We start from the raw sequence: 288,358 nt of genomic DNA on the forward strand, positions 1-288,358 counted from the left end.
CCCATAATGCCGTGCATATTTGTCCTCATAAGTCCGATGCCTTGAGAACGCTTCACTAATAGCGCCATTAATAGAACCACTGTTCAGAATCGCTCAACTGTGAGGTTTGAGTTTGTCATCGCGTTAGATATTCTGAAAAAACATTTTCTCGTTTTTGGATGCGTGTTTTTTGTATATCCGGCAGTCAGTTTAATTCCCACGCCATCATGTGCCAGGAACATGGATTAAGAAAATGTGCTCTCTCCTGAACGAACTCTGATATATAGTCACTGACCTTGTAACATTTCTTAGCAGAGTGCAGACTCATAGAAATAGGTGCAGAGTCAACAATTTATCGTCTTTATCATTTTGTTAGATTCTCTCCAGGTCTGACAACAGACTGTCGCACCAGTGCATGGTAGGCTGTCGCGTAGATCGTGAGGAGAACGCGATTATTTGGCCGTTAAAAGTCAGTAACTGTTGCCAAGAAAAGCCAAGAGACTTGGGGGCCAGTCTACATGTATCATTTTGCGACAACCTCTTTTGATCATATCTTGGCGATGTTTCCCTTCTCTATACATTACAACTTCGCCGATGCTAACTAGCCATGTATGCAACCCGAAATTTCGGGGTTAGTTAATATGCTAAGCCGGTCGGAAGGTGTGAATCACGTACACATCGATAATACCAAAATCAAACGACTCGAACAGCATTTGCATGCAAGACAGTGTGTGGAAACCGCGACTATTTCTCCTGTAAAGTTTGATTGAATATTATTTTCGTCACAGTCCCTCTACAAGGGACTATGGTTTCGTTGTATTTTCGAATTCTGACACCACATGGCAATTGCGATGCGACATCGGTACAAAAGAACTGAAAGACGCTTCATTGTACCAACACCTAGCACAAAAGCTGAAAATGCATGGTCGAACGACGTATGCACGGTCACTCCACAAAAGCGAGTGGAATGACCGTGGCGTGCAGACTTCGCTCGACCTCTATAGCTTGTAGACTTGACTGCTATTAAAGTTCATATTTTACAAGTATAACTCCTACTTTCTTTCGGTCCGTACTTATGACGACATAGCGGCATCCCACCTCACAAGAAAAAACAGAGACATTGTCTATGTATTCGACTCGAGTGCATTGTATCCTGATGTAGCCTCGCCAGTCACAATCGTTTTATCAAACGTTTTGAATCAGACAAGGACTTCCGTCAGAAGAAAATCGTAATGAAAATTTGTACCATTCTTGAGGTTGCTAATTCAGCAAACAACACAGGCGATAATTGTGATTGTCTCACAGTCTTCAAACACTCCCAGCAGAACATTTACATCAAGCAGTGGAGAACGAATTCAATTTTTAAATAGCCAAGTGTAGATAAAGCTACATACGAATCAAAAAATATAAAAATACAAAATTGAGAGTCCCTTGATGACGCCGATTTTTTTTATGCCGGTGATAATGAGAGGGGCCGCGGGCCTCGAACGGAATGATGTTAAGTTTCAGTCGTAGATAAAGGTTTTCGGTTCGGACTTTGATTTACTTGAATTTGTGGTGATTCGGACTCAGTATTTGCTGCATCAAAGGGTGTAAAGTGTAAGATGAACGCTCATGACTACGGTATTTACGAGCTGGTCATTAAACCACGGTGACTTCACCATAATTTTGAATTCTATCTGCGGACGGCAATGGATCACGTGGTCCATGCTGCTTATCTCTCGCCAAATGCCCTTGGCGAAAGGTTAGATCATGTTTTGTCAAAATAATGCATCAAAACATTGCAAAATTTGTTGAAACAACATTTGATGGACATTCATGATGGATTCATTGGGCATGAAAAGGTGTCGAAATTATTCCTCTGGTAGTGATTCGCATGCTTTTTACAGAACACGCTTTTACGTTGTTAGCCTTTTCTATTCAAATTAGATAAACATAATTATGCCAGCATAAGCCGCATAAACGCAGAAGCGAGGACTGCGTTCCTTTTTGAACAGAGCTTACAAACTGCAATTTACCGGTGGTACACATTATGTTTGAAAAGTCCCCTTAAGATAAAAAAACACAGTGAGAGTGACAGTCACTAAGAAGACAATTTTCACGAAAACAAGGATATCTCTCATTGCGAGTTGTCATTGAAAGGCAACCAACGCCAATATCATAATCCCCATCCCATGTTACTGCAGACATGCCTTCAAAATGACTCAGCTGAAACAGTTTTGTGGCCATCGCTGAATTTTTTTCGAATATATATGTCACTTTAAAATCTTATTATTTAATGGCCAAAACAGTGACCATGAAATTTAAATTTCCATTTCCACATAAATGTTGGTATTTAGTCCTCAGACTCCTGTTTGTGTAGCGTAGCCTCCGTCGATTTTAAATTTGACTGAACGAACGCGGCGAACAATGATATGATTGCTTCCTTTCTCCCTGTTTCTCTTCGTCTCTTTGTCCATCTTCATGTATATTCCTCTGTCTGTATCTTCATACACAGTCGCTGGCACAAGAGAATCCATCTATCCACCTACATGATCTATCTATCTAGTTATTTGTCTGTCTGTTTTTTATATGGAAATACTGGTCGAGAAGTTTTATAGCTTGTTCCTTTGTGAAAAAACACTTCGAATGACAATCACTGGAAGAAACTGGATTGCGAAATGAATTGCCTGGTCAACTCCCGTTGTCGGACAAAGACGATTCGTTTGTGCATGGATGTAAAAAATAGATTTTTTTTCATCCATGGTTTGTGTGAAACAGAGGACAAGGCGACATTTCACTTTTATATGATATCCGATATTTACGGGTGCCAATGTACTCTTGCATTGCACGGCCAAAACCGGTATCGATTTATCACTGTGATAGTCCCTCCTCCAAGCAAGAGACGTCCTTTTCTAGCTCCATGGGTCAACCCATGGAGGTAAGGGTCAGCCATAGTCCGTATCGTGTTGAGGGATTGAGGGTGAGCATATCAAGGTCCCATGCCATAATGCTGGCCAGAAAATTCATCGTCAATAATCCCCTCATTAACTAATACTGTGAGCAAACTAACTTCATTTACACTTCGCCGCGAAATGCATACTGGTGGCGCTTTTCGCATCTGATTAACAGGCGTTAATAGATGTCAAGTTAGCATCGGGGAAGTTGTTATAGGAAGGCATGTTTACACAACTTTTTCTTATCAGGTTTGCCTGTCACGTTTTTGAAGAAAGATTGTCAAAAAATGTCTGACGCAAAGATGCGTGGAAATTCGACGATGCGTTACGAGATTAGAAAAAAGGGTTATCGATAATTTTGTGATATATAAAAATAACAGTGTGCAAATCGACAGAGTGAATTCCTTGGACTTGTATATCTGCCACGCTTTGCAGGGTGGTTTTGTACTTAATCGAAGCTAAAATGACCCACATTGACTTTTTCTCTCTGTGTGGTTGACAACATGAAATCTAGAACACATTCAAAATAATTGCATGAATGGATATGAAAACACCTGATCCTAGTGAACAATTAAGTCATTCATCAGAAATACGAAAGCTTACTTATTAATGCGATGTCACACAACGCTCCGCCCACAACCAAGAAAAATAATTCGGACATTTTCATTGGACTTAGTGCGTAGCGTGACATAGACACGTCTTCTGTAGTTTGTTCCGTCGATCCTGACGTCAATTGTCGTCGACAGATTACAATATATCGATAATGGTGATAAAAGCCTTTCGAATAAGAAATTGAAATGATGTTTTCATCGTCCTCCGAGCAAACTTTCGCTTCGTTGAAGTGTCTACGGTATCACGTCGAATTGTCGAGAATCGGGCGAAAATCATATGATGAAAATAATCTTAATGACGTCAGCTCGGCAACTTCTGTAAAAAAAACCCAAAATATATGACCAAACGAAGAATTCTGATTCAAATCGCACTTCTGATTGTCTCCCTAATTTTAATACATTGAAAGAAAAAAAAAGGAATTATAATTAAAATGTGGATACAAAAATATTAACGAAGTGTCCGTTTATGACAATGGCAATGATTATCGCAGAGAATGTGGATTAGATTTTGAACATGGATGACCTGCTTCATCTTCGGAATCGATTCTGCTCTATAAACTTATCAGCATTTATGACAAGACAACATCAAAAACTGGTAGGACACAAGCAAGACATGATTCCTCAAAATTGCTCCTATGTTTAAGGTACAATACACCTTGGTGACAGATGTTCAGGCTTTTAAACTTTACCAACACTTTTTAATCTACTTGTACCACTTGTTGGGATTCATTTTAAAGCTCTTGCTGTAAGAAAAGTTTTCACCATCCTAATTTTTTGAAAATTAAAAAAAAAATCTCCATAGCGTTAGCACAGGGACGGCGGCCATTTTGAATTTCAAATATCGGTAAATCTTGCCGAGGTAATGTGTTTCTCTGCGATACCAAGATTTTCACGATGACCGCCGATTTTTATTCTTGATTTTGAAAGAGAGGTGTTGAAATTCCTTGAGGAAAGTTTGAGAAAAAGTTTAAATATTTCACTTTCGAGGCGCATAATACCTTTAAAGAGTAGTTGTATCTTACAGCCGATTTACTCTCCCTCTAAAATAAGTGACTAAGTTAAATATCATTATGTCCATTATTTAATCATGTCAAACTTAATTAATTTTCTCCCTTTTTTCTAATTTCAAACAAAGGGCCCCAGCATTGGCCCGGCATGTTTAAGGACGCAGGTGGCCACAGCCAGTCTCCCGTCGATATAGTCACAGGAAACGCCAAACACGACCCATCGCTGGGCGCACTGACGTACAAGTACAACGCTGCCAAGACCAAGGAGATCTCCAACACCGGACACTCCTTCCACGTCAGCGTGGACGGACAGGAATCTTGTGAGTAACGAGTGCGGGCCTCCGCTTCCAGCTTAATAACTGAGCAGTACACTTTTCTTCGTTCACATCGGAACTTGCTGGTGTAGACTACCATTCTGATATATATATAGCAGTTCATAAATTTTGTGTGTGAAATCTACAGGAAAAGAGGTTCGAAACTGAAATTAGGCCTACTACAGTTTTGAAAAACTGTGCCCGTACTTTGTAATTGTTTAAACGTTCCCATCCAGACTACACGCCATATATATATATATATATATATATATATATATATATATATATATATATATATATATATATATATATATATATATATATATATCATAGCGTGGCATTGTTTCGTTTTACATAATCCAGGGAAAGTAGGGCACTGTTCGCTTTTGTGATAAATATGATGCAATAGCTTGTTTTCGGCTCATACTGACCTTTCACCCTTACGCCCATTTTAACTTGTATTATTTGTTTTGCGGACTCTGGTACCGCTGATCCCTTACCCTTCGGCAAATGTGTCGTGCATTTGCAGTAATAGATCATAAGTTCATGAACTTATTTTGAAATCGAAGCCGTCAGACTAAAACTTCCCTTCCCCCGTGCCAGGCACTGAATCGCAGAGTATAAATTGAGGAAAAGTACGATTGTTGGTCGCTTTCTCTTCCTTAAGGCAGAACGCGCCTCGGGGACAGATATTCGAACTCTCAAACTTTTACAATTCTCTTCTGATATATTAATTGTAGGGGTTCATTTGAAAGCTCTTGGTGAAAGAAAATTGATCACAGGCTTAGTTTTTCGAAATTCGAAATTTAATTTTTTTTCTCCATTGAGTTAACAAAAGGGGTGGCGCCCATTTTGAATTGTAAACACATGTAAATCTTGGGTTATTTGTCTCTCTAGTACTAACATTTGCACGGTGACCCCCAATTTTCATTTTTGATTCCGAGAGAGAATGGTTGAAAGTTTCATTGAGGAAAGTTTGAGCAAAAGTATAAGCGCCTTCTACCTAAGTTCAACATAATCCCTGCCATCACTTTCCCGACATCTGCTACACTTTACTGAACGAATAAATATCCTAATAAGTATGGGACAGACGACCGATCAAGCGTATGGGATCTACGCTGTCACCACCCCTACAAATGGATACCATTCACGTCTTAGGTTCGCTCTATTTGAAAAACATCATGCAAAGGCTGGTTCTAGGATTAAAATGTGTATAACATAGCACTCCGCTCATCACGCGCGAACAGAGAACATTTAATAAGTAGATGCAGTACGCTGACGGGCAGTCCATTCTTAGCGGCTGAACTTAATACACAGCTGAATCTTTTCCTTCACTTATAACACACCTGCACAACTAAACCTTTTGCTGCTCTCTTTACAACACACAACTGAACCTGTTGATGCACATGTAAACGTTTCTATATACTCTTTGTGATTATTGACAAGGTGTCAACGGTAAGGAAAGGTTGTTGAAGGAGACGCCACTTGTACTTAAATAGGCCCATTATAACTGCACGTACATTTTCCATTTAATGAGTACGAGTCCTAGAGTCATAGCTACTCTTAATTCAGTCACCTTCTCTAATAAGGTAGAATGCGACTCGCGGACATGTGTTCGGACTCTCAAACTTTTACAATTCTTTTCTGGTCTATCACTCGCAGGGGATCATTTAAAGCTATAGGTGTAAGAAAAATTTTCACCATCCTAGTTTTTCGAAATTCGAAAATTTAATTTTCCTCCGTAGAGTTAACACGGGCACGGCGGCCATTTTGAATTTCAAATATCAGTAAACCTTGGGCAATTTGTTTCTTTAGTACCAAAATTTGCAAGAGTTTCGCCGATTTTTATTCTTGATTTTGAAAGAGAATGGTTGAAATATTCCTTGAGAAAAGTTTGAGCAAAAGTTTAAGTCTCTCACGTTTGAGGCCAGTAGGGTATACATGTACCTTAATGAACGATAAGTGTTTACTAAGTTTGTGTGCTTGAAATTAAGCCATGAATACTACTAACTCATATCTGCAGAATCATAGATCTAACCCTTTGAATGCTAAAAAGAATAGACAAACATGAACCTCTGTGCTATTTCTTTGATTGCCCTTGACTTTACGTATCTGATTTATCCATCGCCGTTCCACCTGTCAGTTCTATCCCGTAAAAGAATCGTTGTCAGAAAATCAGTGACCGAGTCTTTCGGTACAAGTGCCTCTTCGTTTGACTGTGCCATTATCTGCTCTTCTTCGCCAGTACTGACAGGCGGACCTCTACAGCACAAATATCAACTCGACAGTTTCCACGCACACTGGGGATCTACAGACACAGTCGGATCTGAACACACAGTAGATGGCGCGTCTTTTGCCGCCGAGGTTAGTCACGTACAGTATTTTGTGCAATAATGTCTTTTATGCAAACCGTTTCTTCCACGATTATTCAGACTTTACTTAAAACGTCCTTATGGACTCGGATTTAGAACTGCACTTCCTATGTTACAATGTTTCAAACAAGATTTAGTGACTAGTTATTTTTTTGAGTGTGGTTCTTTGGCACATATTTGATAACACTTAGTCAAAAATTGCTTATAATGTAAAGTTGTGTTTCAAAATATTTATAAATAAGCAAAATTACTTATAAGGTAAGGCTTTTTTCGATATTTATAACAGAGCAAGGTGATACTTAAAGTCAGAGATGAAAATAAATGCGACAAATCAAAAACTAAGCAACTGGGCAATCGTAGGATTTATGTGAAGAAAGTTGAGTCGATCGTGTTAAACTTTCTGAACAATGATATCACTTTCAACTGTCCTTAGATTGCCGCGACACTGTCTCTCAATTAATTATTACGGTCAAGTTATCGCGGCTTTGGCATCAAAGGACATTTTTGCGAGATTCTGTCTCAATCTGTTGTGAAGAATTACAGACTATGCACCACGTTCAAGCAATCGCCCATTGCTAGAGTTTACATAATACAAAAATTACTCTTTCTGCTTCCAGCTTCACTTGGTACACTGGAACAGAGATCTTTTCAAGTCATTCACCGACGCCGTGCCTGAGAAAAATGGATTGGCCGTCTTGGGAATTTTACTATCGGTAAGGTTATCGAAATTACTCAATAAATTAGGCATGCATTTGTTAGTTTAACCTCTGTCTAACAATCCCGTCTTCCCGCCAAAATATTGTTTGTTTTTCTGTTTGTTATGTTTTGAAAACTGGTGTCACTACAGATTACAAACTTAACTATTGTTGGCAAATTAAATCATCAACAATTAAGCCATCAACTAGTGAACGGTTGGGCTGGTGCATCGGTGCATGAACTAAACTCACATTGTCTTTTGTTTGGGGCAGACTCAATATTGATCACTTTTGAATGAAACATTTTGCTTGGCTCAGTATACAATCATGTGAGTCGATTGATTGATTTGTGGACTGATTTGTTTATAAAGTCACCGTACGGTGACTCGAAGTTTTATGATATCCCGCGCCTCGACCTTTACAAGGACGCCGTTCAGTCCGAAGCGTTGTGAACATAATCGTACAGATATCTAAACTGATATCGTACTGAATGATACAGCACCTGCAACTTAGCGGTATTTGCGTTACTCAGTTCTGGTAAACAAACAAAGAAAACGAATATATTATTTTCCTCCGGGGCCTGAGGTATGTTAAAATCTATCATATTAATCTTGCAATATACAGCTCATCGAGTATAGCAGTCAAATGTTCTTTGTTGACAAAAAGTCAGTTGTCGACAATACATTGGATGCCAACACACATGCTTTTTTTTTTGGATTAGACACGATTTGGCATCAGGAACAGTACAGACAGAAAACTAATATACTAGTACATGAATCAGGCGTTATATCCGAGCTTTAGTTACCTGATATTTGTGATTGTGTATTTACCTCGTTCTTTAAGTTCCGATCAAGATTCAATAAAGATGTGCAATAAAGATAGGGCTATTTCAAATGTGTAATCTATAACGTCATAGAAAGAGAAGGACATCAACTTTATGTACAATGTTCCATGCATCTCCAGAGGCAGCTGGCTTGTACCAACACAGAAATTCCTATGGATTAGTTCTACCGTATAAATTCAAGACAGTCATCCTCTAGGTACCCGACAAGAAACTATTCCTAAATAACAAATCTCCGAAAATTATTCGCCAGCTTAGTTTGATGAATGTTGTTTGAACTACTACTCTTGTGTATGTAAGTAGAACAAGTAGGTCAGTGTCTTCAGTGGTTGTCGATAGGGGGCGCTGTAGACAAGTCCCCAGTGCGGGCAGTGCTCGAACCTGTAAGTTCATGTGGGGGTGGGGATGGGGTGAATTAATGTAGACTATATATCATTCCCACTCTTTGCCTTTTTCTCATTCAAAAATCACAGGTCGGCAAAGAGAACCCAGCATGGAACAAGATCCTGGACCTTTTCCCCAAAATAACACACAAGGTACAATATACAGATTTTTTTTCAGTCCCAAAACACGTTTTTCATTCTATCACGTTGGTGGAGTGACTGAATGTAATTATACATATCTCAATCGCGAAGTAACACTAGATCTTTCATCTGTCTCTAACGTCTATAATTTCATCAATCCTTCGGGGCTTATTATGAAATGCACGTGGCAACAGCTGCTTATAAAACGTCCCGTCTGTGCATTAACTTTGGCAGTACATTTTCCTCACAGGGAATGAAAACTGGAATAGCGGGCGGTTTTGACCCAACCGGTCTTTTGCCAGGTGAGAATAACAAACACAGACAAACAAACACACAGACAGAAGGAAGAAAAAATGAAGAACTACGTGCTTTTCCCAATTCGATACCTCAAATCCTAACATGTTAGAGAGAGAGAGAGAGAGAGAGAGAGAGAGAGAGAGAGAGAGAGAGAGAGAGAGAGAGAGCACGACCGTCTATACGTGGATGCTTTTGTACTATCCAAAATATTTTGGTTCGTTGAAGATGAGATGTTTTATCTTGTAATTACACACTACCATGGCCGTAAATCAAATGAACACTTGCGGTTTCATTCTACGGGTGACAAAATTAACTCATGCGTTTCAAAGTACGCGTTATCGTTCAGGACATCTGGTCGCGGTAAAATCTTCATGTTTGCCTATTCTTCCGTTGTTGACATATAGCGTCCAAAGAACCTTGCAATACATATTCTGCGTCTCCTCTGATCGCTGTTTGTTCGTTGCTACGTCCCTCAACATCAATGAAAGGACAGGCAAATTAATTAGCTCACTGCTGAACTTTTAATATGAGTCCCTGTTACAATCAATTTTCCTGCTTTCATTTAAGTTTGAAGGATTATCAGTCATTCTGTATTCTTGTCCTTACTAAAACATCTGCTTTTCCTATCCTCGCATAAAGAGAATACAAGAGATTACTACACGTACCCTGGTTCCCTGACAACTCCCCCATGCTATGAGAGTGTGACTTGGACAGTCTTCAAGCAACCGGTTGAACTATCTTCAGACCAGGTAAGCGTTCAGCAGGCTGTGGAAAGCCAACTATTGACTGAAAAGATACCATACTGGAGTCACTGACAGGTCATGCAAATGGCATAGTTAAATTATGAAAAATCAGAATTGTGGTTATATAATTAGAAAATGATAGAGCGCAACAGAATTGCACAATACGCGACACGAGTTTCAAGATGATGAGTTACCTTCGTATTCTTCTGAGCACTATTTATTGTGCATGTCAAGTCTATCAAATTTAAGCCTATCGACATACATTCAAGAAAACACAAACAAGTCAAAGTCAAAACAGTTCAATCATTAATTAAAAATGAGGGGCTGCCTATAAACATAATTACTGAACAGTTACTAGACTTTTATGGTGATAACTTATGTTTGAATTCTAGCACAGTTTGTGTAATTTCGTCTTTCGACGCCATCCTTTCCTTTGTTATCAAATCTTTATCAAGGCAGTTTAATCTGTTTCTTTATTTGAGCGTGTCTCTGAGTTCAAAGAAAAAGTGGTCCATCTCACTCCACAGTACTTCATGTGTGGGCTCGACTAAAGACTTCTCAGTATTGGTTACATCAAAACGAAAGTTTCCTTTTCCCTAATTGACTTGACATATTGAATGTCTGTCATCTCGTATTCTCAAATGAGGACTAGTTTCAAGCATTCTTGTTCTCTGATCCAAACTATACATTGTTAACACAAGTTCCCTCCTTTTCTTTTTAAAAGGCCGCCCGTTGCTTCAATTTCCTTGAACAAAACATGATCTAAAAAGTATAAAACGTTGCTTTTAGACTTTATGAGTGCTTCTGTACCCAAGCGTGTCTAAAATTCTTTTCCCCAGATGGCCCGCTTTCGGAAACTGATGTTCATCGGAGACAAGGAAACAGCGAAGGGAGGCGCCCCTGCCAACATGGTGGACAACTACAGACCACCGCAGCCGCTGTACGACAGATAAATACGGAAATCCTTTCCTTGATCTCAGTAGCTGCCACGCCGAGCTGAGGTCATAAAGAGCCAAGTGATCGTCCGAACCCGAACCGTAGATAGCTATTAACATTACTGCAAAATATAATCTTGAGATCCTTTATGAGTAAATGTAAAGTGGACCCAGTCTAGTCTGCTGTATCTATCTACATTCAGTATAACTAATCTGTGAGAGAGAGAAGGTAATACGATGACACACCAAAAATCAATGATACCAAATATTATACAAATGCGATTCCAAGAAGCGACCTCCGAAATATGGTTAACAACATCCTAGCAGAACTGCACGCGTCAAACACCTTCAACGTGATAAGACACAGCTTGCTCGTCACCCCCCCCCCCCCCCCCCGCCGGAACGAACGGGGGGAAATTGCCATCGCCGAACTCTATCACGCAGTGTAAAGTATCGGCGTTACAGTGGAAGCTTTTGCTCTGGGTATCCTGATACACGAAAGTTGTCATTAATTCCACTACTAATATGAAATGAAAGACATTAACAGTCTGTTTAAGCCGAATTCTGCAAGTAATGGTTGTGGCCTGTTCCTCAATAAATTAAAAACCTCAAGCCTGCCAAACATTAGTATAACGGCCCATAAGGGCCATTTTTCGTGAGAAAGTGCGCACCAGATACTGTCTAGTGGCCACGAGATACTATCACGTGCGCACGAGAAACTATCTCCTGGCCACGAGAAAGTATCTGGTGCGCACGCGATACTATCTGGTGCGCACCAGATACTTTCATGAGCGCACGGGATAGTATCTTGTGCGCACGAGAAAAAGATTATTTTTTTCTCACAAAAAAAAGTCCCTTATGGGCTTTCATATATTAGAGAGGCTTTAGCTGAGCAAAAAGCTGCGAATAAAATTTTGCTCAGGTTGCAGGTTTACAAGGAATTTTCACAATTTCCTTCTGTAACTAACATGAAATAAACATAAATTTATTCTGAATAACATCCCAGGCCTGTTCTGTGCAATGTATGTGTATTTCTGGTAGTATTTGTCAAAGAGTCCAGTTTGTGCAAAATAGTGGCGAATTCATTTCTGCACGTGACTATCATTCCCATTGGTGTCAGAAAGACTTTAAAATCCTGTGTCTTAGCCTGAACGACAACACAATGCGATCCTCTCCTAAATCCTTTGAAGTTTATCATTGATAATGTCAGCAAAGTGCATGCAACCAGGTTAAGCGATCGCAAGCTTGCTTTTACTGCAATGGGTATAGCGTTAGGGTAGAATGATGGGGCTCGGGGCCAGGTATTCAAACTCTCAAACGTTAACAAAAAATCGATGAAATCGATGTTTGCTATTTGTAAGGGTTTACTTTCTCACAAAAGGAATATTTGTGGACATTTCATCGATGTGGTGACATTGTGGCTGCTGGAGCCTCGTGGACGTACGCCCTCAACGTATAGGCGATCGTATTTGACATACACGCATCTCATTAACAGTGCACGGTTTTGTAGAGGGACTGTGAACAGTGCGTGACCCTCTAGCAACTATAATGCACCGAACAACTTGTACGAAACAATTCCCCCATACGAAAACCGGAGATGAAATATTTGTCTAAAGAATCTTAATCAAGCTTTTAAAAGCCATTAGTAAGTGAATTGCACGATAATATTGCTTACTCAGTATCAGTATAGTTATTACCCGGATGCCTTGTTTCGGCAGGAGTTTTCAAGTTCATAAACATAAAGTACATTCATAGTGTTCAGCATCATATTTTCAGCTAAACTTTGTGCATTTATTGTGGAATTGCATGTGGCTATGGTACAATGTCGACGTGAGGTAGATTTTAGCCCATATTTTTGTGAAAAATAACAATCTACAAAGTCTCTGTAATGTTCTTTTTGAGTAAAAACGGTCTTTGAAATCCCGTATCAATAATTGGAGCTTTGTCAAATACCTTATCTTCTCTCACGAGATCATTGCGACAGTTATCTCTTTCTTATAATGGTTCATTCTCCCGCGTAATGGTGAGCGAACTTTAGTCAGGTGGCGATCGGTTCGTAACCAAGAGCAGAGGCATTGGTGTTAAATAAACTCAATGATTTATTCTGCCGATTTGGAGTGAAATTACTGTTTTCAGGGTTTCGAGGGTTCTAGTTAATTATTGAACCGATTTAAAACTGTATTGACTTCGCTTTTTGTTTAAAATTGACCTATGATACTTTAACAAAAATTTTCCTTGTGAAATAAAAGTCCAAATATGCGACCAGATAATGATCTCTATAGAAAAGTTACACAAAAAGTATGAATGTTAGCCAAGCCAATCGGAGGCTTGAACGTAACGGCGGCGGATCACTGGAATTTCATTGTATCATATCTGTGGACTTTTCGATACTTTTCACTAAATTAAAGGAACGTGACATTGTGTAATAATAATAAAACCCCATGACCTGGCGCGGCGTTTTTAGGGAAACTACATTTAAAGTTATTTTAACTCGTGATGCGGCATATTCTGCTGTTCTTTTCACTCGCTTCGCTCGTGGAAAGTACTGCCGCAGGATATGCTGATCATTCGTCACAATAACTTCAGTATCTCTCAAAATGCTGGGCGAGGTCATCGGGGTCTGTCATAGTATAATACGCCATCCACTTGTTAACTCGGCGGAGAAAAATATAATTTGATTTTCATCAAAAGTAAGACGGTGAAAAAGTTTATTCACTCCAAAAGCTTCAAAATGTGCCCACACTACAAGCGGTGGGTCATAAGAAGGCGCAGAGGTTATCGTCGCATACATTGAAGGGTTACAGGTTTATTGCAAGCCAGAATCACATGAGTACGTGGTGCTCTGTTGCTCTCCATGATGAAGACGAAAATATAATGACTTACTGTTTAAACCTTGCTCTTAGAAGTATAGTGGACGATACTGTGTCTCGGGTAAGTGCGCTTAAGATTTGTCTCGTGCGGAACTGAAACCACTAACATGTTTGAGTATAATTGTTCAAAGGGACAATGACCTGGTTTGTGACCGATTTTGCAGTGTCTCTGGTAGTCAAATGGCCCATTTGCTATTCTCAGCAACTGACTCGTAATTCCCGGGGTTCAATTACTACCGTTTCGTTCAGAAAGAAAGTGGCGTTGACGAAACGTCTTGGCTACTATAATATTGACAACCACTCTTAAATGACCCAATGAGCGAACATTTCTGGTTCATTAGAACCGCCAAACTGGTGATTGTAGTGGAGTGTTAGACACGGTTTAGATTGCCAATGGGAGGAAAACTTAGCACTCCACAAACTCTGTTGGTAGACTAGATTGTGAAAAACATAACAACATGCAATGGTATTTGCTCTTCGATAAACACCCGGTATTTTTGTAAACAACCAAGCCTGTTATAGGTTGTGCACAAAAGGAGGATCGACTCCCAGTATGAGTTTACAATGACACGAAGATAATATATAGCTGTAGATATAAACTGTTTTTTATTCGCCGCACGTAAACAACCAACACAGTTCTGATGAACATCCAAAAATCAAAAGAGCCTTGTACGGTGACCCTCTGACAATTTTTAACATGGACTCGTTCAGCAGGTTTATATTTTTCATATTTTAAGTTGTTCTTATTCGCATGTCTGTGACGGCGGGTATGCTTTGTCAAGCTTACATGCCTGCCTAAACTCTGTTAGCTTTAAAAAAAAAGTGTCGTTCTTCTGAAATTTGGGGTGGACCATTTGATTTCCTCGGGGGAGGGGTCTGGGAAATTTTCCAAAAAAAAAAAGATTCCTCATCAAGGCCCCGCTCTCAGAATATTAAATGGTTCACCCCTTAGTTAAGTTGAAATGTGATAAGTTTCTTTCCGGAATATGTGTTGGAATAGAGGTGGAATTATTTTAGCTGTCGTCTTCACATACGTAAGGACGGGTAGGAAATTGTATCCGGCAATATAGTCTGTAGACTGGAAGATCCGTCGTTCGAGGGCGCTCTCTACGCTTCCCCGAAAGAGCGTAGGGAGCTTCCTCGAGCGACGGATCTTTCAGTAAAATAGTCGGTTGATTGGGCACTACTGCAATTATTTAAAGTTAACTTTACATGTGCACGTAGAGGGCGAGTCTGTTTATTGACAGCCAGAAGCCCGATGTTGACTAGCTCCTTTAATCTCAGCACAGAGGAAACAAATCTACTGACTAATCGCTGTCGGCCTTCACTGGTAGCTACATTGTCAAGAAAAGAGTCCAGGGCAAGTATATTTATAATATATTTTTGCTTCACTTTAACCAAAACGATCAGCTACACACGCAATGTGTAGGGGTACTTCTTCAGCTTGGTAACGCTTAATGCACCGCTTGCGGTCATATGACCCATTTGCCATAAGCAGTGTCCTTACTTTAAAAGTACACCACACCACACCGTACTTTCCTTTTGCATTGAAAAACGCCCCGGCTACTTATACAAGGTTTTGTATCCGATGACTGCTTAGAAGTAATGAATACCCACATTATCATGGGTGCTAGCTTTGTTTTTCATCGTCGACCATCGCCCCAATTACATGCTCTCTTGCGAAGGCAATGCACTGTATCACGTAGTTTTTGTGCTGTCGTGGGTCACGATTTCTTTAGAAAGTCCTTGAAGGCGAGTTACAAAGACCTATCCTTCGCTATTGTTCACTGTGCTGCAAAGACGACACAGTCAATGCTGAATTCAACAACGTTTCCTCCGACTAGAGAGGACGTAGTAAAGTGTACACGAAGACTTGACATCGTAAGTACCGCCCTGTGTTCGTTCCAATATCATAAAACGCACGCATTGTCTTTTCTTCACAGTCTGTTCGTGATGGCAACCATAAAAGTGATTCAAAGGAACTCGAATTTGGTTCACCGTTGCCTTTGGAGACTGGTACAAACATCGCCAGTTGTTTCTAAAACACTGCAAGCGAAACCAATCAACCAACGTGTCGAGTGTCGGTACTCGAACACCTCGACCGTTAGACATGGTAACTATTTCTTTTTTTTTATAAATCCATTGTATGGAAAAATTCGCAGGTATTGAAGACGAGACGGGTTGAAAATAAAATATTGCATTTTAACGTTATCTTATTACTGTCTGCAATGAATGCAATTATATGTGAACCTTCCATTGTTAGTATATACATATATAAGTACTTCGGTGCTGAAATAATCGAAAAGCAAAGTTAAGATATTCCCCTTATCTTCAGATTCGGGCGTAATCAAAAGCAAGTACGCAGACGTCCAAATACCAACAAACGTATCCTTGCCAGAATATTTGATGTCAGACTTCGACAAATATGGTGATCAGGTTGCTTTGGTGAGTGCATTGCATTGTGTTTATTTAGTGAAGTAGTTTCTGTCACTTTTGACGGAACATAAAAATATTCGGTATCTCTATAGCGTTGTTATGTTATTAGTGTCTGCCATCATACAATGTGATATTCTTTTGTGTTATTTCAAATCACAAAAAAGCATTAACCCCCACCTCGGGGACACAAATTTGGACTCTCAAACTTTCGCATTTCTTTTCTGATCTATCAATTGTTGGGGTTCACTTTGTCAAACTTTTACCGGCTTAATTTTGCGAAATTCGAAAATTTTATTTTTGTACGGAGAGTTAACACAGGGATGGCGGCCATTTTTAATTTTTAATATCGGTAAACCTTGTTATTTGTTCCCCTAGTACCAAAATTTCCACGGTGACCCCCGATTTGTATTCTTGATTCTGAAAGAGAATGGTTGAAAGATTCGTCAAGGAAAGTTTGAGCAAAAGTTTAAGTCTTTCGTTTTCGAGGTGCGAACTACCTTAAGCCGATCAAAATATTTTTCACATGTACTTCTATACTGATCTTTATTCTTACATTTAATTCTTATAAACTACTCACCATCGATAATGACACATGAACGGCCATTGCCCATTTCACATGATTGCCCGTTTTGCGAATCGATGCCCTTTGTCCTTATCTGTCTACTGCTGTGCCTCATATCGTGGTGTTCCTCTAACGACTAGCCCTGCCAGCAACTCGGTTTGATGATTCTGCACTGATTGGATGAGTAATACGAAAGTTGATTTCACTGGTTGTGCGATACTAGTAGGCGTGCAGGTGATTTTGTTTAGCGGTTAAATGAAGTTATGCTTGCCGTTATATGATTGTTCTTTGAATTAATTCTTGCTCGGAGCAAAGTCAGAACTCGTACATCAACCATTTTAAGTCGTATTCAAATAGACCACTTAACTGATAATTATGCTGGTGAGTGGACAAACCTCACGCTTTGTCAAGTCATGCACCTGGTGCATAATCAAAATTGTGTGCACAAGTATAAGCCAGTAGAAATTCTATCTATCTATGTATCAAGGTGGATGGGCTGTCCGATAAACATTACACATTCAGGCAGCTGAAGGAGTTGGTCCGTAGTTGCGGCAGTGGTCTGGTCAGACACGGATTCAAACCAGGAGACGTATGTTTGTTATACAAACCGAATTCACCGGAATATTTTGTATCAATCAACTCTGTGTCATCGATTGGAGGAGTCGTTGTGACGGCTAATCCTTTATGTACAGTAGGTAAATGAAACCCGCGAAGAATTTTATGTATATTCAGTGTTATAGGACGAAACACGACCATAAATAATAATAATAAATAATAACAAATTTACAGTACACGAATTACCAACGGCCGCAACAGCGATTAGTACCCGTGATCCATAAGTGAAATTGGTACATGTGTTACTTTTTTTTTTTTTAATTTTTTTTATTCAGTCCATCATCCAACAGGCGTTAGCCCAATTACAGGATGAGGTAAATAACCCACTAACTAAGAATTAAATGTGGCGCTGGAGTCTCGAACTCACCATCCTCCGACAGTGAGTCCGTTACTCTGGACCTACCGGGTCTTGAACCGGGTCTCGAACTCACCACCCTCTGACAGTGAATCCGTTACCCTAACCACTGGGCCACGGTGCCTCCTAATTAATTAAAGTGTGGCGCAGGCATTGATTCGTTTCTTCGTCTTTGCCCTAATCTAAGTTACAGTTTTATCCTAAGCCTCGATTGCGGACCTAGAGAGGACGATAGCCGACGTAAAAGGCATAAGACTGAATGAGAGATATCAACAAAGTAAATATCTAGGTCTCATTTTGAGCAAATTGTATCTGAATTGTGGAAAGAAGACAGTTTTCGTGCGATATCCACTCTTCTTAACTTCAATTAAATCTTTTTACAGATGAACTCGTATACTTTCTAAAATCGTCAGATGCGAGCTGGCTGATAACAGCCCCTGGCTTTGTTGAGAAGGCTGTTGAAGCGGTTACACGAGTAAATAACATCAAGGTATACATAAATAGTTCAATGTTCGGAGTGATTTGAAGAAATAAACTTCACTTGTTTTTGACGAGGCTAAGTCCTGTAAAGGAATGGTAAACACAATATGCTGTAATTATAACATATCTGGCTTTTATAAGACAATGTTCCAGAATACATACATACATACATACGTACGTCATGCGTCACCTGTTCGCGCGACGAATGCCCTAGCAGAAAACAAGTACGTCAAACAAGTCGATATTAATTAAGTAGTCTGCGCGTAAATATGCAATGGGCTCACTAAATCGATAATCACGCAATCAATGCATACATCTCACAAACAAGCATAACATGATATGTCTAAGATGCGAACAGGGACTAAGTTACGTGTTGAAATATAACGAAAACCCTTTGTGCACTTTTTAAGGGTATTTTTGTCATTGGTGATGAAACCATCGATGGATGCATATCTTTTACTAAGCTCATGAAAGACGACGGTTCAGCATTTCCTTCAGATGTCAGAGTAAACCCTACAGACGATGTCGCAGCTCTGCTTTATTCAAGTGGGACGACTGGTCTGCCAAAGGGAGTTATGCTAACACATTACAATTTTATAGCATCCCTACAGCAGCTTAAGTAAGTGAAAAAACTTTGCCTTTCAAAAGTATCCGAGGCTGATAGAAACATCATTAATTTTCGGTATTCCTATTAATTCGCATACATGCTTCATAACAAGATCACCCTGACACTTTGCAACGGAGGTTGTCTATATCTTCACCCACTCACACAAGCAAGAAGCTATAATTTATGAATTGTTTCTGGAAGGAGAAAGAATTTCGTTAGTGATAACGATGCGAACCCCATAATGTTTTCTCTACGTCATAAAGTTTTGCACATTCATCCTGTACTATTCAATTCAAAGCAGAGTTTTTCGATTATCAGTCTGAGGTATATAACAGCTACTTAATGTTACTATTTCCCGCGACTAGAGACATCTAAATTTTATCTTCAATATTTGAGTCACCATTAGCTCCGCGCCAGGTGTGTCTGAATCGATATTGACTCATCACAGGAGCTAGTCCTTTAGTTTTGTCGTGTACATAAGTTTTCTGTTGCGTTGAATACGGTTTATAGACGACAATCTAACCTCTGTATATGATTTCCTATGAGCAGATCTATGACAGATGATGTGCAGATGTTCGCTTGTTGTATTTGTCCGTTTTCATTACAGATACCATGTCCCCTTTTGAAATCTGGTGTAATGTATTACACCCGCTTTGGGGACTATGCTATTATAGAGACTATGAGCAAAGAACACAATCTTAGGCAATCCAAAGCATGAAGAGAACACTGTAAAACACAGGCCATAGCTCAACCTTGACCGTAGAAATGTTTTAATATCAAAAGGCCACATTATCAAAGAGTGTATGAGTATAGCCATTGGTATCAAACAAAGAAGACCATCACTCATCTTCATGAATTACATGCACCTATTTATAAACACCTTATTCCGTCATGGTATTCGAATGTTTAATGTGAGACCATATTCATTGCATATCATTTAAAAAGCGACTGACGAAGACCAGATGAATTGTTTTTCATATCTAAATTATGATTTTGTTAATTGTCGTTCACCACTATGATTAATCAGTTGTAACTAATGAAACAATTATTCTTGTGTCCTTATTGTTATATAGGGCTCCTGGTTTTCTAAAACTTAACTCTGATGAGGATGTTCTTCCTGCTGTTTTGCCCTTCTTTCATATCGCTGGATTGCTGGCACCTCTCTTCCTGGGATTGAAACAAGGAGTGAAGCTCATTACAGCACCAAAATTTGATCCTGAAACTTTCCTAAGAATTGTCCAAGAATACAAGGTGAGAGTTGTTTTTTTTTTTTGAATTTCGAAGCTATGCTGGATGCGTATATAAGTACTGTCAATTCAACGAATACGTATACGTATACATGGTGTTTTCTTTGTTCTTCGCGGGAATGGTTAGTCATTTCACTTTTGTGAAACAAGTACAAGTAGGTTTGTCTACTGTGGCTACGCCAATACATCCTTCAGAATATAAAGTCGTAATGGCACTCGCTTATTATCAAGAAAGACATAGCGCTAAGGCCTACGAAAAGATGGTTCTGTGACGCACATTCTCTTCAATTAATGAATTCACCAATCAGAGCCATATTCAATATTCTTATATTGAAGTTTTCGACAAAAAAAGCCGAAGAGAAAACATCAATGAAATAAAATGCTAAGTTTAAGTGCAACGTTCTTTAATTGTGCATTTATATCTAATAGGCTAGTCGGTTATACTTGGTCCCGCCGATACTTGTGTTTCTGGCTAAACATCCGTTGGTTGATCACTATGATATATCTAACGTAAGTGAAATCGGATGCGGCGCCGCGCCGGCAGGTCCAGCCACTATAAAGGCGGTCAGAAAACGCCTTGGACGGAAAAACTTACCCGTAAGACAAGGTAAAATAACCATTGCAATTCTTACACAATTAACGTACCTCTTGAGGCTCCCAGAAGAAAGAAAAAATGCTCATGTCAGCTGATAAGAGGCATCTTGGGTTCTACATTGTCAATTATCGCGCAATGAACATTCTACTACCCCTACAGAGGAAGATCGAGTTTTGTTTATATTTTAAATGTAAATGAAAATGTATAGCCTTGATATATTTTAATTCTCCAGGTTTAATAAAATCCTGTTTCATTTGCCATAATGCTGCATAAATCTTTTTGCTCTAATTTCTTCGCAAATTTCAGAATATACTAGCTCCCTCTGCTGAGCTTAAGAAATATGACTTAAATCATTTCCCTTTTTGTCTTAGTTTATGGTTTGACGGAATGTTGCTTAGTAACCTGTCTTACAACCCATGAAAAATTTGAAATTGGGTCAGTTGGAACATTAACGCCAAACACAGAAGGAAAGGTAAAGAGCACTTCGATAATGATTTTAGTCATGACTTATTGAAGCTTGCCACTCCACTCCTCTAAATGATGTTTGTTGAACGTTTTCGTCATGTAGTCAGATACACGTTGTGTAATATTTCGAACAAAAAATGAATTTTGTTGGAAGATTGAAAATGAGGTTTTCCATAGAGAGACATAATGCGTGAAAGAGAATAGGAAATGTTCTCCCGAGAGAGATATTATAACGTAGGTTTTAATTTTTTGATCGAAGCAATCCTTCTTCGAACTAACACTAATACAACACTGTATTAATTTCACACAGTAAAAAACTTCGGAAAATGTAGCTCTTGTATGGAAGCTAAAAGACATTTCTAACTGGTCTTTTTATTGTGTTGCTGTAATTGAACAATACTTCTTTTTGTGTTCTTTTATGTAATTCTCAATTGTTATGTTACTGACGTAACTATTTGTAAACAAATTTTCTGCGATATGCATAACTCATTTGGCAACACAGAACAGAACAACTTTTTAAAAGTTAACTGCAAAGTATCACCATATTAACGGGGGAAAGGTGTTTAAGCACATTGAAGACAACGTAAAAGACTTAAACCCTCAAGCAACCACTTTTACTGTAGAGTTTACAGTTGTCGTTATATAGGCTGAAGAGTTTATATTGTTAATTGACATTTACTTCCTTCCATTGCTAAAGGTGGTTGACGTGGAAACCGGGGAAATCTTGGGCGTAGGACAGGACGGTGAACTATGCTTCCGAGGTCCACAGGTCATGAAGGGATATCTGAACAATATTGAAGCAACACAAAAGACAATTACACATGATGGATGGCTTCACACAGGTAATGGCAATATTATAGAGCTTAAACATTTTAATCTGATAAAAACTATATAAATATAATTGAAGGGCTTCGTTTTGTTTGTTCGTAGCTACTACGTCTATCTACCTTTTCGACCATTTATTTGTTAGTCTATATTCGTGTATGTATGTATGTATTTATGTATGTATGTATGTATGTATGTATGTATGTATGTATGTATGTATGTATGTATGTATGTATGTATGTATGTATGTATGTATGTATGTATGTATGTATGTATGTATGTATGTATGTATGTATGTATGTATGTATGTATGTATGTATGTATGTATGTATGTATACGTGTGTATGTGTGTATGTGTGTATGTATGTATGTATGTATGTATGTATGTATGTATGTATGTATGTATGTATGTATGTATGTATGTATGTATGTTATGTATGTATGTATCTATATATCTATGTATCATATGTGTAATAATATGTATGTGTGTACGTACGTAAGTATGTACGTATGTATGCGTGTATCTGTCTATCTATCTATCTATCTATCTATCTATCTATCTATCTATCTATCTATCTATCTATCTATCTATCTATCTATCTATCTGTCTGTCTTTATATCAGTCTATCGATCTATCTCCTTTCTATATGCGAATATAATACTATAGTGTGATTATATTCGGTGGGCAAATAAAGGTATAGACGCTCAACCCCAGTAAGACTCCGCTGAAATCGATGATTTGGTATGAAACCCGAATATGTTTGACTGATTTACAATAAATTTCTTAATGTTGTACTTTCCAGGAGATATCGGTCACTATGATGAGAAAGGACATTTCTATGTGGTTGACCGACTAAAGGAATTGATCAAGTATAAAGCTTTCCAGGTATATAGTTTCAGTGAAGAGTTGATACATTGAATATTTATATTAAACCTTCTGGGGTCACTGACATCAGAAGCCATTACTGTAAATGCAATTAGAGGTGATTCTTTATCTTACAGAAACTTCCAACCAATGAAATGCCAATTTGAATTGTTGCACCATTATCTCGGTTTTTAAAGTGGCACTCCCATTTGGTAACATTTTTAAAACACATTTTTTTAGTGCCAACGGTCGATATTGACGTGGCGACTGCGCGTGGATCGCGAGCTATCGATAAAAACGTGTCTTCAAAAAAGTAAAAGTTTGAATTCCGGTGGCCCACCTAAATTCAGCTTCCGAACATCGAATGTTCGGCACTGGGGCCATTTTCAACTAAGCTATGGAGTACGAGTCTACACTGACGCTGCTGTACGCCACAGTACCACTTGCCTCGGTGATCGGTCATGCCCCGTGGGAGAAAGCTGAGTCTTACTGACTTGGTGATAAAACGAAAAACAATTTTTGCTGATTCCACCAGAATTCGCATAGGTGACTAGCCCAGTTACGTGCGGTTGATACATAGCGGCCACCGCGTGGTATGCATAAACGCATACCACGCGCGCGGCGAACCACACGTACTGTGTGGCAGACAACAAAATGTAGTCATCGGAGGCGGCTAATATTAAACATGTAAAAACTTATGTTTATGTGGTATTGGTTAAAAATATAATACAACTGATTTAGAATAATGACAACGACAAAGCTAAGAAGAAGTTTTCAAAAACTGACCTGTGGTACAGGCATCATGCTGTATATAAAGTCTTCGTAGTGGGAGGTAAAATTGCGTCGTTCGAACTTATCATGGACTCCCTAGAATATCGTCAATAAGCACAACAACAAACCTTCCTTGGGTTTCGCGACATAATCGTAAAACTTCGGGATGTGAAAAATACGCTCGGGAAATGACATGTTTTTATCGATATCTCGCGATCCGCGCACAGTCGCCACGTCAAATATCGACCGTTGGCATAAAAAAAATGTGTTTTAAAAATGTTACCAAATGGGAGTGCCTCTTTAATAGTCTACTATTGTAATGTACTAGACCTGTTAGATTCAACATTTTCGATTTCTTGTCAAACTTGACACATACTCATAATGGAACATTGCCTATTACGTATGTTTGCTGCCTTCTCCATTGACATGGTCCTTGTAAAATTAACAAAGCGTGATTTGTCTTCCGATCTAAAGGTAGCGCCGGCCGAGTTAGAAAATTTGATTCTATCGATGCAAGGTGTTAGGGACGTTGCTGTGATTGGCCTACCTGATGACGAGGCAGGGGAGTTACCCAAGGCGTTCATCGTACCTGCATCTGATAATATCAAACCTGAAGATGTTATCAAGTTTGTAGAAGGTAATTATTGAATTAGACAATTGTTGCGATGAGGTCGATAATCTTAGGATGACACGACTAAGAACAATTATCTGCTGTTCTTTTCTGTTTTCCACTAAAACAGGTAAAGTCGCCCCACAGAAGAGACTCAGGGGCGGGGTAGAGTTCATCGAGGAAATCCCAAAATCAGCCAGTGGAAAGATTCTTCGAAGGGTTCTTAAAGCATTGGAATTAGAGAGATTACGAACAGGAACAGTTTAATGTCGATGGTGGCCAAATACCAACGCAATCCTAACAGAAGATTGAATTGTAAAACAGCTTGGGATTGGTCAAGAATTGTTCAGTTTTGCCAATATCTGCCTGGAGACACCCTGCGTACTGAATTATGTCTTTTTGACTTTTCTTATGCTTCTGTTAATATAATATAGAACAGGGGAGAAGAAAACATTCAAAACATTGCAATTTCTTAGCTTTTAGAACAAGGACAAGTGCGATAAAGTGTAATTTGCACTGATCAGTACAGTACAAAAATTGACTGAGAGAGAAGTTACTGAAGTTGAAATATGTTGCAATAGAAATTGTTCATTGCCAATCTTTGCCAATCTGAATATAGTTTTAATGATTAAAATTTGCATTTCTTCGTCAGTGAAAATAGTACTTTGACATATGTTTTTTCTTTCGACTTTTGTCAAAACTCTGGAAGTTACTCTGTGATGATTGACTTATTTATCCATTCATGCTACACGGGGCCCATTTTCCCTTTTTTTAGTGAAGCTCTTTTTGTGAAACGTTTCAACGAAAGAAATAGCTTGGTCTTATGTTGTCATGACCCCAAAAACGTGCAAGTCAAGTTTCCTCACAGTTAAACGACTACAAACGCCATGACCCCTTGCTGAGCCCTCTCATTACTGGAATAATGAGGTGCCTCAACCAGATACTGACACTAAACATAATGATGAATGCTAAACTCGCGTCCTTTGTAGGAGAAATGGATCTCGTAACGGATGACATTTCAATGATACAGTATAATTTTGAAAAACATCACTTAGGCCCCAAAAATGATGCCGAGTAAACCGCAACACAAGAAGAGTTCCCGTATAACCAATCCATCTACCCATAATTGTGAACTGTAAGAACAGAATTTGGCAATAGTACTATTAGCTAATAAACAGTGCAAAAAAGAATTTATGTACACACGTAACTCATTTTATTCTTGTAATACGCCGAGAAACACATCCTGTGCCGGACTTACAACTTGTTAGGTCATTTACTACTTATCTTAAAGTCGGGACCGGATCAGGACAAAGTGTTGTCTGAGAAATTCAGTGAGTAGACAACATCGAAACGCCTTGTGCGCGGGTGTAGGCCTTAAAGGCACAGGCTTTTTTCCTTGTTCTTATTACCCCCCCCCCTCTACGTTTTCCATTGTGCCCCCATCGTAATGAACATCTATGTGTGTTTATGTTGGTACTGATAAAGAAGTGTTCGCTATAAACTTGATCAACGTTCATGAATACCATAATGTTTCAAAGAAATCTGCGCCAAAATTAGGAAAATTTAGACAGTTATTAAAAGATTGAAATCGCCAGTTGACTAAATGCCGTCACGTTGTGAGTTCTGATCTGACTGAGAATACTAAATTGACGCACCGTTGATTATAGGAATGTTAAAAATCGTTTAATTCACTACAATTAGCAGACCCGGGGACCAATCGATATTGACACCGGAAAGAGCTAGATTGTTTCTGCATGACAAAGTTTGTAGTTTTTGACGTGCGCAACATAAAACTTCCACATTTGTTTATTTGTGTATGTCATGGGTTTCTGAAGTGAAGAACTAATTCTTTCGCTATTGATATTATTGTATGCAGTGACTTACATAATTTATACGTGGCTTAAACGCTATGGACGGGATACTTCTCTGAACTAGTGAAAATCTTCATTATAACTCTATTGTTATCAAATTAGCACACTTGTGAATGTTGTGAAATTAGGTTTTGTAACATCAAGTGATAAAATATGTTTATCCAGAACAAAGACATAGATCAGGGCCATAGCGAATGCACCCTCGTATAACATGTCAAGAACTGAGGTGCTGACACGGAAAGCGATAGAACTGGGAGACAAACTAGTGTCGTTATTCCACACCCTCACTTAGCTACTTTGGCAAAATAATGAGCAATGTGGATTCACTAGGAAAAAAATCTGAAGATGGTACACTTTAAACAGGCAAGTTATCATTGTGTTCGTTCGCACTGCAACGTAGTCGATCGACGTAGAGGGCGATATGTTTTAATCATCACTCAGACATAGGTTGTTGGCCCAGACGCGTACATTTCACATTATGTTTCTGTGGCTCTCGTTCTCTGGTCTCCATGCTTACACCTACCTGTAAATGTCAGTACTTTGCTTTCCATGTGTGTGACGTCTTCAGACGACGAGCTGTAGGTTACAAATACGTCTTAGGTAAGTGTATTTATGACGTACATTGCTGCAATATTGGCCAAATACATTAAGTCGGTCAAACAGAATCAACAAATTGAGAATGGGTGAGGTCAAGGCCAGGAGTTAATGCATGGCCCAGGAATACGGACGCGGTCTGTGTTTTGAATAATGCGTGTACTTTTTGAAATGTAAAATCATGTTCGGCATCTCAGGGAAGGGGGTTATATTCTTGAAATAAATGGGTTACTCGAGTCAGCAACTATACGCCGTGAAAGAAAATATGGTTCACCAACGGTCACAGGTCGAGGGTCAGAGTTGATGTGGGTCAAGCATATCAAAAGTATAATGTAATTATAGACTCTCTTTGTATCCTCGTTCCCTTCATCATTCACGGCAATGCTATCGTGTTTTGTTTTTGTCTTTTGTTCTGTATTTTTTGCTGTTAACATGATGATATAATTTTTAACTTACTTGGACAGCCTGATTCTTATAAATGTGAAAACGTGTACTTTCCTTTGCAGCTCTTTTGCCACTATGTGGATAAAAATGTTACAACTAAGGCCAACTTTAGCTCGTCAATGCGTTATGAGATTGATAGAGCCACCCTTCGCCTTTGTTAGTACTCCGCCGGTGAGACCTATCAGACAACAAGTCAACATTCGGAACTTGACTTCCTTGGTCAACAGAAACGGTAAATATGTTATTTACTCAGTTTTCCCCCAAAATTCTAGTGCACTTGTTTACCGTGAAAGACTGAAAAAAAGAACATTTGGTAGTTTTAACTTTTTATGTAGAATTTTGTCGAATTTGCCGGTAATAAGACGGATATATTTTTTCCCCGTTTAGTTGAACTTATTGACCCTAGCTGTGGCATGATAGACTCTATGCTTCTCTTCTCTGTAAGATGATTATATTTAACAACAAAGTTAATGGATTTTCACCTAGACTAAATTCTCGCGAAAAAGACGCTAACGAACTTCAGATATTATAAAATGGCGACCGATTCCTTCACCGTGACTTATGTTTAGATTCAGATTCGGGCATCATAAAAAGCAAGTATGCGGACGTCAAAATACCGACGAACATGTCATTACCGCAGTATCTGATGTCCGACTTGACAAGTATGGTGATCAAGTTGCTTTGGTGAGTAAAGCTTTTTGTCCTTAAGGTAATATGCGCCTCGAAAGTGAAGGATTGAACTTTTGCTCAAACTTTCTTTAAGGAATCATTCAGCCAATCTCTTTTTTACAATCAAGAATAAAAATTTGGGGTCACCGTGCAAATTTTGGTACTAGAGAAACAAACATATTACCAAAGATTTACTAGTATTCAAAATTCAAAATGGCCGCCGTCTCTGTGTTAACCTAATGGAAAAATAAAAAATTCTAATTTCGAAAAGCTAATTTGGTGAACGTTTTCTTACACCAAGAGCTTTAAAATGAACCCCAACAAGTGGTATATCAGAAAAGAATTGTAAAAGTTTGAGGGTCCAAATATCTGTCTCCGAGGCGCATTCTACCTTAAACGAGTACTTTGTTACATTTGATAACGAATAGGGGTATAATTTACTTTTGCGGTTCTAAGTTACTTAACGATTTTAACTTTGCACAGTTAACTGAGCTAGAGCTCAGGGCCAACCAACTTTGAATTGTTGCCACAGGAATTGATCATACAAAAATGACAGCTTTCAGCCCAGAGTCATTTAGCTTTATAAAAAAAATGACAGTATTTGATGAATATTTACAATTATGGATATATACCCGGAAGGATCTGACTATACGTGATACAACTTGCATGGAATATTGAGGACAAAGAAAGATGACAGAAGTTAAAGACATTTCTTGGACATTTCAATGATATCCATAATTGAAGCTATCAATCACCGATTACTGAGCCAATTTGAGGATACTTAGTATACATATTGGTCATGAAAACCTATGTGTGAAATACGATATAGTGCCTTGTCGTTTTAAATAACTGTTACATTTGCATAATGAACACAATTTGAAATTTTGTCTTTGTCAATGGTCACCGTGTACGGCTGCACCAAATTTGATTAACTTCCTGATGATTCATTGTACACTAGTGCACTTGGTAACGAAGATAGTATAGACATGTTGCAAGTTCATGTCAGTCGCCATTCATTACATGTTTAAGATACTTTCGTTAAGCCTAAGAATACTTCGTAATCTTGTTGAAATAACGGAAATGCTGGCCCAGAGGAAAAAAACCAAGTGCCAATTTACGTCACTTACATTTACTACATTTTCTGCTACACAGATTATAAGCAGATCAAATCTGGGCTCCTGTGATTATTAAACGTGTTTCAGTGTTGATATTTCTTCATTATACCAAGTATATTTTACCGTTAAAAGTACGTGCCCTCTGTCTGCCTTTGTGCTTTGCAGCCGAGCATCCCCTCGTTTGTGGTAATGCCTATTGAGGAAGCCGATGTTGCCTGAGATTGATCTCATTGTATACTGTATCCGTTGGCACATTGTACCATAGATTAAAAAATTATGACACCTAAATGCTATGAATTATAACACTGGCATACTATGAATATATTCTAGTACGATGAAATGATAGCCAAAGCATCTATCATTTCACTTTTTTACTTAGGATGATGGATTGTCCGGTAAATGCTACACATACAGGCAGCTGAATGATTTGGTTCGTCGATGTGGAAGTGGCCTCGTAAAACACGGATTCATACCGGGAGACGTGTGTCTGTTATGCAAGCCAAACTCGCCAGATTACTTCATATCGTACATGTCTGTCTTATCCGTTGGTGGGGTAGTAACCACGACGAATCCGTTATGTTCTGCAGGTAAATTTGACATGCAACGGAAATTTCGTGCTACGTTGCAAACGTGACTCTTCGTCAGTTTCTGGTGAAAGTTTCCCGAAAAAGAGAGAAAGGGACAGGCGAATCAAATATGTTTCATGATATTGCCGTGTGGATGACAGCAACAAAAACGACTTCGACAAGAATACATGTAACAACCATAACAAGTGTATTTGATGCTGCTATTTAAGTATCGCAGTAGTTGCTGATATGATAGTGTAACTTCGATTCCATTGACTCGTAAACAACTACAACCAAATCTCACCGACGTTCTTTTAAAAAAGCCTTTCAGATGAGCTTATCCGTTATCTCAGCTCGTCTGATGCCACCTGGGTAATATGCGCCCCTGATTGCGTTGAGAAGATTCAAGAGGCTGTCGCACACGTTACCCGTGTGAAGGTATGTAATTATTGATTGCTTTACTTGTTTGTTTCTGTTGTTTAAGAAGACCCTATAGCATGGAGACTTCTTCAAAAGACGTCTGTAGAAATGCAGAAGAAAATGTTGTGACAAGTGATGGCATCGGTGACATTGGGCCTTAGTTAGTGACCACTACCTATCTGACTTACAGATTGATATATGGCGGGTGCCACATGTGGGGCAGGATGCGCTTACTATTTTCGAAACACCTGACATCACTTCTTGGTCTTTTGGCCATAGGTCCATATATCTTTCTTTCATGAATTTGACTTTGTTTGTACCGTCTATTTACTGTCTGTTCTGTGCTGTTTTGTGTCTATGTTTACAACTATTGTCTTACAAATTTTGACCTAGTGTTATTGGATTATGGATTGGTATGATTGCGATTATTTTACTGATAATAAGATTAGCAAAAATCACAGATAGTATGAAAAAACCTATAAAATTGTATTGTAGTATACCAAGATGTACAATTCTATATATCAAAAACATCAAGTACATGTAGATACAGATGACAAAATATCTAATCAGATAAAAAATACGTATGCAAAAATAGCCAGAAAGATAGATAGATAGATAGATAGATAGATAGATAGATAGATAGATAGATAGATAGATAGATAGACGCATTTACATACATGCAAAGATACCCATTATTATGCTCTTAATGATATGATGACATTATCACATTACCTACCTGCCTACCTACCTACTTACCTACCTATACCTATACCTATCTACCCACCAACCTACAAATGTACCTACCTACCCTGCCTACTTGCCTTCCCACCTGCCTGCCTGCCTACCTACTTTCCTACCTACATGTACCTACCTACCTTTCTGTCGATCTGCCTGCCTGCCCGCCTATAGCTACACACCTACTTAGCTAGCTCGATACCTAGCTAGCTACTTATCTACCTACGTGTACCTACTAATCTACCTACTTCCTACCTACCTACCTACCTACCTACCTACCTACCTACCTACCTACCTACCTACCTACATGTAAATACCTTCCTACATACAAACACACATGCCACACACACATACATACAAACCAATGTCTCCGTCATAAATATTCACAGCAAGGATGTTCATTGGTAAAAAGGAAAATGAACTAGATAACTAATATCGGCCACTCTTATTTAGGGTATTTTTGTCATGGGTAATGAAAGCGTCGGCGGGTGCACACTTTTTACAAAGTTAATTGGAGACGACGGTTCAGCATTTCCATCAGACCTCAAGGTGAACCCTAAACAGGATGTTGCAGCATTACTGTTTTCCAGTGGAACCACTGGTCCACCAAAAGGAGTTATGCTGACACATTACAATGTCATAGCAAGTGTGCATTTGCAATCGTAAGTGACAAACACTCGGATCTTTAAAATGTATATGTGTCATGCTAATCCATACTTTAAAGCAATTACATCACATGTAAACAGCGACAGCCGTACGTGATTTATTCTCCTTCTTCGATCTGTGACTGTATTTTTCTACCAATGGTCTCCTCACCTTAACTTAAATAATAGTCGCAAACTCTTCAGCACATTGCCATAGCTAGCATCTATAATCTGTCTTAAAACACGGATCACTAATTACACGCGATATCTTACACAATGCGAATAGCCTAATATAACAGTCTGATTACGTCAATACCATACCTTAAAACAAAGTTTGTCAAGACGTTGCAGTGCACTGTATTTAATATTATTAATATGTACAGCTAAACAGAGTAAGTGATGATTTTGCCAATGCGTGTGAATTCAGACTTTTTGATTATTATACATATGGGGACATGGTTTCCAAATATGAAACAACTGTAACGTCAATGATCCGTGACAGTGTTACCAACTTTGACCTCATACTGTAACTTCACTGAGTTGCCATTGATTTTGACAATCAGGGCCAGCGTGAGGATGCAGCATGCTAGCAGGGTACGCGTACCCATTCCGGTCACCTGGTACCACCATTTATGATTGTATTCGTGGTTCAACATGGTTCTTCATTATCTTGTAATTTTTTTTCTTTTTAACATTTAATACTTAAGGACCTGGTTATTTATTACCTTGTATGATTTGGATTATTGAATTTGTTTTGACGTCATTGTTACCTATGTACATTACTCCCTTTTAGGGTTCCTGGGTTTCTAAAATTTGAATCAGGTGTGGACATCATCCCTGCAATTATACCATTCTTTCACGTTGCTGGATTGGTTGGAGTCCTCTCGCTGGGTCTAAAACAGGGCATTAGGCTTATCACGCTTCCAAAATTTGAACCTGAGACGTTCCTAAGAACTATCCAAGAATATAAGGTGAGTTTTTTCTTGAAGACGAGCTCTTGGACAGATAAATGTTATCATTGTACAATTTGCTAACGTTTTTTACATAATGGGTTGCCAATAGGTTGATTTTGGATCAATCAAAATCATCGGAGCATTGATTAACCTGTAGTAAGCAGGATACAGAAACAATTCCGTCAAGTAAGAACTTATATCATATATGCTCACATAACTAATGAGTCACCAAAATCCATTCGTCAGCATTCTCCACTGCAAAGCTTTATTTGATTACCTATGTAAGTCTTAACATTTTGCTATGGTTTCTGCACATCAACACAGTCACTCTACCGCAAACACACACTCAAATTGAGGTCTGTGATGGTGTAGCAGCAATACAAGCTAGTTCTGTGCCATAGAAAGTAGGAGTATAAGCCGAGAAAAGCTTAAGGTTAGCATACTAAACACAACAGAAGTCTATTGCAAATTTGTACAAGATACATTTTATCAATCAAAAATACAATTTTTGATTTATTTTCGTTATCTTTAATGCATGTGATTTGGGCAAATTTCTTGGAAATTGTATTTGATTTCCTTAGAATATAGCGGGGCTAACATAGTTGAAGTTTGCCTATTGACTTGGTGTAAGTTTCTTTTGTAATTCGTCTTTATACCAGCGTACTTAAAATAAGAGAAACATACATGTCCCTATATACACCCTCTATTCTCAAGTAGTTTAACCTTCACCCCTATTAAATAACAATTGACCTAGTTTCATTCAGATACAGCTATGATGTTTTCTTGTTCAAATACAACAGCGAAGGTCAATGCCGTTTTGGAAGAGTTCCGTTCATCGCTTAAGTTCGATATCTTGATAATTTAAAGTAGATATATGGAATACCCAACACTGTGAAAAGTTCCATTTAATAGCAATCTATGAACTGCATGCTGCATGAGCATGAAAAGTGTAACAACATATTTTCATGGGGTGCTAATTAGGTCAACATACCGCTTTAACCCTTTAAGTGCTGTAATTTTTCCCACCTAAATTTTAGTGCAACATTTTACAAATTTTCATGAATTTTCTGTAATTGTTTTTGTAATTTTGGAGCAAAAGGACATAACTTTTCATTGACTACAATGTTTTATCAAAATTTTGGGGAAAATTTGAAAATAAATTGTCTTGATCTGAAAAAAAAACGTTTGCATTATATTTTATGAAGGCAACAAAAGTTGACTTTGGTACTCAAAGGGTTAATGCAAAAGCATAGTTATGGTGATCGGACATGCATCTGAATATAACATTTCCCTTTGCTCAGGTTTCTTCAAAGTAGGCATTTCTTCTTACACTAATTTTTACTAGTAAATTAATTTATCGAACATTTCGAGGTAAAATTAAATCCCTAAAAATAATTAAGCTAATTATCCGACAGAGGACTTTAATGTTTCATTTTAGCTACAACAAATAATGTGAAACAAGCATATTACTGTAGCTGTAGATTTGATCTCGGATTTGTCATTGCCATCGAAATTGTGTAAGTTTACCGTCTACTTTTCAGAGTGACAATCATAATAGTAAAATGACAAACGCCCCATGCGTTGCATTTCCTATTAAAAGAAATACCCCAATTTGATCCTCACGAACTCTTTTACATAACACTTCGTTTCTGCTTTGAGAATTTACTAAGTTCAAGTGACCCCTCTTCCATTGTTAAATCATTTGTGCCATTACATATCAATAGCTGTGAAAACGATATCTGTCCCTTCTTCCAGAAAGAGATGCGTAAAATTGATCGCAGGAAATGAAAATATAGAAATAAACATGAAAAGAATCATCTAAGATATTTATGGTTGTGGTAATGTAATACAATAGTGATTGCCATCCAAAAGTTTTCATTTTTGAATTGAACTCCTGGTTATTTAAAAAAGAAAAGTTTTATCGTCCAAACTGATGACATCCAACACGTTTCATTCTTTGAGCACATTTTTGTTATTTGTAAGTCATATAAATCTTTGACTTTGGAATCTAATATGCAGAGTATCAAGGATATTCTCTTTTACGTTTATCATGATGTATGGAAAAACAACAAATAGTTTTATTTATATTACCCTCTTTAGATATTCAAAGCATAGCTGCTAACACAGGTTGTGTTAAAATACTGGCAGGTGTACAACTTAATTTATATTACATATAATTACATAATAAAATATATGCTGAATAAGTAGTGTAAGATTCACTGCATTGTGATCAAAGTCATTGACAAAAAAATTGGCTAGACCGCACACAACCATGTGATATTTTGGATTAGACCATCGCCTTTGGGTAAAATATTAGTAGATTTTGCAATCATCAAGTTATAGCAACTTATTCTGTGGCAGAAAGCCTAACTTGAATAAACAAATGTGAAATTAGATTTCAAAGATTGCATTCAAGTGTTGAAGGTGAACTTTAGTTCTGACCGAGACATTTAGTTAATCGAGGTATTGCGTGCTATAGCGCAAGCCACTTTAACTATTATCAATTTGTTAACCTACATGCAGCAATATCACAGTGTTCTTGGTTATAGAATTTCACAGCTAATTCACGTCTTATATATTATATAACTTTAATATTTCTAGTATTTCAACACTATAAAAATTGTTTTTGCAAATGCTCATAGGTATGTTGCAGGATCAAATTATCGAAAAAAAAAACATCATCCTAAGCCAAATATATTTCAATTCAACAAAATGCTCTACAATATTAAATTCGCTGGAGTGAACAAAGCGTACTTTTGGAAGATAGCACGTAACAAAATATGCAACCAATGCACGAAGATTTGTGAGCGAGAGTGCAGTAGCGGCCTATATCAATGTATCCACCGGGCAATATCAGTACACGTGACAGGACTATATCACTTAAGCCATGTAATATCACTGTTTGTTCTATATCATATGAGGGAGTTTCAAACCATCATAATAACTGGATAATAATTAAGGTGCAATAAAGGTTTTCAATGCCTTATGTAGCCAACTTAGCTTTCTATACCATAATGCTTCTCTTGTCATCAAAGTAATTTCTGCTAATTACCGAAATGGAAAAAAAAAACAATAATGAAATTGGACATAAACTTTTTCAGTAAGTGTACATATCCTATATTTTGACTACATTTAGGCTACTCGGATACTCACTGTCCCGCCACTGGTTTTCTTTCTGGCTAATCATCCGTTAGTTGATCGATATGATCTTTCTTCCGTGAGCGATATCATATGCGGTGGTGCTCCAACAGGTCCAGCCATCATCAAAGCTGTTAGAAAACGCCTCGGCCAATCAAATATCCCAGTGAGAGAAGGTAAGTAGTGGTCATTGAACGATACTGTAAATACCTATAATAACTGTCGCTTGAGTCAAGTGACACAAGAGTGTGGTTCACCTCAATAAAGTCAGAGGCATGGGGAATCAACCTGCAGGCCTGGTTTATTGAACTGCTCATCAAATCAAAATGAATTTTTTAATGGTTTCTCTTGACGTGCTCCAATTCTGTGGGCATGTAATATCAAAAAATATAATAAATTGAAGAACTAAACATCAGCAAACCGTTGCACCGATCGTTAGGTGAGCGTCTTTTGCCAGCCAGTAACTCAGGTGCAGAGAAAAGCCAGGCGACTAGGGGGCCAATCTACTGTTTTCCCTACTTCGTAGGGCTGATCATTCATTACTTTGAGAATTCCAGTTTTCATTTTTGTTGAGCGTAATATCAAAATCTTTACATTTCCATGAAGAACCATAAGAAAAAAGTCGTCTTTATTGTGATAATACACTGCTAAGAGCACTTTTTTTGTTTTTTATTGACTCAGTTTTTGGCATGACTGAACTGTCTTCCTTAACAACTATTGTTACTACTGATGAGGAATTCGAAATTGGATCAGTAGGAACGCTGCTTCCCAACACAACAGCAAAGGTAGAACACACTTGGTATAATGCTTTTTAAGTCGGACTTTTAGAGTGTCAAGAAGATCTTTTAAATGCTTTCATAAAGTTGCAGAGCAACGCAAACTAAATCATAGGATATGATATCCGTGATGTCTAACGTTGGAAAACTGGCGATAAGGTCCCGACCGCACCCTCGAATATTGTAATTACGAAACGTCCTTCGGAATTCGTAGATTTGTGGAAGCGGCCTCTCAGAGCAGTATTTTTAATGGCCGAAAACATGTTTGTCATTCATGAAATTGTTGTGATTGAAATGTGAAGTTTTCATGTCACAATTATATTAATCAAAATTAACTCTTAAAATAACTCTTACGGTATAGCAAATGACAAAACAAATCATTACGATGAATCTAACGTTTGCCAAATTTGAACGCAGGTGATTGATTTAGAGACTGGAAAAACTCTAGGAGTTGGAAAGGAAGGAGAAATATGCTTCCGTGGTCCACAGGTCATGAAGGGATACCGAAACAACATCGAAGAAACAAGGAAGATGATTTCAGAAGATGGATGGCTTCGTACTGGTAATTGAAATGCCCTTGATGTTGTAATGTCTGGATTTAAACGGGAAGTTACAGGACCGTGGGCGCACAATAGGGGGTTTACTTGATGTCGCAACTACTTTCATACACTGGGCGGGAGTTTTTGAATTCTCGGAGCATCGCTTTGAACGTATGATACATTTGAATAATTATGATAGGCACTTTTGTGACATATTCAAAGAGGGATCAAATGGTTCGTACAAGGAACATATTTTGAAACATATGCGTTTTCGGACAAAAGACGGAACGATTATTCAGTTTATTTTCGACTCAAGTTTAGTCGCTACAAATTCACAGATATCATATGCAAGATTCAATGATAATTAACGCCTGAAACATGGCAAAATTATGGGATTCTGGGACCAAACACCGCACGTCCGATCAGTAGCGTGGCTTTTTCACATTTGCATAGATTTACGATAATCCGGCTTTTTAGGGGAAGTTCCTGTTTAACAAACTACTCATCCCGAGCTGTCTGTCTTTGGTATGCATGCATGACACGCATACGTGCATGCATAAAAAAATACATACATACATACATACATACATACATACATACATACATACATACATACATACATACATACATACATACATATTTACATACATACATACATACATACATACATACATACATACATACATACATACATACATACATACATACATACATACATACATACATACATACATACATACATACATACATACATACATACATACATAAAGACAGAGAGCTCTGGCGATATTAAAGTACTAATGATGCATACGTCGTACATTCATGCATGGCTGCATGGCATGCTTTTGAATAGAAGTTTATTTAATTCTGAGGTCGCTAACAATATAATCTGTAAGCAGAATGTGCAAAATGGTAATTTTGACACTTTGAAGTTTAGCATCGACATCACTTTCTAAACTGACCACCTTGAGGCGAGTATACATACATACATACATACATACATACTACACATTATATACATATATATATATATATATATATATAAACATTTTATATATATATATATATATATATATATATATATATATATATATATATATATATATATATATACACATATAAAGACTCAACGGGCGTCAAGTGTCATGGAGACTTGTGCAAATATGTTAAGGAAAACATGAATCGATAAAGTAAATGTTCCTCCAGAGAACACTGATCTGTGTGAAATGCCTTTATCAATATTACGTAACAAACGCGAAATCACATTTTTTTCCGACTTCTAATTTTGATACTCTCAAGGTGATATTGGTTTCTACAATGAAAAGGGTCATTTCTATGTGGTCGATCGTCTCAAAGACTTGATCAAGTATAAAGCTTACCAGGTACTGTCGGGTTTGTTTAAACTTATCGGCTTGCTTTTAATAGGCGGCCAATGATATTTCATCATGTTACGTATTTCTATAACACTCATGAGCACGATGAGACCCAGATAGATGCACGGTCTTTATAGATAACTATATACATTTTGTCAATAATGAAATATACGTTTCATTCAAATACTGTAATTATGTATTTTCTGTATATGTGTATCTGCATACATAATACATTTCATATTTAAATATATGTAAAAGGTGACATATATTTGAAAGGAACATTTCTAATGACTCCCACGAATATATGCTACATTTCTAAGAATATCTGTTCATTGCCCGTTTTAAGTTTGTAAAGCTAGATTAATATTTTTCATGTGGTGTTGCAGGTAGCGCCTACAGAGTTAGAGAATTTGATTCTATCGATGCCAGGTGTAAAAGAAGTTGCCGTTATTGGCCTACCTCATGACGAGGCAGGGGAGTTACCCAAGGCGTTTGTCGTACCTAAATCTGATAACATCAAACCGGAAGATGTCATGAAGTTTGTAGAGGGTGAGTTTAATCTTGACGAACGACTCTATTAATTTAATGATTTTAAAATAAGCCGCCTCGAAAAAAGTGATGGTTACATATTTCTTTCTTATTTTTATCTGTTGAATTTTACTTCAGGTAAAGTTATTCCACAGAAGAAACTCCGCGGTGGTGTTGAGTTCGTCGACGAAATTCCTAAATCTGCAAGTGGGAAGATTCTGCGAAGGGTTTTGAAGGCACGCAAATAGAAGAAAATTGACAAAGGAGCAATATAACTAGTCTAATTGGTGTATGCACGAGGACGCGTGGTGTATGAAGTTGTTGTCCTCGCTCGCGTGCGGGGACAGCAGAAGACACTGCAAATCCGATTCCAAAACACTGTAAACAAGGGGTTCAGTAATTATTACATATGTTACGACATTAAAACAAAAGAAAAGCATTCAAAAATAAGCAACATGCAGTTAAATAATGATCTAGCTAGAACTTAATGACTTGCTTAGTATTAGTTATTGTCTGAGAAATCTTCCTTTGCGAAGCAGTTAGCTTAAAGATGAAGTAATTTTTTATTCGTTTACAAAATAATGGTTGTTCACAAAAATTCCCCGTCAAGAACTCATTACATGTAACGTAAGTTATGGTATTATCAAATTGTGAAGAAAAATGTTCTTGTTGTTCTGACAGGATTAAGGGGATCTTCAGACCACAGTACGCGTAGATAGAGTAACTGGCGACACGGGAATTAACGTTGCGCTCGAAAATTTATTTCCCCAGGTCAGCCTGATGGCTGCCTGGGGCAACCCTTAGCTCCGAGAGCCTGGAGATATGCTCACTCCAAGGCCCCCAAAGTCAGACTTTCAAAGTTACAATACTTTGTCGACAAGAAAACTTGCCAACGCTAGTTTCACAATGATTAATACGTAGTATGCATGAGACATGTCACAACACCATCACACACCAAGCTGTGATAATATGAAAAGCGATACTTAACAGCTACAATTCTGATAAAAGTTCGACTACTTTGTCTTTCTATTGTCCAACCTTGCGTGAGACATTTCATGCATAATAATAGGAATTCACGAGACACGCGGGTGCCTGGAATGGCGCTGCCATTGAATTTAAACAAAAGAGACTTGAAAATGTAATTCGCCGCCAATTTTGGAGAATTACACCTCCGGTAAATCGTGGGAAGTCAAGCCCAAGTGGCGAAATGTTGAAATTTGGCGAATTACTAGAATGAAGATTTACAGTAACCGATACAAATTATAGAAACATGACAGTATATTGAACATGTATTAGTCATTTGCGCTGCAGTACAGTAGTGCAAATATTGCTTCCACACTCACTATTGGAGTTGACGTTCTTACGCAGGAACTGGAAGAAGAACGGCCACTACTCGGCCCATTTGATGCACAATCACGAATGTTACATGTATAAGAACAAGTTTATTACGGAAATCAGATCCGAGCATCACCATCTGTCGAACGTTTACTGTCATGCAATCTTTGCGGTATTTTGTAGGAAAAAAACACTTAGAGTCTTAAAGATCGTATCGTAAAGTACATTTCTGTTCTTCTATGTTGATCCTGACAACCGTTCGACCGTTCATTATTGAACATCATGACTCACAGAATTTCGCGCCTAAAATAGGACAAGTCAAATTTCATGATATTGTTACGGTATAATTCTCGTTTCGGTAATATAAATCAATAAAAGAATTCTACACAATTTAACCGCTATAAAGTCTATATCGAGTACAACATTGACAGCTTTCCCTGCTTTTTTTCGTACAGCGAATTTTAATGGTGTAATACCTGCGGCTTCATTTTTTTAATTGTTTATTTGCATATCGACTAGGAGACTACAGAAGTGAAAGAACTATTTCTTTTGTCATTATAATACTATACCCACCTTTACATTTCCATGTATATTGTATCCCTGACACTATACGATTGATTTGTAAAAGGCTTCGATAAGTATATTTTATTACCGAATGATAACAATTAAAATGTGTGGAGAAATTGAGGTTTGTGACAAAAAAGACATATACTATTGCAAGTTTATACACATACCATTCAGACACATCACGTAAACGGAATTTAGTAAAAATGTATTTCTTACTTTGTTCAAAAGCAACGATATAAAAATGTAAGCGATAGCAGGAATTGACAAATGCAACCTTACAAGATGCATAACACAGTTGATGGTTTTGCGGCTAAATTCTCATGTATAGTGAGACTTGACGACGTGAGGTAAGCCTTCAGGTAGTTCGCGCCACGAAACTGTTGCTCAAGGCAACTTTAACCGTTTTACTTTCAAAATAAAGACAAGAAATTAGGGGTCAAAGTAGCCATCACCCCTGTGTTACCTCTACAGGGAAAATGAAGTTTTCACAAAAGTAAATCGATTGTTCCTAGATTTTGAAAGTGGTAATGGTAGAGCAGTAATTGTAAAAGTTTGCGAGTCCGAATATCTGTCCGCGAGGCACATTCTACCTTAACTTCATTTGTAGCACTTGTAAGGATACCTACAATAATCCGTCTGTAAAAACTTTCACCTGTAGCCTACACATCTTTTGAAATACACAACACAGAGATGAAATCTGCCATATTCGCCTATTGCAGCTGGATCATTTGCTTTCCCGCCCACATGTAAAATAAACTTACAAAACTGATAATGCACCTGCTCAACTTGAGGGGAAGATCTTAGACCCCCAGATTTCAAAGCCGTACAATAGAATTAGTGTGACATAAATATCAAAACGTTCAAATAATCAGAATACCACATTTATATGTAAAACAACTCTGGTAACAATGTCACAAAATCTGCTAATTGGTTCCCCATTGAGTAGTCTGTTGATTTTAATGCTCCTTATATCGAGTTTGTTGTATTTATGTAGCCTTGTCTGCAAAATTCTTGGCAAAACAACAAGTGGGCAAAAATATGGCTGCTATACTCACAGTCATGGTGCTGTTTATAGGTCCCTTGTGACAACATATCTTTCATCTACGTTGACTTCAGAATGCACAGCTTAGAAAAATATATGAAAGGTTGTGAACAAACTTCGCAGTCTATCAGTATAAAATGCGTTCTTTCACATTTTACGAACTTGTAAAGCCACGGTAACTTTGTATATAAAAGGCGTAAATACTATTTTGGAAGGCTCCAAGAAGGACTATTCTGGTGTCAGAAAGTTTGTGTCTACCAGCCTTCACCCGAACAAACTATCGAAGCAATAAGCTTTTCAATTACCTACACAAATGATGGTTGGTTTGAAGGTTGCATTACAAATTTGTCATAAACAATTATTTTAGTGAAAACATTAAATATGCTTGGCCATTGTTGAATGTCTCAGTCACTGCGCTTTATGATTTCTTCCCTCTATTTGTCATGCATAATGTCAGTGACTTCTTCATCAAATTTACAAGAAAACAGAAGTGATGATTTTCCGATGTCTGTCGGTCTTTTAATCTAGAAATTGTACGACTAAAATAATACTTTGAATCTGTAATGTTTTCTGAAACAAAGACTTTTCAGTTTCATAGTCAGTAGTCCTTACAATGACATCATTTTTAAAGGCTGCTGTGCTTGTGTTCACTATTCACGTATTATGCATATCAATTATAGTATTTAGAACTAATTTTTTCTATCGTGGTGTGTATATGTCTATTGTGAAGAGTCAAACAGTAGCTTAAATTTCGATGTTGATGCTCATCGTACGGGTAAACCTGAACACATCAAAATCCATAAAACTAGTCCACCATGGTATCCAAAGAAACGGGCACATTGTCTTTTGTGCACATGTTACTGCATGACAGGAAACGGGGCGCCACAGCTCGCTATTTTTAAGCACAAGTCACAGAAGAACGCGTCTCGCTATGAGCAAAATCATCTAACACCACTTAAATGCAGGGCCGGCGTTCAGGCAGATATATAAGGCCACTGTGTGCAGAGGAAACGTACAAGGCAGCCATTCGTTGTAAAAACGAAAGAACTTTGACAAAGGGTGCTTGAGGAGTCTATACCAATGAATTTTTATTGCATGCGTCAATTTATCATAACGGAGAACCTTTTCTCTACCAGACTCTCCTATTGTTCTGGGCATCAGTTCTTGCGTAAATATTAATGACTAAATGACCTGTTTATTCGACTGATTAAAACGTCCATACTAAAAGTATATTTCTGTTTCAGAGGATATTTGGCTCTGAGGCCCTGCAGTCTTCATTAATGTATGCGCAGCGTAGCAAGCTTGACTTGTCAACTTTGACCATTCAATTAATCAGACGAATTTATCGTGCATCACTTTTAAAAGACTATGTCACAAAGCCTAAAGCCAAAGGCAACAGGACTGTAAACAATAGGCTTTACCCAACATTAATAATCGTTCACGCTTTTTACTCCTCAAGCTCTTAAATTCTTAACTATATTGTCTTGACGTAAATGCATTACATCTGGCATAAAGTTGTTTCACATTTTAAAATCAGGTAGGTGACATCTGATAATGATTCGTCTCTAATAAAGGGATGGAAATTTCAAATGACAGAACTATTTTATAACTCAAAAAGATTTCTTTAAGCTTAAAGTCTTAAATGATTAGTCCATCACGATCAATAAGTATTACATATTTTCTTAAATATATATCCAACATAAATTGTAAGGAGTTTTAACGTGTTATGGAATTTCTTGTATTGGCTCTCACAGTGTACATGTTGAACATTTTGAACTGTTGTTGCTACATGGAAATTTTGCTATATATTAACTAGACCCCTGCAATACATCTGAATAGAATAACCTTAGACGAGGGTTTTCTAAATGAAATATTGCTAGGGGAGATACACGTCGTTGGGTTTTTTCCAGATAAAAGAATAGCTACCGTGTCCCTCCAAACGATTTTAAGTTTATGTGCTCTCATCCGTGCACCAAATACAGTGTGTTGAATTTGACGTGTTTCAATCATCTTCATGCTTTCTTGGTATTATCCAATTGGCGGGCTTTCAGTACTCGTCTTAAGATCTTCCCACTCGCTGACTTTGGAATCCGGTCGACGAACTTCACGCCTCCGCGGAGCTTCTTATAGGGAGCTACTTTGCCTGTAGATGGACATTCAAACTATATTTCAAACAATCTGAATAGTTAAATGATTGCCACAAAGACTTGAACGGGAATATCGGACATCGTACTCCTAGTAATAAAATAAACTTTTTTTCTCTTCATTTTAGTTGCGTGGCATTTATGACATTTAGATGCACAAATAAAACGACAGCTGACGATTTGAGAAGAGTCACTGCTAAAACCCAACACTGGTGTGATAAGGTATCGTACACCACAGTCAAACAAAGTATGACACTTAGGTTCAGCGATATTGTCCGAAGCACTCGAAGAATGAAATGAATACTTTATTCGACATTTCTTCCAGCTGGAGTATTATTGTAAATATTGCAAACATATGAAATATCTGTGCCATGCATAATTATATCATCAATCTTGATCATGATTTTAATAATTTCCCAGTCCGACTAATACCACAGCTATAACGGCATAGAACAGGAACATAACACGTTTTCATGACCTATGACCTGCCGCCTGCTTGCCAACTAGAAAAGTTGCAAAGTTACCCTCAACAAACTTGATGATGTCGTCTGGTGTGACTTTTTCGGTTTTCGGTACGACAAACGCTATGGGTATCTCCCCAGCCTCTTCGTCAGGTAGACCAATCACGGCAACATCCTTAACGTCTGGCATTGTTAGAATTACTTCTTCCAATTCAGCTGGGGCAACCTTATGGAAAAGGGAAAATAAATTGTTCAGTATATTTAAAGAAAAATGTTGTTGATAACGCCAACATGCTGGCCAACAACATGACTACCTTTAGCAAAATCTGATTGGCGATAGCAAACGCAGACGATTATCTAGACCAGTTTTAGCAGGGTATGACCATTATATTTTGCCATTAACGAACCCATAGACCTTGCCCATGAACAAGGACAAAACGAATGCCTTCAACGACTCGAATTGCAACACGACTGTGTTGTATTCGACCTACACGATAGCAATATGTGTAAACCGGAGGCAGCCAACCATGGCAGTTTATTGAAAGAAATTCGTAGTAAAGGCGTTTTGATTGTTTAAATTGTAAATAGCATTGAGAATTTTGGGCAACTAACGTTTTGGAGCGGCAGTAAAAGATGCTCGCAACTGCCCTCCCATCACGGATTAAAAAACTTCCCCTCCCTCCCTCCCATACTTTCCCCTGTCCCCTCCCCACTACCAATACTCCCCAGTGCCCCACTCCCCATCATAAGTACTCCCGAAAACACTCTTCCCATAGCAAAATTCACCCTGTTCTTTTGTCAACATTTAATTTTATCCGCCCGATATAAACATCCCCCCGCCCACTGACATAAAAGAAACGCCCTTCCCCGCCTACTAAAGTTTATCGAAGAGAATAAATCCCCTCCCGTCATCGAGCCACTTGCAAAAACACTTTTTTACGCAGAACATGCAGTCTCATTGACTGCCCCACATAAATTTTATGCGGCATGACCGCAGATAACGATAGAAGCAACTTCTGAATATTATGGCTTAAAATGAGAAGAATTTTACCTCCCTTTCCTTTAACATGTTTCTTGGCTAAAAGGTCGGGTGAGATAATTTACGAACTTCAAGTTTTTGTATCAGACTACTCCCTGTTGCCACCAGATAACAGTGAAATTTGGTAAATTCACAAAATTCTTTGGGTCCCATAATAGGTATGTGCAATTTTACCTAGCTTTGATTTATGAGTGTTCTGCAATGAATGTTAATGCCAGCAAGACTGAAAACAATGAAACTTAAATATATATTTTCCTGGACATTAAGTTGCAGCCATTTCAGGCAAAGCAACGACGTAACCAAAAGAACAAGACTACCTGAAATCCTTTATACTTGATCAGTTCTTTCAGGCGATCCACGATGAAGATCTGACCAGTCTCATCATAGTGGCCAATGTCACCTGATAAATAAAAGACACTCCAATTAAAATCTACACTATTAAGTCGGTTTTAGAAATTATGAGCAGCAATGAGCTCTGAGTGCAATTACCTAGTTCTCGTTCCAGTAAATACGCGCCCCTATTGGCGGACTTTCCCGGGAATTCGGAAATCTAACGCGTGTGGCTGTTATTCAAAGCTGGCGAACGAGAACTCAACTACTGATACTCACAACCTACGGTATATCGATCGGGTTACGGTACCTTCTCACCTACAGAAGGCCACATGGAAAAAACAACTGAGGCTTGGTAGAGATCTGAGACGTCGTGACTTCTCTCCGAGAAAGGAAGGATTTTCTGTAAAGACTCCCTAGCTGCATGGGAATTCGTCTATTGTGACTAAATAAGGTTTTGTGTCATGTAGGATCAAACAGCATGGTCACCTGTGTGCAGCCAGCCATCCACTATTGTCATTTCGGTAGCGTTAGGATTATTCAAATATCCCTTCATCACTTGGGGACCCTTGCAGCAGAGTTCTCCGTCTTCATTGGCACCAAGAATTTTCCCGGTGTCCACGTCCACCACCTATTAATTTACAGAATTTACACATCACTATGATAACATATACAGATTTCGTCAAAAGGGACTAATTCACTGTATTCTCTTATATTCGTCGGTGTTTCCTGATAAATACATAAACAGACAATCTTAAAACTATCCGTCGGGACAGTAAGTACTAAAGAGCTGAATAAACAGTAGCCATAATTTCCTTTTATTTCAGACTGGCATTATTCAACATTGATGCACAGGCACTCACCTTCAATTCTGTATTTGGCAAGAGGACCCCAACAGTACTAACATCATATTCTTCATCGGTGTTGGTACCAGCCACGCCAGGGCTACATTCTGTCAAACCATAACCTGTGAAGGACATCTATCTATCTATTTATCTATTTATTTGTCTATCTATCTGTCTATCTATCTATCTATCTATCTATCTATCTATCTATCTCTCTATCTGTCTATCTATCTATCCGTCTATCTAATTATCTATCTATCTATTTGTCCGCCTGTCTATCTATATCCATTAAACCATCGATCAATCCATCCATCGATTGATTCGTTGGTCTGTCTTTTTGTCAGTCGAAAAGTCTGTCTGTCTCTCTCTCTGTCGGTCTGTCTGTCGGTCTATGTGTTTCTGCGTTCTTCTGTCCTTCCCGGTACTCTTCTGTCCGTCCTGTCCTTCCCGGGACCATTCTGTCCGTCCCTCTGTCTATATGTCTGTCTATCTGCCAATCTGCAAGCAGACCAATTGACCGATCTATACATTGAGTAATCGATCTATATATCCATCGATCTGTTGTCATTAATCAAACAATGGGTGAACTTGAAAATGCAAAACCCACCCTGTTTTAGCATGAGGTCTCGACGATTCATTCGACTTTTGACAGCTTCGATTATGTGAGGACCAATGGGTGCTGCTCCTGACATGACTTTCTTCAAACTCGACAGATTATAATTTTCCAGAAGAGGATACTTCGCCAGGAATAGTGCAAGAGGCGGAACTATCGGACAAAATGTCACCTGTACAATGTAACGATGTGATATACTGTCACATGATATTTGCACATGACATTTTCATCCTCAGAGCCAATAACATTTGGTAATACATGTTCAAGAAAGATCGTTTTAAAATTCGACAATATCGGCAATCTAATACAAAACATCAATGGTTTCTTTATTTATTTACTCATTCATTCATTTCTTTTACCGTACACAAACAATTTACAATGGTAAGAAATGCAATCGTGAAGTGCGCGTGATAGCAAAAAAGTCCCTGAAAAAATACAAATTCCATTGACGAAGTTCCTCTGAAGTGCCAGAAAATATGACGACAGGAACTAATTTCAAATTGCTTGACGACAATAGAGTTTTCAGTCTTGTTTTTTTATTTTGCCAAATCAAAAATTTATTTGACCCCATACAGTATAAACAGAATGAAGGCCGTTTTGAATTTTAGGTGTCTATAAATGTCAGAGTTTATTTATTGGCACAACAAATTTGCACGCTGATCATTGTATTCTTGCTTTTAATAGAGAATAGTTGAAAGTTTCTTTGGGGGCAGTTTAAGCAAAAGTTTAAGTCTATGAGTTTCGAGGCCTTACAACCTTAATAAAGCCATTTCATTATTAATAGTCTCAGTTGCGAACGGCTGTTAACTCACCTTGTGTTGTTGTATCGCGTTCAAGAACGTCTCCGGGTCGAACTGGGGCAGGGTGACAACCAGAGCGCCTCGTTTGACCGCCTGCGTCAAGACACACACCATGGCGTAGATGTGATAGAACGGTAGTATCCCGAGAATGACGTCCACCCCAGCTTCAAAATCAAGCATGCCCGGAGTTCTTAAGAGAAGTACCGAAGTGCGTGATTTTTAACGATCAAATGGTGTCAAATTAATCTTGGACATATTAACCGTGTTTTTTCTCTCCCTATGTGTTCCAAATTACCCCGGAAATTGGTGTTTCAGTCGAACAATGAGAAAACACTATCGCGTGATTGTACAAGCACGATAATTAGGAAAAGAGACAATGCATGTAACACGTTTTGTGAAGTATATAATTTGATCTTTTTCACTTTTTACAGTTCTGTCATGTTCTCAACTTCCCATACGGATTGTACTATAATGTTGTATAAAATGATACCTGAGCCAGTTAAACCATAGACCCTCGAGGTAAATGAGGGTATAGTTCAACATTAAGTTCATCGCCTCTCACAGTAGGGAATATCACTTCCTTTCAACTTTTAAAAGTACAAGTACACCGACAGGTGTTGTGCAAAGAACTGCAACAGTTGAAGGTCACGGTCATACTCTCCTATACTTACTTCAGTTGCGCCAAGTTTGCCACGATGTTGTAGTGGGTCAGCATAACACCCTTTGGAAGTCCGGTTGTTCCGCTGGAGAAGGGCAAGGTCACGATATCCTCGGTTGGATTTATCTTGATACTGCTGGGAAACGCTGAACCGTCATCCCCTAAGAGCTTCGAACAAGGGACGCAGTCGCCTATCCCCTCGTTACCGAGTACGTATATTCCCTGGAAGAAAATAGGGTTTTCCAACAACGTGTTTGCACCAACGTCTGCATATGTACAAGTTCTACCAGTGAAATCATAATGTCATCAAGGTTTCCTCTCTTGATGAACCAGTGAATTTGGATAACATCGACGTGGTGGCGCAAGTCAGAATATCTCAGTACTTAAAAATGTAAGTCGACAAGATTTCAGGCATAATGCAGCATACGTTTATTTACATGGCTGTTGATGGCTGCAGTAGTATACAATCTTACTGTGATTATGATATGCTTGTTAGTGGTTTATTCGCCAGAACAGGAAATTCAAGCCCTTGTGGCAGAACGACTTCAGTTACTTTAGACATTATTTTGACAAAAGAATTAATATATGTAGTCGTGTGATGCAACAAACCCACCTTCATTGGCCGGAACTTTTCGACGGCTTGCTTAGCTTTTTGAACAAAGGCAGGGTGTGTTATCAGCCAATGGGCATCGGAAAGTTTCAACTGGTACGCTAACTCATCTATACATTGCAAAAGGATAACAAAGTGGAGGGAAATAATGTGACTAATTTTCACGAATATGCTACCCAAAATTAGTCAGGGTTTGTGACAGTCGTAAACGCTTAATTTGGATAGGCTTTCACCAAGGGCCAAGAAATAGATAGCGTTTCTCCTTCGAAACTCTAGCACATGACTATTGGAAAAGTTTTTATTCATTTAAGGTAGTATGAGCCTCGAACGTGTAAGACTTAAACCTTTGCCTAAAAATTCCTAAATGAAACTTTCAACCATTCTCTTACCAAATCAATAACAAAAATCGGGAGTCACCGTGTAAAGTTTGGAAATGGAGACACAAAGTTACCGACAATTTTGCGATATTTGAAATTCAAAATGGCCGCCATCCATGTGGTAACACTGGAGGAAAAATAAATTTTGGATTTTCGAAAAACTATGAAGGTATAAAATTTTCTTTCGCCAAGAGCTTTAAAATAAGCCCCCACATGCGGTAGATCAGAAAAGAGCTGTGTGAATCTGAGAATCCGAATACCTGTCCCCGGGGCGCATTCTACCATACAATCGAATGAGATGTAATAAACCACAATTAGTGCAATGGCCATTTGGAACAGATTCCATATAGATTTACAAAAAGCAAAGCCCTTGATCTCGCTGAGGATACTTTCTCAAACACTCAGATGTACATACCCGGGGTGTGCAACGGATTCACACCGGTGATGACCCCTCCGATAGAGACCACGGCGTAAAATGATACGAAGAATTCAGGCGAATTTGGAGTGTACAAGGCGCACACGTCTCCTTGAGTGAATCCGGCTTTAACCAAGCCACTTCCACAGCGACGGACAAAAGTTTTGAGCTGCTTGTATGTGTAAGACCTGTTTGACAACCCTTCAATCTAAGCAAGGAAAAACATTCTGTAGTGAGATTTTGAAAGACACAATATCAAATGATAAGCACACGAGCAACGAGCATGTAAGCAACGAAGAAGAAGGTTATCCGTCATTAAATATAGAAATGTTTTGAAAGCTGAAGTACTAAAGTTCTTTGTTTAGAATCAATAGGGTAGATTTTTGTGAGTTTTAAAGAAATACAATGAATTTGGATATGACTTTACCATACAGCTTTTCTCCCTAGAAATACTTTATTACAAATTTTGTAAAATGCACGTAAAGCACCTGCAAATTATCAGTCATTTCTGCTTCGATTCTCAGTAATCACATTACATGGAAATGATCAAGTAAATTCAAAACTTGCAAGTGTCACAATTTTCTGTGTGTGTTTTAGAAGCGCTTACCTTTCAAAACATTGAGTGGACGCAAAACAAAGGATTGAATTACACTTGCCTTTAACAGCTGAGACAAGGACTGTGATCAGGCTAAAGCAGCGAACGAAAACGGGAAAGAGCAAGTGAAGATGAAGACCGGCCCATGTCTATATCTTCGTTTTATCTAATTAGTCCGAATGCTTACATCCTTCACTTACCATCGCTACACGGTCTCCATACTGGTCAAAATCAGACATGACGTATTCCGCCAAAGATACATCGGTTGGTATTTCGACGTCGGCGAACTTACTCTTCAGTACCCCTGTGGATGTCAAAAATTTTGTCTTGGCTTGTTCGTTTGGCGGGAAACTGAAACATCGCACTATGTTTCAGTTCCATGATGTCACGGTAGTACTTCCTATTAGTATTCAACTGTTGTACGCAATATGCGTTACACACTATAGAGTTTCATACTGTACGCTGGCTAGTAAAAACTGGGTCTGATGTGTTCATAGATAAGCATTAGAGAGAATAACCCTGGCTGTATCACGTGCATCGAACTCTTAAAAAGCATGGGCAAAGGCCTCTCTGCTATCTGCGTACAAGATAGGTTGTGTACTGTACATGATAGGTTGTGTACTGGTCACCTGCCCGGTGTGGGTTTTCGTCCATCAGAAAAATATTGGTTACATTACGCAAACTCAGAGGAAGTGAGAATGACAAAAAATGCCGGTACAGAAGATAGGCTTACCATGTTCGTTTGCAGATTGGTCTCCTTTGCTGGGTTTTGGTGCCCGTTTGGTGTTTCCATCCATGGCCTTTCTGATAACGAAAGTGTTTTTACAAAATTAGGCTGTAATAAAAGGAGCAGAAAGGAATGTCATGTATAATCTAGGCAGTTGTGGTTTGTACGGTCGTAAATAGGCAATTTGTTCATTGGCCCATTGTGCATTACAGTCCAATTTCAACAGCCGGGCTGTCTATTTTTACTTGAAGTGAAGTGATGACTCCTTAGCTTATGGACTTCTTTAACGTTGTCAAACTTTATTGTTGTTCACGCACAGATTCAAATAGCATACAAGGACGTGCCTGATTGTTCGGGCAATGGATAAACATATATATATGTATACATCCTCAGTGGTGTGTAAGTTTGCTCCTTGCCCAACTGTACCGATGGCTGCCATCAAAGAGGGTCGGATATGGAAATATTCGTTGATTGACAACATTTCCACGTTGTTTGTCAGTACATCACTGATCGTCTAATTGCGCATCGTGTTATCTATCAGCCTAAGTGTTTGTTTGTCTGTCTGTCTATATCTGTCTATCTGTCTGTCTGTCTGTCAGCACGATATGTCAAGTACGGCTGATATGATTGGAATGAAATCTTTCACGTAGATTCTGTTTGCGAATAGCAAGAACAAATTACTATTTGGTGGGTGTTCTTGTACATGTTATGCTTATTTGCATAATTAGTGGTTCAGAAAAAAATATACATTGAAAACAGTTGCACAAAATTCGATGAGATTTGCTACAAATGTCGATCATGTAAAGATATATCAGCTGCTCGTGAAAGATATTAAGAGCTGGCGGGAAAGCTAATTGCTAATTTGCATATTTGATGAATTGTCTAAATTAGGGATATATATCTGAATTTACTCGACCAAAGTTGGCCGAACTAGCTATTCATATTTAAAATACTGTGATATAACAGTAACGAAAGTTGTTTAGCATTTTAATATGACCTAATTACTAATTTGCATATCAACGAATTTTGACGAATTAGGGATACATATCTAAATTGACTGAATCAAAGTTGACAAAATTTGTTATATACATTGAAGAAACTCTGATACAACATTAATGAAAGATTTTTAGCATTTTGAGATTGGCTAATTACTAATTTGCATATTTACTGAACTTTGCTAATGAGGGATATATCTGAATCAACTTGATCAAAGTTAACGAAACTTGCTATGTACATTGGAGATGCTATGAAACAATATTGACGAAAGTTGTTTAGCGTTTTGAGATGGGCAAATCACTTCTTCGCATATTTAAAGAACTTTTCTTATTGGGATATCTGCATTGACTCGATCAAAGTTGACAAAATTTGCTATGTACACTGACGATACCCTTTACTACATTCAAGTTGACTGGCATTTGGCATCAGCTAATTTCTAATTTGTATATTTAATGAACTGTCCTAATTAGGATATGTCTGAATTAACTCGATTGAAGTTGACGAAACTTGCTACATACATTGGATATACCACGATATAACATTTATGAAAGTCGTTTCAGCATTTGTAGATAAATTAGTTGCTAATTTGAATAAATAATGAGCTTTCCATATTACAAAATGTATGTCTGAATTGACGTAATCAATGTTGAGAAAACTTGGTATGTACATTAGAGATACTATAATCAAAGTATTAATCAGAGTCATTCAGCATTTAAATATCAGCTGGTTACTAACGCATCTAATGATCTTTCCCATTTAGAGACACAAGACTAAAATGACTTTACCAACGTTTATGAAACCTAGTATGAATATTAATGAGACAATTATATTGTATAAGTGAAATATATTTTTTCCATTTTCATGTCAGCTAATTTATAGTTTGCATTTTTAATGAATATTCCAAATTAGGCATATAAACCTGGAAGGCCTGAGTTGACAAAAGCTGATCAGCTGATTGGTAATTTATTATTCAATGAACTTTTCAAAATTAGTGATACCTGGAGGGAGTTGACCGAAATTGATCAAGTGCTATGTAAATTGATGGTAAAGTTATATAGTAGCAGTGCGGGTATTTTAAATTATTGCGTCAGCTGATTTATAATATGCGTATTTCATGACCTTTCACAGTTTGGCGTATAAAGCTTGAAGGACTTGACTACATGCAATTACACTCGCTACGTAAAGTGGTGATACAATGACAGCAGTCCAAGAGATTTAGTATTTTAATTTCACTTAATTGCGTATTTGTATTCTTAATGAGTTTTTGATTAATCTATGGTGAATATTGTCTATGATGTGAATCATGACAATTTCAACGTAGTTGCAACTTTGTATCAAAAGTTTCAATTTACAGATAACTGCAATATATATATATATATATATATATATATATATATATATATATATATATATATATATATATACTTGTTTAGTTCAAGATCAGCTGGAGTAGAGTGCTCATACTAGAGTAGAGCTAAATACACAACTGAGTTGATCAGGATAATCTAAAATATTACATTTCCACTACAAATTTGTTTCGTATAGGCTGCAGAGCCGCCTACACTCATCGGGTGGCTGTGAACGACTGAAACTTTGGTTTCACAGCCACCCGATGAGTGTAGGCGGCTCTGCAGCCTATACGAAACAAATTTGTAGTGGAAATGTAATATTTTAGATTATCCTGATCAACTCAGTTGTATATATATATATATATATAAATATATATATATATATTATATATATATATATATATATATATATATATATGTGTATGTATTGAAACATGGTGCATTTTCAGTTCATATCTGGTTCGTCTTGTGGTAGAGAGCATCTGCATTTAGTTTTGTTATTTTTGTTATTTTGTCTTGTACCTATGGACCTTTAGCCCGTTGACTTACATGATTAAATAAATAATGAAATAAATAAATACAAAAATATACTGATCGGAAACCTTTGCTTGTCTTATCACACTGTGTCATCATAAGGTTGCAATTGTGGTCAAGATCTGACCGCAAATGCAAGCTCTAATCTAGAAAATCGAATCTACGCGAGTGGTAATCAGTGGTAGCAGTGGGGTAGATTGATATGTGACTCACTATATTCCATACCGGCCTTTGGTATTCAAGACCAAAATATACTAAAACGGTTTAAAAGAACATGCAATGATCACGATAATAGTAGGTTAAGGTATGACATTACTGTAATGTAACTGTATTAGCTTGTTTGTTAGAAATAAATGCTGATGTTACAAGATAGGGCTTTGATGCAGAAGTACTTTATTTGTCGCATTTAATTATCGACAAGTGGGTTTGATTAATGACTTGCACAAAAAAGGGCACTTCCCGACAACATTATCGACACGATTTTCGATAGATCATATAATCTACAATAAATGGGCAGGCTATTGAGCTTGTATGGCGATAAAAGACCAGGGTTGTCAAAGATGAAGCTTATTTGAGGAAGCCGTCGATGGCGACGTCATGGAACCGAAACCCGATTGTTTCGGCTAGTTTCATCGAAGGGTGCGCCAAAAAGATATCCATTTTGCCGAGAATGGAGAATACTGCCCTTTGTTTAACTTTGTCACTTTTCCGACAAGACTTACCTGACAACCCGATCTCCTTCGTCACAATTTTATTCTTGAGTGGAGCCATTACAAAGACAAGTTTAATCTGTTTTCGGCACTACTGCACTACACAGTGACATTCATCGTGTCAATGAGTTTCATGACATGACCAAATATGATTGTTGTCCAACCATTTGCACAGAAATGGGTGACGATGCATCACTGAAAACTTGGCACAGCGACAACGTGCTATGGCGTCAACGGCCGATTTTAACCTCACGGATTTCTAGACCACATTTAGTACAGGCCAAGTTACAGAAACAAACCCATGTGTGTTTGATTCCTCTGACTAGTGCCATGCACTTTCAGTGAAGAAGCAATTTATTCTGTGATTACAGTAACGAATACTGAGGTAGGAATCTGCGACCAAAGGTAATGACAAATCTCGATTTTGACTTAGAAATATAAACATTTTTATATTCACCTCAAATGATAGTTAATCGACGAAATGGTTTGTTGGATTAATGGGGTTCAGCGTACAGATTATAAATATTTTTGTATCCGACTGGCGAGGCAGGGTAAGGAGGTTAGAAACTGAAAAGAAACATGTAAAGGCGTTGTTTATGAAGTTACATGAATCATTCTACCGGGAGGTCAACTACGAGACCAATGCTATTATACAAGATTTGCGATCGTTTGAAAAAACAATAACTTGCAATCAATGAAAGTTATTAATAGACTGAGGATCACGCTATGACGAACGCACAGAACGTCGATCGACGGAGAGAGAACGGACACACGATATTTTAAAATGCACAGATCTAGAAATAAGTTACTCTTGAATACTGAGTAGAGTAGAAACACTTACCAGACGGGTATCCTTTGATTTGAGTGAACGTGGTAACTCTCCACTAACTAACCGTGATGCGTACCAGCCTGTGTTTTGTAAACTTATGAAACACGTACAGTGTCCAGTATATAGTCAAGTGGTATCGCTTAGTGGAGCAACGGGCAGTTTTCATATCCACTTCCACTTATCAACGATTGGGCGCAATGATAAAAAAAATATCATACAGTTTGAAACCACATGTCGCTTTAATTGCGCATTTGTTTGCTTGTGTTTTCGTATACCGAGAAAGGGTGGTAGCAAAAGAAACCAACACGTTTTTTCGATAATTATGACAAGATTTATGGCTGCTGTTACCAAGGTGAACGCGAAGAGACAAATGACGTACTGAGATCCAAGCGCGTCGGTTGAGCCATCTCTACTACCTCCATGGTTGAGCAAAGAGTCCGATTGAGTAAAAAAGGAAGTGAAGCTTTACATCCCCCTAAGGAAAACGGGAAGTATTACAGTAGGGTTTCGATAGTTCTGAGGTGCGTTCTGAGTAGCTGAAACTTAGCCTGAAGCCGAGCAAAAAAATACGTATGTGCACCGTGGTATGTGCAATGGGTATGGGGGTATTATGTATTTTGTTTCTTGAGTTGTTAGTGTTTTTAGACAATGACAAGTTTCAAATAACCATTTTTATTATCCGCCATGTATTTGCACAGTACCCAGATAAGGTGATTTACGTGTTTATTGCTGTTTACAATGACAACAAGACAGAAACTGCATGGATACGCGACTGATTGACGCGTCATACTCACGCGAGGGTTTGATTGACACTGACAGCCAGTTTCAAACCGCCATTTCTGGCCTCGATTTTCCTCCACCTACGAACGATAATCCTAAAAATACTCAAGTCCCGTCCTTTTCTGAATGCAAGTGCATCGCTCGATTGCAAAGATACTTACGATGATACTATGTGACCTTTTGCAATCTTTAAAGTCGGAAAAAAAAAACATTTATTGAAGGGCGAGCCTGCGTGTCACCCCTTCAGCGTTCTCTTACACAATGAATGCCGCCTTTTCACAGGGGACTTGCAGTGTTGCTATGAAATAAATGACATACGATAAGAAAGGTGGTGATAAGAGGCCTAATTATTCAAAAAATCGTCTTTCTCGTCTTTTCCTATGAGAACTCGCGAAGTATTTTATTCTCAAAGTAGTTCGGACAACATGTTCAGTTGTATAGTTCCGACGGTATTAGTTTTCATGGCCAGGGTAACCGTTGGCAACGTGTCGTACTATCTATTATAGCCTAAACATGGGACTGTCTGCCCGAGAGTGGGTGACCATTTGCCCGACGTATAGGCGAATGGTCTCCTACCTCGAGGGTACAGATTCCTTTGTTTGGACTATAATGTTTTAGTACATGCATCTCTCAGTTTTCTCGCCAAATTTTTTAGTTTACATACTAATAAATACCATATGCTTTATTTCCATGTTACACGAAAGTCTGTCTAAAAATGCATCAATTTTTATCATGGAACGGCGCACTGATATATTTAAATCACTGTTATGCAGTTTGTCAATTTTTTATGTATAATTTTGTTAAAACAGTATTTCCTTTGTAAAACATGTAATTTGATCATTTATAAATCCTGAAGATGTCAAGCTTATCACCTTCAGTCAACTGATGACTATGCGGCCCGCGACGTTATCAACAAGTAACCATTAAATCATGCAATAAAAGGCTCAGTTGACTGGCAAAGTTCCCGTATGTACCTATTCAATAAAATGCCTGTCAATACCATTTATATATGGCGGGTAGTGCAATGTCGCATTCCATCATCGAAATAGAACTAATCGCACGACATCAAATAAGAGTCGGATGTCAACGTGTCTAATTATCTAAATCCCTAAAAAGCCCGTGTTTAATTATCTACGACCCCTAAAGCAACCCCTACACACATATATGTATAACAAAGGACGATCAAGACAATAGTAATATGATACGTTATTTAAAAATCCAAAAAGAAAAGCTATATTCATAGCTTTTTGCTGTATTTGCATTCATTCTTTTGTTTATGAAATCCCTTCCGAAAGTAATGCAAACGTTTCAAGGCGGAAACCAACTGTTACTCGCTCTCACGGTATCCGTGTTTCTCCTATGAGCTGTAATGGTAATTGATCAACTTACACCAAGTCAGCGAAAAGAATCACAAACTGTTTTGATTATAAAGCAACAAATGTCAACAATAGATAACAGCTTTGCACGCTTATCGGGAAAGGCTTGACCGACTGCACTGCTTGTTGAATGGAAAATATGCTTGCCACGTTGTCTTATGAGCCACCAATTCTGTTGGTGATTTCGATAAACATTGTAAGTTTCAAAACAATCCATAAAAACTTGTTGCAGTGACGTAGTCCTTTGTTCGCGTATCGTCATTTCTGCAATTTATACATCCGAGGTAAAACTGCGATAAACATCATTACGCTTATTATCATTACTATTCTTTTAATACTTTACATCGGTCTAAGGTTTATACTAAAAAATTATGAGGTTTTTTGATTGCTAATGTGACTCTATAATCTGATAATGCTCTCACTTGATCTCAACGGCATGACAATAAATCTATCTCTTTTGACACCTTATATCAATGGATCTTGAATTTGTGAATTTGTTAATAAAGACTAAGAGCAACCTCTACTTGTTCGACTTGCATGTTATGATCAGGTCAATGAAACCATTACAGTTCAGTTTCACTTGGCATAGGTCATTTCCCCATACAGTCAACACGGGGTAGAGAGGTCAAATATCCGATCGGCAACTTTTAGGAAATTTGCTTTCCTCATCCCAAACTTGGCACGGTGGACCCTTATTTTTATTCATGATCATTTTGAAAGGGAATAGTTTTAAAGTTCAAAATTTCGTGGCCAGTACAGCCTTATGGTAAAATGCACCTCAGTGACAGATATTCGGACTCTTAAACTTTTGCAATTCCTTTCTGGTCTACCACTTGCTGGGCTTATTTTAAAGCTCTTTGCAAACTTTCCCCATAGAGTTAACATAGGGATGGCGGCCATTTTGAATTTCAAATGTCGGTAAACGTTACCGATAATTTGTTTCTTAAGTACCAAATTTGCACTGTGACCCCTGATTTTTACTTTTGATTTGGTAAAAGTGTGGCTGAAAGTTTCATTCAGGAAAGTTTGAGCAAAACTTTAAGTCTTTCACTTTCAAGGAGCATACTACCTTAATTATCTTACCGTGAAAAAATACTGCTGACGTCAAACAGCAACTGAAACTGTAAGGGAGGAGCATCAAAAACGAAAATATTTACGCATGGCATGGACTTTCAAAATGTATGTTTTGCTGTAAGGTTGATAAGTTTAATCGTTATTTTAAGCAGATTATACACGCCATTTTAAAAACACGAAATGATTCTGAACATTTCTTTGGCTCAAGTTCAGCTTAGTAATTATCAATAAATATTGTTTATAAGTCATGTGGCACCTATTTTGCCCAAAGGCCGGCGTCGATAGGCAGTTCGGCCCCTGTGATTTGATCTGCTGCCGGTGAGCACAGGAAAGCAGCTAGCTCGGCAACCTGAAGGAAAAAAATGGCAAGTCCAGTGAATTAAAATACAACTTAACATAATTGTGATACTTACACAAGGGTGATCGAGTCACTTGCTACGTCATCATAATAGCTGCAAACAATAGAACGCGCACTCTACAACGCGCGCGTCCACTGAACGGGACCGTGCTCACTGTAAAAAATTACACCGTGGTTTTGATACAACTTATTGTCAGAGCTTTTAGCATACGCATGAAAGCGGACGTAGTTAGTGATGATTGAATGGTCATTATATTATATTCGAGTTGTAAGTTTTAAATGTTTGAATGTCGATATATTTACAAAGTATTTAAAAATCTAAACAAAATGCTTTGAAAAAGACATATTTCTCATCAAATTGTGATTTTTCCCATTTCACATATAGGGAGGGTGATGTTAAGCGATGTAGTATTAAAGGGACATAAGTTGTAATTTTTGGCAAGTTTTCAGTATTCTGCTTCTGTATATCAACTACCGTGTCTGACCCTAATCCGTCTGTCAAGCTGGAATTTCGAGTATTCTTTTTGTCAACACAGCTTGTATGTGTAGCGATCATTGTTTATTGTCCGGACTTGAATACAATTTTCAACAATAAAATGGAGATTATACTCATATAGGTTGTGTTGATATGATAAATACTTGGCATTCAATTACAGTTTAGGGATGCAGAAAGTGTACGGAAACCATTAAACAAACGTTCTGAAAAAAATGGCAAAGATACAGCTTATGGAGCTTTAAAACGATTGGAACTAATTTGGGATAATTGTATTTTCATATTTTGCAAATTTCTCAAAAGTGTAGGTGCCATATAGCTTAATGTTGCAATATCGCAAATTACTCATAGAAACAAGTGTGTAATATAAAAAGAAAAGCAGATGAGATAACATATGTAGAATAAATCGATATTGATTAGTTCCAATCGTGTTCATTGTAAATAGGCTGGTGACCCCATATTTTTATTTGATACATATAATGTGCAATATCTGAACAATAATTTATGTGAAAATAAACAAAATTGTTGGGTTGGAAATCTAACTAATTATACAAAGTATGGATAAGGCATGGTCACTACTTTTAAGTTTGCAACAGCTTTAACTGTTGTTTTGGAAGGCCTGAGAAGTGATAATTTAAATTGTTATGTACATTTTTAGCGCAAAAAATAGCTAAAACTTTCATTTATTATTCAATATGGTTCACATGTAAATAAAACAAGTGCAGCATTTCAAGAAAGGAACTTAAAGTAAATATATCGGCTTGGGCAACGCTTACGGGAGATTCATAATTTCTGTCATTCGAATGGGATAAAGTGGGTGTATTTCAAATCATTGTAGCTGCCAAATTAATCTGGTGAGATATTGATCTTTTTGTCGTAAACTCATCCTCACATATTGTAAGTCGATGTCATACAGCTAGAGAAAAATAACGAAAAATGTCGGTAAAAAATGTAGTGGTCGAGCACCATTAAATTGTTCATTCAAGACGTAATCTCAATTTCACATGTTTTTTTACATTTACTTAAATTTTTTTTACATAAAATAGATTTCCATCACACGAATGGCAATTTCTGTCGAAAGGTAAACTTTTGAAAGGATAGTTTTCCTATTTGGTACTAGCGGGACATGTTTGACATCACACAACACAGAGAACTTCACTCTTAAACTTACCTGTTCGGATGTGATGAACTCCCCTGATGGATTTAGGTCAGCCAACCACCGTTTCTGTCAAAAGTCAAATGCAGGATGGTAATTTTTCACAGTCTATCAGTTTGCTTGACGGTGTCTTCCCCTTTCATGACATGTCTAAGAATTTTACAAAGCTCTCTCTCTCTCTCTCTCTCTCTCTCTCTCTCTCTCTCTCTCTCTCTCCCATGAAATTCGTTTATGGAATTATGGCATAATACAAAAGCGAAGTCAATGGTACGATGTCAATACTCATGGCATCATGGCAAAACAGCTAGTACAAATGCCTTTGAAGATCGATTCTCTGGTAAGGACAATATTCCCCAAAAGAACATATAGCATCTGCAATACAATATTACAGAGTGAACACCATTCTATGGTAAAGTTTGAGGATTTCTCAGTTTCCATTTACCTTTGATTCTTCAAACGAGATGTCCAAACGCTTTGCTGAATTCCCAATTACTTCCATGGCGACTGTTTAGGAAGGGAATGCTCAAAATGTTTATGTGGTTATTTGATAGAGACGACCTGTCGTGTGAGGGCTCATACACTGCACATCATAATAATTTCAGCCATATGCGAAATCGGTCGCCGAAATACATGGGCAGGCTAATTCTTGATTTAACCTTCGGTCGCTATATTACCATACATGTACGTTTTTTAGACAAGATTTTCTCGTTGATGACATCACTGTTGTCTATTCTTACTTGTACCCCAAATTGTAACAAATACATTCGTCGACAAAGCATGATGATGATTGAGGGTAAAATTAACACACAGACAGAGAAAACTCAACTGAAGTGATTGAATACAAACTGGTCATTTGTCGATCGTTGGCATAATGAAGGCGTTTGAGTAGATCGTGCATGGTGAAAGTTTCCATACAAAACAGATCACATACAAAACGACAGCACTTACGCGATCTCACGAATCTGAAGTAAACACAAGTTAATAACCTATAATTTAGGAAGCTATTAATTGAAAAAAATATTTTATGTTCAGATACGAGATTCTTCCGCGAATAAGCATAGATTTAATTGTACTTCCGGCTCATTGCTATCACCGTTGAGAAACCCACCCATATATGAATCGATTGAAACGTGGGCAATGGTAAAGTGGCATTACCCGATATTCGCCAATGGCCTAATTTAATTTAAAATGGCCGCCATCCCTGTGTTATTTGTATGGGGAAAATTAAAGTAAGCCGGTGAAAACTTGAATTACTCCATGTGCTTCGAAACGTGTCCTAACAAGTGGGAGACCAAAAAAGTATTGTAAAAGTTTGAGAGTCCGAACATCTTTCCTCGAGGCGCATTCTACCTTAGACTATAATATGAGTACGGGGTCGTCGATAATAAAAGCTGACGCGAAAGAAACGTAATTCCTTCGTTTTACTTGAAACGCCCTCCCTCCCCCCTCAAAACGAAAGTTCTTATGCGAAATCAATTTCGTATTTAATGCCGATTCTGACAAACCCACAAGTACCTCTCCGAACTGCACGCCCATGAAAAAATACCGGAAGTGCACATTAATTGATAAACATTCACTTTACGCGTTTCACTTTTTGAGACAGAATAATTATTTCAATGTATTTCGTACGTAGGGAAACGTTTCACGTACTTGTTTCACTTTGAAAAAGCACACAAGTTTTTATTTTACATTTATGTCTTTTCGTTGTCTTTTTTGTCTCCGTATTTTGTGGTCATTCTGTTCTCGATGAACGCGAACGTAGTATTGCGTTCTCGCCGCAAAGTCGCTCTTCAAAAAACAATAGACGAAAATCCTTATGCGATTTTGACGCACACAAAACACAATGAGCTTTTACCCCCTCCCCTCCTAAACGAAAGAATTACGTTTGTTGTCCGTCAGCTTTTATTATCGACGGCCCCTAAAAGTGTAGGCAATTCCTGTTTACCGAAATTGACTAAATATCTGAGAAAGGAAACGAAACGTCACCGCAGCCATGCGTACACTTTTCAAAAAAACTATAGATTATGAATTATGTGCATGCATCTATAGTCTAAGTTGGGTCACTCACACTTTGTCTTGATCATGGCCGGACAGATCGCATTACAGGTAACTCCAGTTCCATACCCGGACATGGCAGTAGACTGTCAATAAAAGACGATAACAGAGAAAGGGCAAATTGATTCATAATCGTTGCCGAAAAGAGAAAAAAATTATTACTTTGAATTTGTTGCCCGAATTCGCGCGCATTTCAGTAACTAGATACGAATTCGTACGTAAACAAAACATCGAATACAGACATGAATTCGGTTGTTGATAGATACCAATGGTCGAAAACTAATTCATTCATTCTCATTCTGCTAAAAGGGTAACTTTAATGTGAGGGAAATTCTCATAACGTAATAAGTTTTGAATTCCATAGCACATTTCTTGTATACTCTTGCGTCTGCATGGCTCTATCGTAATTTCTTGCGCATGCCATTGTGACCACATACATCTAAATCCTGCTCCTCGAGGAAGTAGGGCGTTTGTTACCTTAGTCAGTCCATTCAGACCGTGTTTGGCAGCCGTGTATGCAGAGCTGTTGGCGGCGGCACTCCTGCCTCGTACCGACGATATGTTTATAATGCGCCCCCAACCTAACAAAGAAGATATGCGAAAGAAGCAAATTTTGTTAAGCCTTGACATTATTATAAGTCTTTATTGAACTTAGTCTGTCATAGACCCCAAATAACGATGGTGAAGGATGTCGCCATAGCATATAGACTCGCTGTCAGGCTTGGTCCCTGTCTGACACACGCATGCGCAGAAAGCAAGTCGGTCGTCCCGTCAAAGCCAGCCAAGGTAATAATGATAATTCCACTTTCAGATTAACATAAAATAAGAGAATGCAGTTGCCAGCCCCTCTTTTTAGGGTCTATAGTCTGCCCTTTCGACTCTGCGCAATATTTATGTACATATGCATTTGGACCTCTAATCTAAAGGTCGTGAGCAAATTAAAATAACAAGCAAACAAATAATTAGATTACAGAGCACGGTACGGAATATTGACCAACACGATTGGAACTAATTTGGGATAATTGAATTTTCATATTTTACAAATTTCTCAAACGTGTTGGGTGCCTTATAGCTGAATGTCTCAATATTACAAATTACTCATAAAAACAAGTGTGTAACGTAAAAAGAAAAGCAGATGAGCTAACATTTGCAGATTTTAAAGACATTACTTCACCATCCAATTATCCCAAATTAGTTCTAATCGTGTTTGACCTGAAAGTTTGTGGCATGTCGGCCAATAGATGAACTCATGCTAGTCAACTGCAAACGCAAAACAAACCCCCTCTTGCAACTTCTTGTTACCAGGTAACGTCTACATCAATATGAATTTCTAGGAAGGAAACGCGGGGAGTTGTTTACCTTTGTTTTTCATATCGCCCAGCAGGAGTCGCGTTAAGTCGAAGGGCGCTGTCATGTTTATGGCAATCACTTCGTCCCATTTCTCTGGCGGGAACTCCTCAATGGAGGTATGGTGGGTAGCACCTGAAGGAATATAAGTAGAAGACTTAGACTCAGTGTAATGTATTCATAAAGCTCACTACATTATTTTTGTACTCAGCTCTGAAATAGAAGCAACGTGAAGTGTAAGGAACAGCCAACTGCTGTGGTGATTGTAAAACTGACCTGCATTGTTGACTAGTACGTCTACTCCGGTGGGGTATATGGCTTTGATTTTCTCACAAAGCTGCTCTATCTCCGGTCGCTTCAGTAGGTTGGCGCACAAATAATGCGCCTGGACCTTATATTCCCTTGAGACAAAGGTAAGATGTGAGCACTTTACGCGACATGATAAATGTGCACTAAGTATCTTTGACTGGTGCTTGGTGACACAAGAATTCATCATGCATTTAATACTAGAACGTTCACTCATGGTACTGTTTGTATTTGTCACCAAGCAATATGAATTTCTCATTATCTCTATCTTCAGATATCATTGCATGGAATGAAAAGTTGTCTGGGTATTTTATCGACAGAAACTGGTGACAGAAACAAGGAACAAGATGTCATTTTTCAAAGTGATTATTTTCAGAAGCATCGACTGTATGAACTTTCAAAAGCAAAGATTTGAAATAATCTGGATACGAGTCAATTATTCATATTCTGAAAAGTCAATTGGAAAACAACTGAAAAAGTGAGGGCGCTGCACTTAGCTGAATATATTTTGCGAGTTTTAGCACGGTCCCTCGTGGTTTAAGTTCGTTCATGAGTTACCTGAGTAGTCGAAATATCCTGACTTCAACTTATCAACATAACCCATGTGAGTGTATTGTGTATTGGTATTATTGATAACTGAAATGCAGTCCGTACGTGAACCCATTTTTGTCATTATTAACACTGCATATTGTACTACCGTGTTGGACATAATTTTGGTCAACAAAACCGTGACGAATTACAGCTTGTTTGTGAACAAAAATAATCAAAATCATAATATCAAAAGTTATAACCATTGTTTCTTTAAACTTTCTTACGACTTTGTTTTCAGCTTACTTTTCTATATGTTCTCTCAGCGGTTCAACTTCCGCCGCCTCCCGTCGTCCATGTAGGATGATAGAATATCCATTTCTAGCCAACGCTTTTGCTATTGCATAGCCCACGCTTTCCGCGTTAGTAGACCCAGTGATCAGTGCGACTTTGCCGATTTTATCAGCAGCCATCTTTCCTCTGAATCTGCGGTGAAATCGACATTCAGAATATTAGGACACGGCGATAAAAACACTTATATTAAGCTTCAGGTTGTTTTCCTTGAGCCTAATGGACAGACAGACAGATGGACGCTAAAACGGAAAGACTGAAAGACAGACAGACACATCGGCGAGTGACTAGCCTAATAGGCTCGCCATACCAAAAGTAGAGTAAATATGACCAGTGAAGGCAAATTTACAATACAGCTGGGATGACAGCTCTAGAGGGGGATGAAATGAGCTTCGCTGGTGAATATCGATGTAGTTAGCAATAGGCTATGGGTACCAAGGCAAAAGACCTGGTACCTCATACATTATACCACAAGGTACAGAACGAAAGGCCGTGGTGGATAAAATATGCTCTACTCTCATCAATCTACGACGTTAAAAAAAAAAACGTGTATTCGCCACCAACGGTCTTCTCTCCGTTTACTGAACACTGAAATCACGATCATCGATTGCTTGACCACACACTAAATTGCCTTTTGGTTTGCCGGCCGTGTCCATCTGATCGTGCGAAACCCTATGTTTTCTGACTCGGCCTCTTTGGGGTCATTGATGTGTACGTGTACACGATGGCGTATTGATCAAGTGGGATGCAACCCGGAAGCGATAACGGCCGATATCGGCACACACATAGTAGCTCCAGCTAGGTTTCGACCTTTATTGTAGATGTACCATTTTACTCGGGCCAAGATATGACAGAGTGAATAGCACGGCAAATAGAGCAGGGCAATTATTGGGCATTCCTGTTTCAGAAATAATGAGGTTTCCCCGAACCAAACCCTCATATCTACACATTACACATTAACTGTTCGTTTGAACAACCACGCAACTCGTCATCAGCTATGTACTATTCCTCTGCCGACACACATCCATAAATAGCTTTCTCGTGTTATACATTTGCCCTGTTAATAAAAACCCACATGCATTTAACGGTGTCACTCTGACCAATGTACTATGGAGGTAGTATTAAAGCGACCTCCGTGGTGCACGACAGTACTCCAATTACTGGGCTTCAAGCTGCGCTCACACTCACAGTGCAGAAGCATGCTTACCGACGGCTTACCTCACCTTTGTACACAAACAATATACGCTTATGTTTCAACGTCTCCACTCTGTTTCGTTAGTCAAGCACCATCTTATGGTTTGTGTAGCTTAATCAGACAGCTTTGAGTACGTACAGAAGAAAAGTCAGGCTTCCCGGCCAGTTGACCTCAAGCTCGACATCGTCAGTAGCATTTCCTTCTTGAACTCTTGTGACCTGTGACACAAATAAGGCCTCGACTTGCTGTGTTCTACCTGTAGAGGACGCCCTTTTCCTCGAATTATAAGTACAACTGCGTCATTCACATTCACATTTATATATTTGTAATATTTGCCATTTTGTTCAAGTTGAAATAAGTTTATATTTTTTCAAAAAAGGTACTGAGTCATGTATGGGCCATTAGGTATTGCAAACAATAAATTGGTCTAGAAGTTACGATAAATAAATGGTCAAGTATTATACATTTTTATCATAAAAAAAACCCCGCGTCATGGTTTGCATCCACTATGCAGTACGGTCTACAATGTATACATAAATCATAAATTCTTCGTTAATCATTCTGTAGTGTACAAAGCATAAGAAGGTTTCGTAAATGGTAAAAACAAGCGTGTCATTCGAAGTCAGAGTACAAATGTTAGTAGACAAGCATCGGGACTTAAAACAATTGAAGGATAATTGAAACGATCAAGCTTACTGGTACCCGGTAACATTACTGAAAACAACAGGAGGCTTGGGTGTTTCCGACTTGGTTACATGGTTGCTGGTATTATTCAACACCTTCTGTTATCATATGCCTGTACTGGCCATCATTGTATCATTGCTAAAGTGTATTGTTAAATTCCTTCTTCTACAAATATACATTAGTGTCTTTTACTGAAAACGTCCGTTACGTTCCGATCACAGTTGAAGCTAACTGTTGCATTTCTTTAACAATATTTTAGCTCTGTTGATGTACTCTAGTGTAAGCAATTTTGAAGGGACGGGGTCATTGGAACCGCACGTGTGCGACTTTATTATTTACAAACAATGTATTTCACGCATGATATCTATAGATGCATCTCGTCAACATGGCGGCAACATTTAAATTTTACGATAGTCATTATTAACAAACATTTTTTAACTTTCATCAATCGCCAATGCACACTGTGTACATCGGTCGTACAGGTCCTTGGCAACCTTTGAGCATAGTTCCGACGACCCCCTCTCTTTAAAGGTATACTGTCACCTGTTCCAATTTTGCCACAGTTACCATGGAAAGAGAAATCTAACCAATCACAGATTTTAAGCGGGTGGCCGCTTTTTAAAGACAGCGCCCTCACATGGGCATTTTGAATGCCAAGGAACGCCTCTTTGATCATATATGGGCATATTTAGATTACGGGTGACTGTATACCTTTAGCGTTTGCGTCGAGCTTCATCAGGTTATACATATTGACTTATGCATTCAGATATTAGTTGCGGAATTTTATATTCTGACGCCTCAGTCATGGCTATACTCGAAACCATCCCAAAAGATTTGGTATACATATTGGCTAATTGTTCTTCTCAGTAGTACAGCAATGTATACATTCTATTACACAACAATGAACGGCATTACACCATCCATCATCATTATACAACAAACGCTACGTTTGTCCGAGGACAATTTTTAATTTCATTGCAAATAATCAGATCGTACTTGATTATTGATGTGAAGCAGTAAATTATGCATTCACTTGATTGTAACGACCTGAAACGAGGTTGGTTGGACATTTCGTGATATTTGCGTAGCAACATGGAGCGTAAATAAGCAAACAGTATTCCGTCGTTTCAAGTTTTGTCATTAGGTATACTTTTTTTATTTTACTACCATTCAAACCTTCCTATTCCGTCCCATGATGTAATTTTCTTGTCTTTCCGGATTGTTTCTGTAGTAGACATAGTTATATTGTTGTTAGGCTGTTTTTATCATTTTTGAATTTTTAACTTGTCTGCTGTGTCTACAAAAATGCTACTACCCCGGGCTACTACATTGTGTTTGACATGTATTTGAGAGTCTCATAGGTGACGGCCAAGACTTCATCAACTTCTTATAGACACAGCATGCGTTCCACGTATAGTTAAACCTTTGTGTGATTTCTCTCCTCTCCCTCTTGATGATGGTATCTCAACATTTGCGACGTTACGTCCTTTTCACATGATCGGGACTCCAATAGAGAGCAGAATCGAATATTTGAACATCCTATTTATGAAACGTAATAAACGCTCGCCGAGATAAAAAAAAATACATTTGAAAACAAGACGCTAGCAAAGAAGTTATAAACGCCTCCACGTAACAAAAGTCGTGTTGCTTCATGGGTATTTTCAAGATGGCAGCCATCATGACAATTCGCAGAGAACGGTCTGGTGAGTACAAATTTAGGTCGATCATATTGTTTTGAAAAATTGAAAACATCAGAGTATGAAGTCGGAAGCATGTACATTTGTACGCCGTTCTTCTTGAACAACGCCGTCGTTAAGGGTCTGCAAATTACGAGGTATTACATCATTCTTTATACACTCACTGATTACTTGCATGCCAGGTCGTGTTACGACGGAAAACAGTCTTGACGGGAGTTAATTATCAGCTTTATCTGATATTTATCTAAATTGCTAGGAAAGCCAATTTAATAAAGAGCACACTTTAACGATATATCAGACAATCAACCTTTACGTTTCCATTGGACTGTTGAGTTTATTTGTTGTAGTAAAATTACATTCCATGAAGAAATATTTATCACGTAGAATTTTACTTCAGATAAATGTGGATCTACATTACAGTAAAGTAACATTTACTTTGCCCAAAGCCCAGCATCGATTGGAAGTTCAGCACCAGTGATTTGATCCGCCGCTGGTGTGCACAGAAATGCAGCGAGCTCAGCAATCTGAAAAACAAAAACAAAAACGCACCGTCCGGTATACAAGCCTCAAGCATTCTCATCATTTAGCAATGTTCCTTCGTGCTCTAGGAAAGAAATGTTGTAGGAAAAATACTACACCAGTCCTGTATCAAAAGGATTACATACCTGTTCAGGTGTTACAAATTCCCTGATGGATTTATGGTTGCCAATCGCCGTTTCTGAATCAAGTAAAGCGAGCCATATAAGTTCAACAGTCTGTCTGCCAGAGAGTTGATACCTCCCTCTCCCCTCTAGCCCAAACTCTATATTCTTGTCTGTCTTACAGCCTCTCTCTCTCTCTCTCTCTCTCTCTCTCTCTCTCTCTCTCTCCCCATCTCTTTAGAGCTCTCTCCCACTAAACCAACGTTAGTGGACAAATATTCACAACATATATTGAAGAGGCAACTTATATTATTGCTGTTATACCTGTAACAATGTTATGTTTTCATTACCTTTGATTCTTCGAACTGGACATTCCAAATCTTCGCCAATTCCTCTATAGATTTCAGTGCGACTTTTAAAATATTAAGGGAAAAATTAAAATACGTGTGTGACTATTTTAATACAAGTGACAAGTACATAAAGACTGAATACAGTTCATAAAACAAATTACACAGACGCAAAACACATGATTCAGTATTAACAGGGGCAATAGCTTAACATTTTGGAATATTTTCATTTCATTACTCATTAAACGAATATATTTCTTTGTTATTCAAACTATAAGATTTTTATTGCTAAAAAATAATAATTTTGTTATGAAGTATTTAAAGAACATAATGACAAAAGTTTACAAAATTTGGTGGGCTTTTTCCTCTACAGGACGGCTTTGATAACTAGAGATTGCAAAGGGAGACTACTAACTGGCCTAAACCTAGCGATTATATACACACTGGGCTATAAATGATAAAATATGCATGCATGTAGGAACTATTCTAACCCCATTGTATTGCAATGTGTGTAGCTTCTTGGTGCAAGTATCTCCACGGTAGAGCTTGGACCATGGCGTGTGTAGTGTATTAGTAGCAAAGTTTGTCGGCCTTCTGTCAGAAGACGTGTGAAACTACAGTAGCGATGAGCTTAGTGTTTCATTTTTAGACACTTACCGGTACAAATCCTCTTGACAGGTGTTAGATCAATGTCAGCATAAGTGCTGATTCTTTTTAAATATTGAGTTTGTGATGAAAATAGCGACCACAGTGGTGGTTTTGTAGAAATTCAACATCATTGCTACGATATTTATCGACCTTACAGCTCCCTGTGTTACCACAGGATGCTACAGCCATCTTTCATGACAGTCTGCATTTTGATTCAAGCTGACAATATATTAATCCAAATTCAATCCAAACAAGCACCAATGAAAGCCAAAGGTCTGTACTATTTTTCACCCGAACAACGGAGAAGTGAAATACTGGTCTTGTGCCTTTACAAGGTGTGATCTGAAAGTTTTCTACCGAATTACAGCATATATGAAGCCATGATGTAGAAAACATCCTGTATCGATTTCTTACTTCAAGTTGTTGTTTTCTTTGTGTGTGTGTGTGTGTGTGTATGTGCGTGTGTGTGTGTGTGTGTGTGTGTGTGTGTGTGTGTGTGTGTGTATGTATGTATGTATGTATGTATGTATGTATGTTTGTATGTATGTATGTATGTATGTTTGTATTTATGTATGTATGTTTGTATTTATGTATTATGAATGTATGTATGTGCAGTGTGAGTGCGTGTGTGTTCCAATCCGACTCCGGATGTCATTAAATTGTTCGAATACCGCACGTAACCTTCATTGCATGAACCTATACTCTGAACTATTTTGATCCGCGTTTTTAGAAGGGCCTGCATGTAAAAATCGCATCATTAACTGTTTTTGTATCACCGTGACGGTAGTCACAGGTAGCACTACATTCCGAACTCAGACGAACTGCCATGTTTGTCTGAAGCAGGTATCAGGAGAATACATTGCCTGGGATCATTTTCTTAATTGGCAACAAACGTATTTTCAATATACCACATATAGAAAAGATTGAGTTCATGAAACAAACTGTTTTGCGGTATTGCTAGCTCTGAGCAACGTTGCAATGAGAGACGAGTCTTTTCTGGTAGATTTTGAATTGAAAATGATTTTCAAAACTCAAGTATCCCTTTATATTAACCCCATCAGGTAAAAACCTTTTCAAATTCTTGAAGCAAAATTAGGCTGCACCATATACCATAGTTTGTGTCATCATTTCATGCCTCAATTACTTGTTAATATACTATTGTAGATAGCATATGAAATACATGTAATTTCCAGGATGTCAAGTTGTGTGTTGAATACTAACTAGCCCCCCCCCCCACCCCGCCTTCTAAAACGCCTTCTAAACTTTAACAGGTATTTTAATTTCAAAGAAGACCGTAAAAAGTCGTTTAGTAAAAGGAATAAATTCGTATGTTAAGTTCGTACAATTTTTGGTTTTAAAGTCTTAGGATTTAACAGATCAGAATGACAAAGATTTATAAAGCAATGCGCCAATCACAGAAAATATTCAAAGCACACTGCGATTCGGGGGATGGATTCAGACGAGCAGTTTTTCAGCTTGCATCAGAATATTTATGTCTTGGTTAAAATGTAGGTCACCTTGTATAATGAGTTTATAAGAACGTTAATTCACTTTTCATGGTCAAAAATCTCAGACGAGTTGTCCCCGTGACTAACAAAATGTGATAGACTTAACGGGACATGATGTGTTTTGATAGGTTTAATCGTCAGGTATTAAAACATTACCTCAGACTTTGAACTCATTAATTTACAGGGTCAGTCTGCAGGGTCATACTAATTGCGATGGGTCGTGTCTTCCTATCTGCATGGTAATTAATCATGGAATGCCTATAGCTATAATAGAGTAAACTATCTGTACGTGAACATCGTGGCTTTCAAAATGGCGACACAAGGGCCAGCAAGCATGGAGAACAAAGCCAGCCTAGAGATACTGACTATAACGATGGGTCGGGTAGGGCTAGCATTAGTTTTCCAATGAGAACGCGCACAGTATCAAACTTCAAAAATTATTCAAACGCATGCATGGCCATTTATTGAAGTATGGGAAAATGGCAAGAAGAACGACTGTAACTCGGTGTTAGTACCATGGGGTAGTAAAACAAAGTTGTCCTAAGGTGACCTACGAGCTGAGAGCCTATGGTTTCGTCGGAGGGGTCGCCACGATTGCTCCATCGCGGGCTCTGAACGAGCTTGCGTCTGATAAGAGAGAACCAAATACCTGAATTGATGAAGATACTAACCTTACAAACCGTTCCCCAAGGTAATCCCAGTAAACTAGTATTATCCCAATAAACTAGTATTACCTCCTCGGCCAATCACAGATACTCCGCTATATCGATTTAAAATATCCACATTCAATTTGAGAAAAGTCTCACTGCATGGAAGCTAGGACCTCCATTATACGCGACGAAAGGTCGGGAACCGAGTTTATAGGTAACATATTAAAATTTACAGTGGAGGTATATCAAGTCAGCAGCCGATATGTTGACCGATAAAAACATTTGACCTCGGATACAAATTTTAATTTCGAGCTACTCACAATATAACCATAATGGTGTATTCAAATCAAGCGAAAATACTGTATAGTCAAACATAGGAAACATCTTTCGATATAGGGATACAATGTTATTAGAATTTAGGTATTATTTATGTGACTGTTATGGACGGAGAGCCCGCCCTCACACGCTTGGAACTATAATTATACGAGTGAGTACATGTATGTGATTTACAATGTCAGCATACAACTACGAACGTTTTTGTCCCTGGGTTTTGTCCCGTTCAGACATGCCAGTATGCAAATTCACTTCCAAAATTGTTATTATATTAGAAGTTGTTATTCAAAAGCTAGTATAATTCGTTTCAGCGTAACAATGGCACGTGACTTGCGGTCATTACATGTAAGTGTGGCCAGTTGATATCACGACCGATTATACTACTGCAGCGCGCGATATCACCCGTCCACATTTTACAACTACAAGTCACCTCAGAGAGGTCACTGGTAGTTTAGCCCTGGGCATTTATCGGCCGTGATCACACAGTCAGAACTCAGATCAAATACTATGGTGTAGCAGGCGTCCCATGTTTTCTTTTTGCTTACTTGTACTAAGCTTACAGTCCCTCCATTCTTGGTGCTTTTACTGAACATATTGAAAGGTGAATTCGAAAGAGGTCCCCTGGCTAGCTCTTCAGTATGTGCTATAAGGCATTAAACTTCTCGACTATTATGGGTTATTTCTGTAGAGCAATTGTGACTGCTGTAGCTACACGTTGCTGCCTTTTTCTTTTTCAGTATTAAATACTGTAACATGGGACATCATACGGTGAGATGGGCGTGCGTATTGTCGGCTGCAACTGTGACGCAGTCATCGTTGCTGTCGAAACCTGGATCAACAGAACCTTGACCCATGGAACTCCGTTCCTTGTCACGCTTATAATATCACTTTTTACTGGTCTGAGTCATAGACCCTCTATGTCTGAGTCGCAGGAAGGTTCACCTCATGCACTCAGGATACTAGTATATGTCAACGAGCTTACATAAGACAACATTGAAAAGTTTCTGTCCCTTTTGAATTCAATGAGGCATTGATATGTAAACGAGTGAACAACTATTTCCTCTTGAGTGACCTATAAAAGTACTTCCATGATGGCATCGGACGGACCTTGTTCTCTCACTTCCGTATTCTTTATAGCGTTGGTAGTGACTTTGCCTTGCAGTGTGGTTTTTTCGGAGGATGGAACGGTTCACGGACATGCTGGCGATGTCGGGGAGAGTCACAGAGATGTCCGATTTCCGCCAGTGGTCGACAAAGTCGGCGACGGGGCTCATCCGGCGGGACACATGAAACCATTTGGTAAGGTCCCTATATAACCTCAGCGTAACTTAAACATGCGTGAACTCCTAGTGTTTACGGTCAGTTGTTGGACGGTCCTTCCACATAACAGGTTCCTGCTGATAGCTGTGAGAACACGCATTACAATTGAATTTACTGTAGTAGTATGCCATATGGTTTAATAGGATCATGGAGGTAGAAAGAGCTACCTCCATGATAGGTTAATATGTTTTGGTGCTCGTTTTTTTCCTCCATTCGTGGACGGATTGTGTCGAGACTAATAAAGCGGTGCATATAAAGGTGTTTTTATGAGTTGTGTACGTGCCACAGTACACTATACTACTTTCGGGCGGCAGTCTAACTACATGATATTGTTGCGCTCGTAGTTAGGGGAATTACGAGTTGAGAGGTACCAGCCTGGATCGTAATGCTTTCAGTAACTGAAGCCGACACACCAAGATGTAGATTGTAACACAACCTTGTACTTTATTGCAAGATGGCGACCGTGTCGTTCACTGTCAACGGTCTGATCTCAAGTCTTCGTCTCTCTCTAGTCTAAGCTCTCTACAAAGTTAAATACATCTCTAAACTTACATAATTACAAAAGTTATCACGTGGTAATTTTCCCGCCAGTCTTTGATTGTTTCTTAAGATTAAATAAGATCACACCATGGAATATCCCATTCTCGATTGTTCTCAATGAAATCTTTACCAATAATTAATAAACTATTACACTATCTCTTATCTGCTTCTCGTACGATCTGAGTCAATGACCTTCACACGTCTTGGCCACGTGAGGGACGCTTCAAGATATAATCTCTACAGGGAGGGGCGTTACACTCTCCCACCTTTTTTATAACCAGCGTCCTCGCTGGTCAAAACGAGTGACGAAGCATGGCGATAGCGGACAATTGCAATCTACTTAAAATAAAAAAAAAATACATTAATCGTAAGGCAGTGTGGTTAAAATACGCATAAATCACATATTTTACAAGTTAGCATAAAGTCATTATTCGTGCACCTACAAAATTACAGACTAACATTAACGCATCTAAAATACTTACAGAAATACTAATAAAATCACTAAAATACATCAAACTACAAACTCAAAGTTCAACTATTCTACATAAAATACAATAGACGAAAATCATTCGAAAATTGTAAAAATCATTCGAAAATCGTAACATGTATCAATGATAATTTTCTTGAATTTGTCTGAAAGGGTGGGTTAACTGGAAGGGGGTGTACATTGAGAAGGATGACGTAATTTTGCTTGGTGTATTCTGATATCACGGTCAAAGGTTCAGGGTAACCATAGTAACGACCGTTAGGCATCACTAGACTGTAGCAAATAGCAACTTCCGTGCCAACATTCGGGGCTCTTTCTATCTCCAAAATCTTCATAAAACATAAAACAACAAAAACATCAACACAAAACCTCCTCAACAACTTCAAAAACTCCAAAAAACGCGATAAACCTCACTATCGCTCTATCTCCAGAAACTCAATTCCTCAGGCCATCGGTCAAAACTAAGGACCATTGTATCACTTACGGATCACTAGCACTGGCATTCCTAGCCAACTGAGGGGAGATACACAACAAAACATCCACAACTCCTTACACTTACTTCTTCAACAACAACATAACTTCAACTTCATCAAAAAAACAAAACAAAACAACACTTCGAAAAAGAAAGACGCCTCGTTTGCATACAAGTCCAGAGTATTATCCTAATAAAAGAGTGGTTTCCAAATTACCAGAAAATACAGTCAACAAAACTGAAAAGTCATGCATCTTGTACGTTGTCGTCGCATTTTATGGGTGGGTGTATTCCGAAATTCTGCTTCTTATGATTGTCAGTTCATTCGTCACATAATCAGTCCGTGTTTACAAAGCCGACTGGAAGGTGAACCACAAGCATCGCTGACGTTGGCTGGTCGTATCTGTTCTAAACTCACACACATTACCAACTTCTTGAGCCATTTCTGTAGACAACCACTCTCTCGTCCGGTGTATCTTCGAGGCATGACGTTAGCACCAACATTAATAATGTCACATTGCCTACCTCGGACGTCCGGCACGCGTCCATGTCTGCAAGCCGCCTTCGTCTCTCCGGTCATAGTTCACCTCCATCCGCTGCGGTGCATCTTCGATGAGCCGCTACATATCACCATACATTCGCTCGTGCTGCTGGTTCAGTGGTCCTTCGTCGGGGTCTGCCATCTCTCGTACACGCCCCTCGTTGACTCCACCACCAGATCTCAGAAACCTACAGCCGTGCTGCTTCAGTATACCCGGATTCTCCACCAAATTGTTGCGCTCGTAGTTAGGGGAATTACGAGTTGAGAGGTACCAGCCTGGATCGTAATGCTTTCAGTAACTGAAGCCGACACACCAAGATGTAGATTGTAACACAACCTTGTACTTTATTGCAAGATGGCGACCGTGTCGTTCACTGTCAACGGTCTGATCTCAAGTCTTCGTCTCTCTCTAGTCTAAGCTCTCTACAAAGTTAAATACATCTCTAAACTTACATAATTACAAAAGTTATCACGTGGTAATTTTCCCGCCAGTCTTTGATTGTTTCTTAAGATTAAATAAGATCACACCATGGAATATCCCATTCTCGATTGTTCTCAATGAAATCTTAACCAATAATTAATTAAACTATTACACTATCTCTTATCTGCTTCTCGTACGATCTGAGTCAATGACCTTCACACGTCTTGGCCACGTGAGGGACGCTTCGAGATAAAATCTCTACAGGGAGGGGCGTTACAATATAACCTTTTACCTCAATTGTATTTAATACACGTAACAGGTGCAGCCAACGGAGCTATTCATCGAAAAAGCTATTCCGGAAGCAATTTTTGAGGGCAGGGGAAATTTGATTTTGCTAGGGCAGGGACATATTTTAGGTGGCAGGGGAGCAAATTTTAGGGTTTTTTTTGTCGGGCAGGGTAGATATTGGTTGATTGGCCTGGGGACAGGGCTTGGCGAAAAACGAGGAGAGTGGAAGCTACGTTTAAAACGGGGACAGGGAAAGTTGAGCCATGGTACGTTGCTGCCGGGGATGGGGACACAAGGCAAGTACTTATACATTTTAAAGGTTACTCAGACTACTTAGCCTATCAATTGATCGACCCCACATCTCACTCTAGATGTACTGCGAGATGGAAACCAATAGAAGGCAACTGCAGTATATGTCTGCTTGGGAATGTTAATTTTCAGGGGAATTTTTTTTCTCAGGGCAGGGAAAATCGACAGGGTTTTTTTCACAGGGTAGGGTACCTTCATGTCTGCAGGGGAAATGGAATGACAACATTTTGAGGGGAATTTTTTCCAGGGCAGGGGAAATCGGCAAGTTTTTGACGCCACAGGGCAGGGGAGCTTCAAACATTCACAGTGGGGAGGGGAAACAGGCAAAAATATGTGGGCAGCGGGTAAAAATGAAGTTGAGTGCGGCAGGGTAAGTTGAAAAATTTTCAGTGGGAGGGCAAATTATGAACAGCTAAATTAAATTACCCTCTTGACTTAAAATTAGTCAGTTCACATTACTTTGATCATGTACAATATATCTCATCATAGTAAGGACCCCTTTAAAAGTGCATTGTTCGTTAGCTGCACCTGACGTAATACCTCCCTATACGTCCACAGTCGGCTCTTTCAGTAGCCATAAGGTTTACCACATGTATATTCGCAGTATCTCCACCACAGAGACTGTGGTATATCATGGACGTACCACAGAAGGACCTCATGTCTATGAAAGCTCGTGAAATCACAGCCCACCCAGACAGTATTAATGAGGTTATTATTGAGTTTTTCTCACTGTTTTCTCTATCAGTTCTTCTCCTTTTCTTCATCACAGTCCCTCTATGGATATAGGGACTGTGTCTTCATGCTGTAACTGATTGGAGTAAATAAAATAAACGGTTATATAATCTAACCTAGCCTCTTAACTCACCCATTACAAGGACGTTTATCTCTCATATACACATCTTGTAATTAATTAGTCAATTATGCTAATCCGTGGACTTATCAAGAGTTGGTCAACATTGCAAAGATAGAGATGTAAATGAAAAAGGAGCAATTTTTAGTAACCTTTCCTATCTTTCGCGATGTTGACCAACCCGTAAAATCCCTGATAAGTCCACGGTGTGTGTATGAGAGATATACGTCCTTGTAATGGGGTGTAAAATAAATAAAGAGTCACAGAGGCTAGGTTAAGTTATATAACCATTTATTTATTTACTCCGATCAGTCAGAGCATGAAGAAAATGAAAGAAAATGATAGAGAAAACTGTGAGAAAAACTCAGTAATAATTTTTGGGCCGCGCCTGTGGTGAAATGTCGTTTAATAGCACCATTTGTTTCCACAAGTCCCTCTAGGACCGTGGTTTCACCTTTTAGGGTCCTTTACAGCTTTGACGGCGCTATAGACACACCCACTTTGTTGGGAAATTGAAATAATCGATGATTATCGATAACTTGAATCTACTTTCGCAATGTACGAGAAACACAGTACAAAAATTGTAAAATTCGCCTCGCAATTGAATTACTTATTGACAGACTGAATATAAAAAAGCATCCACGTTTAAATAACTCTCACAAAAATAAATTGTGCTGTTCCGATAACATGGTTTTCAAAAATAGGGTAGGTATAGGTAGGTAGGAAGGGATTTTTTGTTCCAAAATATTTTTAGTTTTATATAAATGCATTTTTCAAAGGTTCAGGGAGTCAAACAGCTGGCCACAGTCCCTCTATCCATGGATGGAGGGACTGTGAGTGAGCTGGCTTATATAAATGCAGTTTTTAGGGGTTCAGGGAGTCAAACAGCTGGCCACAACATTTCCAGAAAAACGTCACGGTATCATACATATACAAGGAATAAAAACATAAAAGACGTCCTCGTTCAAGCAAAAATCAAACGCCAGGTAATTACGAACACGTGATTTTACGGTGTCTTTCTTTCTTTTTTTTCTACTTCACTGTTTACGTGACTCTAAAAAGTTTCAGGGTCGGCAGGTAAAAAGTAGGTAGGTTGGGTTATCAAACAGCACATTTTTCGAGTCGGCCTTATACAGAACATGGTTCCTAGCTTTTTTATTTTTAGTCAGTGCAAAGCTGATGATCGATGTAAGCTTCAGTAAATGTTTGTTGTTTGGACGGGATTTTTTTTTATCGCGGATCAACAGTAACATTTTTCGCTACGTTTATCATCATCAGGTCCCCATACACGTGAATCGTCGCCATTGTGTGTCGTGCATCGTGTTCTCTTTCCCTTGGGTTCCTACGAAAACATTTGCGTTTGTTGTAAAGTCTTATATGTATACTTTAAGCTATGATACTTTTCAAAGCTTTACCTACATGCAGGAAAACAGGATTGTCGATTTTTCGCTAAAATAGCTAGCCTCGGCGAGCGAGTTTGAGGTTAGAGTTCGATATTCAGTGCGGTCAAAGGTCATGTGATATGCGTAGTACGGAACGTTGTTCACAACTAGAGGTTTTCGTTACGTCGATCATTCATGCCACGCAATTCAAGTCACCTTGACGTGTTGAGGAGTGTCACCGTAGTTGTACGTGTACAATTCTGAGGGATACACTATCGAACGGCAACTTTGAGCATCGCTCATCCAATCATTTCAATTCCTACACAAAAATGAATACACGAACACAATCTTCCGTTGTCCTTCATTTATTACGATTAAATCAGAATGCACCAAAGGAACAGAAATAAGGAGCATCAAATCACATACTTGTCCCGGCTTGTGGGCAGTAGCTATTTTGAAGTTCTCAGAGTACACACAATTTAAACCGTCTGCAGTTGCGTCCTTGATGATTTTAAATGTAAGTTTCTCCTCAGAGTTAAAACAGGGATGGCGGTCGTTATGAATTTAATAAAGTGTTTCTCACGTACACAGCACGTTTGAACGGCGACCCAAAAAATGGTGTAATTTACCTTTCAGTAGTTAAAGCAAACGTCCATTTTTCAATTGAGGTGCATGATACCTTAATACGAGTAAATATTATCAACAATACAGAAATGTCAGGGATGACGAGTTACACAGCGATCGAAAACGAGGGCGCGCCGTAGGCAATGTGGAAACCCAACAAAGGATTTTGTTTACACATTATTCCCCCGCTAAACAAAAGAAACGACAACACAAACACAAATAACATAGGGGCTTTCACCTGTAATTTGAACAAACAAGATCTTCCGCAGTGAATAGATAGAAATAGAAAACCCAAAAATAAACCGACGCAAAAATATTCCTCTCTATAGTATTTGACGAGTCTCATCAAGGAAAAAGCACCAGCCTTGAAGTATCTTAATATACTCTTACTTTGGCAGGTCATCATAGAGAACCCGATGCCAAGGTTACGGAGTATGACAGGTTTATCCACCCCAAGGAATTCTGGGAAAAGCATGTGACGAAGTTGGAACCCCTTGTGTTGAAGGGTGGAGCGCTGGGGTCATCGGCCAATCAGAAGTGGACCGATGCTTATCTGGATGATAAGTGGGTACCCTAAATTAGATTTCGTCAGAATTTGACGCAGTATAAACATCTAAATTTACGTGTCACTTTGCAGTAACATTAATAACACAGCATGATATATACTGGTCTAATATTGCGGCTTTGAATTTATATTAGATTTTCAGTGTTTTGGTCAGTCGGCATGTCTTAGCAATTTTTCAGTAATCTATGACCATATAAGTTCAATCAGTGGCACGGATAGCCCAGGCTGTGCCCTGTACGTGTTGATTTGCAGCTATGTACATGCTATTGCCAGGTGTTTGAACTTGTTACCATTGAACAGAGGTTTCTTTCAACCGTCCAGTATCTGTCAATCTGCTCTCCGAGCTAAATAACGTGCAGTGATAACTTCAAAGGTCACGATATCGGCTAGTATTCCGATATTGCAACCAGTTTTACACATTTTGAACACTGCTTCACAGAAGAGCAACACTCGTCCTCGACGACAATGGTACATATGTGGGAAAAAAACAAAACCTCTGAGATACTGTAAAAAATTCATTGATCGTGAGAGAGGTGCAATATAATCACGCTGTGGTCGGGGACTGTGCCGAAAAGTGAAATGCGGCAATATTATGATAATATGATCTACACAATAAAATGACAGCCCATCGACAAAAATTGACCCTTTTCTCTCCTTTATGACACGTACAGATTTTCCCTTCTCTTCATAGATACCACGATGTTCACGTTATCATCGAAAGGAAGGTTGAACGTCGACCGCAGATTAAATTGCGAATGACCCTGAGGCATTTCTTACAACACTACGAAGAGAAGAATTGGTACATAGTGTCACTATTGCCAAACGAAATGAGACACGAAGTAGAGGTGATGTAACATTTTCTTTCCAATATAATCCGAAGCAATATACAATGATATATAGAGCTATATATAAATCCGACGTGTCGTGACTCTATTCAGACTCAGCACTCTGCAATCTGTATTTTCATCGCGCAAAGCATTCGGCGCGGTTCTCCTTATATTGCATCCCACTTAGTATCCGGATACTGTAGTTTGCTCAAACTTCCGAGTATGTATAATTTCGTGTAGTCATCAGACACATGCAGGTATTTTCCTTCCTTGGGTCATAATACCATTTTAATGTAGTGCCTGTACTGCCATCACGCGTCCAGCTTGCCAGGACTGACCACAGGCGGCCCAAACGTATTGAGTTTTGCTCATTGTTTTATCTATCCGTTCCTCTCCTTTTCTTCATGCTCTGACCATGGAGGTACCTCCATGCTCTGACTGATCGGAGTAAATAAAATAAATGATTCTATAATATAACGTAGCCTCTTGAATCTCATTTATTTTACACCACATTACAAGGACGTTTATCTCTCTTTATACACATCTTGTAATTAATTAGTCAACACATCTAATTACGCTAATCCATGGACTTATCAGGGATTTTATGGGTTGGTCAACATCTGTATCTTTCGCAATGTTGACCAACCCATAAAATCCCTGATAAGTCCGCTGTTTAGCATAATAAGTTGTGTTGACTGATTAATTACAAGAAGTGTATATGAGAGATAAACGTCCTTGTAATGGGGTGTACAATAAATAAAGAGTCAAGAAGCTAGGTTTGGCTATAGTACCATTTATTTTATTTACTCCGATCAGTCAGAGCATGAAGAAAAAGAGAGGAATTGATAGAGAAACAGTGAGAAAAACTCAATAAGTCCGGGCCGCCTGTGGACTGAGGGCACCCAGTCTTTCAAACCGAGTCAGCAAGATTCAGCCGTGTGCGGTGTGGAGCAAGGCGACCTCGTGCTGGAGCAACCGCACAGCTGAATCATTCAGTCCACGGGTCTATTTAACTTCATTTTAGTCTCTGGCTATTTCGAAGATCACTCTTTTCGAGAATTTCAATGGTTAAGTCACACATCAACTGTGTTGATGGTTTTAAGTTTGATTGATTCCGGGGAGTTGTCAAAACACGAACAAACTGATGTGGAGTACTGATATCGCAACCACAAATGACGTCAATGACATACATATAGACTTGGAAACAATTTTCGTTTTCGGGAAGCTCTCGATTTATTTGGGAGGGTGGATGGAGGAAATGGATATACCAGTATTTTTTTCCGTCACCGTGACATCAGCTTTTTTCTCTAATTGTCGGTCTGTTTTTCTCAAGTAATTGCAGTACATCATCTCCTTCACCTACCGACAATTCCATTTCCAAAACTCCACCATGAAAACAAATGGTTTCTCCTTTGTTGATGAACTATGACCCACAGCGTCTTGATAGAGTGTGTGCAAGTGTATCATGCAAGTGAAAAAAATGGCAAGTTCTGCCAATGAACACGAATTTGCGTATTTATTTCTAGTCATTCCCAGCCACAAATGATAGTCTCTGTTGGGAAAAAGCTATCAATGCACACATCATTACACAGCTTTCTAAAACCCTTTAGTATTGTACCTGTGGCGGCGCTGTTTCATGGAGGGAATGAAACTACACCCTAGTTTCTTTTTAAAGGTAATACCACTGTAGCTTAAATACAACTCTCTTTCTCATTTTAGGCACCAGCGTGTCTTTTCTGTGGAAATTTTCAACATAACATACAAGAACTAAATTTCTGGATGAGTAGCGGTGGTACAGCATCTATAATCCACTATGACGCGGACCATAATATTCACTGTCTTCTCGCTGGAAGGAAAGACTTCATGATGATTGATCCATATTACAACAGATACCTCGATTTGTATAAGGTATGGTACTACGCAACTAATGTAAGGAGCGATTGTAACTCAGAAATGATAAAAAGATAAGTCTGGAATAGGCCATTTCGTACGTAGGGTTTTTATAGGGATGGCATTATATAGAGTGTATCTTAATTTACCAAGTACATCCTTTTTATAATAAAATAGAATGGAACTTCAAGATTGTTTTTTTCTGTTTCGCGTTATCTGACTATGAAATTCCTATTCTATAGCTAAGTACACCCATATAGGCAGTGTGTTTGCATTGCATAAACAGCCATGTGTCTGCAGAGTCACACGGTTTAGCAACGAGGGGGAACGGTCTAGTGATGACCGTCACATGTGAACGGGGTAGAGCGAGGTCAATGAAGGGAGGTCCGGGGACGGAGCTCAGAATGAAAACTGCATGTGTGAATAGAACAAGAGTCTGTCCACCTTTATAGTGTTCTGCTTTCTGACCATGTTATTGTAGTGGCCGTAATACACTGACCGGACAAGGCACAGGAATTTAACTGCAGCGTTTGACAGAAATATTAAATGAATATATTGAATACACTCACAGAATGACAAACCCAATACCGTGATTGGTTACGTTTTCGCCGTGTGTAAGGGTATCGGTGAAATCATTCTATCATACTTAGAAAGAAGGGATACTATTTGACCACTCATACTTTGCATCCATTCAATTCTTACTTTAGCCATGACTGTGTGAGGGTTTATCCTGAGTATTCACTATATATCATCAACTGATATCACAGTTTACTTACCATTAACATAGTATTTTACAGCCTTGGATATACCTACTTCAATTTTCACAAACACCTTATTTTCTTTTCATTTATTCAATGCACTATGAAGCCCGTGGATGCCGGTTCCGGGTTCACATCTATAAACGTAGACAGCATAGATATGGTGACATTTCCTGAGCTCAGCAAGGTACAATGGATATGGACCACGCTACTACCCGGTGACTGCATATACATTCCTAGCAAGTACGTGCACCAAGTCCGATCCTACGGACGCAGTATATCAGTTACAACGCTATTCACTACCCACGGCGTCTTCAACCAAACGGACTGTCACAACTTCACTTACAATTATTCATCTCTCGCTGACGTCGATGTCATGTGGACATACGAACAAGGGGACAAGGTAAGGACTCTAGCCAGGTATAAATAAACTCATGGAGATGCTGTGTTTTCGTGGTTGTTAATTTCTTGGACGGCCGTCCCTGTTTAGTTGATGTACTTTGAGCAAAGGGTGTCATGATCAGGAATTGCCTCACGTATTTCTAGCACATGCACCCCTGTGATAGTATACATCAGACGTCAGAAACAAAATTGTTTTGTGCAAGTCAAAATCAACCACAAGGGCATCCATTTAAGTATTTATAGAATTGTTTGTATAGAATCCCTCAAGAGGTAGTATAAAGGCGCCAAGTTAGTAATAAAATGAGCTTTTTGACGTCTTAATACAATACCACTGTTGTACATCTTTACTCATCTTATTTTCCATTGAAAGTGTGTTTTCAACTGACTTTCACGTGAAACAGAATCGAAAAAACAAGAATGCTTTGCTGCAGTACAATTCAAAACTATCCTAGGGGGAATGTTTGTATAACGAAAGGTATCCTCGGTCAAGTAGTCATTAATAGTTAAAGAAAGGCGGGTCCAGTGTTTTTCAGGTGTGCCAGAAATCATGCATTATCATGTCTCTCTCTGTTCAAGGTAGACTGGCCACAGTCGCTTGGCGTCACTCGACAGCAATATCGATATCATGGCTGGTCTGGCGGCAATCGTGTTCAACCCACGACTACGCAACAGCCTGCCAGAGTATATTGCTCCGATTTCGCGATTACCTCATCCGTCAACGTGAGAGTCTACTCGGCTGAAGTTTTTCATTTTATTCAATTTACTCTGTTTTGATATTTATGAGCCCGTAGACTTATGGCAAGTCTATTCAGGTGCAACTCATAGGACTATCAGGTGCCGCTAACAAACCTGTTCGTGCAAAAAGGTGTTCGTACGCATTTTTTCAAATTTAAAAACTGATGAGCGGGCGGGGAGAAAAGTCACCATATACAGTGTACGGGGAAGAAATTTCAGTTATTTTATCAAACTGACTGGAGTGGGCGGGAAAAAAATTCTCGTGTGGCCGGGGTACTGGAAAATAGGTAGTGGGAGGGGAATGCCGAGAGTGATAGAACTTCAGGATATATTCAACTTTTAACTTAGAGGGCCGCAGCAATGTCTAAAGATTGAAATGATAAGTTTTGGCTTGAATAATTTGGCGTTGATCTTGGTTGCCGGACGCGCACGTCTGGGTGATAGATAAATAGTTGCGTACATGAAATGTACATGTAGGAATATGCACATAGAGGGGGCCATGGGCCATTTCATTGGAGGGGAAAGGGCCCGGCAGAGGGGAGCTTGAACTGTTGTGATGAGCAGGAAGCGAGCAGACTATAGATGCTGGAGCCTAGGGCAGTCATCTCAGTGGGCATCATGATTCAGTAGAAGGGTATATTTTCCGAACGTTCCAGTTGGAGGATAGTTATGAACAGCTCTTCTTTCCCCCTCCATTTTTTTGGTCAAGGTCAAAAATATGTGTAATAAGTATATTAGCTTTCGGAACATGTTTTGTGATGATTTTATAAAATACACGAAATTTACCAGTTGGCGTCACCAGTATCAGATAAAACATGACACATGTGTTATCTGGAGGCGCAGAGGGGTCAACAACGGAGCTGTGAGGAGTCACTGTATGTGTGATGCTCCCAGGGCACATCGATTTTAGAATAAATAATTTACTACATTCAGATATACTTTTCGTACTGCAAAATTTGTATTATTTATCGGTTTTGAAATTATTGCCTGTATGTCAGTGGCTTGCACGTATGGTTTGTAATAATTTGTATTTCACTGGTACTTTGTGAGCAGAAAATGTTCTTTCAACTCCTCTGTCGGCCACCCTGATTCTATTGAATGATAGCAGGACGAACCACCTGTTGATCTGTGTCACCCTGTGAATCTACGATAATATTTATATTTCATTACATTCGACTTTAGACCATTGACATTGGTTATGGAGACGTACGTGTAATTAAAGATTTCCTCCTTGATGAACTGGAAGATGGTAAGCTGACAAAAGACATATTTGCAGAGGCTTACCAAACAATAACAGCAGGCCGTGATGATGACGATGAAGTGCAATCTATTGATAAGGTAAGCAATAATATCACTAATATTATAGCAATAGATAGATGTGACTTTGATAATACATGTACTTTCTGTGATTTATTTAATTGACCAAATCCATCACCAAGGATTGAAAGAGTGACATTTTCAGAGACAATATGGCTGGTAATAATTGGAAGATTTATCCGGCGATTGGAAGTTATTTTTGTGGCACATAAACTGCAAAAAGTTTCAGCTAATAGGGCTTTAATCAAAGTGTTGGAGGATCCAAGAGGTTATAGGCTCCGTGTAATTAGCCTTTCATTTCAGTGCTGACCTGTACCATACTTTCAGTCTGAAGAGGATAAAACAGTTCATTTGCATAGTTGAAGGTCTTTAACTGAATGATAAAGCAAAGTTTGGCGACAGGATCATGAAATAAACATATCACTGACGTCATAAATGCCATGAAACTGTTGACAGTGTTTTGAACTCTATTGCCCTTTATGATAACATTTTAACTTCTTTAAACTAAATCCACTGACCATTTCCGGTTTCTCTCTCTGTACAGGTGTGGTCGTTCCTTGATGAGCAAGGAAAAGGCTTTGTCACCAAAGAAGAAATTCTCGCCTTCGACAGGGAAAAACTCAAGAAATTCTCGCGAATGACGACGCCTCCCGCCGGACCCTTGGGCGAGTACATTGTCTCAGAAGACAAAATGGAGGAACTGCTTAAAATGGAAGAAGAACAGGACAGCCAGATACGAGCATTTGAAGGCAATGAGATGCTGAATCAGGGAGCTACAGGAGATGCTTTGCAGAGCAGAGGACAACACGAAGAACTCTGAGTATTGCTTGGTTTAGTATCAGACCTCAATAGTTAAAGGTATACTGTCACCTGTTCCAATTTTGCGACAGTTACCATGGAAAGAGAAAATCTAACCAATTACAGCTTTTAAGCGGGTGGCCGCTTTTTAAAAACAGCGCCGTCTCATGGACATTTTGAATACCAACTCAAACTACCCTCTATAAATAAAGTCGTCTACTACTACTACTACTACTACTACTACTAATACTACTAATACTACTACTACTACTACTAATAATAATAATAATAATAATACAATGTGACTGCGCAGGAGTTACTTGATATATACATACATCAGCGTGTTTAACGTATTTCCTGTGAGTGTGACCGCTGTGCCATTGTTGATGTCGCACACCGTGACCTTCAGTTCTGCATGCAGTGCGCTGCAATAAAATATTGTGTAAATTGAATGACGTCATTGTAAATATTCGCTATATGCAGTTACCTTTGATTTCAATCTCACATATCTCTCTCAGAACATTTCGTTTAATTCTTCATGTGGTCACTTTGCCAATTACAGTACTCTCAGTTATACGATTGCGTACGGTATTCCTCTTGGATTCGATGTATCAAACCCATCAACGTTGTTATCTATATATCACATAGGACTCCTTTAAGTGAGACTGCAAGAAAACATGAAGGGACACAAAGCAGACTTCTCTAATATAAAACATCACTTCATTTTCAATACTAAACTTATGTGAACAATCTGTTTCAGAATAAAATAGATTGTCTTTTATTAATGACGCACGTTCATGTTCATACTTGACAGAGTTCTCATATTTCGACAATGTATTATCTGTAATTACTAAAAGCTACAAAATGCACTGTGCATGTCAATTTTACGGTAATTCAGACTTGTCTTAGGTGATGATAAGGTCATATTTGCGTATTCAATTTCTGACATGTTAGCTCTCGTGAAGTTGACCTTTCCTTACTGTTAATCGGCTATATCGTCCGCACTTCGTTCAAGGGTCGTACGGGTCAAAATGACCAAGAATATTGATAAAATATTACACTGGAGAGGTGAGGGTCAAAAGTAACAACAAAATGTATTCTGTGTTATGTGTTATGCAATGGAACTTCAGAATGTTGTACCCGTTTGTACACGTTCTGACCAAACAGCGTCGAAGAACTATACCCGGTACATTGTTCGTATACAGGAAAGTGAGACATGCGCAGACAAGACGACTGCTTGCCTTTAACTTTTATTTTGCCTGGTTGTCACACATGACAGTTCCTAGGCCATTCTTGAACGGGGCATAATCATTGCTGACTAGGAAAATCTTTCGTTCTTCCCGTTCAAGTGAATTCACATCACGTGAATTCCAAGAATTCACATTATGTGAGCCTTAGCTTGCGATTGCCTTTGAATCCGATGGAACAATTTGTTTTCAGAATTAATTACATCAGGAAGATACCTTTGTGACGTTATTAAATGTTTATGAATTTAAATATTGTAGATATAATGAAACCGTCTTTTGATGATATTAATGTCACTATATATGATATTAATGCAATGTTATTTCTGGTCCTTACTTTCAGTTTGAACTCCGTTTGCTATTATGTATTTTCCAGTATTTTTATTCTAGCTGCAAAACACACTTTCCTGTCCCACATCTAAAATCACATCGAAATGCTGAAGGTTCAGCTTTCAATTCAAAATGTTTGCAATGTCCAATATTACAGCTGAGAGCTGAATAATAGTCCCAGCTAGAAATCATTTGTCAGTGTAGCAGTGCATATTGCACACAATTTATTGATGTTTAGAAATGTTATGCTTCTCAATTCCTTGACAATGAGGGTAGATTACCATCTTGTTACTTCCTTCCTGATATCCTTTTTAACACATGTTTGTAATTCTTTCTGACGTGATTGATCTCAAACCAATCAAAGTCAAATACACTTGTATTCTTTCCCGCCAAAACCGGCTACATCATAGCCGGAATTAATCTCAGATTACTTTAGTGTATGTATGCAACACGGTGTATGCTTATACTCAGAGCGCATCGCTCACCACTGGAACTGGTCATCGCTTATCCACTCACTGATACATTATGTAATTTTAACAGTAGTACAGCGTAGTTGTAGCCAAAGTTTGAAAAAACAAGCCTTGCATCTCTGTGTCACAAGTACCCGACTGCTTCACAAACAATTCCATACAATTGAGTCGGCAAGATAATACTGTGTATTTAGGCATAACTTAGGGAGAATGTCAGGGCTCCAAATAAAGTTTTCTATATGGTAGTTTCAGTGGACAACCATTTCCAAGCCCTGAAACTAATTTTCAATCATATGATTACAATTTTTGACGATCTGACAAATCCCAAGGGACAAACATTTTCAGACATTAGTAGTCCCAAGATTGTCCCGGGACAAGGGACTAACGTCGATTTCGATCATTGTCATGTCCTGTGGAAGAAAATAATGAGATATTGTCACAAGTATCAGCTATTTCAGACGCATTAGGAGTTTAGTTTTTTGAAACTGTTTATTTGACTTTTTATTCCTTTTTCCAGTTACTGGTATTCCAACGTTGGCATTTGGTTATCATAATTGCTTCACACAATCCTATCTTGAATACAGAAACCCCATCCGGGTACAGTCGTGAAACGCTTGGTCGAATGTCAACCATGCCACTGAAAACACACAGAATGTTATAAACATATCACTGGGTTTATTTGCGAACAGAAAATGGCCATGTTCACTCGATTAGACGGCCACGGCCAAGTCTGCAGCCATGCTATCACAGTAAGGCTTTCAAGGTCAAGAGGAACGTACGTTAGAAAGATACTGTGAACAACAAGAGGTACAAACAAAATATTGACATAAATTTTAGACGATCGAGGTAAATCGGGAGAAAGCTTGTATGGCTGTACAGTCGGGAAATTTTGTGCCGTGCCAAAACCAGCCTTTCAACGTAAGCCATGAGATGTCCGAGCACGAGGAAGGTTTCTGAGCACTTAGTGTTTGTTATATCAGCTTGTGTAAGTGTTTTGGGACTTCAGGAACCTCGTTCAGGAAAAGCGTCTTCTTTCCTTCTGCTGCTCTCTCGCGAGCAACAAACTCCGACCAGTTTGTAGTCAGACTTGCGATAAAAATCACACCACCTGCAACATACAATAGTTGATCTTTCAGAATGGTTTAATTTTGCAAAAAATATATGTCCGTCTGTGTGACGCTTTGCATGTTTAAATATAAAATTGAAGCTCTTCTCACCAAACGTTTTAGAAGCGCAAGTACAGACATGTACAATCTCGATTTGCTCAAGTTATAGCCTTTTCAGATTTTGTGAAAGGCAAAGAGCATTTATTTTCTGAGTAGGCAAGCTTTGGTAGTAGCATATGACAGTGTACATCTGGTTTCGTTTGTGACCTTTTGAATCTTGTACTTTTGCAATATAAATTGCTGTATAGTCACAATTCTGCATTTTCAAATGATTGTGATCGATACGATTACATTACCGTACTTACGATACACAATTTCCTGCTCTACCAGTGACAGAAGATAGTTTTCATTCAAATTTGCTACCTCCGGAATGTCCAGCGCCAAGATATCCTCGGAAGTGTACACGTTTGGTATTTTAGCTTTCATTAGTTCAACGATTTCCTTTCAATCAAAAAAGAAATTAAGATCATGATAAGACGCACCGTTTTGTACTTTCAAGATTGACCACGCTGACAACAGCTCTAAAACGCACATATATCACACAATATCACAATGAATACTTATAGCATCAACACATTGCTTTCTTTACCGCTCCGTTTTCACCTTTCTTCAATATAAAATCAGCGACACAGATTGGGTCAACCAGTTCGACATGCAGATACAATGTAAAACTCAAAGTTTGTGTAGGATATCGTCTTAAACGCGGTATATCGGGTGTCCGTAACAAAGTATGGGGTTATTTGCATTTGTGTGTTCGTGTTACTTCCATAATACACACATACACGTCCATGAATGCATGTATACATGCATACACAATACCTACATACATACATGCATGCATTCGTCTAGACATACATACATACATACATACATACATACATACATATATACATACATACATACATACATACATACATACATACATACATACATACATGTCAATCCATCCATCCATCTACCCATCCATCTATCCATCAATCCATAAAATGACAGTTCTGTGATGCTGGATGGCATTTTGATACAAAGATTAGATACAAACCCAAGAATATGAAGGATGTGCCACATAGACACAAGATAAATTATTTTCCTCCATAATCTGTTCCACTCCACGAACAACTTTCTTGGACGCCATGGATATGTAAGTAAGTAACCTATTACAGTCAAGTTTCCATGCATTTCGTAACTGCATCTGACACCTGCGACAAGAAAACATGGGCCAGTTTAATATTTAGAAATTAACGACAAAAGGTCCGAAAATAAATAAAAACACTAATTTGACTCAAACGTCCTTTAGAAGTGTTGTACTTTCCTTCAGTGTCTGAAGTATTGTCGGAGCTTTGGCTAGCTGCATCCTATGACATCAATACATAAACATAATAGATTTATCTTTGTTCCTTTGAAAAATTATGTCCATCTTAAAAACCATACTACTCCGCAATTTGTTTTCCAAACCGGCTAAATGGTTCAAAAGTGTGACCTGTACACTTACATGAAATAGTGAAAGTATTATCGTACTCGTTGATAAAATGAGGAGATTTTTTCCCTTTTGAAATGAAAGATCGAGTAACTTAAAACTGACTATGATCCTGTCCAGCTGTTACACGAGTCGGAGGGCGATCAGCAAACTCTGTGCTTGTAATTGATACTGACATATAGTGATTAAATGTACTGCTATTTCGATCGACTTTTTATACCATGATAGCTGAGGGCAAGCGCAGCTTTTGGTCCAGAACGGAGTACAGCTCATCGAATCGTGCAATCTGGATTATGAAACATCATCCTATTAAACTGACTGGATACAATCAGAAGATTCTTGAGTGTTGTAATTCTGTACAATCTTCTTATGTCACGAAACCACTTGTACGCAGATTGCGTAAACGATGTGGGAGGAAGCCAAAAGAACTGTCATCGATCCTGGAGCGGCAGGAGGACAAGGATTCGGGACTTTTAGCTACGTTCAATCCAATGAATATTGGTGTTATACGAGTAGTGAATAGTTTCAGCCAGTCAAAATATTTGAAACCAATGTCAAAAGCCTGGTGCACTAATTACAGTCCAGTTTTCTTATAAGGATGTGGCACGATTTTATTTTTCCTGAAAGAAATGTCTAATTCATGCGACAACATACTCCAATGCAACAAAGGGATGCAACCTATGTCTGACAGAAAAAACATTAATCATCAATGCAAACAAATCCAAAACAAACGATCAGAACTCATCACCGGAAACCCTGAATGAAAACAGATACTGCCTTTCGAACACCAGTAATGCAGCCACGCTCGTCATCAAGCACATTATGTGGTAACACGAGTAATGGAGATAAGAATCTATTACGTAGAATTACATGAGATCAGTTTAACCATTCGTCTGATGGTCGCTACAGAGGACAGCGTGAAACTCTGAGTATCGTCCAAGTTCTGATTTCAACTTGTCATCAATTTTTACCGTATCCAGCAAGTGTCCAACATCGGGCCGTATCGCACAAAATATTGATGTATTGATGCGAACATGTACCTAGAAGTTCATTGTCATTCTACAAACTTTAAGTTTGAAAAAAGATCAGCTCATGTATGTTTGAATAATTACTCCAAACATACAGAAACTTGAAGACATAGCCGCCTGGCAGCCATATCGGATAGCATCACAAAACAAAATGGACAAATTCATATATATTTTGTAGTATACCGTCCTTCTGTCAATTTTAACGACATGTTATCTACTAAGAGACAAAGCTGATCAGTAGCCTCCGAAGTAAAAACCGTTTAGGTGTCATATTAGATCGCATCAAGAAAGATGCAGTTGACTGGAATGTACCAAAGGCGACCCATGCACCATGTTCTTTCTATGAACAATACAAAATTCGAATCTGCTGCTTGTTCGCAAAATACACCTCTGTACCAGATTTCATTTCAGATATTGAACAGGCAAACGGACAAAACCGAAGGGAGACATCGTTATAGCAACAGCGGCAGCTATGAAGTCAACAAGGATGTCAGCAAAACAACGTCGCATTGATGTTTAAAATCACTCAACCAGCCTTTTGTTATTATATCGATTAATAATCATGGTGATTCAATTTGCCTTTCTTGGACCTGCCCTAGCTCTCCTAATCACAGAGGTAATTTGAACTTTATGTTTTGTTATAACGATACTCAGAGAACTGGCTATTTGACATGCAGGTAAAATGTGAGAACGACATGTCCATTATTTGTGTTTACAGTCTTTCTTTAAAATTGAAACATTATTTGATCATTTGCATTTAAGTCACACTTACACCTCTCCGGTCCTATTTCTCCAATGCATTGAAAGAAATGGCCGTCCTTGGCACAAGTGGTACAAGATGGCGTCAACTCTATGCCTCAATGAGGGCGTCCTCTTCAAGTTTTTATCGATAAGATCAATGATTTGACGTTTCCGGCGATGCGTTACTTCCATCTTCATTATCCTCCAAAAGTCAAGCGGTTTAAACATGCCAAGGCATTTCACTTTATTGATGTTAAGGTACCGCCTTTGGCTTTCCTCGGCTGACTCAGGCATGTCCTCAAAGGAAGGCATCGATATGTTCGTAACTTCCTTTAAATTTGACCGCGTTTTCTTGTATGCATGCTCGTAGACAGAGAAACTTTTTCTGTTTCTTTCCGTGTACGGATTCATCAACATAACTTCAACAGATCCATTGCAAAGTGTGTGGAACTGTTCTGGTGTAATGACTGGTAACGCCTGTGCCAGTTTGCCTCTCTCGAAGGTGTCATCAAACGACCAGAAAAATGACTCGTCCCGATGACCATAATGGTTTGCAAAAGGTAGTGTTACTATAGCTCTGTTGCGTGTGATGGCGTAGAATAGTCCTATCTTGAAGTTGTCGTAGTGAAAATTTGGTCCTCCCTGGTAGAAATTAATGGCCAACAGATACTTCATATCTCGTAATTGGTTTAAATCCTAAAAAGAGCAAAAATATTCTGTTTATCGGAAATGACCCATTTCAGCGTTATATCGTCATCTGATATTCAGATGCGCACCCGCTTTGAGTTTTACGATTTCTTCTAAAAAAAACAGGATAATTGATGGAAATCAGCTCTATCGTGTGTGAGTATACTACACGCAATTTATGACCAAGTCATATCATTTAAGCATACAGCTATTAATGATCAATGATGGTATTATATATTATTGCCAAAACATGGGATAATGTGCCCGAGGGTAGGTGACCATTTGCCCGACGTAAGGAGGGTAAATTGTCTCCTGCCCCGAGGGTACATAGTCCCTTTTTTGGGCTATAATGTCTTTATTACATGTCTCTCTTACACAGTTTTCACTCAAAATATTAAGATTTATTGGCAAATGATAATCCAATGCTTTGTTTCCATCTCAGACGAAAATACGTTACAAAATGGAACGATTTTCATCATCGAATGGCGCATTGATATATTCAAACTACTGTTATGCGGTTTATCAATTTTTCTGCAAAATTTTCCAAAACCGGATTTTCTATGCAAAACATGAAATTTCAACATTTTTACATCAAAAATTGTCATTTGAAAAAAGTTTCGGTTAACTTTCAGTCCGATGATGACCACGCGGCCCCCAACGTTCGATATACGAGCCATCTAATAAAATATAATGTTGCCTCTGTTTACAATTTGCCGATGCGTTTGCTACGGAATTACCCATATATATTCTATCAAATTTAATATTTTTAGTTACCGATTATTATTTTTATTGAATGTAGTGCTCCTCATTTGTTGTGATTTTTCTTTAAGATCTCCATGCCGATCTTTTTAATGAAAATGATAAAATTCTCGACAAAGTTTATAATCATAATCATGATATGGCATGTAATTAGGACATGCAATCGTCACGATCTAAAATGTCATAAAAAGGATGTGTAAGAGGATGTGCCTACTGAGTTTATATCTAATATCAATAAAGTGCGTCATTTATGAATATCTGAACATTAAAAATCAGGAAACTCAATTTTGTAGAAAAGCTGTATACCCTATATAGTCGGCAAAATGTTTTGTCTTGTTAACCAGAGGTACTGTAACCTCACAGTTTTCGTTTGTTACGTATTACTGCTTCGATTAGGGGCTTACATTTCATCTACACCTGGAACTGAATTCTCATGCTGTGATTAATCTCGCCTGATTTCAAACAAGCAACGTAATGGAAAAATGGTTGCCCTGGGCAACGATTTCCGCCAATTGCACCGCAAAAGGTAGATGAATTGTATATTTTTCACACTCTAGTGTCTATACATGTGACATGACAAAACTGCGCATGGGTTAAAGGAAATATGAACATTTTATTGTATTGCATTTGTCATTATTAACTCAATGAATCTTCGGAAATTATATTATGCGGAAAAATAAATAAGATGAAAATAATTTGTCTTTCTTTCCTTTCAAAGTTAGTTGCAAGCAATATGGTTGCGATTGAATGTTAATCGAAAATCAACTAACTCTCATTCCGAAGCGAATGTGCATTTTTGTTTGGTATGTAAATTGTGGCATAATTACTATAGATAGCGTACAGGTGATTGAATGCTAGTTTTTTCTTTTATTGCATTGTCAATAAAACCAGATGATGAACACCCGCGCCGATCCTAGTGAGTTTCATATGGATTAGAGTTTAATACAGTTCATTTTTACCAGCCAAAGGTTGCATACGTCAGCGAGTGTATCCTCCGCTTCAATCTATTGTGAGCATAAATACAGCGATATTTAAAGATCCAAGCGAAATGGCCCTGTGTTCAAGTCACTCTCAATGGTATGTATATATTCTCGTATGTATGTATGTATATATGTATGTATGTATGTATGTATGTATGTATGTATGTATGTATGTATGTATGTATGTATGTATGTATGTATGTGTGTGTGTGTGTGGGTGTGTGTGTGTGTGTGTGTGTGTGTGTGTGTGTGTGTGTGTGTGTGTGTGTGGTTTTTTTCTGGCGGATTCTGAAGGTCATCGACGTGACCCTGTTTTCTGCGAACAGCCATGGCCCTAAGCAGAGGACAACAACGTGCATAAGACTCACCCTTGACAAGGTCTGGTATGCGTCCTGTTGAACAGCATTTTAACTAAGATCAGTAAGATAAAGTTTGGCCAATCGAGCTTTGACACAAATACATCCTTCAGTATTTCTTATATAAATATAGGATCTGTATTGTATTCACATGCCGCCAAATACCCGTGACTTTCTCGAGAGCAGTGCTATCCCTGAAAACATGATCGGTTTTCTACAACATTAAAGCATGCACCGAAAAGTTTGCTATTAAGTCACGCCACTCATTGGAAAGATTCGTAAAGTGTCTACTGCTTACCCCTTGTTTGAGCTTTCAAACAACGTTTCCCCTCAGAGTTCGTTTCTGCCGTTTCCTCGTTACAATCAGAAACCAGTGTTTGGCACGGGTTGATGTATACAAAGTGAAATGGCCCGAACCGAATCAGCGGTACAAGTCAACGATGAAAACATCGGAGCTCAGTCGACGTCAGAAGCATGTGTCCTTGAACCAGTGACCCTTTGCAGTGACAATGAGCTTGCAGCTCACAATGTTTGCCGGTAGAGGACGCTGTTGTCGTCGCATCTGATTCGTTGAACACTCAGTCATATCCATATGGGACCTCTATTCATGACTCGAAACCCCCACTCCACTAAAAAATAACAAATGACTGAAATCACACTTTGTAAGACCTCCATACTTTATTAAATTGGCGCTAGCGTACGAAAAAAGCAAATGGCCAATAGCAATATATTTGCTGATATAACATAATCTGCATGATGATGATATTTCGTGGAAAATATTGTCAATTTTTGCCTGCAATGTTATTTTCAGGTGTGTAACACAAACCTGAGACCTTGATTCTTCTAATGGGACACCCGAACGATTCGCACCATTCTCAACAGTTTCCATGGCCACGGTGAATATGAGTGGAGTGAAATAACTTGGTGATTATTTTGATATGGACTATAAGTTAACCTGATAACGAGCATTACAATAAGAGTTAAGGTGTCGTATACTTGAATTTCGATCGTTTGCAAGTAATTAGGAAAGAAGATGCATTTTGAACAGATTTTTTATTTAGAATTCAATAAGACAACAATTACATTCCAGTCTTGATGTCACAAAAGAGTGCACTAATTTCTCAACGGGTTTTGGCAACATTCCGTAGTTAAAAGTCCAGTCATCGGATGGAGTTTAATTCTTCGCTTTCCCTTTATTGAAAGGCTGAACAACTCTACAAGTTCAATCTTGAATTCAGACGATGTGAGACTCAAACGCTCTCCGATCAAACTCACACGAATGAACGTCCACGAAAATCGTTTAGCATCTATTTGTGTTAAAAAAGAGCTCTCACTTGCGTTTGTTTTGTGATCAGATCAAATGTAAAATTTGACAAGGACAGATGCAGATTTGGAAACATACCCTATAATACAATAAACACACTCAACGATTTTGAACGTTTTGATACTTTGACCTCAGAGACATTGATAGTTTTGACTGGAGAAAGGCGTGTCGAGTACAGAGCAAAGGAAGCGAGAAACAAAAGGCGGTATTTTAACTCTTAAAATGGGTAGTTGCATCCGAGCTTTAGAGCTATTTTGCCCATAGTCCAGCGTCTACAGGAAGTTCAGCCCCGGTGATTTGATCTGCCGCTGGTGTGCACAAGAAGGCAGCAAGCTCAGCCACCTGTAAATGAAAACGACAACGGAAGAATGAGGGAACGATCGAAAACCTGATTGTTCCTCATTGTTTTACGATTGGAAGTCCGTCCTGCACATCAGTCTCTCTCTCTCTCTCTCTCTCTCTCTCTCTCTCTCTCTCTCTCTCTCTCTCTCTCTCTCTCTCTCTCTCTCTCTCTCTCTCTCTCTCTCTCTCTCTCTCTCTCCGTGAATTGTTCTTTGGTTGTTGATTTTGTACTTTTTCCGTCAATTGTTTATATTTTTGTCGATATTAAGCAGGTAAATATATGGCTATGATTGACATTTTAACTTGCTGATTTTTCGACATTGAAGGAAATTATTCTCAGACGGGATACTAACCTGTACAACTTGTACAAACGCTCCTGATGGATTTACCTCAGCTAGATAGCGTTTCTGTAAAACAAAGAAAGAGTGTCGTAGTTATTTGCCATGTAGAGAGTCTGTCTTTCTGTTTGCTTCACTCCTTTCGTCTCTCGCTGTCTATCTCCTTTTTCACGGTTTTTGTACGTCTGTGTATCATTACTTTTGTCTCTGCCCTTCTCCTGATCCATTTCCTTCACTCGTTAAGTCAGTCTTCCCCTTGGCATAGAACAAAACCAAAAAATCAAGATTTCTTGAACAACATTCAGATAATAGAATGGATAATATGCAAAATAATGGCTATGTAGAATATGGCGACCTTCTGCAGTAAAGCTACTTTAAAAGAAAAGAAGTGACAGGACGGTTATCAACATTCCTCAGCGTAATGTTACCTCGCATAAAACTATTTAAATTAGTTACGCCTCGAAAATGAAAGACTTTAAAGTTTGCTCAAACCTTTCACAAATTTAGAAGTTTCATTTTCAAAATCAAGAATAAAAAATGGGAGTCATCTTTAAATTTTGGTACTTGAAAAACAAATTACCCGATATTTACCGAGATTTGAGACTAAAAATGGCTGCCATATCTTTGTCATCTCTATTTAGAAAACGAACATTTCCGATTTTCACAATACTATGCCGATGAAAACTTTATGTACTCTATTAAGCTTCAAAATGAACCGCCATGTGTGGTGGGCCGAACGAATACTGAAAACAGTTTTAGAGCCCGCGTAGATGTCTCCGAGGTGCATGCTACCTTAATGTTAAATGTACATGTATCCATTACCTGTGCTTCTTCAAACGAGATACCAAGCCGCTTTGCCTCCACTTCAACTAAGGACTTTCCCACTGAAAATAGCAAGATGCATACAGTGAAAATATAAATGATGATACCATACGCGCATTCCAGTCAGGGTGTGACTTGGTACAACATTAAAATTGTGCGCTACTTCTGCTCGCGTCACTGCATAAAAACGCTATAATACTTACTGTATTAGCATGAATATTGTCTGTATTTTAGCTGAATAGTGCATATACAGGTGAATACAGTTTATAATCCATTGCTTGTATTCAGAAAGCCTGTATTCATGTGGATTCATGTGAATTCACGTGTATTATACTATAATACAGGCGACTCGTTAATGTGAATTTATCTGTATTATCGCGTTTTCATGCAGCGCGTGGTAATGTGTGCTGCCGTGTGTGAAACAAAGACAAGTCGCGCGAATCATGGATTTGCGAAGCGCATACAAAGATTATATCATAAGCTTACCAGTGTATTGATGGCGCAAATACAGCTATCTAATTGGTCGAGATGTGAAAAGAACCGTGGTATATTCGCAAGATTGGTACACGTGCGAGCTCTCGGCAAGAGCAAACATTTTTTTGACGTTCCATGCCAGAATTTCAATGTACCGTCATGATACATTATATTACCATGCCCTGCTCGTCGCATTTCGATTGGTCGAGCTGAACTATGTGACTGACCACAAATAAACAGTAATGGTATGTTTACATGCCCGTGAATATGAATAATAAGATTAACAACTCAAAGTATCGTAACTTTACAGCTCAAACGTAAAACGTAAAACTCAATCACAAAATAAAATAGAGCACTTGTAGATCAAGTTGTGATACTTTTTTCTGAAAACATCTCCGAATTTGCCATTTTTTTTACAGCGCGCGTGACAGTGCGTCGCGTATTGCTCAGTTTCTGGGGCCCAGTTGTCGTTCGCTCCTGAAATTTTCGGAAATTTTGACGGTTTTCTTAGGTTCGCTGATAATATAATACTCCGCTCTGACCATTAACGTTTATTTGTGGGCGCGGGCGAGAGGAAAGCCAAATTAACGGGCTCGGCAAGCCTCGCCCGTTAATTTTGGGCTGTCCTCTCGCCCTTACCCACAAATAAACGTTGATGGTCAGCGCGTCGCCCGTTATTTCTACAATAGTACACCCGGCGACGGTATACCAGGTTTGACAAGTTCACTTCATAAATGCGCTTGCTACCACTCGTGTATATATGACATATATGTCGTGAACTGGTCAAAATCTCGTCGTATACCGTCGCTTGGTGTTCTTTATAGCTAATATATTTGGTATGTGCTATATTAACAGCATGACGTGCTATGAAAATAATGCGCGCGAAACCTGATAATCTTTGGAAATACAACTTGACTATACGGACGAAGAACGCGGTGTTGCTTTAATTTAAGATGTAGTAAGTTTGGCCATACTTGCTGTAACTGATCTGGAGCGAATTCTAAGCCCCTACACTTAATTTTTATTTGAGGGAAGTTTTTAAGCTTTTTTTCATGATGCAGGATATTTGGTAAAATGAAATAAAGCAACGAGAGGCTTCTTGTTTAATACGATTACCGTGGCATGACAGCTTTTGTGGCCACATTTATAGCAATGTGTAACATTGAAAAAGTGATCTACAGCAGGAGAACAGAAAGCAACGCCTATGACGATTGTATTCAATAATTGTGATTAAATTCAAGTGTGTTACCAATATTTGACTGAAAATCGCAGAGCAGTGCACCCAATTCTGGTAAACCGATGTCACAAAGAGATGCATCTCTAAGAAGGATTACTCACTTTTTGTTTCCATCAGGGCAGGACATATCGCATTGCAGGTTACACCGGTTCCATATCCAGACATGGCTGTAGACTGTCGGTATAACATAAAGAAAGGTGTAAGCTTTTAACAATGCGGAACTCATCTTTACGACGCATCCTGGACAGCAGTTTCAGAAATTAGTGAAAACGTTGGTAAGTGCATGAATAAATGATAACCGTTCCTCTTCCAACACGGAGAACGTGCAACCTTACCTTGGTAAGTCCATTCAATCCGTGCTTTGATGCCGTGTATGGAACGGTAGCTGCACTTGCGCTCCTGCTTCGTACAGAAGAGATATTTATGATGCGCCCCCAGCCTAGCAAGAAAGGAAATAGAAGTCAGCTATTCATTCATGAGCAATGTGTCATTTTCATCTCAGTCTGTTGATGTCTTTCGATTGATTCAGCAACTTAAAAGGCGTCATTGAGGTGGATAGCCCCGGAAAAGTACTGTCGTTTCCGCTGAAATCGCTTCGTTGTACGTCAAGAAAATAATCGTGGGATAACGGATGTTCCCGTCTTACTTTTTGTGACACGTCGCATAGAAAGACTGCCCGTGGCCATATTTGATTTTCTGCTGCTCATATTGCTTTATGACAAATTTGAGAATTCAAAGAAGTGGGCAGCAGATTCATGATATCGTGTGAAATACAAAATGCAGAACAACACAGAAACTAGGGCTGCAACTCTGCTTTTTGATGTCATGACGACGAATAACTTGATTTCTCAGATACAACAGCATCAAAGAAAACTACAGATCACAAACAATCGACATGCCTTGTATTAATGCAGCAATATTCACTTCATTGATTCAACGGTCACAAACACTTATAGACGATTAAAATGGCAGGGGTCATTTGATATTTATTGCTGAAAGTAAGATCTTGCGTGAAGCTGTATCATCATCCTGTCTTCAATCAGACGCTCTTTTTATACAGCTTACTAAGCATCCGATCAAAGAACTTCAGGGTGCTACGGTAGTTGTTTACCTTTCTTTTTCATATCGCCCAGCAACAGTCGTGTCAAGTCAAACGGCGCCGTCAAATTAACGGCAATTATTTCGTCCCACTTCTCTGGCGGACACTCTTCAAGGTTCGCACGGTTTACAACACCTGTTAAAAGACGTCATGGACGAAAAACAGTGAAATTTCTTATTTTCCACTCGGTGGAACTATTATATCATTTCGTGAATGTGGACGTTTGTGAGCACTGAACTTCGAAATTCGAAAATGTTATATATATTGCTGACAAACCTGCGCCATTTACTAGCACGTCCACTCCACCAGGATAAATAGCTTTTACTTTCTGACACATCTCCTCTATTTCTGATCGCTTCAGAAGATTTGCACGTAAATAGTGAGCCTTGACATGATATTCTCTTAAAGTGATGAGACGAAAAGGAGAAAAATGTCAGATACATATCTAATCGAAGAAGAAGAGAAACATTTTTTGATTTTTTGATTTTTTGTAAAAATTGTTCCCAAACAAATTCAATGCTATTCAGGGTAGTACGGGCCTTGACATTACAAAAGACAAAAGTTTGAAGAACAGAGTTAGCCAATATTCACAGACTCTTGTAATTGAAAATGGTTATAATTGTCCGTTTTAGGTCCATGGAAGAAAATTTGATTCGTCGACGTCGATTTTCCCAAAACTTCGCCAGAATAAAGTGAAAAGATTAGTTATTACACGAGCCCTACAAGTGGTAGACCAAAAAGGTATTGCAAACGTTTGTCGGAATATCATAGTAAGAACTAGTCGCTTACAATGAAAAGTCTGGACATGGAAACATCAAAATTAAACTGTCAAATAAATAGATAGATTTAGAACTTGTAATCATGGTCACGTGCTTGCTATTTTGCCACGCCCTTGAATAAACCTTGAGGGTGGAGACTGATCCTTGGACATCTCAATCGTGACTCTTGACTCTGACAATAAGCAAAGACTGATCGTACAAATTCAGCTATAGTGGGTCATTTTGCAGGAAAACCCCACGTGCAGGTGTAATCGATTCTATGCTATGTCCATTAGTTGTTATCCTAGTTGGGAAATACGACCATTCTCGTATGGATGGCGACAAAGAATTGGTGCGAACAGCATCATTGAAAATCCTTCTTGCTCTTGGTTTTTTTTCAAATATACTGCGGTACGAAAAGCCTGCACGGAAAATCTGTTCCTTTTATGACTGTATTGGTACTGATTAACACCATATATCCTTGCTTTGGGCGCAAGGAATGACCTACTAACTCAATGAAAACTGTAGATTGACTGGCGTTGTTTACGCTGCTGTTATCATCAGTGCTTTGTCGCTATTTGGATGAGAAAAGTGTAGGTTTACACGTATCTAGGTGCGAATCTCCAAAAAATTAAATAAAATGTTAGTGTGGCAGACAAAGTTGACCGCAGAGCAGGTTATATATCTCGGAATGGAAACATAAACCGTGCTTGTGCAAAATTTGAAGAAAATCTGCTCTAATATGCATTAGTTATTGGCGCCGGACTGTAGATAAAAAATACATCACGGATACCTTGACCAGCTGTAATATATTAAGTAAACTGTAGCGTAGAATTAATCGATTGGCACATACAAGTAAGTACAGAATGCCATCCAAATGTTTTAGCAAAAAAATGGCAAGTATTTGTATTTCAAAAAAAACCGTCATAAACTTAAAGTTTCTGCGAAATCCTTGATTCTAGAGTATCTAAGAGTGATCCCTCAAAATACGAAATGTACTAGAAATGACTGTTCTTTGTAATCATATCAACATTATGTGATATACATTCTAACAATTTGTTCTTTGACTGAGTTTGAGTAAAGTTGTTTTTCGAGGACGATGGAACGATGGCTTGGAAAATGATTATTAGTCTGAGAGATCTATGGTTTACGATCTTCCAAAATAACACAAATTTCCATATTGGACCTGAGTTTGCGCAAGCGTACATGTATGGTTACCAGAATAGACAAAATCGACGCAAGCATCTCTGAATATTGACTATACTGTCGCTTTGTCAAATGTGCGCAAAAAGAGTACAGCTGTCTTAGTTTAATCTCACTTTTCTAAATACTCTCTCTGGGGCTCCACTTCTGGTTCGTCCAGTTTATCATGTAAGATGATGGAGTATCCATTTTTACCCAATGCTTTAGCGATCGCATAGCCGACACCATCCGCTGAAGCAGAGCCAGTTATCAAAGCAACCTTCTTGCCGTTAGCAGTCGCCATCATTTACGTTCTAAATCTGCAATGAAAAATAGGCGCCGAGAAAACCCGTGATATCAATATCTACCGTCTCTATGACATTTTAATAACGCTCCAATAAATATTCGTAAACTCAAGAATGCATTTACTGATGGCACCCAATGTTTCTGCTCAGCTCAATAGAGCCAAACATATAATTCCTGAAGAAAAATAAAGTGTTAGAATATTAAAATGTAAAAATGCACAGCCAGTCACTCGGGCATCGTTTGCTCAAAGATTAATTTGAATGAAACGGGATCGGATACCTTTTGCTTTTTGAATGTGACTTGCTGGACGCCATTGTGCAACCTAAGCCTAGTGCGAGATTGTAAGAGCTGAAATTAGCACCAAGGACATTAATTTAACAAAGGTCTGTAGCACACTTAGCTAGGTTACATTGCCAGTGTCAATGTCATTACTGGTACGACATTGTGACTGGATATCACACAACGTGACTTGGTGAGGAAGTTTTTTCTTTTTAACCATGAAAGCAAATTACCAACTTCAAACTTACCTGCACAACATCTTTCAAACTGACAGTGATCATTAATGCTGCTATTGGTTATTTAAAGTTGCAAGGCCGGCTTAAAGGTCGGTTAAAATATAAAAGCTTGTCACTGCTGAAAGCATGGCATTCTTTTTCTAACATTTGATCCTTGATTGATCTATTGGTACTTTGACAAATGTTTACACGCCTAAATCTGCTCGGCATGCCATCTTCTTTCTTTCAGCACATTAGATGACGAAGATTTTCACGTGACACTGTCCCTGTCATATTTTGATTTCAGTGTTTCCCACTTTGATATTGGTCATGAGCAGACATGAGTTGAGGCCATCATTTTCGTGTTGTTGTCAGAAAAAGAGGCCTAATTCGTCAGCCTTCAAACGTTTTTTGCAGCTTTAGGTGTTATATTCCTTTACAATCTTAGTTTTACATTTCCTTTCTGGGATTTTCTTCCGGTAACACTGTGATGAAGGAAATTACACTTTTATCGCTTCTGAATTTCTCGTAAAGTTGACCGTGAAATTCTCCTATGTTCAAAATCCCCATTTTGCAGTTTCGTTCTCAGTCACGGGATTTTAAGCAATCTAGGCATTTTTATACAGAACGTACCTGGTTAAGTCCGAGTGTGGGCTTTTGAAGGCTTGCAGTACGTACTGGGTAGTAGTTGAGATGGAATCGCCACACAGATGTGATACCACTGACCTTACAATTAAGCAGAGCGTGAAATACTATACGGTGACGATCTGCGTGATGATTGAGATGTTTCAGATCATTGTTGAACTAGAAAGTCCATGGTCGGAAAAACGATGAAATTTGACGCAATCTGTAATGCAGGTAACTCGTTCCTCCAAGATTTTTATCAATATTTTATGTAAAGGTTCAATCACCTAGCGGTCACTGACACAACAGTGAGTGCGATATTATTAATTAACCACACAAGATCTCGATAATAAGTCAATTTGCATACAGCCGCTAGAAGGACAACCCTTCATGACACCTCTATAACAGACATTCCAGCTTTTGGCCATACAAGTTTTGACGTGGGCACTATACGGTCAAGGCCCCGAGAACCGTATAGTGCCCACGTCTATGAATATTCAGCGTGAACGGGGGCGATAAAACTACAAAGACTGCTTCGGATAAGGCTGGCAGGAACGCAAACAAATTATCTCCACTGAGTCCCAAATTCTACACTTGGCTCTTCTAAGTATTTCTCTGCATTCCCACCAGGTCAGTCCACAACGACTGGATTTTCGGTAGTTGAGAACGGCGACACCAAACGATGTGAGTTGAAACGGATACTAGCAAATTATTAAAAGTGCATTTTATGTTGTAAAATACCAAAGTCACCATTTTTGGTCGAAAATGAAAAGAAATGCGCTGCGACACACGATAATTTCGAGTATTTAAGCCCCACAGTCCCTCAAACCACGGCCATACATGAACGCGCTCGCTTATGTCCGAAAGCTCAGAGTGCTACGCTTGCGATCGTGTCGATCGGTACGACGGTATGACATGTATCAATGGTCCAGTTCAAGTGACTTGAATGACTACAAAACTGATGTTTTCTCCGTTGTTATGGACAAGGGTCCGGCATTCACAGACACAGAACATTTCGGCTAATGGGACATAACAATAAAACAAAAACTGACCAACTTCGCCTGTTTTTGATTGATTGATTGATTTATTTAGCACTTAAAAACTAACCATACAGTACAAACAAGAAAAAAGACAAAGACAGAAGTGCTGGGATAACACAGAAAAGTTAAAAACTTATTTCCACTGCGGTCCCACGAAAAATAAAATCACAAGCAAATCGACACGACCACAATTAATAAAAAACAAAATCATTTTGCTCACGTTGAATCATTGCTTCATAAAAATACTTCTTTAACTTTCTTTTAAACAGAGAATTTGAAGTAATACTCTGTATATTTCTTGGAACTTTGTTCCATTCAACACTAGCTGTATATACAAAAACTATTCTGATAAAACCGAGCCCCACCTTGAATAAAAATAGAATAGGGTCCGGATCTCGTTCTATGGACATGACTGTTAAAAACAAAATTATCAGACAAATATTTCGGTGCTAATCCTAATGTAACTCTATGAACATGATTGAGTTTTATATATGCGACTCTGTGGCTAACAGGTAGCCATCCCATTTGTTTGAAGTGAACCGATTCAAGGTGTGCTCTTGCTGACATACCGAGGGCAAACCGTATAACTTTATTTGGGAAGTTTGAAGTTTTTGTTTGCTTTTAAAGTCAAGGCACTATACCAGTAAGAGCTTGCATAATCAAAATGGCATTGTATCAAACAGTTAGCCAACAGTTTTCTCGTATGAAAATCTAAAAACTTCTTATTACGATATAAAAACTTGAGACGAGAACATGTCTTTTTAATAACCTTAGATGCTACTGTTTCACCAGACAAGGATTGATCCAAGTCAGTACCAAGATATTGCACACACTGTTTTGCAGCGATGTTGACATCCCCACACAGAACCTGCATTTCCGAACACTGTTTTAATTTTCGACTAGAACCAAATAGGATAGATTCTGTTTACCGACATGAAGAGACAATTTATTATCAATTAGCCATTCATTGAGATAACCCAATTCCTTACTAAGTTTTGTTTGAATATGTTCAACATCTCTGCCAGACCCAAGAAGAGCTGAATCATCAGCATATAAGAGCAGTTTGCATGACACTGCTGATTGCATATCGTTTACATACATTGAAAAAAGTAAAGGCCCCAGTATAGAGCCTTGCGGTACTCCACAATCAACTGAGTTATCATTAGAAAGAGTACCGTTCACGTTCACGGCCTGAGTTCTACCAGACAGATATGACTTGAACCACCGTACTGACTCTTTATTCATGCCACATGCATCAAGCTTTTCCAACAGTATTGCATGGTCAACCGTATCAAAGGCTTTCTGAAGATCTATCAAAACCATGCCTGTTAGCTCCCCTTTATCCATATTTGACCTAATATAGTCAGTAAGGTGGATCAGACAGGTGTCCGTAGAAAACCCAGGCCGAAAACCAGATTGAAATTCATACAAAATGTCAAACTTCTGAAGATATTGTTCAAATTGATTGTAAACTACTCTTTCTAAAACTTTGGAGACCACACTCAAAATTGAGACTGGACGATAATTTCCTTCAAAGGTCTTATCTCCTTTTTTGTGAAGAGGTATCACTCTAGCACGTTTAAGTTCAGATGGCACTTCTCCATGATGAATAGACAGGTTTATAATGTGTGTAAGTGGAAGCACTGATTTGTTGAGCTCCATCGATTACAAATCTAGCGGGAAGGCCGTCTAAACCAGCTGCTTTGTTCTTACCAATTTTACCGATAATATCAGTTATAACAGTCTCATCGACTACAGATAACCCAAAAGAATTCTGAGAAGCATTTTGTTTAGAGTAAAAATCTTGAACATGTTTGCGACCAAAACGGCCTTTGCTTACAGGTAATTTATGAAGTAATGAAGATGCAACTGATGTAAAGAAGTCATTAAACTTTTGTGCCACCTTTGAGCTATCAAAACTGATGTCATCCCCAAAGGCCAAACCAATATCGGAATTTGATGTACCTGTCTTTTTTGATGGAGTACCTAAGCTTCGTAGAGTTTTCCAGAGTTGTTTAGGGGAGTTAATGTATTTTTTATCCTAGATTTATAAACCGTTTGTAAGCGCTAGCGTTTACGGGGACAAGGATTCGCTCAGCCCGTACCCGGGCCCGTACCTCGATCCCTGCTTTGTACTTAGCTGGCGGTTAACTGTTTTTATCTTTTATCTAATGTAAGCCTAGTATATCCATGTTAGTGTGGTCCAATTTTGATATACTGTAGTCTAATTTTGATATGCTGACTTATTCACAGACAAACTGAGAAAATGCTCACATGCCGGCTAGCCCGTGTAACGCCGGGAACACACGGAGGCTGTACGCAACTTACGGCTAACATTGCCGGCCAACTTCAAGAATCATGGCTCAATTTTTTCCTTTCTCCTCCAATGAACCCGAGACAATTTTACTGACAGTATTACGCTATTAATAACTTGTTATTAATAGCGTAATAATTGGTCTTGTTATGAGGAACTGTGTATACACTAAAGTTTTCGATTTCATAAACCAGAATTCAGATCTCTCTGTTCAAGTGACGAAGTTTCTCTTAAAACTCAACCAACAAGACTCAAATTATGATGATCGTTCTTTCTCATATGTCGCCGTAGCAGCAGCCATAGCTAGCTCTCGTACGTTGCGACGGAAAAACTTTTTTCCGTTGCACGACTCGGAGTTTCCCTTTGCAATCCATATTCGTCCGAGAAAAACGAGAGCTACGACTACACAGATGAATGCCGCTGCTTCCTTATGGAATAGACTTTCTAGTCATATTCCTTCAGCATCAAAGACCTGCTTCTTTGAGAAAGCATAGTCATGCAACACTGTGTAAAGCGCCAGTGAAAATTTTCTTTATGCTTTGTCTAGAAAACTTAGAAAATAGCGTTTAGGACCCGATGAACAAAATGTTACACTTGGTGGGGTGTTCGTGATAAGTGGAACGGCGTTTCTGTCCTATCACTGGCCATGCTTGGTTTAGGCGTCAAATTTAAAATTCACTGTTATCAGTCAGTACATATTGACACACACACCTACTAATTCATTAAGCTGGCAAACGCTCTCGCAGAAATTTGTATGGCAAAAAACTGTCATGGAGTGCATCAAATTTCATCATATTTTCAACATTTTACACCGGAGGGGAAATAGGTAAGAGACCTCATTACCTTGGCATGTGACTGCGGCAAAATTTTATTATTGATGTTTCTATATATACATTTGATGAGTCACATTTCCACAAACGATGGATTTAATTCGGCGAAAGATGACATAAAAACCGTTCGATTGTTTGATTTTTCCTCCACTGAGCAAGCGTTTCATTATTTAGCTATTGTTATCAATTACTCTCGGTCAAACTCTATTATGCTGAATTCTCTATTTAATCTGGATTTTCGTTCTTAAATAAGAACCCAAAAATTCATCGAGATATGTAAATGATTTCCTACCTGAAGATTAATGTTGTGTTTATTACATACAGAAATTATTACAATCATCAAATCATCCGTGATATTTCATGTCGCCTCTATCTGACGTCATCAAACTTAAATTTAATGAAGCAAAGAAAATTTCGCATCTTTACGATAACTCAACCCACTTACTCTACTTTGCAACAGAGCATCAAAATTTTCACAGATGTACCTGAAAACTGAGGGACCATCTTCCTTGCCATAAGAATCGGTGTTTTAAATTAACAATTACCACTATCATACTGGTATGTGTCTATATCATGCGCTTTCTGTTCTCTAGTCTGCTTGCCGCGGCCATATGTTTACTTTATCATCTTCATACACCGAGTACGAATCGTAACGAATCCAAGATGCAAATTACTGGAAAATCTAATTTCCGTAGTCGTAAATTTGCCTAACATATATGGCCCTATAGTGATATTCATAGACTGACAACGAACCAGTAAAATTTACCCACGGACAAACGGGGGAGTCGACAAACTGTCACAGTACCACTCAGTATAAATCGCACAATTTTCCGTGCTTGCTCAACGTCATCACATTGAAAAATCGTGAGACAGGAGTTTACCTTCACACGTATATCACTAGACAATCGGCAGCCCCTCGTGTTTTCTGCGCCTAAAATACCGCCGTGCCCACCGTGGCAAATGCCGTGTATTATGTACCGTGTATAGTATTTCCCCCAACAGAGAGCCGAAGGGCGAAACGTTCTGGCTGCATGTAGGCTACAATGACACAAGCGGCTATCAGATGAGGTTGGACACAAGGATTTAAAAAGTCTGAACAGATTGTGCTGCGACATAACGTAAACCCACAGGTACAATGTCTGAACAAAGTGGACTTTTAACTTGAAATCTTTGTCCTAACTGTCCTTAGCAAATTAATTCGGCCACTGAGGATCACTGTGATATCCAACAAACTGTATGTTGCATTTCTAATGAATCTGAACTAGGTTAAACATATTTAGCATACTTTCTCTCCTACTGACCTTGTGGAATTTTGACCCAAAGTCTCAACAGGATGTACTGTAGGGTAGTTGTGCACCAAATAGAAAGTAGTGATTCACAAAAAGATACTGTTCTGACAGGAACATCTTGAGCGGAAGTCAATTTTGAGCCTCACCTTACATTCAAAGTCCACGAAGCGAACGTTTCCAAATCAAGCAGCGATGCGTGACGGCATACGACCCGTCGATTTGCCCCTAGAAAAATTGTTAGTGAGGTCAAGTCTAAAATTCCCTAAACAATACAATAAAAAGGCAATCGTGCATGATGTGACGAGTTTGCATTTCATTTGTATGTAAATAATCAATGAAAAGATTGAATTGTATAAAGAATGTGTCTTTAGGGGTGGACCATTAAATATCCTGGGAGGGTATGGAGGATTTTGGAAAAGAGAGACTCAAAGCAAATGTCAATGAAAAAATATCTGCCAGAGAAGACTTTACAAAAAATGATGACTAACTTAGGTGAAAGAAAATACAATCCATCAAAAGTTACTTTCTGGAACATTTTTTCATTTTCGGGGCGCCCTTGGGGTGCAAATTTTAGGTTACACCAGATATACAATAGTTCTTTAGCAAAATGGGGGCAGGGAGATTATATTTAGAGTGGAATGTGTCTTTCCATAGTTTTAGCAAGTTTTATATTTTCTCACATTTCAAAAAAGTTCCCACATGCACAGGGACTCGTGCCTGCTTGTGTTGAAAATAAGCGTTTAATCAATGTTAACTTAGTCAATACTCTTAATTATGATTAAATTTTGGGGGCTTGATTTTTTGAAATGATATAGAGCTGTCATTGATTTTACTACAAATAGTGCTGTTTCAATTTGATGTACCATTAGGAACTAATGTTGATGTTATAATTCCCCAAGGGCGTGAAATGATAATTTCTATTAGGGTGCCGTGTAAGCATTCAAATGGAGTGTTAGGATTTTTTGTGATAAAGGAACCCGATTAACGCCTGGTGTTTTAGTAGCCATTAGTTTGGTATATTCGATTAAGAAATCGATGCCAAGGAGAATTTAAATATATTAGATACCGATGGAAAGATAAAGGAAACAGTATTGTTGGAGTGTTCTCGCCTCTTCATTTATCCGGCGAAATTATTCCACTGGTTGAACCCATGATTAATAACGTTGCTAACAGTTACAGCATTCAACAATATGATAATGAGATTGATTATAGGCCTGGCAAAAAACACATGAACGCTGATGGGTTGTCTAGGCGGCCACGTCGTCAGTGTGAAGGTTTTCCTTCCGACGTCAGTGACCTTGAGAACGCTCCTGAAATAAATTATCAACCTAAGGCCAAACAAAAAAATTATGTGCCTGTTCCGATACATGGTTTTAAAAAATAGGGTAGGTAGGTAGGGAAATTTTTTTTTTTTTCATTTTTTTTTATTTCTCAATGTGCATTTTGTACGCGTTCAAACAAACTACCAGTGAACAATTTCCTCATGAAACGCACTCAAATTGAATACCAATATATTAAAATAAAATATTCATCAGTAGAATTGAAGTGTGTGGTTTATTAGACTGCCATGGAAATTGATATGGCTGAATAACAATTCTTTGACACGAAAGTGAACTGTTTATCTAAAGGTAAATCCTCAGCTTTTAGCAGTCACTCGCAAGAAAAACGCACATGCTTTACGTTGAAGTTGTTTGTAGCCTCGCCAACCTGTATATTTGTCTGTTGTACTTACAACCACGCCCCAGCAGCATCACTGGCACATTCAACTTGAATAGAATACATTTTACATTCAGAAAAACCTGGATGGTGTTCCTCCAAAATTTCTTCGAATGTTCGGTTCTGTTTAACAGAAGACAAAAATCGACCTTTCTTCACCATGATCGCATTTGCGAAACAAAATTGAGTACACGTTATGTCCATCGCGAGTCACCATTTTGTTTGAGACGAGGCCTGCTATAAGTAGGCATACCAGGCCCTTTTTTGTTCTCGGTTAAACTTACTTGAATTGTATGTTTTCTTGAAGATCTTGTCTCAGGATTCAAAAAACTGTTTGAATAATGGTTCTATCTTGTCTACTTCCAGGGTTACGATTTTTTTAGAATTAAAATATGCTCGTTTTTTGACAAAAGGTCAAAAAATTTCAACATATGGCTGAGAGTCATTTTGTGGGTATCCCTATGAAAAAATATAGTTGTATAATAACATTAATTCTCTAACTAATCTGCTTTATAATACTTTTTGTGCAATATATTGTAAGAGTACGGTATAAGGAGCTTTTGTTTTCTTTACACAGAGACTTGAAAATGCCAAAAATTTTGTGAGACAGAGTTGAAAATTAATTGAAAGGCACGTGATTACGGACACCGTGTTACGTGTATACTACCAGTCAAAAAGCTATTTTTCGCCATTTTCAAACTACTGTAATTTTAGAGTTTTTAAGCTAGCTCTGTCAAATTTTGGACAGTTAAACTTGAGTAATAACAATTAGATCTGTAAAATTTCTTAAGTGTTACATTTGAGAAATTCTGATATTCAAAAAACCAAAAATCATAGGAATATGAATAAAATAAGTCATTGTTCAACTGATCAACTCACAGTACAGAATAATCCCCCTGGAGCTGTCCTTTTTTACACAAGAATATTACTCCCCCCTAAAAAGCTGTCATCTTGTTGTAGTCAATTTTCCTTTAGCATTGAAATCTAGAGCCGTGGTTATGATTTTTTCCTTTCCTTTCCTTAGATTTTTCATTCTCTCTTCATTTGCCCGTCTTTCAACTTGTCTTGTTTATCAATTCCCGATTCCTGCACTACCCCTATCTGTCATTTTCCCCAGTTTACGTTTAAGGTTGTTTACATACATTTATTATAATAATAACCATGGCATGCTGACTTTATTCCCATACCGGTACATCATTGAAGTGTTCAACGAAGTACGTACGTACGGCAAAATTCACGGTAAATTCCGAACGCACAGATTTTGAAACTACTCAGAACTGACCTTAACACACAGTTTTTGGTGTACGGGTTTATATTGTAATGATAGAATGACTATAAAAGTAAAATTGACCAAAATTTTGCTCGATTCACTATCACAAAACACTTCGGGTTTTCACTTGGCCTGCATGGCCGCGCTGTGCATGGCGCGGTTCGGAAATGACAACAACAATGTAAATGAAAGATTACATCAAAAAACGGCCGTGAAAATGCTTCAAACTTTCCACAAATTTAATATAACAGTTGCTGTTTGGTATACTAACTCCGATCACTGAAAATTGTCCCTGCATTTTAGCGAAAACCTACCCACAAACGCCGTTTAGGCACTGAACAACATACTGTAACGAGCCATTCCATTCTAACATAGGAAGTAGTGGCCTGAGAAATGTGCGTGCCGCAGTACGGCACGCTGCAGCGCTGTATGGCGAAAAATAATGCTGGATTTTGAGCGCTAAAATGACACGATATTTTTTTCTTTATTTTCAAAAAAAATCCCATGGTAGAACGAGCAGTTGAATTGGAATTTTTTTTATCGATAATTTTATTGAATTAGACCCAACACTTTTTGAGATACAGCAGTTTGAAAACCGGACACCGTTCGGTGTGCAACAGCTGTCAGTGTCGATGTCATCATGTCGCAAGTTTTCATGAGCGTCTGGCATCACTTCTAGAAGAATGACGTATTAGTTCTCGCGTGATTCGCGCGATTTGTCATAGTTCTCGCGTGATTTCATGCGTTTCACGTTTTTTCATACCGTTATTTTTACTTCCGGGTTTACGAGGCTCTAAAAAGTCTAGGGTCGGGGGGTTAAATTGGGTTGGGTCGGGTAATCGGAACAGCACATATTTTTTTGTTTGGCCTAATCACAGCCGTACCCTAATTGATAAAGAAGTCGATACATGCTTAATTCAGCCTCCTACTGTTTCAAGTTTGACTGTTGAGAACAAAGAAAGCTTAACCTCAGGTTACATCACAGGCCAAGAAGTTTTCCCAGATCAGGAAACCCACACTGACATGGCAGACAATGAAATGGACAAGAAAGGCATAGTACACTTACAAAAAGAAGAGCGAAATGTTTCGTATTGGACTGACCTTATAAATTATATACAGAGAAACGAACTACCTGAGAATGAGCAGTTAGCTAATAAATTAGTAAATATGGCCTCTAATTATGATATCGTTGACGGAGTTTTATACCACTATTATAAACCAAATGAAAAGCTTCCGACAAAACTGATTGCAATAGACAGGTAGTTATGCCAAAATATATGAGGAATTACTTATTGAAAAGTGCCCACGATAGTGTCCTGGGTGGACGTCTCGGTTATTCTAAAACATTGAGAGTTTTGAGACAAGGGTACTTCTGGGAACGAATGCCCTTGACAAGTAAAAGAGACATAACCAATAAGTTAGCAAGAGAGAGTATTGAGAAGTATCAGCGTGGAATGAAAGAGTGCCAACATCTCAATATTACGAAATCTCAAGAATTTAAGATAGGAGGTGCTGTCAATCTTTACAAGCCGTCAATTAAGGCAGTAGTAAATAAATAAGAAATTTGTTTACATTCAAGTGGACAGGCCCCCTACATTATCTAGAGAAAGTGAGTCCTTTTAATTAAAAGTTACAACTTTTGAATAGCAATAAGAATCATTGTAAAGTAATCCATGTAAATAGGCTGAAGAAAGCCTATTTGCGGCCATCTGAGTTAAATACATCGACTTCAGATGAGTCTGAAAATGAATTACAAGTTCCGTTTCAATCATATGTAGCTGATGAGGGCAGAGATTTTCCTGATGACGATGTTAGTTAATCTTCCAGTCCGAGTGTACATTCTTACAATGATGATGACGATGAGCACTCAGTTTATGGAGATTTAATAATTGGTAGTGACCATGACAATAACGTCCGACGATCAGTGGGCTCAGAAAGTGAACAGGCACCATTTTATGAACTTGAGAAAGTTTTAAAGGATCGGCACAGAAATGGCAAATTGCCATATCTAGTCAAGTGGAAGGACTATTTACACAAACATAATACACGAGAAGATCAAAACAATTAGAATAAGGGCTGCAAGAGAGTATCTGTGAGTCGAAGCATCCTGTGAGAAAATTATTAGAGAGAGAGAGAGAGAGAGAGAGAGAGAGAGAGAGAGAGAGAGAGAGAGAGAGAGAGAGAGAGAGAGAGGGGGGCAATAAGCTCAAACGAATGATATCAACGAATATCGTTTAGCATCTATTTGTGTTGAAAAGCTGTCACATGAGTTTGTTTCGTGATTGGCTCAAATGTAAAACCTTTATGACAAAAGGCAGATGCAGAATTTGAAACATACCCTGTACAATAAATACACTCAACGATTTTGAACTTGTTTATACGTTGTCCTCAGAGACACTGGTGGTTTTTACTCAAGGAAGGCATGTAAAGTACAGAGTAAGGGAAGTGAGAAACAAAAGGCGGTTTTTAACTCTTAAAATGGGTAGTTGCATCCCAGCTCGAGAACTATTTTGCCCATAGTCCAGCGTCGACAGGAAGTTCAGCCCCGGTGATTTGATCTGCTGCTGATGTGCACAGGAAAGCAGCGAGTTCAGCCACCTATAAATTAAAATGATAACAGAAGAATGTGGGTCAAGATGCATTCACTCTTATCGAAACACAGGATTGTTCCTCATTGTTTTACGACTGGAAGTCCGTACTGCACAACATTCTGTCTTGGGTATGACTTTCTTTTTGTGATTTGTTCTGTTATTGTTTAGTTTTGTACTTTTCCGTCAATCGCTTATTTTTGTTGACTTTGAAGAATGTAAATATCGTTATGATTAAAATTTCCTGACTTCGGATCGCTATGTCAGCTTGGAGATACATTTAACCATATATCTTTGTGGCATCCGTTTACATCTTCAGCAGACAAAAACGAGAAAGATATCTGCGGGTTTATCCCACCGTATCGTTCGCCCTACAGGTGTAATTAAATTCTCATCGCACGTAGCAACCAGTTTTGCTTACTGTGAACTTCGGCGGACGATTCGAAACAAAACAGCAATTTCTAGGTAAATAAGCTTTTGCTAAACAGTAGATATGAACACGTAACTAAAAGCCTCTCGGTTTATCAGATGTTATTCGGTTGTTTGTTATGTCGAACCAGATGTGAACTGAATATGCTCACGTGTTTTACAACAGGTTCATTAATAGTACTACCCTTCAGAGAACAATAAGATATATGTTATCACTAAATGAAGCAGGGTTTTTTTCAACATCGCACGGTACTCTCAGATTTTAATCACTAATTATAAAACTTTATTTAATATGCAAATGGGCTGTTAATTAACTTGACACTGCTCAATGCTTCATGGGACATTTAGATATCCATCAGATCAACATTTGTAGCACGTTTTATTTAATTTAATGCAATAATTTTAGAGTAATGTCACTAATTACAAAGTTCATTAAATATGCAAATAATCCCTATATTAACTTGACACTGTTCAATGATTCATAGCACAATAAAATATTTATCAAATCAATATCTGTAGCACGTTTCACAAAATTTGGTGCCGTAATTTCAGAGTTATATACCTAATTACAAAGTTTATTAAATATGCAAATGAACCCTTAATTAACTTTACACTACTAAATGCATTACAACACAGTTAGATATCTGTCACATCAGTATATGCAGCAGTTTTCATCACATTTGATGCAGTTATTTCGGAGTTATATGACTATTATAAAACTTCATGAAATATGCAAATGAGCTAATTATTAACTTGACACTGTTCAATGCTTCTCAGTACAATTGGATATTTATCAGATCAACATCTGTAGCAAGTTTCATCAAATTTAACGCTTTAATTTTGGAGTAATATCACTAATCACAAATTCATTAAATATGCAAATAAACCCTTAATTAACTTCACACAAGTAAATGTTCTACACCACAATTAGATATCTGTCGGATCAGTATCTGCAGCAGATGTCATCACATTTGGTGCAGTTACTTTGGAGTTATATCACTAATTACAAAACTTCATAAAATATGCAAATGACCTATTTGTTAACTTGAAACTGCCAAATGCTTCTCAGTACAATTAGATATTTATCAAAACAATATCTGTACCCAATTTCAAACGTACCCAATTTCAAACACTTGGGTGCCGTAATTTCAGAGTTATATACCTAATTACAAAGTCCATTAAATATGCAAATGAACCCTTAATTAATTTCACACTTCTGAATGCTTTACACTACAGTTAGATATCAGTCAGATCAGTATCTGCAGCAGATGTCATCACATTTGGTGAAGTTGTATTGGAGTTATATGACTAATTACAAAACTTCATAAAATATGCAAATTACCTATTTATTAACTTGACACTGCCCAATGCTTCTAAGTATAATTAGATATATATCAGATCAATATTTGTTGCAAGTATCATCAAGTTTGGTGCAGGAATTTCAGAGTTATCTCACTAATAACAAAAGTTCATTAAATATGCAAATGAGAAGGTAATTGACATGACACTCACAGTATCATCATTGTTCTGAGATTGTCATCTGTGAAAAGTTTCATGAAATTTTGTGCAGTATTTCTTGATATATGTCTACACTGTCATTACCGTCTCCATAGGGAAACCATTGTACGGAAAAAAACAATATTGCATAACTTCATTAATATGCAAGCCACACTAACCAAAATCTAATCAGTTCTTGCAAGTAGCATATGGTACCTGTGTACCAAATCTGACTTGAATCCGTTCAGGCGTTTTTGAGTTATCGTGTAAACAGACAGACAGACACACACACACACACACACACACACACTAACACACACACACACACACACACGGACAGACAGACAGACATCGCTATGACAATAGCCCACGTGTTTACACACGTGAGCTAAAAACGTAGCTTTTCCCTAACTGGGGCCTTTTTATTTCCTGTGCTATGTGATTGGTTCAATTTGCTTTATCGTGGACATAGTTTCTACTCTGAGTACATTAAATTATCATTGAAGATACGTCAGAAGTAGCTTTAAATTTCCTTTAAGGAGAAAACTGATTTTCAATAGACGAAAATGTTCTTGTCCATTACGATGCCAATATATTTATCTTTATCTTTATCCTGCTGATATTTCGACATTGAATGATATTACTCTTAGACGGGATACTAACCTGTTCAACTTGTACGAACGCTCCTGATGGATTTACCTCAGCTAGATAGCGTTTCTGTATAACAAAGAAAGTGTGTTGTCGTGATTTACCATGTAAAGAGTCTGTCCTTCTCTCTTTTTGACTCTGTTCGTCTCTTGCTGCCTATCTCTCTTTCACCGTTTATGTAAGTCTGTGTATTATCGTTTCTGCCTGTCTGTCTCTTTCCCTGTCCATTTCTTTCACTTGCTATGTCTCTACTCCCTAAGCATAACACAAAAGCCAAAATTTTGTATTTCTTGAACAGTATTAAGTTAATAGAATGCATAGAATATGGCGAACTTCTACACTTAACCGACTTTAAGAGAAAAGAAGTAAAGGAACAGTTATCAACATTATTGTAGCATAATTTTTAATTTACCTGAGGATAGTTCGCACTTTGAAAACGAAAATGACTTGATCTTTTCTCGGAGAAACTTTCAACCTTTCTCTTTCAAAACCAAGAATAAAAAATGGGAGTCACCGTGCGAATTTTGGTACTGCGAAAAACAATTTACCTGATATTTACCGAGATTTGAAATTCAAAATGGCGGCCATCCCTGTGTTATCTCTATTGGGCAAAAGAAAATTCCCGATTTTTACAATACCATGCAAATGAGAAATTATTGCACTCCATAAGCTTCAAAATGAGCCAACACAAGTGCTGGGCCAAACGAATATTGTAAAAGTTTTAGAGTCCAAATATCTGTCTCCGAGGCGCAGTCTGTCTACCTTAATGTCAAAGGTGTCAATTACCTGTGCTTCTTCAGACGAGATACCCTGCCGCTTTGCCTCCATTTCAACGACGGACTTTCCCACTAAAAATGGAAGACGCATACAGTCAGAGTGTGACTTGGTACAACATTAAAATTGTGTGCTTCTTCTGCTAATGCGGTAACATGTGATGCCGTGTGCGAAACAAAGAAAAAGACGCGGGAACCATGGATTTGCAAAGCACATACCTAAAACTGTTTAGTATATATGTTATTATATACAGCATGTAGTGCAATGAAAATTATATACGCAAAGCCTGATAATCTTTGGTAACACCGCTTAATTAAATATGACGAAAAATTCAGTGTTTTTTTGGTTTAATTAAGATGTCATAAGTTTGGCCATGCTTGCTGTAACCTAGTAGGAAAGCGAATTCTAACTGCCCACATTTAATTTATTTGAAAGCAATTTTTAAACATATCTTTTCTCGATGAAGGAAACTTGGGGAAATGAAATAAAGCAACGGGACGCGTCTTGTTTAAGAAGATTACTGTGGTATTACAGCGTTTGTGGCCTGGCCACTTTTAAAGCAATGATGTGTAACTTTGAATAAGTGATGTGCAGCAGAGAACAGAATGCAACGCTGATAATAAGCGTATTGTACAATTGTTCTTAATTAAATGTATGGGACCAATATCTGATTTAAATTCAATTTGACGTTTTTGACCGGCACATCATCGCTGAGCAGTGCACTAAATTCTGATGAACGGATGTCACAAATTGATATCGTTAAATGTATCTCTTAAAGGGTTAATCGCTCACTTTTTGTTTCCATCAGGGCAGGACATATCGCATTGCTGGTTACACCGGTTCCATATCCAGACATGGCTGTAGACTGTCGGTATAACATAAAGAAAGCTGTAAGCTTTTCAATAGGGAACTCATCAAAAATTTCAGAATTAGAGATAACTTTGTAAGTTACAGAATAAATGATATCGATTCCTCTTCGAACTTGAACACGGGCAGAATTTTCAATTTGCTTCTGGTTTTCTGAAACCTTACCTTTGTCAGTCCATGCAATCCGTGCTTTGATGCCGTGTATGGAACGGAATTGGCACTTGCGCTCCTGCCTCGAACAGAGGAAATATTTATAATGCGCCCCCAACCTATCACGAAAGGAAAGTCAGTTCAGCTATCCATTAATAAACGGAGTGTCATTTTCATCGCTGTTGATGTATTTCATTTTGCGACTTGAAAGGCGTTTAAATGTGGATGGGAAAAGTCGTGCCGTTGTCGCTGTAATCGCATAGTGATGAGAAGACAAGAAATATGAACATGGTATAATGGATGTTCCCGTCTTTCTTTTTGAGATGCATTGCAAAGAAAGACTGTCCGTGGCCATATTTGATTTTCTGCAGCTCATATTGATTTTATGACAAATTTCAGGATTCAAAGATGTGCAGAACGACGCAGAAGTTGCATGGGGCTGCAACTCTGCCGTTTGATGTCATGACGACGAACAACTTGATTTCTCAGATAGTATAGCCTAAAAAGAAAACTACAGGTGACAAACAATCGACATGTCTTGCATTCTTTGCAACAAAATGGTGTCTTCAAGAAGCCACACATTGTAAACATCTCATTTAGTATCCAATCAAACAACTCAAGGGTGATGCGGTAGTTGTTTACCTTTTTGTTTCATATCGCCCAGCAACAGTCGTGTCAAGTCAAATGGCGCCGTCAAATTAACGGCAATTATTTCGTCCCATTTCTCCGGCGGACACTCTTCAAGGCTTCCACGGTTTATAACACCTGTTAAAAGACGTCTTTGATGAGGAACAGTGACATTAATTTCTTGTTGTAGAGATACGGTTTCGAGAAATGTTGACGTTTGTGAGCACTGAACTTCGAAATTCGAAAATGTTAAAAATATATTGCTGACAAACCTGCGCTATTTACCAGTACGTCCACTCCACTCGGATAAATAGCTTTTACTTTCTCACACATCTCCTCTATTTCTGATCGCTTCAGTAGATTGGCACGTAAATAATGAGCCTTGACATGATATTCTCTTAAAGTGATAAGACGAAGACGGAGAAAAACGTCAGATACATATCTAATCGAAGTAGCATTGAAATATCTTTTATGTATACCTAGTGTATACAAATTGTTTTCCAAACGATTTTCATGCGTTTTAAGGCAGTAAGCGCCTCGAAGCGCCTTTTGCTAAACTTTCCATTCGGAAACTTTAAATCCCACTCCCTTTCGAAATAAAAAAACGGGGTTCCAATGCAAAATTTGGTACAAGCAAAACAAAATTACCCAATATTTACCGACTCTTGAAATTTAAATTGGCTGCAATTTCCCGTGCTAGGTCTATGGAGGAAAATTTGATTTTTTCATTTTCTCAAAACTAATCCGGTGGAAAGATATGTTATTATATGAGTTTCAAATGAGCCCCCACCTGATAAGTGGTAGACTAAAAGGATATAATTGTAAAAGTTTCTTCGATTATAATAGTCCGCACTGTGTGCGAATGCTTACAATGAAAAGTTTAGACATCGAAGCATCAAAATTAAATTGACATATACATAGATAGCGTTAAAACTTGAAATTATGTGCCAGTGTTTGCCATTTTGCCATGCTTTTGAATCAACTTTGAAGACGGTCACTGAACTTTGGACATCTCGATTGTGACTATGGAGGGAATGACAATAGGCAATGGCTAATCGTACAAATAGCTACAATAGGCCAGTTTGCAGGAAAACTCAAGTGCACGTGAAATTGATTGCATGATTGTATCGTTAGAGGGAAACACAACCACTTTATATAAAAAGCGAGAAAGTACTGGTGAGATCAGCGTTCAAACCCGTCGTCGCTCTTCGTTCTTTTCAGAAATAATTGTCTACAGAGCTTATAAGAATTACTATCTGTACACAGAATGAGTGATCTTTCGATCCTTTTAAGACCACACTAGTACTGAATAACACTGCGTAATCTTATTTTCGGCCCTAGTGTCACTAACTCATGCAGACTGTAGGTTCACCGACGTTGATTCGAATGATGTTCTCATCCATGCCTTTGAGCTATGTGGATGGAAAGAGGTGAATTTTCACATGTATTGAGTTCCTAATCTTCGATAAAAATATTCAGGAAAATGTTAGTGTGGCCTGGAGTATTTTCCAGTGATTACTAAAAATACATACATAATTACGAGCAATGGCCCAATAGCTGTTATTTGTAATCATATAGCAACATCATAAAATAATTTGTTCTCTGACCAAGTTTGCGCAAAGTTGTTTTTCAAGGACGATAGAACAACGATTTGGAAATGGGTATCAGAGATCTATGGTTTACGATCTTCCAAAATAACACAAATATTGGACCAGAGTTTGCGCAAGCGTACATGTACACTGTCCTTGTAATCAGAGTCGGCGCAGGCATGTCTGAGCATTAACTACGGTCGCTTTGTCAAAAGAGCATAGCTATCGTATTTTAATCTCACTTTTCTAAGTGGTCTCTCTGGGGTTCCACTTCCGCTTCGTCCAGTTTATCATGTAAGATGATGGAGTATCCATTTTTACCCAACGCTTTAGCGATCGCATAGCCGACACCATCCGCTGAAGCAGAACCAGTTATCAAAGCAACCTTGTTGCCGTTACCCGTCGCCATTATTGTTCTTAATCTGCAATGAAAATTAGTCGTTTGGATAATTCGTGATACAACATCTGCTGTCTACATTCCACTTTAATAACGCTTTAATAAATATCCATAAACTCAAAAATGCATTCACTTTCGGCATCTCACTATCAGATAGAATATTTCTGCCCCACAAAATAGAGCAAAACGATGAATTCCTGAAGAAAAATAAAATGTTAGAATATTAAAATATGACAACGCAATACAGCCAGACATTCATGGCATCGTTCAATTGTGCAAAGCTAAATTCACGAACCAATACCTCCGGCTTTTTGAATGTGACTTGCTCGACGCCATCATGCAACCTTGAGCGAGATTGTAAGAGCTGAAATTAGCACCAAGGACACGAATTTAGCAAAGGTCAGTATGTAGCACACTTAGCTAGGTTGCACTGCCATTGTCAATGTAATCATTGGTACGACAGTGTGACTGCAGTGGATATCACACCACATGGCTTGGAGGGGAATTTTTCTCTTACTAAAAATACATACATAATTACCAACTTAAAACTAATATGCAAATAACTGAGAATGATCATTAATGCTGCTATGGGTTAGTGAAAGTTGTGAGGCCGGCTTATATTAAAGGTCGGTTAAAATATTTCACTCCGTCACTGCTGTAAGCGCGGCATTACTTATCTAACATTTGATCCTTGATTGATCTATGCAAGCTTTGCACTATGCCTGCGCGCCTAAATCTGCTCAGTATGCCATCTTCTTTCTGCCTACACACTAGATTGCGAAGGTTTTCATGTGAAACTATCCCTTCATATTTTGATACCAGCGCTTCTCACTTTGATATTCGTCATGAGCAGACATTGGTTCTGTTGGCAGAAGAAGAGGCCTACTGCGTCAGCCTATACTAGTCAAGCCTACTGTGCAGCTTTTGGTGTTATATTCCTTTAAAAATCTGAGTTATAGTTTTCCTTTCTGGGATTTTCTTCCAGGGACACTGCGATGAAGCACGTTAGGGGTATCTCGTGTCTGAATTTTTGTGAAGTTGTCCGTGGATTCTCCTACATTCAAAACCCAGATTTTGCGGATTCTTTCTCAGTCACAGGTTTTCAGGCAATCAATTACAGTTGGGCATTTACATCAAGATATTAAACAAGAACGTACCTTGTTAAGTCCGAGTGTGGGCTTTTGAAGGCTTGCAGTACGTACCGGGTAGTAGTTGAGATGGAATCGCCACACAGATGTGATACCACTGACCTTACAATTAAGCAGAGCGTGAAATACTATAGGTGACGATCTGCGTGATGATTGACATGTTTCAGATTTTTGTTGAACTAGATATTCGATGTTGGAAAATCCGGTGAAATTCCATGCACTCATTTATGCAGGTAAGTCGTTCCTCCAAGATTTTCTCAACATTTTACGTAAAGGTTCATACACCTAGCGGTCATTGACACAACAGTGAGTGCGATGTTATTAATTAAACAATCAGGACCTCGATAATACGTCAATTTGCATACAACTGCTAGGAGTACGAACCTTCATGATACCTCTAGAACAGAGTACACCAAATTTCATAAGCTTTTGAACATTTTTAGAACTGATGGGAAATAGGTAAAATCATTACCTTTGCATGTGGCAGTGGAAAACTATTTTATTATGGATGCTTCTATATATATATATTTGATGTTTCTCATTTTCACAAAGGATGGGTTTAAATACAGCAAATGATGACATAAAAACTGTTTGATTGTTAGATTATTCCTCCACTGAGCAAGCGTTTTATTAGATATTGTGATCAATTACTATCAGTCAAACTCCAATATGCTGAATCCTCTATTACATCTGTATTTTCGTTTTTAAGTTAGAACCCCAATATTCATTTCGATATGTAAATGATCTCCTACCTGAAGTTGAATGTTTGTGTTTATTATATACAGAAAATATTACAATCATCAAATCATCCGTGATATTTCATGTCGCCTCTTCCTGACGTCATCAAACTTAAATTTAATAAAGCAAAGAAAATTTCACATCTTCACGGCAACTCAACCTTCTTACTCTACAACAGAACATCAAAGTTTTCACACATGTACCTGGAAAACACAGGGACAATCTCCGTTACCATAAGGCAGCCTTCAGTAATTACAAGGGGTTGGCAGGGTAGAATTCCATGCACACCTGTACTGTAAAATGTGACCCTACCCCTATCCTCGTTGTCTAAAATGTGACTCTCCTCCTTTTCGAACATTCTAACCCTTGACTCTCCCCGAATCACTGCAGTATACTCCCAAGGAAACTCTGAAACTGTATCAGCTAATTTTGTATATATAACAATTGGTTTAATTTTATGTAAGTTAAGGACAGAAATTACAGCGGGGCTAGGTTCGAAATTTATTACACAAGCATTTTTGAAGGGTAATGCATTTGCCGGAGGGTCAACATAGTTTGCGCAACTATAAGAAGGCAAGATGTGGCTGATATAGTGCTTCACCTAAAAATATCAAATCATAATACATGGGAGTCTATCAGGCAAGCTATTGACACTTCCCCCCCCAAAAAAACACACCAAAAAACAAAAACAAACCAAGCTATATCTGTACATTTATATATGTTTGATAATATATGCAAATGTACTTTGCTTGAAGAAGGAAGCAAAAGTACAAGTGTGTACAAGAAAATGGATTTTTTTGCATTTCATCGAAAATGTTGATTCACTATACAGGGTAGTATATGAGAAAACTATGAATAATTGTTTTCTAATTCTAAATGAGGTAAATCTGTGTATTTATGTATGCTTGATTATTGAAATTAATTTACTTGTTCCGACTAGGGTGCTACAAATGTATGTATGTGCAAGAAATTGGATTTTGGAATTTCACCGAATGTTGATTCACTATACATGGTAGTTTATGACAGAGCTATGAACAATTTTGTCCGAAATAAAACATAAAACTAACAATATCTGTGCATGTATAGACGTTTGATAATTGATATACACTTTGCCACATGTCCAATATGTTTTTGTCTGTCTTTCATCAGTTTTATTTGTTCAAGCTGCTCTTTGTAGGACACCACTACATCTTCTTTGCTTGTGAAGCTTGTCGATAATGTGTATTTCTTTAAAAGAATCAATGCTTCTGTTAAAAATGACCCTCCCCAAGATAGGTTTATAAAAAGTGACCTCCCCTTGGAGAGTTTTCTTAACAGTGACCCCCGCCCAAATTCCCCCGGTCAATCCCCCCACCTGTAATTACTGAAGGCTCGTGAAGAATCGGTGTGTAAAATGAACAATTACCACTAGCATTCTGGTATGTGTCTATATCACGTGTTTGTGTTATTCAGTCTGCCTACCCTTAGCTATGGAAAACGCAGCTATCTGAGACGGGTAGCATACGTCTGTGCGGTGATCAAAAGGTCAACCCCGCCACGCTGCATCTGTGCGGGTCATCAAAAGTCAACCCGCCGTGGTGGGGTTGACCTTTGATGACCCGCATAGACGCAGGCTACCCCGCCACAGATAACTGTGTTTCCAGAGCTAGCTTACCCTTTGCTTTATCATCTTCATAAACTGAGTACGAATCCTAACCTAACCTTCACAAGATCATTCCAAGATGTAAATTACTGGAAAATTTTCCGTAGTCATAAATTTGTGTAATCACAGGGCCACTGAGTATAACTTTCACAATAGTCCGTCCTTGCGCTGAGGTCATCACATTGAAAGATCGTGAGACAGGAGAATCCCTGTCGATCATTAGACAATCGGCAGCCCCTCGTGTTTCTGTGCCTAATATTGACGTGCCCACCGTGGCAAGCGTCGTGTAAAGCCGTGTATAGAATTTCCTTACTGTATGTAGAATTTCTGACTGTATATATGTAGGCCACAATGACACAAGTAGGTCTCGACAGTCTAGTCTTGCCAACTGGACGACAGTGACACTGAAAAAAATCGAATCAGGCTAGACACAAACATGTAAAAGGGCTAAACTTTCACTTAAACAACAGATTGTGCTGCGACATGAGTGAACCCTCAGGTACAGTGTCTGAACGAGGTGACTATTAACTTGAAATGTTTGTCCTTACAGTCCTTAGCATATAAATTGGGCAACTTAGGATCCCTGTGGTATCCAACAAACTGTATGCATTTCTAATAAGTCTGAACAAGGTTAACTTGTGAACTTTTGACCAGAGTAGTTGTATCCCAAAAGCGTGTATAGAAAGTAGTGACTCGCAAAAGATATCGCTCTAACAAAACACTTTGAGTACAAGTCAATTTTGAGCCTCACCTTTACATTCAAAGTCCACGAATCGAAGGTTTCCAAATTAAGCAGTGACGTGTGTGACGGTACATGGGGTCAAGTCAGCGTTAATGTTACATTTGCATAAAATCTAGGCAGTCTGGTTCCCTGACCCACTTCTACCGCTGGCTGCGCTGCTAACGAAATAAGGTCAGGTATGGGCGAATTTGACTGCATATTTAATGAGCACTGTCACGTGACAAGACCATGCGTCAGTACACAGTGGCAAGCTCGGAAATTAGATGTGGAAATTAGATGAGGAAACATCGAACGTTGAAACTGTTTGTACGGCTTCACTTTTAAGTCTCCGACTCTGTTCTTCTATAATGCCATTGGGTAGTGAAGTAATGATGTTCGTCTATGATTTCCTAACACGTGACACTGGTGACCATTGCGACCTTTGGCGTGACTCCGGGGATACGAAATCTAAAAGTGAAGGTAGCTCGAAGTTGAAAATAAATTCAACTCAATCACTGCACCCGTGCTATTGACCAATGATAGCCATGCTTACAATAACCCATAAGCTTACCTGACCCTATTTTCGTTGGCAGCGCAGTCAGCGGTAGAAATGGGTCAGAGAACCAGATAAATTGCAAAACCCAGGCCTAGTCGAGCCTAGCCTAGCCTCGACGGACCCTTTCAGTAGGAAATCAAAAATAAACTCAATTCCACCCGCACGAAGCGTTCCATAAACAGATCCTTTATCAGTCTGGGTTATGTCTTAATGGAGCATAGTACAAGTTACCTATCAGCGAACTTCAGTCGCCAATGTCATGAATAATTAACGTGTAAATCTTGGTTCATGGATTGCAACGAGTTTGGAACTAACAGATACGCATGCGTCACTGCAGTATAGCAATGAAATTCTTGACGGCATAGTTGGGTCGCCGCCACTGCAAATCCACAATGCTTATGAGTATGTCACTGCACGTCACAGCCCTACCTTCAGTTTTTTCTTGATTATCTTAGCAATCGATGAAGTTATAAAGTTACTAAGATAAATTCAGAATTATGAAAATAAAATCAAACCCATCGGTATATTTCTGTTTCACTGAAACATAGCAGTGTGAGCTTATGAGTGCAGCCCTATTGTGATATTAATAATACATGTAACACACAGTTATTGCTGGTATTTATTAGAATGCACCTCCGGATCCGGAAGAGATGTTTGGACCTCATACTTTCACAATACCTTTCTGCTCTACAGCTTGTGGGAGGGGGGCTCGCTTTAGAGCTCTTTGAGTATATTAAGTTTTCCCTGTCTTAGCTTTGTGAAAGAAAGTCTAACATTTGATTTCAGATCAAACTTCAATAAATGTCCTGTACTTTGTGTCTCTTGTGAAACAAATTGAAATTAGAGACCCTTGAATATTGTTTTTGATTTACTTAGACTATAATTTAAGGTTTCCTTCAGGAAAATTTGAGCAAAACTTTATGACTGTCACTTTTTGAGGCGCGTAGTACCTTAACGGTGGAAAACAAGGGCGAGTCCTCAAGTTTCTTTGTACATCAATCTGCAGAGAGGCATCTGAAGTAAGCCTATTTACATGTTCAAAGGGCTAAATCTCGATCCGAATAGATAGAACACGGTCGAGTACATAAATGTACGTCGCCAAAATATAATATATATGAAAAAGTTTTAAAATATTTCTGTTCTTTTTTTTTATTCATGAAATTTGAGTGGATGCGAGTCAACATGGACAGAAATGTACCAGGGACAGTAGATTACGCCTTAAAATTTAATGTATCAGTATCTTCTTTTGTTTTTAAGGATCGTTTGCACAGCTGAACATTCACAACATAATTTTATCAAATTCTGAAAAGCGGATTCTTTGCAACATGTTGCAAAAACAAAATCTGTCAACGAGAACGAAGAATGGCCATGGTAACGTATGACTTTGTTCACATGAATCCCAGAAGATTGGCGTTTCGCACGTGACTAGCGTCACGCAGAAAGTATTTCTATCGCCTTTTCCATACTAAGTGTTGTCCAAAATGTAACGTTTAATGACTATAATCGACGCACTACTAAGCCAGGGAGATGAGGCTTTTCCGCTTTAAGGGGGGGGGGGGAAGAATAAAGACAATGAGTGCTGTTCAATTTCACGGCGTGGTAATTTATTGTGCACTGTTCTTGCCATGGTTTGCTCCAATTTTTCATTTTGCCCATAGCCCTGCATCGACGGGAAGTTCCGCCCCTGTGATTTGATCTGCTGCTGGTGTGCATAGGAACGCGGCAAGTTCAGCAACCTGGAAAGAGAAAATAATTTCTCAGACATAAAACATATCGCTAGCGACGCTGGAGATACATATACCCGCGAAGATTGGTATAACATTAAATTACATTACATGACATTGCATTGATTTATAAATTACTTATCTAATTGTACATATCCTTACAGAGGTGTTCATTTGTCGTTGATTGCACTCTTTTTTCGGTTTAAGAAAAACGTAAATATTGCGAACCGTGGGTGTAGCATCAATAAACGAAGGATTGCTACCTATCAGGAGCATGACGTCCGTAACACGTCTATATGTTTTTCGTTATTTATTATACAGCAACATATTTTTTTCTCCTAATTCTGCAAAGTTCAGTTTAACATTGTGTTTCACTCTTGCTTTTGCATGCCAAATTTACTCACTTTATGAACTTATATGAATGACCTTTTTCGTACAATGGCTTACACTATTATCAAGAGGGCATTCACCTGCTCAACTTGTACATACGCTCCTGATGGATTTAAGTCAGCTAAGGTGCGTTTCTGAAAAATAAGTATATGATCTTGGTATAGTTATTTATCACCTTGCGTGTATCAACATGTGTACTGCCTTTACATGACATTGCATTGATTTATATATATATATATATATATATATATATATATATATATATATATATATATATATATATATATATATATATCAGAATAAAAAATTAAACAATATTTTAACAGTGCTAAAATCTATAACATATGTACAATCCGACGCAAAACTTTATGAATAATTACATTATTATAAAATACCGAATGAGTGCTACTGCATAATGATACCGAACGTTTCCTTCACCTCAGCTTCTTCAAAGGAAATACCCTGCATCTCTGCAATAGAACCGATCATATCCTTTGCGACTGAAATAATAAAACACAAATTTAAATGAAATCATATATCGTACTTCATGTAGTGTTCCCCGGTTTCCGAATTCACTTATATTTTGAAACATTAGGAAAGGATACAGTTTTTGCTTATGAATTTTATAAAGCAAAGCAGTGATGTGAACAGGTACTTATACGATATAAGTTCACAAATGTGAGGTAACCATTATAAAATTTATGACAATAGTGCGCCTCCGCGTTGTAAGTGCCACCATGAAAGAACCATGTAAGATGGGCAATTTTGCAATAAAGTAAAAACACTGTCATTTTCTTATCGTTTCATATGTTGTTCGAAATGTTATGAGAAAAAAATTGGTGTTCCCATCTTACTTTCTGTAGTATACAATACGTTGTAGCTTTTTGTTTGACGCAACTTGTTTTTCCTTTTAGATTTCAAAAACGTTTCCACAGATGTCTTCCTAATGAAAAGCACAAGTAGATTTGCTGGCCATCCAATGAAGATTTACAATGATTTACTTATTATAAGCGCTGACAAAACTGGAGTAAGCATTTTTCGCTGGTTTCCTTGTAAAAGAAAGGCAAAATTTTTCTATTGAAACAAACAATTTGAAACCGACAACTCTGAAATTACACCACGTTTTGATACATTTTCAAATTTCAAATTTATCCCTGCTCATTTTTCAAAGTGCAAAAGAAATAAAAACACTATAATGACACTTTCTTGCATTTCTACATGCGAACCAACGGAATTGACAGACGCTACTATAACAAAAAAGTGATAGTCCTCTATCGGCACCATGCATATATCAAAATCCTGTGATGAATACACTCTAAGTAAAAGTTGAGAATCATTTAAAGTGACATATTTTTTGCTTGAGTACACCTCTCATTCTATGTGCGTACCAGTCTCATTCACGCTTATTATACTCGTTGTTTTCCACTGAATTCTAAATAATTTTTAAACAATTTGGTTTTCTGTTTCATTAAATTTGGTGTATAATTCTTTGAAATAAATTTGAATAAATGAAGTGCTCACCATAAATCTAAAGAGAGACTGTGGTTTAAAGTACTCAGCACCATAAATAAGTGAAACACACTGTAAATGCCTGCATTTTATTTAACTCAATAGTGTTTATTACTACAGACCGAAACCTGTCCACTATCTTTGTCGGGATGAACAAGCGAATGGAGAAAATTATAAATTATTGTAAATTATTCAAAGGATTACTATGGATTATTAATTTTGTAGATTTTATGGTTATTATTTAAATAACTGCACATTCATTTTGCTATCACGGTACGGTAGGCCAGTATGCATTAGACATTATTTGCTTTAACAATTTTCTTACACTCTTACATCGGATTAACTATTGGCGACTCTTAAGTAATGGGCAACACTGTAAATATATTTAGGGCAAACCTATGCTGGTAGGAACACCGATTACTTTTTCGGCAATGGGTTACTCACTTTTCGTCTCCATCAGGGCAGGACATATGGCATTGCACGTGACTCCGGTTCCATATGAAGACATTGCGGTAGACTATCAATTACAGTGAAAAAATACGTGTGAGCATCCCGGCTAAGGAATTCATCCCGATGCTGTATGCTCTCAAACAAAGAACGACATGGCTTAAACTTCATACTCTCATTTCGTTAACGTGTGTGGAAAAAGCATACTATGTATACGTAAGTGAAGTATTGTTCATGAAAATAGTGCAATTACGATATAAAAATCATTATATGGCTTTGAAACGTAGAACTTCTATGAAAGATAAACATTATGTCTGTTTGATTCAAGTAAATGAGATGTCACTCCGAGTTTTGCAAATATTGATCAGCACATCGACATCATTTTAGAGAGAGATCAGGTTGGTGGAAATTATTTTAATTCTAAAATGTTCCCAAAGAACTTATTTTCTCTTTCCTTATTAGAACTGCCGTACCTTGGAGAATGATTATTTAGTGTATTTCGCGTGATAATGAAGAAAATACTCTTTGAAGGGGTGATGCCAGATAGAAGATCACATGACGTCATTGAACTCTCTTGCAAAATCGATTTGTCTTTCTTAAAGTTTCAAGAGCTTGTCAGTTTCAAACATCTAGCTCGTCAGGGAAGACAACTCTTTGAACTGGATATAGCCTGAGAAATACCTTGGTCAATCCGTTCAAACCGTGCTTGGCAGCCGTGTACGACACATTTGTGGAACTCGCACTTCTACTTCGAACAGAAGAAATATTTATGATGCGCCCCCAACCTACCGCAAAAAAGAAATGAAAGTTGATAAGTCAATTATGCATCGTTGTATTCTGTAATCACTCTATGTCACTTCTTAACGCAGTCTAAAGAGTCATTTGACCTTTCCGTTCGACAATATAGTAGAAGACCACAAACTTGCTTTCATGATAACTTTTTGTTGTGGATACCGTGGATGACCTGTAGGTAACACAATTGTTTGCATTTTGTACACAGAAAACTTAAAAGTTTGGACACGATGCGCCATTGAACAACGCCTATAGTAAACTTGTACGACCGATCGCAAAAGTGGAGGTATCACGTGACATTGCTTTTTGTACTTGAAGAAAATGACACGTGGCAGCTAGTCACATCTCGAGGAGATAGTGTCTCGTCATTTAACAACATCCTTGTTGCACCAGTTGGCACCACCATTTAGCTCTTCGAATAGGATCGTCCAAAATGAAAATAAATTTGCAAAGATAAAAAATGACTACACTGGCAGCCATACAGCTGTAAAAAATATAAACACAACGTGCTCATCAACGTCGACTGCCATATGGATGAAACTTAAAATCTTAAAATCTTAAAATCTGTCATCATTTGTTTCAATACGAAAAATGTGCATGTCGACATTCTGACAACTTCATGCCATAAAGGTAGAATTAATGGTTCATCTTTAACATTTGTTTCTATGATCTTAGTCCCGGATTATCATGCACTTATTGCGTACCTTTCCTTTTCATATCGCCCAATAGTAGTCGCGTCAAGTCAAACGGCGCCGTTAAATGGACGCCGATTGTTTCGTCCCATTTTTGCGGCGGATACTCTTCAAGCTTGACGTTGTAAGTCACACCTGATATCGTTCAACAAAAGAATTCCACAGTTTATTAGTCTGATTGAAAAAAAAATCATCGTTTTTATAAATGTCTAATTTTTTAAAATAGGTTACATGGGTCCTCAGAATGGGTGACCTATTCTGTTTTTACCGACCTGCGTTATTAACAAGTACGTCCACTCCACCAGGGTACATGGTTTTTATCTTCTCACACATCTCCTCTATTTCAGATCGCTGCAGGAGATTGGCACGTAAGTAATGGGCCTTGACTTGACATTTCCTGAAGACAAGAAACGAACCACAGGAAAAGATAGATTTGTGTTTTAAGTTTACTACCCTCTAGTAACTTGACCGCACTCGCTATCCAAACATAAATTACAATTACTACCCCCCTCTCTCTCTCTCTCTCTCTCTCTCTCTCTCTCTCTCTCTCTCTCTCTCTCTCTCAACTATTATTTCCAATTGTCTATGATTGAGATTTTCACTGAGGTTAGCAGTCAATTTATATGTATGTTATTTTATTGATTTACGACATTTTTATAGGACTAAGTGGTTAGCACATGAGTAAGGTATTAGGACATGTAAATAACTAAGATCGATGTCCATAACTTTAATACATCACTTTATCTTGTACTAAAAAATAAGGAAATTTGAGACAGATATTGAACGCATTAACACATCGTCTATGTAAGATGTACAACAAGATCGACTCGGTCTAAATGATGGCTCCGTAAGCCGAACAGAGGGGCATACAGAGATAAATCTTAGACGTTCCAATGCACTTCGTCCGGCCGCCACCAAAATACCACCCAATGTGGTTAACTGTAGATTAAAAGTTGCTGCAAGGAGCTCAAGACTCAAGCTTCCTTTGTAAACATATGCTTACTTTTCTAGATGTTCCCGGAGAGGTTCAACTTCTGTCGCATCAAGTCTGTCATGTAAAATGATAGCATATCCGTTTTTAGCCAACACCTTAGCGATTGCATAGCCGAGACCCGATGGTGAAGCGGACCCGGTGATCAACGCAACTTTGCCAATATTACCTGTATCCATCGTCCTTCTCAATCTGCAAACAAAAAATTCCGAGAAAGGTGACTTGCGATGTTAATATCCGTCATGTATGTTTATTTTTCCTGGATATGCAGAGACAGACATGAAATTACTGGCTTTAGCTGGTTTAGTTCCTCTAAAAAGACATGCCTATTAAAATTTACGAACTTTTCGAACGCATTGATGTCAACAAAACTCTCTCTCTGTCTGTCTGTCTGTCTGTCTGTCTCTCTCTCTCTCTCTCTCTCTCTCTCTCTCTCTCTCTCTCTCTCTCTCTCTCTCTCTCTCTCTCTCGTTACACCTCTCAGAAAGTGAAAAATAACTAAATGAGGAAATATATACTGTTATTGCGAATCATCTGTAGCGTTGTCAATGCGACGTGTTTCCTAATAGCTAGGTGATAATGGTTAAACAAGTAGCTGATTGGAAGTGTTCTTCATGTTCAGTGTTTGATGGTGTACCCGAGGCGAATTTCATCAGAAATTAATCGGAAAAAGGTTTTCAACCGTTCGTTTGAACAGTGTGCAACCACAGAGAAACATAGAGTCGCAACGCTTGCATGCCTTTTGTTCCATGGTAGTCTCGGTAGACTATTGGCTTTTCATATTAAAATGAGCTTCAAAGGTGTTAAACTTTTTGGAGGCTTTGTTTGTGGTTGATAATTACACGAGATTATGCGAAAAAATACGACGAGATGGCATCGTACTGCCAGTCGTGTAGCAACCATAGTTACTTTGTGAGCTCTCAGGCCAGAAACACTGCTTCACGCCAATCAAAACATAACACGCCAGCAGTTTCATAAACATGTTCTTCCTTGACGCACGTGTAAAAGACGGTATGACTGACCATTGAGTAAAACCAGACAGTATCGATAAGAGACTTTCAAATTTGGTTCAAACACACTCATTATATATTCATAAAAATATGAGAGGAATTTTTAAAACGGTAAAACTCACTTTCCTGAAGCTCAAATCACTCCCGTTTTCGCCAGCACATCAATTCCGCTCAGCACCACACGACAACAACAACACAAACTTTGCCGAACCTACTTTCGCTTAACAATTGGCGAAAATCCGAAAATTACCGAAGGATGCATGGTCGGCTCTCTTCGGAAAAGAGAGGTGAGAGCAACCTGAGGCGAGGCGAACATGGATGGGTTACGTAACCGCTTCACGCCTTAAACAATACCCGTTGCGACTCTGTTTCTCTGTGGTGCGACATAAGGGACTGGTCAGTTTCTTCGGCCCTGGGGGGGGGGCCGGTGGATTATTTTTTGCCGACGTCAAAAAGTGGCTGACCCCCCCTATTCCAAATTTTGAAAACAGGGTGACCCCCCCTATTCCAAATTTCTAAACCAGGGTGACCCCCCCCCCGGGCGCGACAAAGGTAAAACAAAAGATGGACATAAATATATATATATATATATATATATATATATATATATATATATATATATATATATATATATATATATATATATTATATTTTACATTTTACATATATTTATATTTTAAATAGTCATTCTATGTTTTAGTGAAATTGTTGACATGTCAGTTGTAAGATAGGAATTTCAAAGTGTCAATCTTAAAGTTTAAATACAGTAATTTTGAATGAGCTGTATTTGAATGAGCTGTGAATGTATTTCACACTTTCTCTGCTTAACCAGATGTCCTGAACTGTTGTACAGAAATGGATGTCAATCATTAATATCAAAGAGGAAAAAGCAGTGAATCAAAAACTTTGATGGGTGTTAAGACTTGCCAACCATCCAATTAAATCTACTGAGGAGCCATAGAGAGCTTTTTTAGCCAAAATCTGATGTGTACAGTGTCTGAGAGGACCTTTTCTTGTGTAACATTGAAACCATAAAAGCACAGCTAATAATGACAAAAACTGCCTTTTTTAACTGTTATTTTGTTCATAAAAAGCATCTTTCTACAGAAAACCTATGAAACAAAGGAAAATAATTGCATCAATGAGAAGGAAAGATATCTTGTCATTTTTCTATCTCTAAAAATAAGTCACTGTATCAAATATATATTGTGAAATATTTGTGCATGTTGCTTTCTCATACTGAATTCTCACAGAGAGAACAGAAAAGTATCAGGAATTTGTCATCCTTTTCATATGAAATGCAGATTTCATAATGGTACACTTTCACTTAGCAAACATCAAGATATCTCTGAAAGTATGGCGCCCGAAGGGCGCGCCAAAAAATATGAAACATCCTGATATCTCTGATATATATGCCTTGTATATTAAAGTCATGCACCTGAAGGGCATGCTGAAAGATGTATGATATATTAAAGTAATGAGCTTGAAGAGCACGCTGAAAAATATTGAACATACAGATATCTGATGTATGTATGCTTGATATGTTAAAGTTGGGCGTGCTGAAAAATATGACTGATTATTAAAGTTACGCGCCCAAGGGCGCGCCGAAAAATACAACTGAATGATGAATTTTGTGGCTGACACTAGCATTTTAGGCAATGATGAGCCTGTGTCAAAATTCAAAAACACACTGACCCCCCCTATTGGGCATTTCAAAAACATGTGACCCCCCCTATCACCAAAGTCAAAAACAGGGTGAACCCCCCCCCCCATGAATCCACCGGCCCACCCCCCAGGCTGAAGAAACTGACCAGTCCCTAAAATTTGGAGCCCTGTTACAAAGATGTTCGATGTGCGAGACATGCCGTTTGTCTAGTTTTTGATGTCGATCACAATCTCATCTAATTAAAAAGACAATATACTTCTACTATAGAATGTTCAGTACGCTGCGCTGGTGGCAAATTGATGTTGTGTGCTCCATTGGGCTCTCTACGCTGACCCCAGACAAGGTGAAAGGTCGCCATCTATTTTCATAACTCTACACCAATTGTCCGTCTGTCTAGTGACCTGGCACCAAGCAAAGTGCCCGTTATTTATGTGAGTCAAATTATTTTGCATCCAGACTTGTCATTGATTACACAACTTTACAAATGATAAGCAACCGCCAACTTGAAAAACTGGAATAGAGTTCCGGAGACTCACGGCTCGGGAGTCCAGGGTTTTAAACTCCGTGCTGATGTAAAACTTACAGTATGGTTCTGTAGAGCACCAGACAGTCTGATCAGAGCCGTGGCGCACCACGCGCGCCTGTGTTCAACGATTACAATGCAGAAACATGGCACTCAAAAGTTAATATAAGTCTCACCTTCACATGTAAGCCCCTTGTTTCAGAATTGAGCGACGATTTGTGTCTAACACGACAGTATGAAGAGCTCAACATGTACATGTATGAACGTTACGTTGACCCCTGGACGGTGGCCTTGGACCAAAATACTAACATGACAGCATGCAACATGTGGTGTCTAGACAAGTTTGCGAATAAGGGCCTGGACAGAATTAACAGGGGAGGGCTGGTGTTTTGCTGTATCTCAACATGACATACGAAAAGCTAGTTCTGCTGGTTATTTTTATAGTTCAGTTGATATGACAGCTGAGGGAGCTCAGGAGAGGGTGTCCATCTCCTGATAATGAGGTTTTCTGAAAATTGAATAAATGTTGTTTCATTTGTTGCCAAAAGTTTTTGAAAATTTTATAAATCAATTGTTTCATTACGCCAGTTTTCATGTAACCAAAAAGTGTAAGATCGTGTAATGACTTAATATAAACGCTTTTGATGACATTGATGTAAATGTATATGATGTGGTGCAAGAAGTACCTGGGGAGGTCCGAAGGGGTGTCTCCCTCCTGACATGGCAGATTTTAAAAGTCAAGTAACAAAATGATGTGATTTGGTAGCACTTTCAATTTATTTTTGGGGTGCTTTAATTGATATTGTTTACAAGGTAGTAAGTGTCTGGAAGAGGCCAGATCCCCTTTTTGATGTCGAACATTTTTAAAACATAGTTATGAAACAGCGTGATTTGTGTCATTTTTATGATTTAAATTAACGTTTTATTATAATTTCATTTCTATGAAAATGTATAACATGTGATGTACAGAATAGATGGGGGAGGTCAGGAGGGGGTATGCGCCTTCTGGTGTAGAAGATTTGGAAATTATGCTTACAAAATGGGGTGATTTGGTGTCACCTGTGTGATGTAAATTTATTGTTTATACATTATTATACATTATTAATGAAAATAGATTACTTGGAAAGGTCAGGAGAGGAGTCCCCCTCCTGATGAACAAGATTTGGAATACACTTGTAAAATAGCGTGATTTGGTGGCACCATAAATGGCAATTATTGTTTCTACATTAATGAAAATAGATAACAAAGCGATTTATAAGGAGTAACTTAGGGAGATAAGGACGGGGTGTTCCTCACCTTATATAGAAGATTTGGAAAATGCACAAACAAAATTGATGTGATATGGTCACGTTTTTGGTGGCTCTTTTTTAGCATTTAAATTTATTTTCTTGATGTATACGCCAGAGGTGTTTCAACAATTACCCTGTGATCAACATACTCTGTATAATACTTTGACGAAACAACTATTAAGTCTCAGGGAAATACATGTAATGCCCAAAACATAGAAAATTTCCACATTGCATTCTGTGTGTATCTGAAATTAATGTTGCTAGACACAGGCTGAAATTAAATTAAAATTGAAAATGTAAATATGTCAAAATCATCAGACGGTTGGAGATTTGCACGTGGTTTCTCGTATTAAGAAACTTTTTGACTTCTGTGCACCAGAAACATACAATTTATCGACTTTGGTTATGTTTTGGTTATGAATGATCACTGTCAGTGAACACAATGTGTGTCAAGCTCTTATTTGCTGTAATTCTAAACTCCGTGTTAATGGGCTTCCTGTTCGATGAAGAACCTACATGAGAATGGAGCTGTCTTTACTAATGATTTACTTGATATTAGCTGTACGATTTATACTTATGATAAGTTTAGTCAAACATGTGGTAAAATATGTACTCCATATGAATATACACAAATCCTAATTGCTATTCCGTCTGCTTGGAAGAAGATGATTAAAACATCAAAATCTCCCAAGCTATTAGTGTGTAAGCCTAAATTTTGAAATGATAATTGTCTCTCTGATGAAAAAATCAGTCGAGAAATGTACAATTATTTAATAAAATTAAAATCGTCTGCTGATGGTCCTTAACATGCCATAAGATATTGGCATGATGCATTCGATGTTGTAATTCCCACTAACGAATTATTTGTACTTCCGTTTGAACTTATTACAGATATAAAGTTGCGAAATTTCGAGTACAAACTTGTCATGAGGATTTACCAACAATTGTATGCTTTATAAATGGGACTTGATTGGTTCCCCTATGTGTACCTATTGTAAGGAGGTTGGAGAAAATTATTTCCATCTGTTTTAGGATTTTATTCATTCAGGCAAATTTGTATGTAAAAGAGTGGTTTTATTGTGTAACCCATACTAAGGTATGGTTAATGCTCTGCAATGCATACTTGGAGTTGGCGAGCAAAGTTAATATTCTACCACAGGGGGCAGATGAAAGTCCCCTGGGGTGGGAGGTTTTCTTTGTGCAACGGTTTACCTTTAATATTTGATTTTATTAATTTTGACTGTGATATTTCAAATAAAGCTTTCGACTCCAAACTGTCTGACTGTGTTTCCAATTCCTTATCTCCTCTTCAACCAGTGCACATACCACTCTAATTGCTGCGCAAACATTGCCAACTTGTTGATGACTGAGCGTATCAGCGGATTAGCTTATTAAGTCAACACCACAGCCGTCCCACACGTAGTGAAATAATGCGTGTGGGACGGCTGTGGTGTTGACTCAATCACTTAATCCGCTGATACCGACAGCGGATTAGCAAGTTGGCAATGTTTTCGGAGCAATTACAGTGGCGTATACACAAGTTGGAGAGGAGATAAGGACTTGTCGGTAATATATAAAGCAGTCAGACGGTGTGGAGTCGAAATCTGTATTTGAAATACCACAGTCAAAATTAATAAAATTACTTGTAGTAATAAGAAAGCAGTCAGACGGTTTGGACTTGAACTTTATTTGAAATATCACAGTCAAAATTAATAAAATAAATAAGGTAAAACGTTGCACAAAAAACTCCTCCCCACCCCAGGGGACTGATTTCTTTCCCCTATGATTCTACGTGATATTGTTTGTCTCATGGTTTGTAGTAACATTGGCTTTTGTCAGATAAACGCGTTTGGTCAGGTACTAGCCTTGCACGTTTGTAATGTAATATAAGTTCAACAATACATGTGCAAACTTCGACGATATCAAAACCGTACGGCGTAGAGGACGCACTTCTAGAAAACCAAATCGCAAGTTTTGACTTTTCGACACTCCGATAAAGCGTCAAATTTGACTCTCAGTACCTTTCTGGCCTACCATTGTGGGCGACTCACTCTGGAGCTCTTTGAGTATATAAAGTTTTCCTTGTCTTAGCTTTGTGAAAGTCGAACATTTGATTTCCGATCCAAAATAGACTTAACACAGGGATGGCGCCATTTTGAATTTCAAATTTCAATAAATGTCCTATTATTTGTGTCTCTCCTAAAACAAATTGAACGTCGGAGACCCTTGATTATTCTTCTTCATTTAGCAAGACTGTGATTTAAATTTCCTTCAGGAAAGTTTGAGCAAAACTTAATGACTGTCACTTTTGGGGCTTGTAGTACCTTAAAGTGGAAAACACTGGCGATTCCTCACATTTCCTTGTAAATCAATCTGCAACGAGGCATCTGAACTAAGCTTATTTACATGTTCAAGGGCCTAATCTCGATCCGAATAAATAGAAAACGGTCGTGTACATAAATGTACGTCGCCAAAAGTATAATGCATGTGAAAAGGTTTTGAAATATTTATATTCTTTTTTTTATCATAAAATTTGAGTGGATGCAAGTCAACATGGACATAAATGTGCTACAAATAGTAGGTTACCCTTTTAAATTTTTGGCAGTATCTGCTTTTGTTTGGAAGATATTTTGCACACCTGAACATTGACAACATAATTTTATTGATACTGAAAGGTTGAACTCTTTGCAACATGTTGCAAAAGTAAACTCTGTCAAAGAGAACGAAGAATGGTCATGGTAACGTATGACTTTGTTCACATGAAGCCTAGAAGATTGGCGTTTCGCAGGAGCGTCACGCACTAAGTATTTCTATCTCCTATTTTATACTAAGTGTTGTCCTAAATGTAACCTTTTAATGACAATAATCCATGAACTACTAAGCCAGGGAAATAGGGCTTCCCCCTTTAACAGGGAATAATGACCATGAGTGCTTATAGACTCGGTTCAATTTCATGGCGTGGTAATTTATTGTGCGCAGCTCTTGCCAGTGGTTTGCTCTGATTTTTCATTTTGCCCATAGCCCTGCATCGACAGGAAGTTCCGCCCCCGTGATTTGATCTGCTGCTGGTGTGCATAGGAACGCGACAAGTTCAGCAACCTGGAAAAGAAAATAATTTCTCAGAAATTAGACACCATCCCCAGCGACTTTAGAGATAGATATATCCGCGAAGATTGGTATTACATTACATTACATTACATTACATTACATTACATTACATTACATTACATTACATTACATTATATTGATTCATAAATCAACTTATCTAATTGTACATCTCCTGGTAGTGGTGTTTCTTGCGAACTTGATACCTCTATAAAAGTCCCGTTGATGCAGCATAATAAAAGTTCAATAACGAAGGATTGCTATCTAGCAGGCATATGACGTACTTAATTTGTTATATAGCAATATATATTTTTGATTATTTATGTATTTTTATTAATTAGGTCATCAATTTTCTGCAAAACTACAGGTTAAAAGTGTCTTTCAGTCTTGCTTTTATATGTCATATTTCCCAACTTTACGAATTGCCCATTATTTTCCACGTATCAATTTCTCATAATTCAGATCTGTCAACATTTCCAGAATTTTACAGTCATTTTGAGAAATAACGCTTGCATGTTATTAGACTAAAACTTTCTTTCTACTTTATATTTCAGATGACTGCATAGTCTGATGACCTGTATCGTACAATGGCTTATACTGTTATATAAGAGGGTATTCACCTGCTCAACTTGTACGTACGCTCCTGATGGATTTAAATCAGCTAAACTGCGTTTCTGAAAAATAAATAAATGATAATGATATAGTTATTTATCACCTTTAGTGTATCTATATGTGATTCTGCCTTTCTGGCTATCTGACAGTCCCTCTCGTTTCTTATGATATTTTGTCTGTCTGTCTGTCTGTCTGTCTGTCTGTCTGTCTGTCTGTCTTTCTGTATGTATGTATGTATGTATGTATGTATGTATGTATGTATGTATGTATGTATGTATGTAATTGTGTATGCATATATATATTTATATATATATATGTGTGTATATATGTATATGTAGTGCTCTATACTGTATACTTCGATATATATATATATATATATAAATATATAATTTATGTATATGTAAATGTATATATCAGAATAAAAAATCAAACTACACTTTCATAGTATTAAGATCTACAACATATGTACAATCGGACGGAAAATTTGGTAAAGAATTATAAAACACCAAGAAGTGTAGTAGATGCGATATTGCTGTTGCATAATATATAAATGATCTCCTGCAGTCAAAATTTCGAACGTTTCCTTTACCTCGGCTTCTTCAAAGGAGATATCCAACCGCTCTGCAATATATCCGATCATATCCTTTGCCACTGAAATATTAAAAGACAAATTAAATGAAACCACAGAACTTATTTCATGTAGTTTTCCCCGGTTTTCAAATTCACTTATATTTTGAAACATTAGGAAGGATACACTTTTGACTCGTGACTTTTCAAAGCAAAGCAGTGAACCGGTACATATACGATATGTTCAGCTATGTGATGTAATGATATTTATGTCATGTGTTACAATAGTGCGCTTCACATATTAAAATGTCCCACAATGTGTTACGAAACCCTGTCAGATGGGCAATTACGCTATAAAGTAAAGACACTGTAATTTTCTTATTGTTTCATAAGTTGTTGGAAATGCAATGAAACAAAATTGGTGTCCCAACCTTACTTTTTGAGATCGGCAGCACAGAATATGTCGCAGCCTTTAATTTTGTGCGACAGACTTTTTTAAATTTCCTTTCAGGTATATAAACGTTTCAACAGATGTCTTCCTAATGAAAAGCAGAAGTATATTTGCTGGCCATCCAATGAAGATTTACAATTATATATTCATCATGAGCACTAAAAAAACTTTGGAGTACGCATTTTTCGCGGGTTCCTTTGTAAAGAAAGGCACAATTTTCCATTTATTTTGCAACCAAACACTCTGAAATGACACTGCTTTTCGATACATTTTTAAACTTATCCCTGCTCATTTTTTGAAAGTATGAAAGAAATAATAACACTATGATGACACGGTTTTGTATTTCTACGTGCGAACCAATGGAATTGACGGACGCTGCCATAACAAAACAATGATAGCCTTCTATATGGACCATCGATATATCAAAATCCCGTGATAATATGCACTATGACTAAAATTTGAGAATCATGAGTACACTCTTGTTGAACTCTTGTTGAACACCTTTAATTTTGGGCGTTCAGGGGGTGTTCAAGCCTTGAAATAATATTACAGTCCACTGATATTCAGTGAAATTATTTTATTCTAAAAATGCACAAAACATTTAGCAGGTAAAATACAATAATTACTGTAAAATGGGCAAATAAACAACTTGCTACTTTGTATGTAAAGTTTGTCAGAGGAAACTACCAACGGTGTAACACCTCCTATCAAAAAGCATAAGCAATAAAAAATCCCCATAAACACTGTAGATCGTTTAAAAAATATGAACAAAGTAATGACAAAACTGGTTTTACTTAAATATTGTGGATTACGTTTTATGTTCATACTTGTTTAAAACGTACAAAACTCATCTGAAAAAACTCACAATTTGGCTTACTTATTGTGTTGAAAACACGTATATGTATGAAATGCATACTCCATTTTTGTAAGATGGCTTCTTAAAGACATTTCCTCTTGTGTAGACAATTGTAAATTTTGAAGAAAAAACAGTTAGTCAAGGCTTCTAGTGCACATGGTATATAGTTGTCCATATTTAAGTAAACACAACATGTCAAGTTGTCAAATTGTCACAGTAAGCACAACATGCAGAAAGTGGGGAAAGTGGGTCCTTGCAGAATAAAACCTATTTCCTTGTCCAACGAAGTCCTTCATAAACAAAAAGGTTTGTTTGTTTGTAATATCTTTAAATAAACCCTGAAATAAATCGGTGACATTTCAAAATCTACTTTTCAGAAATTAAAAACATATTCGTAAAGACCTTTCAAATTCTGGTGTACCTGCTATTAATTTTTATACAATATTTTTTACAAAAATGGTAAAAATCGCCCTTAAAATAAAAGAAAACGTAGATTTCATCATAACTTGAAATATATCACATTCTGGTAATCCCTAATATCTTAAAAATATCTTAAAGTCTTTAATGTCTTAAAAATTGCAAATTTTTATTCTGAATTTTCTGTCCTTTCAGCTTTAATTTTTCATTCCACTCTTGCATCTGATGAGGGAGACTACACGTCTGTGAAAGCTTATTCTCCGGCAACATATAGTTGATCGTAGCATGCTACTAAAGCTTAGATTAATTAAGTACACAAATACAGAAATTATCAAAATTCAGTTACTGACCCTTGAAAGTTTAAATCGACATTAGAGATGAATTGGGGTTCTCAAGCTGTACACTCATCTTCTTCATTTCTGTACCACCAGCTTCTGTATCAACTCTTCGATTTCAGTTAAATCCAACTTTTCACATCCTGAAAAAATGCAACAATAGGGTATATGGCGAGATGAGACTTTCTATAAAAGACAATGGGCTGATTAGGTTAAGGAAAAGGGGAGCCTCTTTTCAATACTGTTACAAAATATTTGCTTATTCTTGTCATCAACTGATTAAAATAAAAAAGCCAAACTCTCATATGCTGAAACAATACATTGTATAATCTACGATGTTTAATTGATGTTTTCCATGCGATTGTCTCTACTAAAAGACATGTGTTAGCTGTGATTACGCAGCGGTACTATGCAAGGCGTATCGATCGCGCTCAGGTCAAGGGTTATCGCTACAGTGTGTTCCGATGACCCTTGACCCGAGAGAGATCGATCGATACGCCATGGCCAAAAGTACCACTGCGTATTCACAGCTAGTTGTTGGTATACCAGCCACTGAAAGAAAAAGGTTTCTTCACGTAGTTAAGCTTTTCAAAGCACAATACAATTAATTTCAAAGGATAATAATACAGATGTTTCAAAATCTAAAACCTTTTACTATTTTGGAGAGAAAACTTACCCTTTCTGGTCTTGTTTCCGCACGATCACGACTTCAGCATGCGCTTACAAGAAAAATGTCGCAACTTCCGTTTTGATGCATCATGGGATAAGAAAAGGCACCAAACTTGAACACCAAGTGTTTAGAAGTAGAACGCCTCTTGCACGCCGATGTTAAAATTTAAACGTTCATGGTGGTTTTCTGATTTTCTTTTCAAATTTTCAAAATTTCAACCCGTAATAAACGTGTAAAATTATTTTTTATACTTCCTTTTTTAGAAAAAACATGCTTTCAGCAATTGTAGACCGGAAATTTTTCACTTAGTGTGAAATTTGTCATACCAAAATCCGTGTACGTATGCCGGACAGCGAGGCAGTAGTAAAGTCAATATAGCCATTGTAAAGGAAAAAACACAAAAGATTGTTAACTGTTTCAGAGTATTGTAAAATTCTGTGATGCTGAGTTTTTGAACACTTGAAGGAGATGGTTGTTAACACATCGTGTTCAGGCTTAGAACATCATTGTTAATAATATGAACACTAGTGTTAACAATGTGAACACTGGCCGTTCAAATTTGAACATGTACATTTTGAACGCGTAAAGACGCGTCTAGCGTCCGCTTATTTTACAGTGCACATTGTCACAAGAGACATGTTCTTAACAATTTTGTCCTTTAACCAATTTTGTGACATTGTGATATTTGATTATAACTATTTCGACTATGATGTAATGAGCAACACTGTAAATGTATTTATGACAAACCTATGTGGTTATGAGGGATGATTACTTCCCCCTTTCGGAAATTGGTTACTCACTTTTCGTCTCTACCAGAGCAGGACATATGGCATTGCACGTGACCCCGGTTCCATATGCAGACATGGCGGTAGACTATCGATTAATGAAAAAAGTGTGAGCATCCCGACAAAGGACTTCATCCGGATGGTGTATGCTCTCAAACAAAGAATGACATAGCTTAAATGTCGTATTCTCGTTTTGTTAACATATGTGGCAAAATCATAGATGTATACGTACGTGTTCTTTAAAAAAGGAAAATAGTACAGCTTTGAAATTAAAAAATTCATTATGCAGCTTTGAAATTTAGAACTTCTCTGAAAGATGGACTTTCTGTCGGTTTTACACTAGTAGATAAGGGGTGATTCTGAGTTTGTTACTAAAAATGTTTCGCAAACATTGATCAGCAAATCGACGGGTTATAAAACAAGATGGTATAAAAGCATCGTATTTTGCTAGTACAGATCACCTCTTACATATCCATGTTATTGACCTCTGACCTCTAGGCTGGGCCAGTACCAATTTTGTTAATTGTGACAATCGTTACTGAGAGAGATCAGGTTGAGGATGGTATTATAATCCTTAATCCTTCCAAGATAACTTATTTGCTCTTTCCTTATCAGAACTGACCAAGCTTATAGGAGGGTGCTTATCAAGTATGTTCCGCGTGATACAGAAACAACTCCTTGAAAGGGTGTTGCCAGTTCGAGGCTCAAGTGGCACCTGTGAACACTCTTGCAAAACAGATGTATTTCTTCAAGTTTCAAACATCAAGCTTGTCAGCGAAGACAACTCTATGAACCGTAGATGGTCTGGGAAATACCTTAGTCAATCCGTTCAAGCCGTGCTTTGCAGCCGTGTACGACACATTTGTAGAACTCCCACCTCTACTTCGAACAGAAGAAATATTTATGATGCGCCCCCAACCTACCTCAAAAAAGGAATAGAAATTGGTTAGTCATTTATGCATCCTTGTCTTCTGTAATCCCTTTCTTTTATTTCTTAACGCAGTCTGAAGTGTCATTTGACCTTTCTGTTCGGCAATATAGCAAACTTGAACGAGGTCAAACCTGCTGTCATGATGATTCTTTGTAGAAACCGTCAATGACCTGCGGGTAACACCATTCTTTTTAAACAAGACTTGAATTTTGGACACGGTGCACCGCTGAACAACGCTCTTTTATGCTTTTACAGGCGATCGCAAACGTATGTCACGTGACATCTCGATTCTTGCTTATAGTAGAAAATGACACCTGTGACAACTAGTCACGTCGCGAGGGGATCGTGTATCTTCATTTAGCAACATCCTGGACTCATCAGTTGGATCGACCATTTGCCTTTGGAAAAGGATTTTCCAAAATGAAAAAAATGTAAAGAGAAAAAAATTGCTAAAACTGACAGCCATACTGCTGTTAAAATATTTACATGAATGTCGACTGCAACGGATTGTTGAATTTTTGTATGAGACTTGAAATTCCAAAAAATCTGTCGATTTTTGAGTGTGAAAAATGTGCATGTCAACATTCTGACCAACCTCTGCCATAACGATGGAGTGGTTCATCCTTACTATTGCTGTTTTTTGTTTCTAGGATCGTATTCCCGGATTGTGATGCATTTTAGTTACCTTTCTTTTTCATATCGCCCAATAGTAGTCGCGTCAAGTCGAATGGCGCCGTTAAATGGACGCCGATAATTTCGTCCCATTTTTGCGGCGGATACTCTTCAAGCTTAGCGTTGTAAGTCACACCTGTTATCGTTCAACAAAAAAAACCCAGTTTATTAGTCTGATTGAAAAAAAATCATTTCTATAAATGTCTAATTTTTCTAAATAGGTTACACGGGTCCTCAGAATGGGTGACCTATTCTGTTTTTACCGACCTGCGTTATTAACCAGTACGTCCACTCCACCAGGGTACATGGTTTTTATTTTCGAACACAGTTCTTCTATTTCGGATCGCTGCAGAAGATTGGCACGTAAGTAATGGACCTTGACTTGATATTCCCTGAAGACAAGAAAACGAAAACAGAAAAAGGTCATGTTACGTTTTTTGTCAGGTTACTAGCCTAGATTCTCTCTCTCTCTCTCTCTCTCTCTCTCTCTCTCTCTCTCTCTCTCTCTCTCTCTCTCTCTCTCTCTCTCTCTCTCTCTCTCTCTCTCTCTCAGAGGACAAGTATTTCGTATTGTCTATGATTGGGATTTTGAAGTATAGCAGCCAATTGAATATGAATTTGGAAATTTGGAATTTGAAACAGATATTGTACGTATGAACACATCGTCCATGCAAGAATATTTAATGAGATCGACGCGCTCTAAATGGTTGCTTCGTATGCCGAACAGACAGATACACACAGATAAATCTTAAAAGTTTACTTGCACTTCTTCCGGCCGCCATTAAAATGCCACCCAAAGTGGTGAAATGTAGATTAAAAGTTGCTGCAAGAAGCTCAAGGCTCCTACGTAAATATATTCTCACTTTTCTAGATGTTCCCGCAAAGGTTCAACTTCCGTCGCATCACGTCTGCCATGTAAAATGATAGCATATCCGTTTTTAGCCAACACCTTAGCGATTGCATAGCCGATACCGGATGGGGAAGCGGACCCGGTGATAAACGCCACTTTGCCAATTTTACCAGTCTCCATCGTCGTTCTGAATCTGCAAACGAAAATTTCGGAGTAAGGTAACTAGTGGTATTTATATCTGTCATCTACATTTACTTTTTACTGGTACTTTACCTTAAAACTTATCATTGCCTTAGAAGTGCAGTGACATGAAATTCTTGGTTGGGGCTGGTTTAGTTTCCCCTAATTAATAAACATACCTATCCAAAGTTACGAACATTTAGGGCCCGTTGATGTCAACAAAAACTAACTAACTAACTAACTAACTCTCCCTCTCTCTCTCTCTCTCTCTCTCTCTCTCTCTCTCTCTCTCTCTCTCTCTCTCATGACACCTTTCAGAATAGAAAAAAGATGAAATGATTATAACTAAATGCGCAAGTAGATGCCGCTATTGCGAATCATCCGTACATACAGTTATCAATGTGACGTATTTTGTACCAGCCAAGTGAGAACAATTACAACAATAGCCGATTGTAAATATCCTTATGTTTTGCGTTGAGTGGTGCATCCGTGTAAATCTTAGTTCGATTCTGTTTTTTAGTTTCGTCGATTTTATGGTCAAGAATTACAAGATAAAGCACTTAGCTATCGGACCAAATACTGTTTTCAACTTGTTTACAAGCTTTTCCATGACTCCATGCCTTAACACAGTATCAGTGGTTCTGCTTTGATCCGGTTACCAAAAGGTATTTTAGGCATTATGGTCCTAAAAGACTTGTTTCGAACTGGTGAATTACACCGGGAACCGTTCTTTTGAGCGGTGTGAAACACCATTTGCAGCCCTGCTGCAAGGATGACAGGATATCTAGTGTTTGAAGGTTGATCACAATTTAATCTAATACAAAGACCTGTCAGTACGCTGGTGACGATATGCTGTTTGTGTCCTCGAATTGTGTCCTCGACTTGGGCTCTCAACGCTGAACCTCTGACAAGGTGAAAGGTCACGTTCTGATGTCGACGTCCGTATGTCCAGTCACGTGGGGTAGAGCAGGGAGGTAGAGTAACGTCACCGTGGTCCAGTGACATCCAGCAAACTGCCTGTTATTCAGTAACTTGTGTATCCAATTACTTGTCGTTGATCACACAGCTAATACGAATAGCCACTTCCAACTTGAAAAGGGGACCAGATTTCGGACTCACAGCTGGAGACTCGAGGGTTTTAAACTCCGTGTCGGGGCACCCGGAGAGAGCACTAGCCCTGCGGACCCACAGGCACTCCTTAGCTGGGTAGTCTGCTAAGTAGATCGATTTTCGGATCGATCTATTGATCCCGTAGTCGATATCCCCGCCACTGCAACCTAAATACTCACAAGGTGTGCAACACAATCACTCAAAAAACACACCACCCGAATTGTCAACTGGCCGTGCGCTCGCACTAAACATTCAAAACTATACTCCCATATACCTAGTTGGGTCACAAATTTAACCATCTCCTCGAAAATCACGCCAATGAATGTGTTACTCGCGTCATCTTGAAGGAATCGGCCGTGTTTTGAGACCAAGCGCAGTGAAATGCGGCCTGCAGAACGATTCTACCATATGATGTCATTTTTTCCACTGCTGATTGGTTCAACTATACTTCACCAGTGACGTCTTGCCATGACCTTTGTTTTGGCCGTTGATTAGCCAATCAGTAGTGGAATAAATTATGCGTGTCCGTATTCTTGAAAAAATATACATCCAACCAACAGCCCCACACTTAGTTCACCATTCGGTAGACAGAGAGAATACCACTGGATTAGACAGTTAGGTACCGCAATGCCTTATGGTTGTAATGACAACATCAAAGATATAGGCAATCTCTCAAGTCCTGGTTGTTCAGAAGTGAATGTGATGGGCCTATTTGAGTCTTCTGTCCGTAGAAGACGTAGTCATGGACATAGGCGTTACCATCGGCCTAAATTGGATACATCAGCTACATCCAATTGCCATGACAAATTTCATGAACTTCTTCTTTTATTGCAGAAGCCTTTACGTCTCCATCACATTCGTACTTCATTATTTGCTCTTTCCATCAAGGACTTGAGAAGGTTGCATGTCTATGCATTGGGATTGTCTTTGACAGATCCGAACAAACAACCGTACAGACTGGTCAGTATTATTGCTGTCATTGCACTATACAGACTATACAAGCCTGTTCGTGCTGAACCTATGACTGATGATCATCGTCATTTCATACATCTTCCATTTACTAACAAAGGAATTGATGCCATTAATATCAGCAATATACTACACAACAAAAAGGTACATCAACTATACCTGTATACTTTAAGAACCAGTCTGTACCTATTCTGTCATATCAATACACCAAGACAATCTCCAATAAAATATTCAATTACAATAAGGCATTGCGGCACTGAAAAATTGATGAATTCCTTCAAACACCAGCATCCTGTGACTGCTCTACATCTCCCTTCAAATATACTCCGGTTGGCCATGTCATCACTGGTGATCTGAACTTGGTTGAACATCACCACCTTCGTAAGATATTATCTTGTGGACCGAAGTTCAGAGAACCTCACAGGATCAACTGGAACCATAATTTTAAGATCATTATGGACTCTGTTGAAGAATATGCCAGGAAATGGGCTAAAAGGGAGGATGTAGAGCTGGACACACTGTCAGAATGGGTCAAATCTGTGAGGAAAATAGTGCGTGGCCGTATTGGTCGACTAAGATCACATGTTTGCAGAAGACCCTATTCTGTATTTAAAGATCCTGATGCTGTTAAGTGTTTGAATGATATCCATGAAAAATATGTTGTCGTCCCTGCTGATAAAGCTGCCAATAACATTGTATTTGTCTGTAAGAAGTATTATTTTGAATGTCTTATAGACGAACTTGGTGTAACTAAGACCTCCACCAACTCCACTTACAGACAATCAATGTTCAACAAATCTGAAATTTTGGCAAACCATAAGTCATTCATGGAAAATTTTAATATTACAACAAAGGATGACCATAATAAGTTGCCTAGCTTATACTGGATACCAAAGCTCCACAAAACACCTTACAAAGCTAGGTTTATCGCAGGATCTTCAAAATGTTCAACAACAGAGTTATCGAAGATACTGACTTCTGTTCTTTGTACTGTTAAACGGGACTTCAATCATACTGTGATGTTGTCTTTTCTCGGAGTGGTATAAATCAAATGTGGATATTAAAAAACTCGAAGGAACTCTTGGAAAATTTGAAATCAAGATCTGTTTCAAAAATAACATCTATTAAAACTTTCGATTTTTCCACATTGTATACCACAATACCACATGATAAATTGAAAGAACGCTTGAAAAACATCATCAACCAAGCATTTTTCTACAAAAACGGTTCACGCCGTTACAAATATGTGGTATTAGGGTATAATTCTACATATTTTGTTAAAAATATTACTAACGCTAAAGTGTTTTATACCGAGAAAGACATTATCAGTATGCTTGATTTCCTCATTGACAACATATTTGTTGAATTTGGAGGACACATTTTCCAACAGGGTATAGGAATTCCCATGGGCACTAATTGTGCTCCCTTACTTGCGACTTATTTCTGTTCTCATACGAGGCAGAATTTATCCAGAACCTTATCAAGCAGAAAAAGGTCTCTGTAGCTTGTACTTTCAACCTTACATTTAGATACATAGACGATGTTATTTCATTGAATAACTCAGAATTCAGTAAATATCTCGCTATGATTTATCCTCCAGAATTGGAGATTAAAGAGACTACAGAAACGGCCTCTTCTGCTTCATATCTGGACATTTTACTTGAATTTGACTCTAATGGTCACCTTTCTACTAGGCTATATGACAAGAGAGATGATTTCAACTTTAGTATAATTAATTTTCCACACCTCATCAGTAATATTCCACTCTCACCTGCTTATGGGGTATACATTTCTCAGCTTATTCGATATGCAAGAGCATGCAGTTCATATGGTGATTTTGTAGAGAGACATGGCCATCTCTCTTTCAAAATGTTAAATCAAGGTTACACCAGAGCAAGACTTGTCTCTACATTCAAACGCTTTTTTGGCAGGTATCGCAAGCTGGTAGATAAATACGATATCTCTCTTCGACAAATGATCACTGATGGCATCGGTGACATGGGGCCTTAGTTAGTGACCACTACCTATCTGACTTACAGATTGATATATGGCGGGTGCACATGTGGGGCAGGATGCGCTTACTATTTTCGAAACACCTGACATCACTTCTTGGTCTTTTGGCCAGAGGTCCATATATCTTTCTTTCATGAATTTGACTTTGTTTGTGTACCGTCTATTTACTGTCTGTTCTGTGCTGTTTTGTGTCTATGTTTACAACTATTGTCTTACAAATTTTGACCTAGTGTTATTGGATTATGGATTGGTATGATTGCGATTATTTTACATCATATGGTAGAATCGTTCTGCAGGCCACATTTCACTGCGCTTGGTCTCAAAACACGGCCGATTTCTTCAAGATGATGCGAGTAACACGTTCATCGGCATGATTTTCGAGGAGATGGTTAAATTTGTGATACAACTAGGTATATGGGAGTGTAGTTCTGAATGTTTTGTGTGAGCGCACGGCCAGTTGACAAATCGGGTGGTGTGTTTTTGAGTGCTTGTGTTGCACACCTTGTGAGTATTTAGGTTGCAGTGGCGGGGATATCGACTACGGGATCAATAGATCGATCCGAAAATCGATCTACTTGGCAGACTAACCAGCTAAGGAGCGCCTGTGGTGCGTACCGTGCGACTGCTCCATGTTCCCGGCGTTATACAACCTCCCACCCGCCGTATAACGCCGGGAACAAACAGCACGCGCCGGTACGCAGGGCTACGGAGAGCACTAGAGAGACGCCGCGCACCACACGCGCCTGTATTCAACGATTGCAATGCAGAAACATGTCGCTCAAAGGTTAATTTAAGTCTCACCTTCACATGAAAACTCTTGATTTCACTGGAGCAGCAATTTATGTCTAACACTCGAATATCAAGAGCTCAATATGTATGATTGGTACCAGGCCTTGAATTACTACTACAGTGACCTCGACATTTTTAACAGGAGTCATTTCAAGTAGATCAACCGTAGAGGGCGCACTCCTAGACAAATTTGCGAGTGTGGATTAAGATTCGCTCAAATCCATATATAAATGATGTGGATCAGACTTTCATGAATCAATTGGCTTCATAACTGTTGTAAAATCGATGTTTGCCTTTTATAGCTATTTATGCGGTGCGTAACACATCACAGGGTCAACCAACAAACTGTTACTATAAAATGGTGTTTGTGCACTGGCCGCGGTGATGAATGGCGGGTGGGTCTTTTTTTCCTCATGAGCACAGGGAGCAGAGGAAAGGACCCTGGGTGGGGATAGGAAGTCTTTTTGTGCAACGGTTTACCTTATTTGATTTTATTAATTTTGTCTGTGATATTTCAAATAAAGAGTTCAACTCCACACCGTTTGACTGCTTTATATAGTACCGACAAGTCCACGCCGCCCTGGAAGATGTCCCAGAATCCACCGCTTCATCTTCGCTTCAAAAATGACGGCTATCTATCGCGGTAAAGACGCTAAATTTTCAAACTAATTTTAAGAGCCACTATGTATTTTCTAGTAAACTCATTTTCACGCCAACGACGTTTTATTGCCTGATGTACAAGGCAGTGGTATTTTTTTACGATTTTTCATTAGTTCTACGCATGAATTTTTTGATCGAAAAATTGATGCTTTGTAAAATTTGGTCAAACATCCAATGCATTCACTTTTCCCAGGACGTATTTTGATGAAATTCGTATGGTCAACCCAATCAATGTAGTATCATTCGACTCTTAATGGTACGAAATGTGTCAAACTGTCAGTCGCCCCTATCGACTCCTCGCGTTTTCACGTAAAGGGGCTTTCTTTCTGCCTACTTCTAGCGATTTTCGAAAATGTTGACGCCTTATATAAACATAGAAAGGCCTGCAGCTCATTAGCATCTCATCGTTGGCTACGTTTTTTACAAAGAGTGGGTGCCTAGGTGGGGGCCGGGGCAGCAGGTAACCTTTACCCCTGTCCGTTTCGACCCAAGTAATTCACACCCTCTTGTCTTTGTTTGTGGTCAGATCAATCCTGGTGCCTTAGTCACTTCGACCTCAGTCACTTTCATGTTACATGTACCTGACAACGTTTTACTGAGTACATTATGCAACTTGTTTCTGTGAGAAGAGCGGCTTCCTTCGTATCTGATACTTGTGGGAGGCCACAATGCGTGTGGACAAATACATCATGGCAGAGTCATTCTGATACTTGTATTTGTTGACATAGTTTTATATTGCAGTCAAAATAGGGATAGACCCACCACAAATTGCAACAGAATATTTTCTTGAGGATGCATTCGGAGAGGTACCAAGAACAACATACTAAAAAAACATTTCGTCCTGAACTTCAGGTCATAAACAAGCTATTTCTGTGATTTCTTTGCATGGACAAACGATTTTTGAGGTACAATGTTTTACATAGAAATTCGAATAGTTTGCATATATCCAATATGGCAGCCAAAATTCCTACAGATAACATTTTCAGTCATACAATATGTATTAAAAACAAGCTGTTACAGTTATTTTAAGTTGAAATGTATTTCTTGGGCATAAAGGAATACTTTTAAGGCTCAATGTTTTACAAAAGCACTACGATAATTTGCATAAATCCAACATGGTTGCCAAATTAATGACCCCAATGCCTAATAGTTTCTAATATGAAAATACTTTTAGCTCTAGGAATCTATCAAAAAGGAACTGGAGTCCTTGGACATTTATTTTTAAATACGGAAAATATGATATAAACCAATTTATAATAACGACCCATTAAACACTGAAAGTCTATTTTAATAGGTTTGTGGGGCATGTGTCGAAATAATTCATAAATATACTGTATTTTGTAAAGAATGCTTAGGCTGATTTTAGAGACTTCCATACATGACTAACAAACAGACTAAAAGAAGTTAATAATGATATGCTTTTACTATTAAGGTTCCAAGACAAGAAATTGACCTTTTCAAGCCAACAATTTTCTAGTGATTAATAAGCTCAGAATCCCGTAAAAATTATACATTTTCGAAAAGCCTAGATATAGGGGAACATTTTGGTCACCATAGTGTCACCATTGTTTACATAACTATCACGTGACAGGTAATTTGCATAACCTTTCAAAAAATCGGTTTTCCCTATGTTTTGTTACAATGCTTTGAGATATGTGGCTGAAATTTGTGTGAGTGCAAGCTGTCCAAAGATCTTCCAAAGTATGTCTCAGAATTTTTTTAAACCTTCTCAAACAATTTTTATGCCTGAAAAATGTCCAGAGCGGTGAATTTAACCCTAGTTGATTTCTTTAAAATTGTGCTCAAATAAAAACTAAGCAAGATATAAAAAATCTGAGACACACTTTTGAAGAGCATGTGACAGCTTGCATTCCAGCAAGTTTGAGTCAGATATTTTGAGGTATTGAGACAAAACATAGGGAAAACCGATTTTTGAAAGGTTATGCAAATTACCTGTCACGTGATAGTTATGTAAACAATGGTGACACTGTGATTACCAAAATCTTCCCCTATATCTAGGCTTTCAGAAAATGTATAATGTATGGGGGTTCTGAGCTTATTAAGCACCAGAGAATTGTTAGATTAAAGAGGTCAATTTCTTGTCTTGGAACCTTAAGATGTTAGAAAGTCATGCGATTTTAATTATATAGTAATGTTTCTATATATGACACCTGTTAATCATTGTAAGTCCTCTAAATCATTATCTTTTTTAGTATAACATTGGCTTTGTGTGGTGCACTATTTGTGATTTGTATTGGTTTTTAATACCATACTGACACAAAACATGTAATCTGTAATGCTTACTGTTAAGAAGACGTGTATAAATTGTTTACTGGTTAATTTACACTGCATGAAAACCCGATAATTCAGATAAATTCACATTAATGAGTTGCCTGTATTATAGTATAATACACGTGAATTCACATGAATCCACAAGAATACAGGCTTGCTGAATACAAAAAATGGATTCTTGACTGTATTCATCTGTATATGCACTCTTCAGCTAAAATACAGGCAATAATCCATGTTAATACAGTGAGTATTATAGGGTTTTTATGCAGTGTTAGACACAACCACCTCATTATGAATGAGTTTATCTTTAGTAGATCCCCCTAGATGATAGGCAGGAAGGCATCACACATAATAGCAAAAATATAATAAACACAACAAAGCTGATAAAATCACAGAAACAAAGAATAATATGACAAAAAGTATAAAAATGCCACAATGCACACAAATTAAAACAGCACTTTTGCAATTGATGTAAGATTCAAAACAACTTTATCACCAATCAAAATAAACATTTAAAAACTACATACTTAACAAAGGCTTAAAATTATTTCAAACACCTAATCATCCCAACAGAATTAAACTTTTACAGACAAGAAAATCTGCAAACATAGGGCCAAAGTCCCTGAAGCTACTATAGACATGGATACAAAATTAAGTATTTCCTGACTGTATGAAATAATCTCACTAAGGTCATCCTAGGGACCTGTAAACCAACTATTAAAGCTGTCTGACCAGCGGTTTTGAAATAACAAGCAACCCAACAGTCGACAGAGCTATGCTGTGTTATGCAGAGAATAACTTTTTGTGACACATCTATTGATGAAGAAGGTGGATATCTTTGACAGCTCATTTCAGGATGGCCTGACCAAAAATGGCAAAATTAGCTGCAAAAATACAAAATTGAAGATTTTATCATAATTTCAATATATCATATTCAGTTTCATCTGTAGGAACCTGCATACCAAATATCAAAGCTGATAGGTGAGCGGTTTTGATGAAATAAAGTTTTAAACAAAAATGACTAAAACTTCCTTAAAAATACAGATTTGTGTATTTCATCAAAATTTGAACAAATCTAAGTTGGGTTATCCCTAGGGACCTGTATACCAAATAACAAAGCTGCCTGAACAGTGGTTATGAAGAATAAGATTTCTTACCAAAAATGCCTTTTTGGCGCTAATTTGCATATTTTCAACAATATCAAAAAATTTTAAAAATTAGTTTCTCATAATCATATTTTTCATCTACACAACAAATATCAAGTCATTAAGTACTGCGGTTCTCAAGATATTTGAGTGGACGAACGCCTCACAAACGGACATACATACATACATACATACATACATACATACACACACACACACACACACACACACAACACACACACACACACATACATACATACATACATACATACATACATACATACATACATACATACATACATACATACATACATACATACATACATACATACATACATACATACATACATACATACACATACATACATACATACATACATACATACATACATACATACATACATACATACATACATACATACATACTGACGTCGGACGAAAGACGGATACCCATGCCAGTAGCTTCTATAGACTACAGTCTATAGTGGCTAAAAATGACACTTCGATATATGATGACACTTAAACTTGGCTGTAATTGTGTATGCTCATGTTGTTCGAAGTGAGGACATTTGTTGGTATTATGATTTGTTGTGATTGTATATTTTTCTGATTCTTTTGTATGCAATAATTGGTTGTTTTGGAAACAAATTCTTTAATAATTTGTTTTTTTAAGTTCATACCAGTTTTCTGTCAGGAATTGTATGATTCTCTTTCTGTTGATTTATGGATTAAATTAATGTGAAAAATAGACTCTCATCCTTGGTTTGGTTTGCTACTTTTTGTTCCACTTGTCTCCTTGCTTTACGTTCTTTTACCGTTATGATGTTTTCTATTTCCTGTTTTTAGTATAGTCTCTACTTCATGTCGCTTTCTGCGTAAAATTAGTCTCATTTTTATTGAGGGCTTCGAATATTGCATTAGAAGGACATGGCATTCTGTGTACGAACCGGAATGTATCAGTTGCTTTTGTGCGTTCCAGTGGGGAAAATCTTGTTGTTGTATCATTAACCTTTAAAAATAAATTGGCCTGAACATTAGATTTATTTATCAGAGTTTCAAACAAAAATTTGGAAATTGAATGGCTTTACTATGTTCATGCATCATCACAGAATATCAGCCACGACAATATTTGTTTTGCATGTTGCTGTATTATTCTCATTTCTGTCTCATGAAATGCAATATCAGCTACTTCCAGTGAAGCTGGAGATCTCACATAGTACCCTATATTCTATTGTGAAATCGTGTATTTCAATTTTTATTCACTTAGTGCCATTTGCCGTAAACTTTGTGTACTATGCACTGGTTGTCCAGTTTTCGCTATCAAATGTTCATCTTGTCCTTTAAGATAGCATTTTAAATGCGTTGCTTCCAGCAGGCATCGTGTGAGTCTTCTAATTTTAAGGGAGGTTCACAAGGACCAGTTACATAGCTTTCAGATAGTTTTCTAAACTGTGTGACTACTTGCTTATCATCTAGGGTGGTTTTACTACAGATACCCTCATCCACAATTAGGGAGTTCAGTCTAAAATAAAAACTACACATTTTGTACATGTTTTTATAAACAGTAAAAACACATATTATATGGTTTGTCACTGTATAGCTTTAAACACCAATACAAATTACAAATAATGCCTTACACAAATGAATCCAATGTCACATTAAAAGGAGAATACATGATTTATATGACTTACAATCATTAACAGTACTTCTCCATCATCAGTGTTTCATATATAGAATATCACAAAATAATAAATGGCCTGACTTTCTTATATCTTAAAGCGGCACTCACACTTGGTAACATTTTTAAAGCCATTTTTTTAATGCCAACGGTCTATATTTGACGAGGCGACTGCGCGCGGACCGCGAGATATCGATACAAACATGTCTTCAAAAAAGTAAAAGTTTGAATTCCGGTGGCCCACCTAAATTCAGCTTCCGAACATGGAACGTTCGGCACTGGGGCTATTGTCAACTAAGCTATTAGTCCAGTCAATCTACGAGATTTGGCACCTAACCCACCACAAATTGCAACAGAATTTTTTTCTTCAGAATGCATTTCAGAGAGGTACCCAGAACAACATATTAAAAGTTTACTCGAATCCACCTTGGGGAAATATGTCTAATTTGCATAAATCAAATATGGCTGCCAGCCATCCGACAAAATAACATAATTGGCCATATATCACATATTAAACAAGCTATTTCAGTGATTTCAAAGTCTGACACTAGTTATTTGGCTCAGGGAATCATTTTGGAGGTATAATGTTTCATATAGGCACTTCATTAATTTGCATAATTCCAATATGGCGGCCAACATTCTTACAAAAGACATTTTCGGTCATATACCACATATTAAACAAGCTCTTTCAGTAATTTTAAAGTTAAAAGTATATTTCTTAGGCATGGACAAACGTTTTTCGAGATGCAATGATTTGCATAGGTAATTTGTTAATTTGCATAAATCCAATATGGTGGCCAACATACCTACAAAAGACATTTTCTGTCATATACCACGTATTAACCCTTTGGGCGCCAAGGTCTATTTTTGTCAACTTTATAAAATGTACCACAGTCATTTTTTCTGCCTTTTGCCAAAATTTTGATAAAAAAATGTAGCTGATGAAAAATGATATCCATTTGATCAAAAATTATGAAAAAACGTACAGAAAAGTTCGCAGAAATTGGTAAAATATTGCATAAAATTTTTGTGTAAAAATTACAGCAGTCAAAGGGTTAAACAAGCCATTTCTGTGATTTCAAAGTTAAAAGTATATTTCTTTGGCATGGACAAACAATTTTCGAGATGCAATGATTTGCATACTTAGGTATTTCGTTAATTTGCATAAATCCAATAGGGTTGCCAACATACATGCAAAGACATTTCTGTCATATACCACGTATCAACCCTTTAGGCGTCAAAGTCTATTATTGTCAACTATATAAAATGTATCACAGTCAATTTTTCTGCTTTTTGCCAAAATTTTGATAACAAAATGTAGCTGCTGGAAAATGATATCCATTTGGTCAAAAATTATGAAAAAACGTACAGAAAAGTTCACAGAAATTGGTAAAATATTGCATTAAATTTTTTTGTGTACTGAATAATTACAGCAGTCAAAGGGTTAAACAAGCTATTTCAGTGATTTTAAAGTTAAAGTATATTTCTTTGGCATGGACAAATGATTTTTGAGGTGCAATGATTTGCCTTGGCACTTCGTTAATTTGCATAAATCCAATAGGGCGGCCAATATACCTACAAAAGACATTTTCTGTCATATATCATGTATTGAACAATCTATTTCAGCCATTTTAAAGTTGAAATATATTTCTTGACCATAAATAAACACCTTTTGCGGTTCAATGTTTTTATCAGACACTTTGATAAGTTTCAGAAATTAAATATGGCTGCCAAATTAATGACCAAATAGCTTCTTATATAAATAAGGTTCTGTAGAGATTTTAGCAACCGGAATATAAAAAAAAAACTGTTAAGAGGGCACTGCACCCAATGCAGCGTATTTTGCTCAAAATAATTTTTTTGCAAATATTCATCCAATTTGATTAATTTGTTAACCCAGGATTAAAAATTTGTTAGGATCACCTTTTAGCTTGGCAAGCAGTCGTAAGTTGCATGATATAGAAGGGGTAATTTATGCAAATGTATGCAAATCGACCGATTTTCTGCTTCCCTTTATCCGAATTTCAAGATTTGCAAAGAATATAACGCTAGTCTGGCTGGGTCAAATTTTCTTAAATTTTCACATTTTTTTTAAATGCTATATAACAAAACAACTATTTTGTTTGCAATAAAATTCTGATGCAAAAAATGTCAGACTCTTAAAACTTGATCAACACATAAACTCACAAAAAATTGAAAATTGCATGCTTAGGAAAGGCTTTAAATTAATTCAAACAACTCATCAGCCCAACAGAATCCAACTGTTACACGATACAAGCATGTACATCTGGAAAAATGACACTTGGAAAAATGACTCAAAATGTACTTGTTTGTATTGTGTAATAGTTGGATTCTGTTTTGGATAAATTGTAAGCCTTTGCTAAAGCATGCAGTTTTCAGATTTTTTGAGTCTATGTGTCCATAAAGTTTTATGAATCTGACATTGATTGCAATAGTGCTAAAAAGTTTCAATTGTGTGTATTATGGCATTTTTTTATTTTTGTCAAATCATTTTTTCTCTTTTTTAGCTTTGTTGTGTTTATTGTATTTTTGCTATTATGTGTGATGACTTCTTGCCGTCATCTATGGGATCTTATAAAGATGCACCCATCCATAAGAAGGGGGTTCAGTCTAAATTAAAAACTAAAGATTTTGAACACGTCTTTTTTAACAGTAAACATTACAGATTACAGTTTACATGTTTTGACACTGTACAGTGTTAAACACTCATACAAATTACGAAAATGCCGTACAAAGATGAATCCAATGTTATATTCAGAAAGAGAATATATTATTCAGAAGACTAACAATCATTAACAGTCGTCATATATAGAAAAATTAAATTTTAAAAATACCGCAATTATACAGTGTCGCTCAAATTTGATCAGAATTGGTACATACCAAAGATCAACAATAAGTGTTGTTTCTATCTGTTCAGAGCAGGAAAATTCTACGTTGATGTTATGACAATGATTTCTGCACAACCAGAAAAACAACAAGAAATATTTAAACCAGAAAAAAAGAATGACAAAAGTAAATAACGTCTGAAACTTTAGGTACTGGAGGTCAACTTAGCAACATGCATAGCAGAGAATGTTTCAACCATGAATGTACAAAAATAGACATCCATGGTTTGAGCAGGTCTGTTAACATGTCACAGTTAATAAACAATCACAGGAAATGAATAATAAGCTGTTTCAGTTACTGCCACCACTCCCGCACATAATAGGTACCCTGCATACAAATAGGTTAAAGGTCAAAAACCTCTTACTCAGATGTGTGCGCTGTTTCAGTTATTGCCACCACTCCTGCACATTTGCAGGATTTCCCCTTTTTCTGACCTCATTTGCATATTTTGACACTGAAACAACGTCACATCTTAACCCCTGCATCTACCTGTACACCAAATACTGAGATGGTAGCTTTGGCGGTATGGAAGCCTTTGCATGTGACGGACATACATCCGCACATACATACCTACATACAGACATACAGACGCCATAGACTCACCATATAAGCTCTTTTTGGTATTTATATCAATACCAAATATGAGCTAAAAATGAATATCGAAGGACTTAACAGTTTCTTCTTTATGGTTTCCTAGTGCTAAACACTATACCAAACCCTTATTATTTATTAGAAGCTATTAAGCCATGGGCATTAATATGGCAGCCATATTTAATTTATGCAAATTATCAAAGGTTCTTTGTAAAAATTGAACCACTAAAAGTGTTTCTTCATACCCAAGAAAAATATTAAAAGTTTAAAATCACTGAAATAGCTTGTTTAATGCGTGGTATATGACCGACAATGTCCTTTGTAGGAATGTTGGCCACCATATTGGATTTATGCAAATTAACAAAATACCTATTTAAATCATTGCATCTCGAAAATCATTTGTACATGCCAAAGAAATATACTTTTAACTTTAAAATCACTGAAATAGCTTGTTTAATACGTGGTATATGACCAAAAATGTCTTTTGTAGGAATGTTGGCCGCCATATTGGAATTATGCAAATTAATGAAGTGCCTATATGAAACATTATACCTCCAAAATGATTCCCTGAGCCAAATAACTAGTGTCAGACTTTGAAATCACTGAAATAGCTTGTTTAATATGTGATATATGGCCAATTATGTTATTTTGTCGGATGGCTGGCAGCCATATTTGATTTATGCAAATTAGACATATTTCCCCAAGGTGGATTGGAGTAAACTTTAATATGTTGTTCTGGGTACCTCTCTGAAATGCATTCTGAAGAAAAAATTCTGTTGCAATTGTGCTGGGTCTAACCCTATTTTGACTGGACTATATGGAGTACGAGTCTACGCTGATGCTGCTGTACGCAACAGTACCACTGGCGTCGGCGATCGGTCATGGCCTGTGGGAGAAAGCTGAGTCTTACTGACTTGGCGTATAAACGAAAAACAAGTTTTGCTGATTCCACCAGAATTGGCAAATGATTCTACCAGAATTGGCAAAGGTGACTAGCACAGTTACGTGCGGTTGATACATAGCGGCCGCCGCGTGATATGCATAGACGCATGCCACGCGCGCATACCACCCGCGGCGTACTGTGTGGCAGACGACAAAATGTAGTCATCGGAGGCGGCTGATATTTGACATGTAAAAACTGATGTTTATGTGGTATTGGTTAAAAATATAATACAACCGATTTAGAATAATGAAAACGACAAAAACTAAGGAGAAGTTTTTTAAAACCTTACCTGAGGTAAAGGCATAATGCTGTATATAACGTCTTTGCAGTGGGAAGTAAATTAATTGCGTCGTTCGAACTTATTGTAGACTCCCTAGAATATCGTCAATCAGCACAACAACAAACCTTCGGGGGATTTCGAGTCAAAATTAGAACGATCGTAAAACTTCGGGATGTGAAAAATACGCTCGGGAAATGACATGTTTTTATCGATATCTCGCGATCCGCGCGCAGTCGCCAAGTCAAATATCGACCGTTGGCATTAAAAAAATGTGTTTTAAAAATGTTACAAAGTGGGAGTGCCTCTTTAATAGTAAAAGCTATCAGTATATTACTTGCTTTAATCTGTTTGTAAGTCATATGTGGAAGTCTCTAAAATCTACCTAAACATTCTTTACAAAATATAATATATTTATGAAGTATTTTAACACAGTCAGGTGCCCTACAAACCTATTAAATTAGACTTTCAGTGTAAAATAGGTCGTTATTATAAAGTAAGGTTTATAGCATATTTTCCATATTTTTAAAAATAAATGTCCAAGGATTTCAGTTCCTCTTTGATAGATTCCTAGTGCTATAATATACCAGAACCTTATTCATATTAGATACTATTAAGCAATGAGGCATAAATGTGGCAGCCATGTTGGATTAATGCAAATTATCATAGCGCTTTTGTAAAACATTGAACATCAAAAAATGTTTCTTATGCACAAGAAATATATTTCATCTTTAAAAAATCACTGAAATAGCGTGTTTTGTTACGTGATGTATGACTGAAAATGTCATTTGTAGGATTTTGGCCACCAGATTGGATTTATGCAAATTATTACAATGCCTATGTAAAACATTGTACCTCAAAAATCGTTTGCCCATGGCAAAGAAATATGCAATGGCTTAAAAATCACAGAAATAACTTGTTTATTCTGTAATGTACTTGCGAAAATGTTGTTTTGGAGGAATGTTGGCAGCCATATTGGATTATGCAAACTATCTATGTTAAACATTATATCTCCAAAATGATTCCCTGTGCAAAATAAGTAATGTTAGACTTTAAAATCACTGGAATAGCTTGTTTACCATGTGATATGTGGCCAATATTGATGTTTTGTCAGACAGCCGGCAGCCATATTTGATTTATGCAAATTAGACATATTTCCCCAAGGTAGATTCAAGTAAACTTTTAGTATGTAGATCTGGGCACCTCTCTAAAATGCATTCTGAAGAAAAAATTCTGTTGCAATTTGTGGTGGGTTGTGTGCCAAAATGCCATAGATTGACTGGACTAATAGTACACCTCCACAGGTCAACCCTCAGCACGGACAAGTCCCTAAGTCCGTGGGCTTAATTATGCTGTAATGAAATAGTATAAATTTCAGAAAAATTTGTCCCGAGTTAATGTATGTGAGTGGAGTGAACGCGCATTCAGATCAGTGTGATCGCATCATCCTTTTTAGCTCCATGATCGCATAATAGCTATGTGATCGCGAGCACTAACCAACACCCGGCCAAAGCAAAAACCGAAAACGTAGCAAAATAATAAAAAACAATTATACGAATAACAGGAGGGGAATAACTGAATTATTTGAGAATCTTTATTGAAAAAAATTAAAACAGGAAGCTACTCAGTAGTGGGCTTGTCTACCGTAGGCATACCGTACAGGTGATCGGTTATCTGTTGCACACTCCCCGAATACGACAAGGTTTGTGGGTTTTGGTCAGGAAACTTCATGTTATAGGCCAAACAAAAATTATTTCAGTGAATAGTTTATTCAAACATTAAAACTTAGGTACCAGAATAGTATGTTACACCTTAGAGAAATGCACTGTTGAAATGGGACATAACACGACTAAATCACCGTAAACTGGTGGATGCCATACGTAGATGGCCGTAAACTTGCGGTTATCACAATTATGTGAGCCTATTATCGGTGAAAAGGAGATGGCGGATCAAGGTATTGTCTGGTAAGTGAATCTTGATTTTAGGGCCAGCAGCTGTTACTATCGGTGACTTTTTTTCACTAATTTTGTTTACAATGTCAAATACAGTTTCTCGTTCTACTCTCTCATGTCGAGATACACTGCCAGCATTCAACTAGAACTCGGCCTGCACAAGCGTAAAGTTTGTTGTTTAATGTTGACAAGTAAATTTTAGTCTGGACTAGAATTCAAACGTAAACAATAACGATGCATTCTACAAGTATTAGAATGATCGGTGTTTTGACGTGCTTTTGGGGGGCAACAAGCTACTGGCCATTAGAGAGACAATGGGGCATATTAAGTGAATGGCTTTATCAGTGAGGTGACGTCCAGAAACGTGCAGTCTTAGCCTTTTAACATCGATCGCAGGAACTCCCTTGGTAATTAGGCGGGGTCAGACACTTGGTAAGAGAATGTGCCTTTTTTGCACTAAGAATGCAGCAAGCTTTCATCCCTAAGAAGAACGAACTTATTTGCCGTGCAAATAGCATTAAACAATGATCTCGCAAGGTTTGAAGATTTCAAATAAACTGTATCTCTGAACCTATATGATAGTATCGAAGAACAGTCATTCAACACAATGGCAATCTTGTCTAACTCATGGTTAGGCTACAGCAAGTACGTGTATTCCTTGATATCATACGGGCACGATTCAACGAAAACAAGCTTTCTCTGTAAATCCCTGTAATTTGGAGTTTTCCAGATCCTTAGAGGAAAGCGGTCGTCGGAACTGCGCATGTGCGACTTCCATGTTTACAAACATGTATTCCATGCACTATATATAGATGCATCTTGTCAACATAGCTGCAACATTTAAATTTTACGATAAGCATTATGAAAAACATGTTTTAACTTTCATAAATCGCCAACATACCTAGCATACAATGTTTATATTGGTCGTTGGGGTTCCTAGCGACCTTTGAGCGCAGTTCCGACCACCGCGCCCCGTCAAGAGATTCGTGTCTTAACGATTTCGAAGCCGTTTTATTTCAGTTTATATTCGTGACGCATTCGTGAGATTGAACAAAGATTCCATATTCCATTCAGCAGCTTGAGTCAGTGTTCCAACCGGTAATATCGACTTTTGTTATTCCGTCGTAACACCTGCGGGTAACTGGTGCCTTCCAATGTGCAGCTGTTCTGAAGTTTATATCGGATTGGTCGATCGTCATTATTTACAGTAACTTACGGAGTCTAAATCTTGAGCTATTTCTTCCTGACCGGCTCTTCAGAAAATGTATCGACAAGAACAATGAGTTTCTGCCGACCAATTGTTTAAAAAGTGTCCAAGGAACAGTAGCTCCATCTATTTGTATTCCCGCGCAGCGGTAAGATGGGTATTTCAGCTCCGGTAATTTGATTTGTCACCGGCATACACCATATATTTCATTTTGCCCATAGTCCGGCATCGATGGGAAGTTCAGCACCTGTGATTTGATCTGCCGCTGGTGTGCATAGAAACGCGGCAAGTTCACCAATCTGGAACAAAACACCCTAAGCGTTACTACAATGGTTAGAAATTTCGACAAAAAACATGCATTGATATCCTAAAACATCTTTATACAGAGAAGTATTAAATGTTAAAACAAATGTGCTTCACGCCTTAAATCAAGATAGACAACGTAATTCCTTGCATTTCGTTTCAGAAGCTAGAGCAATATCGTTTCATCACACGCCTACGAACATCATACGCCTATGAGCGGCCCCAATATGACGCCATGGGTTTCCTTTTGATATTGTTGTGTTTGTGTTCTAACTTTTTGTTTTCGTCTGTTTTTCTGTTTTTCTATTTTATGTCCAAGCATGCCTATACAGAAAGTGAAATGTCAACATCATTCAAGTGCTAATTGTTATCAGCCTATTCTTTCATCGGCGCCTTTCGCAAGCATACGTTTCGGTTATGTCGAAATGAACCGCTTTTCTCACATATTGGTGTCCTCCTTATCGTGAATCAAAAAGAACATGCAGTAGTAGTCTGCCATGCTGATACTGACCTGTTCAGCTGTTACGAACTCCCCTGATGGATTTCCGTCTGCCAACTTGAGTTTCTGTAAAGTAAGCACATCACACTTTAGTCATTTGTGCTCAAAAGCGTTAGTTTTCATCTCTCTCTCTCTCTCTCTCTCTCTCTCTCTCTCTCTGAATTTTAAAGGTCTCATTACCTTTGCTTCGTCGAATGAAATGCCGAGCCGATCTGCCGAAAGCTGAAATAGTCCCCTTGGCACTGAAAATAAATTGGAAAATATCACTAGCAATGAATAAAACATAATAATAGTGTACACTATTCACTCAGCCGGGAAATAAAGCCCGACGAAGGATAAAGGACTTTACTGCTGATCCTAGGAGGTGCATAGTTGCAGTCGCATGGCAAAATAGTCGTCAATAAACTTTAAGGCAATCAAATATTCGTGATGTAATTCAGAGCATGTATGATTATGACACAAATGAAACGAAGGAAACCGTAGGAAATGTGACTTTTTAGCGGCAGTGTCATTGTACGCCATTGCCGTGTATAAACATTTAAAATGGTAACTGTCTAAAATACACATATCGCATAGGGCGGGTTCTCGAGCCGCTGTAGAGGAGTCTTCTTCGAAGGATCAAAAAGCGAATCAGTGCATTGTGCTGTCGGATGACTTACGACCTTTTATCATATCTTTGCAGCAAAGAGGCATCGATGCATCGCCGAAATCAGCACCCCGATCGGAAAATGGGCATTATTGGGGATGCATCTGTATTTATATATAATGGTATAACTTCTATCAGCTAAACATCTTCATTGAAGTCATCATTGGCATTTAGTGTGGCCGACTCCAAAGTCACCTTACACACGTAACTATAAATCAGTGTCGTTATTGTAAACATGAACTGTCTCTAACATTGGTGACTCACGTTTTGTATCGACTAAGGCTGGGCATATGGCATTACATGTAACTCCGGTTCCATATCCAGAAATGGCGGTAGACTGTGGCGAAGAAAAAGATGAAACAATTTCAGTGATTAACAAATTCATGATCAAGACGTTCTGTGCCGGTAAAGCAAGGGCCGGTTCATAGATTGCGATCGCCGTTCCATAAGAACTTATTTGAGATGGGAACTTCGGCTTTTATTCTGATAAAATTTCGTCGGCATTTCGGAGTTAGCGGCTCTGTAAATGGAGGGCGTGGCGAAGTCCTTACGGCTTTGATGAGAGTGATAATTTTTACGATCAAAACTTTGCTGCTGGTGTTTTTGGGAGAATGCATAGGACGGTGGGTGACACTGTTTACGCTTTCACCTGTTGTGACAGTGAATTTGATTTGAAGTGCGTACGTGTAGTTCACCAGCACGAATTCTTCCCTCATAAGCTTTTTGAGGTGGCATGTATTCCTCGCCTTACTTTCTGCTTCAAGTAATATTTCTCGAATAGCCCACTTCTTTTATTCTACCACGTTTAAATAACAAGACAAAAGTACTACGAACATTGTGCACATGTAATATGAATAATAATATGCATCGTTTACAATTATGATACATTTCCAGAGTTTATATGACATATCACGTGACATTAGTTGGACTGCGTAATCCAATTAAAATCACGCACGGTTTTTTTTTTTTTTGTTTTTTTTTTTTGCAAATTTCGCCAATTTCTCTTCGGGTATATTTGTGAATCCGAAAGAACAAGAACCGGTAGGACTGGAAGAGAGTACCTTACCAGGAAACGTATCTTTTCACTAGATTTACCTTTGTCAATCCATTTAGACCGTGCTTTGAAGCTGTGTACGGAACATTACTGTCACTGGCCCTTTTGCTCCGAACGGAAGAAATATTTATGATGCGCCCCCAACCTATCACAAGAAGAAATAGAAATTGAGAAGTCATGATGCAAGTGTCATGTGGTCACTTATGTAAGTACTTTCGTTTGCTTACAGCTCCATTAGCTTTAACTTTCGATGCATTCCAGGGACATTTGTTACATTCACAAAAAACAATTCAGGTTCACTTGAAAGTTCCAAAACCGTATCCCACAGCACAAACATATGTAGCCCTTTCAAGTGCCACATCGTACTTAGTGTACCTAGATATTAGCACTCCGATAACAAGTCATTGTAGGTGACATAGTCCCTGGTTGATAATACATTGGAAACCATTGACAGAAATCATGGTGAAGTGAAATTGGTGATAGCATATCCGGAATATGGCTGAGATAAAGTTTACCTTATATTGATATGTATGTGTACTGTTGATGTACCAAGTAAAATGGAATTCCTTAGACTAATTTTGAGTAATAGTCAGGTAATAGACATGGTTATGTGATATGAGAGTAGATATGAAAAAATCAGAAAAAATGGTCATTTGACAGCCATAATAGATTGTGTGGTGAAGGAAGTTTACATGCACATCTACAGTCATAATATGTTGCCCTTGTGTCAAGTTCGAATGAAATTTGTCCAGGCCATGTGTGAGAAATGGTTTAAGCCATGGAAAAGTCAAAACAAAATGGATACCTGGCGACCATATTGGATCATATTGATGAAGGAATTAGACGCGGAATTAGAATTGTCCTTGTTGCAAATTTGGACAAAATAGTCATTACAATCTGTGTAATGATTTGAGACATACTAAATGGGAACAAAATGGCCACCTGGTCGCCATATTGGATCATACCATGGGATAATTCTATATGCATATGTAAGTCACACTGTATTGTCTTTGTGCAAGTTTAAATGAATCAGTCAAGGCATGTTTGAGTAATGGCTCTCGACACCAGACAGCCATATTGGATCATATCGAAAAAATAAATAACGCTGCATATGTATGCCATAGTTTATTATCCTTGTGCCAAGTTTGAATGAAATTGACCAGTGCATGTCTTAGACGTCATAGATATCTACGTGGATAGACGGACGGATGGACGGACGGATGGACGGACGGGCGGGAGCCTAATTTATATGCCCCAGAGTCTCTGTCCATGGGAACTTTCAAATGACGTTATTAAAGCACTGTGCACTTGGTCTTGCGCTGTGCGTCGCATCGATTTATGAAAATGAATTCAGATTCGTGAACAGATTCAGAAAGATTCATCACCAGATTTCGAGAAAATCTCCTGTAAATTGGAATTTATCACAGAATAATTTCGCATGTCTATGTAAGTCAAGGTGGGGTGTCTAGGTGCCAAGTTTGAAGAAATTAGTCAGGGAATGTCTGAGGAACGGCTGCGGATAAGCTAAATATCGGAACGAAATGGCTATGTTGTGGCCAAATTTGATCGAATCACAAAATTATTTGACGCATTAGTGCCAGTGATGCAGTGTTATCCCTGCGCTAAGTTTGAATGACAACAGCCGAGCTACGTCTGCATAATGGCTGTAGACATGAAAATAGAAATAAACTGGCCGCCTGGCGGCCTTATCGACGGAGATCTGGAAAGGGACAAGGTCTGGAAAGCGAGATTCGACTAGGCGGGACCCAATCACTCTACAGGTAAGCAAACTACGCCATTTACCTTTCTTTTTCATGTCACCCAAGAGCAGTCGCGTCAGGTCGAACGGTGCTGTCAAATTAACGGCGATCACTTCGTCCCATTTCTCCGGTGAAAACTCGTCAGCATACCTCGGGCATGACGTACCTGTTCAAATATGGTACACAAACAATCAGAAAATAATCAGAGTTGTCAAATTCTCGTTATAAAGACTGATTTCCATAGAATTCCAGTGAAAAAAGAAATGCACAATAAAACTTATTAATGTATTGCAACTACAGACGGTGATACGAAAGACGCAATATTGACGGCAGATCTAGGATAAGGGCAACTCAAAATCATGTGGTATTACTTGTAACTTGCGTAACAAATGAAAATGTATTCATATTAAATGTTAATAAAAGAGTAGCGATCGTAATAAAACCAATCAAACAACGATAAAGTATCTCAACGCTTCTGTAAAAATTCAACACGATGCACAGAACAATGAAACCAATGTCACATGTTTGGATTAAGAAGCAACAAATTGTCTTGACAGAAATTAAGGGAAATGTAAGTGCTGAATTCCATCAGATATAACGACTCGAAGGGCCAGTAGTTGTAACTGTTGATAATTTTTTCGCCTATTTTGTTTTGTATGTCAGTCGTAAATTCTTGTTCATCTTCCCAAAGCATGTTGAAACTATTTAGCTTGTCAGCACAGCATCTATGCGGGTAAAAGGCAATGTTATTGTTCACGATTGAATTCTAGTCCGGACCAGAATTCACTGGCCAACAATAAAAATGAAGTCTGCTAATGTACAGGCTGACCTGACCAGCTGAATACTGCGTGTCTAGATGTATTTTGGAAAGAGAAACGAGAAATTCTAGTTGACATGAAAAACAAATATAGTGTAAAAATTTTAAAACTTAAAGCAACTGCATGGCCCTTTAACAGCAGGCCCACTTTGTTTCACAGTAAGTAGGAAGGCCCTTCGCTCGGAGGTGCTCAACTCCTGGGCACAGTTCCGCCTCGTGGAGAGTGGTCGCGTTTCGTTGTAGTCATAGGTCTAAAAATCAGAATGTTCTGGAACTATCGCTCTACATTTACTGACCTGCGTTATTAACCAGTACGTCCACTCCACCAGGGTACATGGTTTTTATTTTCTCACACATATCTTCTATTTCAGATCGCTTCAATAGATTGGCACACAAGTAATGTGCCTTGACTTGATATTCCCTTCGAAATGACAACACCGAAAATGTGTTTGTATTATATACAGTATATTAAATACTCTAGTTGATCGGTAAGGGCTTTGTGTTCACAACTAATATTAGCCATGTCAGCCCCAATACCCTACGTTTAGGAGTGACTCGGGCAGTGTACCACAAACTACGCTTAAAAAGATTGAGAAAACAAAAGAGAAACTGAATAGCCCAACACTAAAAGTCGGCTCCTTTATCAAAAATGTGAAATTCCTATACAAACTTTCTTCCATCATATTGTCCCAGAACGGTATGCACCGCCGTTTCTGTTCATTATCGACAAAAACATCGAATGACACTACAGATAAGCACCCCTTTCTCATTTAGATTGCAAGCATAGTCTCGAATGAATTTAAAGAAGTTGCAAGTTAAAAGCCTGAAGGTTTCGCCGATGTGCAGCCTGGAGATTTGGATTCACATTCTTATTCGTCGTCTGTTTTTTATGAAAACTCAACAAATCGTATTTTCCCACACCGCAATGCCGTAAATCATTTGAATGTGTTAAATCTTTATTTTAAAATAAACTGCTGATGAAAGGGTGGTCCTTCCGTAAAGAAATCAAACTTTCAAATCTGCGAGAAAGTTTAATAATGGACAGATCCAATAGACTTTCAAAACGATAACCATGTCAAGGCAAGATGTAGTCCAGTCAATCTAAGCCAAAAAAGGGGTCAACCTAGGACTAATTGCAACAGAAATTATTTTTTCACCATGCATTTTGGAAAGGTCCTAGAAATAACATACTAAAAGTATAATAAAATCTAAGAGGTGCAACAGTGCCTAATTTGCATAAATGTAAAGGGGGCTCATGGGTATAAAATTGTCGCTGATAGATGGTTTCTACTTAAAAAATGTGGCTAAACATGATTTTGATACAGGTTTTTTGGCTTATTTGCCTCCTTTTTGGTCAAGAGAATGTTGCTGAAAATTTTTTGTCGTCATAGAAATATTCCTCATTTGCATAAATCCAATATGGCCGCCAGAACACTTCACTTTCTTAGTTTTTCTCGAGTTAATAACTATTTTTAAGCTACTACTGACAGCAATAGAATAATATTTTCACATTGTATTTTAGACAAGTCCTAGAATAACATACTAAAAGCCTAGTACAATCTAGAATTGTAAACAGTGCCTAATTTGCATAGATGTAAAAAGATTATGGGTACAAACTTAGTGCTGATAGAATGTTTCTGCTAAAAATAATTGGCTAAACATGATATGTTATGCAGGTTTTTGGCTTATTTGCCTTGTTTTTGGTTTAGGTAATGTTGATGGAAATATCTAGTCGTCATAGAAATATTCCTAATTTGCATAAATCCAATATGGCCGCCACAACCTTCACTTTTCTTTGTATTTTTCCCAATTAATAACTATTTTTATGCTACTTCTGACAGCAATAGAATTATTTATCCACTGTGTATTTCAGAGAAGTCCTACAATGACATACTAAAAGCCTCGTACAATCTAGAAATGTAAACAATGCCTAATTTGCATATATGTAAAAAGATTATGGTTACAAACTAGGTGCTGATAGAATGTTGCTACTAACAATATTCGGCTAAACATGATATATGCGGGTTTTGGGCTTATTTGCCTTGTTTTTGGTTCAGGCAATGTTGATTAAACTATTTTGTCGCCATAGAAATATTCCTCATTTGCATAAATCCAATATGGCCGCCACAACACTTCGCTTTCCTTTGTATGTTCCTAATTAATAACTACATAAGCTACTTCTGACAGCAATAGAATTAATTTTTCTTTGTGTATTTTAGAGAGGTCCTAGAATGACATACTAAAAGTCCAATACAATCTAAGAGGTATAACATTACCTAATTTGTATAGATATAAACGGATAATTGGAGCAATACATTCACTGATAAAAGAAATATGCATATTGAATTGAGAAAAATGCGACATAATGTTCAAGTAATGTATGCATTTATCTTAATTTTTGTCCAGGCAATAATTTTGAATACATTTTATCGCCCGAGAAATATTCCTAATTTGCCTAAATCAAGTATGGCCGGCTGCCACTGCATTTAACTTAAAAATTATATTTAATCTACACAACAAGTAGTTTTTGTTTCCACTCTGTATTGAATGTATAGAATGACAAACCAAATGACTATTCAGAGGGGAGTCAGTGCATAATTTGAATAAATATAAAACTTAGAAAAGGGAACAAAATCGTTGCTGTTAATAGATTTCTTAAAAATATATTCAGCAAATTGATATTTAATTCAAGCAATTTGATTATTTAATGTACTTTTTGTGTTTGTAGGCAATGCATAAAATCATTTAAGATTCCTCATTTTACATAACTGCAATGTGCCCCTCCTACCACTTTACTTTTCCCTTTTTTGACCTATAGTATAAATGACTATATATAATGTTAAAAACAACGGAGATCATTAGAACTAAATTTTAGTAGGGTCATGGAAGTTACATATCGCAAGTTTAAAGGCCTGCGTTGGCACCAGATTTTCTCATCAGAAAATTTACCCACCAGATTACAATTTCAATGGAAAACAAAAGGCTATTACACCTCAATCATTCTCTTACAGACTAGAACAAAGGCGATCCCAGGGATCGCGAAAAGTGCATTTAATGAAGTTGTGCATAAGACAGCTAATTTACCCAAATGCTAAATGGGTCATAGATGCTATACAAACCTGGTGCTGATTATCTCTTTACGAAAGTGATTTAAGAGATAAGCTGACATTGTAATGACTATGTAACATCATTTTTTGTTTTTAGTTCAGGGAATGTTTTCAAATATATCTTACAGCGATAAAAAAATCTTATTTGCATTTGTCCAATAAGTCAACCATGTCACTTCCTTTTTCTAATTGGAACATGAATTATTTCTTCACCTTAAATACTTAAATGGTCCGAGAAAGGTATATTCAAAGTCTAATACAATCTACATTGTGCAAAGGGCTAATTTAAAAGATTTTATAGGAAATGCCTACACTATATTAAATAATGTAATAATTGAAACTTGAAATGTTTTACAATATCGTAAAGAGAGATTGGAAGTTTTTACTAACATTGCTAAATATAATTTACCTAATTTTTAGCGATTCCTCATGTGCATAAATCCTATATGATGACCATTAAAATAATTTCCTCTAATTTTTCAAATTGACGTCAACTTATTGTAATTAATTATGTTATCAGTAAAATGAGAAGTTACATTAAGAGACACGACTTGTTTAAGTTATTTAATACTTTAAATTCTTCCTATCGAAAGATGTCCATTTTATAACGTGAATGAACATTTTGCTCAGTACAAAGAAATTGACATGGTTATTTATTTTCCTTGTATTTTCATTCATTGTAATGATTATATACTAATAGGGCCTACAGAATGAAAAGCCCTGTAAAAATAAACAATGATTGATTCGTATAGTTCATTTCAATTATCTAGAGAATTTACATAATGTCAATAACCTTGGGAACTTACTGGAAGATTTCGATTTTCTTAATGCATACCAAAATGCTTGGCCAAATAACCAGCACTTTGTACTAAGTGAGGCTGAAGAAAATTTGTGTTTGAGCTCTATTTCTTTACCCGTATTACTAATATAGATTAAGTGTTGGTAAAATGTAATTAAAGACCAGGTTGTGTGGTCACTGGTAAATCAGATATACTTTTTACTGTGTGCAACTTGCCTGTTCATGCCACATACAGAAATTTATGATAATAATGATAAATAAATTATAATGATCATGATGATATAGAGGTACAATTGTTATACTATACTGCCAATTATCATGAAATATGGATAAGGAAAACTGTTCCTTTATCAGCTGAAAGACATTACAATAATCAAAGGACACTGCATTTCTCAAAATTTTGAAATTTCTTGAAGACAACAATTGAAAATTAATATAAAGTCATATAATGGACTGAAGAGAGAGATTTCCTGTTTAATCTTACCGTACACAGCCATAGCATTTGAGGAAAAACTGAAAAAAAATCTGTTGACTGAATCATGATAATCTAAATCACTGGTAAAAGCAAATCTAGATACTTTTCATAATGTTACATGGTCTAGCTGCTCTTTCTAATTTTTATAACCGTGAAACAAGAAAACCAAAATGTGAAGGGATTTGCATCACAGAAGCTGCCGTTAACGAGTTTATCAATTAAGATATCAAATTTTGACATCAAATTATCATAAAATTGGTTATCCTGTATTTTGAAACTTATGGAAGTCTCACCTCAGATTGGCCAGACTCTCAATTCCTTGAGTGATCGATCTTATTGGTAATAATACAAAAGTCTAATAATCTGCATATGGGAAGTCAATTACATAACAGCCCCATGAGTGATACTTGCACATCTAAGATCTGATATGATACGCAGTGCAATTATATCATCCTATGCTTCACATCTTTTCATTGAGTTGCCCTTCCCCATACTTATGGGTTCTACAATGAACTGCAGCAGCATGAATAACCCCGGAAGAAAGCAAAATCTAGATTTTCTGTTGTCAACGAAAGGATTCTGGCTGTAAACAAATGAACCACCTAGAGGAAGATGTAAACAGAGAGGAAGAGCAAGAAATTTTGATATGATAATGACCATCATAATAATTGTCATCACCATTACCATCATGGTGATTCAAATGATGTTCGTATTTATACTAATGATAGTTTAATAATGAGAAAGATGATTCACAGGCACAACTGTTTAGTGTGGTGAACCATTTATTAGTAACTGAATATTTCCATCGTCATTGAAGATAGTGACCAAATGCATAAAATATTCCTTCAAAAATTTTACTGCAATCGAACATGTTGTAGGAGAAAATGACTGAAAATGACAATTGATGTCAAATTATTGAACACGTCCAATGATTTTTTATGAATAACGTTATAGTCGTAAAAGAAAGAAGAATATCCAAAGAAAGAATTCTGATTCCTTTCATTTCAACAGTAATGCTCTGAAACTCTTCTCTTTATTCATTGCATTTTTGAATAATCAGAAAATGTCAATGGAAGCTATTGTAGGCTTATTGTATTCAGAAGACCGTTTGTGTCAATTATGCAAATTAGGCCTTTGGTATTAAAATAATTAGCATGCAAATTAGGTCAACATCATTTGTTTTAGGTAATTCTTGCAAAACCATAACAAATTCATAGAGAAAAAAAAATTGAATATGAGCTTAAACATTCATTTTGTCTGAAATAGTGGAAAAACTGCGAATATATGCAAATTACTTAATTTGCATAATCTTTATTGTTCAATACATTTAGAAAATAACTTGTTGAACCTTACTAAATTGTGTTGCAATGAAAAAAGTCACTTGAATTCAGTTTACATGCCCAAAATGTGAGTATAGCAGTCAGTTTAAAGGCGATATATAGCTAATTTGAATATATGCAAATTTAACCAATTTGCACCCCTTAGATTTTCCTATACTTTTAATATGTAATTAGTGAGACCTTTCTAAAGGGCATGGTGAAGAAATAATTTCTGTTGCAATTAGTCCTAGGTTAAACCCTAAATTGACTGGACTAATGTATACCCATTGAATTTGAGATAGAAGGCGTCTCGCTCGGGATAGACTTTCAAAGTTTTCCAATACTGTGTTGGTCTCCCATTTTGGGGGGCTCGTTTTGAAACTCATGAAGTAACTAAAGCTTTCACTTAGTTTTGTAATAAATCTGTTATTTTCCACGTTGAGTGAACACAGCATTGGCGGCCATTTTGAATTTACAGTGTCCAGAAATATTTGTTTCTGATGTGCCACATTTTGCACGGTGACTTAAAGATTGCTGACGGAAAGTTCGAGCAAAAGTTTTAAGTTTTTACATTTTGAGGCGTGTACTGCCTTAATCAGGTTGAATGGAAAGGTCAAAACGATCCTTCTTGGTAACACAAAATTGTACAAAAGCTACAAGAAGTTATGCGAATTGATGTCAAGACATAATGTACACAGCGTACTGATGAAGAAATATTTCTGGTCAAAAACTTTTTTCACGAGTGAACCTTGCTTGTTTGCTTTAATCTTACTTTTCCAGATGTTCTCTCAGAGGTTCAACTTCAGCCATCTCTCGTCTTCCATGGAGGATGATGGAATGTCCCTTCCTGGCAAGCACCTTGGCGATTCCATACCCGATACCTTCCGAGGAGACAGATCCAGTGATGAGTGCAACCCTACCGGTAACGGAACTGGACGCCATGACAGATGCGGATCTACGGTAAAATAGTGACGTGTGTTACCACAGCCACTCCATGAAAGGACTGGTGTGTGACATATTGTTGGGCCAAAAAAATAAATTGTGCTGTTCCGATAACATGGTTTTCAAAAAGGTAAGCTAGGTCGGCAGGGATATTTTTCAAAACTATTTTTATTTTTAAATATGCACTTTTCAGGGGATCAGGGCGATCAAACACAGGCCACAACATGTCCACAAAAACGTATCATGCATATAAAAGGAAAAAAAAACTTAAAAGACGTCCTCGTTCAAGCAAAAATCAAATGCTAGGTAACGAACATGTGATTTTACGGGTTTTCTCTTTCTTTTTTTTACTTCCGTGTTTACGTACAGGCTCTAAAAAGTTTAGGGTCGGTAGGTAAAAAATAGGGTAGGTCGGATTATCGGAACAGCACCAATTGTTTTTTCTTTGGCCTTATAAGTAACTCACTCAGACTGTGAGTTTTCACTTATAAATGAGTCCAGCATAAATGACGGTTTTACTTCACTTTGATGTACAAGTATTATTTAGTGTACAGGCAAATCAGATTCTAGTTCTCTTGTCAATATTACGGTAACCAGACGAAGTCAGCACTCTATAATTTGTATTATCATCAAACTGTCGAAAACTGTGTGGCATTTTAACAACACCGCCAGAAAAAACCTATTCGTCCATGTAATGCAGAAATACACAGGTGTACAGCGACAAGTTCATGGTCATTTTAATACGCCTTGACACATTTATGATATATGCATACTACAAGTATGTCGACAGCTTTCGTTCGTGTTTGATATGTCTGCAGACAGGGTAAACTTTCTGCTACCGCCATTGTTGAAGCCCACGCTTTGCTTACCTGCAGAATTTGCAATGTTTCGCGGATAAACAGGAGACATTATATATCGCTGCATGGTATTAAAAGGGCGACAAAATGACAGAAACGGATTCCAAATGCACAAGGCAGGAAAGCTTCCAGAATTCTGCAGGATATGGCTATGGTCAAGGTGATTGATAATTGCATCGGTTAAAACATAGGCAAAAAACATTGTTTCTGGTGATCGTGAATATTGAAAGCCTTTGCGTCAATAATCCGGGCCTGTTTTATTTTTGTTCTGTGGAGCAGAGATCTGCAATGGAGAAATGAAGTATAAAGATGGAGCTGTGTTTTGCATAAACTACCCCTTATCCTAGCATTCAAATGACTGGTATTCCATACTTCAGTTGAAAATTGATTGTTAACTATATGTTTAACTGGAACTTAGATTGTATTAATGCCAAATAATGAAACCATTATTAGAAACAATTTTCTGTATACTTTTTGATCCAACCTGCTTGTCTAATCTCATCTGACCTTTGCCGAGGTAAAAGGTCGAAGGTTAAACCCAAAGACTAAACCTTTGGCCACGGGCTAGCCATACCAATACGTGATTAGCAACCTCGCAACTTCACCTACACCATGGATGTACAAAAATAGATCTATTTTTGTAGATTCATGCCTACACTAACGCTTTTCCTTGGACTGACATGTGCGCGTGGTTTGGGAAAAAGTTCGGAATAATAGATTCTCACGTCCCTCCAATATCTTTAGAAAATTGCATTTTATTGTGGTAGGTTTATACTATCAAAAACCAGCATCCGATTGCTCTTGTTACATTTGTATCATTCGCACAGAAAAAATGAAGTTCTTTCATTGATGCGCATATCAAACACGTTAACATGTATATTACCGATATGGCAATTTTGTTTTGTTGGTCAGCCACAAAATCCTCCAGGTCATCTGAGGAAAATGTTGCGAAACAGCTCTGGTGGCCATCTGTTAATGACATTGCCTGAACGCTGTCGTCTGCTACAGCCTCGTGTGCAGATGGCTCGCGGTGGAGGGACTGTGGCTCATCGAAGTCTTTCGCTAACTGTATCCAGTTTTGTGGAGGGACCGTGGTGTATCGCTGTCAAGTCAGTTCTTCTCCAGAAAATATGTCGACGAGCGTAAACAGCCGATAGGTTTGTAATGGCCTGAATTCTCCCGTTACAACATAAAAGCGGTCATCCTCCGTGTATTTGTTGCCGACGCTGACCGTACTCAAATCTAGAACAACCTGTTCACTCTGTGGTTCAGTCGTCTGCCTGTTATAGTGCCAGTTGTACATTACGCGATGTTCTATTCGTCAAATAATTCGTACAGAGAACTGGGCGCTGAGCAGAATTGACCAATGAACATACGTTTCACATACGAGGTGTTCGTTCGCACAACAATACAGAGTGTGAGAACAAATTGTTCTCACGTCCCCAGTGCGCTGGGAGTGTGAGAACACAGTGTGAGAACAATTTGTTCTCACACTCTGTATTGTTGCGCGACCGAACACCTCGTATGTGAAACGTATGTTGATTGGTCAATTCTGCTCAGCGCCTAGTTCTCTGTACGAATTATTTGACGAATAGAACATCGCGTAATGTACAACTGGCACTATAGGGGACAGACGACTGAACCGCAGAGTGAACAGGTTGTTCTAGATTTGAGTACGGTCAGCGCGGCGTCGGCAACAAATACACGGAGGATGACCGCTTTTATGTTGTAACGGGAGAATTCAGGCCATTACAAACCTATCGGCTATTTACGCTCGTCGACATATTTTCTGGAGAAGAACTGACTTGACAGCGATAGAGTTAGCGAAAGACTTCGATGAGCGAGCCATTTGCACACGATGCTGTAGCAGACGACAGCTTTCACGCAATGTCATCAACAGATGGCCACCAGAGCTGTTTCGCAACATTTTCCTCAGATGACCTGGAGAATTTTGTAGCTGACCAACAAAACAAAATTGCCATATCGGTAATATACATGTTAACGTGTTTGATATGCTCATCAATGAACGGAACTTCATTTTTCTTTGCGGAATGATACAAATGAAACAAGTGCAATCGTGTGTGCTGGTTTTTGATAGTATAAACCTACCACAATAAAATGCAATTTTCTAAAGATATTGGGAGGGACGTGAGAAAAATAATCCACACCCCAATGGGTTGGGATGGAATGTCTCACTGTCGTTGGGGAATTCTGTCTCACACTCGCCTGCGGCTCGTGTGAGACAAAATATCCCCAACTCATGTGAGAAATCCGATCCCAGATCCTTGGGGGTGTGAGATTCTATTAATCTCACCTGGTGTTCTCACACTCCCAGCGCACTGGGGACGTGAGAAAGAGAGGTTCAGTAACGCGTAAGTCTGTAACACAGTCGCTTGTGAATCGATACACGACGGCCGCTGTGTGGTATGCATTACATGTTTTCTAATGCAGGGTGCTACTAAACTGCATGACAAAAACGAATGACAAAAGGAATGACAAAAACGAATGACAAAACAAGTAAACCGCATGACACAAGCGAATGACAGTCAAGTAAACTGCATGACAAAAACGAATGACAAAAAGAATGACAAAAACGAATGACAAAACAAGTAAACCGCATGACACAAGCGAATGACAGCCAAGTAAACTGCATGACAAGTAAGAATGACAAGGTTCTAAACTACATAACATGAATGACAATTCACTAAAGTGCAGGAAAAATTGAATTACAACCTAATAGACTTTATATTATAAGGAAAACGAATAACTGGGAATATACAGTAATTAACGTCACATTTCTTGCAATCAGCATTTCACACTATGTTAAGTTATTGTTCTAAAGGTATATTGTCTTACAGTGTGATGTGTAAAATAACAGTCTGACACCACAGTGAAATATTGTAAAAGTAAATGATATTCCAGGTTAATATTTGGAAATCAATGGCATGGCGGTCTAATAATGTGTATAGAAGTGGAATGACAGTCAACTATTATTAAAATAAATGGAATGACAAGCCAATTGTGAAAATATAAATGGAATGACATCTAATACCGATAAGTATGTGAATGACGACCCATATACTATAGAATAAGTGGCATGACAGTTACCATACAAGTAACTGGAATGACAGTCAACCACAGTAGCTATAAATGGAATGACAGTCCAATACTGTAAGAATAATCGAATGATACTCCTGAACTTTATGAATAAATGGAATGACAGTCCAAGACTGAAGATATAAATGGAATGGCAGTCCAATACTGTACACAAAGTGGAATTACAGACCAAAACTGTACAATATAAGTTGAATGACAGACCAATACTGTAGAAGATGTGGAATGACAGTCAAGTACTATTAAAATAAATGGAATGACAACCCAATTGTGAAAATATAAATGGAACAACAGTCTAATACTGTACAATAAGTTGGATGACAGTTTCATACAGTAGAATCAGTCGAATGACAGTCCAAAACTATACAATAATAGTTGAATGTGAGTCCAATACTCTACAATAAGTGGAATGACAGTAACACACCATCGATACAAAGGGAATGACAGTAAAATATTTTAGCTATAAATGGAATGAAATTCCAATACTATAGCTATAAAGGGAATGATAGTCCCATACTGTAAGAATAGATGGAATGATATGCAAAAACTTGAAGAATAACTTGAATGACAGGTTTATACTTCCTCAATAAGTGGAATGACAGTCTAATGCTTGTAAATTAAATTGAATGACAAGCCAATACTGAAGATATAAATGGAATGACAGTCCAATATTGTAGAGGAAGTGGAATGACAGTCAATTACTGGTAAATTAAATAGAATGACAAGCCCATACTTAAGACATATTTGGAATGATAGTCCAATAATGTAGCATAAGTGGAATGACAGTTTAATACTGTAGAATAAGTAGAATGGTGGTTCAATGCCGTAGAATTAAGTGCAATTACAGTCCAATACCGTACAATAAGTGGAATGACAGTACAATATTTTAGAATAAGTGGAATGACAGTTTAATAATGAAGAATAAGTAGAATGACAGTTAAATACAGTAGAATGAGTGGAATGACAGTCTAATACCCTGCAATTAATTGAATGACTGCCCAATACTGTTGATTAAGTGTTATGACAGTCCAATTCTGTGGAATAAGTAGAAGGACAGTCCAATTCTGTAGAATAAATGGAATAACAGTCCAATACTTAAGAACAATTGTAATAATTCTCCAAAACTTTAGGAATAAATGGAATGACGGTGCAATACTTAATATATAAATGGAATGACAGTCCAATACTGTACAATATAAGTGGAATGACAGGCTAATGCTGCTATGAAATGGAATTACAGTCAATACTGCAGAAATACATGAAATGTCACCCCAAATATGGGAGATCAAAGAGGATGACATGTCAATACACGCAGCATTAATGACAGTCAAATACTTTACAAATAAGTTGAATGACAGACCAATACGTCTTAAGGCATTCCTTGGGTATACAAGGCAGCTTAACTTCGCGGGGTTCATTTCTTTGAATGACCATAGACATGCAGTTGAGGCGGAACTGTCTATGGAATGACTGACACATGGAAGCAACATGAGCAACTGATACAGAAAACGTGCATTTATCTTTTCCATGGAAATAAATATAGCTCCATGCCATCAGATCATCAAAGCATGATGAGCCAAATACTGTCCGCTTTACATTTTCAAGTGAGTTGTTAATAACAAATCAGTTTCTGTTCACAGTCAGTAGCATCCACAAGATAGGTGTTGACCATTTCAAACTGCTGTCTCAATCACAGAGTGACATGACTATCCACTACTGGTAAACAAACAATGGAATGACAACCCGGTGGCATTAGCGTAATGACAGTCTAAACATGGTATTCATCATTCAAGTAACCAATGATCGTATAATAAATGGAATGACAGCCCTTAATAGCAACTAATATACACTGATAATTTTTGTAAGGATCGGAGACCTTATGATGCGACATTCTCAACCTCATTAATTATGCAAATATCTTATTCTGCGCTGCTCAGTGGAGCTACAAGTCTGATTTTTAGTCAACAGGGAATACCACTGGAGCAAACTTTCTTGACGACATGTCATGTGACGCGATGACCTTTGATGCGACCGCAGGCGGCAGCTCCATCACAACAATTTTTTTAGGCTTCCTTGAAGCATTTTTTCCTTCCCTTCTACAGAGACAATTTTTTTCCAGCATTCGGCCGGAAACAATTTTTTTTCGAAGATCCTCAAACCCCTTCCCCCGTAAATGAAATGGGCCACCCCTCACGATTTTCTTTCATGACAAAGCGCTTATTTATTAATATATCTTCCATAGTTTATTCCGGAAAGTATGGCAACCACTTGGGCCCTGCCAATGCTTCTTGCAGCTCTTATTACATTTATGTCTGCTCAAAGTTTGACGAGTATGACGTATCTTTATCAGATAATTTGCATATGAAGTAGCTTAACTAGATATGTACCAAAACTTCATGAAGAATGTCAGATTGATCAGGCTTCCGGACCAATTGATAACATTCAGTTTTATTTATGCTGAAAGTAGTTTGATATTATAATAACAGCATTAGCATAATGAATATTCAATAACTCTGTGTGATGAGATCACATGTACAGGTTGAAAAAACGAATTTGAACAGCTACAGCCAATTTTGAAATCGCTGCACTGGTTGCCCATTGACACCTACGTTCTTCATCTGACACACGTCTTTTAGAATACCGCTTTTGCCACAAAATCCTTTGGCGGAAATCTTTTTCCCACTCTGGACAGAAAATTTGGAACAGTCTGTATGTCAACCTATGCCATATGGATTCACATATTTCAAACGCCATGCCCTCAAGACAGAGTTTTCAGGGAATAGTGCATTTATAAAACGGCCAGAGCTCCCTTTTCAGATTAGACGCACTATATATATTATAGAAATAACGGACGACGCGCTGACCATTAACGTTTATTTGTGGGCAAGGGCGAGAGGAAAGCCAAAAATTAACGGGCGAGGCTTGCCGAGCCCGTTAATTTGGCTTTCCTCGAGCCCTCGCCCACAAATAAACGTTAATGGTAACCGTGGAGTCTGTTATTTCCATTATATTATCAGCGAACCCAAGAAAACCGTCAAAATATCCGAAAATTTCAGGAGCGAACGACAACTGGTCCCCAGAAACTGAGCATTACGCGACGCACTGTCACGCGCGCTGTAAAATATTGGCAAATCCTTAGACGTTTTCAGAAAAAATATCTCAACTTGACCTACAAGTGCTCCATTTTATTTTGTGATTGATTATGATTTACGTTTGAGCTGTAAAGTTACGATACTTTGAGTTGTTAATCTTATTATTCATATTCACGGGCATATAAACAGACCATTACTGTGTATTTGTGGTCAGTCACGTGGTTCAGCTCGACCAATCAAAATGCGACAGGCAGTGCATGGTAATATAATATTTATTATCATTATCATTACAACATTTATAAGTGACGTATGTTGACCACCATGACGAGAAACATAAAAGGTTGTATATGACATAAACAAACTTGTATGAAAACCCGTATTTCACATATATTTTCTTAGACACTATGTTTGCGATGCATTCCTTTCGATCTGTAGTGTGCTCAACAGGTAATCAGGTGAAATGGGATACGCATCCAAGCTATGATAAATAATTTGCAGAAATCATTCCTTGTCAGATTGTAATTCTTCGTCACGAGGTTTCATTTGCATGACATTCGTGTGTATGGCTTTTACGTTACACATTATTTGGGATCATATTCTTTGCCGTAAGCCTACAAGAATATTAATTTTTTTCAGTTATTTACAATGTCACATAGGTAGTTTTATTTCTGGCAAATAATAAAACTGTACAGCAGCTCAGATGGTTACTTTTCTTACTGTCGTTATCTCTTGTCTCCCAGTCATGTGCAACTACTGCAGAGGAAATATTTGCTTTGTATCTCAGAACCTTTAGCGCATGTCACATGAAACCACCTTCTACATTTACAACACATAACTTCATGAACCGTTGACCGTTTGCCTGGGCATTCAGTTGCACAGCAAACCGAAAGATCTTTACTCAAGTTAAGACTTTGTACAGCTTGAGAAAGTTTTGTCCGCAGGGGAACTCTACGGATAGCCACGTGCTGACTTTTCAAGAGAGTGATATTTCTCTTGATGTCTTTTGTTAGCATTTTGTAGTCACGGTCGGTGCTTCTTGTTACAGGGGAGTCTCCTCTAAAGATATGCTTAATCGTTAAAACGGCCACCCATCTTCTTATGATATTACTCTTAACAAAGTCATATTGTTTTCCTGAAATAATGTCATAGGCATTCAAGACGGTGTAACACCCACAGTCACTTGAATTTGGTTGTTGTGGTGTGTCGTCAGCGACTAGCAGGCTCCATTGTAAATGGTCGAATGTTGTGTCTGCGATTATATGCATTGCAGACACCATACATAGCAGATTGGTCATGATTTCTCTAGTTTTATCGGATATATATGTGAACGATGAGTCACACATGACTATCTCTTTCTTTTGAAGATTTACAATTCCTAACACCCAATGCGTTCCCCTGCCATACACGCTCGTGTTCAGTGGTACAAAAATGATGTCTTTATTAAGACCCTCGTTGTTATCCATGAACTTAAAAACAATGTCATATCTGCCGCAAGCAAAAGTCATGTAAATGTAAGTCGGGCAGACTAGTATCGCCTCATGTAAGTTCTGGTCTCTATCGTGGATTAGAGTTTCAATCGCACGTTCAATAATTTGTCCATACAACCATCCACCTGGCTGAAGTGACTCATATACATCTCTATTACACTTGAATGTGTTAGTTGTTTGGAATATTGGATAAACTGCACTATAAACTGTGTTCAGTGCATGTTCGTCTTCCCATGGATGCATTGTGTTCCCAAGTGTGCCAATTGTTATGCGAGGAGGAATGGTGATGGAATGGTCATACGGACCTTCGTTGTTTGAAGTTACGAAACGATCATGTCTCTTGGATACTTGCGAGGGCTTGTCTGTCTTTCTGGCGATTTTTGGAATACTGATGTCGTCGTTATTTACTTCAGAGATTGCTTCCGGTTCATTATGTACTGTCTTGTTAAGAATTAGTCGGTCATCCGAAAGCGCACGCTTGGTACCTCTTTCCCCCCTGTTGTTGTCGTTCATCCGAATACCACTATTTGACTTGAGCAAGCCCTTGTTGACCTTCTGTTTAGGCGTTGAATGTCGTGGCTCCGGGGTCCGGAACATTTTAGATGTCGCACATGTGTCTTCATCATTGTTTATTGTACTTTCATCCAACACGTTGGCCAAAATGGAATCACTTGCTGGCAGGGTTTCATAGTCATAATCTCTCTGTCTTGCCTTTTTCCTGCCAGACCGACCTTCCTTTCCCCTCGCCCTTTTCCTAAGTGCCGACAGTGAATATGTTTGTTCATCCTTCACGTCATCCAATCCAATAGCCATATGAACTGCAATTATGTGATAACAAAGCCCGGTACTGGGACAGGAGCACGTTGCCGGTCTAGGAAATATTTGCACTGCGTGAACTTTACTGCTCTTGATGCTACGGACAGTGAAGGATGCGGTCTGAGGAGAAATGCCTATTGCACCAGATTCAACAGTAAGTTTAGCGAGAGATTCTTGCGACATGCGATAGAATTTTCCTTTCTCGACCGTCTTCTTCAGGTCAGTTTTCTTTTCTTTGATTTTGTCCAAGATTCGTTCAATAGGGATAAACTCGTCAAAGTCGCCGACTTGTGTTGTCGCTAAATTGCAGAATCTGACTTTCAGCTCATAGTTACCGATACCAAACTTCGCCCTTTCGAATTCATATAAATAGTAAGCCTGCATGTAATACAGGGAAAGAACCATGGTGTCTACAGGAAGTTCTTTCCATTCATTCTGTTCTTTGATCAGTTTATTCATGCTCTCTGAAATGTTGTTTGTAGCTGTGATTTGTCCTCTGAACGCGGGAAATCCTGACGTTATAATTTTACTGCCATGTTTTAGTAAATCGTCTTTCAATTCCCTGTCGAAGTATGCTTTAAAAGCAGCACTCCACCGTAAACTGAACCGCCTGTAGCACATCTCGAACTGTTCAACATTTGTAGCATCTCGAAGTTGTTCTACATCATCTTTTAACACCTTTATGTCTTGTTGTCCACCAGCATGGTTCTTTACCCAGCTTTCAACATCTTTAAGGACATGGTTACCACAGTAAACATTTGTAATAGAGGGGAAATTATTTTGTATTGCTTTTGTAATTCCCCTTTCTCTGTCTGTTACTATTGGTATATTCATACCTTTGGATATGTTCAGCTCAGACAAGATTCTATTAAGGAATTCATCATGATAGGCCTTGAACTTTCTCTCATGTAATAAGAAACCTACAGGATAAATAGGGTCTCCTTTCAGTAGCACATTCCTTATGACCAGTGGAGAGACATAGAAGTCACCTAATGTGAACGTGGTGTCATATGAGAGTAATTGAGGCAAGTCGCTATGTTTGAGTGACATCCTTAACATTTCAGTCGTATTTTCTAGAAGGTCTCTTCTTCCGAGGACAACAACTAGATCGGGATACAGATTAATACTCCAAATGAACCATCAAGGTGTATGGCTAGCTCGCTTAAACTGAAGATCTCATCATTTGTGAGCCTACCATCCCGTCTCACAGAATGGGCAACATTTTCTACTTGTTTCAGATTTCTTGGTCTATCCACCGGCATTCTTCGCTGATCGTTTACGGTTGTAGACATTTCACTTTGCATGTCTTTATATACGTTAATTGGTTGAACGCCTTTATTTACCTTTTCTTTGATATCATGGAGTACTTTTCTCTTAACTGGAATGAACCTTCGGCAAGTGCTTTTACTGTTGCCGTGATTGGTATCTTTATGAAGAGATGCGTCACCAATGTAATGAATCAAAAACAAAAGGGGTGCATCATCTCTTTCTCTGTTTACAATATTATATACATGTCGTTTAAACCCTGACAGCGAGTCTTTTCCTTTTCCATCCGGATCCTTCAGGTAGTAATATCTTTTCCGTACAGGGGGGTTGTTATCGCGTTTACTATGTATATTGCACCCTTTAGAAATCCATCTATACTGGTCAAACCTGAAGTCTCTTTCTTCTTCCTTGGAACGTGCCTTGTAAAGATACACATCACCACCTTGAGGTCTGACCGGTGGTTCGTTAATGCATATATTGTTGTCATCGGAAGCACTGTCTAATATGTCTTCTACTTCGTCCAAGGTGAATTCAGTAGATACCTCTGTGCGAAAGCAGTCATTTCTCCTCTCCATCTATGACAAAATCTATGTTATAAAGTAAAGAACAGAAAGTCAGATTTTTTTGTGGTGGGAATATGCGTAAACAGCAACCACTATTTAACGTCAAGGGACTTATCATTTTCTTCGGCTTGGAAGGGGGGGGCGCGTGGATTACTGAGGGATCACCCTGATTTTCACTTTGGTGACAGGGTCACCATGTTATTGAAATAATGATAAAATCCTGTTTTGCTTAACTGATGTTCTCACTTGATACTAGTGATTGACATCTACTTTTGCCTGGAATGTTCGAAATACATTAACAGATCATTACAAATAATGTATTCCAACTTTATTAAATTCGTGTCTTAGTACTCACAATTTAACAAAAACACAAAAACTCAAAATGATGGAATGTTGTAGATATATATATATATATATATATATATATATATATATATATATATATATATATATATATATATATGTACATATATACATATACATGTATATATGAATATTTGTGTATATATATGTGTATATATAATTGTGTTTATATATATAGATAGATAGATAGATAGATAGATATAGATAGATAGATAGATAAATAGATATCACCATCTGTTGTACTTTTGTTATAGTGGGTGTCACCTAGACTTTGTTCAAGTAGGTGAATTTCTAAAAATGACATCATTTGCAGTAGTTTCTCATGTTTCTCTCCTTTTTCATACAAACCTATTCGGAATTTGGTAGCCCAGGCTAGGTTTCCCTAGCTATTGAACGCGTTACCTTTGAGTCTGCGCAGTTGTGAGTTATTTTCCGCCTGATTCCGGGAGAAACTCCTGTATAGCGTTCACCCCACTCATCGTGTTCACCCAACTCAAGCATTTCACATGAAAACAGAACACTAATCATCGCGTTTAACCCACTCAAACATTCACAAATCACAGATTTGAAGCAAGTCTAGGTGTCACCCTGTTTTCTAAAGGTGGAATGTGGGGGACAGTCAGTTTTAGACGTGCGCTAAAAATAATCCACCCTCAGGCCGAAAAAACTGAACGGTCCCTAACAAAAACAGTAGCAATTTACCAAATGTGTTGTTTTTAAAATGTATTTGTATACTGTTGTCTATTTGTTTCGGAAGGCATATTTAATGCGACTCACGCTGAATTGTCGGAGTTGGGGGTTTAAAAAATAACGTGCTGTCACTGTGTTCTGCCTATTTTTAATTTAGAAGTTGTGACCTGAAGTAAAACTGTAGAAAAATGATATATACTGCTTCACAACCTGTAAGTGACGACATCTATGACAATATTTAGACCGAAGCATAGCTATGGTCCGTTTCAAAGGATGCAGTTACTTAGAGGTTGTATCTATGATCCCATCTTGAAACGCTGTCCGATCGAATTGCATAGAGTGGATGCACTTCTTGTTTTGCCATCATTGACACTGACAAAATTAAGTAGAGTTTCAACAAAGTGGCGTCAACCATACCATTATAATTGCCGTGAGTACGTTTCAGTAAATGCACAATAAATGAAAATTATGAATATTTACCTTCAACTATCTCTTGCAAGTCCAGCCTTCAAAATGTCGAGTGATCTTCTTGCAGAGCTGTCCAAGAGGTGTCAGAGTATCCAAATGTAATATTCGCTTAAAATTTTATCCGGCCAGAATGTGACACCATCCCGCTGCGCATAATTGTTGGAAGTAAGTGAGTGGTGCTGAAATAACACAGTTGATGAAGTGCAAAATCTTTTAGGGACTGGACACAAATTACAGGGGGGGGGTGGGCCGGTGTTTTTTGGGGGTGGGTCGCCATTTTTCGCGCAAGCATTTTTGAAGGGTCATAAAATTTTGTGCAAGCCTATGGGGGAGGGTCACCTTTTTTCATGCATCAAAGCTGAAATTGCATGTGCACGTTATGGAATACTGAAAAAAGAAAAAATACCTCCTGGCACTTTTATTTTCTGCCATTACCATTTTCGGCGCGCCCTTCGGGCGCAAATTTCACGTATAATAAACAATGTATTGATGATCCAAGCTGCCACATTGATTTAAGTTGTCATGATTTCTACTTATTCAACACTATTGTGCATAACTGTCCCCTATAATAACTCTTTCAATAACAATTTTGGAGATTACTTATTTGACATCATTCTCCCATTGACAATACATTGGGTATAGGTCGGTGTCAAACGTTCATGTCGCTGTATGTACGTTTTTTTATTTTTTGAGGACATTGACAGAATACAAACTGTTCAGAATAGTGCATAGTGTCATCAATAACAACTGGAAGCTTCAGGTCGAACAACTTTTGAATAACAATTTAGGATCAGATATCCTATGAGTTATTTGTAGTTTCCTCATAGCCTACAATGTATAGTGAATCAACATTTTGGTGAAATTCCAAAATCAAATTTCTTGCACAACCATTGACTTGAAACCACTCTAGTCTAATCATGAATATTAATACTAATAATTAGGTGTACATAAATGCACAGGTTTACCAAGTTTTGTATTGGAAAAAAATTATTCATAGTTTCATCATAGACTGCCATGTATAGTGAATGGACATTTCAGTGAAATTCCAAAATCAAATTTCTTGCACACCCATTGACTTGAAACTACTCTAGTCTAATCATAAACATTAATACCAATAATCAAGTGTACATAAATGCACAGATTTTCCTATTTTTGTATTGGAAAAAAATTATTCATAGTTTCATCATAGACTGCCATGTATAGTGAATCGACATTTAAGTGATATGCCAAAATCAAATTTCTTGCACAACCATTGACTTGAAACTACTCTAGTCTAATCATGAACATTAGTACCAATAATTGAGTGTACATAAATGCACAGATTTTCCTATTTTTGTATTGGAAAAAAATTATTCATAGGGTTTCACCATAGACTGCCATGTATAGTGAATCAACATTTCGGTGAAATTCCAAAATCAAATTTCTTGCACACACATGGACTTGTAACCACTCTAGTCTAATCAAGAACATAAATATCAATAATCAAGCATACATAAATACACAGATTTGCCAAGTTTTGTATTTAAAAAAAATTATTCATAGTTTCTTCATAGACTACAATGTATAATGGATCCACATTTCATGCGAAATTCCAAAAACAAAGTTATTGTACACAGATGCACGTGTTACCACCCTCTTCTAATCAAGCACAATTATGTCAATTATTCAGGGTCATATATACACAAATAGTGCATATTTTTAATTCTGAAAATTTTTTTTTACAGTTTTGTCATAGACTCCCATGTATAGTGGATCAACATTTTATGCGAAATTCCAAAAACAAAGTTATTGTACACAGATGCACATTTTACCACCCTCTTCTAATCAAGCACAATTATGTCAATTATTCAGGGTCCATATATGCACAAATAGTGCAAATTTTTAATTCTGAAAATTTTTTGACAGTTTTGTCATAGACTCCCATGTATAGTTTTGTCATAGACTCCATGTATAGTGGATCAACATTTTGAGAGAAATTCCAAAATCAAATATCTTGTTCACATGTGCACTTGTAAACAACCCATGCTAATCAAGTATATCTATATCAGTTACTAAACACCTGTATATGAACAGATATAGCTAGTTTATACTGGAAAATACATGACGTTCGTAGTTTTCTTATAGTCGACTACATGTATAGTGAATCAACATTATCGATAAAATCCAAAAATTACATTTTTTGTACAGGCATGCACTTTTTTACCTGCCGCCACTTCAAGCAAAGTACATTTACATGAATTATCACACACATATGATTTAATATTTTTGGACAACGCGTTATATCGGCCACATTTTGCCTTCCTTTCGGAGGGCGACTTAAAAATATAGCAACTCAGAAGGGGGTCTTTAACACATTGCGGGGTTTTTTTTGGGGGGGGGTATTGAGTAACAGGGGAGGGTCACTTATTTTTATGCGCGGATAAGGGGGAGGGTCACTATTTTTGTGCATGAACTTTTGAAGGGTCACTATTTTTTACGCAGCGGTTTTTCGAAAAACACCGGCCCACCCCCCCCCTGTAATTTATGTCCAGTCCCTTACCAGTGTAGCTTCACCACACACAGGGAACTCTGTGTTATCTGCCGCAAGCAATGTGGATATGTCATATCTCTCTACCCAGATGTATTTGACTATCACACACAAATGCAAAAGTACCGACACTCTTGACTGATTACACCACAATCAGTTTACAAAGGAATTTCGAAAAAGCAGTGGATCACTTTACATCCCCTAACTGTATTGCTTTTCCATCGTGATATTGAACTCCATCCTGTCAAAAGGTCAATGACTTCTTCATTCACCAACCATCAATTATAATTTAAACGTAACAGATAAGGCTATGTATTGGAGCACCCGAAAATGATCATCATGGTAGGTTTCAGTCAACATATGCAACTAAAGTGAACGTAAAAATTTGTCATTTCCGCGTCACCACAACAATTTCAAGAAACACTGCAAAATTTGTTGACAAGTATTGTAACGCCCTCCCCTGTAGAGAGTTTATCTCGAAGCGTCCCTCACGTGGCCAAGGCATGTGAAGGTCATTGACTCGGTTCGTACGAGTAGCAGATAAGAGATAGTGTGATAGTTTAATTAATTATTGGTTAAGATTTCAATGAGACCAATCGAGAACGTGATATTGAATAGTGTTATCTTCTTTCATCTTAAGGAACAATCGAAGACTGGCGGGAAAATTACCACATGACAACTTTTGTAATTATGTAAGATTTGGAGATGCATTGAACTTTGTACAGAACTTAGACTAGATTATTAGAGATCAGACCTTTGACGGTGAACGACGCTGTCGCCACCTTGCAATAAAATATACGGTTTTGTTACAGCTGCCTACTCTCATCAACAATGTTGAGTCAACACAAACCTAAAACTTAACATTCCTAGGGTCAACAATCCGTGACGTGATATGTCCCAGTCTTACTAGCTAAAAGGAAACATACACATACAAGTCAGTTTTTGTTTAGGCTAGCTAATCTGCTATGCTGTTTCGCTTCTCCGCCATCACTGTCATTCCTTTTCACCTCGACGGACAGTATTGTATTTTTAATACTTCGCTATGGACTGTCATTCCATTTCATATCGACGGACGGTAAAGTATTTCACTTCTCCGCCATGATTGTCATTCCTTTTCACCTTTGACGGACGGTAAAGTATTTCGCTTCTCCGCCATGACTGTCGTTCCTTTTCACCTCGACGGACAGTATGGTATTTTTAATACTTCGCTACGGACTGTCATTCCATTTCATATCGACGGACGGTAAAGTATTTCGCTTCTCCGCCATGACTGTCATTCCTTTTCACCTCGAAGGACAGTATGGTATTTTTAATACTTCGCTATGGACTGTTATTCCATTTCATATCGACGGACGGTAAAGTATTTCAATTTTACGCTACGATTGTCATTCCTTTTCAGCTTTGACGGACGGTAAAGTATTTCGCTTCTCCGCCATGACTGTCATTCCTTTTCACCTCGACGGACAGTACCGTATTTTTAATACTTCGCTACGGACTGTCATTCCATTTCATATCGACGGACGGTAAAGTATTTCACTTCTACGCTACGATTGTCATTCCTTTTCACTTTCGACGGACGGTAAAGTATTTCACTTCCCCGCTAAGATTGTCATTCCTTTTCACCTCGACGGACAGTATGGTATTTTTAATACTTCGCTATGGACTGTCATTCCATTTCATATCGACGGACGGTAAAGTATTTCACTTCTCCGCCATGATTGTCATTCCTTTTCACCTTTGACGGACGGTAAAGTATTTCGCTTCTCCGCCATGACTGTCATTCCTTTTCAGCTTGACAGACAGTATGGTATTTTTAATACTTCGCTACGGACTGTCATTCCATTTCATATCGACGGACGGTAAAGTATTTCACTTCTCCGCTAAGATTGTCATTCCTTTTCAACTCGAAGGACAGTATGGTATTTTTAATACTTCGCTACGGACTGTCATTCCATTTCATATCGACGGACGGTAAAGTATTTCACTTCTCCGCTAAGTTGTCATTCCTTTTCACCAAGAAGGACAGTATGGTATTTTTAATACTTGGCTACGGACTGTCATTCCATTTCATATCGACGGACGGTAAAGTATTTTGCTTCTCCGCCATGACTGTCATTCCTTTTCACCTCGACGGACAGTATGGTATTTTTAATACTTCGCTACGGACTGTCATTCCATTTCATATCGACGGACGGTAAAGTATTTCACTTCTCCGCCATGATTGTCATTCCTTTTCAGCTTTGACGGACGGTAAAGTATTTTGCTTCTCCGCCATGACTGTTATTCCTTTTCACCTCGACGGACAGTATGGTATTTTTAATACTTCGCTACGGACTGTCATTCCATTTCATATCGACACACGGTAAAGTATTTCACTTCTCCGCCATGACTGTCATTCCTTTTCACCTTCGACGGACGGTAAAGTATTTCGCTTCTCCGCCATGACTGTCATTCCTTTTCACCTCGACGGACAGTATGGTATTTTTAATACTTCGCTATGGACTGTCATTCCATTTCATATCGACGGACGGTAAAGTATTTCAATTTTACGCTACGATTGTCATTCCTTTTCACCTTAGACGGACGGTAAAGTATTTCACTTCTCCGCCATGACTGTCATTCCTTTGCACCTCGACGGACAGTACCGTATTTTTAATACTTCGCAACGGACTGTCATTCCATTTCATATCGACGGACGGTAAAGTATTTCACTTCTACGCTACGATTGTCATTCCTTTTCACCTTCGACGGACGGTAAAGTATTTCACTTCTCCGCTAAGATTGTCATTCCTTTTCACCTCGAAGGACAGTATGGTATTTTTAATACTTCGCTATGGACTGTCATTCCATTTCATATCGACGGACGGTAAAGTATTTCGCTTCTCCGCCATGACTGTCATTCCTTTTCACCTCGACGGACAGTATGGTATTTTTAATACTTCGCTATGGACTGTCATTCCATTTCATATCGACGGACGGTAAAGTATTTCACTTCTCCGCTACGATTGTCATTCCTTTTCACCTTAGACGGACGGTAAAGTATTTCGCTTCTACGCCATGACTGTCATTCCTTTTCACCTCGACGGACAGTATGGTATTTTTAATACTTCGCTATGGACTGTCATTCCATTTCATATCGACGGACGGTAAAGTATTTCGCTTCTTCCGCTACGATTGTCTTCCTTTTCACCTCGAAGGACAGTACGTTAATTTTTAATACTTCGCTATTGTTATGTAGGTCATTTCCCCACACTCATCATGACCTGAGTTCAATTAGTCTAGAACATTCTCAAGGTCACTGCCCTCGATGACCTCACAACCTTGAATTCAATTAGTCATGTTTGGAATGTTCTGGAAAGTTGATTAGTTGTGTAAGGGAGATAATTTTAGAACAGTAATTAGCATGTCAATAAAAGTTCTAGATTGTTCTTATATGCCTTTATAAAAGGGACGTGCACAGCTTCCAGTCAGACTTTGGGATCGTGTCTCTTGTGTGTTACTAAACTCCAGCAGTAGTCATTCTCAAGACTTTTCAAGACCTTCACTGTCAACGCTGGATTTATACTGTGGACTTTGTGCAGCTGCAAGCCTGCAAGGACTGTTCATTCATTCAACTGACTGTTACAACTCTGAGACTGGAGCTTTGCCGTCCCAGCTGAGATAAGTAGTCTGTACACTTTTAAAGCTTGTACTCTATCCCTGACTTAGCAATTAGTTTTTTTTTGTAATAAATTTTGTTTAAACGTTAACTGCTGAGTTCACCCTTTTGTTCGTTTTCTCTGCACGTAACAAATTGGGGGCTCGTCCGGGAGACGAATATTTTGAGCCGTTTGAAACATTTTGACAGCCTTTTCAAAACTACTGTATACTGTGAACTCAGCGAATTCAATCATGGCGGAATTCAAGCCAGACGAATTTATGGATGACCTTGATCAGGACACATTTAATTCCCTCAGAAAAGACAACCTCATAGCACTGGCAAATTTCCTTAAAGTAGATGTCAAAAGATCTATGCGCAAGCGAGAAATTCAGTTCAAGATTGCAAAACATTTAGTTAATTCTGGCCATTTTGAGGAGTCTGCCTTAAAAGATTATGAGCCTGAGTCTTCCTTCGAACTCAAAAAATTAGAATTAGAAATACAGGCAGATTTGGAGCTTAAGAAATTGGAATTAGAAAAGGAAAAATTGCAAATGGAAGAAAGGGAAAGGCAGGAAAAATTACAAATGAAAGACAAAGAATTACAAATGAAAGACAAAGAATTACAAATGGAAGAAAGACAGAGAGAAAAGGAGAGAGAGATTGGAAGAACATCGACTACAGTTAGAAATGAGACGTTTAGAGCTTGGACAATCAGGAAAATCTTCCCTTCAGACAAGTTTGACATCACTAAGCATTTCAGGTTAGTTCCCCTTTCCAAGAAAAGGATGTGATAAATATTTCCTTCATTTTGAGAAAATTGCTCAGAGTCTGGATTGGCCTAAGGAGTCCTGGTCTATGCTTTTGCAGAGTGCTTTGGTGGGTAAAGCCAGAGAAATTTACATTCAGTTGTCAGTAGAGCAGGCTTCAAATTATGATTCTGTGAAGGAATTAATTCTCAAGGGCTATGAGTTGGTGCCTGAAGCTTACCGTCAGAAATTTAGGGATTGTGAGAAGGTGAAGGATCAAACTTATGTTGAATTTGCTCGAACAAAAGAACAACTGTTTGATCGCTGGTGTTCTTCTGAAAAGGTCAGTCAGAATTATGACAAATTACGACAACTTGTTTTGATTGAGAATTTAAAAGGTGCATCCGGAGTGACATCAAGACGTTTATCAATGAACAAAAGGCAGATACATTAGAGGTTGCTGCACGTTTGGCCGATGATTATTCATTGACCCACAAATCTTCATTTCTCAGCAAACCATCCCAGTCCTTTTCATACAGAAACAATGCAGGTAAATTTAACTCCTCCTTTTCATCCAAGAATTTCTCAAAGGAGAGTAGGAAATCAAATGACAACAGTTCACAGAGTTCAAGTAACACTCCCACATCATCAGATCCCAGGTCTCAATCTCCTTCTGACAAACAGTTTGGTACACTTTCTTGTAATTATTGTAAGAAAGACGGCCATTTAATGTCAGAGTGTTTCAAATTGAAAAGAAAACGTGAAGGTCAAAGTGGTCAAAGTGGATCTAAGCCAACCGGCTTTATTTCTTCATCAACTCAATTAGAGTCTAATAATGTGTGCAACACATTTCTGAGGTTAAACCCCTCTCATCCCCAATTAATGAGGTCAAGGTCAATTCTTCTCAAGATAGCATTATGGGTATTTTCGAGCCATTTATTCATAATGGTTTTATATCACTTTCTAGTGATTTCTCTTCCGCTACCCCTGTCAAAATTTTAAGAGATACCGGGGCTTCCCAGTCTCTTTTGTTGGCAGATACCCTGCCGTTTTCTGAAAAGTCATTTTCAGGTTCTAAAGTTCTTATTAAGGGGGTAGATTGTAATGACTACATTCCTGTTCCTCTCCATAATGTCTATTTGTCTTCGGACTTTGTTTCTGGACCTGTGGCTTTAGGTATTAGGCCTTTTTTGCCTTTTGAAGGGATTCACCTTCTTCTTGGAAACGACCTTGCTGGGGACAAGGTCATTACTAATCCACTTGTGACTGATAATCCTAGTTTAGATCAGGATCCAGAGCCAATTGAACAAGAGATACCCGATTTATTTCCTTCATGTGCCATTACTCGAGCCATGTCAAAGAAAACTTCCGAGAATCAAAATACTCTCAAAAATAATGTCACAGATGTTGACTTAAATGACACCTTTCTCAGTCAGGTGTTTGACACGGATCATTCCGTTATCCCTCGTGGATTTGAAACTTCCAGTAAAACTTCTGCTGACCAAAGTCAGACATTTTCTAGATCAAATCTCATTGCAGAACAACACAAAGACCCAGATATTTTGTCTTTGTTTGACAGGGTAGATGATGAAGGTAAAACTTCAGATAGCTCTGTTTCCTATTATACAAATCTGGTATTCTCATGCGTAAATGGAGACCTCCAGATGTTTTGGTTGATGACGAATGGGCCATAAAACATCAAATTGTGGTTCTAAAGCCCTTTCGTGCTGAAATATTGCGCCTGGCCCATGAAACCCCTGGGCTGGTCACTTAGGAGTCAGGAAAACTTATCACAAAATTCTCAGTCACTTTTATTGGCCTAATCTCAGGCAGGATGTAACACATTTCTGTAAAACTTGTCACACATGTCAATGGTAGGAAAGCCGAATCAGACCATTCCAAAGGCCCCTTTACAGCCAATTCCTGCATTTCAAGAACCATTTAGTAGGATACTAATAGACTGTGTTGGGCCCCTACCAAAAACAAGATCAGGAAATGAGTACATGCTGACAATTATGTGTACATCAACTCGGTTCCCAGAAGCCATACCACTGAGAAACATAAAGACAAAGACTATAGTGAGAGCTTTAGTCAAATTTTTCACTTTATTCGGCCTCCCTAAATGTGTCCATTCCAATCAAGGCTCCAACTTTATGTCTGGTATTTTTCAACAAGTAATGGATCAGCTAGTCATTAAACAGTATAGGTCATCCGCCTATCATCCAGAAAGTCAGGGTGCTCTTGAGCGATTTCATCAAACTTTGAAAAACATGATTAGACCTACTGTTTTGACACTGAGAAGCAGTGGGATGAAGGAATTTTCCTTTGCTGTTAGAGAGTCAATTCAAGAGTCTCTTGCGTTTTAGCCATTTGAGCTTCTGTTTGGACATGCAGTCCGTGGCCCACTTAAGCTCGTTAAAGAGAAATTCCTATCAGACGATGATGATTGTCTGAATATTTTGCAATATGTGTCAGATTTTCGTACAAAACTCTCTAAAGCATGTGAATTAGCCAGAGAAAATCTTGAGTCATCTCAGCAGTCAATGAAAACCAAATACGATAAAAACACCTCAAAACGGAAGTTTGAACTAGGTCAAAAAGTTCTTGTTCTACTTCCAATTCCTGGCAAACCACTCCATGCTCGTTACTTTGGGCCATATCTAATTGATAAGAAATTGAGTGATTTAAATTACATCATAATAACACCTGACAGGCGAAAACAAAAACAGCTATGTCACATAAATATGCTTAAGCCATATTTGGATAGGGATAATCCTACTATAACTCAGCCTGTCAGTACCGTCAGTTCTGGCCATTATGAAGATAGTGATACTGAAACTGACTTGAGTGAAAATACTCTAAACTCAAAGCTGGGCTCGGTCAAGCTTCAGAACTCAGAAATCCTGGAGAAGCTGGAGTCTACAAAGTTGGCACACCTCCAGCCAGAACAACAACAACAGGTGAAAGAACTGCTCCACGAATATAAACACCTGTTTCAAGATGTTCCGACGAGGACGAACGTCATCTATCACGACGTTGATGTTGGGGACAGTAAGCCTGTAAAAACAACATCCATACAGACTGAATCCAACAAAAGCGAAATATCTCCAGGAAGAAGTCAAATACCTGCTGGACAATGACTTTATTGAACCCAGTAAAAGTAACTGGAGTTCGCCGTGCATACTTGTTCCCAAATCAGATCACAGTTATCGTATGTGCACGGACTTTAGGAAGGTCAACACTTTAACAAAGACAGACACTTTCCCAATCCCGAGGATTGATGACTGCATCGACCGAGTGGGAAAAGCCAAGTATGTGACGAAATTTGACCTACTGAAGGGATTTTGGCAAGTCCCTCTGACGGATCGTGCTCGTGAAATATCCGCCTTTGTTACGCCAGACGGATTGTTCCAGTACAAGGTGATGCCATTTGGAATGAAGAACTCTCCGGCAACGTTCCAACGGATGATCAACGACGTCATATCCGGGCTAGACGGGTGTGCAGCTTACGTTGACGACGTCATTCTGTATAGTGACACCTGGGAGGAACACATCAAGCTCATGCGAAGTTCTTTGAGAGACTGAGCAAAGCAATGTTGACTGTCAACCTTGCCAAATCTGAGTTTGGTTGGGCGAGGGTAACTTACCTCGGACATACTGTAGGACAGGGTGAGGTAAAAACCTGTTGATGCCAAAATCAGTGCCATTTCAAGTTTTCCCATACCAAACTGCAAACGACAACTGATGCGCTTTCTCGGTATGGCTGGTTACTACAGAAAATTCTGTCCAAATTTCTCCGCAATTACTGAGCCTTTGACTAACTTACTTAAAAGAAAGTAAAGTTTGTTTGGTCAGAGCAATGCCAACAGGCATTTGATACACTTAAAGCCATACTGCAAAGTGCCCCAGTGTTGTCTGCACCAGATTTCACTTTGCCATTCAAATTAGCTGTAGATGCTAGTGATACGGCTGCTGGTGCTGTTTTATTGCAAGAGGATAGTCATGGTGTAGATCATCCTGTTTGCTATTTTTCACGCAAATTTAACAAATCCCAGAGAAACTACTCTACAATTGAAAAGGAGTGTTTATCTTTGATATTAGCTTTACAGCATTTTGAAGTTTATGTTACTTCTTCAAATCAGCCAATAGTGGTTTATATTGATCACAACCCTCTTGTTTTTCTGCAGAAATTAAAGGCAAAATCAGAGATTGCTAAGATGGAGTTTAATGTTACAGGAGTTTAATCTTGATATTAGGCATATCAAAGGCAGAGACAATTTAATTGCAGACTGTCTCTCTCGTATTTAGAGTTTATTGTTGTTCACTTTCAAGAAATTTTACTTTAGAGTAAAACAAAATTTGAGTACTTAAATCCTTCAAGATTACATTTGTAAAAGAAAGATTTTCTTTGAAAAATTTTCTTTTTTTTGAAGAGGGGGTGTGTTATGTAGGTCATTTCCCACACTCATCATGACCTGAGTTCAATTAGTCTAGAACATTCTCAAGGTCACTGCCCTCGATGACCTCACAACCTTGAATTCAATTAGTCATGTTTGGAATGTTCTGGAAAGTTGATTAGTTGTGTAAGGGAGATAATTTTAGAACAGTAATTAGCATGTCAATAAAGTTCTAGATTGTTCTTATATGCCTTTATAAAAGGGACGTGCACAGCTTCCAGTCAGACTTTTGGGGATCGTGTCTCTTGTGTGTTACTAAACTCCAGCAGTAGTCATTCTCAAGACTTTTCAAGACCTTCACTGTCAACGCTGGATTTATACTGTGGACTTTGTGCAGCTGCAAGCCTGCAAGGACTGTTCATTCATTCAACTGACTGTTACAACTCTGAGACTGGAGCTTTGCCGTCCCAGCTGAGATAAGTAGTCTGTACACTTTTAAAGCTTGTACTCTATCCCTGACTTAGCAATTAGTTTTTTTTTGTAATAAATTTTTTTAAACGTTAACTGCTGAGTTCACCCTTTTGTTCGTTTTCTCTGCACGTAACACTATGGACTGTCATTCCATTTCATATTGACGGACGGTAAAGTATTTCGCTTCTCCGCCATGACTGTCGTTCCTTTTCACCTCGACGGACAGTATGGTATTTTTAATACTTCGCTACGGACTGTCATTCCATTTCATATCGACGGACGGTAAAGTATTTCACTTCTCCGCTACGATTGTCATTCCTTTTCACCTTAGACGGACGGTAAAGTATTTCGCTTCTCCGCCATGACTGTCATTCCTTTTCACCTCGACGGACAGTATGGTATTTTTAATACTTCGCTACGGACTGTCATTCCATTTCATATCGACGGACGGTAAAGTATTTCACTTCTACGCTACGATTGTCATTCCTTTTCACCTTCGACGGACGGTAAAGTATTTCGCTTCTCCGCCATGACTGTCATTCCTTTTCACCTCGAAGGACAGTACGGTATTTTTAATACTTCGCTATGGACTGTCATTCCATTTCACATTGACGGACGGTAAAGTATTTCGCTTCTCCGCTACGATTGTCATTCCTTTTCACCTCGAAGGACAGTATGGTATTTTTAATACTTGGCTACGGACTGTCATCCATTTCATATCGACGGACGGTAAAGTATTTCACTTCTCCGCTACGACTGTCATTCCTTTTCAGCTTTGACGGACGGTAAAGTATTTCGCTTCTCCGCCATGACTGTCATTCCTTTTCAGCTTGACCGACGGTATAGCATTCAAAATACGTCGCTACAGACTGTCATTCCATTTTACCTCGACGTGGGCATATGTCGCAGCGATGTCTGTCTGTCTGTGTGTCTGTGTGTCTGTCTGTGTACTCAATATCTCAAAAACAGCTCATCAGATCAGAATCAAATCTGGTACATAGATTCCTAATTACGAGTATATATCTGAATTTACTCGATCAAAATTGACGAAACTTGGTATGCATATTGAAGATACTATGATTTAACCTTATTGAAAGTCATTAAGCGTTTTTACTTCATGCAAATCCTAATTTGCATATTTAATGAATTTTTGAAATAAGGATATCTATTGAAGTTACATGACCAAAATTGATGAAACTTGCCATGTACATTAAAGATACTATGATAAAACATTATTAAATGTCATTCAGCATTTTTACATCAGCCAATTCCTAATTTGCATATTTTATGAACTTTCCTAATTAGGGGTATTTATTTGAATAACGAGACCAAAGTTGGTGAAACTGGCTATGTAAATTAACGATACTATGATAGAACATTATTGAATATTATTTTAACTTTAGCCAATTCCTTATTTGCATATTTAATGAACTTTCATAATCAGGGATATTTATCTGTATTTACTGAACAAAAGTTGACAAAACTTGCTATGTACGTTAAAGATGCTACGATACGACATTATTGAAAGTCATTAAGCATTTTTACTTCATCCAGCTCCTAATTTGCATATTTAATGAATTTTTGAAATTAGGGATATATATTTGAATTTACATGACCAAAATTGATGAAACTTGCTATGTAAATTAAAGATACTATTATGTAGGCTAACATTATTGAAAGGCATTAAGCAATTTTGCTTTAACCAATTCCTAATGTGTGTATTTAATTAACGTTCCTAATTAGGGATATATACTTGGATTTATTTGATCAAAGTTGGCATAACGTGCTATGACATTGATGATTGTACCAGGTTATACCAATATTGGAAGTCATTTCGCACTTAAGTTTTCATATCAGCTAATTAATAGTTTGCATATCTAATGAGCTTTCAAAGTTTGGAATATATAGTTTGAAGGACTTGACCAAAGGCAACTACACTTGCTCTTCATTTTTACGTGTTGTCATTTTGTGCTGTAAGTTTGTTAGGATTTTGGTTGGGATGTTTCCTCGTTCAAAGTCTACAACAATACTTTTTATTGAAATTATACCTTTGAGAGGTCATGGAGTGCCATCTTATAAATTTTAACCTGAAGTAATAATAAAAGTGGTAATAATAATAATAATAATGATAATAATAATGATAATGATTATACTAATAATAATTATAATAATAATAAACAGTACCATATTTATTAATTAATAATAAGTCTGCACATGACAACGCAAATTGTTTAACATATCGCCTAATGTTATACAAGAGAGCTTACTCACAAAATAATAATACCTTTGCAATGAGTTTAAAAACAGGAATGAGTACATAGGCAAAACAATCATTTTCTCCATTACTAACACCATTGCTAACACCATAACTCCGTCACGAAAATGTACTTGCCGTTCCGGTCATTACAAACTGTAGGGTAGCATGAGCAAACCGATAACAGAAGGGGTTCGCACCCGTGCTGTGCTGTCGGACTGAAATTGAAGAACTGTCCTTTACTGTTTAAATGATGTAAAATTACAGTAAAGTGTGTTGTATGGTCCATCTCATAAGGCTGCAAAACGGTTACATTCACAGCAAGCCTATTGCTGAATACCTCAAAGGTCAAAGTACAAGGCATGCCTTATTCACACAGTACATTCTGTCATTCTTCTGTCATTCGATTTGTTGTCATTCGGTCTGTCATGCAGTTTAGTGGTACCTTCTAATGCATACCACATAGCGGCCATCGTGTATCGATTCACAAGCACCGTGATCTGTGGCGGCAGCGTAGGTGAGTGGCGTACGCGTATCGATGATATTACCCATGAATAGAGGTTTGTACATTCATGCTTATATTGCAGTATTTAATAATATTCTCGGAAAACTGCAAACAATGTTTGTTTACATGGGCCTACAGGCGAAAAAGTTGGTCTTGCCCCACCTACTCCTTGAGACTAACGCCCAGGAAAGGAACCTGCCCAACATCTCCGAGGTGGACTTCTTGGCATTGAACAAAGGCCAGTACCACTCCCACTAGAGGGCTGCTGGTCTTTGTCGACGACCTTTATGTGTACGGCTACATCCGTGGGAAAGACATGGTGGAGTTCCCCGTGAGATCCTCCTGCGCCACTGGAAAGATAGAAATGACCAAGGAAATTGTTTCGCAGGTCCTGGGCGCCACAAAGTTGCTGTTCGGGCAGGACCACAACCTATGCATAGTGATAATGCACGCCATCACCATTCGGGGCACAGTCGATGGCAGCATCATCAGAGGCACCACAAAGAGGATAGACGGGAAAATGAACACAAGCGCCTGGAGGAATTTGCAAGAGAGGAAAAGCAGTGAAGAGCCTGCTTGCCGTTCGTGACAAAAGTGGATGCCCGGAGCTGCCAATAGAACTCCTTCTTGTGGGCCTGGCAGAATTCGAAGGGGGATGCTGTCCCTAGGGTATGGGCTCTACAGCATTGACTACATGCCAAGCCTTCTCTGGAACATAAACAAGGATGCACTGGTTGAGCACCTCAAATATGGCACAGGGCTTTCGTGTGGAAGGGAACGTATAAATAGTACCTGGTCTGCTAGCTTGCAGCGGTGATGGAGACCAACTGAGGCTCTAGTAGACGACTAGCTTGCAATGTTGATGGCAGATAACCGAATGATCCTGTCTTTTAAGTTTTGTTTGAGAATCCAATACAAACCATGCAGGTGGGGCTCGAGCATTTGACTGGGAGCTGCTGGCTCTAGGCAACAGACTCAATAGCGTCAGCTTCACTTCTCTGGCACTCTAGACATGGACACGCTAGTCGAGTGTGTCTATGAGGCACAGGGCCCGCAGGTGGAAGGGGAGGTCAACAATGACCAACCAGGGGAGGCCCCTTTGATTCTTGCCAACACTGACTCTGTGGGGACGCACTAGTGCATCTGGCTTGATAGCCACAGCGGCCACACGATCCATGCAAATATCTACAACAAGGTGGTCTCAGACTTGTAGGTTTTGGAGGTATGGAGCATGGTGGGCGGGCACCTTGCAATGTACATTGACTGCACTCACAGCTAGCCACCAGTGATTGACCTTCCAGCACCTGGTCATGCAGTCCTGGGGTCTCTGTGTATGATTACAAATCCACGGTAGTGGAGTTGGAGGCAGTGGCCGAGGTCCACATAGCTACAGGCTGAATAGCTGACATCCTAATCTCTCCAACAGCCACCACTGAGGTGGAGGACGAGGCAAAATGGGAGAAAATGGTTCTACGGGTGAGAGGCAGCTTCCACATTGTTACATGAGAAAGAATGGTGAACCCAGCAATGTCCTTTAAATACAATTTATTACAGAAAATAATCACTAAGTCAAGAGATAGAGTACAAACTGTAAAAGTTTACAGGCTACTTCTCTCAGCTGGAACGGCACACAGCTCCAGAGTTGAGTCAGACACTGTGACAAAGTGAATGGTCCTTTGACTTGCTTGCAGACTTGAGGTTGCGCAAAGTTCAGAGAGTAAATCCAGCGTGGCAGTGAAGGTCTTGAAAAATCTTTAAAATAATATTGCTGGAGCTTCCGGAGTCTTAAAGTAACACGCAATTGATAAGATCCCAATGTCTGACTGAAAAACTATGCCGTCCCCTATTTATAATCGAATGGTTATATAAGAGAATATAAGAACAATCTAGAACTTCTGTCGATATACTAATCACTGTTCCTAAAATATCTCGACTTGTGACTAATTGAGTTTCCAGAAAGTGGTAAATATGACTAAGGCCAAAGTAAGTAAATTCTTTGTTTTGTGTCCAATCAAAAAGGTATGAGGGTAAGTGGTTAAAACACACGCAGAAATTTTAACACAAAATCATCTTGCCCTATAGGACATTTTTCTCAAACAACATGAGTACTCCTGTCATACTGTGATCGCTGTTTGCATTTTCATGGCAAATGGATCAAAATAAACAGTCATTCGGAGACGTTTGCTTTACTCGTATCATTGTTATCATTTCTTTCTTGTGTTTTCAATGTGTCTACATGTCAATACCATTGCAAAGAACCTTGAAGACCTCACCAAATTCCTTAAATCTGCATTGGCAGTTTGAGCAATGGGTACAACATAACAGTATACAGTAGCAGTCTTTTGTGCTCAAATATTTGCAAGTTTCTTTCAAGTTTCTTTGGTCATGTTTATGCTCTGATGCAATGTTATAGTTTTGCTGAAAAGTGTCTTTGCTTTGAAAGAAAACACCAAACAAATCGGTTGGCATGAAGACTCTGCATTCAATTTTAGAAAGATGGGGCATTAGAGAGAACAAGGCACTGATGAAATTGACAAAAGTCTTCCCTGTAGTTTCCTCCAAACCACCCGAAAAACAAGCATCTTTTCTTTCCATCAAAGCAATGAAATCATGTCATAATCGCCAGTCTCGTCACATCTATTTTCCTTGCACTTTCAAATTGCACGTCAAAAGCATTTCGTTTACAGCCTGCAGGACTGAACACTGGTTTGTTTTTGTTTCAAGTTAAAATGGACAAATGAACCAAATTTTTGGCAAAACTAAAGGACCGATAAACTAGGATTGACTTCAACACCTTCCAATTTTTCCTTCTGCCGTACTCTCCAAGTCACCAGTACCATCGTGGTACCCACCAATCGGCCGACTGAATCTCTGTCTGTTAAAGTCCTGGTGGCTGGCAATGACAGGCTTCAAGTAGCCGTGCATAGGTTTGTTGGTTTGTAACTTCGTTTATTTCTCAGCATTCATCCATTTTTTGTCGTGAAAGCAAAGCCACAACAGACAACGAGAACGCCGGGCAGCGACTATCAACAAAGCTAAAAGTGTGCATGGTACCATTTTACGTCACCGTATGGTTCATTGGTGAAATCCGACTGCCGTAATGGAGTACTTCGCCACAAAGTTAAAAGCCGTGACTTGCTTTTGCGACGAAATTGCGCCATCAACGGTGGAATTTAAGGAAAGTTGTGTTTTTTTCCCCCAAAGCTCTTAAAACCTACGCGTGCCTGGACGCAAAACAAAGAATTTACTTACTTTGGCCTTATTGACTTCAAGGTCATGAACAACAGTTGTATCCCCCAATATGTAATAATTACCCAATATGTAATACTAACCCAATATGTAATAACACTAACCCAATATGTAATACTAACCCAATATGTAATAACACTTAACCCAATATGTAATACTAACCCAATATGTAATAACACTTAACCTATATGCAATAAAAATGAATTTGGGATATATACTGACAAAATAAGACTAAATATATGCATAGCAACCATGATCAAGCCCCTTCACAACCTGCAGCATTTCTAAAATTTGATAATTTTTCAAAGGTTTTTCGAGTTTTTTTTACCCAATATGTAATGCTAACCCAATATGTAAGATATAAGGAAAATGAGGGCAACTCCACACATCGGCTCTACCAAGATTGTTTATTATTACGTTATTGTGAATAAAAGGATCATTGCATTTATTTTGTGTGGAATACATGGCGAGACACCGGTGAATCGTTAGTGCTTTGACCCTAGTCATGTGATCTGGGTCCCCGGTAAACCGGTTTGTTGATTGAGTGATTCGTCTTAACGGTGTTTCGGAACCAAAATATGGGTTCCTTCATCAGTCGCTCTCTTGTTTTGTATCCCATCCGCTTGGTTGTGTAATGAAGTCATCTTCGTCCTCGAGGAGGAGAAGCCAGATTCGTTATTGAGAGAGTTAGCCACTATTGACTGACTCTATAGTGAGCGATCCGGTGTGTGGTGTCATATTATAATTAACATGACCCAGCATCGACCGGAGTTTCTGGACGCTTATAAGGATTTTTGTTTTAGGGCATATTTTGAGCGTTGCTAGTGCTCGTTATGTTAACAGTAAATGTTGTACTAATCTGTCAACGATTAGTTTGTTTTAGGCATCCGAACTTTTAGTTTTGTGTAAATTTTCGTGGACTTTGTAGTAGATTTAGGGTCGATATTGGTGCCTGCTTTCCGGTGTTTGAAAAGCATATTGTGAAGGGCTGTGTCGAGAAATAAATCTTGTTTCTCTGTGTTTAGCCATTCCCAGGTTTCATGGTTTCGTTGACAATATTTGAAATCGGTTTGGTCTGAGGAGAGTATTAGTTTATTTAATTCATGCCGCCAACTTTGATTACTTATATGGCAGCTCTCTCAGATTTTGATTTTCTTTGCCAGATGATGTTTCCTGTATTGCTCAGCAATACAGGAAATCTTTTCAGTTTGGTTGATTGTAGTACCAATTCGATGACAGATTGCATCTTGGTTTTATACGATAAGTGGTATAAAATGGAGACAAAAAAAAATTCAGTTTCCCCGTTGTTAAAATCGCTATCGTGAAACTTTTTTACTATTTAAGCGATATGGGCAAAGTGTATTTGCATTATCACACCGGACTTTTCGGTTGTTGTTCCGGATATCGACGGAATGCTTACTCCTTCACATGCATACTTATGTAATACTAACCCAATATGTAATAACTTTTAACCCAATATGTAATACTAACCCAATATGTAAAAACACTTAACCCAATATGTAATACTAACCCAATATGTAATAACACTTAACCCAATATGTAATACTAACCCAATATGTAATAAAAATGAATTTGGGATATAATACTGACCAAAATAAGACTAAAATATGCATAGCAACCATGATCAGTTACAAGGCAGTGAAGAAGAGGACAGAGAATCGTTTGGAGAAGAATCGGCAGATACATCGTCAAGCTATGGGATGGAGGTTTGTGAAAAAACAATCAGATCGGACCGTCACAATGATGAGGAGGTACAATTGAGCCATGTAAGAGTTTTAAGTCTAAAAAGTATGCCAGAGGAAATAATAAATAAAATCGTGGATTATACCTTGACGGGAACAGAACGTACGATTATTGATAGTTTCTGTGCCTTGTTCGATGTAAATTCAAGATTTCAGAGAATAACATCCATGTATACAGAAAGACTACCAAAAGTCAGTTACAACGTTGACACTTTTGCAGGGTATCACAGTATGCGACAAATATACAAAGAGTTCGGCCAAAGTAGTGGCATTGTGCTTGCATTAAAGGAAATTATCAACAGCACAAAATGGTTGAACGCATGGGTTAATCTACTGTTTACAGGAACGGGATCATGGATGTATGTTCGTTAAATAATTTGGCGGAATGGAAGGAAATACTGAGTTTTAAAAATTAGGATATGATATGTATTGATAAGTTAAAGGTGCTGCCGGTGTAAATTTGATGATTTTCACTATGTGTCAACTGCAGTTTCATGCTCATCTTTAAAACGCATGTTGAGATAAACAGGGTACACGCATGTGCAGACTGCATTGCTTCTTTTCACAAGTATACTTTCGTGTGATTTAAAAAACCTTTAAAAATAGATATGCACTTCAAAATGTGTACACAATGTGTTGACGGTCGAGAGCGTCATTAATGTTTTAACTTAGTAAATAGAGTAAAATAAGAAAAATAAGATTGAAAATAAAATTGAGGTTTTGGGTTCTAACCCGATTGGAAACACGTATAATAATTTTTACAATATGTAAAAAAGTTTTCTAAGACAATGTGTTAAAATTTTATTACATATTGGGTTAACCCAATATGTAATAAAACGTCAATGCATTCTCTATGGGGACTTTATTACATATTGGGTTAACCCAATATGTAATAAAACGTCCATGCATTCTCTATGGGGACTTTATTACATATTGGGTTAACCCAATATGTAATAAAACTTCCATGCATTCTCTATGGGGACTTTATTACATATTGGGTTAACCCAATATGTAATAAAACGTCCATCCATTCTCTATGGGGACGTTATTAAATATTGGGTTAACCCAATATGTAATAACACTTCCATGCATTCTCTATGGGGACTTTATTACATATTGGAGAATACCAAAAATAGTTCAATGAATTTTTCTTTTTATCCAATAAATTAGACTTATATACGAAAGGCCGGTAATATCATTCAATCAGAGCTACCATGTATAGTTTCTTCTCTTCATTAATCCGTGGAAACATTTCTGTCAGGATAATATTCCCGTTAATTTGCCCATAATGTTGTGATATTACACATCATATTAATATATCGGTAGTCGCTTTCATATTTACCATAAATTGTGTTTGGTTTTATGAATGTTGACAGCCATAAGCGTTCCGCATGTAAACAAACAAGTAAAAAATTTGAACCATTGCTGTTATTTTCTGATTGTCGTGTGGTCAGGAACAAGCAATATTGGTGAAACTTTCATTCCGTCATGAAATTATTGCTAAATGATTATAAGAAATGTGTGTGTTTTCAGGTATTTTCCGCTGTATGAAAATTAAGGAACAATTAAAATTAAAATTTAAATGCTCGCCGACGGCTTGATTATGGTACGTGGGCGTTCCTAGTTTTTAGCAAGTTTACTGATCTCAATAATTGTCGCCGCTTTCATCTACAGTTTTGAAGTGTTTTGGCCACACAGGGATGTGTTGATGGTTGTTAGGCATTTTTTTGTATTGTTATGCTTACTATTATATCCCAAGTTAATTTTATTACATATTGGGTTAAGTGTTATTACATATTGGGTTAGTATTACATATTGGGTTAAGTGTTATTACATATTGGGTTAGTATTACATATTGGGTTAAGTGTTATTACATATTGGGTTAGTATTACATATTGGGTTAAGTGTTATTACATATTGGGTTAAGCGTTATTACATATTGGGTTAGTATTACATATTGGGTTAATTATTACATATTGGGGTGATACAACTGGAAGGTGGTGGAGTGACCTTAAGAATGTTCTAGACTAATTAAAGTCAGGTCAAAAGTGTGGGGGAAATGGCCAACATAACAACATGTGCCCCATTTTCTGGATAGATATCCTGGCAAAAGATTAAAAAAAAATGTGGAAAATCAAGCCTTTCTGGTGCTACTCCAAAACCAGAAATTCGGGCACGTTTCTGCCCCAAGCAAGAACAAGCAATGCTGCCATCAACTAATCCCCAAGACTCGGCCTCTATTTTTCGTTGAAATTGAGACAAATGAAATGGGTCTGCCTCAATGCAGAAATGAGTTGGAGAGACCGTCGCTGACAAGAACCAGGCAACTTTCGTAGGTGCATTGGCATCCTTGAAGATACCAAGGAGGCATGGGAGACTGGCAGCGGCATGGTAGAAGGAGCACTTCACAGCCCTGGTGAAAAGTTTTTATACAGAAACAACAAGCAGGCCCGGGTAGGGGATTTGCCAAGAAGCACACAGAATGGGAGCTGTGAGGCCTTGAGGTCGTGCTGCAGCTCCTCCTTCTAACGCAGAGGCCAGACTTTGTAACCATTCTTTTGGGCGACAAAGGGCCCAACAAGGGGTCTCGAAGCCACGTGCAGGGACTTCCAGCAAGAAGGCCTGCAGAAAAATAATTGCTCCCTCTACGGGTTACCAGCAAGCGATAAAACCCAGATTCACCTTGAGATTGGCAAGTGCAAAGCCTTTCAACTCAAGATTTGCAAGTGCACGTCCTCCTACAACAGAGAAGGGAAAGAGATCCACTGGAATCCCCTCTGTATCCTAGAAACCCCCAACAATGAGGAAGCAGGAGGAAGAAGCTTTGTTGGTTTTGTTTTCTGGCTATGTTTCCCTTCAGACCATGTACCTACGCTATAGTTCTCTAAATGGAAAATTTTGTTTGCCCTTGCTGTATTTTTCGGTTTGGCTATGTTCGTTTGGCTGGCACATTTGTTTTTGGTGTCCATGTCCTAGTGTGCCAAAAGTATTTGTTTTGGAAAACAAACACTCTATCCACATAGCTGAAACAAAAATAGCTAAACCAAAAATACACTCTTCTAATTGCTGTACTTCTGGGTAGCTCATTACAGCCGCATCTATAATTTGAAAGAACAGGGGATTTGGGAGTAGAGGGAGGTCCAAACCCCTCCATACCCTCCTTGTCCTTCTAACCGAAAAAGGTGTTAAGGGATGTCTTTTAGTATAAGGATAAGGATAGGGACGAGGATATTTATTTCCCAATACAACAGAAAAGAAAAAAATAGAAAAAATACAGACACAATGAGAATTAGTAAATTTGGTAGGGACTAGAAAAAATATCCATGAGTCCAGCCACCTTCCATTCACAATCGCTGAATCTATCATTTTGCCAGAGAGCGCCATGATGAACATTTAGGTCTAGCCTCGCTATTTGAAATAAATTCTATATCAATGTAAGTACATAAATTATAAAACTTTGAAGTTGAATAAAATATACATGACAGAAAATAAACATGTTAGATAAACAGGAGATGACATTTCAGGTCTCTTTTAATTTTTGACATGGGTTTCACAGATCTCATACTTTCTAGGGTTTGGTTTCAGAGTGTAAAACCACAGAATTTCATTGAACACTGTCCTAATATATATATATATATATATATATATATATATATATATATATATATATATATATATATATATATATATATATATATATATATATAATATATATATATATATATATATTGGTGGCATATTTAGGGATGAGAAGTGTTCCATATCTTTCGACCGAGTAGGATACAAATTTTGAATACTTGAAAAGTAACAAGGAATTTCTGGAGGAAAATTTCCACTTATATTATCGTTAATCAAAAGTACAGTTTGATAAGTATATTGCTTAAAGCATCAAGTATTGCCAAGCCGACTCATGAAACATGGTGGTGTGTGCTCAAATCTGTTGGAGTTTTAAGAGTACGTACTATTTGCTTTTGGGTAAGATGTATAGGCTTAAAGTAAATGGTGTAAGTATTCCCCTAAACTTGTACTGAATAAGAGATATGCGATAAAATAAAACAATTATAGAGTAGTAACAATAATGACTGAGGGACAATGTTCTAAATTTTACATCATATAACGGTCTTCTAACTTATTGTTTTGTTTACTTTATATGTATGTTCTTTTCAGGTAAGTTTATTATCTGGGTCAATCCCACGCTATTGAGTGCTTTGACCTTCATAAATCTGTTCCCCTTTAAGACTGATCATGCCTTGGCATTGTACTAGTCTGTTTTTTACCCCGGAATATTACATATTCAGTCTTTTTTGTATTTATTGTTAGTTTGTTATTACCAGTCAACTACATGCAGAAACTGTTCATTAACACGTTGTAAATTTATGACTTTGCTTGAGTCGAAAGAATGAAACAAACTCGTATTATCAGCAAATAAGCGAGTATCAAAGAAATCTGTACACTTTGCGAGGTCATTGACATAACTGAGAAAAAGAGTGGGTCCTCTAGAGCTTAAAATGGGAAAATGATCCAGAACCAGTAGTCCTTATCTACTCGTCTTAAGTAGCTATATCAAACACTTATTCGGAACCAAGAGATTGAGGAATCAGAAACTTGAAGATTCACACTTGGGCACTTTTTCGACATTGACACCTGTCAAGAAATCTTGGTATATCTCGGTCGGACAGGCCAGGTACCGTTTGAAGACAGCTGAGTACTTTTACCCCGTATTTAAATGGCTTAAAGTAAGATTTCATAGTGTAATTCATCGTAATCTCAATGTCAACAATGTCAAGATATTTCAGAGCGACCAACAAAGTCGATCTGTGCAAACTACAGGTTTAGCACAAAACCAACTCTTTCTCTGATCCTCTCACACATGTACAGATCGATCTGTTCTGCATAGGAAGACACGAAGGGTACTTTGAAGACGCTAACACCTTCAATCCTGACCGTTTCAATAACCCTGATGCAATGTGAGTGACTAATAATCATTAAATAACTACATTTACAGTAAATAAACAATTTAATAAGAATCAGAGTTCAGATCATATCAAAGACTCTCTTCGTATGAAATTCACACCTAAATTCTAACATTAAACACATATTCTTCAACATTATTTCTTGAAGAATAAGGAAAGGATGCCCAGATAATCCGTGGCAAAACGCGTCCAACAGTTATTCCTTTTTTATATAAAGAAAGAATAACAAGAAAACGGCTATCATATACTGTTTTTCAGCTTTTGTTGAAGAAGTGAAAAGTACATGTAAGTTCCTTTTTCATGTTTTTGCTTTTCTCTCCTGTATACGTATAAACGAAACAGGGAGCCCTACTTTCTACAGAGTGGTCTAAGTGCGTCCATTCATTTTACGAATTTTACAACAAAACGAAAAAATGACAGTTGCAGGAAATTTTAGCTTCTTTTTATAACGCGCGTTCTCATGGCGGCGTATTTATCAACTCAAGAGTTTGTTGTATAACGTGGACCAGTTTGTTATTGTTCATAGTTGGAAGGTTTGTACATAATTTTTTATAGTTTCGATGAATTTTATAATTATGTCGAATTGCCATGGCAACCTTTCTTGGAAGCTCTGATTATGTTATGCCGAAGCAAAGCGCCCTCTTAAAGAAATTATAGGAAAATGCACTTTTTTCTAATTTGTCCGAAAAATTTCATTTTCATGAAGATATACGGGCAATATTTAAACTTTATAATACATACTTAATATATAGCCACCCTGTAAAGTTTAATCATATTTTAATGACAAAAATGGCATTAATTGACTCGAAATAGTAGAAAATGTAGGAGGAATTTTAAAGTTACGATCAGTCCCTCGAACTCACAACCGAATCTGAAACCGAATCTAAGTTCATTGTTGAATAAAATCACTACTTCCTATGATTGTCTGCATCGCTTTTGGTAGGAAAGTTTGCGCGAGTTCTTCCATCTAGCAACATGTAACTTAGTTTAAGTCAGATTAAGGAAAGGGCCGCAGTCAACATAAACGGGGAGGTATCAACACAAACGTAAATCATTTTACTGATTCTATTTGCCATAATTCCTGTAACTCTGGGCGAATGGTTCTACTCCAGAATAAAAAGGACGCGATGCGTTCTACAGACTCAGTACGCCCAAATAATCACGTGATGCCAGTACAAACAAGCCCACATGTGTACTAACGCGTATGGAAATACACGTACGTCTATGCGCGTTTGCGCACATGGCTTTGTTTGTACCGTGGTCGATTCGAATTCCGGGTTTGGCCTTATTGCTTTAGGACGAATATTTCGACTGAATACGTCAGCCTTCATCAGCTGTTGTGTCATTGTGAAAAGTGCGATGATTTAACAGGTCCACTGATTCAGTCGAAATATTGTACAGAAAGCAATTTGCTCTGAGTTACAGGAATCACGGACGATATTTCATTTGTATTTTACTGTCTGATACTTAAAGTAGCTACATTTCATTGTTTGCACTGTCAAGTGTGACAATTGTTGGTATCAGCATTTAACACGAATGTAGCCAAAACAGTAGAACGGAAACAAAAAGAAGCTAAAATACCTCTGCAACTGTCAATTGTACGTTTTGTTGTAAAATTCGTAAAATGAAAGGACGCACTTAGACCACGCTGGAGAAAGTAGGGCTCCCTGTTTCGTTAATGGCTATACAGGAGAAAAAAGCAAAAACATGAAAAAGGAACTTACACGTATTTTTCCCTTTTTCAATAAAATTGGAAAAACAGTATATGATAGCCGTTTCCTTGTTTTCGTTTCTTTGTATAAAAAAGGAATAACTGTTGGACGCGTGTGCCACGGATTCCAGATGGAGATTTTTAGATTTTTATAGGCAAAGATTTAAGATTTAAAAAAATGATTTTACTTTTCTCAACAGCATACCAAACACGACTATACCTTTTTCACTTGGACCACGAAATTGCATAGGTCAAAATTTCGCACAGGTAATGTGTATTCGTCATATATCTCTTTGTATTGCTTTCTAAATATGTTAATACAAGAGCATTGTAAAACTCAGCCAAATATATATATATATATATATATATATATATATATATATATATATATATAATATATATATATATATATATAATATTATATAATATTATATATATATATATATATATATATATATATATATATATATATATATATTATATAATATATATATATATATACTTTTGAACATTTTTCCTTCCAGATCGAAATCAAAGTTATCTTCGCAAAGCTGTTGCCACTATTTGATTTCAGTTGGATTCCTGATCAGTCTTATGACATCGCTGACACTGGAACTATTAAACCAAGGGATGGCTGTCAAAACGTCATCACTCTGCGTTGAATTTAATGATTAAAATGAACTGAATATATACATAGCATAACTATAATCTATTTATACATTGAATATACAGACATAATCTGATACTATTATAGATGTTTCCACAGAAACTTTGTGTAAGATGTTTAAGAATTCTGAGGAAGCCTGTTGATTCATGCGATATCGGTAATTGACACATGAGCAAACTTGACCAAATTTGAATTAATTGATAGCTAATATGACAGTCATACGTCATAGATATTATGGCATAGTTGAGCTGATATGATTTTTCATGGATCCACCTTCCGAATTCCGTCATATGCATGACAACTTACAAAGGTTTTTTCGCTTCCGCTTGTCTTAATAGTATGGTACATCTGCTATAATTAAAGAAACGTATCTTCATCACCTTATTCCGTATGTTTGTAAAAGAATTCACCAGTATTCATTTTGCAGTCTAGCTATTATCATTTGTCACATATGAATGCATCTTAGATTTCAAACCAATGGATTCAATAATTATGTTTCTTGTGTCTTCCTTGAACTGTCTAATAACGTTGTGTTTGTGGCATTATAATAAAGTCTGTCGGGTGGAAGTTAAAATAACATGTTATGTAACTGACTTTCCAAACATCTTTGCATAGATTGATAGTTAAATTTCTATTGTACGCTACCATTCATCGTGAACAAGTTTCAAATGTTCATATTATCCTAATACACCGGTATGATGGCAATCATACTTATAAAAATCTTTTCACACACACACTACTGACAATAGGATATCACGTAGAAGACATGATTGAGTAATTTTCTGCCCGGTCCGAAGCCTGACCCTCGTACGTAGCTAATCACTCAGCATAGAGGTCAGCCATCCAAACCACTCTACAAACCAAACTTGACCACGGCTACATTCCTACGTTTGGGTTTCAAATAATAGTGATCATCCATGTGTGTGCTCTAAAGGTCTCCTATGCATTTTCAGCGCAATGTACTTTTTTATCATTTCGTTATTTATGATTCTATTATTTTGTTTCCTTGTACATTTCAAAACTATTAAAAACGATATGTAAAAGCACCGGAATTTTTTCATCCGTGTAAAATATCATTGAAATTCGACTTCTGTTATAACTAAATGTTTCATTTCAACCACCGTTCCATATTTTCTTAACAGTAGGTGAATATTTGACTATGGAGGAATTTCTGTATTATGAAATCCCATAAGCTTAGAATATAGAATACACAAATGTCACGCTATTTTATTCAACTTTTGTGACTTAACCTTTTATATGACTTCTTAATCCAAACTTTTTAGTCATTTTTACTTATATTATAACTTTTAAAAATAAAAAAATAACAATTTTGAATAGGAAGTTGCCAGTGGAAAAAAAACCAGAAAATGATGGAATGTATGATATAGGATGGCTCCAGCATTTTACAAGAAAGTAGCCGTATATGTTTTTGAAAGCAATGAAACGCCATTGAGGGCGTTGTACCTCATATCATCAAGGAAATATGAATCAGCGTTTGGAATTTCTTAGTAAGCCGTACAGCGGTAATTTTGTGCCACGTTGTAGTGAGTACGCCCAGACATCAAAGCAGCTTTGTGGTGTGTTGCGAATTTCATTATTACTATTTTCTAAATCTATGAACGGAATGAAATATATATTTTAACGTAGTATTTCATACTTTTATCTTTCAATTGCTTAACGCCCTTAAAAAGAAGCTCGAACATCTATTGAATAATCGCCCGCGTAAAATAAGTTCGATCAGCCGTTATTGCTATAAATGCCATTCGTTGTCAAATTGTATTAGTTAACCCATCAGTAAATGTAACCATTTGGAAGTAAATATTGTTGCAGTTCTTATAATATATCGTTTCAGTGAAAAGCGTATATACGGATTCTGCGGAGGTCCGGTATACACATTTCGACATTGATAGCAATCAATATGAATTAAGTTATTTAACGACATGTATGGCAATTCAATCATCATTTTAACTCTTACTACGGACGTGTTATGCTAGTACTACTACCTGTTTTTCATCAATTACAAATTTAATATTAGCCTTTTTTAATATTTCCATATTTTGACTAAATACTGAGTAACTCAACATTTTAAGTAAGTCCATTGTCTAGACCGCCTCTTTTCGGGCTTGAAAATTATTAATTCTGAAATGGCTTTTACAATTTTATAATCCATTATTTTCATCTTTTCCATTAAAGCAGTTTACATCATTTCTAGTTCTTACCAGTCTGTTAGTACGTAGATGAAAATTTCGACGGTTAATTTTTGTTGTGGCGGTATTTGGAGACATATCAGACTCAGAACGCTTATTGATATGTAAATATTACTTATGTGTATTCAATCGTTTTGTTTATCAAAAAATGAATTAAAAAATAAATGAATAAAACAAATAAACTCTTTCTAGAATGGTTTTGATTGCATTTTAACATGTATTGTATAGTTGCAATTTTTCGACAATGGTTGACAAACTGAATCACCTTACTCTGAAATTGAAATTTTTTATAATATAAGGCAAGTACTGCTAATCACTTATGTGTTTTGTGGACTTTTGCTTGGAAAAAAATGAATTTCATGTGCAGTAATTTCTCGGGTCACATTTTTCATCAGAAAATGTTACATGGCCATATTTGTATCAAGATGGACTCTCTTTTTCCATAGAAAAATAGAAAAATGAAACCACATTAATTTGTGTTAGGATTTTCAAGCACTTTTTTTTGAAAGTTTGAAAAGAAAAAAATTGATTCCATGATTTTTAAGAAAAAAACTCATTTCACCTCAACTTTTCGTAAAGTGGGAACTGTTTTTCGTTCTGTTAAACGTCATTTAATTTTTTGTACGGCTACCAGTGGCATAACGAGCATTCGATATCCCATCGCATGTCTTCGATATGGTACCACTTTGTCCGATAATGTTCACATTGCTGTTTCAACTTTCTTGTAGAAGACTTTTTCCTTTTCTGCTGATTTTACAGCAGGATGTTGACATTTCTTAAAGAACAATATACAATTAATATGCAGTTCTACAAAGCTATGGCACAACATCCTGCACTAGCTTTTCATTGGCAAAACAACACCAAAATATATTAACGCTGTGCCACTACTATTATTATAGAAATAACGAACGACGCGCTGACTATTAACGTTTATTTATGGGCAAGGGCGAGAGGAAAGCCAAAAATTAACGGGCGAGGCTTGCCGGGCCCGTTAATTTGGCTTTCCTCTCGCCCGCGCCCATAAATAAACGTTAATGGTTAGCGCGTCGTCTGTTATTTCAATTATATTGTCACCGAACCCCGAAAAAACGTCAAATTTTACGAAAATTTCCCGTGCGAACGACAACGGGGCCCCAGAACCTGTCAGTGAGTAGTGCGCGCTGCAAAAATTTTGCAAATCCGGAGATTTTTTTGAAAAAAAGCGTCTAAACTTGGCCCACAAATGCTCCATTTTATTTTGTGGTTGATTATGATCTTTGTACAAATCACAATTTTCGTTTTAGCTGTAAAGTTACTGTGGTTACGATATTATTCATATTCACGGGCATGAAAACAAACCATTACTGTGTATTTGTGGGCAGTCACGTGGTTCAGCTCGACCAATTAAAACGCAATGGACAGGGCATGGTAATATAATAATATATTCATGACTCTGTTTGACGTCTGACAACAGACCATCGAATGAAAGCTATGCTTTATATCTTCTTGAATGAGTGCATGTGTGTCAACACTGTGGTGAGGCCCAAACGATACTACCCAAACGTCTTTGACGAATGGCATTGCAACTGACAACAACTAAATTACCGGTGGGCAGTATTGGTGCTTTTTGATATTCTATCGTTGAAGGTAAAAACAGTTACGCCAGCAACATATTTACACCCTCTCTTCATATTCGAAAAGATTGGTCTAGGTTGACGTATAAGACGATACGATTTATTACCGTGAGTGTCTGGCGAGGTCACTCGATGACCTAATTGCCTGGCCGATGTAAAGCTGGTTATTGAAGCTATAAGCACAATCGTCTTCGGTTCAAATACAGGGAAATGAAATATTTTTAACAGCGAATGGTAATAACCTACTATATTGGAGCCAGGTGGCCTATGGTTATGTTATACTGTACGGAGAGGAACAGTAGCAGAATCAAAATTTCAAATATCAACATTCGGTGAGTTACTATTTTGAAAGCGAACTACACATTTTTTATTCATATTCGCAATCGACTATTACTTGGTATATTGACTCAAATCAACGTTTAACTGACATGCTACGGAGGTCACTTATCTCACAAAGTCTGCCTTTTAAATTGATACACGTGGAATTGAATTGACATAATCTGAATTAGTTTTATAAACATATCAATTTTCTGAACTTGAGTATATATACAGCTGTATCTACTATGGAGTGCTGACATAGATGTCAACTCTATGTAATGCAAGGACCGTCTTGTCGTCAGCGTGTTATCGATATACTGAACAGCTGCCAAGGGCAAGCTGTACGAACCAAGGCTCTGTTCCTGGACCACTATTTAGGTTCTGATGTGCAATTCTCCTGTCATGATTTGCAGATCTGTTTCAACCGATTCACTAAGTCTTTAAAAAAGTTGGTTACTTTCCCCGTACTGAAACTATTGGATGGCAGGTCAAAGTCGTTGAATAAATATCGACAACGTAGCAGTAGAGTTTCTTCTATCGTCTGCTGTGTTTCTAGCCATAGCCACTACTTCATATTCCTTAGCATAAGCTTCTAAGACTGTACGAATGTTGTTTTACTTTTTTCCTTATTTGTCTTCACTGTGTCTTACATTACACAAAGATATATCCTTTTCGCTATCGAATCGAAGATCCAATTGAAGGCTTAACCTTGGCAGCCAGCAGGATAACCAACTGTCACTGATCTTTATTATATGTGTCGTCGACGGCGACGGAATCAAGAAACCTACAGCATCCACGCAGCCGGAGAATGTGCTGATAGAAGGACGAGTCAACCAGACTGCTTGGCACCGAATTCTGTCTTCGGTTCAAATACAGGGAAGTGTAATTATTCTTATTTACAGGCGGCATGCATGGGGGCCGCGAGATTTTCCACATTTGCCGATGAAATATTCTGATATCTCACAAAAGCTTCTTGGAAACCATGATGGCCTATATCAGACCCGTTTCGTATGCCCCTTCCTTCAGTTATAGAAACTGCAAGAAACCAGTCACTGTGAATTTGCAATAAAGCATATAAGCAACATTTCTTTTTACCGAACTATCAATGAATATTTAGGAGATCGGAAACTGATATGGTTTTTTAATTGTTAGGTCATTGGGTTACCTTCGGAACATCAGTACGTCAGTGCATTCCTCTCATATCCTACAGATTCCAATCATATCCTTGACTGAATATCCTACATTCCTTACCCACTTTCTCCAACAATGTGAATGACCTAATTATGTCCTACACAAGACAGTGACAAAAGAATATACATTTCGGAAGCAAGCGTGAAACTGCTAAAAGACTCGGCATTAAGGTAGAGTGCGCCTCGGGGTCAGATATTTGGACTCACAAACTTTAACAATTCTTTTCTGATGGCGTGGCTCGTTCTAAAGCTATTGGAGTGACAAATACAACCATTTTCAGTAATAGAGCGCGAAGCCACTGCAGTGAACTGCAATAAAACTGCTTACACTAATTAGTTTCAGCTGTAGCCGTGGCCACTTTGGTGTTGAACAAGGCTACTTGATACAGACAAAAAGTCTGCTTGTACAAGGCAAAACTAGCTCTGTCTGAGGCTCGGGTTGTAGATGAGAGTTTACGATTGGCACCCTGTGTTCAAGATTAAGATACAATGTAACATTACCATGCACTGGTCCATGTACAATCTTTTTTATTTCAACTTCCCCAGACAAACTGTCTGCATGGGACATAAATGTTGTCGACTTTGCCAGCTGGCTACAGCTGAAACTAATTAGTGTGAGCAGTTTATTGCAGTTCACTGCAGTGGCTTCGCGCTCTATCACTGAAAATGGTTGTATGTTTTTCGTTTTCATTTTTTTTCCGGGAATCGAATATTGTACTTCCCCCCTCAGAATTAACAAAGGGATGGTGGCAATTTTGAATTTCGAATATCGGTAAATGTCAGGTAACTTGTTACACTTGTACCAAAAGTTGCACTGTGATCCCCGATTTTAATTCTTGATTTGGTAAGATAAGGCTGAAAGTTTACATTGAGGAAAGTTTGAGCAAAGATTTAAGTATTTCATTTTTGAGGCGCTTACGACCTTAAGCACCTCGAACCGCTGTATTACCAAATCATGACGTCGAAACCACGGACAATCGTATACATTTCCTCCGACAACCATGGCTACTTTTACGGTGTTCTCTAGCTCTCATTTCACTACAACCCGCTCGAACAGAACATAGTAAGGGGCTGTGCATCACTCAGCTTAGACAATCTCAAAGCCAAGCAATTAATCCAGCGAGTTAATGACGTATTTTTATCATTCGTAGCTTTCATTTGGTAATGTTTATAAGAGTGAACTTGAATTTGGTCAATGAATATAAGTTGTCAATTTGAAGGTTAAAGAAGAGAAAGTATCATAAATTAATCTCGCAGTGTTTTACTTTAAAAAAACAGATGCCCCAGTATGATGGCATTTAAAAAGACTGGCAGAGTAGCCCTGATAACCGGGGCCACTTCACCGGACGGCGTCGGCTATGCAATAGCAGAATCGTTGGCAAGAAACGGATTTTCTATAATCTTACACGGGAGACGGGATGCGGAAGACGTTGAACCGTTGAGAGCAAAGCTTGAAAGGTACGTGAATCTAGCGTCCACCCTCAGTCGAGATCACGAAGGTAACGTCCCCTACTCCCCAAAATATCTTTTTATTTGTACTGATAATCACGACTTTGCAAGTAAGAATATTGAATCAATATTTTCAATCAATGTTTGGTACTTCCTCTTGACTAATGTAGAAGTACTTTCTGCGTTCGAAATCGAGAAAAAAAAACATGAAAATACTGAATCTCGATCAAGTTCTTTATTTCAAATACTGCTATCAACAAACTAATTTGATGATAATTCAGAGCGTTTTGACTCGATTCAATTCTCGAAAGCATAATGCGGCAATCACATGTTAAAGACGATTATCTCTACTGGCGCAATAAACCTTCACAATTTTGCTGTGAATGAATTATCCTTTGTATCGACTTTAGTGTCGAATTTTTCGATTAGCATTTGTACAATATTTACCGCTTGATAACAGTTAATGGTTAGTCATAATCGTATTTATCTTACAAGAAAGCATCAAGTTAAAGCCGACTATATTCGTGCAAATCTACTGGAGAGATCTGAAATAGAAAATCTTTGCAGAGAGGTGAAGACAATATACCCTGGTGGCGTGGATGTACTCGTCAACAATGCAGGTCAGTTCAAAATCACCCAATTGAAGACAGACGCTTTCTCTGTCAAGTAACAACGTCGGATTTTCCCCAGGTCATCGCTCGCGTCGCATCAATTTGGGACCCGTGCGTCATTTTAAGTTTTTGCAGAAACCCTCGCTCTACAACCCAAAATAATGAAATAAATGCCATGATCCTTAAAATCATAAATATAATATAATATAATATAATATAATATAATATAATATAATATAATATAATATAATATAATATAATATAATATGATATGATATGATATGGTATGATATGATATGATATGATATGATATGATGATAAACTCTATGTATGAATACGATGGTTTCAACCGGGCTCGAACCCACAACGAACGGCACCCAATCACCTAGCGCAGAGGCCAGCAATCAAAACCGTTGGGCTAAATCCCGAATCTCAAAAAGATTGGTTCAGTCTTTTAAATTTTAGTTCCTTCTTTTAAATTAACCAAATGCTAAAAATGGTTTGTAGAAAATATCCTGTAGGTGGGGGAAAATAACAACACATGATTGACAGGAAAACTACAGAAAATCGCACCACCCTTTAGTCCGTATCACATGTTTTTCAAACGCTTTCCCCCAAAAGTGACTTCGCTCATTTGTTAGCAACTAGATACGTTTAGACGAAGAACCTTGCGGTGCTGGTTGCCAGAAAATGTATACTTACCAAATGTAGACTTCGGTATCTAAGCTTATAATATGATTTTTCGCTAATTTGCGATTCTGTATCTCATGGAATTAGTAAGCTTATAAATTTTTCAAATATCATAACTTAAGGTCCTTCTACAGGTTTGTCTCATCGTGCAAAACTTGAAGATTTTCCACCGGCGAAATGGGACGAACTGATCGCCGTTAATTTGACAGCACCGTTCGACTTGACACGACTGCTCTTTGGTGACATGAAAAGGAAAGGTAAACGAAGGAGTAGGAGAACTGTGATATTTTGGGTCTAATTCAATGTGCTTGTCTCTCTCATACCATACCATGCCAGTTAGGGTTGAGCCTGATTATGGCATTAAGTAGTTCCTTAGAGGCCATACTTGCAAAAGTTATCAACGAGAAGTGGTTTATTAAGAGGGTATCCCTTTTTGCTCATTTACGTGTCTGATTCACCGTTTGCAATAATTTGCTGCAAGTGTGTGAAGCTCACGAAGGGTATACGTCATGAAACCAGCTGCGCAGATTTACTACGTATCAATTTTATGGTGCTTGGTGTGCAGCGTACACCTTAGAGCCTTACTAAGCTTCTATGATATCTCATTGACTTTCATACTAGGTTGGGGACGCATCATAAACATATCATCAGTACGGAGCAAAATCGTGGATGCGGACAGTAGTGTGCCTTACGCGGCGGCTAAACACGGGCTTAATGGCTTGACAAAGGTGCGATTTATGCATTGTTGATTCACCGTACAAATATATTAATTAAGGCAGATGCCGGACAAATATTCGGACTCAAGAAATTTTCCAATACTTAGCTGGTCTACCGTTTGTGGGGGATTATTTCAAAACCCTTGGAGAAAGCAAATTATCCACCGTCTTTGTTTAATGAAAATCGAAAATTTCACTTTCCCCAGTAGAGTTAACACAGGTATTGCGACCATTTTGTATTTCAAATATTGATATTGAATATCAGGTAATTTGTTTCTCTAGTTCTAAACTTTGCGAGGTGACCCTTGAGATTTTCATTCTTGATTTTGTAAGAGAATAGTTGAAAGTTTCATCAAGGACAGTTTGTGCAACAAGTTAAGTCTTTCACTTTCGAGACGCATTCTCCCTGAACAAGTGACATGGCCTCAGTATCAATCCCATAATGCTGCGAGTAAAGCAACAGCAGTGGCTGAAATACATATTTATTACCTTTTAACCCGAACTTGACTTACATTCCAAAGATATTTTCGCTTACTTTTATATGTCACTGGTTGGAGATTGCAGTAAAAAATTATCCATAGATAGCACCGAGTTATGCACCTATATTGAACCAGACTTGGACAACATGGCTTGTTAGAAAATTTCAGAGAGAATAAATCGAAAAAAAAATAGTCAAGTAAGTCATTGGGCTTATGGCGTAAAGCACAACACTATTGTTTCTGAATCAAAAAAACAAGTCAAAATTAGCTTCGAATTTGAATACGTCTAAAATACAATACAACAAGTCCCTTACACCCAGTCGTAAAATAGCTCCACTTGTTGACACACAGGCAACTGCGATGGCTGGCCTTGGCAGTGGGGTCACATGCAACGCAATCTGCCCAGCTCTCATCAAAACTAAATGTGAGTGCTCTTTTTTTTTACTGGGATAGAGATATGTGGCATGTGTAAGTCAATAGAGGTAGGAGTAGAGAGGTAAAGGCACGTATTTCTTGATAGGTCTGTAGGTAAGTATATAAGCATTATAAGTGTGTATGTTGCATTGGAAATTGATTATTGGGCATGTAGGCCTATACGTATTTACAACTAATTGCATTTTAGTGTATCGAAAAACTGATTAAGAACAACTGTAAAATCGATGTGGTACAACGCTAACATCGATTTTACTTTAATTACGTTTTATGAGGAAAGACCGGATCATATTACGTTGTCAGGGGCAATTATCAGCCAGGCGGTAATAGAGGAATCAACTCCGTCTGAAAAAGTTGAAACTTTGTTTAGCTGGAGGTCAGACTAAGTCAAAACAACAACATCCGATCCACAAACACCACCGGCACCGGCGTCTGACCTCCTGCTAGACGTGAAATGTAATTTTAAAAAAATTGTCGACCGCGCGGATTTTAGCGTTGTACCACATCGATACTACTGTTGTTCTTATCAGTTTTTCGAAACACTAAAATGCAATTGGTTGTAAATTTGTGCCCATGTGATAAATCATATTTCCATATCTTTCTGTTAAGTGGCTAGGCCCTTGTGAAATGTTAGGACTATGCATCTCAGTAAGGCCAACGTCATCGACATCGTCGTCATCTTAAGCATTTAAAAAAATGGACATGATAAACATAAACCGGATTGTCGGAAATTATTATGCAAAAAAAATTGTACAATGCGTTCTTGTGTTATCGCATAAACATCTTTCCCTGGTGAGACTTTCTTTCCACTTGAGATTCATAAAATTTGTTATTGTTCTTTTGTGTCAAACTCTCTTTCATCTTCTAATTTGTAGTGGCTATAGAATTGATCGAGAAAGCTACCAAACGCTGGGGAGTTTCGTTTGAAGAAGCCAAGGTAGAAAGAACTTGGACTTAACAGGAGTTTCGCCCAATCAGTTTGCTTCACCAGAGAGAGAGAGAGAGAGAGAGAGAGAGAGAGAGAGAGAGAGAGTTGAAAGATTTACATGCTCTACTAAATTTTGATATGTGCCATCTTTAAATAACAAGAATTTCTGCACTTCAAACATAACAAAGCTGTGTAAAATGTCCAGATTGGTGCAGCCATCTAAGGTTGATTATTGTTATCTTCCTCAGAAACGTATCTTATCGACCATTAATCCGTCCGGGAAGTTCGTCACCGTAGAACAGGTGAGATTACCGTTTAAATCTCAAATGATATCTGCTTGCATGTGTATCATCTTTCTTGAACGGAAGACGGAAATTCGAGTCTTGTTTTCCCAGTAAATTCTGAATGTGCGCCTGTGATAGACGCTCCTCGCCCTGTATATATACGCGTGACTTAACGAGATCTTGCGTGGCTGAGGTCTTCTAAAAAACAATGTCTCGATTTACCAATTCACTAGTGTCACGTGTTGCGTGCTTCGCAAAACCGCAGTTTTACTTCGGCTATACAAGACCGTACTATCCTGTAGAGGGTTGGCTTGTTTCACTGATTTTGACATTCGACTGATTCTTTAAATACCAAAGTCTCATGAGATCTCGCTATCAACTGAAAGCAGTTGTTTTTCACTCCTGCTCTACGGACTCTATGCTCTTTTACATGTTTTTGTTTACCTTCAGGTTGCGGAACTAGCTTCTTTTCTTTGTACACCTGCAGCAGATCAAATCACTGGTGCCGAACTTCCTGTGGATGCTGGGCTTTGGGCAAAGCTTTAGAAAGAGCTGAATTTTATCTTTTAGTCATCAACATCTTACGATCTTTCTGATTTCCATTTTTTCATGTATCACATTTTCTGTGTCATTATCATTGTCAATTTTTTGTCTCCGAATTAAAATGTTGGTTACATACTTCCTATCCGTAGAACTCGAGTATAGAATTGCCTATTTTGAAAATATAATTGCATAGAATTCTATAAATGTTCAATCCCCAATCTGTTATCGACCGTCGGTAATTTCGCAAACTGAAACATTGTAAATAAACGGTTCTTACATAGTTGCAGACGATGGATAATCAGAAACCCTTGTTTTGAATAAAAAAGTACACATTTCGACGAAGCTGGAAACTATGACGATTCCTTTCTGTTCTATTTCCATCGATTCGAAAGGGTATTTTACTCAATGTTAGGTCTTAGTTATTACGGTTTGGTAGGTTCAAATAGAAATGACCAATGCACTGGAACTACTATTGTACTGTGATACTTGCACTTTTTTGGCCTAGAGGTGCGACCTCTGTAGTTCACATTGTCACAAATTGTGCTGCAAAGAGTATAAACGACGGTATACTTCGCTTGACCTCTGCACTATGCCACACATGAATGCACGCATTGGTCATTTGAACGTGACTGTGAGGTAAGGAACGACTGCGCTTGAACTATGACTGGCACCCAACAGTGATTGCATGCTTACTGTTGGTTTGTATTTGATGCGTTCTTTACTCGTGCTGAAGCCCCCAAGGTAGAATATGGCCGCCATGCAAGAAAATCTGACTCGAAACTTAATGCCGACTTCATACAATGACGGTCCCTGTGGAGGGACTGTGATATAACACATAGGCATTCGAAACATATAGCCCAGATAAGCCCTCCGAGGCGTTGTCTAACGTTTTGAGCGTCAGTGATTGTACCACCGAGCCAACCTATAAGCCCTGCGTACGTTGCTGTGTTCCCGGCGTTATAAGGCCTCCCACCTCTATGGTGCACAGTGGGAGGCCGTACAACGACGAGAACACACATCGTACGCAGGGCTAATAGTAGTACTAGTAGTGCCAATGCGCACTGAACAGTCTACAACCTCCCCTCGGATAGCTTGTCTTGGCAATGTTTTGAGAGCCTGTGTGATATAGGCATATACGAGGTCAAAGTACAGAACAGCGCCCAGGGACAAAGCTCAATGATTACTTTTGTCGTTGTTGTTGCTCTCAGACGGTACGGTGTAGAGCTCGAGCATGCGTAGTAGCATGGGTTTAAAAACAAGTCGAACTAGCGAGAAGCTTCAGTAAAACGTGTTCGATCATTACGCGTTGCGTTTGATGATGTCGTGTGATGCTCAGATGTCGAACACGTGTAGCACATCCATTGGGAACGGCTAAGGCCAGGGACACGTTTGAGGTCTAATAGCACACGTGCTCACAATTACGTCACGTGTGATATTTTGATATCTTGATGTTATCCGTAAATTTAGGCAAACGACCTCGTATTAAAATTGTCTTGTAAATTGAGCAGATATCTTTGATATCAGAATATTTTGTAATGTTTGCACCAGTACAAGAAGTGGGTCTGCTTTCTCTGATTTCCTGCCCAGACCGAAATGTTGTAGTCCTAGTCCACTATTTTCTCTGACGTCACGACAAAGTTCCTTCAAACTTTATAAATAACTGTATCGAAAAAAATCGACACAGATTTAATTCAAGGGTGGTGAGAAGTTTTTGAATTGTCGTCACGAAAATGAAACGAATAATTTTGCGTTAAAATTACACGAACTTTAGATGGTCATGCTGTCATCAGATGGTAGTCTGCTTTTTTTATTTTGTTTTCCAGGGTATGTTTCCCTTCTGGCTATGTACCGCGGCAATATCTTTCCAAATGGAAGTTTTTGGGTACTCCTGTTATATTTTCGGTTAAGCTATATTCTATACTGTCTTCGGATGGTAGTCTACTTTGTTGGTTTTGTTTTCTAGCTATGTTTCCCTTCTCGCTATGTACCTAGACAATATTTCTACAAATGAAAAATTTTGGTTACCGTGTTTGTATTGTTTGGTTTGGCTATGAACTCTTTGGCGACGTATTTGTTTTCAGTGGCACAGCGAGCCTCCTTTTGAACTCAATATTTCGATTGGGAAGCAAGGGCTCTATCAACACAGCCAAACAAAAATAGCTAAGCCAAAAATCCATCCTTCTAATTGCTGTACTTTTGGATGACCCACTACCGCTGGATGCTTTAATACAAAAGAACAGGGCGCGCCACAAGGGATTAAAGAGTGGAGGGAGATCCAGACCCCTATCTCCATGACCCTTGCCCCTCTAACCGAAAAAGGTATTTAGGACTTTCTTTTTAAAATTAGGGCTTAAAATGGGCAAGTGTTCGGAGCCGGAAGTCAATAAGGTAATACTACAAACACGTGTAAGCTGAACAAAAAGGAGAAAATAAAGTAGTTGTGTGAGAGGTAAAACCTTGCAAATCCTGTTATGAACTTAGAATCCTTTCATATTATCGAGTAACACATATAAAAATATGCATTTGCTACATAGAAAGGCGTGCTATTGTCAGTCGGAATGCAAAGACCCATAGGTTCGATGCTTTGCATGATTTATTATTATATTTTTAAATATTGATTTATTACTACATGCAAACAAATTACAGGATGAAGTACCCGTAACCAATGGAGCAAGTAGGAGTATTAATGCGTTGCTCAGGGGCAAAACACCGTGCTGGAGTCTCGAACTCACCATCCTCTGAAAGTGAGTCTGTTACTCTGGACCTATATCGGATCTCGAACTCACCATCCTCTGATAGTGAGTCCGGTAAGCTAACCAATGTCCACAGTGCCTCCATATTCAATACTTTGTCTTTATTCTGTATAAAGTACTGGCTATTAACGAAATTTTATCTACAGAATCGTACTGAAAATTGTTTTGTAAGAAATGTTTAGCAGTTGTTTATAGAACCCAGCTCTTGCACTGCTATACCAGTTTGCTTCTGGGTTGGAACGATATTTGATCTTCATAATCATGCAAAAAAATTATGTAATAGCTTCTGCAAAGTCTCCCGTAGTAATTAATAAACCCCAAGAGACAAAGAGTACTGCTAGAACGATTATGCCATAAGTGTTTCAATAGACTTTCTTTCACAAGCAAAGCAATAAATCCGGATCTTACGTTTATGCTAGAATTCGCAGGCACTCTGACTCCAGCGACGGTTTCTTCCTTTTCTAGAAAGCGTGGAATTGCGGGTGCAGTAGGGTACATTCGCAGAGTCTCCCTCACGACCTAAAGAGATATAATATTTGTTAAAATAGATTTCAAATCTCAGCTCAGTGCCGGCCATTCTCTGTAGCGAACAAGTTATTCTTTTTCTCTTTTGAAACAAATATTCTGAATCGACAGATTTGTATACCCCTGTCCCTAGCAACAACTAGAAGACGATCTCCCTGTTCATTTAAGGCAGTACGTGCCTCGCAAGTGAAAGACTCAAACATTTGCTTGGACTTTCCGCAATGAACTTTCAACCACTGTATTTCAAAATCAAGAATACAAGTCAGGGTCACTGTGCAAAGTTTGATTAAATGAAGTTGTAAACCTCTTGTTTTTGTGACAATAGAAAATTGAAAGTTCCTGGAGCAAAGATGATAAAACTGAATCTTGCTTTATAAACAACTGGCATTCGAAGAGCAAATTTCGAATATATTTGCTGGCTGATGGCCTTATCTGATTGCTACCCAGATTTGATTGAATACATTCTCTATGATCATGACACCGTGATAATCAATTATGTTCACTTTATTTGCTGTATTCTTAATTTAAACGCCATACCTGAGACATAAATGTAAATTTCGCCAAATCTTCGAATTTAACTTCCGTTCTTCCACAGAGAACATAGTCTATTTCCTTCCTTACTCTGTTTTAAAAGATGTAAGAGATTATAGCGATATCTTGAAACGCCTGTCAAGACGATTTTTCAGAAAGGCTCAAGTTTTGAGTCCACGCTTACATAGCCGGCAAGTAAATTCAACATCACCTGATTTATATTTCAATCGCGGGCAACTTAACCGTGATATTATTCACACTTGTCAGGAATTGTGAAGATTTAAATATCTATCTATCTATCTATCTATCTATCTATCTATCTATCTATCTATCTATCTATCTATCTATCTATCTACCGATTCTGTTTGTAATTTTTGCTAGGAAGAGATACTATGACGGACCTACTGCCGTCTATTTCACAGATACCGCGAGAAAGCATTTTACAGGTAAGCTGGTTAATAAATATATTTTAATAAATATCTAATCGTAGATATTTCACTCATATCTAGATCCTTCAAGTCACCTTTCCAGAATATCCTGGTTTCTGACAAGTTCCATCAGCACGAAGGCAGCTGTATTAGCAGTTGTTTTCTTGACCTTTAGGAGGACAAGAGATAACAAGCTCATCATCACGCACATTTTACAATACTACATGCTTCTATAAATGCACACAAGAAAGTGCCATCAAAGAATTTCAAATTCAAATATCCTTCTTTGATTGTCTCAATTTGCCGTTTCTGATGATAAAAGCAATTCTAAAAGTATTAGTTTTTCATTCCTATCGGTATGATACCGAATAATATATACACAACTGTTCCTTCATTAACCATACAAAATTTGATTGAAAACGTATGACGTCACTCCGACGTTACACCAAAAGTGCAGTAGTATTTTCCCAAAATCCAGAATTTAACTATTAATATTTGTTCACAGGTAAACAGAGATAATCTTGATTCCTACCTGCGAGGTAAAACGTGAAGAAGTCATCTACGACATCTTCCATCTGAAATTCCGGATTTTTCAAGTAATCTACAGAATATCGGTTTGAAAAAATGCAGAATTAAAACTATTTGAAATAAAGCAGTATTAACAAAGATGGAAAAGCTTCACATATTGATTACGAATTCTTCCCCGATAACCTGTCATTGTCTACCATTTTTGTGATTATGCCGTCAATGAAGGAGTAACTTTCAGTTGTATACAATAACATCAGACAGAACACACATTCAGATTGTGTCGACACGTTGGACATAGTATATTTAGTGGTTATGAGACACGACAGAAATACTCAAGAAATTAGTCAGTCAAAGTATTTTACACAATATAACTTAAACTGTTCACCTGATGCTTTGAGAATATAACCCAGCACATCATCTTCCTTCATTTCTTCTCCGTTCAATCTAGTGGCCAGTCTCTTTTCTATCACGTCTCGTCCCATCTTACGAATGAATCTTATAGCTGCACGCACTTCCTGTCGGTGCCCTCTGCTCCACGGATTGTACTGATCGAGATTAGAGCACGGGGTTAGTTTGCTGCCTATTTTAGTGAGACCCTTTTGTAAGCAAACTTTGGTATTTCGGCGTATTCACGAACGAAATGTTGAGCGGGAAATTTATCAATGATGAGCAGCATTCGTCTGCCTTCTTATTAAACGGAACTAAACACGTAACGATAAACACATGCATGTGAACATACATGATGAATCAACTGGTGTAATTTTAGTAAGAAGTGTTAAAAGAATATTGGAGGACATAAGTTTTAACTTACGTCTTCAAGTGGAAAGCGCAAGCGCCTTATTAGGGCGGATAAGATGAGTTGATTTGCTTCCACAAAGTGATTGTCGACCCCAAATATAACGTTGAAATCAGTCCCAAAAGCCACCTGCAACGAAAATAGTGACACATAGTGGACGACTTTGTACCTTTTCCTTTGATTATCTACATGAACTGAAAAGGGAGTAGTGAAACCCGTCGTTGAAAATTGGGGAAATAACTCCTGTGATACGATTAACCCTTTCATCCCATTTCTGTCTCTAACGGTCGAACTATACCGTAGTCTAGACAATAATGGGATAGGTTCAATAATTACAATCATACCCATCCATAATCCGATTACACTAGTTCACAATTTGTAATATATATTTCATTGTTATAAACATAGACACAAAACAGCACTGAACAGACAGTAAAGCACCAGTACACACAACAAAGTCAAATTAATGAAAGAAACATATGTGTACCTCTTGCAAAAACACCAAGAAGTGATGTCACGTGTTTCGAAAATAGTAAGCGCATCCTGCCCAACATGTGGCAACCGCCATATATCATTCCGTAAGTCAAATGGGTAATGATCATCAACTATGGCAAAATGTCACTGATGCCATACGCGATCATTCGTTGAAGAGATATGTCGTATTTCTCTACCAGCTTGTGATACCTGCCAAAAAAAACCGCTTGAATGTAGAGACGTATCGTTCTCTGGTGGAACCTTGATTTAACATTTTGTAAGAGAGAGAGCGCTATGTCTCTCCACGAAATCACTATATGAACTGCATACTCTTGCACATTGAATAAGCTGGGAAATGTATACCCCATAAGCTGGTGAGAGTGGAATATTACTGATGAGGTATTAGTCTCGCTTCCAGACCTCGTCGTTTCGACAGTGCAAAGTGCACCGCTGGCGGTAGGACATGGCGAGTCGCGAAGCGACGAGGAGCCAGTGGAAAAATCACTTCATGTTCCTACCGCCAGCGGCGCACTTTGCACTGGCGAAGCGACGAGGTCTGGGAGCGAGACTAACGAGGTATTGCACATTGATGATACTAAAGTTGAAATCATCTCTCTTGTCATATAGCCTAGTAGAAAGGTGACCATTAGCGTCATATTCAAAGATAATATCAAGATATGAAGCCCTTTCTGTAATTTCTTTGAGGATAAATCAGAGCTAGATTGTCACTGAATTTGGAGTTATTCATTGATATAACATCGTCCATGTATCCTAATGTCAGGTTGAATGTTCTAGCTTCAGAGACATTTTTTCTGTTTGATTAAGTTCTGCATAAATTCTGCCTCGTATGAGTACAGAAATAAGTCAGCAAGCAGGGGAGCACACTAGTACCCATAGGAATTCCTATGAACAGTTGGAAACTGTGTCCTCCAAATTCAACAAATTTGTTGTCGATGAGGAAATCAAGCATACTGATAATGTCTTTCTCGGTATAAAAAACCGTTAGATTAGTAGTATTGTTAACAAAATATGTACAATTATGGTGGTGAAAGGGTTACACTCAGTAACAATGATATGCCAAAATTTGTAGTTCGAACCTTTCCGATAATGTCGAGGCCAAGTTTATAGAATTCTTCCAACATGGACACAGTAGTTTTGCCATCAGCCCTCTTCTTAAGTTTATCAATCAGCAAGTCGACGCTTGCGTTGAACTGGTCCATTGAGAGCCGTAGAAATCTTTGGACAGAAAATTAAAAAAATATAGGTCATAGTGTTTGAATCAAGTAGCGCGGAAGTATAATATCAACTGTAAGACAATTAAAGAGAAGTTAGCTTTTGAAGTTTGTCTGGAATGACCAATGCACGGATCCATGATAATGCCACATATATAATAGCATGGTGCTTCGAATCGACGAATACGGTGTTACAATGTCACCGAAATTTTATATCAGATTAATCACTAATATATGAACACTTACCGCCGATGGAAAGCTGGATTGATGATGGACCTACGTTTAGCCCATCTTTCGTGACAACGTTCCGATGCCAAACCGTGACCCAAAAATCGTTGTCCATATATATTACTAAGCGTGTCATACGGAGTAGCTCCTTTTGGACAGTTCACTGTAACCAAGAGGTGCTTTTACAAGGAACAAGTTGAGAGGATATGAACAGTAAATTCTTATGTAATTTAATTGCAGTTGTTGTTGTTGTTGTTGTTGTTGTTGTTGTTGTTGTAGCTGCTACTGCTGCTGCTTCTGCTAGTGTCAGTGTTGTTCTTGTTGTCAAGTGTAATCAATAACTGAAATATATACCTTCAGTACAACAAATAAAACCATGTTTAAAGGCTGGTTTTATTTCTTTTCTCCAAGTTCGTTTTGCAGTGGGAAATATTTACACTATCTTTGCACATCCCAAGGTAATTAATAATAAAGATTAAAGCATTTTCATCAGACTACAAATACATTGTTGCCATTTCGCCACTGGAGGCTAAACAGAAGTGCAATATGTTGCTTCTTATTTACTTATTATTGATTTCTTATTCACTCATTTCGATACATTGATACAAAATTTTACATATTACATAATTACCTTCGCAGCCACGACATCCGATATATGACATAATTTAGATGTAAAACGGAAAACGTAAACACCAGGCCATATTTCTGCGACCTGTCAACCGAAGAATAAAATTTCATAATAACTATTGCAGAATAACTTAATGACACCAGTTACAGAAATTGTTTTAAACAGGACATACTATGCGTAAAGCCCAGTAAAATTTAACCTTATGGCTGAGTGTCAATCTATCCATCTGTCCGTATCCATCCATCAATCCATCAGCCAGCAATCCAGCCATTAATTCATACATATATCCATACATATATACACACACGCACACACACGTACGGACGTACGTAAGTACATACATACATACATACATACAATACATACATACATACATACATACATACATACATACATACATACATACATACATACACACACACATACATACATACATACATACATACATACATACATACATACATACATACATACCGATCAGCATGCGCATCACATACAATGACACTGCGAAGTAGTAGCATTCACAACATGGACAAATCAGGAAGAAATACGCAGCATATGGTTGTACGTATTGTTTCATTAAGGACAAAGACTTACCATTCATATACTATGGTTGGAAAGGTCTTTCCATCAGCAAATCCTCTTTTAACGTCTGCCAAGTTACCGAAAAAGAAACTGGGAATAGCAAATATATGAAGGGACTGGTTAGTTTCTTCGGCCTGGGGGCGGTGGATTATTTTTTGCCGACGTCAAAAAGTGGCCGACCCTCCCCCATTCCAACTCGAAAACAGACTGATCCCCCTATTCCAGCTTTCGAAAACAGGGTGACTCCCCCGCGCGCGCGACAATTGTAAAACAAAAGGGGTATATAAATTGAATAAATCAGTAATATATATATATTATATATATATATATATATATATATATATATATATATATATATATATATATATATTATATATATATATATATATATATATATATATACTGACCGTACGCTCTGTGCCCAAGTTCAGAGGTTGCCATACAGCCATTATGGTGATAACCGGGAGGCACTTGTATACATTTTGTATATATATATATATATATATATATATATATATATATATATATATATATATATATATATATATATATATATATATATTATATATATATATAGTCAAAAGTAGTTAAACAGTTTAAATTCACTCGGATGGAAATAAATACAGCAATGATGTAAAGTAATTGATGATAGTGTCATATGAATGATGAAGATATGAAATCAGCAGGATTACTTTATAACAATTAATATACAGCAAAGAAATAACATCATCCAAATCTCGTGGGTGTTCATCAGTTATTTACTAAGGCGACTGTTTCGGGGATTTGAAAACAATACAGTCAACTGCCTTGGCTCCCCAAGCAGTACTGATCAGGTACCACCACACCTTAAGTTATTTTGAGTCTTATGTTATATATGATGTCTTTCGCTGTTACATTGAATTTTTCAAAAAGTTGAGGATATCTTGACATAGCTTTATGAAACTGTATATATATATATATATATATATATATATATATATATATATATATATATATATATATATATATATAATATATATATATATATATATATACCAGGATATGTCTAATTATTATTAAGGTTATGCGCCCGAAGGGCGCGCCGAAAAATGCAACTGAATGATGAAATTTGTGGCTGGCACAATGCATTTTTCGCAAGTATGAGCCATGTCGAAATTAAACAGCACACTGACCCTCTATTGGGCATTTCAAAAACATGTTGACCCCCCCTACCACCAAAGTCAAAAACAGGGTGATCCCCCATTGAATCCACCGCTCCCCCCCCCCCAAGGCTGAAGAAACTGACCAGTCCCAAAAAATGAAATACAACACTAATGGTTAATGTGATGATTGTACAGTTTTAGATGTATAATCATATCACAAGATATCTAAATCACATTTTACTTTTTCAAAGACGTTAGATTATTGAAATGTCTACATTCACTAATTGCATAATAAATTCATTGATATTCGATAGTCACAAGCTTGAAAACTTAAAGACCCCCGTGGCGTTTATAAATTTGCAGAAACTTGACAAATACTTTTGACAAATAATTTTGTTCCTTCAATACGCGGAGTGTATTAATGAGTATATTTGAGTATGCAACCAAATAAGAAAATATAACAATGGAGAACACTCATGTCCGATGTTGTTTACTTGTTGCGCCACCGATTTGTGTAACTTTCACTCGGTCATTGGACGAAGCATGAAATCTATCCTACACTATTCTGCATATTGAGGTGGTAAATATACGGACTATCAAAACTTAACAATACTGATTTTCTGATTTGCAAACTTGGGGCCCATTTTAAAGCTCTTGAAGTAAATGAATTTCCACCGTCTTTAGTTTTATGAAAATTGAAAATTGTATTTGTCCTCAAAGAGTTTACACAAGGATGGCGGCCATTTTGAATGTTAAAATATCGGCCAGTATTTAGGTAATTTGTTTTAAAATTAAAAAGATTTTAAAGTACATCGACTTTCGCTAAGCTTTTAAAATTTAGATCCGACAAATCCATCAGAGCTCAAAAGCTTAGTCAACAAAATGTTATTACTACTGTGCAACCTAGCTGAACATTTATACAATATGATTCGTCTGAGAACTTTAAATGATCTCACTCTGTATTTGTCTCACACTTTACACTGACACTGCAGTCACGTGGCAGGCTCATAAGAATACGAAAATCGTTGTTGTGGGCAGCTCCGAGATTGTTCATATACCTCTGAATATATTGCCACCATAACTGTTTACAGGACATATTGGTGGAGTAGGTATGAAACAGAGACACTTCAACATCATTATTGCAGTTGGAAAATTTGTGAATAACGAGCCTTCCGCCTGATATCACTTTTATCTGATAAATTATCAATGACTACATAGCTTAGGTACGTATGTTTCCGCACAACATTCAATTTCTTACCAGTTACGAGTAAATAGACAGACGGAACCGTGTCAATAGCAAGACACAATTTACTTGAAATGAAACCACATGCCTTCTCATTTCTTAGGATGAAATAACGTATCATGTTCGATACTGTGTGATTCACAAATTAATATCAATGTACGCAAGCCAACAACGGACGGACTCGGCAAGGCGACGTCATCTGCATACATGAGATGATTTATCATAAATCCAGCAATATTGCAACCTTTGTAACATCCTTTTAGACTCGTGTTAAGACCATGTTTGTACGCATTAAACAGTCGTAGTGATAGAATGCTACCCTGCCTGACTCCATTGTTTACAGAGAAAAATTTGGATAATGCACCAACCAATCTAACACAGACTTTGTCCAATACCAAAACATGATAACGCGAATAAAATACCATGGCACATGTTTCTATCTATTTTTTTTTAAAGGATATAGTTGACACTGTCAAAGGCTTTGGTAGCATTAGGAAAACAAGCATAAAGTGGACTATTTAAATAACTATAATAGTAATTAATTAATTAATTAATCCCTTTATAACATAAATGCAGAAGTCAGTGGAATGACTGTGTTTGAAGCCAAATTAAAAATCCCTCTAGTGTGTAGATGCTCTAAAACTACATATTCAAAAATCTTAGATTCACAGTACTGTAAACAATCGGTCTATAATTGTCTTTACTAGTCAAATCACCAGTTTTGTCTTTAACGAATGGAACATGGGATTATTAGGCAGATATCTTCGCATTAGCATAGCAACAAAGGCCTGTTGACCTGAGGCACCGTTGACATTGGATGAAAGAGGTGTATTACAAACAGTTGATGGAACGAACATTTTTTCAAGAATGCATTTATGATACTAACATTCAGGGATTCATCAGTGTCTTCGGCCAGGGGGTTGGTGAATTCATTGGGGTCACACTGTTTTTAACTTTGTGATGGGGTCACCGTGTTTTTCAAATGCCCACTAAGGAGGGTCGGTGTGATTTTGAATTTCGACGGGGCTCATACTTGCCTAAAATGTATCGTGCCAGGCACGAATTTCATCATTCATCTGCGTTTATCGGCGCGCCCTTCGGGCGCGTAACGAGAATAATCAGACATAGCCGTACACTCTGTTTTCTCGCTATGGAAGAGAATATCATGCTCGTTACCATAGTGTTCACAAATGTTGATCTATTTTCGTAAAGCATTCACAGATGGACAAATCAAGGCCAGGTCGTCAGCAAAAAATAAATAATTCACAATACAATTCGATAAGTAACACCCTACGCCTGAGATTCGTCTACATAAATAGCAAAAAGTTTTGGTGTGTTTTGTCTGCAGCAGATGTGACGTCTTCGGTTTGGGCGTAGACAGTGGAGTGGAAGGTTGGAACCAGTGGTATGCCGGATTGCATATCCGGTTACCTTGGACAGATTACCTCGGAAAGCATCGGCAACCGTTCGTAATATTCAAATGACATGTGACCGTGACGTAGTGGAAAATTTGCACACATGTGAGCATACATTTTTCAATGTATTACGCTGCTTTTAACGATGTTTATGCCAGAAAACTTCAAAAAAGAGACACTAAATGACCAGACAAGTATTTGAAATACACGTAAAAAGTTACTGAGGCTGTTGAGTCCCTCGGGGATACCTCTACAGAGTCTTCGTGTGGATCGGATCGTGTGGATCGGATGACAAACTGCGCAATGTTGATGTAGCCAGTGAGAGTGGCAATGATGTAATCGACCCTGAAATTTCAATTCCAGTCTGCTCAACTGATATAAACAATGATCAAAGCGGTCACAATGCCGACAGTAGCTCCTCGAAATGCGGGAGAAAAGATGCAGTTTCGATATGTGAAGGAAGGAATGAAATTTTGAATTCCTTCCAAACTACTATACGTGTGAAGACTGAATGTGACAATATTCACAACGTTTGAAGGATATAACATACAAAACGGTCCTTAGGTCCACTAATTATTCCCAAAAGAGAACATCGTTTCTTGTATGCTCATTACTTGTCTTTTATTGTGTTGTATGTTGTTGTGTATGCGTATGTTTACAATGTAGGTACATAAGGGTGGTTTAAGTGATGAGTATGTTTACAATGTGGGAACATAACGGTGATTTAGTGACAAGTCAGTACGCTTTGCTAGTGGTGCTCAGCAGGGATCAAGATCGCTCAGGCCGCAATTTGAATTTGGGTAATCATGTTTGACAACACAATGACAACATACATTATAAACATTTAGAACCGAGGTCAAATGGACAATGTGGAACCACGCTTTGTGAAAATGTGTGTTCTCTGACTAAAATAGCGAGGTTTCTCAACCTATTTTTGACAAAAAGGCCGTCGCTATACATTCACTACTGTCATATATGAGATTGGATGGAAATAAACGCCATTCATACGTCGAATTCTGGAAATTTTGGAGCAAAAGTGCGTCCCATTTGCATAATACTACAATAATCCCGCTTTTATAGGCGACCTTGGCGTTCAACAAACAGTTGCTTTTGGAAAAATTTGCTCGATTTATAGTGATAGAAATTAACCAGTCAGTTTCAAGATAATAGTATTATTTATGAGTCATTTTTGTGAGGCCTCAATCGCAAAGAAATAAATTTACTTTTACGTTAAATACTGTACCCATTTGGTATCATTACATTATGTATCCGCCCCACTGAAGAGAGTCCAGGTCTCCTGATATGTCGACATTTTCAAAACCCTCCTAAATTCTCCTCCCGGGGGTGTGCTTTTGTGGACGTCGCCGACATGGAGACTGTGAGAGGTTCATATAAGCGATCGAAGAAGTATAAACAATAGGGTTTACGTTTCCTATCGGCAAAGAATAGAAATGTTAACGTTGGTGAATGCCATCATGCATGTATTACCTGCTGTACTTTGGTCCAGGCATATGTGCAAACTTCAGACGGATGTAGGCAATGTAAATAAGATATAATAATCCAGTGATAACCAATGGTAACAGAATAACGACGCAGATACAGGCGATCAGGTAACCGAGGGTGAACAGGTTCAACGCCATTCTTGAAAAACAAATGTTCTGCGCTTGGTAAAGGCTTGGATTGCCTGTAACTCTCAGCTTGTTTTGCACTGCACACAGCTGATACTGCAAATGCCCTTTTCAAAGACGCAGCTCACCTATAAAGGGGAGGCAAGGCCATTGCAGCATTCATTGTGTAAGAGGACGCTGAAGAGATAACACAAAGACTCGCACTCAAGTAAATGCTGCTTTTTTTCGCCTTTATCGATTACACAAGGTCATATATATTTACAGGCGTGAAAATACAAATTATGAAATTAGCAACGGACCACATAGCTGTTCTGATGTCAAAATGTACTCACTGCAATTGATTCATATTATAGATACCACGCCCTCAGCGGTGGTTCATTATTTCAAGGCCGACAGATATACATGTACGGCCACTTTTGTGGAAATACTGGCGCCATCCTATATCATACATTCAATCATTTTCTGGTTTGTTTTACACAGCCAACTGCCTATTCAATATTGCCATTTTTTTGCTTACTTGTTCGCACTCGTGAGCTAATGTCATACCAAGGTCTGTGTGTGTGTTTCTGTGGGTGTCTGTCTGTTTACACGATAACTCAAAGACGCCTAAGTCAGAGTTGGTAGACAGGTACCATATTCCAATGGCAAGAACTGATTAGATTTTTGTTAGTCTAACTTGCATATTAATGAAGTAATGAAATTTCATTTTTACCTCACGTTTTCACACACGTGAGCTAGTATCATAGCGATGTCTGCCTCTCTGTCAGTGTGTGTGTGTAGTTAGTGTGTGTGTTTGTCTGTCTATCTGTCTGTTTACACGATAATTCAAAAACGCCTGATCGGATTCCAGTCAGATTTGGTAGATAAGGACCATATGCTTATTACAAAAAGTGATTAGAATTTAATTATTGTGGCTTTCATATTAGTGAAGTTATGAAATATCACTTTTTCATATAGAGGTTTCCTATGGAGATAGAAATGAGAGTGTCGACAAATATCGAGAAATAATGCACAAAATTTCAAGAAAATCTTTCGTAGATGACAATCTCAGAACATTATGATGATATTGTGAGCTTTGGTTTTAATAATCCGTTCATTGCATAGTTAATGAACTTTTGTTACTAGTGATATAACTCTGAAATTCCTACACAAAATTTGATGATACCTGCAACAATATTGATCTGATATATATCTAATTGTACTGAGAAGCATTGGGCAGTGTCAAGTTAATAAATAGCTCATTTGTATATTTAATGAAGTTTTGTAATTAGTCATATTACTCCAAAATGACTGCACCAAATTTGATTAAATCTGCTGCAGATACTGATCCGACAGATATCTAAATGTGTTTAGAAGCATTGAGTATTGTGAAGTTAATTTAGGGTTCATTTACATATTAAATGCATGACATATATCAATAGACACTGCACAAATTTCATCAAACTTTTCACTGATGACAATCTCAGAACATTATGATGATACCGTGAGTGTCATGTGAATTATCTTCTCCTTCGCATATTTAATGAACTTTGTAATTAGTAATGTAACTCAAAAATTCCTACACCATATTCAATGCTACTTGCAACAAATATTGTTCTGATAGGTATCTAACAGAACTAAGAAATATTGAGTAGTGTCAAGATAATAAATAGCTCATTTGCATATTGAATGAAGTTTTGTAATTAGTCACCTGCAACAAATTTGATGAAATCTGCTGCAGATAGTGATCCGACAGATATATGACTACGTTGTTAAGCATTTATTAGTGTAAAGTTAATTAAGGGTTCATTTGCAAATTTTATGAACTTTGTAATTAGTGATTTATCTCTGAAATTACAGCATTAAATTAATTAAACTTGCTCAGAAATTATGGCAAATTTGGTGAAACGAGCTAAATATATCGATCTGATAAATATCTAATTGTCCCATGAAGCACTGAGCAGTGTCAAGTTAATTAGGGGTCCATTTGCATCTATAAAAAATGTAATTAGTGATTTAACTCCGAAAGTAGTGTGCGAAAGTTGATAAAACCTGCTACAAATATTGATCTGACAGGTATCTGGTTGTTCTGTAAAGCAATAAGCTGTGTCAAGTTTATTTATGGATCTTAGCATATATTATAAACTTTGTAATTAGTAATATACCTCTGAAATTACAGCACCATATTTGATGAAACCTGCTACAGATATAAACTGTTCTGTGAAGCATTTAGTCACATGTACAGTCCCTCCATTCAACTTAATTTCAATTTCAAACTTCATTCCAATTTCCTTTTCATATATTATAATGGTAATATACCTACAAACTTACAACAAAAAAATTGATGAAAGTTGCGACAGATATTGATCTGGTAGATGTCTGATTGTACTGTGAAGCATTGAGCATAATCACATAAGGAAATGTCTCATTTTCATACGTCATGCATTTTTGTTATTAGTAATTTGACTCGTAAACTGTTTTACCAAAGTCGATGCAAGCAGCTTCAGACATTGATCTGACAGATATCTTACTCTTCTGTGAAGCATTTGGCAGTGTCAATTAACGGCTTATTTGCATACTTAATGACCTTTTGTAATTAGTCGTGTGAGTCAAATTTACTGTCTAAGATCTGATTACACTTGATACATATATGAAGGTGACAGATATCTGGCCTGTACTGAGAAATATTAGCAAGTGTTGTCAATGAATTGCTAACTTACAGCGACTTTATAGAAAGTTGTTAAAGGTGTTTTCACGTAATTACATTGGTACTGAATGTTTCTTTCCTACTCAAAATCCAAATGACAGCAGTCAAAGAAATGTAGCATCCTTATTTCAGCTAATTACATACTTGTATATTTAATGACATTTGGAATAAATTTATGGTGAATATTGTACATGATGTTGATAATAACACGTCCATGTGACAAACATGTAACAAAAGTTATTCACATACGATTGCCATATATACTAAAGTACGAGAGCATTTTCAGTTCATATATGTTATAATAAGAGGAAAATGAACCAAAAGTAGGATTAGGAAGTTAAATAAAAGGTTAACGCACAAAAGTCGAATGAAATAGCGTTACAGTTTTTTATTCTAACTTTGTGGTAAACCTGAAGCTTTCAGGTATAACAGATGACTATTTCCAATGATGGTTTACAGGGATGAAAAAATTACCGGTGCTTTTACATATCATTTTGAATAGTTTTAAAATGTACAAGGCAACACAATCAATATTTATTTGAATAGAATCATAAATAATGAAATATATCCATTATAAAGATTACTATTGCATAAAACTGAAAATTCATAAGAGACCTTGAAACTACGAATATGGTCGAAATCAAAACATAGCAATGTAGCTGACGTTAAATTTTGTTTGTAGAGTGGTTTGACTTGCCGAACTCTTTGCTGAGTCATTAGCTACTGGGGTTTAGGGTTCAAATCGGGCAGAAAATAGCTCAAGCATGTCTTATACTGATGCCCTATTGTCAACAGATGTATGTGAAAATTCAGAAGCACGTCTACGTCAAAATATACCTCTACATGTTGATATTTATATTCTGCAATTATCAAAAACTTCAACATGTACGATTGCCATAAAAACAGTGTATTTGAGAAATATGAAAGTCGCAAACTGTCGTTTACGGAGAATGGTAGCGTAACATAGAAACAAAAAATAAATCTTAATACCTGTGAAGATTTTTATAATGGCAGATACATACTTTGGGATATTAGAATTAGGAAGTGAACGTTTTTACTAACGATATGAAAACTATATGAAAGGACGGTGATAAACATACATTTCTTTAATCCATAATATTAAAACCCGTAGAAGCAAGAACCTTCTTTAGTAGCAATGCACAGGACGAAGGTGCCTTTATGAAAAATGGTATCAGCTCAACTGTGGCATTATATCTCTGACATATGGCTGTCATAATGGCTACCAATTAATTCAAATTTTGGTCAAGTAGTCTCATGAAGATTCACTGTCCGTATTGCATGAATCAACAGGCATGGTTAGAATTCTGAGACACGTTACACAAAGTTTCCGTGGAAAACATAAGTATCAAATGAGGTCTGTATATTCAGTGTATACATACATTTATACTTATGTATTCGAAACGATTGAATTAATTCCATCATTCACTTCAGCGTAGAGTGATGTAGTTTTGGCAGCCCTCTTTGGGTTTAAGAGTTCCAGTTTCACCAATGTCGTACGACTGACCAGGAATCCAACTGAAATCAAACAGTGGCAACAGCTTTGCGAAGATTACTTTTATTTCGATCTGAAAGATGAATGTTGAATGGTTAAATCATTTAATATATATATATATATTATATAATATATATATATATATATATATATATATATATATATATAATATATATTATATATATAATGACTTATTTTGAAAATATATATATATATATATATATTATATATAATATATATATATATATATATATATATATATATATATATATATACACACTGTTGCATCAACTTATTTTGAAAACAAGACACACAAATATATCACACGTACACATTACCTGTGCGAAATTTTGACCAATGCAATGCCGTGGTCGCATTGAAATGGAATGCTCGTGTTTGGTATGCTGTTGAGAATAGAGAATCAGATTTAAAATCTTTGCCTAGAAAAACCAAGAATTTCTAACGGAACATCCTTCAATAAACACTGGTGAGGAATATGTTTTGATATGAGACATCTAGGTATGGATCTCATTCGAAGAGAGTCTCGGATATGATCTGATTTTTACTTGATTGATACATGTAGTTAATTCATCATCATTAATCACTCACATTGCATCAGCGTCATTGAAGCGGTCAGGGTTGAAGATGTTAGCGAATTCATAGTACTCTTCGTGCTTACTGATTCTGAACAGATCGATCTGTAAATGTGTGATTGAATTGATCAGAGAAAGAGTTGGTTTTGTTCAACCTTTAGTGAGATCGACTTTGTTGGTCGCTCTTAAATGTCTTGACATTGTTGACATTCAGATTATAATGAACTACATCATGAAATCTGGTTTTAAACGATTTTAATATGGGGTAAAAAGAGCTCAGTTGTCTTCAAACGGTACCTTGTCTATCTGAACAAGATGCAGAAATTTTATTGGCAGGTGCCCAATATTGAAATGGTGCCTTCGTGGGATTCCTCAAGTTGTTGACGGCTCATTCTCTCGATTACGAATAAGCTTTTGAAGTATACTTAGAGTAAGTTGAACAAATAGGAGAACATAACAGTTGGCTGGGTGATAACAAATTGCAAATCCTGCTCTAAACCCAAATATTCCATGATACGTCTAATAAAGACCCATAGGTTCAACACTTTGTATGATATTTTGTGATTTAGTCAATACTTTCAGTATTCTGTACATATAACGTTTTATTAAAGAAATAAGATGTTCATAATCGTGCGGTAACAGCTACGTGTAGTGATTCAAAGCGAAAATACGTTAGTACGTCAACGGACTTGTCTTCAACACTGTTATTGGACGACGAGATAGAAGAAGCGGAAGAAGCTGATGCATCGACTGCTTCCCATAAAACGACAGGTAAAACAGCAAAAGTGCAAAAGAAGAGAAAGAAAGCCCGGGGGCAAAGAAGAAGATGAAAATAGACATATATTTGTAAGCTTTTAACCTCTTTCGAATTACCAATTTTTCGAATTAAGTGATTTGCAGTATGCATTTTCTGTCTTTACACTGCAGAGGGTTAAGAGATACACAAAAGAGGAAGCAAATTTTCAAATGGGTGAGAGATCAGAAAGCAGATATAGTATTGTTGCAAGAAACATACTGGGATGAAAATATCTCAACAGCAATTGATTTTGAATGGAAAGGATACTTTTTCAACTCTTTCGGTTCAAATCATAGCAGAGGAGTTGCGATACTGTTTGATCAGCACTTAAACTATATTATAAAGCATACAAAGTGTTCTCAGAAAACTACTTGTCGCTGTCGAGATTGACGATGAAGTATTCACCATTGTCAACGTATATGCACCAAATATGCGTAAAGAAAGGGATTCTTTTTTTACTTCACTGAAAAGTTTTGTATACAAAAACGCTTTATCTGATGGGTATATTTTCATTGGAGGCGATTTTAACACTGGTTTTGACGCCAGTGTTGATAGTCGAGGAGAGAAGAGTCGTTACATCTCTTCTAAGAAGCTGAGTAATATCGTTAAATCGTTCGATTTGTGTGACGTGTGGAGAACACTCCATCCTGATACTTTGCAATTTACCTGGCGACAGATGACACTTGGTTTGGCTAGTACAATTGATTTTTGGCTGATTCCAAAACAGCTACTTGCCAATGTTCAATCTGCTGATGTAAGACCATCAATTAGAGCAGATCATAATGCAGTGTCTTGTAAAGTAAATTTCAGTAAGTGTGATAGAGGTCCTTTGTTACTGGAAATTAAATATCAGTTTGCTGAAAGACGATGATTATAAAGCACTTATCTTGAGAGTAATTAACGATTCAGTGAAATACTATAAAAACAAATGTGACAAAAGAAAACTAGATATAATTAAAATAAAAGTTAAAGAAGCAAGTGTTAAGTACACAAAAAATAAAGAAGTGAATAGGAAATCCAGGCAGAAGTTTTTGGAAGAAGTTATTACAAACTTAGAAATAAAACTATTAAGTAGTCATAAGGGAGATAAAGACATGATAAAAACATACGAGGAAAACAAGAACGAGCTTGACCAAATTTATGTACATCAGCTACGGGGGATGCAACTAAGGTCCAGAATAAAATGGTATGAAGAGGGAGAAAGAAACAGTAGATACTTTCTGGGGTTAGAGAGGAAAAGATACAGAGCTAAACAAATAACAAAGTTGAATGTCAATGGTAAAATCATAACAAAGACAGAAGAAATTTTAAATGCACAGAAAGATTTCTATAAGAATCTTTATGCAACAACAGATGTGAATGAAAATGAGGTTAGACATTATGTAAACAGTATTACAGTAAATTCCAAATTAAAAGGTTATCAAGCTGAAAAAGCCGAAGGGAAGATCACAGTAGATGAATGCAAACAAGCAATTTGGCAGATGAAAAATAACAAAACACCAGGGTTGGACGGCATCCCTATTGAATTTTATAGAACTTTCTGGGATGACTTAAAAGAAATTGTAACGGACTCTTTTAATGAAGGTTATGATGAAGGGAAGCTTGCGGCAACGCAATGCTTAAGTGTTATAACATTGATACACAAAAAAGATTCACGTTTAGAACTGAAGAACTGGAGGCCCATCTCACTTCTCAATCACGATTATAAGATTTTATCCCTGTGCTTGCAAATAGATTGAAAAAGGTAATCCCTTCAATAATTAACACAGACCAGGTAGGCTATATTAAGGGTCGGTTTAGTGGCCAAAATGTACGTTTAATTGAAGATTTAATTGACTTTGCTGAGAAAAGGAACAAAGGAGGGGCTATTTTATTCCTCGACTTCTGCAAAGCCTTTGATACGGTGGAGCACAAGTTCATGTTCATTTCTTTAGAAAAGTTTGGTTTTGGAAGTTGTTTTGTTAATTGGATCAAGACAATATATTCAGATTGCAGAGTGCTATAATTAATAACGGTTGGATCACTCCTGTCTTTTTACACTACAAAGAGGCATAAGACAAGGGTGTCCTCTCTCTGCTTTACTATTCATAATTGTCGCTGAAGTACTAGCACAAGTAATTAGAAATGATGAAAATGTAGGTTTCAAAGTGAAAAACAAGAATGTCAAAATCACACAGTTAGCAGATGACACCCAAGTGTACATAGAGAATGTAAAATCCTTGGCTCGAGTACTCAACATCATTGATCAATATGGAAAGTACTCTGGGGTAAAACTAAATAGAGACAAAACGGAAGGGTTAAAATTAGCGCCCTGGAAAAAGAAGGATAATATAGGCCTTATCCCGTGGCCTAAAAAGCCAATAAAAGCTTTGGGAATTTATTTTGGTCATGACAAAAAGGAGGTGAAATCACGAAATTGGGAAAATAAGTTAGAAAAAATAGAGGCGTTACTGAACAGTTGGAAGAAAAGATACTTATCCTTATTTGGGAAAATAACAATTTTGAAGAGCCTTGCTTTTTCCAAAATCACCTATATTGCGTCTATGATTGATACACCAAAAGACGTAGTAGTGAGATTAAATAAAATATTTTATAATTTTTTATGGAGCGGGAAAAAGGGTAAAATTCGGAAAGAAATCACTTGGAATAAAGTTGAACAGGGAGGTATACAAATGATAGATATAAGTTCAAATATAAAAGCATTGAAATGCGGATGGGTGAAGAGGCTTGTAAACAGTGAAAATGAGACATGGAAAAATATAAAAGCATTGAAATGCGGATGGGTGAAGAGGCTTGTAAACAGTGAAAATGAGACATGGAAAGTAGTCATTGATTATTATTTTGAAAAATTCGGTGGTATCAGTGATGTTTTTACATACAATCTTGATAAAAAATGCTTGAAATATGTAACAAAAAAACTACCGACTTTCTATGCAAGTGTCCTTGATAGTTGGTATGAAATTGTGATAAATGACCGTAAAATAGAGTTACGCCAAATGCTGTGGGCGAGCAAAAAATTTGGGCAACCATAACATCACAGTAAATAATCAGCCTTTATTTTTTACTGATTGGATGGATGCTGGTTTTATGTATATTTCTGATTTATTTACCAATGGTCATTTCATTCAGCAATGTGATATTTTGATTAGATTGAAGAAAAAAGAAACTGGATTATACAGTATATAAAGCTAAAGAAAGCAATTCCATACCAATGGATGCAATGTATGAGAACTCTAAGAACTAACTTAGTGGTAAATCGACAGAGAAAAAGTATTTTGAAACAGAATCACCAAGGAAAATATGTAGACGTTTATATGTTCTCTTGTAAAGATTTTTACTGGAATATTTTGACGAGACGTGTAGGGACATCGTATGCAAAAACAGTGTGGGAAAACAGAATTGGTCAGTGTGCCAGTTGGCAGCTGATATGGTCAAGCAAGGTGAAAAACATGACAATCAAGAAAATCGCTCAGTTTAATTTGTTTTTGCTGTATGACAAACTACCTCACAGATCAAATTTATTTAGATGGAAGAAGGAACCTTCTCCAATGTGTGAGCAATGTATTTCTCTTGAAGACTGTGAACATTTTCTTTTTGAATGTCCACGAGTAAAGCATTTTTGGGCGTCTGTTTTTCGGGCCCTTAACAAAACATATGATATCCAGTTGAACATGCGATGGAAACATGTTATATATGGTTATTTTCTAGGTATGCCTAAGTTTGAAGCCTTGAATATGATAATTATGGTTGGCACTTTTTCAGTATACAAGGCAAGAATTTTAAAACAAAACAACGTGACAAGTTTATTGATTGAGGAATTATATTACATTAATTATGCCAAGAGAAACAGAATTATTTCAGAGTTTATAAATCACCTGTAAATCACTTACGATCAGTTGTATGTTTAATGTCTGAAGAAATAAAGCCGATCTTATTAAAAAAAAAAATTAAAAAAAATAATCGTGCGGAAAATTGTGTTTTAAGAATTTTTAACGGTTATCAAAAAAACCCAGCACTGGCGCTGCTGAACGGATTTGAAGGAAATTTGATCTTCATGATCTTGTAAAAAATCATACGATAGCTTGTGCAAATTTCAGATAGTAATCAGTAAAACTCAATAAACAAAAAACACTTCCAGAACGATCATCATGGTGGTAAGATTTTATATAGGCTTTCTTTCGCGAGCAAAACAGTGAATTTCATCTTACCACTATGTAAGAATTAGCGGGTACTCTGACTCCAACAACGGTTTCCTCCATTTCGAGAAGGCGAGGAACTACAGATGCAAAAGGATACATTCGCAGAGTCTCCTTCACGACCTACAGATATACGACTATTTGTTAAAATAGATTTTAAACTAAGTCCATTGCCATCATTTCTCTGTTGTGGACCGGTGATTCTTTTTAGACAAACATCCTAAATCAACAGATCATATTGTCTTTGAGTACATCACTTGCCCTAGCAACAACTCCAAAGACGATCTCCCAGGTTATTTAAGGTAGTACGTGCATTGAAAGTGAAAGACTTAAACTTTTGCTTGGACTTTCCTCAATGAAACTTTCAACCACTCTCTTTCAAAATCAAGAATAAAAATCAGGGCTCACTGTGTGAAGTTTCGTTACAGAGAAACAAATTGCCTGACACATTTACCAATATTTTGCAATTCAAACTGACCGTCATACCTTTCTTTTAAATCTGGGTGGTAAAAATGTCTATTTTGAAAAACAAAGACAATGAAAATTGTTCTTGCTCAAAGAAATTTAAAATTAACCTCACAAGGGTAGACCAGAAAACGATTGTAATCGTTTGAGAGTCCCGATATCTGTCCCCGAGGCGCATTCTACCTTTTAAGGTAGTATGCACCTCGAAAGTGAAAGACTTAAACTTTTAATCTAACTTTCCTCAAGGAATCTTTCAATCATTCTCTTTCACAATCAAGAATAAAAATAGGGGGTCACCATGCAAATTTTGGTACTAGAGAAACAAATCACCCAAGATTAACCGATATTGTAAATTCAAAATGGCCGCCATCCCTGTGTTAACTCTATGGAGAAAAATAAAAAATTTCGAATTTCGAAAAACTACGCCATGAAAAGTTTTCTTTCACCAGAGCTTTAAAATGAACCCCCACATGTTGTATATCAGAAGAGAATTGTAAAAGTTTGAGTGTCCGAATGTCTGTCCCCGAGGTGAGTTCTACCTTAATGTAGAATTGACCTTTGGGACAGACGTTTAAGCCTCTCATCTCTCTAAAATGTCATGTCTTGTTTTTTGTTGACCATCGAAAATTCACAAGTCCCTGGTGCAATTCGTTAGAGCAGATTTCCAAAATCTTGCTGGCTATGGTCTAATTGGTACCCAGATTTGATTGAATAAATTCACTATGATTATGACATCGCGATGATAATTTCGTTCACTTCATTTGCTAGATTCTAAATTTAAACGCCTTACCTGAGACATATACGAAAATTTCGCCAAATCCTCGAATTTAACTTCCATTCTTCCACAGAGAACATCCTCTATTTCCTTCCTTACTTCCTATTTTAAAACGCATAAGATTTACAGCGATGTCTTTTGAAACGATTTTAGAAAGATTAAAGTTTCTTGTCTGCACTTACAGAACGGCAAGTACATCAAACAGGATCTGATTTCTCGTCATTTTTATAACATCTGAACAGTCAGACAGTGCAGCGAATGGTTATGAATAAAGAAATTTCAAAAGGCATAAAACTCCATTGAACGTCTTGCAGCCTAACTTCTTGTGGATTATATAAGTCTACGTACATAAAAATGTATTGTTCTTGCATCTCTTTCTATTAATTGATTGCATATAGTTTTGCACGACCTCGACTGATTGATTATTTGACTGATTCGTTGATTGGTCTATTAATTAATTATTTATCTAATTCGTTGACTGATCGATTATTTGATCTATTGATCTTCCTCAAGATCGAATTCCAAACAAATCTTTGAATGAACAAAAGTCACAAAAAAATTAAAAAACGTAGAATTTGCAATGGTAGAAAATGAAAATATCACCGATAAAGAAATCGCCGTTAAGTTGTTTGTTAATGTATAGGTTCCATTGTGTTAAAAAACCATAAGAGATCAGTATTTCGATCGCGGGGCATCATCCGTGGCACTAGAAAATGATGAACAAATATATGTTTTTTATTAATTTATTTTTAGGGAGGGGTGTTGAAATAAAGACGAGTGTGTTGGATCTCTCAAATAAGTTGAGGAAAAAGCTGAGGCAAGTTTTAACATTAAAATGTGGTAAGCTTATTATGATGAAAGGTGATGTTCCTCATAGCTTCTTGCAGAAGCTCAGCGGATAAACTATAAATGGAGACGGGTTTAAATGAGAGAAGTTGTTCATTTATGTCGAAGTTTTGGAGCGATTCTGATTTTAATTTTTGTTAGGCAGAGATACTATGACGGATCTGCTGCTGTCACCTCAAAACGGTTTTACACGTAAACTGGTAAATAAATATCTTTCAATAAGCATCTAATTGGGCGCTTAACTTACCTTTCTAGAATATCAGGGTTTCTGACAAGTTCCATCACCATGAAGGCAGCTTTATTAGCAGTTGTCTCTTGACCTTTGAGTGGACAAAAGATATTTATCTCATCACAATGCACAATCAGATGCGAATGTGAAATACATTTTCACCCCAAATATCTTACAATACCATGCGAATCTATAAATGTTCAAAAGCAAGTGTCATAAAGAATTTTACATTTAAATATCACTTTCTTTCATCGCCTTAATTTGTCGTTTCTGATGATCAGATGGCCACTCTGAAAATTAAAGTTTTTTAAGCTAATCGGTGTGAAACTAAATTATACGAACACAATTTCTCCTTCATTGACCATACAAAATTTATTTAAAAACTTATAACACACTTCAACGTTTCACCAAAAGTACATTAGTATTTTTGCGAAATTAAATATTTAATTTCTAATATTGGTACACGAGATAAATCCAATTTCCTACCTGCGAGGAAAAATGTAACGAAGTCATCTACAACATCCTCCATCTGAAAATCCGGATTATTCAAGTAATCTACAGAATATCGGTTTGAAAAATGCACAATTGAAACTATTTGAAATAAAGCAATATTAGTAAAAGATGAAAAAGTTTCATATATCGATTGCAAATAACACGATTGGAACTAATTTAGGATAATTGGATTTTGTTATTTTTCAAATTTCTCAAAAGTGTTAGGTGCCATATAGCTGAATGTTGCAATGTTGTAAATTACTCATAAAAACAAGTGTGTAATATAAAAAGAAAAGCAGATGAGATCACATACAGATAAAATCGACATTACTTCACTATCCAATAATCCAAAATTAGTTCCAATCGTGTTAAATTCTTTTGCCAATAACCTTTCATTGTTTTCCATGTTTACGATATCCAATCATGAAAGGAGTAACTTTTAATTGTTTATTACAGTGAAAGCCAGCTGAGAATAAACGATGAAATTGATCTAAATGTTTTCTCACCTGTGTAATTGGTTTGTACAGTTGTTTCAGATTTTACCACAGGACAAGTACTTGTAGTTAAGTCGCGGCAAACAAAGAGAGATGGTCGATAGTGTTGTTTCAGTAAAAGACTTCCATGCAATTGGTTAGATATGGCAATAAAACCACTCAGCCTATAGGTAGGAATAGTATGTATGTGCTTTTCCGAAGGAAAAAGAAACGACACAGTTCAAAAATTTTGCACATTGCTAAAATAATAAGGTCTGTTTTAAGCATTTAACCCTTTGGGGAAAACAGCTTTTCTGAAGGCGAAAGAAACGAAATGGTTCGAAATATTTGAACATTGCTAAAATAATAAGGTCTCTTTTAACTGTTTAATTTTGGTGCGGGGGGACAGCGTCAAGAAATGCCAAGGCAAAGACGCGAGTACAGATTGAATCTGACTCAGCTGCTATATATGCCTGTACCTAAAGATGCTCGACAATACACTCCCGAATGTGCTTTATTATCGGTCAATATACGATCCTTTGATCAGTGCCATTACTGTGTCAAATTCAGGAACAAGTTCTAAAAATAATTACACAGTTGTGATAACGTTTAGATCAATTTCACTGTTAGCTCTCAGCTGGCTTTCACTGTGCACTGTAATTATTCCAGTCTATAAAAATTCATTTCCTTATTCCTCTCCTTGAAATCTTAAAATATTTCGTATCAACCATGCAGACTGCGTTTGCCAGATGCGGTGTTGTTGTTGTTGACAAATGACTGGTGTCTGAACTAAAATTCAGTTGTAAACAATAACATTAAACATAACACACATTCAGATTGTGTTGACAAGGTGAACATAGCATGTTTAGTAGTAAGAAGACGGGACTAAACTACTCGAATAAATCGGTCAGTTTGAATCATTGCGTTACAAATATCCCCATACATAGTGGTGCTTAGGGTTGTATTAAGTAGAATATTGTTGAGGCTTAGATATTGTATGCACTCGGTACATTTCTATTATCAACGGCAATTTACAACTACATGTATATCCTCGTTTTCTCGAGGGCCTGTGGGAGACAAAAAACAATATGGTCGTCCGCTGATAACCTTTATTAAATTAATGACCACAAAAGAGAAATTACTTTATTTGTAATAAACTGAATTGAAAAGAATCTATTCGTTGGCTTTATATTGCTTGTTTTATGACGTCATGTATCGGTAAGTAAAATCATAATTTGGCGTCAATCATTATTTTTTATTTGACAAGTATTCTTATTCAAAAATATAAATTTATGTGTTTCCCTTCCTGCAGCTATATGCAAATAAATCTATCAGTTTTCATGGAGGATGGCCACTAGGAACTGTGCAGAGTTTCCATATAAAGAATTTTATACAATAACTGAAACTGTCCACCTTATGCTTTGAGGATATAACCCAGTACATCATCTTCCTTCATTTATCTCCGTTCAATCTTGCGGTTAATCTCTTTTCTATCACGTCTCGCCCCGTCTTACGAAGGGATCTAACCAGCTGCACGCACTTCCTCTCGGTATCCTCTGCTCCATGGATTGTACTGATCGAGATTAGAGCATAAGGTTAGTTTCCTGCCTTTTTAGTAATACCCTTTTGGGACCAAACTTTGTAGTATTTCAGCGTATTCAGGAAAACAAGTTCAGCAGGAAATTCATCCATAATAAACAACAGTTGTCTATGTAACGATAAACACACCTGAATGCGAACACAGACGATGAATCAAATGGTGTTATATTCTACTAACAAGTATAGTACGGCATAAAATTATGTTTCACTTACATCTTCAAGTAGAGAGCGCATGCGCCTTAAAAGGGCATATAAGATGAGATTGTTTGCTTCCACAAAGTGATTTTCGACCCCAAATATGACGTAGAAATCAGTTCCAAAAGCCACCTGAAATGGAAATAGTGACACATAGTGGACGACTTTTTACCTTTACCTTTGATTGTCTCTCGGATGTAGTGAAAAGGGTACTTAATCCTGTCCCTGAAAAAAACGGGGGCATAACTCATATGATGCGATAACCCATTTCCTTCTCTAGCGGTCAAACTTACCATAGAAAATAAGGGGATAGGTTCAAACCATGGTGCTGAAAGGGTTACGCTCATTCAAGAATTATGTGAAAAAAATTGTAGGTCGAACCTTTCCGATGATGTCGAGGCCACCTCTGTAGAATTCTTCCAACATGGACACGGTAGTTTTGCCATCAGCCCTCTTCTTAAGTTTTCCAATTAGCAAGTCGACGCTTTCGTTGATTGATCCATTGAAAGCTGTAGAAATCTTAGGAAAAAAATCAAAAGAAGTACGTGGCACAATTACAACATTCCCGCATGAATTCAAAGTGTTTGAATATGACGAATACACGTTCGCGTAAGGCTTGTCAAGTACCGGCGAAAGTATATTAAAGAGGCACTCCCATTTGGTAACATTTTTAAAACACATTTTTTTAATGCCAACGGTCGATATTTGACGTGGCGACTGCGCGCGGATCGCGAAATATGGATTTAAAAACATGTCATTTCCCGAGCGTATTTTTCACATCCCGAAGTTTTACGATCGTTTCTGATTATGACGCGAAATCCACCGAAGGTTTGTTGTTGTGCTGATTGACGATATTCTAGGGAGTCCATAATAAGTTCGAACGACGCAATTTTACCTCCCACTGCGATAACTTTATATACAGCATTATGCCTTTATCGCAGTCAGTTTTTGAAAACTTCTTCTTAGCTTTTGTCGTTTTCATTATTCTAAATCAGTTGTATTAATTTTTTTACCAAATACCACATAAACATCAGTTTTTACGTGTCAAATATTAGCCGCCTCCGATGACTACATTTTGTCGTCTGCCACACAGTACGTGTGGTTCGCTGCGCGCGTGGTATGCGTCTATGCATACCACGCGGTGGCCGCTATGTATCAACCGCACGTAACTGGGCCAGTCACCTATGCGAATTCTGGTGGAATCAACAAATATTGTTTTTCGTTTATCACCAAGTCAGTAAGACTCAGCTTTCTCCCCACCGGGCATGACCGATCACCGAAGCAAGTGGTACTGTGGCGTACAGCAGCGTCAGTGTAGACTCGTACTCCATAGCTTAGTTGACAATGGCCCCAGTGCCGAACGTTCGATGTTCGGAAGCTGAATTTAGGTGGGCCACCGGAATTTAACTTTTCCTTTTTTAAAGACATGTTTTTATCGATATCTCGCGATCCGCACGCAGTCGCCAACGTCAATATCGACCGTTGGCACTAGAAAAATGTTTTAAAAATGTTACCAAGTGGGTGTGCCACTTTAACTGTAAGACCATCGAAGAGTTGGTAACATTTGTAGTTTATCTGGAATGACCAATGCAAGAATCCATGGTAATGACACTCTAGCAATAGTGTTTTCGATTATTGTTTGATGATGTCACCGAAATTTTCTATCGTGTTTATCACTTAGATGAAAAATTACCTCCGATGAAATGCTGGATTGATGATGGCCCTACGTTTAGCCCATTTTTCGTAACAACGTTCAGATACCAAACTGTGACCCATAAACCGTTGACCATATATGGTGCCAAGCGTGTCATAAGGTCTAGCACCTTTCGGACAGTTCACCGTGACCAAAGAGTGCTTCGCCATCGACAAGGTACATGTTGAGAGAGTATGAACAGTAAATGTTTATTTAGTTTAACAGCAGGTATTGTTGTTTTTATTGTTGTTGTTTTCGTTGTTGTTGTTAGTGTTGTTGTTAGTGTTGTTCTTCTTGTTACATCCATAAGTCGAGTGAATACCTTCACCACAACAGAGTAAATCCATGTACAAAGACTGTTATTTCGTTTCTCCAAGTACGTTTTGCAGTGGGTTTATATTTCTCCATATAATTGCACATCCCAAGATTAATAATTCAAGATTATTTAATCATTTTCAACTACCTGTTTCACTTATTTCGAAACTGATTGCCCAACACAAGTGCAAGATATTCCTACTTATTGTTACTTATTTTCTATGTAAAAGTGCACAATTTCAAAATGATTTCCATAATTAGTTACCTTCACAGCCACAACATCCGATATCATGACACACTGTTTATGTAAAACAGCAAAGTAAACACTTGACCATATTTTTTGCGACCTGCCAACCGGAGAATATGACGTAGTACATAACCAGTGCAAAAAAACTTTGACACCAACAATAAAGCTTAGGGAAGATTTCAACTTTAGGGCTGAGTATGAAAATTTACTGAGAAACAGACATGTATATAGACGTGCGTAAGTACGTACATACGTACGAAGCACGCACGCACGCACACACATACATACATACATACATACATACATACATACATACATACATACATACATACATACACACACACACACACACACATACATACATACATACATACATACATACATACATACATACATACATACATACATACATACATACATACATACATACATCAAAGAAAATGACACTGCGATAGGAGAAGTATACAACGCATGGACTACTAGCATTGTACGCTTAAAAATGAAGATTATGTAGGAGTTTGGTCTAAGTATTCCTGGACAAATGAGAATGAAATATGCCCTTTGGTCCTACGTATTGTTTTATTAAGGACAGAGACTTACCATTCATAAGACCTTTCCATCAGCGAATCCTCTCTTTATGTCTGCCAAGTTACCGAAAAGGAAACATTGTGATCAACAGCTGCTGACGCACAGCAGTCTGGCTCCATGTGACCCTAGGGGGGCAATGACCATGAATGGGCTTATTTTGAAAACTTTGGCCCTTTTTATTGACATAGCTCAGGTCATGGACGCCATGCTGGCATGAACAACAAATACATATTCAGATACCGGCAACACTCGTGGGTGATTTCGTGAACTCCAACATAATACAATACGTGCAGCCATTACGGGGGTTTTGTTTTCCCTGCAGCAGATATTTAATCTTGAAATACCTCATTAGGGTACATGTATATTTATATAATCATACGTATATTTTCACACTTTGAGGCACATTTTCATCAAAAATCAAATACTTGTTTTTACTTATAACAGTTACTTAATAACAATTGCTTCTCGAAGATATGCTCGATTTATAATGATAGAAATTTAACCCGTCAGAGTTTCAAGATATAATTAGTTTTTTCTTTATGAGTCATTTTTGTTTGACCTCAATCGCAGAGAAGTAAATGCATATTTACGTTAAGTACAGTACCCATTTGGCCTCATTACATTATGTATATATCTGCCCCAATGGTAAAGAGTTCAGGTCAACTTTTCAAGACCCTCTTAAATCCTTCCTACTTGTTTGGAGCTGTACTTTCGTTGACATCGCCGACGTGGAGACTATGAGAGGTCCATATAAGCAATCGGGAGAAGTATTCTTTCTCTTTGGTTGACTTAACAATACGGTTTACGTTTCCGATGGCCAAAGAATAGAAATGTTAACGTTGGTGAATGTCGTCATGCATAAATTACCTGCTGTACTTTGGTCCAGGCATATGTGCAAACTTCAGACGGATGTAGACAATGTAAAGAATATATAATAATCCAGTAATAACCAATGGTAACAGAATAACGACGCAGATACTGGCGACCGGGTAACCCAGGGTGAGCAAGTTAAACGCCATTCTTGATAAACAAATGAAACCTCCTGTCACTCTCGACTTGTTTTGCACTGCACGCAGCTTTATACTACAAATACCCTTTTCAAAGACGCAGCTCTCCTACAAAAGAGTGGCAAGGGCAGGGCGGTATTCATTGTGTAAGAGGACGCTGAAGAGATAACACAAAGACTCGCACTCCAGTAAATAGGGCTTTTTCGCCTTTGTCGATCACAAAAGGTCATATACACTTACACGCTATCTTCGTAAGTATCTTTGCAGTTAAGAGATGTACTTACATTGAAAAACTGTCGGGGCTGAGGGGGATGTTATAGGATTTTCGTGCATCGGTGGTGAAAGTCTAGGTTTAGGCTTTAGGTAATTGAAAGATGAAAAAATGAATTACAACATTGAAAAAAAACACTTCATTCCGCTAATAGAATCAGACGCCAAAATAGCAGTAATGAAATTAGCAACGTATCACATAGCTGTTTTGATGTCAAATTTACTCACTGCAATATGGCATAAAATCACCATCGTACGGGTTATCATGGACTACAAATATTGATTCATATTTTATTTATGCAGAGAGATACCACACCCTCAGTAGTGGTTCACTATTTCAAGGCCCATAGATTACGGCTACTTTTATGTAAAATGCCGGCTCCATCGTGTACATATGTTTCTTTCATTTTGTGGCTTTGTTTAAAACTGCCAACTTCCTATTCCATATTGCCATCTTTTAATGTTGTAATATAAGGGAAATGAACCAAACGTTGGATTTTAAAGGTCAAAGAAAAGGTTAACTCACAAAGTTAAATGAAATAGCATAACTGTGTTTTTATTTCTAAATTTGTGGTAAACCTAAAACATTCATTTAAGAAAGGTCGATTTCCAATGATGGTTTTCAGGAATGAAAAAATCTCGGTTTTTTACATATCATTTTGAATAATGATTTGAATAGAATCATAAATATTGAAATATATCATGTTAAAGATTACCATAATTCATAGTACTGAAAATGCATTAGGGACCTTAAAAGCACAATATGGGCGAGCACCATTATCTAACACCAAAACATAGTAATGTAACCATGGTTAAGTTTTGTTTGTAGAATGGTTTGACTTGCCGACCTCTTTGCTGAGTCATTAGCTACTGGCGTTGATGGTCAAATCGGGCAGAAAATAACTCCATCATATCTGATACAGGACACCCTATTGTCAGCTGGTGTATGTCAAAATTCAGAAGCACATCTACGTCAAAATAGACCTGTACATGTTGATAATTATATTCTTCAATTATCAAAGAATTCAATAGGTATAATTGCCAGTATAACAGCGTATAAGGGAAAATCTTATCCTGTTGTTCACAGACAGTTGTTGTGTAACATAGAAATAAAACTATTAATATATGCAAAGACATTTGGAATGGTAGCTACATACTCTATAATTTTAACTATCCATCGTACACACTTTTATATAATGCCACAAACACCAAGTTATTAGACTGTTCAAGAATCCATTGATTTGAGATCTAAGATGTATTCGTATGTGACAAATAATAATAGCTAGACTTCAAAATGAATCCTCACAAACTTTTATACAAACTGTATGAAATGACGCTGATGAAGATACATTTCTTTAATCCGTAATATCAAAACGAGAAGAAGCAAAAAGAAACTTTGTTTGTAGCCATTCAGGTGCCTTGATAAAAATGGTTTCAACTGTGGCATAATATCTATGACATATAGTAATAATTGCTATCAATTAATTCAAATTTTGGTTAAGTGTGCCCATGTGTTCATTGCATATACTTCATGAATCAACAGGCATGTTTAGAAATCTTAAACATCTTAACATCAGTTAGTATCAAATGACGTTTGTGTAATCAATGTGTGCATAGATTTATACTTATGTAATCTTAACAATTCAATTCATTCCATCATTCCATTCAACGCAGAGTGATGTAGTTTTGACAGCCCTCTTTGGGTTTAAGAGTTCCAGATTCACCGATGTCATAAGACTGACCAGGAATCCAACTGAAATCAAACAGTGGCAACAGCTTTGCGAAGATTACTTTTATTTCGATCTGAAAGATGAATGGTCGAATATATATATATATATATATATATATATATATATATATATATATATATATATATATATATATATATATATATATATATATATATATATATATATATATATATATATATATATATATATATATTTTTACTATAACCCAAACGGGATTCAAACCCCCACACACTCACGGCAACATCGCCTAGCTGATAGGCCTCACACAAAACCAGTCGGCCACTGCTTCCAACCCCAAAAGAGTTGGTCACAGTAACCGACTTAGGTGTTGCAATTCTGTGCGTGACCGAGCAACACAGTGTGCACGGAGCAGACGACACATAGACACAGTACAAACACACTTATAGTAATCGGAAAGCACGAAGCTTTTATATGTAATCAAGTTTCGCTCATAGACAGTCATATTTCAGACATGTTGCTGCTTATATTGTTTCTAAGTTTGAATCATAATCTTATATATATTTGATATACATACTACGCGATGTAAAGCGCTCGATGATTGAATTGCTGCCGGGGCATTATATCGAGATTTCTGCAGCGCAATGAATTAGTTTGTAGACTAACCATTACAAATGTCGATATATATATATATATATATATATATTATATATATATATATATATATATATATATATATATATATATATATATATATATATATATATATATATTATATATATATATATACCAGAGATTCTTCACACTGTGTTGCATTAACTTATTTTGGAAACGATACGCACAAATATATGACATGTGCACGTTACCTGTGCGAAATTTTGACCTATGCAATTCCTTGGTCCCATTGAAAATGGAATGCTCGTATTTGGTATGCTGTTGAGAAAAGTGAAATCAGTTTTTAAATCTTTGCCTAGAAAAATCTCGAAATCTCCAACAGGGTTTCCTTCGAACGATATGTATTTAATATGAGTCATCTAGGTGTGAATCTCATGCGAAGAGAGTCTCGAATATGATCTGAATATTTACTTGATGTAGTTGTTTCATGATCATAAATCACTCACATTGCTTCGTCGCCATTGAAGCGGTCAGGATTGAAGGTGTCAGCGTCTTCAAAGTACCCTTCGTGTCGTGCCATGCTGAACAGATCGATCTGTAAGTATTTAAATTGATCGGACAAAGAGTTGGTTTTTGTTGAACTATAGTGCGAACAGATCGACTTTGTTGGTCGCTCTGAATTGTCTTGACATTGTTCACACTGAGATTACGATTAATTAAGCTAACAAATCTGACTTTGAAGCCTCCATAGCTGAAAATTTGATGCATTATTTTCATGATTTTATTTTCAAACCAAAGTTGGTTTGTGTAAATGTGCCAACTGAAGGATATGAATAGAAGTATCATTGCTAGCTGATTTTGGCCATGTCTACGTGTTTTAACAGGTTAAATAATAAACGGGTGCCACACTCATAAAATGGTGCCCCAAAGAAAAGTACAAACAGCAGTATTTCCTGCAAATACACATCTTGATCATAAAAGGGGCAAGTTAAGCATGATGCCATTTACTTAAATGCACAGCACACGATGGCCAACACTTTGCTGTTGTAATCTTTATTTTCTCTGTCACGTGGTTAGTTTTTGAAAATGGCGAGAAATCTAAAAGGAGGTTCAAACGTTTGAATTTACGTGCGACTTTCCACACTTATGACAGTGTTATACACTTATTTAGTCTTTAATGGGTCTTATTCAAAGAGAACTCTTGGAAAACAGGGGATATTTTGAGATCAGTTTATTGCACATCTGCCGCTATTGGGGCCTTAAGCGATTTTAATTTGGGGTAAAAAGTACCCAGTTGTCTTCAAACGGTACCTTATCTGTCTGAACAAGATGCAGCAATTTTATTAAAAGGTTTCCAATATTAAAAAGGTGCCTTCATGGGAAACCTTAGGTGTTGACGGCCCATTCTCTCGATTCAAATAATCTTTTGAAGTATACCTACTTAACAAGAGTAAGTTGAACAAACAGGAAAACGTTTGCATATGTTGCAATTCCGCAAAATAAAAGGATTCCCAGTTATTACACGAATTATCAAATATTTGGCTTCAGAACAGGATTTGCAAATATTGTTAACCAATTAGACATCTAATTTTTGTTTTCGATACATAGGAATGCAATAACCCAATATAGGTTCAATGCTTCGCAAGACATTCTTGTGATTTATGCAATATTGTTTGTCTTCTATATATTCTACAGCCCTATCAACATAATCATGCGGAATTTTATATTTTGTAAGACATTTTAACAGTTATCTATAGTAGCCAGCGCCACACTGGCACTGCTAGACCGATTTGCTTCTGGGTTTGAACTAAATTTGATCATAATAATCTTGCTAAAAATCATATAATACCTTTTGCAAATTTTCCATGGTAATCAGTAGATCCCCGCGGACCAATAGCACTGCTAGAACGATCATCATGGCGTAAGTGTCTAAATATGCTTTCTTTCATAAGCAAAAAAGTGATTTTGATCTTACCGTTATGCTAGAATTAGCAGGTATTCTGAATCCAGCCACGGTTTCCTCCTTTTCTAGAAAGCGTGGAACTACAGGTGCAGTAGGGTACATTCGCAGAGTCTCCTTCACGACCTACAGAAGTATGACTATTTGTTAATGAAGATAGATTTGAAATCTAATCTCGTTGCCGTCCATTGTCTATTGTAGACAGATGATTCTTTTTTTCTCTTTTGAGACAAATATCATATTGTCTTAGAGTACACCACTTGCCCTGGCAACAACTCCAAGACGATCCCACTTTCTATTAAAGGTAGTACGTGCCTTAAATGTAAAACACTTAAAATTTTGCTTGGACTTTCCTCAATGAAACTTTCAACCACTGTATTTCAAAATCAAGAATAAAAAACAGGGCTCACTGTGCAAAGTATGGTCACAGAGAAACGAATTGCCAAACACATTACCGATATTTTGAAATTCAAAATGGCCGCAATCCCTGTATCATACGTCTTGGAGGTTAAAAAATGCCGATTTTCAAAAACTACGTCGATGAAATTGTTTTTGGTACAAGAACTCTAATAAACCTCCACAAGCGATAGACACGAAAACGACTGTAAACGTTTGAGAGCCGCGATATCTGTCCCCGACGGCGTATTCTACCTTTTAAGGTAGAATTGACCTTTGGGACAGACGTTTAGCCTCTCATCTCTCTACAATAATTCGGGTATGGTGTTTTTGGAGTCAATGAGGATGTTACTCTCTAGTTCTTATGACCATCAGAAATTTACAAGTCCCTGGTGCTAAGATGATAACACTGAATTTTGCTCGATAAGGCATCCGAAGATCAGATTTCCAATCTTTGCTGGCTGTGGTGTAATTGGTATCCAGATTTGATTGAATAAATTCACTGTGATCAATTGCTAGATTCTAAATTAAAACTCCTTACCTGAGACATATATGAAAATTTCGCCAAATCCTCGAATTTAACTTCCATTCTTCCACATAGAACATCCTTTATTTCCTCCCTTACTCTATTTTAAAACACATAAGATTTAACAGCGATGTTTTTCAAAGGCTGTCAAGACGGGTTTTTTTCAGAAAGATTCAAGTTTTATGTCAGCACTTACAGAGGCGGCAAGTATATCCAACATTATCTGATTTCTTTCCATTTTTATAAAATCTGAACAGTCAGACAAAGATGTGCTGACTTATGGTATTGAACAAAGAATTTTCAAAGGGCATAATATTCATTTGAACGTATTGAATGTGTAATATGGAAGTCAAAATACATAACCATGTATTGTTCTCGCATAGGGTGTTCTACATATCTGTCTATTGCTTGCTTGTATACAGATTGACGAGAGCTCGACTGATTGATTGATTGATTCATTCATTCATTCGTTAGTTGATGGTTGATTGATAATTTGATTGATTGATCGATTAAGCGAGATACAGATCTTCTTCAGGATCAAATCCAAACAAACACATTTTTGAAAGAACAAAGGTCACAAAAAATACAAAACGTCGTCTAATTTCCAATGGTGAAAAGAAGGAAAATTAACCGGTAGAGAAGTCGCCGTGACTGGTTATTTCTACATGTAGGTTCGATTGCGTTAAAAATGATAAATGAGAAATTAGTATTTCCATCGCGGGGAAAGTATCTGTGACACTATGCATGTCTCAGAAATCTTGAACATTAATTATAACAAAAATAAAAATAATAATAATTATATATATATATATATATTATATATATATATATATATACACACCACACACACACACACACACACACACACACACACACACACACACTATTTATTTTGAGTCAGGGGGCGCTTAAATGAAGAAAAGTGCCCGGGATCACTACAAATGCGTTTAGGAAAAAAGCTGAGGCAAGTTTTATATGCTGGTGCCATACTAACTTAAAATGTGGTAAGCTTACTATGCTTAAACCTAACTTTATACATTGTGGAAGCTCAGCGGGTTAAAAATAAGAGACACGTTCTCCATTTATTTAGAAGTTTTGCGGCGATCTGTTTTAAATTTTCGATTGGCAGAGTTACTGTGACGAAACTGCTACCGTCTATTTCACAGATACTGCGAAAACGGTTTCACAGGTAAGCTGGATAATAAATATCTTCGCAAAACATCTAAATATAGATATCTAAATCCTATCTTGGAGCTTGAACTTACCTTTCCAGGATATCCGGGTTTCTGACAAGTTCCATCAGCATGAAAGCAGCTGTATTAGCAGTTGTCTCTTGACCTTTGGGTCGACAAGACATATTTATCTCATTGTGATGCACAACCGGATGCGAATGTGAAATAACAAATATCTTACGATACAATGTGAATCTATAAATGTTCACAAAAATGTGCCAACAAAGACTTTGACATTCAAATATCCTTTGTTTTTCATTGTCTTAATTTGCCGTTTCTGATGATCAGAAGTCAACTCCAAAATTACAAGATTTTTAGGCCAAGCGGTATGATACCGAATAATATTAACGAAACTACTCCTTCATTGACCATACAAAACTTGATCGAACACCTATAACATATCTCAACGCTTCACCAAAAGTACATTAGTATTTTTGCAAAATTCAATTGTATATTTAATTTTTAATATTAGTACACGAAATAAATCCAATTTCTTACCTGCGAGGAAAAATGTGACGAAGTCATCTACAACATCCTCCATCTGAAACTCCGGATTTTTCAAGTAATCTACAGGATATCGGTTTGAAAAATGCACAATTGAAACTACTTGAAATAAAGCAATATGAAGGCTTCACATATCAAATACAAATTCTTTAGCCGATAATCTGTTATTCTCTTCCATTTTTATATCCAATCTGATCAATGCAAGGAGTAACTTTTAATTGTATGTTACAGTGAAAGCCAGCTGAGAATGAACGATTTAATTGATGTAAATGTTTTCTGACTTGTGTAATTGATTTGCAAAGTTGTTTCAGATTTTAGAACCAGTACTTAAGTTGCAGCAAACAACAGACGGATGATAGTGTTCTTTCACGGTAGAATTTTAATGCATCCGCAGTGTTTAAATTTAGATATGGCGATAAAACCAGTCAGCCCATAGGTATCAATTAGTATGTAGGTGTTCGTGCTTTTCTGAAGGAAAAAGAACGAAATGGTTCAAAATATTTGACCATTTGTAAAATAATAAGGTCTCTTTTCAACATTTAACTTTTTGGGGAAAACAATGTCAAGAAATAATAAGGCAAAGACACGAGTACAGCTTGACACTGACTCATCTGCTGTTTGAGCTTATATTTTATATAGCCTGTATCTAAAGTGTGCCCCGACAATATACTCCTCAGTGTGTGTTTTATTATGGACCAATATACAGAGACAATAGACCCTCGCTTTCTCCAGGCCCTGTGGGAGAGCAAAACAATGTCCTCGTCCGGGATAGCTTTTAATAAACAAAGGATCGCAAATGACATGACTTTACTTGGAATAAACTTAATTCTGATAAAAGTGAAAAGAATTTTAACTTTGGCTTTATATTCCTTATTTAACGACGTCATATATCTGTAAGAAAATCATAATTTGGCATCAATCGTTTTTTTTTTTAATTGACAAATATTTTTATTCAAAAATCTAAAATTTATGTGTTTCCCTGTTTTTAATTCTGTCAGTTTTCATGGCGGATGGCCATTCGAAGCTGTGCAGAGTTTTCATATAAAGTATTTTATACAAAACTTAAACTGTTCACCTGATGCTTTGAGAATATAACCCAGCACATCATCTTCCTTCATTTCTTCTCCGTTCAATCTTGCGGCCAGTCTCTTTTCAACCACATCTCGTCCTGTCTTACGAAGGAATTTTACAGCTGCACGCACTTCCTCTCGGTGTCCTCTGCTCCATGGATTGTACTGATCGAGACAAGAGCACGAGGTTGGTTTGCTGCCTATTTTAGTGAGAACGTCTTGGAAGAAAACTTTTGTATTTCGGCGTATTCACGAACGAAAAGTTGAAATTATCCACAATGAACAACAGTCGTCTGTGTAACGACACATACACTTGCATATGAACACACATTATGAATCAAAATATGCAATTTTCTAGTAACAAGTATTAAAGAGAAAGGTAAAAAATGTTAAGTTTTCGCTTACATCTTCAAGTGGAGAGCGCATGCGCCTTAAAAGGGCAGATAGGATTACTTGGTTTGCTTCCACAAAGTGATTTTCCACCTCTAATATGACGTTGAAATCAGTCCCAAAAGCCACCTGAAACGAAAAAAGTTACACACAGTGGACGACTTAGTACCTTTGCCTTTGATTGTCTCTCGGATTAGCTGAAAAGGATATTGATTCCTATCCCTGAAAAAACATGGAAATAACTTCCTTGATGCGATAGCACTTGCATCCCCATTTCCCTCACTAGCGGTCCTAATTTACTATAGAAAATAAGGGGATAGGTTCAAACCATGGTGGTGAAAGGGTTACACTCAGTCGACAATGATGTGCCAAAATTTGTAGGTCGAACCTTTCCGATGATTTCGAGGCCAAGTCTATAGAATTCTTCCAACATGGACACTGTACTTTTGCCATCAGCCTTCTGCTTAAGTTTACCAATCAACATGTCGACGCTTGCGTTGAACTGATCCATTGAGAGCCGTAGAAATCTTAGGAAAGAACAACAAAAGATGTACGTGGCACTATTTATAACATTTCTGCCTGACTTCAAAGTGTTTGAAGATGACGAATACACGTTCGTGTACGGCTTTTCAAGTACAGCGGAAGTATGCCGACTGTAAGACCATCAAAGAGAAGGTAACGTTTGAAGTTTATCTTGAATGACTAATGTACGGATCCATGGTGATGATACTGTAACAGGCGTGTTTCGATTACGGTAGTAGCAATGTCACCGAAATGTTATATTGCGTTGATCACATAGATATGAAAAATTACCTCCGATGGAAGGCTGGATTGATGATGGCCCTGCGTTTAGCCCATTTTTCGTGACAACGTTCCGATACCAAACCGTGACCCATAAATCGTTGACCATATATGGTGCCAAGCGTGTCATAAGGTCTAGCGCCTTTCGGACAGTTCACCGTAACCAATAGATGCTTCGCCATGGACAAGGTACATGTTAAGAGAGTATGAACAGTAAATGTTTATGTAATTTAGCTTCAGTTGTTGTTGTTTTTGTTGTTGCTGTTGTTTTGTTGTTGTTGTTGTTGTTGTTGTTGTTGCTGTTGTTTTGTTGTTGTTGTTAGTGTTGTTGTTGTTGTTAGTGTTGTTCTTGTTGTCACATCCATAAGTCACGTGAATACCTTCATCACAACAGAGTAAATCCATGTAGAAAGACTGTTATTTCTTTTCTCCAAGTCCGTTTTGAGGTGGATTTACATCTTTCCATTGAACATATCATTGATAAGTTATTTATCCTAAGATAATTCAAGATGAAAACATTTTCATCTGATTTTGTTTTTGTCATTTCGAAACTGATTGCTAAACACAAGTGCAAGACGTTGCTACTTATTGTTTAACTTACTTTCTATGCAATCGTGCAAATTCCAACATGATTTACATAATTAGTTACCTTCACAGCGACAACATCTGATATCATGACATACGTTTCATGTAAAACGGCAAACGTAAACACTCGGCCATATTTCTGTGACCTGCCAAACGGAGAATATGACGTCGTACATGACCAGTGCAGAATAACTTAATAACACCAACAACAGAGATTGATTAATCTGATCATTGCATGAATAAATCCTTGGTAAGATTTCAACTTTAGGGCTGAGTATCAAAATGTACTTAGATATATACATGTATCCATCCATACATACATACATACATACATACATACATACATACATACATACATACATACATACATACATACATACATACATACATACATATAGATCACAGAAAATGACACTGCGATGGGAGTATTGTATTTCTATGCTTAAAAATGAAGATTATGAATGCAGCTAGTCTAGCTCTTCACGGAAAATCAGAATAGAATACGCACTCTGTGGTCGTACGTATTGTTTCATGAAGGAAAAGACTTACCATTCATATACTATCGTTTGGAAGATCTTTCCATCAGAAATTCCTCTTTTAATCTCTGTCAAGTTACCGAGAAGGAAACTGGAAATGGGAAACATTTGAATAAAAATAAAATGAAACAGCAATGGCTTATCGGTTTTAGATGTATAATCATATTCTAGAAAAAATGGGCGACGCCCTGACCATTAAAGGTATACAGTCACCTGTAATCTTAATATGCCTATATGTGGTCAAAGGGGCGTTTCTTGGTTTTCAAATGCCCATGTGAGGGCGGTATTTTTAAAAAGTGGCCACCCGCTGAAAGTCTGTGATTATAGATAGATTTTCTCTTTCCATGGTAACTGTGGCGAAATTGGAACAGGTTACAGTATACCTTTAATATTTCAGGGTAAGGGCGAGAGTAAAGCCTAGCAAGGGTTGACGAGCCCGTTATATTTACTTTCCTCCTGCCCATAGTCAGGGCGGGGTCTGTTAATGCCGTTTTATTGTTAACGAACCCAGGAAAACCGTCAAAATTTACGAAAAGTTTCCACGCGGAAGACATCGGGCCCAAGAACTTGTATTACAAAAATGTTGTCTGAACGTGGCCCACAAGTGCTCCATTGTATTTCGGTTTGATTATGATCTTTGTACAAATCACAGCATACGTTTAAGCGGTAAAGTTACGATGTTTAAGGTACTGCGAGTTGTTGATATTATTATTCATATTCACGGGCATGATGTATACAGCCGTTACTGTGTATTTGTGGTCAGTCACGAGGTTCAGCTCGACCAATTGAATTCGATAGACAGGGCATGGTAACATAACACTAGATATCAAAAGCGCTGTCATTTTTTCAAAGGCGTTTTATATGATTACATGCACTAATCGCAAGTTAAGTTCTTTCATTTCTGAAAGTTATAAACTTGAAAACTAAAAGACCTTTTACCGTTTATAAATTTTCATAAAGTTGAAAACGTCTGTTCCTTGAATATGCAGGGTGTATTAATGAGCATATTTTAGTATGCAACCAAATACGAAACCATGAAATGGAGAACATTCATTGATATTGATGACAAACTAAGCCACTGAGTGCAAGTTATACACTGATGTGTTTAACTTGCAATAGGTCATACGTCACTGACACTGGTCGAGCTAATGAAATCTATCCAACGTTATTCTGCATGCAGTAGAATGCGCCTCGGATAAGATATTCAGACTCAAACTTTTACAATACTTTTCTGGTCTGCTACTTGTTTGGGTCATTTTTAAGCTTTTGAAGTAAATCTAATTTTCACCGTCATAGTTGTTGTTATGGTTTTTTGGTTTTGTTTTTGTTTTTTGAAAATTGAAAATTGTATTTTCCCTCAGTAAGTTAAGACAAGGATAGCCACCATTTTGAATGTGATATCTTAGCAGAATGATATACGAAAATGCGCAGACTGACCGGAAGCGATTTGGCAGCAGTTGTTCGAGGTTGACAATCTTTCTCTGTCTGTCTTTTTCCAACCGATGTCGATTTGTACGAATAGTGCTTAAACATTGTGATCAACAGCTGCTGACGCACAGCAGTTTGGCCCCAGTGTGACCCCCAGAGGAGGCAAAACAGCACAAAATAGTAAAATTTACGGGCAATTAAGCAAATAAACTAAATTACGAGAATCAACTAAACACAATAAACAACGAAATTAATAGACAACAATAAGCTGCCACTAGAGGGCACCCTGGCATTTGGCCATGCACCAAAACCTCATTAAATTACTATTACATAACTATACTTCTGTCATGCAAGAACCTAATGAGTTCTGAACTTTGCTGTGGCAGTTCGGGATCAGTGATTACAGTGAACCCAAATGTCAGAATTTGTTTTTACTTATGACAGTAAGTTAATAACAGTTGCTTCTGGATGATTTGCTCGATTTATAATGCTAGAAATTTTACCCGTCTGTGGTTCAAGATATTAGTTTTTACTCACGGCCCTCCACAAGTGGAGGACCATGTTTTTCTTTGTCTTATGAGTCATTATTGTCTGGCCTCAATCGCACAGAAGTAAATGCCCAGTACCCATGTGGCCTCATTACAATATGTATATGCCTCAATGGAAAAGAGTTCAGGTCAACGTTTTCAAGAACCCTCTTAATTCTTCCTCCTGGTTGGAGCTGTACTTTTGTGGACATCGCCGACGTGGAAATATGAGAAGTCCACATAATTGATCGGAAGAAGTATTCTTTCTCTCCGGTTAACGTATACCAAAAGGCTTTACGTTTGCGATGGCTAAAGAATGCAGTCACGCATGAATTACCTGCTGTACTTTGGTCCAGGCATATGTGCAAACTTCAGACGGATGTAGGCAATGTAAAGAAGATATAATAATCCAGTAATAACCAATGGTAACAGAATAACGACCCAGATACTAGCGATAAGGTAACCGAGGGTGAACAGGTTAAACGCCATTCTTGATGAACAAATGTTCTCCACTTGGTAAAACCTGGACTTAGCTGGGAAACTCTGTCACTCTCGCTTTGTTCTGTACTGAACGCAGCTGATACTGTAAATGCCCAGTTTATGACGTGACTCTCCTATAAAGGGGGGGGGGGCAAGGCAGTGGTGGCATTCATTGTGTAAGGGGCTGTGGATAATAAAACATACGCACAGTAAACGTAATTTCTCTCCATTAGCAGTGGTGGCGAGGGGGTGTATTCCGATTACCGTGCGCAAAATTCGCACTACATGATTTTATACCGTAGTATCTCGCAACACGTTTTTATGTATCGCAAAATATCGCGATGTATGGTTTGGCGTGTACCTTGCCAGTGCAGTACGGCACCGGCACTACACCAGCATTCTTTTGACAAAATGTGGTAGAGTGCTTGTGTAAAATAACGTAACAATCATTTTGGATACACTGTTTCAATTTATTTCATTCTGATGGTTGCGTCATTGTCGAGTTGGCAGAAAATGTGTCAAAAAAGGAAAAAGATGCAGGTGATTCGTCAGATTACAAAGATTCGGTTTGTTACCGCATCGTTACAATTTGTTGCAATTTCATAGCGACGTAATTACAGATTGTAGGGATTCTAATACAGGATAAGACTTGGTTGGATTTTCGCATTTTCAAACTTTCGTTTAGGGGAGGGGGGTTGAAGTCAAACACAATTAGTTGCCTTTACCGTGCGCGTGCTTTAATTATCTATAAACTGCAAGATTCGAGGTGCGAACTTTTTATAGACTCAATTGTTTTTGTTGTTAATTTAGCTTCCCTACACTTCACAACACTTGCTCTCATTTGCATACAACTTTGCACCTTGCATCTTGAATAAGGTGTAATTATCCACGGCCCTTAAGATGACACTCAATAATAAATACAAAGACTCGCACTCTAGTAAATGTGGCTTTTTTCGTCTTTATTGATCACACAAGGTCATACATATTTCCAAGTTAGCATCGTATCTTTGCAACCAAGAGATGCTCTTACTTTACTGACGGGACCTGAGAGGAATTTTTTAGGATTTCCGTGCATCGGTGGTGAAGGTCTAGGCCAGGGCGTTAGGTAATTGGAAGATGAAAAGAATGAATTACAACGTTAAAAAGATATTCCATTCCGCTAATAGAATCAGATGTACGAAAGACCTGAAAATAACAGTTATGAAATTAACAACGTACCACATGGCTGTTTTGATGTCAAAATGTACTCACTGCAATGTAGCACAAAATTATCACCTTACGGTTTATCATAGAGTTCAAATATTAATGCAGAGAGATACCACATCCTCGGCGGTGGTTCATTATTTCAAGGACCACAGATATACGGGTATTTTGGTGAAAAATCATATATCATACATTCTATCACTTTCGTGTTTTTTTTCCACAGCCAACTTCCTATTCCATGTTGCCATATTTTAAAGTTAAAATATAAAGAAAATGAACCAAAATACGGGATTAAGAAGTCAAATAAAAGGTTAACCCACAAAAGTTGAATGCATTAGCGCGATAGGTTTTTTATTCTAAATTTGTGGTAAACCTAAACATAGAAATAAAAACTATTAATACATGCAAAGATTTTTGGAATGTCAGATACCTATCCCCAAGGTTGTCAGATAGTTAAGGGAAGACACAAGAACCGTAACTGTTGAACCCATTGCTTTGAGATCTAAGATGTACACATATGTGACAATTAAGTGATAATAGCTAGATTGCAAATGAATGCTGATGAACCTTTTAACAAACTATATGAAATGACAGTGATGAAGATACATTTCTTTAATTGTAACAAATGTTCCATACTATTAAAATCAGTGGAAGCGAAAGACTTTTGCAACTAGTCATGCATATGACGAAAGGGGCCTTGATGAAAAGCGGTAACATCTCAGCTGTGCCATGATATATCTGACGTATGGCTGTCTAATTTTGGTCAGATTTGTCCATATGCCTACTACCCTACAAAACTGCAAAAATCAACAGGGCATGCTTAGATTCCTTACGCATCTTACACGCAGTTTATGATGAAAACATCAATCAGTGTCAAATGAGGTCTGTATATTCGATGTATGCATTGTAGAAAGCGGCTCCACACATCGCCTATACTGTTTTTTCGTTCTCTGTGTTCATGTTTGATTTTATGTGTTTGGCTATTGATGTAGATATAAGCCATATAAGCCATCTTTACAATTCAGTTAATTCCATCATCGTATTCAACGTAGAGTGATGTAATTTTGACAGCCTTCCTTGGGTTTAAGAGTTCCTGTTTCACCAATGTCGTACGACTGACCAGGAATCCATTTGAAATCAAACAGTGGCAACAGCTTTGCGAAGATTACTTTGATTTCGATCTGAAAGATGAATTGTCAAATCAATTAAATAAATAAATAAATAAATATATATATATATATATATATATATATATATATAATATATATATATATATACATATATATAATAGTCAAATCATATATATATATAATAAATTATATAGGTGTGTGTGTGTGCATGTGTGTGTGTGTGTGTGTGTGTGTGTGTGTGTACATATCCTAATAACCCGATTGTAGATGTTACACAGTCTGATAGAGAGTTGACCTGATTTGTGGAAATGAAGAGATCTGTTTGTAAACGAAGCAAAAGTCGATGCTTTGGTTACTGTAATCCACGGCCAAGGAGGAGCAATTCTTTGGAAAGCACTCCTCGAATCTAGTTTTGCTCATAGAGAGTTAATTTAGAGACTGTTTTGCTGTTTATAGTTTTCAACGGAGTTCTAATCAAATTCTGATTAATATTTGATATATATTTATACGAAACTGGTTTGTAGTCAACTCAGGCGATGAAAGTGCTAGATGCATTTCTGCATTGCAATGAAACAGTCTGTATCGTAACCACTACAAGTATCTATCTATCTATCTATCTATCTATCTATCTATCTATCTATCTATCTATCTATCTATCTATCTATCTATCTATCTATCTATCTATCTATCGATCCATAATATATGTGTGTCTATGTCTGTTCTGTGTGTATCATCAGTGGTGGAGTTTCACCACACTCTGTTGCATTAACTTATTTTGAAAACAATACACACAAATATATGATATGTACACATTACCTGTGCGAAATTTGACCTATGCAATTCCGTGGTCCCATTGAAAATGGAATGCTCGCGTTTTGTGTGCTGTTGAGAAAAGTGAAATCAGGATTTTTTTTAATCTTTGCCAACAAATATTTCGAAATGTCTAACAGGGAATCTGTATTCTTCAAGAAATGATGGTGAGGAGAATGTGTTTGATATGAGACATCCAGGTGTAAATCTATTGCGAAGGTAGTCTTGGATATGATCCGAATTTTTTACCCGATTGTCTTTTTCATTACTGAGACATGTAACTGTTTCACGATCATAAATCACTCACATTGCATCGGCATCGTTGAAGCGATCAGGATTGAAGGTGTTAGCGTCTTTAAAGTACCCTTCGTGTCGTGCCATGGTGAACAGATCGATCTGTACATGTGTGAATGGATCAGAGAAAGTCGACTTTATTGGTCGCTCTGCAGTATCTTGACATTCTTACCATTTATATTACAATAAATTACACCATGAAAGCTGACTTTGACTGATTTAATATAATACAGGGTAAAAGTACTCACTTAACTTCAAACGGTACCTGGTCTGTCTGAACAAGATATTGCAGGTTTGATAGTTGCCGAATATTGAAATTGTGCCTTTATGGGGGAACTTCAAGTTTCTAACAGCTCAATCCCTCAGTTCAGAATAAGTGTTTGAAAGTATACCTACTTAACACGAGTGAGTTGAACAAACCGGAAAACATAAAATAGATGTCTGAGTGGTAAACAAATTGCAATCGTGTTCTGAACCAAAAATATTCGTTAACAATTCTATTAAGTTCGAATCCTTTCATTTTATCGAATGACACATATGCGAAAATGCTTTTGATACATGAGAAAGATGTGCTGTGCTCAGTTAGAATGCAAAAACTGAGGCTCATATAGGTTCAACGCTTCGCATGATATATTCTAATGATTTGTTCGATACTTTTTATCTTCCGTATATACCACTGGCTATTAACAAAATGTTATCAACGTAATCACTCTGAATAGTATATTTTTGTAAGAACTATTTTGCTGTTAATAATAGAACCCAGCACTGGCACTGCTGGACCGATTTGCTTCTGGGTTTGAACGAAATTTGATCTTCACACTCTTGCCAAAAATCATATAATAGCTTGAGCAAATTTTCAATAGTAATTAATAGAACCCGATAGACAAATAGCCCTGCTAGAATGATCACGGCGTAAGTATGTTTATCGGGGTTTTTTTCACGAACAAAACAGTGAATTGGATCTTACCGTTATGTTAGAATTACCGGGTACTCTAAATCCAGCCACCGTTTCCTCCTTTTCGAGAAAGCGTGGAACTGCGGGTCCAGAAGGGTACATTCGAAGAGTCTCCTTCACGACCTAAAGAGATATGACTATTGTTGGAATAGTCTGTAAATCTAAGCTCATTGCCGTCATTTCTCTATTGTGGACTGCAGATTCTTCTCTCTTTTAGGACACACATTCTTGATCAACAGATTATATTGCTTTTGAGCACACCCCTTGCCCGTGCAACAACTCAAAAGACGATCCCCCTGTAACGAAGTACGCGCCTCGAAAATGAAAGAATTACACTTTTGCCTAAACTTCCCCCGATGAAACTTTCAATCACTCTCTTTCGAAATCAAGAATATAAATCAGGGGTCTCTGTGCAAAGTTTGGTAGAAACAGAGAAAAATAGGCTAACGTTTACCGATACTTTCGCCATCACTGTGTTAAGTCTGTTTGGGAGAAATTTCGATTTTCAAAAAAACTAAGACAATGAAAATTGTTCTTGTTCCAAGAACTTTAAAATGACCCCCCCCCCAGAATACTATGTTCTTGTTCCAAGAACTTTAAAATGACCCCCCCCCCCCCAAGAATATAAACGTTTCAGAGTCTCGATATTTGTCCCCGTGGCGCATTCTACCTTATAAAGCAGAATAGTCTTTTGGGACATTCAGACAATCGATCTCTCATCTCTTTACAATACTTCTGGTATGGTGTTTTTGGAGTAAATGAAGTTGGCACTGTCTTACTTTTATGGCAATCGAAAGCTGCGAATCCCTGTGCCAACTTCACATAAAAGACTAAATGTAGCTCGATAAAGAGCATGCATTCGAAGAGCAGATTTACAAAATCTTCTGACCAATGCCGTGGTCTAGAGGAGCATGCATTCTAAGAGCAGATTTTCAAAATCTTCTGACCAATGCCATGGTATAATTTGATCGTTACCCACATTTGGTTGAATGAATTCACCATGATCATGATATCGCAATGATAATTACGTTCACTTTATTAGTTAGATTGTTAATTAAAACACCATACCTGAGACATATATGTAAATTTCGACAAATCCTCGAATTTAACTTCCATTCTTCCGCAGAGAACTTCCTCTATTTCCATCCTTAATCTAGTTTGAGAGATATAATAGGTAACAGCAATGTCTTTCAGAAGCCTGTCAGAACAACTAAAACATAGGGCCAAAGTCCCTGAAGCTACTATAGACATGGATACAAAATTAAGTATTTCCTGACTGTATGAAATTATCTCACTAAGGTCATCCTACGGACATGTAAACCAAATATTAAAGCTGTCTGATCAGCGGTTTTGAAAAAACAAGCGACTCAACAGTTGACAGAGCTCTGCTGTGTTATGTAGAAAATAACCTTTTGTGACAAATGTATTGATGAAGAAGGTGGATATCTTTGATAGCTCATTTCAGGATGGCCTGACCAAAAATGGAAAAAAATTCCGTAAAAATACAGATTTGCATATTTCATCATACTATATTAGTCTACAATAGCAAATAAACGAGAGTTAATTACATTCTAATTAAAGGAAACAAGACTTGCATAAATCAAGATTTACGTCATAAAAAAACAGCATATCTGTCAGGTTATAAAGAATCTTGAGCTGGTTATCTTTTAATATATTATTTTCAAGCACATTTTAACTTTCAAATTAACATTGTAAGTAAGTTCTGTTGAATAAGTTAAGATTGTACATACTCAGAGAAAGCACACTTGAGACAAATGTTTGAAACTTAAGAAGTTCAAGGTCATCAAAAACATTATAAGGAATCATGTTACACTCTCATTGCACTGTTTACACAGATTGCATAAGTGCTATAAATAGCACATGAGGAATCTTACAGCCCAGCTTTACCATAAAAACCCCATCACTTTGACCACTCTTTTAATTGACCACTCTGTTTTTTTCCTTAAAAAGTAATCTTATTTTATCCTTACCAAGTCAACCATAAATAGATATTAGAACTTTCTCTATCTCTATTTATTTGACCACCCTATCATGACAAACTATTATGAGCAATTTCTTTTAGATAACATAAATGGTGGTTCAGAATATATCATAGTTGGGATTCAGGAACGTTGCCTTTACATGTTTTCATCCTCCAAGATGGTAAGCATTTCACTATGAACTGTCCAAAAAAAGTTGAACTTTCTGAAAATTCCACACTAAAATTATTTTGGCTTTGATGATTTCCTAATCAATTCAATTATTTAAAATCATATTAATTATTTTTTTCTGGGTGAATTGATAGGGTTTATACAGTACAAGAATTCCATACAATGTAACTCAAATTTTGACCAAAAAGACAAAAAAAATTCCTTAAAAATACACATTTGCATATTTTATCACAATTTGAACAAATCTAAGTTGGGTTATCCCAAGGGACCTGTATACCAAATAACAAAGCTGTCTGACCAGTGGTTATGAAGAAGAAGATTTTTTACCAAAAACACCTTTTTTGGCATTAATTTGCCTATTTTCAACAATATCAAAAAATTTAAAAAAAATAGTTTCTCAAAATCATATTTTTCATCTACACAACAAATATCAAATCAGTAAGTACTGCGGTTCTCAAGATATTTGAGTGGACGGACGCCTCACAAACGGACATACATACAGACAGACAGACAGACAGACAGACAGACAGGCAGGCAGGCAGGCAGGCAGGCTGGCAGGCAGGCAGGCAGGCAGGCAGGCAGGCAGGCAGGCAGGCAGGCAGGCATGCATGCATGCATGCATGCATGCATGCATGCATGCATACATACATACATACATACATACATACATACATACATACATACATACATACATACATACATACATACATACATACATACATACATACATACATACATACAGACATACAGACTGACGACGGACGCCGGACGGATACCCATCCCAATAGCTTCTATAGACTATAGTCTATAGTAGCTAAAAAGCCTCGAGTTTCATGTTGCACTTGCCGAGCCGGCAAGTACATTCAACATCACCTGATTTCTTGCCATTTTTATAAAACCTGAACAGACAGACAGTGCGGCGAAAGGTAACTTACAGAAGTTTCAAAAGGCATAATACACAATTGAACGTCATGCAGCCTAAATTCTTGTGGATACGTAAGTCGACGTACATATATTGTTCTCGCTCTATCTATTGATTGCTTGCATTTAGATTGCCGTGATCAAGCTTGATTCGTGCATTTAAATTTGTTGATTGGTCGGTCGGTTGGTTGATTAATTGATTGACTGTCTTATAGATTGATCAAGCGAATGAACAATAGTCGCGAAAGAAACAAAAACGTCGTCGAATTTACAATGAACGAAAAATGGAAATTTAACCAATAGAGAAGAAGTCGCAGTTGACTGGTTTGTCAATATGTCTAGACTTCATTGTGTTAAAAGGCATGAGAGATCACAGTATTTCGATCGCGGGTAACATATCCATGACACTTTTTTAACCTCCAAGGAATGGTGAAAATTCAACTTAAATCTTTGATTTGTTTGGAGGCAGGGGATGAAAAAATATAAGAGCGCGCGGGATCCGTACAAATGCATATAGGAAAAGCTGAGGCAATTTATACGGCCCGGAGACAAACTAACATAAAATGTGGTACGCTTACTAATATATATATGTATATATATATATATATATATATATATATATATATATATATATATATATATATATATATATATATATATATATATATATATATATATATATAATGCGGTTCGACTTGTCCGACACAAAGTGCTCAATACAAAAGTAGAGCGAGATATATAGGGTTGCTGGAGAACAGATTTCAGATTTTACAATTTCATCTCTACAACGTTCTTTCGTGAGTCGCAAGACTCAGTCATCAGGAGACTAGACTGGAGTGTGAATCCACATGTGCTAAACATCGCTGGTTACGCAGGTGGTGGAATTTTGGTTGAGATTGACATTATCATCCGCCGTCCAGAATGTTCCATGCTCAATAAAAGAAACGAACTTGTGTCATCATGCCGTCACAGAAGCAAGACATTGTTATGCAACAACTAGTAACTCCCAAATACATCCAACGAAGTAAATCAGTCCTCTCCGGAAACATGAGTATTCATAGTAGCAGCAATATGTTGTTATGCAACAACTGTCAATCTCAACCAAAATTCCACCACCTGCGTAACCAGCGATGTTTAGCCTATGTAGATTCATTCCAGTCTAGTCTCCTGATGAGTGAGTCTCGTGACTCACGAAACAACGTTGTAGAGATGAAATTGTAAAGTCAATTCTCCAGCAACCCTATATATATATATATATATATATATATATATATATATATATATATATATATATATATATATATTTATGGTTGATATATATATATATAATATATATATATATATATATATATATATATTATATTACGCAATGTTGCCTATAATTTGTCACGGAGGCTCAGCGGCGCTAACAACAACTTGTTTTAAATAAGAGATACGTTATTCATTAATGTGAAAGTTTTGCGGCGATTCTGTGTTTATTTTTTGTTATGCAGAGTTACTGTGACGGAACTCCTGCCGTCTATTTCATAGATACCACAAATAGGTTCTACACATTAATATCTTCTAATAAACGTCTAAATATAGACATCTCACTCATATCTTGGCGCTATAACTTACCTTTCCAGAATGTCCGGGTTTCTAACAAGTTCCATCAGCATGAAGGCAGCTGTATTAGCAGATGTCTCCTGACCTTGGAGTCGACAAGAGATGTTTATCCCATCATGATGAAAACTCGGATGCGAACGTAAAGTAAATTTCTATAACAAATAGCTTACAATACCAAGCGAATCTATAAATGTTCACAAGAAAGTGTCATCAAAGAATTTTACATTTAAATATCATTTTCTTTCATTGCCTTAATTTGCCGTTTATTGATGATTAAAGGACACTCTCCGAAAATTACCAGTTTATTATGCTCAGATAGGTATGATAACTAGTCCTTCACAAAACTTGATTGAAAACTCATGCCCTCACCTCGACATTACACCAAAAGCACAGAAGCATTTTCCCAATATCCAGTATTCAATTTCAAAATATAATACTCAAGATAAATAGAGATAATCTTAATTCCTACCTGCGAGAAAAAACGTGACGAAGTCATCTACAACATCCTCCATCTGATACTCCGGATTTTTCAAGTAATCTACAGATATAAGTACGAAAACGCGCAATAGTAACTATCTGAAATAAAGCAACATCAGTAAACGAAGGAAAAGCTTCACATATTGCTTATAGAAATAACTGGCGACACACTGACCATGAGCGTTTATTTATGGGCAGAGGCAAGAGAAAGCCAAAAATTAACTGGCGAGGCTTGCTGGGCCCGTTAATTTTGGCTTTCCTCGAGCCCTTGCCCATAAATAAACGTTAATGGTCAGCGCGGAGTCTGTTATTTCCATTATATTATCAACGAACCCCCAAAACGGTCAAAATTTACGAAAGTTTCCCACGCGAACGACAACGGGGCCCCGAAATTTGTCAGTGAGTAGTGCGCGCCCAGTAAAACTTTTGCAAATCCAGAGGTTCTTTCAAAAAAGTGTCTAAACTTGGCCCACAAGTGTTCCTTTTTAATTTAAGAATGATTATGATCTTTGTACAAATTACAATTTACGTTTTAGCTGGAAAGTTACGCTGTTTACGACATTATTCATATTCACGGGCACATAAACAAACCATTATTGCGTATTTGTGGTCGGTCACATGGTTCAGCTCGACAAATTAAAACGCGACGGACAGGGCATGGTAATATAATACATATTATTCCCCCCGATATCCTGTCATTCTCTTCAATTTTTACGATATTCGACCACAGCAAGGTGTAAGTAATGTTTAAATTTATTGTATATTACTTCCATTCCGTCCAGAAAATCCATTTCCTAATCCTCTCCTTGACTATCTTAAAAAAATAGTGACAACATCACCGTTCGCTCCCATATAGTTATCAAAACAAGTCAACAATTGTATGAAACATGGACATACATGTACAGACAGACTGACATACACAGACTGGCACAGAGTGATGACATTGACCCCAAGTGTGCCTTGGCCCATGGAGAGTGATAAAGATATAACAAACAGCTGAATGTAATGATAAAATAGTTAAGTATACGCCTATACAGGCACTGAGAGTGAATATGTTACAGCAATTTGATTAGTTTCTTTTCCTTTTCTACTTCTGTGATAATCTT

At 37.6% G+C, this 288,358-nt stretch overlaps 15 protein-coding genes and 3 long non-coding RNA genes across 34 annotated transcripts in view; 6 read left to right on the forward strand and 12 right to left on the reverse strand.

The window, feature by feature from the left end:
* Positions 1 to 12,254, forward strand: part of LOC139148058 (carbonic anhydrase 1-like) — a 13,574-nt gene extending 1,320 nt beyond the window's left edge. The window contains exons 2-8 of the mRNA XM_070719330.1: positions 4,662 to 4,853; positions 7,093 to 7,211; positions 7,837 to 7,932; positions 9,229 to 9,291; positions 9,530 to 9,581; positions 10,216 to 10,325; positions 11,159 to 12,254. Coding sequence (XP_070575431.1) covers positions 4,662 to 4,853; positions 7,093 to 7,211; positions 7,837 to 7,932; positions 9,229 to 9,291; positions 9,530 to 9,581; positions 10,216 to 10,325; positions 11,159 to 11,272 — 746 coding nt within the window. The 3' untranslated portion in view covers positions 11,273 to 12,254. The remainder of the gene's footprint in view (positions 1 to 4,661; positions 4,854 to 7,092; positions 7,212 to 7,836; positions 7,933 to 9,228; positions 9,292 to 9,529; positions 9,582 to 10,215; positions 10,326 to 11,158) is intronic.
* Positions 12,255 to 15,344: 3,090 nt separating this feature from the next.
* Positions 15,345 to 25,761, forward strand: LOC139148060 (uncharacterized). Its single transcript, XM_070719334.1, has 13 exons — positions 15,345 to 15,484; positions 16,068 to 16,237; positions 16,460 to 16,569; positions 17,610 to 17,817; positions 18,476 to 18,582; positions 18,983 to 19,191; positions 20,253 to 20,430; positions 20,856 to 21,033; positions 21,393 to 21,493; positions 22,184 to 22,328; positions 23,115 to 23,197; positions 24,422 to 24,584; positions 24,688 to 25,761. Exons 2-13 carry the CDS (start codon positions 16,078 to 16,080, stop codon positions 24,822 to 24,824), a joined length of 1,779 nt encoding a protein of 592 aa, XP_070575435.1. The 5' UTR covers positions 15,345 to 15,484; positions 16,068 to 16,077; the 3' UTR covers positions 24,825 to 25,761.
* A 2,274-nt stretch (positions 25,762 to 28,035) lies between these two features.
* On the forward strand, positions 28,036 to 41,775 carry LOC139148062 (luciferin 4-monooxygenase-like). Its single transcript, XM_070719338.1, has 11 exons — positions 28,036 to 28,150; positions 29,630 to 29,837; positions 30,148 to 30,254; positions 31,425 to 31,633; positions 32,409 to 32,586; positions 35,705 to 35,882; positions 36,388 to 36,491; positions 36,900 to 37,044; positions 38,321 to 38,403; positions 38,781 to 38,943; positions 39,061 to 41,775. Exons 2-11 carry the CDS (start codon positions 29,780 to 29,782, stop codon positions 39,168 to 39,170), a joined length of 1,335 nt encoding a protein of 444 aa, XP_070575439.1. The 5' UTR covers positions 28,036 to 28,150; positions 29,630 to 29,779; the 3' UTR covers positions 39,171 to 41,775.
* A 1,154-nt stretch (positions 41,776 to 42,929) lies between these two features.
* LOC139148061 (uncharacterized) lies at positions 42,930 to 57,363 on the reverse strand. Of its 3 annotated transcripts, none has more exons than XM_070719337.1 (13): positions 55,911 to 57,363; positions 51,487 to 51,557; positions 50,954 to 51,057; positions 50,159 to 50,366; positions 49,370 to 49,476; positions 48,770 to 48,978; positions 48,111 to 48,288; positions 47,293 to 47,470; positions 46,704 to 46,807; positions 46,330 to 46,471; positions 45,828 to 45,910; positions 44,535 to 44,697; positions 42,930 to 44,009 (listed from the first exon to the last, which is right to left on the reverse strand). In XM_070719337.1, the coding sequence occupies exons 2-13, from the start codon at positions 51,548 to 51,550 to the stop codon at positions 43,879 to 43,881; spliced, it is 1,671 nt and encodes a 556-aa protein (XP_070575438.1). In that variant the 5' UTR covers positions 51,551 to 51,557; positions 55,911 to 57,363; the 3' UTR covers positions 42,930 to 43,878. The 3 variants fall into 3 exon arrangements, with proteins under 3 accessions (XP_070575438.1, XP_070575436.1, XP_070575437.1); XM_070719335.1 differs by having other exon boundaries at positions 51,487 to 51,588; positions 55,911 to 57,361; XM_070719336.1 differs by lacking the exon at positions 55,911 to 57,363 and adding an exon at positions 55,527 to 55,878 and having other exon boundaries at positions 51,487 to 51,588.
* A 1,871-nt stretch (positions 57,364 to 59,234) lies between these two features.
* On the reverse strand, positions 59,235 to 73,298 carry LOC139148064 (D-beta-hydroxybutyrate dehydrogenase-like). 4 transcript variants are annotated; one of them, XM_070719339.1, is made up of 10 exons: positions 73,114 to 73,298; positions 70,290 to 70,351; positions 65,678 to 65,857; positions 64,814 to 64,938; positions 64,550 to 64,672; positions 63,668 to 63,771; positions 63,204 to 63,276; positions 61,578 to 61,639; positions 61,151 to 61,204; positions 59,235 to 59,477 (listed from the first exon to the last, which is right to left on the reverse strand). In XM_070719339.1, the coding sequence occupies exons 2-10, from the start codon at positions 70,310 to 70,312 to the stop codon at positions 59,385 to 59,387; spliced, it is 837 nt and encodes a 278-aa protein (XP_070575440.1). In that variant the 5' UTR covers positions 70,313 to 70,351; positions 73,114 to 73,298; the 3' UTR covers positions 59,235 to 59,384. The 4 variants fall into 4 exon arrangements, with proteins under 4 accessions (XP_070575440.1, XP_070575441.1, XP_070575443.1 ...); XM_070719340.1 differs by having other exon boundaries at positions 70,290 to 70,354; XM_070719342.1 differs by lacking the exons at positions 70,290 to 70,351; positions 73,114 to 73,298 and adding an exon at positions 66,941 to 67,165.
* Positions 73,299 to 74,393: 1,095 nt separating this feature from the next.
* Positions 74,394 to 88,732, forward strand: LOC139148065 (uncharacterized). The gene is made up of 7 exons (XM_070719344.1): positions 74,394 to 74,724; positions 81,058 to 81,223; positions 81,916 to 82,069; positions 83,771 to 83,959; positions 84,809 to 85,102; positions 87,019 to 87,174; positions 87,698 to 88,732. Exons 1-7 carry the CDS (start codon positions 74,514 to 74,516, stop codon positions 87,971 to 87,973), a joined length of 1,446 nt encoding a protein of 481 aa, XP_070575445.1. The 5' UTR covers positions 74,394 to 74,513; the 3' UTR covers positions 87,974 to 88,732.
* A 1,048-nt stretch (positions 88,733 to 89,780) lies between these two features.
* Positions 89,781 to 97,661, reverse strand: LOC139148066 (uncharacterized). Its single transcript, XM_070719345.1, has 5 exons — positions 97,485 to 97,661; positions 94,436 to 95,100; positions 92,201 to 92,357; positions 91,467 to 91,602; positions 89,781 to 91,103 (listed from the first exon to the last, which is right to left on the reverse strand). The coding sequence occupies exons 2-5, from the start codon at positions 95,077 to 95,079 to the stop codon at positions 90,967 to 90,969; spliced, it is 1,074 nt and encodes a 357-aa protein (XP_070575446.1). The 5' UTR covers positions 95,080 to 95,100; positions 97,485 to 97,661; the 3' UTR covers positions 89,781 to 90,966.
* A 568-nt stretch (positions 97,662 to 98,229) lies between these two features.
* Positions 98,230 to 111,916, reverse strand: LOC139148067 (D-beta-hydroxybutyrate dehydrogenase-like). Of its 4 annotated transcripts, none has more exons than XM_070719346.1 (10): positions 111,806 to 111,916; positions 106,196 to 106,283; positions 104,900 to 105,082; positions 103,099 to 103,223; positions 102,835 to 102,957; positions 102,059 to 102,162; positions 101,825 to 101,897; positions 100,013 to 100,074; positions 99,206 to 99,259; positions 98,230 to 98,852 (listed from the first exon to the last, which is right to left on the reverse strand). In XM_070719346.1, exons 3-10 carry the CDS (start codon positions 105,067 to 105,069, stop codon positions 98,760 to 98,762), a joined length of 804 nt encoding a protein of 267 aa, XP_070575447.1. In that variant the 5' UTR covers positions 105,070 to 105,082; positions 106,196 to 106,283; positions 111,806 to 111,916; the 3' UTR covers positions 98,230 to 98,759. The 4 variants fall into 4 exon arrangements, with proteins under 4 accessions (XP_070575447.1, XP_070575448.1, XP_070575449.1 ...); XM_070719347.1 differs by having other exon boundaries at positions 106,196 to 106,288; positions 111,806 to 111,905; XM_070719348.1 differs by lacking the exon at positions 111,806 to 111,916 and adding an exon at positions 111,672 to 111,789.
* A 4,958-nt stretch (positions 111,917 to 116,874) lies between these two features.
* Positions 116,875 to 128,600, reverse strand: LOC139148068 (D-beta-hydroxybutyrate dehydrogenase-like). Of its 3 annotated transcripts, none has more exons than XM_070719350.1 (10): positions 128,491 to 128,600; positions 125,369 to 125,461; positions 124,057 to 124,236; positions 122,498 to 122,622; positions 122,241 to 122,363; positions 121,614 to 121,717; positions 121,374 to 121,446; positions 120,594 to 120,655; positions 119,823 to 119,876; positions 116,875 to 117,243 (listed from the first exon to the last, which is right to left on the reverse strand). In XM_070719350.1, the coding sequence occupies exons 3-10, from the start codon at positions 124,221 to 124,223 to the stop codon at positions 117,151 to 117,153; spliced, it is 801 nt and encodes a 266-aa protein (XP_070575451.1). In that variant the 5' UTR covers positions 124,224 to 124,236; positions 125,369 to 125,461; positions 128,491 to 128,600; the 3' UTR covers positions 116,875 to 117,150. The 3 variants fall into 3 exon arrangements, with proteins under 3 accessions (XP_070575451.1, XP_070575453.1, XP_070575452.1); XM_070719351.1 differs by having other exon boundaries at positions 116,948 to 117,243; positions 125,369 to 125,456; positions 128,491 to 128,594; XM_070719352.1 differs by lacking the exon at positions 125,369 to 125,461 and having other exon boundaries at positions 116,946 to 117,243.
* A 1,543-nt stretch (positions 128,601 to 130,143) lies between these two features.
* LOC139148070 (D-beta-hydroxybutyrate dehydrogenase-like) lies at positions 130,144 to 140,699 on the reverse strand. Of its 4 annotated transcripts, none has more exons than XM_070719353.1 (9): positions 138,937 to 140,679; positions 135,574 to 135,753; positions 134,843 to 134,967; positions 134,583 to 134,705; positions 133,768 to 133,871; positions 133,084 to 133,156; positions 131,569 to 131,630; positions 131,211 to 131,264; positions 130,144 to 130,752 (listed from the first exon to the last, which is right to left on the reverse strand). In XM_070719353.1, the coding sequence occupies exons 2-9, from the start codon at positions 135,738 to 135,740 to the stop codon at positions 130,660 to 130,662; spliced, it is 801 nt and encodes a 266-aa protein (XP_070575454.1). In that variant the 5' UTR covers positions 135,741 to 135,753; positions 138,937 to 140,679; the 3' UTR covers positions 130,144 to 130,659. The 4 variants fall into 4 exon arrangements, with proteins under 4 accessions (XP_070575454.1, XP_070575455.1, XP_070575457.1 ...); XM_070719354.1 differs by lacking the exon at positions 138,937 to 140,679 and adding an exon at positions 138,494 to 138,916 and having other exon boundaries at positions 130,616 to 130,752; XM_070719356.1 differs by lacking the exon at positions 134,583 to 134,705 and having other exon boundaries at positions 130,616 to 130,752; positions 138,937 to 140,699.
* A 1,141-nt stretch (positions 140,700 to 141,840) lies between these two features.
* On the reverse strand, positions 141,841 to 155,487 carry LOC139148071 (D-beta-hydroxybutyrate dehydrogenase-like). The gene is made up of 9 exons (XM_070719357.1): positions 155,374 to 155,487; positions 150,314 to 150,493; positions 149,718 to 149,842; positions 149,464 to 149,586; positions 148,663 to 148,766; positions 147,863 to 147,935; positions 144,356 to 144,417; positions 143,775 to 143,828; positions 141,841 to 143,148 (listed from the first exon to the last, which is right to left on the reverse strand). Exons 2-9 carry the CDS (start codon positions 150,478 to 150,480, stop codon positions 143,056 to 143,058), a joined length of 801 nt encoding a protein of 266 aa, XP_070575458.1. The 5' UTR covers positions 150,481 to 150,493; positions 155,374 to 155,487; the 3' UTR covers positions 141,841 to 143,055.
* Positions 155,488 to 167,610: 12,123 nt separating this feature from the next.
* Positions 167,611 to 180,743, reverse strand: LOC139148103 (D-beta-hydroxybutyrate dehydrogenase-like). The gene is made up of 9 exons (XM_070719400.1): positions 180,565 to 180,743; positions 174,389 to 174,513; positions 173,319 to 173,441; positions 171,557 to 171,660; positions 170,726 to 170,798; positions 169,996 to 170,057; positions 169,828 to 169,881; positions 168,083 to 169,312; positions 167,611 to 167,718 (listed from the first exon to the last, which is right to left on the reverse strand). The coding sequence occupies exons 1-8, from the start codon at positions 180,732 to 180,734 to the stop codon at positions 169,220 to 169,222; spliced, it is 804 nt and encodes a 267-aa protein (XP_070575501.1). The 5' UTR covers positions 180,735 to 180,743; the 3' UTR covers positions 167,611 to 167,718; positions 168,083 to 169,219.
* Positions 180,744 to 217,573: 36,830 nt separating this feature from the next.
* On the forward strand, positions 217,574 to 220,626 carry LOC139148746 (uncharacterized). The gene is made up of 3 exons (XR_011555996.1): positions 217,574 to 217,969; positions 219,887 to 219,953; positions 220,211 to 220,626. It is a non-coding gene; the product is annotated as an uncharacterized lncRNA (long non-coding RNA).
* A 6,343-nt stretch (positions 220,627 to 226,969) lies between these two features.
* On the forward strand, positions 226,970 to 231,840 carry LOC139148557 (D-beta-hydroxybutyrate dehydrogenase-like). The gene is made up of 8 exons (XM_070720043.1): positions 226,970 to 227,139; positions 227,626 to 227,750; positions 228,566 to 228,688; positions 229,053 to 229,159; positions 229,978 to 230,050; positions 230,934 to 230,995; positions 231,235 to 231,288; positions 231,721 to 231,840. Exons 1-8 carry the CDS (start codon positions 226,970 to 226,972, stop codon positions 231,814 to 231,816), a joined length of 810 nt encoding a protein of 269 aa, XP_070576144.1. The 3' UTR covers positions 231,817 to 231,840.
* Positions 231,841 to 234,963: 3,123 nt separating this feature from the next.
* On the reverse strand, positions 234,964 to 239,484 carry LOC139148747 (cholesterol 24-hydroxylase-like). The gene is made up of 7 exons (XM_070720210.1): positions 239,327 to 239,484; positions 238,946 to 239,084; positions 237,390 to 237,503; positions 236,964 to 237,123; positions 236,583 to 236,651; positions 235,629 to 235,713; positions 234,964 to 235,085 (listed from the first exon to the last, which is right to left on the reverse strand). Exons 2-6 carry the CDS (start codon positions 239,066 to 239,068, stop codon positions 235,709 to 235,711), a joined length of 471 nt encoding a protein of 156 aa, XP_070576311.1. The 5' UTR covers positions 239,069 to 239,084; positions 239,327 to 239,484; the 3' UTR covers positions 234,964 to 235,085; positions 235,629 to 235,708.
* Positions 239,485 to 239,864: 380 nt separating this feature from the next.
* On the reverse strand, positions 239,865 to 246,024 carry LOC139148113 (uncharacterized). The gene is made up of 3 exons (XR_011555878.1): positions 245,810 to 246,024; positions 240,534 to 240,611; positions 239,865 to 240,020 (listed from the first exon to the last, which is right to left on the reverse strand). It is a non-coding gene; the product is annotated as an uncharacterized lncRNA (long non-coding RNA).
* A 2,572-nt stretch (positions 246,025 to 248,596) lies between these two features.
* Positions 248,597 to 258,604, reverse strand: LOC139148111 (uncharacterized). Its single transcript, XR_011555877.1, has 4 exons — positions 258,535 to 258,604; positions 258,067 to 258,139; positions 250,487 to 250,552; positions 248,597 to 250,221 (listed from the first exon to the last, which is right to left on the reverse strand). It is a non-coding gene; the product is annotated as an uncharacterized lncRNA (long non-coding RNA).
* A 6,853-nt stretch (positions 258,605 to 265,457) lies between these two features.
* The window catches only part of LOC139148105 (cholesterol 24-hydroxylase-like), a 120,490-nt gene continuing 97,589 nt past the window's right edge, over positions 265,458 to 288,358 (reverse strand). For 2 of the 4 annotated variants that reach the window (XM_070719404.1, XM_070719403.1), the window contains exons 4-14: positions 274,143 to 274,303; positions 273,718 to 273,856; positions 273,345 to 273,458; positions 272,945 to 273,104; positions 271,864 to 271,932; positions 271,399 to 271,471; positions 270,149 to 270,233; positions 269,227 to 269,337; positions 267,758 to 267,846; positions 267,503 to 267,569; positions 265,458 to 266,730 (exon numbers count right to left, since the gene is read on the reverse strand). In XM_070719404.1, coding sequence (XP_070575505.1) covers positions 266,593 to 266,730; positions 267,503 to 267,569; positions 267,758 to 267,846; positions 269,227 to 269,337; positions 270,149 to 270,233; positions 271,399 to 271,471; positions 271,864 to 271,932; positions 272,945 to 273,104; positions 273,345 to 273,458; positions 273,718 to 273,856; positions 274,143 to 274,303 — 1,206 coding nt within the window. In that variant the 3' untranslated portion in view covers positions 265,458 to 266,592. Of the gene's footprint in view, positions 266,731 to 267,502; positions 267,570 to 267,757; positions 267,847 to 269,226; positions 269,338 to 270,148; positions 270,234 to 271,398; positions 271,472 to 271,863; positions 271,933 to 272,944; positions 273,105 to 273,344; positions 273,459 to 273,717; positions 273,857 to 274,142; positions 274,304 to 274,779; positions 274,862 to 275,264; positions 275,343 to 277,543; positions 277,781 to 288,358 lie in introns of those variants that run through there. The other 2 variants (XM_070719405.1, XM_070719406.1) reach the window with 2 other exon arrangements.

This window comes from Ptychodera flava, chromosome 13, assembly GCF_041260155.1.
Source record: "Ptychodera flava strain L36383 chromosome 13, AS_Pfla_20210202, whole genome shotgun sequence".
Taxonomy (NCBI): domain Eukaryota; kingdom Metazoa; phylum Hemichordata; class Enteropneusta; family Ptychoderidae; genus Ptychodera; species Ptychodera flava.

Excerpts from the sequence above, each read along its gene's own strand:
- LOC139148068 (XM_070719350.1), bottom strand. The coding sequence starts at position 124,223 with ATGGCGACGGGTAACGGCAACAAGGTTGCTTTGATAACTGGTTCTGCT. Across the intron at positions 122,623-124,056 it reads CAGAGAGACCACTTAGAAAA|AGAATATCATGTCAAGGCTC; the intron begins GTGAGATTAAAA and ends TATCACTTTAAG. Across the intron at positions 120,656-121,373 it reads TGCCCTGATGGAAACAAAAA|TGGGAAAGTCCGTCGTTGAA; the intron begins GTGAGCGATTAA and ends TTCCATTTTTAG.
- LOC139148103 (XM_070719400.1), bottom strand. The coding sequence starts at position 180,734 with ATGGCGTCCAGTTCCGTTACCGGTAGGGTTGCACTCATCACTGGATCT. Across the intron at positions 171,661-173,318 it reads GGGTGACATGAAAAAGAAAG|GTTGGGGGCGCATCATAAAT; the intron begins GTAAATGGCGTA and ends TTCTTGTGATAG. Across the intron at positions 170,799-171,556 it reads GTCTAAATGGATTGACAAAG|TCTACCGCCATTTCTGGATA; the intron begins GTAAATCTAGTG and ends TCTTCGCCACAG.
- LOC139148065 (XM_070719344.1), top strand. The coding sequence starts at position 74,514 with ATGATGGCATCGGACGGACCTTGTTCTCTCACTTCCGTATTCTTTATA. Across the intron at positions 82,070-83,770 it reads AAATGAGACACGAAGTAGAG|GCACCAGCGTGTCTTTTCTG; the intron begins GTGATGTAACAT and ends TTCTCATTTTAG. Across the intron at positions 83,960-84,808 it reads GATACCTCGATTTGTATAAG|CCCGTGGATGCCGGTTCCGG; the intron begins GTATGGTACTAC and ends TGCACTATGAAG.
- LOC139148064 (XM_070719339.1), bottom strand. The coding sequence starts at position 70,312 with ATGTCCAGTTCGAAGAATCAAAG. Across the intron at positions 63,772-64,549 it reads GGGCGATATGAAAAACAAAG|GTTGGGGGCGCATTATAAAC; the intron begins GTAAACAACTCC and ends CTTCTTTGTTAG. Across the intron at positions 59,478-61,150 it reads AGTTCATCACATCCGAACAG|GTTGCCGAGCTAGCTGCTTT; the intron begins GTAAGTTTAAGA and ends TTTTTCCTTCAG.
- LOC139148071 (XM_070719357.1), bottom strand. The coding sequence starts at position 150,480 with ATGGAGACTGGTAAAATTGGCAAAGTGGCGTTTATCACCGGGTCCGCT. Across the intron at positions 149,843-150,313 it reads TTGCGGGAACATCTAGAAAA|GGAATATCAAGTCAAGGTCC; the intron begins GTGAGAATATAT and ends TCTTGTCTTCAG. Across the intron at positions 148,767-149,463 it reads GGGCGATATGAAAAAGAAAG|GTTGGGGGCGCATCATAAAT; the intron begins GTAACTAAAATG and ends TTTTTGAGGTAG.
- LOC139148062 (XM_070719338.1), top strand. The coding sequence starts at position 29,780 with ATGTCTGTCTTATCCGTTGGTGGGGTAGTAACCACGACGAATCCGTTA. Across the intron at positions 29,838-30,147 it reads GAATCCGTTATGTTCTGCAG|ATGAGCTTATCCGTTATCTC; the intron begins GTAAATTTGACA and ends AAAGCCTTTCAG. Across the intron at positions 32,587-35,704 it reads GAACTATCCAAGAATATAAG|GCTACTCGGATACTCACTGT; the intron begins GTGAGTTTTTTC and ends GACTACATTTAG.
- LOC139148557 (XM_070720043.1), top strand. The coding sequence starts at position 226,970 with ATGATGGCATTTAAAAAGACTGGCAGAGTAGCCCTGATAACCGGGGCC. Across the intron at positions 227,140-227,625 it reads TTGAGAGCAAAGCTTGAAAG|AAAGCATCAAGTTAAAGCCG; the intron begins GTACGTGAATCT and ends TTATCTTACAAG. Across the intron at positions 230,051-230,933 it reads AGCTCTCATCAAAACTAAAT|TGGCTATAGAATTGATCGAG; the intron begins GTGAGTGCTCTT and ends TCTAATTTGTAG.
- LOC139148066 (XM_070719345.1), bottom strand. The coding sequence starts at position 95,079 with ATGAAGTATCTGTTGGCCATTAATTTCTACCAGGGAGGACCAAATTTT. Across the intron at positions 92,358-94,435 it reads AGAAATAGGACCGGAGAGGT|GTGTCAGATGCAGTTACGAA; the intron begins GTAAGTGTGACT and ends TTCTTGTCGCAG. Across the intron at positions 91,603-92,200 it reads CACATCCTTCATATTCTTGG|GAAATCGTTGAACTAATGAA; the intron begins GTTTGTATCTAA and ends TTTGATTGAAAG.
- LOC139148070 (XM_070719353.1), bottom strand. The coding sequence starts at position 135,740 with ATGGATACAGGTAATATTGGCAAAGTTGCGTTGATCACCGGGTCCGCT. Across the intron at positions 134,968-135,573 it reads CTCCGGGAACATCTAGAAAA|GAAATGTCAAGTCAAGGCCC; the intron begins GTAAGCATATGT and ends TCTTGTCTTCAG. Across the intron at positions 131,265-131,568 it reads TTTCCTTTGAAGAAGCTGAG|AAACGCACCTTAGCTGACTT; the intron begins GTGAAGGAAACG and ends CTTATTTTTCAG.
- LOC139148067 (XM_070719346.1), bottom strand. The coding sequence starts at position 105,069 with ATGATGGCGACTGCTAACGGCAAGAAGGTTGCTTTGATAACTGGCTCT. Across the intron at positions 102,163-102,834 it reads GGGCGATATGAAAAAGAAAG|GCTGGGGGCGCATCATAAAT; the intron begins GTAAACAACTAC and ends CTTTCTTGCTAG. Across the intron at positions 98,853-99,205 it reads CGTTTGTACAAGTTGTACAG|GTGGCTGAGCTTGCTGCCTT; the intron begins GTTAGTATCCCG and ends TTTCATTTACAG.
- LOC139148747 (XM_070720210.1), bottom strand. The coding sequence starts at position 239,068 with ATGGACCAGTTCAACGCAAGCGTCGACTTGCTGATTGATAAACTTAAG. Across the intron at positions 237,504-238,945 it reads GCCTCGACATTATCGGAAAG|GTGGCTTTTGGGACTGATTT; the intron begins GTTCGAACTACA and ends TTTTCGTTGCAG. Across the intron at positions 236,652-236,963 it reads TTATATTCTCAAAGCATCAG|ATTACTTGAAAAATCCGGAA; the intron begins GTGAACAGTTTA and ends GATATTCTGTAG.
- LOC139148061 (XM_070719337.1), bottom strand. The coding sequence starts at position 51,550 with ATGGATGGAAACACCAAACGGGCACCAAAACCCAGCAAAGGAGACCAA. Across the intron at positions 45,911-46,329 it reads GGATGGCTGGCTGCACACAG|GTGACATTGGCCACTATGAT; the intron begins GTGACCATGCTG and ends TTTATTTATCAG. Across the intron at positions 44,698-45,827 it reads TCAAGTATAAAGGATTTCAG|GTTGCCCCAGCTGAATTGGA; the intron begins GTAGTCTTGTTC and ends CTTTTCCATAAG.
- LOC139148060 (XM_070719334.1), top strand. The coding sequence starts at position 16,078 with ATGGCAACCATAAAAGTGATTCAAAGGAACTCGAATTTGGTTCACCGT. Across the intron at positions 16,570-17,609 it reads ATGGTGATCAGGTTGCTTTG|GTGGATGGGCTGTCCGATAA; the intron begins GTGAGTGCATTG and ends CTATGTATCAAG. Across the intron at positions 23,198-24,421 it reads TCAAGTATAAAGCTTTCCAG|GTAGCGCCGGCCGAGTTAGA; the intron begins GTATATAGTTTC and ends TCCGATCTAAAG.